We start from the raw sequence: 288,358 nt of genomic DNA on the forward strand, positions 1-288,358 counted from the left end.
TGTATACTATTAATAAGTCAGTGTTTGCACTTTATCTATAGTATATTTAAAATATCAATCTTTAGGTTGGAAGGCATCAATAAATGCTGCCTGTCACTGGACAAGCTAACTAGCCTGTATAGGTTAGCTCTGTGCTTTGTGACCTTGGGAGAAATTCGGCAGAGAGGGGGTACTCAATGACTCCACAGTTTGTTGTGGATTTGTTCTATTTGGGGTGCTTCATTTTGTCCTTTAACCAAAGCCACCTGAAGCCACTTTTCTTTGTCTGTCAATGTTGCAGTCATTGCCTGGCTGTCTCAATGTGTTCAGTCTCATGGTTCTGGTAGTTTCTCCTGTCTTTTTGTAACTCTATTACAGTTGTGTGCTCTCCTAGTTGCCCCTCTTGCCTTGATTGTTATATATATATTGCATACAACACTTTGGTCCAAACTTTTGTTTTGGCTAAGACTTATCTGAAAGTTCTCTTGGATTTTTAAGTAGGAAACAATTGAGTTATGTGTCATTTGTGCCTTTTTTCTTATTGTTACTGAATTTATTGTTCCATCCTGTACATTCAATACCCTTCTTATTGATTGTGGTAGGATGGTGTACTAGAACCGACCATTGTACTGCCTTTGAAACAGAGTCCAGGGACACTTCCCTGCTTGAACCTGTTGTCCTATTCCTATTTGGCCTGGACGAGAATCCATCACTGAATGTGGCAGTCCTGTCTAGTTTCATGGAATTCTATGTCAACTTGCTTGTCTCTTGTTGAAGGTTGACTTGATTTTGTTGGGTTGGAGGTATTATTACACTCGACTGTGAACGTGGCTCAAGTAAAATTTCTGCAAATATATAAATTTCTATGCTTTTCAGGTTGAACTGTGCTTGACTTGATAGTCAAGTTGCTCAGTTTTTGCTCAGTTACTAATATAGTAAGGGAGGGGGACCGTGCATGGGGGAGACACAAAGAGATCTTGAATGTAAGACAAGACCAAGGACTGATCAAGGTCTGAGTATTTATAACATGAAATATAGGCTGAATGGTTCTTATAGTATCTGCCATCAGAGATCAGAGTAAATGTGAAATTTGTGAAATGACCCCATAGAGGCCTACTTCATCTCATGCAGTGATCTGAAAAATGTCTTTGACACTATTAAATGTTGCTTAAGTGTGATGCTTCTCCCTGTGGGCCAGAGGAATCAAATTATGTCAGACATGCTTTCAGAAGCAATTCAACACAATATTTTTAACAAACCATTACAGCCAACAGTCACAGCAGAAATGTTCATTCTCCACAAACTATTATCTGAGCTTGTTTTGGCACCTGGTATCACCGATCTCCAGGGGTTCCTGCTTAAAGGGGTCTCATTCTGTCTCATTATGTTTTGTTGAGTACCCAAGGGTTGACCACAATTTCTCCTTTTTCTACCTGGATTTTGCTAGAGGAGATAAATGTTGGAGTGTTCAGAACTTGCCATTGATATATCCAAGTATAGTAGACTGCATTTGTTGTCACTCACCGTCACTCATGCTCTCTCTCATACTCACTCTGTCTCTTAATCATTCTCTCTTGTCCAATTTATCCCTACCACTTCTCTTGCCTTTTCTTGCTTCCTTTTACTTCGGTCATTTTTTGTCCGCTTCTCCCTGGTATAAGATTCATTAACTAGGCCTTCCACACTCTCTGCCCGATTGGATAAACAAGGGAGAGGCTGTATCTGTGGTGCGCGCAATGGCTCCAAACTTTTGTGGAAATGCTCCAAGAGGCCAGAATAACGCAGACGGATCAGCGTTTCTACGCCTCTCCTTCTCTGGGAATCAGTCTGTAATATTCTGGCTTCTCAAACAAGAAGCGGAGCTGAGGAAGAGGAGAAGGGGACAGAAGCGGTTGGCGGAGAAGGTTGGGAGATTTTGAGAGAGAGCGTGAGTAAGAGTGAAAGAGCAACGACATGCAAATGACAATTCTGAGCTCTCTACTTTTCATTTGTTTCGTTGTGGATCCCTCTTGGGGTTCGGACATTTGGACAAATTTATGAAATTGGCAAATTTAATTAAGATTGAAATTTCTTATGAATCCAAATGTCTAATAGGTCCAAATTTGATCCTATCTCCAAATAGTCTTTTGTTGACTGTACATTACCGTTGGAATACTGACACCTTCTGGGCATTGTGAACGTAAACTATAACACTGTTCTCTGACCTTAGCGTTACACACGCATTTTGTCTGAGAGATATTTTATGGATGCTTGTGTCTTCTAGTCTACAGCGGTGAAATGAGTTACAATTTTTTCTTGGACCTTTTAAGTCATGCCGTTGAAATGAAGTTAAAATGTCCATGAAATCTGATTTAGATTTTATTGTTTGTTTGGATGTTTGTTATTTTTATTGCTTATCTGATCTTTACTCTAGCTGCTGAAAACTGGTTTGATGGAGTTTATTGCCCGCTGCTTTGTACAAGCACAAAATAATCAATTTTCTTTTCTCGTGTGTGTCATATTATTGCTTTCTTGATGCGTCAAAACTTCCAAAGCCTATAAGAAAGCGCATCATCTTCTTTGACAAGTCCTGTACATTTGTAATCAAACAGAGAGATTTATTCTGTGAGTTTGGAGATCCCAGGTAAACATTTCAACTTACCTACTTCACCTATTATTGTTATTTATTGTTTATAGCGCAGTCGGATTCTGCGGAGCTGCACAGTGGGTAAACAGGACATAACAAGTAGTAGCAAACATAACAAATTGAAACAAGAGGTAAGGAAGGCCCTGCTCAAACAAGCTTACAACCTAGACATATTGAGAACAAACTCTATGCAAGATACCTTCAATATATCCCGAGATGACGCATCACAACAAATTGTTTTAATAAGACAATCAAAGAATCTGACTGTTACACAAGGCAAACCTCTGCATGCGTAAACTCACCACTGATGACATAAGATAATAATGCATAATGGATAGTGAAGCTGATGGGTTAAAACCTTATTTTCTTTGCAACTACAAACTAATGACGAGTGCATATGATGACTGCAGTGTCTCATTAATAAAGCCCTATGTTACTATTAATTCATTGTTTCAATGACTGAACTTATATACTCCCTCATTCGATATAAATAAAATGTTTGTTTTCGCATTCTACTGCAAGCTCGGAATACATTTCAAACCGTTTGTGAGCGTAAGTAAAAACATGTTTTGTGGCTCTGCTGCACAGCAAATCAAAACCGTTTTAAGCAAAACGAACCATAATCTTATTATCATTTTGCATTGTTGTTTTGATGGCAAACAATCTTATCCTGCCAACTAAAACTGTTTATTTTAAAAGGTATATTCGTTAAATATGTGGATAATAAAATACACAGACAGTTGTAGCATAAAGTGATATACTTAAACATATAAACATTAAAGCAATATAACTAAAAGGGTAATTACAAAGACATACATTTAGTTACATTACATATAAAATCTACTAAAGACTTTAACTTTTATAATTACCAAAAAAACACCTTCTGGCCCCAGGACACATCTTGGCCAAGAGCACGACTGAGATTTCTGGATCTTTTTTATCACACAGTTTCATTCCTGTTGAGTGATCAACCCATGAATGGAGTCTGGCTACCCCAGACGAGAGAGAAGGGGAGATAATGAGAAAGGAGAAGAGATGGGGGGAAAAAAGAGAAAAAGATAAGATAAAGGAGAGAGATACTGACTAAGAAATGGGGAGAAAGGGTAGAGATAATGAGAAATAGGAGAGATAAAGACAAAAAAGAGAAATGAGATTTAAAAATGTTTTATTTCATTTATTTGCAGGCTGACATATTTACTTTTATTTAAAAATATAATGTGGGGGCCAGCATTTCATCTTTGGACCCAGGCAGCACAATGTCTTGGACCGGCCCTGGCCCCAAAGCAGCTGCCACGTGAACCCCCAACAATACCTGAGAAGACCCACACCAAACATTTACTAGGCGATCGGCATAGTATTGTGATGTTAGGGTCAGAAAAAAGGCAGAATACACTCAGTCTGGCAGTCTTCTCCTAATCTGCAGGGTCAGTGTGGTGTGTACATGTGACCCCTGCATTGAGCACCCCCCAGCCACAAACATAGCTCCCCCAGTAACATCATTTTTTATATTACATAAATAAATACTAGCCTCAAGAAGTAGTTGGGCAAGTGGCACACACTTGGCTGACCAGTCACAATATTAGCAAATATGGTATTTAAGCAATTTTAACGCTGGGGTACAGGTGCATCCATGTCAACATTTGCACTTCTGACTTTTATGTGATATATCATCATCTCCTAGATTGTAAGCTATTTTGAGTAGGGCCAGCCTCATCTTTTGCTTCTGTAAGTCCAACTGGTTCTGCAAGGCTGTGATTGTTATGTCCCGTTTACCCATTGTACAGCACTACAGATTATGGTGAATATAAAATATTAAGAAAACTATGTAAATGGTATGTCATTGTAATGCCACTAGTGCCCACAAGGTGTCTCCCATCATGATGATGCCATGTTTACTAAAGGGTCAGGAAAGCCCATTGCCAAAAGTTTTCAAATGGAAATTTGCTGCTTAAAATGAACTCTTCAGTTATCATCACAATTGAGTGTGAGCATGTGTAAATGTATGGTGTTACACCATACTCATAATTACACTTTTTCCCACCCCTCTTCTCCCAGGCGCCACTAACCCCCCACCTCAGCAGCCCAAATATAATTTTTTTACTTACTGTTCAATGAGTTGCTTAGCCATGTGGATGCTATCAGGAAAGGGGCGGGGCCAATTGTCAGTGTGACTGCAGGGATGGACTGGGAAGTAGTAACTGCAATCTACAACCACAAGTTTTTAGATCCCAAATGTTTCGAAAAAATGCGTCTTATACATGGGGAAATACGGTACTTGTTTTTTCCTGCTGCCAGTCATTCTCTTCTATCTCCTTGGAAGAAGTTCAGCATTTATAAGAGGAAAGGGACAAGCATACACCCTCTAAGGTTCCATACACCAAGGAGGGAAAAACGTGTAGACGCCATTTTAACTTGTCAGTTGCAGCCACAGATTTATGGGCGTTAGAAGCCAATTCTTTAAGTTGTTTCCCATTTTCCTATTAAGTTGTACCCTAGAAATACATTTATACAACCAGCAGAACCTTTTAAAAAGTTAATATTGGTGACAAAATTAGACATTGAGTTGTGCATTTGCACAGTATGTTTTAGATCTTGCAATACTCTTCCTGAATTGGGTTTTAAGATGCACGTTTGCACTACTAGAAAAACCTCTTATCTTTCGGTAATGCAAATAAATTGGGCAGGGGAAGGGTCTTTGCATGCGCACAGTGTGTTTTAGTTCTTGAAATACTGTTCCTAAGTAGTTTTTAAGACAGTTGCATGTTTACACTACCAGCACAATACAATAAAATAGTAATACTGGTGACAAATTAGGCAGGGCAGGCCAGGGCATTATACAATGTTTAATTCTTGAAACAATATTCCTGAGTTGGAAAGTTGAATATTTACACTACCAGCAAAAACTCTCAATTTTGGACAAGTCTTAGTCTCTACTAATGATTCACAGATTGTTCATGTTCTGGTACCTTGGTGGGACCAGGTGAAGATTGCTTGTAAGCTATGTTATGGTGAAGCACGGACTAAAAACATCTAGCAGTTCCACAGAAACTTCCACTGGTGCCACCACTACTGAAAGCACCGCCATCTAACTCCCCAGATTAATAATGGGCAGGCACTGTCAGATGATAGCAACAGATCTATGTTTGGGACAGAAGAAATTGAGGAAGAGGAGGGACTTCTTCCCGTTACAGCAGAAATGAGTCCTACTCTACCTTGTGCACTCGTGTCGAAGACAATTTAAATTATATATTAATATTACTTTCTCCTTTAGATGCTTTGCTCCATCCACTCTACAGAAGCTGCAGCTGCGTAACTTTGCCACTGGTTCCCCTGCATGCAGTGGCACCATTACCACCCACCTCATCGCTAATACTCTCATGTAATATGCATCTTTCTTTAGTAGGACTGTCCCCTTAACATATTCAACTGAAAATTTAGCTTAGATCACCCAGTTAACTCCAAGGTCCCATACACTAAGGAGGGAAAAGCTGGCAATCAGAGAATAGAAAATAAGAGCGAAGGACATGGACTGATATTTCTCATGCATTTGTCTCTCTAGAACGCACAGTACGTGTGAGTCACAGGCAGCTTTTTATGTTCCAAAACGTACTGCAGTAATTCATGAGTCGTAACATTCCCCAGCTGTAACCTGATAAAATCCGTTACCTGAAAGCAGGGGCTTTTGTCAAAATAAATGAAAAGAAAAATTGTTGAATAGTGATTCACATATGAGCAAATGTACCTGTAACCCTCTACATTCCAGACAACGGATCAGCACACTGTTTTGTAATGTAAATCCCTAAAAGTTAAATAGGGAGAAGGGTAGATAGGGAGAAGTGGGGAGAGGGGGTAGATAGGGAGAAGGAAGGGAGAGGGGGTAGAAGGGATAGGGGGTACATAGTGAGAGAGGTGGTATATAATGAGAAGTGGAGAGAGGGGGTAGGTAGTGAGAAGCGGGGTAGACAGAAGTGGGAGAGGGGATATTGAAGGACACATACAGTACTGTCTCATCTAAAGGTCACTTTCTATTGAATCAAAACAACCCATCCATCTACATTACTATTCTGGTTTTGATCAGCCATTTTTTCCATATCGACTTCATTTGTAAGGGTGATTTTGTTTAATAATATACACTGGTAGATCATTAACTGGTTTAGGGAGTTTTTATTTATATGGTAATATTTGCTTTTACAATTTAATTTCACATATCGTGGGCAAAAGTACTACGTACACATTTTTTCTGGTGTTTCACTCCATATTGTATTACAATATGTACCACATATAGAAAAAAATGTTTCTTCAATTTTTTAACATACGTGTGCCACTATTAATATTGAACACATTCTACTCACCTGTGTTGCTTAGTCTACTTATTTCTTCTTTTTTGCTGTCTTTACTTTCAAGAGCATTATCGATTTACAACTCAATTACATACCCAAGATTTATAACAACCTCTGAAGAAGCCCTCGGGGAAACACATCAAGTTATCTGTTATATGGTCCCAATACTGGACTTATGTTACAAGCATATGATATCAAAGCATTTGTGTAAATTTTGATATTATTGTATTTGAATACACTTATTAAAGTGGTTTTCATGAGATATTCTTATAACCCTGTTTTTGTTTTAACCAGCTACCCACTGAGATTATGTTTTGTACTTTTGGCACTCTTTTGTACGAACAATTGGGAACATGCTTGCCAGTAGCGGCTAGCTTTTTCGCACTCCCTCCGATTTCTCATCACTATGCCTTATGACACTACAGAGGAGAGGCAATTTATACGCACAACACTCTTGAGCATTCAGCGCCCCCACTCTGTGAGTGTGCGTGGTCTACTGCTTCGTGGCTGAGCTGTTGCTATGCCTAGGTGCTTCTGCTTCACAATAATAGCAATTACAGTGGACCGGGGAAGATCTAGCAGGGCAGAAATGTTATGAACTGACTTGTGGCAAAGGTAGCATTCTATGACAGTACCATGATTGTCAATGGAGATGAGTTGCATATGTGCTTCCTTTCTTATATCTAAGCAATGAGTGTAGCTGAAACCCCTAAACTTAATAATCAGGAAGGGTGTACACATACCTTTGGTCATATAGAGTAGCTTAACTTGTTCTGAGATTATATTAGGTTCCCTTGATGAAATGTAAACTGTTTAAATTATATTACCGTACATAAATCTAACTATAGCAAAACTTTAAATAAACATTTTTTAAAAAAATGGCCCAGCCCATGACACTTAAAGGGTTAAAGGTGCAGTAATGCTCTTACTACTGTCACATAAAGCACAGCAGTGGTGCATAGATTGAAATATTTCTAAATATACATTTTCTTCCATATTTTTGTTTAGGCAAAATTAAAGATTACTTGATCTGCATAAAGCTCCAAAGTGCAGTTACTATACAACTGTATTGGACTTGGGGGTGTCATGTTGGGGTTGTTACCCACACTGGGTTTTAGCCCCCAAAAACGGCCTGACGCAGCCAGGGACACCGCCGTGTGGATGGCAGATGATGTAGATGAGTGAAGTCAAATTGATGGTTTTTTTTAAATGTAATTGCTCTACATGGATCACTGTGGCATGTAATGCATCAAACTATAATAAAATGTTAACGAAAAGGACAGTAGGAAGGGGAATTAAGGATTATGAAAAGACTGGACAAAGCAAGAAGTGGGGTGTGCTAAAGGTGCAATTATACCCAATTTAGGACCAAGTAAACTGCATGGTATTCACTGCTGCTGAGTTCCAGGTTGTTCCCCCTCTCAGTATTGTGCGCACAATTCTCTTTTGGCAGAAGAGGGTTTTATGAAGAGGGACAACTGGAGATGGGAGGAATACGGAATAGCTCTTACAACCACATCCTAACTGATCGGGCCGCAGAAGCAATGTTTGGTTTAAAAGTAGTGGCTGCAGCCTCAAAGGTCTTCTTGGCAGCTCCTTCTGTCTTATGGTCCATAGAATCCGAAGTGAGAAGCAACTTCCAGATGAATGGCAGATCTTCTAGTTGCTCTTGTTCCCAGGGTGTATCATAAATACAACAGGTCCCCTGCCAAAGCTTCCACTAACTTATTGACCTCCTCCACAGGGGGAAAAAAAAAACTCTCTCAGAAATCTCTCCCTCCTCCTCAGATACTGGAAATTCAGAGGGAAATTCTGATTCAAATGCACAGGAATAGGGTTCATCATGGGATCTAGCTGCACAAAAACCCTGTTTGAGTAAGCTCCCAGGACCCAGTCAGGGTCGCTTACAAGCTTTTCATAGCAGAGGATAGAGCCAGGACACCAGAGCTCACAAAGTAAAACTAAGGAGAAAAATAAAAAAAGGAAAAGGGGGGTGTTCCAAGGATTTATTCCCTGCCCTACCTGGATAGGTGAATGGATGGGTCTCTGTTTAGATCACTAAAACAGAGACCCATGTGTCAATGTCCCCTAATGTTAAAATGAAAGTTCACCGATACAAAGATGGGTTGTTTATTTTTGCTTTGCACATAGGCTTACAACAAACGCATACTTTAAGGCCTGCTTCAAAGCATATAAAACAAAAAGTGCCACCAGCTAGACAGGCTAGGGTGCCAGAGGTAGGTAAATAGGAGTGGTAGCCCTGTGGAATGTTTTCAATTTAGGTCATTTAAAAAAAAAAAATAAAAAAATTTGATAACCCTTCACCTATATTTTACTATAAATTACCCCTCCATGTCACACAAGCTGAATGTACGAGAGTACAGTAAAGCATGCCAAGTAAAATATTTTATATTATACGCCTCATATTAATATAATCCTTGTTCAATTTGTTGTTGACTATGTAGATTTATGATGAGGAAAAAAAAATGTAAAAAATTGCAGCTTGCCACCAAAATTCCTCTTCGACATCAATGTACCTACATGACCCAAGAACACCACACACAATGTAAAGGTATAGTATAATGATATGTTGATTGCATACAGCAGGGAGACTGCTTGCTTTTATTGGACCACTGGCTTTTTACAAGTAGCCTTTAAAAAAAAAAAAGCCTTGGCAGAACTTTAGATATTTGTGCCTGCAATTATGTTTTACCATGACAAACTGCATATATGTGCACATAAATATATATAACTCAACATCATTGTGATAAAAGTGAAAGGAAAAAAAATACAGTTGACTTTATTAACAGGCAAAGAAATTCCACCAGGTGTTTAATAGAAAAATATGCTTAACATTTGGAAACTTTTGGTTGCAAAACCAGACGGCAAATAATTGATAGAAATTCTATGTGTAGGCTGTCCCGTGTTTAAATGGCAAGAGCTCAAACCTTTAAGCAGCCAGTGTTAAAGTTCAATGCAAGTTGAAATGCCATAGATGTTGCTTGATACAAAACACACTAAAATACATTTGTCCCTGAAGCTTTTAGAACAAAAAGTTCAAATTTACTTATCCCGGTCATATATATAGATATGCAAAAAAAGAAAAAAAAAAAAAAAAGAGAATGCACATTATACATACATTAATAGGGCAGAAGAGGATTTGCTAAGTTGGTATCTTTACTGACCTTGTGAAAGGTCACAGTTAAATATCCCAGGCGCTCACTGTTAAATGTCATCCCTGCATTTGCTTTCCTGGATGAAAAAAAGGTAGCTTTGTCACATGTTCCATTTTGTTCAGCATTATTTTAGAAAAGCGCCTGCATAGAATTACCCCAAAATAAAACATCTCTCCAGTGAGCATCAGGAAAAAAGCATCAGCATGAGAAGGACCGCTTCAAGTTTAATCTTTTGTAGCAACTAAAATACCAAGTTTGGATGGTCCTCTTTTTCCTTAAGTTACTGTTATTCTGAGCAAAGAACATTAAGGCCACGGTACATCATTCAAGTGCTTAAATATTGTCTTCATCCAACATTTTGTTGACACCATCACAGAGTCTTTGGAGGTGGTTTTTGTAAGGTCCATATGGATTATACAAAGCAGCCAAAAAATCACAATCTGAAAAGTGGTCAAACACATTATTGACACGTCCATGAGACTTTGCTGTAAGGTGACGCTGAATAACTTGATGGAGGAGCTCACGGCACTCATTCAACAATTTGGACAGCACATTGCGGTCAAAAGTAAACTCCACTTGATGGAAGCTCACCACAGTCATGGCCAGCTGGTGGACTTTCCTCTTGAATTTTTCCATTGTTGCAATTTCCTCCTGGTTAAATTGGTTATTTCTGTATAAAACTGCTAATTTTATCACTATTTTGATGAGGTTTTTAATAATTTTCTCAGCATCTTTCTTGCTGTGGGTATATTCCTTTGTCATTCGATAAAGATCATCTAATACTTCTCCACTTGTGTCATCGATGAAGGTTGTTGCAATGTATTTAGATGAAGCCATCTTGCCAAGTATCTTCTTTTGGGCCTGGACAGCCAGGTATTTGGAGTTGAAGACATCAGTCGCCACTGAAAGAAAATTGTACCAATTAGTAGAGAGTACAGAAAGAGAAAACGCATGTCTCTGATTTTCCCATTTCATACGATTTGAGTAGGAAACAAATGGCATTTGATTAAAAGAATCAGCAGACGTCGTGTGAACGTGGTCTGAGAAAAATAGTTTATTTATGACAAATTATTTATGTACCAATCCACTACAGCTTGAGGACACATTTTGACACTGAGTTTTGACGCTCTGGAGCTGGTGATCAATTCATATACATATCCTCTACAAAAGACATGCAACCAAAGTGGCAAAGAGGTCCAGGTGTGCAAGAAGAACAGTGTAAAAGTAGCCTCCCATTTCTCTGACAAGTCACTCAGACATCTTTCATAGGCTCTAAAGTATTGCCACGCAGATTCTGAAGATTATCTGCAATTATCTAAATTTACAGTAAAATCTGTAATTATAAAACTTCAACGCATATTAATGTGGTATTTAAGTACACAACCTGACAAGACTTCCATCAAACTAATACTTGGCTGGCTGTTAGTAGGGTGCGGCAGATACGTTATCTAACAGGCCAAGAACCTCTAGCTCTAACAACACGTTCAACAAAAGTTTCTACATGTTCAACACTGTTATACAAGGATTAAAAATAATAATATCGTTACAGATCAAAGACTACCGAAGAATTGGATACCCAAATGTTAATGGTGTCCTTTTCACATTAGACTAGATGGCCTGAAGTTCTATCATCTGCCCTCAAATTCTAAGTTTCAATGTAATATTTTTGTCCTTTTACACATCACAGCCCAACTGCTTTATTTTTCTCCTTCAAATAGCTCTCGAGATGATCTGCAAGACAAACTCAAATGCAAAGTAGGAAATAATGAGTGCTTTTTCTTGTTCCTCAAATTCTTTAACCTTTTGGTGAATACTCAGTCCCATGTTAGAATAGCTGTAGCTGACCAACACAGTTGTAACATGTAGCTGGCAAATCTGACATTACCCACTGACGTCGGGGGACATGACACAGACCTGTCACCAGCAACGTATTCTACCCTAGGCCAACTAGACCTAGACCCACACCTCTAAGTCACTGAGCACCGGAATATGACATCATATACAGCAGCTGGTGGCATATATATATATATATATATATATGTGTATATATATATGTGTATATATATATATATATATATATATATATATATATATATATATATATATATATGTGTATATATATATATATATATATATATATATATATATATACATATATATAAAGCTATTGGTGTAGTGGCAGTATAGTAACAATGTATACAGGATTTGGATTGAAAAATACAAAAGTACTTTAATATGCATTCTTTATTGACAGGGGTCTATAGGGGCATTGAATTGTCTCTTTCATTGAAATAAAGACATTCTTTCTACAAAGACAACTTATTACAGTGAAACTTCATACTCATCCATTTCCTTAATATCAAATGCCGGGAAACTATTCTACACACTAACTACATGGTGTAATCACAAGAAGGGAACCAAAGTTATAAATAGGATAAAATACTACAGTTTCACTTCTTTTATCAAGACCATGTCAGGATATTGCATCGATGAGTTACTTCACAGCTGTACAAGGTTTCTAAAGCTGAATAATGCAGGACACAGTTAATCAAGTGTAAAAATAACACAATACAGGTGCAAATTACCACAATAAGCCTGGGACAATGATTTGTCTCTGTTCAAGGTCAGCAACACAATATAAAAAGGAAGAGATTTAAACAGTGCTGGTGAAGAGCTGCAGGATCAGCATGGAAATAAATAGGATGGATTATCAGGGATGGGCAGAGGGAGAAAAGTGGTCCTGGCACTTTAAAGCCTGCTGCCGCCTAATCACGTGGACACGCCGCACGCTATCGCACATACTTGTCTTAACATTGTATAACCAAACCATTGATCATTTGCTCAATTTCATTATTAAAGTAAGTGTGCTCTCTCTATTTACATTAAATAAACACATGTGGTGGTATTGACAGATTAAAAAAAAGCAAAAAATAAAAACACAACATATATCTGTATCATGGGATCGCTATCTTAACTCGAGTCAGTATCTGCCTAACTATTCCTCCCCATCTCTCTCCTTTTGTTAATTTGACTGTTGTTGATACAGGCAGAATTTGCAAGGGTGGGGAAGAAAATGACACAAAAGTTCTTGATCGGCATATATGACATTTGCCTTGAAACTTAACTTATTGGCAAAAAAAGTTAATAGGTAGCTTGAAAAAAGTCATGTTTAACGATTTTAAAAGTCTTTCAAATGTCAAAGATATGAAACAGATGTTATTTCATGAATACTTAAAAGTTTAATACTTTTGAGGTATATTTGTACACTACAACAGAAAACAAAAAAGCCAAATCTAATTTTCTGGTTGATAATTTCACATGCAAAGTAAGAAAGAAAGGTGTTTGTTTTCTTTAAAACCCATTTCTTGGAACTTAAAGGTGTAACAGCCAAGTTTTATGATCACAGAAGGACACCGTAGGTAAAGAAGACAGTAACTTTGCTTTGCACTACTGAAGCTAACCATTAATATGAGCCCATTTGATTTTCAGACTTACTAAGTCACTAAAATGCACTTTACTGCGAATAGTTGAAATAGTTTAGGCTGAAGACAATGGACAGCCCTCTATGGAAATAAAAACAGAATTTTCATAGTTCACATAAATAGCAGTACAAAGACAATTTCACTATATATATATATATATATAGTGCATCTGATGACTGGAGTGTCTTTTTCAATTAATCTGCAGTATTTGGGAAAGCAGGTGAGTACTAAGGCAGGTGCCTAGTAACCGAGGTGCCCAGATGGGGCCATGCAATGCAGATGTGTGTGTATGTGTTATAGTTAGGGTAGGTGTGTGTCAGCATAAAGTAATAGAGAGTGTGTGTGTGTTATGATTAGGGCTGCAACTAACGATTATTTTAATAATCGATTAATCGGCCGATTATTTTTTCGATTAATCGATTAATCGGATAAAAAAAACAATATGCAAATTTTTCGTTTATTTAAAAGAATTTAATGAACTGGATGTTAAAAAACAACTTAAAATTTACATTAACATTCTTATTTTGTTATGATGTAATAAAAAACAATATTTTCAAAGTACAAGAACCCAAACACAATATTTATGAAACAAAATAACCCCAAACATTCTGAAAAGAGGTGGACTATTACTGTTTAAGAAACTTTGCCCCAGCACTTTGCACTTTGCACCCAGCACTTTGCACCCAGCACTTTGCACCCAGCACTTTGCACCCAGCCCTGGCACTTTGCACCCAGCACTTTGCACCCAGCACTTTGCCCCAGCCCTGGCACTTTGCATCCAGCACTTTGCACCCAGCATTCAGCACTTTGCACCAGCACTTTGCACCCAGCCCTGGCACTTTGCACCCAGCACTTTGCACCCAGCCCTGGCACTTTGCACCCAGCACTGGCACTTTGCACCCAGCACTTTGCACTGTGCCCCTGCACCCAGTCTCTAACTCTGCCCTGCACCCAGCCCTGCCCCCACATTCTGCCCTGCCCCCACACTCACACTCTGCCCTGCACCCACTCTGCCCTGCACCCACACTCACACCCTGCCCTGCATCCCCACCCCCACTCTGCCCTGCACCCAGTCTCCCACTCTGCTCTGCACCCACACTCACACCCTGCATCCCCACCCCCACTCTGCCCTGCACCCAGTCTCCTGCCCTGCACCCCCCACCCCCACTCTGCCCTGCACCCCCACCCCCACTCTGCCCTGCACCCACACTCACGAACCGCTCTGTGCGAATGGAGCCACTCGCACAGAGCGAACCGCTCTGTGCGAATGGAGCCACTCGCACAGAGCGAACCGCTCTGTGCGAATGGAGCCACTCGCACAGAGCGAACCGCTCTGTGCGAATGGAGCCACTCGCACAGAGCGAACCGCTCTGTGCGAGTGGAGCCACTCGCACAGAGCGAACCGCTCTGTGCGAGTGGAGCCACTCGCACAGAGCGAACCGCTCTGTGCGAGTGGCTCTGTGCGATCCGTGCACATAGACATGAAGAATACTTACCTCCGGAACGCGTCACATCCGTCACGTAGCTAAAAGAAGGCGGAGACTGCAGAGCGTGTAGCAGAAGCGGGGAACGCTCGCGGAGGTAAGTAAAAGGAGCCGAGTGCTCCAACAACGAATTGATCACTCGATTAATCGATAACGGAAATCGTTATCGATGATTTCCGTTATCGATTATTATCGATTTTATCGATTCGTTGTTTCAGCTCTAGTTATGATGGTGCATGGTGTCAGCATATGCTGTTATAATGTGAGTAAAAGTGTATGATGTTAGCAGTAGTGTGTATGTTGGTATTTGGTGTTTCAGCATATGGGGTTGGAGTGGTAGGGGTGAACCTTAGGTTAGTGGTGCCTGAGAGAGGAGACGTGGGCATTTGTGTGTGTATGTGTAATAGTATGGTGTTCAAGTAAGTCAGTGGGTGGGTGTTAGTTATGAGGGAGCACAAAAGAAGTACTGCAACCAAGCGCTGCTAACCTTAGGTTACAAACTAGGCGTTTGATGGCTCCCATGATATTCCCAGGTATAACTTAAAACTTTCCCCTTTAAAAAAATCAGTCATTTTGCAGGATTTCTTAAGAAAACAACTTATGTTTCACTGGATCTGGCTGTGCTAATACACCTCTGTTATCTAAAGCAGCAACCCAAAGCCACAATCGTATAAAGCAGTGTGAGATTGCTTAGTCAGTCTTCAGCATGAAGCCCTTCTGGCAAGGAGGGATGTCAGATGTAATCAAATGTAATAAAATGACTGCACTTTAATACAATTTAATTTAAAATTATTCTATGAGCAATATAGAGTTTCACTAGGCTTAATCCAGCTAATGTACAGACCTCGTCAGGTTTGAGTCAGCTTGACAGTAGATACCCTCCTTATATTTTTAGGTCAGGTCTGCTAAAAAGTATGAGTAGATGGAAGGTACCCTTTACCTTCATACATACACAGTGCAGGTAAAACTAGGGTTTAAAGCAGACAGACTTTATAGTTTAGTGGCAAGAGAGTATGTTCAGTGGGAATTCGCACATCCCAAGATATGCGGATATGTCTCCTCTGACAACTGGACATTACAGGGTGCATTCCTCGACGTATATTGCCTGACGTCTGTTTTTTTTTTTCCCCAAGCATGAACTGCTTTTGAAGGGTCTCCAAAACTTTCAGCAGATGTCAGGTTGGCAATGAGACAGAGGCTGCATGGATTTCCAAATGCCTGCCCCTGCTCTTTTTCTCCAGAGGGCTTACTGGGTATATTTAAGTGCATGCTTTTACTTTGTAGAGTGTGTCAAGCATTGAAACTATTAGGATCATCTTAAGTGAAACTATATTTTATTTATCATTGCAAAGTGGTAAGAATATAGGGGTTGCTTTAACTTAAAAGGGCAAATATCTCCATTACAGCTGTTGGAATATCTAAATTATTTTATTTATTTTTTATTAAACTATCCATAGTTTGTGGTTTTTGCTTGCAAATTAGTTAAATGAGAGACGCAGCACCCAATGGCATCACCAGCATTAGTTGGCTTTTCTTTCTTGATATCCTCCCATCTCCACCTCTACAAAGGCTACCCAAACTAATCCAACATACTTATATTGAATCTCAGAACAAGAAGTAAAGATGGCTGTTCTCATGGTATACACTTAAACAGACTGTCTAATAAATATGAATATACTGCTAATTTTATTTTGCATAGGATTAGTGCGATGGACTGTGAGGAATGTAGGATTTGAAAAAATGGCAGATCCATTGCAAAGGAAAAATCTATATAATCTTGCATGGGCTTATGATACATTTCAATTACAGACCTCAGGCAATTATTTTCCTTGCAGGAAAAGATAAAAGCAGCTGCCCCAACATAATGCGTAATATCAAGTCGACAAGCTGAAATCACAGTACTCTTCACTGCTTCAGTGAATAAACCATGAAACCTGTAACATCTAGAGAGAGAGAGGCAGAGACGCATAGTAGAGTAAGAGACGGACAGGCAGTTTTACATTAGCACATGCCCAGACATCTCACAGCCTGACAGTCCGTTTACAGTCTTCTGCAGTAGGAATCTACTGGTGATGTCAAACATTCCAACGTCTGACAAGTTTCATTGACTTGTCACCTCACAACCACTTCATTTTCATTCATCAAAATAACAGATTATACATTTTAACCCCTTAATGACAAAGCCTGTACACGTACGGGCTCAAAATGCATTGTTTTAGGGACCGCTCATTGTCTTTAAGGGGTTAATGTGGCCTAGACGTACATTTTTTTTGTGAAACAAAGAGTTTGACACCATATAAGAATGAATTTACAGTCACATAATTTAACTAGCATATTGGAGAAGTGGTGAGAAGGTGTGCCCTGAGGCTCCATAAGTTCACCTTGAGGTTACTGCAACAAAATGGGCGGAGCCTCCAGACACACCCTTTCCCTGCTACTCCAATCCAGGAGAGGATTTGCCAGGAACCTCTGCCATTTTGCGGAAGTCCACCTGAGGTCCACCTGTCCACAGAGAAGCAGATGAAGAACGAAGACTTTTTGGAGCACAGTACAAAGAAAGACAGAAGAATAAGAAAATACAAGATAAGAAACGGTGCTGCATGACACGGAAGCTCATGGCGATGAAGGAAAGTAGGCATTCAGAGAGTGTGAGTGAGAGAGTGAATGAGTGTGAAAGAGTGAAAGATCAAATGAAATTTAAAGAAGAACTCTGAGCTCTTTGCTTTGTTTTTTTTTTATTTGAGGGTCCCTCTTCATTTTCAGAGATCAATTGAGGTAATTGGAATTTAAACGAAACTGAAAGCACCAATTTAAAAGCCATACACTTTTTTATTATTATCTTTACACACCAACTGGTGAAATGCCACCTTGCTTATAATCGTAGTGCGGTTAAGTATAAAATCTTTTATACAAAAGTGACAGGCTAGTAAGACAGAGTGACATAGCTATATTCAAGGTAAAATTCCACCATAAGGATTCCATAGTCAGTCTAAATCAGTTCATTTGAAGCCATCTGCTGTCAGCAGCTGTTCTTCGCCTAGTTTAACCTTCCATTTGTCACCAAATCCAAGACCTTTTACATGTCTGTCACCGGTCACATGACTAGAATATTAACATGAAACAAAGGCATTCTTCTCTTCTCACACACACATTGCTCTTCTGCGTATTTAAACGCATGTGCAGATGGCTGAATGTAATGTAAAGCCGCTGATGGAATGCCTAGGCTATTCTGGACAAGGGCAAGCGTCTCTACACAATTTAACCCAGCCAGTGTCCTGATTCTGCATTCAGCTACTGCACTAAATAGTGTATTTTTACACACGAAACACGAATGCTTTTCTGTTTCTGAACATAAAAAAAAGGTCGTCGGGGTTCATAGTTAAAAATTCACACAAACTCACACTTCCGTACACTCAGCTGTTTTCATGGAAAACAAGGACATTTCTAGCTGTAACATAATTGCAAAAGGGTTTTGTAATGATCAATTATCCTTTTAAAAAACAAGGACAAGTGACCCCAAACTTTTGAACAGTAGTGTGTATTTGATATTATGTATAAAGCCGACAGTGTAAATGCTTTTCTTTACATTGGTATGCGTTTTAATATTTTGGTTGGAGTTAATACCGGATTCTATGTTGTTGTTTGTTGGATTGTTTTACAGGAGTATTTTTTTTTCATCTTTAGCTCTATAAATAAAATGCGTCTTTCCTTCCAGATTCTCTTGATGAAAGTCTCCAAGTGGGACTGAAACCTTGAGCTTCTGTAATCCCCCAGATTTTATAAAAATATTCTTGTTATTATGGAAACAGGAGCTACGGAAAAGCTACCGGTTCCTGACTCCTGCTTATAGGCAGGGATCTAGTGCTGGAGAAAAGCCTTTGTTTCAGATGCAATGTTTCAGAGACACTTTTTCAGTGTCATAGTTCACCATTTTTACTACTGGAAATAAGGATATATGAGCATGTGATGAATGTGCTCATAACCTGAAGGCGTTTGTGAATATTAATAGTAGGGACCAGTAGAATCTAAATAATGTATATGTGAAATTATATAGTCCATCTTGAAAATGATTTAGCATCAGTTTGATTAAAATAAAGAATTTTGCACATTTTTTTTTAAAAAAGCTTCATATTTTCCAGATTTGTAAAGTCAATTTCTGCTCAGTATATTTCTGAATTTCCAAACACCATTGTGCTTCAGATTTTCTCGATTGTTGTTAGATTCAATGTCTGAATAATCTCAAGGAATTCTATTTCTGCCGGTACACGCAATGAAAACACACAAGATCTTCGAAGGGTTGTCGTCGACATCTTGAGAAAAAAAAATCTATCCTGTGTCTCCATAGCCTTGTTGTCAAATATACATTCTTGATAAGGTACGTAGTTGGCGATTTTGGAAAATAAACAAAGTGTAACCATCACTCAACGCAAACCAAAAACACCAGTAAATACACAATCTGACCCACATGTAGAAAATTCCTTCCAGATGTAAGACAAACGGCAATAGTGTTTCTGCCGTAGCCGCTGCTCGTTTGTTTAATGATTTGCCAAAACTATGCACACAGAAAGCCCTTGTTAAGGAGCACTGCAAATCTTTCTTGAAATGCTTGCTAGAATACACAGTATACACTGTAAAAAAGAATGCATTTGGCAACAACAGTGTTTAATACGGACTTCTTTTTCCGCAGTAAACTGAGGAGGCCGCTTGGTCTCACTGTTCAGTTCCTACAACGTCAGAAACTATCCTCTACTCAGAATGCGTAGAGAAAATCACTTAACTAAACAAACAAATCTCTAATTCTTTAACTAGATAATTGGCGTATGGAGAAGAAGACCTATCGTTATATTTTACTATTTTATTTGTCATGAGATTCACAGAATTAGGTGTATTTGTACTCTTTACAGATGATGCTTTGGCAGACTATACCCCCACTCATACCGATAGGTATGAATTATGCCTGTATATATACACATTCCATATGTTTTCCTTTTATATTTAAAAAAAAATACATTTTATACTATTCACAATTATCAGCGTTCAAGCTCCTTTACCAGTCCCTCAGCTAATGTGCACAAAAATAGGTCCTTATAACAGATCTGTATAATTATATATATATATATATATATATATAGATATATACATATAGAAAAAACTATTCACTGTCCCGCCATATGCAATTTAAAGCATATGATAGCTATGTTCTTTTAAACTGACCCACTGCAAATACATTTACCAGAATCACCCAGCCCCCTTGCCCTTGGCTCGCAGATTAGTTGCATTGAGTCTAAAGAGTGTCCCCTACACACATGTGCAGAAAGCATTCCCATTGATTTCAAACCTGGTACAACAATTGTACCATAGAAGGGATGGTGCGCTGCAGCTTCTCCTAAAGGTAAGTGTATTATACTCTTTTTCTTCCGACTGTTAAAGAACATATAATAAAGCACTTATAAAGTACACTCGTTCTTTGTTGCTACATGGGACAGTAAACTGTTCATTTAAGGTCTACATGAAACTACTTAAATACATTTGTACAATGAAGGTAATGTTTCTCAGTTCCATAAATTTAAAGAGGAAGTATCACTTATGCAGGGAAATGTAATAATGATTAATCTCCAAACTAAGGCAAAGTCAAAGGACTTACTGGGGAGGTGATCCACAAATAACATTTCTATTACACTTTTATTTTCTTCAATCTGAGACATAAATTATATATGATTGGTATAAGATCCTCTATTTCTTCTTTGACTGGCAGTTAAGAAGACCTTAAAGTCGCCATATGAAATAACCATACTTTTGGGAGACATTCTGCATAGACTGACAGCTTACCCTTCTTGATACTTTTGTTTGAAGACCTAAAGAGATCCATATTTTAAAACTATATATATACACACACACACACACACTAAACAGTATCAAAGGCATTTGCAGTCCACTGTAAATATTCACATTTACTGGGCTGAAATGAAAATTATCTTGCATACTGTACTATTTGCTTGCATTAGGACCTAAATCTAAGAGTTGGAGCCTTTTTACATGTATACTGGGTTTGCGTCACAGGTTGCCATGGGACAGCAAAAACAAGCAGTACTTCAGTGAGAGACTCTGCACTATTACTTACTTGTAAATTGGTATAATGTGCCCTAAAAAGAGAACTAGGTAGTCTTGAAAGCTTGCTGGCTGAGAGCACTCCGTACTCATCTAATTTGCTGCTCAAGTGTAGAACGTAAAATGGCCAGCCAGTGGCCCTAAAGTGCCAGGGGTGCCCAGCCCTACCTCCATGCCATGTGCACTGTAACCGGCTAAACAGATTAACCGGCCATCATGCTAAAAGGCTGCCCTTAGATGTCCTACAGGGCGTATATGTACAGATATTCTGCAGGGCAAGGGGCAGGTAGGGAATTTAAATTATTTAGTCTTATAAAACCGTCGCTGTCATTCCGATACAGCTCATGGGATAGTATAGCATGTAAACACCTCTGTTTTCAGTTTGATGCTGCTCCTCAGCAACTTTGTGTCAAGCTATCCTTCTACAATGTACCTCTAATACAATTAACTCATATAGTGCAGGTACACACCTAATAAAATGACACAAAGTATTAGAACATTACCCGGAAGAACATTCTTCTCTGGATACAATGCTTATATAGCTTCCAGAATTGATCTCATTTTATTTATAAAAAAAAGTTCTAAAAACCTAATTGCATCACGTTTCTTTACAGTACACAGAAAGTACACATCCATCACTACACATGTCCACAAGGTCAGTCTATGCAAGAAATGTCTTCTTTTCTAGATTTGACAGTCTTCATTCTCCCAGTTACCATGCTAACCCTCACAAAAGAGCTATTCGGATAGTTTATATGCCGTGTAAACCTGTCTTTACCACCCACAACCAGCTTAGTTGTACGAGCTGCAGCCAGCAGGAATGACGAAGCAGCCGGTATCTGCGTGTCTAGATCTTGTCTGCCGTAGCTACATGTTTCTTTACTCTCCAGATAAGATTATATTAATGTATTGCGCAATAAACGCCACTGGAATTTGGTTAGGAATTAAATCAGGAAATACTCAGTAGATCAGGTATGTTTTTACACCTTCCTATTCCAGGAGCATCTCTTTCTATAGTTTGATTTGCACAGACACATGGCCTTTAACAACCAATTTTTTTTTTTTTTTTTTTGAAAAAGGATATATTTCACAAGCTTCCCCGGAATGCGCATTCTTGAGCCTTTCCCATAAGTTAACTTAACTTCTTGGACTTTACAAAATTTGATGTATTTGGAGACATGTCCCCCGACGTTGAGGTGACAAGCGTGGTGTCTGATTTAGTAGGTCTGTACTTAGTAGGGGGTAGGCAGACGTCATTTTATATACATTACCTCATTATAAAAGGAAACCGTTGCATGGGGAATGCAGGACATATGGGCTATATTTTGGTAGCTGATTATGTGTGCTTTATTTAAATTATGCTCCTTTTTTCATATTCCCTTCCTCCATAGCTCATTACACAATCCAGAGTACATTAAACACATTTTCTGCATTAAATGGACAATTTATGTTCCCGAAAGTCTCACAAAAGAAGAATGCATACTCTTTCAGTAAAGTGCTCCCATTGAAATCCAAGGGAGTTCTTTCCGTGCATGCGCATGGGGGTCTGAAATGCATGAAAGTGCATACGACGGCGGGAGTCTCCCTTTAACAACAATGAACACAGAGGACGTGCATATAATCTGTCCTGCAGAAACGACACATTTATGTGATTTGACATTATCATTAGGACAAGCAAAAGCCTGTATGAATAATCTGTATAAAATGGTTTATATCTACAGTATCTGCAATAAACTTGTTTGAAGCAAATAATCATATCTGAATAGGCCTTGATTGGTGACTTCCAATTATATATTAATAAATCTTGCTAATAAAAACGAAAATACTGCATGCCTCCATTATAAAGCCAAATAACCATCAAATTATAACATCCTTGTAAAAAAAAATAAAAAAAAACCCTTAAATGTTTTATTTTATTCCTTCTTCCGACATTTTAATCACATAAAATATATATATATATATATATATATATATATATATATATATATATATATATATATAATTTGAGTTTTATTCAGTTTCTATGTATCTTTGATTGATAATTAAATATTTACAGCAACAACGAAGGAATAAGCAAAATGTAACACGACTAAAATCATTATATCTGTAACCATCCGGGCATTCAACAGTACTAGGAATAGGAATAAGGTTTCTAATGTGGCATTTAGTTACAAAAGTGTTACATTAAGTAGGTGGAACTGCAGCAGTGTTACAAACAGCAGGTACATTAGCTGATGGAGAATCCTAAACACCAACCCACCACTTCTGGGATATGGAATGATGGGTCTCAACGTTGTATCAGCGGTCTTAGGGTAATAAGAGGAAGCGGGAATGAGAATGTGCTTCTTTAGCAAAAACAAGACAGAAAACAGAAGCAGGAGGGTACTTTTTTGATAACCCATTTGGAATTTATAGTAAATTGAAACTACTAAGCCATTTCTTTAAAACTGGAAATAGCGGTCGAGAAGGAGGGCTTTGTTGGGCAGTACCCTTCCAAAAAGGCTCCCAGACGCAAAGCATTGACAACCTACTGCTACACGCTTCCTGCATGCAATCAAATAGTTATTTCAGATATGGCAAGCGTGCCAGTAAGTCTAAGCTGGAATCTACGTGTTGGTAAAGGAATGTGCTTCTAGTGTAATTCAACCCCGTGCTAATATTCTCCCCAAATATTATCCAAAGGCAACTTCACCCTTGCATTAAGCAGGGATCCAATGAGCCCCGTAACAAACTGTGCATGTGTCCAATACTTGCGCTAAACTTTTGATTTTAATCTGAATTCAGATTGTTCTTTTATTCTAGCTTGTTCACTTCAAAAGGGGGGTATAATTTATTAAGCATGCATTAAATCAATATTAGTTTTAGCTGCATGCAACCATGTCATTAGATAAATAAAATATATATACACATTTTTTAATTTGATATTTTATATTTTCTGTAGAACAGAGAACTTACAATTTTATTTTGCATACAAAGTTGCTGGATAGAGCCTACCGAAAATATCCTAATTCTGTCAAAAAACTATGCTATATTTTTTCTGCACTAGTAGTAAAAGAAAACTTTTTTTATTTTTTCATTTTTTTTTTATTTTTTTGTTTGGCCTAGCGATTCTCGGAAACATACCCATCAATCACTACAGATTTCACACACATTGCATAAAACGCAACTAGAAAATGTAAAATGGGAAGTCCCCAGCAGCATAGAGAACGATCAAAATAGTGACAGTAGCTGCTTAGTTGCAGATCTTCCTCTTTCAGCAGCAAAAATATAAAGTCTCTAAAACAACAAAAAAGAAAGTTTATAGGGACTATCTAGCACAACTTTTGAGCACAAGTGAGTGTGGCAGGTCTTCAAATATTTTAAGGTTCCAGGAAATCTAGAAAACAGTTTTTAGAGTTATCTGCCAAACTTTTTTTTCCATAATGCCTGAAACGAGAAACTCAGTACGACTTTTAGATAACAGCTCGCTCTTCGGTAGAAGATATAGGAGATCTTGTTATAAAATAAAGGCATTCATAACAAAATTAGATGCCCACAAAAATCCCAACAAAACATACCGTCTCTGGATTCATCTCCGTCTGAACTCATGGTGTCAGTGTAAGCCACTGGAGACCAGTTTTCAGCTGACGTACGCTTTAAAAAAGCAGCAGCGAGTCAAGTTCTCAACCAAAAAAAAAAAAAGATTTTCAGGATGAAAGGGGGAAAGTTCTTCAAGCTCAGCCAATCAGGCAGCGTTATTAAGGGCAGAAGCCCATCCCATCCTGGGCCACTGTCTGGAATGAGCAGTATTTTCAGACACAAGCACTTATTCAGTAGTGGAGAGTTTTCCTCTTTTTTTTTTTTTCTTCTAGATTTTTTTTTCTGGAGGGGTGGAGGATTGCATGCAGTTACATGACAGGATTACAGGAAGCGAGCAACGCTGCAGAGCGAAAAGGGCTCTTAATAGTGATTGTTGTAGCTACATGGCCTTGGGCTAACAAGTCCAACTGCCAGGACCGATGTTAGCGGAGATCAATTATAACAACTCAAAAGAGTCAGAGGTGTGTCATAAAATAATTAGGGCTGGGTCCAGGAAAACTGGATATGAAACAGGAAATGTCAGATCAGCAAACATAATCAGCTTGTGAAACTTTGCAAAATATATACAAATGATCACCTATAATAATACTAGAAGAAATGGAAAACAATAAATAAAAAGTCAAAGGAGGTTTCATACAGAAACCATGGCAATTACAGTATTTTTACTGTTTTATTAACAAATATCTCTCTAAAACTGTTCACCATTATTATTATTATTTACTTTCTTTCATTTCATTTACACTTTTGCCTGTTTTAAGATCATTAACATTCTCTTGATTTCAACCCTTGGGCAGTAGTAGACGTATTAGTTTATTTTATACATCAGGGACGCAATTGACTGAATGAATGGTAAGATAGTATTTGTTTCCCAAATAAACTGCTGAATCTAAACACTTTCATAAATCTATGTTTCTAATGCTAAATTATCCCCCTTTGCCTTACTCTGAATTTTTGCTGGGAATGCTCGTCATGTGACACAAAATTAGGCACTGATAGGTTTAATGAGCAAAGGATAAAACAATGGATCTGTGAAGGATTATTTTACATGATAGAGTACGCAAATCTTTTATCCAAGTGGAACAACACCCTTAACATTAACCACTGTGTGCTATATAGGAGCAGATAGGGAACTCTGGTAGGGAAGTGCCTTTTTAAAGTTGTATCTGAGGTATAATTAGTCAGAAAAGAATGATGCTTTAATCTAAAAACTGCATAATGGTACCCCCTGGAGTAACTCCTGGAGACATGGTGAGTGGATCTATCTAGGGCTAAGAATTGCATTATCCCATGAAGATTAGTCAGGTACCCAATCACCCGATACTAGAAAACAAGGGCGGCTGGAAAACTCACTGCATAGAATTCCCTCTAATGTTTGTCACTCCTAGATGTGAAAGACCCACTGGCGTAACTACAGGGATTACAGCGGTCGCAGCTGCGATGGGGGCCCCTGCCACTAGGGGGCCCAGTGCGACCGCTCCTTCCCGTCTCCTCGTACCAGTTCAAAATTGCTTATAAAGGGCCCTTCCGACCTGGACCACACTGATCCAGGTCGGAAGGGCCCTTTTCTGAACTATTTTGAACCGACACGTGGAGACAGGAGCATATCGGAGGCCACGTGGTGTCACTTGAACCCCCTCAAAACACTTCTCTCCCCCTCCCCATTGGTTGATGCCCGAATGCCTAGCAGTGGTGTATCCCCCATCACCCTCACTAGCTTATAATTAAGGCTGGACCTACAGCAGAAATCAATACAGCAACTAAGAGTAACAACACTCACGTTACATATAGGGCTGCAACTAACGATTATTTTAATAATCGATTAGTTGGCCGATTATTTTGTCGATTAATCGGATAAAAAAATACATTATTTTAAATTGAAGAAAAATTGCAATAAAAAACGTACAATTTACACTTTCATCTCTTTATTGCAATGGCCTCTCTCTATTCACCTTCTTATTTTACTGACATAATAATAAAAGCTACAAGAACCCAAACACGGTGTTTCTCAAACTAGGTTTTAATACAAAGTTATTAGTAAATATTAATTCATATCTTAACTATTTTTCATATTTAATAAAAACTGAGAAAAAAGCCTTGTTTACATTTTTTTATTTACCAAACTGCCCCCAGTTATGCACATCAGACCCCCAGCTTGCCACTCTGCCCCCATATATGCCTTATACCTCTTATATGCCAGATTCCACTGTGCCCCCTGATATGCCACTGTGCCCCCTGATATGCCTTATACTCCTTATATGCCAGTGATATGCAACTGAGCCCCCCGATATACCTTTTACCCCCAGATTTGTTTTATGCCCCCCTGATATGCCTAATATCGATGTCTTATACCCCCTATATGCCACTGAGCCCCCTGATATACCTTTTACCCCCAGATATGTTTATGCCCCCCTGATATGCCTAATATCCATATGCCTTATACCCCCTATATGCCCTAAAAATTCATAATACCCCCCATACACCACTATAACTCACCCATACACCACTCTGGCTCCTCCCCCTCCCATACATCACTCTGGCTCCTCCCCTCCTATACACCACTATGGCTCCTCCCCCTCCCAAACACCACTCTGGCTCCTCCCCCACCCATACATCACTTTGGCTCCTCCCCTCCCATACATCACATTGCCTCCTCCCCCTCCCATATACCACTCTGCCTCCTCCCCTCCCATACATCACTTTGGCTCCTCCCCCTCCCATACTCCACTCTGCCTCCTCCCATACACCACTCTGGCTCCTCCCCCTCCCATACTCCACTCTGGCTCCTCCCATACTCCACTCTGCCTCCTCCCATACATCACATTGGCTCCTCCCCCTCCCATACATCACTTTGCCTCCTCCCCCCTCCCATACTCCACTCTGCCTCCTGTGAACCTCCGTTTCTGACAAGACACCAGGGAGCCGGGTAGAGTGGCGTATGAGAGGGGGAGGAGCCAGAGTGGTGTATTGGAGGGTGGCTCCCATACACCCCTCTGACTCCTCCCCCCTCCCATACACCGCTCTGTCTCTCTACCCGGCTCCGTTACTGAAGGCACTTTCACTGCAGCTTCATAGAAGCCACAGTGTAAGTGAAGGGCAGTAACGGAGTCTGTCTGTGCGATGCAGACCCTCACTGGCTATCAGAGAGGATGATTCTCTGTCAGCCGGTGGGGGTCTGCATCGCACAGACAGACTCCGTTACTGCCCTTCACTTACACTGTGGCTTCTATGAAGCTGCAGGGAAAGTGCCTGCCAGTAACGGTGCCGGGTAGAGAGGCAGAGTGATGTATGGGAGGGGGAGGAGGCAGATGGGAGGGGGGAGAGAGACGGAAGTGAGAGACCGGCCGGCAGTGAGGGGAATCCAGGTCTCCTGCAGCGTTGCGGGGGATCTGGATTCCGGTGTTATAATCCGATCTCTGTTTGAGGTCGGATTATATAAGGAGAGGAGTTTTTCAGAGCATTTGCTCTGAAAAAAACCTCTTTTTATAATCGATAAAAATCGATCCGATTAATCGATGATGAAATTCGTTGACAACGATTTTCATTATCGATTATTATCGATTTTATCGATTAGTTGTTTCAGCCCTAGTTACATATATACGGAGGGAACAGTGTATCCTGTTACACAGTACCTGCTCAAAACACAAATTCCTACAATATAACCGACATTATCAACTACACCCACGGACACATGATTAAAGATCAAGATTTACTCATCTACCTCTACTATTCCTTTCAAATATCATGGCAATTGGCATTACCCATCACTCCTTCATATACAACTAATATAACTCCGTACTTGAGCATCCTTGATTGATGAGCTTCATCTAAAAACCCATTAAATTACCCCGTCACGGAGCTGGAATATTCTACGCGGAGAGTTTTCCAGCAGCACTTTTATTTTAGTATCAGGTGATTGGTTACCTGACTAATGTTAATATGTATTTTTAAATCTTAGCAATAAAGGTTATGTATCAGTATATCAGAATAGGATCTTTAGTCCTCGTTTATACAGAAGAATCCCTATTTTCATGTACACAAGGATCAGTAAAGGATTGGGTTACAGGAACAGAGAATCAACTAGGCCAAAAACAAACCTCAAAAGTAAACTAATGGGCCTACATCCCTCTATGCTCTCAAATTTTGTTTTATAATATGATCAAATATTTTAGCTGCATCCTCTACCGTAAGCTTCAGGATAGCCAAATATGCGTTTTTTACATCATCTGCAATCACATCCATTCCAGAGCTGTAGCGCAGAGCTCAAACCGATGTCCAAATGTCATTGCTGCTTAAAGCAACCAGTCACTGGCAAAATAAAACAAATCAATGGTAGCGACTTCTGTGCATGCATGCAGGGTCTTGATAGACCCCCTGGAATTCCCGCACAAGCAAGCTCTGTAGTGGCGACTATATCGCGCATGCATAGAGGATGCGTTCAGCTGAACACATCCCCTGCAACGTCTAGGAGCTGGGGTGGGATAGCAAGAAACGCTGTGGAGGACTTTTCTGCTGAGTCTGTCCATGCATTTTCAAGACAGAGAAAATGATATTTTAAAGTGCATTAAAGTAGCATATCCCTTCTATTTTTATTTTCTTATTGTGGGCAGTATTGGTACTTTCAAGAAATTGAAATCCCTTAATAGAAAAACAGTATGCTTTTCAATTTTAGTTCCTTGGGAAATGGGATTTTTGACATATTTATTGTCAGCCTGATGGGGAATAAAAGTCATGCCAAACAATACAGCATCCATAGTTACTGCATGAATGCTATTTTATTTATTATATAAAACAGTAGCTTTTAAGCAGGGATAAAGTTCCTGAACTGGGTGCATACTGATTGAATCTGTTTATTCTGCACCAGTCACCAGGTACATACAAATCCCGCTTTATTCAGCCAGATCACATCAGGTCCATTTGGCTCTTTGCTATAAAACATATTTTGAGGATAAACAAATCCTCCATTAATAAAGCCAACCATTATGATTGTTGTATTTAAAAGGGATACTTTTCATAAAATACGTAACTAACAGCTTTAATGCCTATTACGTTAAACCTAAATGTCAAAACATTAAAGGGTAACGGCCGCTCTTACATTCCAGTTTAGCAAACAGCATTAATTGACATTAAAGGTACGTTTTGGGGCTGTCACAATATTGCTGCGGAAATGTCTATAAAACAACCAAGTTTGGTGCCACAACAGATTACAAAAACATGGCCAGCATGTCTACTAAGTACCTGAACACTGCATACTGGTACACTCAGGAATACGCCATGGGAGCGACTGTGATGATTGCCATCTCTATGCATTTGAAAGGGGACACTGAGCTATTATATCTATAGTATTCGAGACAGCTTAGGGCCCCATACAGATCCACCAACGACAAAAGGGGGAACTAGTCCTTCCATGGTTCCTTTTTAGTGTAACTTGCAGCTAATCGGAAGAGCAATCATTGGCTGAAAAGCACAAAATGACTAGCAATGAGTATACTGCGCATGTGCTTTAGCTAGCAGGAGATGTGCCCTCCATGCATTTGGAAGGGGGAACCAAAAGAAAAATGAAAGGGAACATTCTTTGATGTACGGGACATTGAGATGTGTTCGGCTGAACAGATCTCCACCACAGCAAATAATTCAGGGGGGGGGTAAGCGCTAAATTATTATTATTTATTTAATATAGCGCCAACAAATTCCATGGCGTTGTACAAACGAGTTTACAATCTAGAGGCATAAAGGGGATTCTGCACAATCTCCCCCATATATTCACAAAAGGGGGGACCTCAGTAATAATTTGCATTAAAGTGCATTTGATGGCTGGAGCACCCTTTTAACAGCATTTGCGCTGGCGATACACATTTCGTTAAACGGTAGAATGAAAATAACAATAATACTTTATAAAGTAACAAAAAAGAAAAGGCAACATAAAAGACTAAAACAATCTCTCTCATTTTTCTCGTTTAGCACAAAGGCAAATCAGAGTCTAGTTAGTATATATCAGGGTTTGTGGGTCTTTATCGGGATACAGCTTTTAAATATATAATCAAACTTTAAAGGGGAACTACCAAGGATTTTGCTAAGCTGCATTATCAACATTACTTTTTGTTTTAAAATCATGCAAGCATGTTCAAAACTAAGAGGCTATTTTATCTCAGTAAAGCTGAAATATTTGTCTCAATGTTGCCCAGCTGGCATTATGTGATCAGTTTACCGTTCTGAATTTCTAGAACTTCTTCTCACTCTACCCTATAAAGGCTGCCTGAACCAATCAGTGACAATCAGCAAGTTAAAGAGGAGAGAGAACTTTATAAGGAGGAATAGTCATACTTCTTGTTCTCAAGATTGTTGCTTCCGTGGTAGAAATACAAGATATGTTTCTAGTACATACATTTGGTTATTTTAATCCATAAACCCCATTATGAAGACTTGAAAGAAAATTTAACAATTACCTGCAATGAGATGATTTTAAAAATACAATATTTACAAGTATATTACCTTCATTTATTTTTACTCTATTACACATAAGACCATAGTATGTAACAAAAGAAATAGTAAGATAAAAGAAAAGTTTTAATAATGGTAAAAGCAATGTATTGTAGTATACCACTGCTATATACAAATAATGGATATCTATTCTGTATGCTTATGGTGGGTACAAATATGACAAAAGCCCTCCAAGCACAGAAAGCTAAATAATACCAATAAATAAATATAAAATACCAATGCCGATACAGGTGCCATACTGTGTGACTTTAGGTGCATGCTTAGAGATATATATATATATATATATATATACACATATATACACACACACATATATATACACACATACATACACACTACCGTAAGTGTACTTTCATCAATCTATATACTCACATATACTTTGGCATTTCAGAAAATTCTACTAATTAGAAATACTGTAAAATGATAGTGATTTGGGTTTAAATATAGTATATATCTATATTTTTCCATCACTTCCAACAAGTGTTAATTAGGCAAAAACAAGTCTACCCACCTGATTTCCGCATATTCAATAATGCTAACGTCGTACGGCTAATGAAGAAAACAAATATTTTGAGATCCCCTGGCCAAGTCACTATTATCTAAGTCCTCTCCTTTGAATCACCCAATTCTTTTTAGTACCCAAGCCACAAGCAGCTAAAATGTCATCCAACATATACCTCCCACAGCAAACACTCACTGCTGTTTACTAAACAAAAACCGAAGCAGAACTGCTTGTTATTCTGGGTGTTTTATTTCATGATCTAGAGAAAGCAATGTAACACATTATTCCAGAATTAGATGTTTTGTAACATTTTGTTGGAATAATGTGGTAAATAGACAATACTGTAAGTATATATATTAGACCCATATGAATGATCCTACAGACAGTCCAGTAATATAGTTTTGACAATACTAGTCCAGAATTATCAGTTTAATAGAATCATACGATAAGGCAAATAGGTAAATCTCGTTGAGAAACTACATCTGGGTTTAGTTATGTTCCTCATTTGAGTTTATAAACTAACCTTATCGTTTAAGGCTTTGGAAGCTCCAATTTTATAGAGCTGTCGGTTTTTAGTCTGTTTTGCTTTTACACTTTGCGAATAAAAGTTTCTTTGTGCTCTGCTCCTGGGTAGCCTATCTGAAATGGTCTTTATTTTGGATTTGTTTCTCTTTGATCTCCTAGTGCAAGCTAGTTCTATCTTCCTTATACTACTGTCAGGATATGAATGATGAACCCGAGAGGACAGTCACAAATGCCTGCTTACATAACGAACATAATCCTGGTCCCTTTAACCCGTTGAGTGCCCGTTGAGTGCCACGGGTTATGGCAACCACCCCACTCACCCATTATTTCCATGGAAAACTGAAACTGAAGCTCCCACATCCCTTGGTACGTTTATCGAATAGATGTGATTATACATACATGTATATCGCCCATTGCGGTATGCGATATCACACAGCTTATGCACAGATAGAAGGAGTTACATTCAATCCACTTCCTGTTAACCCAAACAAATGTTCCTCTTTGAAGGGGAAAGAAAGAACATCACATAATCAACCAATGGGTTGAGATTCTGAAAAATACAGGGATGCACACCCTAATAACCATGTACATGCACATCTTGGGGCACTGACGAAATACATTTTCTGAAAACATTTTTTTTACGTTAAATTTGAACTGTTTTAAAATAAAAAAATAGCACAATTTTGCAAACTTATTTTAACCTATTAGTAGTAAAAACAGAAAATATAAGTGTGTGTGTGCATGTTCCCCTTTAAACTGAACTATGCAGTCAGTGGGGATAAATGGGGTTTATTCACTATAAGGTTCTAACTGACCCACTTCTGTAGGTTTTATGAAGAGCCAATGCTGGCAAGCTTCTGTACCTAGCTGGCTCTGAATAATGCATTGTTTAAACAGCGTAAAGACATTATGTCTAATAATAAAATGCAATCTACCTTCTTGAATACGACAGGTTTTAGAAATTATGAAGAAAACAGGAGAAACAAGCTAGATTCAAGGAGTGTCAAAAAAGTCTAAATCTTTTCATCCAAAATATGGACAGTTTCCAGAGCTATAATCAGGGATCTTGCTGCCTGGGGAAAGGTCAGAGGTCGCACCCCAGACTGATGGCACATTCACAACACCGAGAACCCAAGTAGGCTCTGGGGAATTGCTGCCAGACTGCTCAAGTATGCCCCCTCACCTTCGGTTGCCTGGGGCAACTGCCCCCAGGGGTGTAGTCTCACCTATGCCGAGGGCAGCAGTACCAGGGGCATCAGCCCCTCTGTCACATAACCAAAGGGCAGAATGCCCTATTGGACAATCGGGATCCCAAACTTGCCATTTCCCCCTGTGCCTGTTGGGGAGATCACCCACGTAACCGGCCCATATAAAATATGGAGCTCTGTACCTGCCCGGCACAGCCTGCATAGTGACCTTACCATGTGCCGCACATGCAGCTCGCTAGAATATGACATCATTAATGGTCTTGGTCGAAAGCATAAATGTGCTGCATTGTAGCTCACAAAATATGACTTTATGGAACAATATATATGGTTACATTGTTAATTTTAAACTATATTTTGTTGTGAAGTAACATTTGAATATATTACGGTTGTAGTAAAAAATGTCTGCAACCAAGAAACATGCATGCAACAGAACAGGTTCTGTGTTTTCTTAATTATTATGAGATGACATGTGTACATTTAGATCTTATGGAGTAGCTTGGATCAAAAGTTAAAAGGTGTTTGGAAATATTAAGATTGTTATAAAATTAAATTGATTATGATTTGATTGGTTTAAAAATAAAATATCAATGATTTAAAAACACAAGTACACCTTTTTAATAGCCAAACAAAGCTCTAATACCACTCGCTCTCATGATTTCCATACCAGGTTGCGGTAAACAATAGCTCACTTTCTAATCCCTACTAACATACTTATATCTGAAATGCGGATCCAGGCAGGATTAGTTTTTACTGTACGTGACCCACAATGCTTTATGACTTGGTTTCCGTAATGTTGATGGGTAAACACCACTGCTTTATGTTTGTAATACAAACAGATAACCATCTTTATTTGAGCTAGATATATTATTTAGGCAAGACTGTCGATGGTTTATTTATAGTATACTAAAAAAAAAAGTATTATACCCTCTCAATGTGACCCCATTTCACCACATCGATCATTATTGTGTCTTAATGTCTTTCTATACTACCATTCTACTGGAACTCTTTAATATATCTACTATTTAGTAAGTGCATGGGATTATGCAATGTACTTTTTAAACATTTGAAACACTTTTATGGGACCACGTAACATGATCCTAATGGAAGCCCACCAATGTATGACTACTGGTAGACCACCCTAAGCTTGCCTTACTAATTTATTAATTGAACCCATAGTCTGTTGGCAGTAAGTGTAAGAAATAGAAGCCGTTTTCCACACCTACACATTACTTTTGATAGCAGGGAAACATGAGACAGAGGTCAATACATAAAATACATGACATGATATTTTTTTGAAATTCTGGAAACAGTTTTCACAAATAAAAAGAAGGATTAAAAAAATACTGCAAGACTTGCATTATAAAACATTATCAAGAAGGTCTCAAAGCCTAGTAGTAGCCGTAGTAGTTACAACTTGGGCTACAGACTGAAACCCGTAAGTTGGTTCGCTTAAGAAACGTATTAGAGGCAGAGTGGAAAGCACAATACATTTCTTTTATATACGCCAATATAAGAGACATGTTTGTGTCACGCTTTCACTTCTCCATCCACTGATGGTGGGATCCTTGTGTCAGTTTTTGAGACGCATACTATAAATTATTCTGGCATTTCTGCAACATTAGAAGCATGGACTCCAGTGTATTTTACTGCGTGTGATTTGGAGCAAGGATACTTTAGTTAGTGGAGATAAAAAAACGAGACATCCATCACATTTAACTCTTTCTCCAGCTCCCTCTACTTAAACAAGGAAGCATTAATATGTTCATTTCTTGCACTGAAGCACTTCCATTCAAGTCACTGAATAACCAATCACATTTAGGCTAGGTTTCCACTTGGGTTTTTGTCCTGCGTTTTTTTCTTGATGAAAAACGCCAGGAAAAACGCCAAGAAAACTGCCACTGCATTCTCCTGCGTTTTGGCGTTTTTTCTGGAGTTTTTTCTGGCGTTTTAGCCTTTCTGTGGAAATTGCTTTTTTTGACTTTAGGCAGTTTTTCCAGCCTTTACAAGTTAGAAGTTTCACCTAGCTAAAAGGGATTAGGATAAATGGCAAGTATCTGCCCTCTCCTGATGTCATTTACTTGGTAGAGTTCTACTTAAACACGCCCCGGCTTAAAAAACGCCGTAAAAAACGCCAAGGCAAAAAACCCACATGGCTTTTTCATGGCGTTTTTTCTCTCCCATAGACTTCTATTGGAGAAAAACGCCAAGATTTCCTTGCAAAAAACGCCAAGTGTCAACATGCTGCGATTTTGAAAAACTGCCACAGAGCCCAAAAAAGCAGAAAATTGCCAAAGAGGACTGAAAAAACGCCAAACAAAAAACCGCCAAGTGGATATGGCATTGTGCGATTTCCTATTGAAGAACAGCTAACATCTGGCTGCAGCGTTTTTTCACAAAAAAAACGCTGTGTGGCTGAATTGGCGTTTTTAGCAAAAAAAACCAAGTGGAAACCTAGCCTTATGCTAGCAAAATATCAGTTCAGATAACAAACATGTGATTGGCTGCTCCTACTCAGACTTAAATGGAAGTTGTGAGCATGGTTAGGAAGTATACTGTGGTATGCTCCCAGCTTTCAGGGGAGACCACTAGGGGAGGAGTTAAATGAGAGATTAACTCCGCACCAGTTTGCATGCAGCAAAATACACTATTCAAGAAAAATGGACTCCAATATGCATTTAACATGAAAATAGGTTTTAAAACCCCCAAACAGTAACATCCAATATCCAGCTGTTTGGACACTACAGAGATTAGTCATTTATAACTTTGCTTTCCTCGCTGAATTTTCCACAAATGTCAACTTTTTTTTTCTTAATTATTTATAATCATTTTCTTTGGACCCAATGGATGTCGTCTACGACTGTCAACAAAGCTCTCCCGTAAAGCATCTGCTTGCTGAGCAAAAAGGACATTTTGCTTAATGAAACCTCTTAATGTTTCTGATAATGTTTCCTTTGTCTCCCCTGCAACGGCTTATATATTCCAAGCCATAAGCGGTGTTACCTACCTATAACGTCTTATTACACAAGTCTTGCAGCATATTTTGCAACACTTCTTTCAATTCTCTTAACCGTGTTTTTGTAACAATTAGGTTTCCAGAATTTCAAACGCTATTCAACAGTATGCCAATACAGGGCAGCATGCAATTGTTCTGACGTCTTGACCTCTTTGTCAGTATCTGCCTGAGACATTACAGGAACAAGGAATAAATCAACTTCGAAAGGCATGATTGGCATTTACACATACACTGTATTCCGAAACTCTCAGCACTCTGCAATGTTCAAGGAGGACAGGTTAAGCAGTTCTGCATAGTTTATGCATTTATAAATACATGTATTTTCCCACTTTGTTAGTTAACTTTTATTTTATTTATTTATTTTTTTTACCAGAATCTCTCTTGCCTTTTATTTTCTGTTTCTTAGAACAGCTTGCTCAATCTTCATTGGCCTTTAATTATAATATGTCAAAATAGTAATTTTGATTAATGAGAAAATAACCTGGATTAATTACATTGATCTGTCCCACTGGGCACTGGCTGTGGCCATCTGCTGCCACCTACTGCACTACGTTCGTATTTCCTCGTTCTTGAAACGAAGAAAAATCTTCTAAAGAGGAACTTTTTTGTCACCACATTGTTTTCATTGTTTAAATCTCCTTAGTGTTTACAATACACCGAATGTGTTGTCACAATAAAAATAAGGACATAACAAAAAATATCCATGTAATTCAGAGTTTGGAGCCAATCCTAGCAGCCAGGTACCCTTTTTTGTGTCAGTTTATATAAATATCTATGGATGTATCTTTCTAGATCCTAAACATTATCATGCCGACTCCCGTGGTTTGTATGTCTGGCTTCCACACACACTTGTGAAGCCCCGATGTAAATTAACAAAGTCAATGGAGATTTAAAAACATTCCACTGAGCAAACATTTAGAAGACCTGTAAAGTTTTGTTTATCTTTCCCTCTAGTATTACAGTATCATCTTCCAATGTGTGGGTGAGAAAGGATCAACAGTATTTGAATGGTGTTCCAGCAAAGCCTGGGTATTTCCTCCAAAGTACTAATGCTTTTATTTTTTTAATTTTTTTTAATATTAATATTAATATTTTTTTATATTTTTTTTTAACCCCCCGTACTTAAAAGTATATTGCATTCTCCTTAAACAATATTTATATAGCCCAATTGCTTACAAATCCACAGATCACACACAAACCTTATTTTCTTTCATTCTGTAACTAAACAAGAACCCATTGATTGGGATGCAAATATTTTCCTGCGCTACATACAGAACATGATCTAATTTTACGGTGATTTCAGATGGTTTGATCCAGAACACGACTTCATAAATGTTCAGGTAGGGAGCACTCTGTCACGGTCAGGACTACTTGCCAAGCCGTGACTGTGTGGAGGGCGTGGGCATGAAGGGGTTAATAGCACCAGGCCTCTGGATTTACTAACTAGACCCCTTAACAGGGCGTAAATTACACCAAATTAACCCCCAAATCCTGCCTGTATCCCCCCAGGTAGTCTGCCACCACTCACGATTTTGATACCGGATTCGTGAGAAATCCGAATTAGAGCCTTTATCTCTATATATATATCAACCCACCCCGGGCAAACAACATATATATATATATATCCTGTAGAACTCAATAACAATACGGTAACGTGTTATCCTCTCTTAGGGTTTGTGGATATCGATACTAGAGCCCAAAGACAGACTTGGATTATGAATATTTTAATAACAAAAATACAAAGATTACACAGTGCCACAATTACAAAAAACAAGACATACAAAATAAAAGTAAAACAGCAAACAGTTCTTAAAAGCAATAGGACTTAAACACAGGACCCTCACTCACGAGTTTCTCCAATAAGCAGGCCTGTGGGAACTCCTTAAGTCCAGATGGTTTCCTACGATGTTGTTCCGATCAGAGTATATCATGGAGTTCTGCTTTTCGGACGCTGCATTGTCCCTAAATCACACTCTGTTTCAAGAAAACCCCCCTCTGACCACATGACCGATTATATGACACCATCCCCAAGAATCGGGTCCCATCTTTGATGTGCCAATAAGTTATGGTGGGGTAAAGGTGATGGAAACCCCTCCACTTAAGATAGGAATGGAATTCCTATAACTAAGAATCCTTATCAGTTAGGCCATGAATCACCACAGGGGTCCTTTGGGAAGATGACACCTCTAGCCAGAACAGATACAGAGGGCATTCACAAAGAAACACATTAAATCAACCTCAGATTAACTCATTGAGTGCTGAAACAAAGAAACTAACCACCTCTGCTGGGTTACCCTTCCATGCATCCACTACATTATATGAGTTAATCATGACACCTCCCCCTTTAAGATGGTGGACAGAGGAGGTCAGCACACGCTGATCTACTATGTCTGCCTAAATTCTAGTCTCCCCCTGACAAGACAAACAGTCAGCGTTCCCATAGAAGCTGACTTGTCACACCAACCAGTAGAACAATACTGTTGTAGCACCGGACTCCATCTGAGCAACTTGCTAAGCTTCCCATCTACTCTATCCGCCTGAAGAGAAGGGTTGTGATAGATTATAATAGTGAAGTCACAACCATACAAGCATGGCTGTAACTCCTGCAAAGCACGCTCCATAGCTAAGCACTCTCTGCCAACCCTTGAATAAACCTCTTCCTTTGGCGATAAGTTACTCAGATGTTTTAAGGCCTCATCCATTTGTTTCTCTGCCCTGCTTAGGATAGCTAAACGCTGCCCATTCCCAAGCAAGACAGCAAACGTCTGTCCATTGTCCTGGGCATCCGGTGTGGATCCCAGGCTCTTGGCTTCACCTACACTCACAGGGCGAGGGGTTTCTTGCTGACTGGTCAACGTAGCTGTCTTTTCATCAACCCGTACTATATTATCCTCTATAGCTGTTGCCCCAGCATCTTGCTGGTATGCCACTACAGCTACAGGGGAAATATTCTGCCCCTCACACTGCCCACTCAGTGAACACACAAAAGGTATAACAAGGTGTGAATTTTCCTCCCCCTCCTCCTTATCTCCAGACTTTACAGCTTTAGGGGTCTTAAGCACAGTTGAGAAACTATCCCCTTCCTGCTTCTTAACCTCCAGCACTTTAGGAGTTACATTAAGCATTTCATCTGGAGCATGACACACAGAAACATCACAGTCCATATATCCCTTGTTTACCCTTTTAGAAAAGTCATTAATATTAATATCCTCAGACACCCCAACATCACGCATTCTTTCTCCTGCACCGAGATCTAAGTACTCAGGTGCTGTAGACACGGTTGGGCACACATCCCCAGTCCCCTTTAGTTTTCCAGGGATAATACCTTCAGGGCATACAACTTCTGAAGACACGTTGACAGAAGTATCCCCAGCATGCCCGAATCCCTTGGCTACCTGATCATCCATAGTAACACTATGCTTTTCTGTATCAGGGGGCATTGAACCAGAAGAGCCACCACAGACTCCCTGTTCCTGAACCTTTGCCCCTCCAAAGGTCAAACCACACGTTTCCCCTAGAGCTTGCTTGCTAGGTCTGGTCCCTTGGTGCACATCCCCCTCCATCTCTTCAGGAGACAGGATCCTGGGTGCTGGTTCAGACAGGCATACCTCTACCTTCCGGGCTCCCTCCCAGCTACCCACTACTCCCAAAGTTTCAGACAGTACCTTAGGTTGGACAGGGCTCTCTACCAGCCCTCCAGGTTTGCAGGTTTCCTCAACTGGTGCATACTGGCAAACAAGTCGACCCAGATCCTTGCCCAGCAAAACATTAACAGGAATATCCTCGGATATCCCCACCTCCCGCAAACCCTTGCCCACACCCCAATCAAGGTACACACGTGCCACTGGCACTGCAGGGCGCACCCCGCCAATTCCATGGATGGACATGGTCTTCCCAGGGATATGATCCTCCAATTTTACCATCTCAGGCCGCACCAGAGTGCAAGCAGCCCCCGTATCCCTGAGTCCCATAGTCACACAGTCACCTACAGTCACTCTTTGTAGGTTCTCATCTTCATTCCCCTGAACCCTGGAAACAAACAAGACAGCTGGGTGTTCCTCAACTGCTACACACTGCAAATTGTCTCCTGGTGCCTCCTTTGGTCTAGCCACAAACAAAACAGGTGCAGCTCCCCCAGCTGTACCTCCATTTCCATTTGTCTGTGGAGATGGTCTCTTAGAAGGGCAGGTGGCACTCAAGTGCCCAATCTGGTTACACCGATAACACCGGCGGGTATCCCCCTGGCCCGATGTGGCCCCTGCTCTGTTGGCTAGAAAAAGTGTTGGTGATAATCTCCCGGCTGGCTTAGGAGTTGGTGGCTGGTAGGCTGCTCTTTTCCAAGTAGATGGTCCTTGTGATGCTTGTACCCGCTTGGTTGTTGGAGTACGGTTGTTGGCATAATCGTTAGCAAGATCTGCCGCCTCTGCCGTGGTCTTAGGTTTTCTGTCCAGAATCCACTCTCGGGCCTCCGGACTTCGTGTGCTCAGGAACTGCTCCAAAATCATCAGATCCTCCAGGGCCTCATATGTAGTAACTTGTAGGCCTCCAGTCCATTGCCGGAAAACAGTCCGAAGCTGTCCCGCATATTCGGTACAACTGTCCGATGTAGCTTGCTGCATCTCTCGAAACTTTTTCCTGTAGAATTCAGGGGTGAGGTTAAAACTTTTTAACAAGGCAGATTTTATGGCCTCATAGTCCTGATCCACTTCCATTGGTAGGGAAGCAAACACATCCAGGGCTTTCCCCTTCAGACGTGGGGTTAAATACTTTCCCCACTCTTCCTTGGGCAGCTGGTACTGCCGGCACACTTTCTCAAACCCCCTCAAAAACACATCCAAGTCAGTGTCCTTTTCCAGCATTGGAAAGTGTTCCAGACGAGGTCGGTTAGCATATCCATCCCCGTTAACAATGCTTTGGGAAGACGGACTATATTGCTTTAACCGTAGAAGTTCCAGCTGATACCTCCGCTCAGCTTCTCGTTCAGCAGCTGCCCGCTCCGCAGCTCTCTCAGCAGCCTCCATCTCTCTCTCTCTCTCTCTCTCTCTTTCCGCAGCCTCCCTCTCTTTCTCTCTTTCCGCAGCCTCCCTCTCTCTCTCCTTGTACTGCAGAATCAGGTTGAACTTTAGCTGAGGATCCACGCTCCCCAGATCCTTTAGTAACACTTGTAACTCAGAGTCCATTACACTCAAGGCGTTAACTTTATCAGGAAAACATCCTTGATCCACAGGCTCTTCCAAAATCACATCTGCTCCAATGGCCTGCTCTGCACAGAGTTTATCATGTTCCAGGAGATCCAAAATCAGCTGCTCTTTACTTTTGCCAAAAATTTGTATATTCCTTTCTTGACAAACCAGCTCCAGAGATTCTTTTGGCTGTCGTCGATATGCCTCCATAATGCAGTATGGTAGAGAAAACAAAAAAGGAGAGGAACGAACTGTTTTGCACTGTATGTCTGTAATTAGGCACTGAGTAATGTCTTTGGGAAATTACACAAAACCCATGTAATTTCTTCTAGTACTAAAATCACCAAACCGGGCAATACATATAGCACTAAAAAACTCTAGATATCCCACCTAGCTGCCACCAAGTTTGTCACGGTCAGGACTACTTGCCAAGCCGTGACTGTGTGGAGGGCGTGGGCATGAAGGGGTTAATAGCACCAGGCCTCTGGATTTACTAACTAGACCCCTTAACAGGGCGTAAATTACACCAAATTAACCCCCAAATCCTGCCTGTATCCCCCCAGGTAGTCTGCCACCACTCACGATTTTGATACCGGATTCGTGAGAAATCCGAATTAGAGCCTTTATCTCTATATATATATCAACCCACCCCGGGCAAACAACATATATATATATATATCCTGTAGAACTCAATAACAATACGGTAACGTGTTATCCTCTCTTAGGGTTTGTGGATATCGATACTAGAGCCCAAAGACAGACTTGGATTATGAATATTTTAATAACAAAAATACAAAGATTACACAGTGCCACAATTACAAAAAACAAGACATACAAAATAAAAGTAAAACAGCAAACAGTTCTTAAAAGCAATAGGACTTAAACACAGGACCCTCACTCACGAGTTTCTCCAATAAGCAGGCCTGTGGGAACTCCTTAAGTCCAGATGGTTTCCTACGATGTTGTTCCGATCAGAGTATATCATGGAGTTCTGCTTTTCGGACGCTGCATTGTCCCTAAATCACACTCTGTTTCAAGAAAACCCCCCTCTGACCACATGACCGATTATATGACACCATCCCCAAGAATCGGGTCCCATCTTTGATGTGCCAATAAGTTATGGTGGGGTAAAGGTGATGGAAACCCCTCCACTTAAGATAGGAATGGAATTCCTATAACTAAGAATCCTTATCAGTTAGGCCATGAATCACCACAGGGGTCCTTTGGGAAGATGACACCTCTAGCCAGAACAGATACAGAGGGCATTCACAAAGAAACACATTAAATCAACCTCAGATTAACTCATTGAGTGCTGAAACAAAGAAACTAACCACCTCTGCTGGGTTACCCTTCCATGCATCCACTACATTATATGAGTTAATCATGACACACTCATTCATACACACTATATTTTTTTTAGGATTATAATCTGGCATTTTATCATTCAAAATAACCATTCCCTTCTACGTTGTGATATAATAGCTGTAGTCTGCGAGGAACATAATGTCCCAATGATCCTTTTTTGTTATATAAGAAGAGACCCTTGGCAGGGGGTTTCACACCCATAACCATAGAAAAACGAATTTGACAACACATTAATATCAGTTTCTGGTGTAGGGGAATGCTGTGCCAACGCAACTGAATGTGTAAACGTTTATGAAGATTTAGGGGGACATATTAACATTGCTATTACTGGGGCCTTGTTTAGGCATTTGTTCTGCCTTAGTATACACAATCCTGGTTAGCTGGGTCAGCATGTACATTAAGGCAAATTTGGAAAAAAAACATTAAATATGCAACATACATCATAGCCTCAAGATGGAGCCCTACTTTGTTTCAGATTCATTCTACATGCACTTTTATGTCACTTTAAAATCTTTTATTAAAAATAATTAATGGAAAGCTATTAACATATTAACGCACAATAAATACTGCACAATGAAATGGAGATACATTAACATGCAGTGTTTATGCCAATTCGTAAGCCTTAAAATCATAAAATACCCAAACAGGCAAATTTAGCAATAATAAAATAACGGCAATACTAATAGAAACTACCCAGCATCACTAGTACTAGCGCTAGTATGTCTGTGATTCGATTCTTAGCACCTTATAAATCATTTCTAATAACTGATGATAAAATAATGATTTGTATTCATAATATCACTTAGCATAGAAATACCCACGTTGTTTTAGTGGTTGGCTAACTGGAGAGCTTAAAGCCATTTCTGGAGGATATTGGTTCACTTGGTGAGTTTTAAACATGGCCGCACACACACATTATCTGGGTATACATATTCTTACAGATACACAATATATACGAGTAGGGCTGCAACAACTAATCGATAAAATCGATAATCGATAATGAAATTCGTTGGCAACGAATTTCATTATCGATTAGTTGAATCGATTATTATCGATTATAAAATGAGGGTTTTTTCAGAGCAAACGCTCTGAAAAATCCCCCTCATTATATAATCCGTTTAGTCTGACTCACCGTCTCACAGCAGCAGCTCCTACTTACTCCCCCTCCCTGTAATCACTGTGACAACTGGCCCCGCCCCTTCCTTCTCCAGGCCAGAACCACATGGCTGTGACACTCATCTAACTGTAAGTATATGTGTATATATATATATATATATATATATATATATATATATATATATATATATATATATATATATATATATATATATATATATGTGTGTGTGTATATATAAATATATATATATATGTGTGTGTATATATGTATGTAATATATATATATATATATATATATATATATATATATATTTGGGCTACTGAAAGTTAGGGGAGGTGGGGGTTAATTTAGGGGCAGTTATGGTTAGTGGGGTGTTTAGGGTTAATTTAGGGGCAGTTATGGTTAATTGGGTGTTTAGGGTTAATTTAGGGGCAGTTATGTTAATAGGGTGTTTAGGGTTAATTTAGGAGCAGCTGTGGTTAATGGGGTGTTTGGGGTTAATTTGAGGCAGTTGTGGTTAATGGTGTGTTTAGGGTTAATTTAGGGGATGCTGTGGTTGATGGAATCTTTAGGGTTAATTTAGGGGATGCTGTGGTTAAGGGTTAATTTAGGGGCAGTTATGGTTAATGGGGAGTTTAGGGTTAATTTAGGGGAATCTTAATTCTGGGGGCAGTGAAGTGACATATCTGGGGGTATAAGGCATATACAGTATATAAGGCATATGTGGGGAGGGCAGTGTGGCATGTCTGGGGAGGACGGAGTGGTGTATCAGGGTGTATAAGGCATATCTGGGGGTAGAGTGGCATATCTGGGGGTAGAGAAGTGGCATGTCTGGGAGGCAGGGTGGCATGTCTGGGGAGGATGGAGTGGGGTATCAGGGGATATAAGGCGTATCAGGCACAGTGGCAGATGTGGGAGGCAGCGTGGAGTGGCAGATGTGGAAGGCAGCGTGGCATATGTGGGAGGCATTGTGGAGTGGCAGATGTGGGAGGCAGCATGGTGTGGCATATGTGGGGAGGACAGGGTGGCATGTCTGGGGAGGATGGAGTGGTGTTTCAGGGGGTATAAGGCGTATCAGGCACAGTGGCATGTGGGGGGTAGAGTGGAGTGGTATATGTGGGAGGCAGCGTGGAGTGGCAGATGTGGGAGGCAGCGTGGAGTGGCATATGTGGGAGGCAGCGTGGCGTGGCAGATGTGGGAGGCAGCGTGGAGTGGTATATGTGGGAGGCAGCGTGGAGTGCTGTGGTAGGCAGCGTGGCATATGTGGGGAGGCAGCGTGGCATGTCTGGGAGGCAGCGTAGCAAGCCTGGGCTCAAATGTGCATATATTGGGGGGCTGGTTGGGAAATAAAGACAAGAAATGTATTATCAAAGTTTTTTTATTCTGCTGTTTGTATTTAACATCATTTGTTTAGTAAATTATTTTAAATAAATGAAAAATTTACATTCACTTTTTTTATCCGATTAATCGATTAATATTAAAATAATCGTTAGTTGCAGCCCTATATACGAGCTTATCAGGTCACTGTGGTAAAACCAGCTAACTGCGGCGCCTAACCCAAAATGAAGCTAGAATATACTTTGTGGTGACAGCACATCCGGCGGCTCCTAAAAAGAAGGCTATGAAACAAACACTTAATTGGTAGATCTACATACTTTTTTTTCTTCATTTCCTCACTTGTGCTTTATACAGAACAATGACATGGAGATACATTAACATGCAGTATTAATGCAAATCTGTACGGATTAAAATAATAAAATATCCAAACAGCCAAATGTAGCAAGAATAATAAATATAATAAGATTGTTAGCACCTACCCAGTATTAGAATTTATTTATAAGAACTGATGATAAAATGTATTTTTAATATCCCTTAGTACATAAATACCAATATTGTTTTAGTGGTTGGCTCAATACCCCAGGTTTCAGTTTTTTTGTTTTGTTTTTTTAAACTTTAACAATAAAAAAATATATATATATTTTGGCAATAGGAGGGGAAAAATAATTTAAAAAAATGATCTAGTTTAATTGACGTATGTGCAAAAACGTGTGGCTTAGCAAAGCAACACTTGCGGTTACATGCAATATTTATTCAAAGTCATCCTATCACAAGTCGGCAACATGTCAGAAAAAAAAACCATTCAAATAAAAAGGTGCAAGCTGAAAAACCAGATGGGGCCAGTTTACTGCACTGGATGTTCACAATAAAATCAACGTTGGCAAGTTCAGATTTTTGAAACTGTATAGCAAGTTATACATCGCCCATGTGCCAACCAATAATCCTGAGATTTAATTAAGAGTGTGCATTGCAGGTGCCCGCTCAGACACACAAAACTCCACGGTTTGCTCTCGTTTATACCAATTAAGAAAATAGGAAATTAGGATTTATTTGAAGCTAGGAAATTTAGTGTGGAGACAGATCGACGGGACCGAAAAACTGCTAGGAAGCATCTGGAAGTACTTTATGACTTTCATGAAATACCCCAAGGCATACAACGCTCGGCAGAAATATTCCCACCGTCGTGCAGTTCTCTTAAGGAACACAACCTCATTCTTTGCATAATGTAACATGACATTACAGCAGTCTTTGGTCAACGGGAACTCTGGAAATGCACTGGGAATCCGCTAACTACTTTAAAAAAAATTATAAAAACCATGTGTTTGAAAAGATCTCATCAGTTATTAACAATCAAGCCAAACTTTGGACACATCGAGTTTCTAGCAACGATAAACTTGCCAAAATCCAAAACAGAATTCATATTACAGACAATGAAAATTAAATTGGGTTTCTTTTTATCTTCAAGTTCCAGTAGTAAGATTTCCATACAAACCCATATGATACTGGCACCAGGGCAACTGTATACGTTACACAAAAGCATGCATTATATTTGTTTGAGCGGTCATCTTTAGAACGAGATGAGTGTCAAGCCATGTATATTTTATACTGGGACACCTAGAAACATAATTTGATGGTAAATGAGAGCCATACGGCCCAGCACCCTGCTTTTATTGGATCACCGGAGTAAAATCCTCAAAAAACAGAAATTGGGGGAAGCCAAGGGATTTGAACATCATGCCAATAGAAAGGGGAAAGCGGGTCAAAAGGTAGGCATTTGTTTAAAGAACCAATGACTTTTACAATACAGACACTTTGCTTCACCCCGAACAGGAAGCAGCCATTTTGAAAATGTCTGGCAGCGAGATACAACACAAGGTTACTGAAAGCAAACTGCCACACAAGTAAAATATTGCAAATTCATTAACAATAGGGTAGAGTCAAAAGTGAGATTCCTAAAGTAGCTCAGGCTTGTATTCGCTGAGGGTTTTATCCTCTGAGAAGCTCTGAGTTTTCAGGAGAGCAGTGGTTTACCACATGGGCCAAAAAACAATTGCTTTTGATCCATTCATTTTTGGACAATGAATTTAGGTTCCACCTCACACATTAAATTAATTGTTATACAGGGCCACCCCAGCTCATTAAACTAGAGAAGCTTGCCAGGGAAGGCCCTTAACAATGAGTAGAGATTAGACAAAGTTGAAAACACATCTCTCTCATATACTGCCATTTTAGTGATCTTCGTGGTCTTGCGGCCTTGTTCTTCACCAAATATCTTGTGCAGGTATACGATATCATTAAATGACACATAATATATGGCCATTTATACCATGGATTTCAGTAAATCAAAAAAATAAATATCAATAACAAAAGCACAAAAACATATATAAAGTTACTTACTTCTTAGTCAACTCCCGGCTCTAGTAAGGGTCCCGTCTCTGCAGTGAACTGTAAGAAATATTATATAGTAAGAAAACATTGAATGCGATCTCCTTAAGTTATAATTATGCATTAATATGTCAAGTTACTTAGCTATTTATAGTGTTCCTGATAATGTAAGAAGATAATTTGACTTTTTTCCCCACTTATTTATGTGTTACCCAATAAAAAGGTAAAAATACAAAAAAAGTCAATAGAGTTTATAATTAAGTGCATAGCTCACAGAGAATCATTGATCCAGGATAAGTGACACCAACCATGACCCTGAGTAAAGCCCAAAAATATGCAAGGAATCATGAATAGCAATGTTGTTCAGTACAGTATAACAGAACAAATAATCACCGGTCTTTCAGATGAACTGCATGTTTTAAATGTAAAAGAAATTCTAGATTGCAGATTAAACTAACAGAACAAAAATATTTAAGATGTAGTTTGGAGTATTTCTGAACAAATTGCTGGCACTTTAACTAGGAGAGGCTAGAGCATGCCTGGGGACTCTCCGTGTTTGACCCCAAGTCTCAGGGATTTTGATCTATCTCAGGGTGAAGCGGCAGATCATTAGGGTCACACGGTCTAGAGCTGACTTCTCCTTATTCTACCCTCTTGTGATCATATAGAAGACTCCCAACTGGTGATTTTGCTACCAGTATGTTATGGTTAATATCCCTGCTTGAATGCAGGTGACTCCACTAAGTATCTTTAAATAAAGGCAAGTCAAGGTTTCCACAAGAATCTGTAGTGCGGCCATTTGGGAAACATATTAGGCAAGTCCCTACAAACAATCTCCATGATGGGCTATTAAAGGATTGATAATTCAGGAGTCTCTGGGTCAGCTCATCTAGAAAGTTCACAGGTATGGGCTGGAGCTGATAAGTCTGCAATACTGCAGGATGCTGAAAACAGCTTGTCATATTGAGGAAGGAAGCTGTGGTCCAGGGCGGTTATTAAGACATTAACGTGTTCCCAACACTAAACAAACACTGCAATGAAGAGAACTATTTTTGAGATAGTATCATTCATTAGGGTTTCTACATACAGTGTATCTGTGCTTGACATCAGCGATGCATGCTCAGATGTACCAAAAGCTCACATCCATATCCCTTTTTTAGTTTCTACAGCAAGAATTCCGTTTCAGACTATTAAAAAAACAACAAAAATAAAACAAACGAACAACAGAAGCACTCAGAGGACTTCGAAAAGTGATGTTTTCAAGTTTTAATGCAAATGATGTGTGAAGTTTATTTTATGCAGTGTGTGGTATGTCTTGAAAAAGCAGGAAGAGCTTTTTCAAGACATACCACACACTGCATAAAATAAACTAAACTATATAGAAAGTATAAACTATATAGAAAGTATACAATCACCCAACCACTAGCTACTCCAATGATGTTTGGTGCCAACACCGACTCTTCTAGAAGCCCTAAAAGGTTATGTCACGGTGACTCAGGGTTATGAACATTGGCTATTTCACTAGATGCACTGAACCATGGAACAGTATCGTAACTCAACAATAAGCATTGTGTGCAGTCACTCCGCAAACAGGGTGAAAGCTCAGGACAGAAACAGTTCGCAGGTCGGTACAAATATGTCTGGCGGATGAAGGCATCTAATTGGTTTAAATGCGGTTCTTGGTCTCCATGCCAGAAAAATACCTAAAACAAACAGAATGCTTTAAAACATTATGCCAGTGTAAACACTTCATTTCCTTTGGAAATACAAAGCAACTTAATAAAAATAAAGATATTGTATTTATGGTTAAAACAAATATTGGATACATATCTTGTTACAGGGCACATTTATCTAACCACCTGTCTGGATGGAGATATAAAGATTAGTAGATAGATTACTATAAATGGAGGAAGCTGTTGAAATGCTCCTTGGTTCAGGAACGCATGGAAGGGACACTCTCTACAACATGACATGACAAAAGAGCCGAATGGAATGGAGATCCTATTGAATTCTGATGAATCCTATCAAGTATTTCTAGTAATTTTATCATCATGCTGCAGCTTCACCATTGTGGTATATGTGTGTATATATATATATATATATATATACACACATAAAAATATATAATACCCTGATTACAATGTATATTTGGATGTTTGTACAGATAAATTAACAAATTCTTTATTATCCTGAGCTGATAGGATAACATGTATTCTCCATTATATTTTACTCTGCAATATCCTGACAAAGACACAATCCAGAGGTTAAACGGAAACAAAGTAAACAAGGGCAAAGGAAGAAAAGTATAACCGGAACGAACATCTGACCATAATATAACACAATTATAGATTACATGGTGTCACTATAATTTTAATGTGTTTTAGGCTACAACAATTGATTTTAAACCAGCAACTTCTGTTCTTTTAAAAACTTTAAAGGAACCTTAATGCACGCAAAGTATATTTACAACAATAGCCCACCCTACTATATTTAATTCATTTTTCAAACACAGGAAGCAAAGCAAATGTGTAAAAAAAAAAAAAAAAAAAAAAAAAGTGTTAATAAACATTAACGAAACAACTGTGCATCTACCTCCCCCGTCTCCTAACACACAGGTTTATTCAAATGGCATGAAGTATCAGAATATAGGGCATTCTGGTGCACCTTATCCCGAAGGTAGATATTCACTGCTTTGCAGGTCACATGAATGCATGCTTACAAAGTACTTGCAAAAATAATTTGTCTTCAGGAGAAGCTGCAGCATAACAGCTACATCACATCATCACCTCCATGGTCGTGGCATTAAAGCGCTCTTACTGAAACCAGTGGGAACACTTTCTCTGCAGACTTGCAGGGGGTATCATTAGACCCCCATGGCAAAAGCCAGCACTGGAGCTAGTGGAGGGACAGTACAGCACACATGCACAAGCAGACAATCTAAGGACACTAAGCTATCACCAATAGTGTATTTACCTTTGTGCCATCCTGGGCCCGATCCAGGGCAGTGACCCCCACTCCCCTCCACCTCCATGGTCGGCATCTTTGGTACAAACTAAGCACTGGGATAGGACGCTGTATCTTAACAGTGCAAAGCGCCTTTTAATGATGTCCATGGAAGCATAAATAGGCCAGTTGGGAGATCAAAAATCATATTTTTAACAGGCTCATTGTGCGGCTAGACACAAGAGGGAGTTATCACCCAAGAACATGACCCCTGCACCCTCCTGTTTTGTATGAGGGGTACCGTTGGCCTAGACCGCGATACATCACTGGCTGTTGATTTGAATATCATGGCTGAGGCAATCCCTTTTAATGCTCATAGAAAAAAGAAAAAAAAAAGCAGGTTTTTTCCTATAACTTATTTGAAAATATTAGACGAAGCTCCTCACAACTTTGGATAACTAATTTTAACACTAAAATCATCCCAATGAAAGTCATTCTGGAGCAAAAGTGGTTCTTGACCATGGACCATTCAATTGGTTGCTGTGGCAATCTTTTCTTAAACTTTGTACAGGTCCATTTTTAACCTCTCTTATATCTGTTCTTTTCCCCTTAATATTAGGAGAAAACTGTCAGGTGAGAAATGTTCACATAATCAAACAGTCTGTAAAAGTAAACATATAAAGTGTGAACGAAACCATAATGAACAATTCGGAGTACACCTTCCAAGAGCAAGAATATTTATTCGTATAAAACACAAATATTAAAATAATATGAGCACTCAAAGTAAACTTGACGTTCATGTTTAAAATTATTTAGCAGCCATTTCCACACAAGATCAAATGACTACAGCTGCAGACGGTCCAAAACACTGGAGCAATTCAGGAGTAACTAAACTTCAGTAGATCCCACTCGACAAGCAAAGCCACAGCCATGTCCCTCACACTGCCTTCTTTAATAAAGCTGCAGCGAGGGTCTCGAGCAGCGAGTAGTTCCATTAAACACATTCCAGCACCTCATATAAAACGCCACACACTTTTGTTTAACCCCTACAGCCTTTCCTGATCAAAATGTAATTTAGAGCGCAAGCAATGAAACTAACAGATGGTAGATGTTATGCGAACCTAGAATATTTAACATACAACCCCATCAAATACGACACCTTAAGAAACTTAGACAATAATTAGACAACCTGAGTAATAAAATCCCACAAAAAAAAAAATCTACAAAATTTGATTACATGTAATAACGTAAATATATGACATATTATGTACCCCAATCACCAACAGATTGACCAAGTATATAGATACATAACATGCACAATCTAGACAAGAAGTTCTCAGTGAAGGATAGAAAAATAATTTAGAATATACAACTGAATTTGAGAATACATCTTGTCAATGATTTAGGATGTCGATAGTCAAAAGTGAGAAAAGCAGTCCATTTGTCTATGTAGACAGACTGACAAGGTCAGGTGTATGCTGGTATGTATAATTTGTCAGTACAAGAGACAGAATACATGACAGGTACCCTAAAATGATAATGCTCCTTGAACTGCTCTCCACCTCTTAACATGACATGCTATAGATTCCTTAATAGCTATAAAAAGAAAAGAGGGTGAAGATATTACTGTTTCTTATTTTAGACAAAGGATTTTTTTGCAACATGTCACAGCCGATGTATAGTAAGGGGTTGACCTCCTTTAAATAGAAAAGGTCAGCATTAGGTTTTATGTATCATTTCCAGCTTGACTTTTCACATTTAGAAGTGTTCTAGGTCTATAATGTTTCCAATGGACTGGGATCTTTCACAGGTGATATGACTTTCCAAGAAAGGTGGAAGCTACCATGGATATGGTAACTGGTTCTTCAAGACAGAGAAAGTTTGTGAATGTTAAGACGTAAAATTATTTCCGTGGCATGCCATTCGCCAGATATAGTTATCAGGATAATCCGGGCAACAAGCCAAAGGTCAAAAGCAGGAAGGTCAAGCATGTTCAAGTAAGGTAACAGACAGCACAGCTTGGCAACAATAAAGCAAGGAATGAAGGATAAACTGGGTTTTAAAGGAAAGTACATGTAATATTCCCCCCCATCAGCAGCAAGACACCACAACCCGTAACTCCAGATACCAGGAACACAGCTGAGGACGTTCCATCGGTCAGTAGGACACGACTCCCGTCAGCTGCAAGGCAATCATGTTGGACATGGCGTGCCGTCACTTGGCCTGGGATGCGCCCTATTTTTTAACCATGCTGCCGGATGTGGAGTGCAAGGCATGCCTGTGATGCAGCCCAGCGGGTCTAGAAGAAGCGGTAGAGGGGGTAGTTGGACGGATCTTGGATCCTGACAAAATTCTACCAATTCTAATTTATGTTCGCGCTAGTGATTCACTTTTAACAGGACACCTAACAGTCTCTAACCAAAATAATCCAATATGAGGTACACTCTAAATGATAGGCAGTAACCCCCCAAAAAATATGTACAGAAACAAAGTCTTCCAATAATCTGTTATAACTCTACTTACTGGACTGTGCATTTAAGCTTCCACAATTCTACACTTAACATTCATTCTCCACTGCAATGTTTATTTTACAGTGATGTATTATGGTTTACAATACATTGCATAAGTCTAGGTTCTGCTAAATAAGCCACTTGAAAAACAGTCACTCACATGTCCATGACCATGTTAACTTTTATACTAGAGTGGGTTGTGTTTGGATTGTTAATGAATGCACTGTTTGGATTTTGAATGCCGCCACTAAAACAGTCTATAAGAACATAAACGAAACTAGATACTTTTATTTTCCTTTTTCTCCCGGTTATACTTTCTATGTTATTAAGCACAAACAGTACTATGATGTCATGGGTGTGCTGAGGAAGTTGTGTTAAGTCATGTAAGTTTTGCACTCCCATTCCACCTTATAGAAAGGGGTTCTTCATACTTGGGGGTCATGACCCAGTATCAGATCAGAAGATTTCAGTCACTGGGCACTACATTGCTCTCACAGCACTTAGAACAAGGATGTGATATCACTTTGTGGTGTCCATCGTGAGGATAGCTGTGTCAGTGAGACCTCTAAGATCGTTTTCTAGTAGTTTAATGGCAGTTGTGAAACCGAACCAGAGACAATCCTATTTAATGTCCTGGCTGTTAGGCCAATGGGACTATTAGCGAGACAAGTGCCTGGGCATTTAACATTGCAGTTACAAAGAATTTCTGTGGTAATACAGAAAGAATCACGTTCCTCTTACAAAAGTGTTTTAGGCACCACATTATCCAGTGTGATTCCAGATTCCAAGGCTGGTGTCTTTAGTAGTTTCTGGGGGCCCAATATATCTACAGAATAAAAACTTTCAAAATCTCCAAGAGCTTTTTCTTTAGATGTAAGAAACAATGCCCTAGGTTTTGAAAGCTAGCATCCGTACGTTTTTCTCTATATGAATATGTTGGCCCGCTGAACAATATAACGCAAACGTTAAAGACTCCATTTCACATGACTGTGACTAGCAAAGTCATGTACACACAACTTAATGTAGACGGCATACATGTCTGAACTCCACTTATAGCTTTCAAACAATGCATGTTATAGGGAATTCCTTGCATTTTTATTTTCTCACTGCATGGTTCAGTAACTCCCCAGCAAACTGACAGTCACATATCTGATGCCTGAATGAGTAATTGTGCAGAGGAAGCTAAAAAAAGTTAAAACATAATTGCTGAAAGCCCCAACATAATAACGACCATCATACTCAGTATGGAGACCATCCATGCAACAGTAGCACTGATTAAGAATACAATGTGTACTGAGGTACAAACGTCAGCATTTTCTCTTCTGCCGCAACCCACAAGGTCCACATTGGTAATGTTCTGTAAAGTATAATTAAAGTTCAGTCACAGTTTTATATTCCCCATCAAATATTTTGCTTAATCTTGATAATTATTGAACTCACAAACAATTACATGTTTCTGTTAATTTGGTAAAAGGTAAAAGGTAAATTGTACGTTAGTGGTTTAAAATACGGTATTATCGAAAATAATTCATGGTAAATAAAGACGGTAACAGATTTTTTTAGCACTTCATCTTGGTGCTAAACATTCCTCCATTTCATTCTCTCGGTCAGAAACAGGACCCTTTTTCACCCTTTAAGGTCAGAGCTAACTGTCCTAAATACCAGCTCATTCACCTACTTCGGTTAGCTATTCTGACCAAAGGCTTAAACTCTTGGAATGATTTGGGATACAATTTGCTCTTTCCAGCCCCTGAGCTACTCTTTCTACACGAGTTATTTCCAATAACTGGAAACTCTTTACTTTCGCTTATTTAGTTAAGCGGAGAAAGATACCATTCTCAAACATTTCTAGGACATTGTTGCTTAATGTGACATAAGAAGCTGTTATCAGTGGCTTCCAACAACAACAGACACTGCACATACAGGAAACCTCATTACTTAAAGCGAAAGGACAGTACCTTGCTAGTCAAAAACAGAAAGGAGTCAAAGTACTTTTTTTTAAATGAAGAAATCACAAAAATTGAGTATATAATCAAGTTTATCCTTTAGACAGTGTTAAACAAACGACAATCAAGACTTTGAAATTAAAGATTAGATCCCCTGGGTCTCAACAAATAGTATTTCTCATGATGTGTGCACAATGTCCCACAGAAGGATACTCCAGGAGAAACCGGGCAATCACTGAAGGAGAAGAAGATTCTCCGTTTCACAATTAACAATAAGAGGGTTGGACACACCAGGAGGCCAACATGTTAACAGTGAAAATACAGAACATATGAAAATTATTACTTAAAAGAAAACTAGAGTACAGCAAGAAAAAGAAAGATCTAAAAAATAAAGAACTCCCAGACTCGTCACAGATCTACTTGTCCTTCTTTTCTATCACACATGAAAGCCTGTAGCTCCACTCTACTTTCCCTTACGGGATACTGTTTAGATTTTTTTTCTTTTTCATATTCTGTCATGTCGTTCCAGCTTCATTTAAGCCTGGCTGAAGAAGGTTTCTTAGTGTCCCGAAAGCTTGCGTTAAATACTATCCTTGTAGCTATTAAATTGTATCGTTTTACTCTCTGTTACAAAAGTACCTTGACCTCTGTCTACGAAATAGCAAAATTTATTAATCACTTTGGGGCTGTGTTGGCCGGCTTCTTTGCACCCCACCCTGTGGGAGGGTATGTTTAGCAAAGGCTAGAGCGGTGACCTCTGATACAGTTATATGAGATCATATTAATAACTGGTAAAATACAAGCAGAGTATTAACACGCGCAAACACACACACCTCTCATACAGTTTTCCTTAAGGTAGAAAGCCGTTTTCTTTCCGATTCTTGTTGATTGGTCTTACAAAGGCTGTCTGGACCAATCGAGTAGAAGAGAGAGAACATTAAGACAGGATATCGATTAGAGAATTCTGGCTTTGCCACACGCTGCCGCCTACCCCAGAATTCACGAGGTTAAACTACCTTAACTCCAAAAGACTTACTCGGATCAACAGACAAATCACAGGGCAACATATCACAAATAATATTATATAAAACAGTAAAATGTAATAACTACAGGGTCAGACTGACAAAGACGAGGCAGCCCTGGCACTTTAAGGCCAGCGGCTGCCTGATGAAGCAAGTGCGGCTAGATGTCCAGTCCAGGTCTGAATAACTATTGGTAGTTTTGGTATTTTATTATACTTGTGCTAAACACTGTGAGAGCAGCAGCTTCTATTAGCCTATCTTGGCTGGGATCTGCCCATCCTGATTCATGGTTAAGTACGTGAGCTGAAACATTTTGCCTTATCTGCAAATCTACTGTCCACTGAAAATACCCTTTTCATGGATTAATCCCATCCCGTAGTATCAGTTCTGATCCTTCAGCATCCAGAGCTGCATCGTTACACCCACGGTCTGCCAGACGCACAGACATCGACCATTAGAATGATAAAGTGTTTAAGCAAATTAAATTACTTTAGAAACTGATGCTTGCTGGGAAAAATATATTTCAAACTGCCTACGTTTAGAGGTTTTTTTGGTGGTATATTATATGAAAGTTACAAGTCCTTTGCGTAATGTTAGCAGAGGGAACTTGAAATTTGAGTAATGGTTTTACTGGCAGAGAGAAGATTGCAGCGAATCAACTAACCATGTTTGTGTTACATAACCTCCTAGCATACAAGAACAAGGCTTAGAAGTTAGTAGAAAAGCAACAAAGCAAATGTGCACAAATTACACATTACAGGTTAAAGTCAACGCTCTTGAGGTGTAGATAGAAGCCATCATCATCCAGACCGGCCTACTGGCTACATATCAGGAGTCAAATGATTGTAGCAGAACACTTAAACTGTTCTGTAGGATCTGAAACCTTTGTATGAAGCAAGTGGCGTATTGACCTTGGATGCCACCCTAGGCCTGACCCAAGGCAGCAACCCCAGCAAACCTCACTGCGGTGCACCAGGATATGACATCATATCCTCGTAATCTATGGCTTTAGGATGCAAATTACTTTTTAAAAGCAGCATACCATGGTAAAAATGGGCTGGTTGGAGATATCAGAGAGCTTCCTTGTAAATCACACGCTAAAATGTCGGGGTACCACCCCCTGGACCTCCTGCCAGCAGTGGCTTCTCTAGGCCCACTTACAATAAGAAAAATAGCATATTGATACATAAAGTGAGGATTTGTTCCTTTGGGGAAAGAGTACAGCTCTGCCACAAAGCAATTTAATTCATAGATGATCCGGAAGCAAGCATGTTTCTGGTTCGGGCAAAAAAAAAACCTTGCATGTTGCATGTAAAAAATATTCTAAGAAGGAACGGCAGGGTATATAATATAAGCCGTTCTGAGTATACTATATTTTTGGTTACATAAAAGTTATTTAATATTTCTGTTCAGTGTCTTAAACCAACTAGCCGACAATACAACCTTTAGTAGCTAAACTCAGCATTCCTTTTCAACGGGCAGATACCACAGGGTCGGCTCATCTATCTCTGAAACATTAGCCGGTAGCTGGAGGTCTTTTATGTTCAATCTGAACATAATCCCTCTGCAGTCAGAACAAACAATCAGAAGCCTAAACTCTGTGCCGCTCGCTTGGGCTTTGATCTGGACAGTTAGGTTAAATATAAACCGACTTTAAAAATCAAACTTAATCCAGACAGCAAGGAAAAATAAATACCGTATGTGTGGTTTCAGAATGATGCTAATATGTGAAGCACAGCAGAAAAAAAGGAGAAAAACAAAACAAAAAACAGATACAAACTACATGACATTAATAGCCAGTTTCTATATGTTAGGGGAAAAAATACTAGATTACCCATCAGAATGTGACTTTCTATATTGCTGTATATGTACACAATGTTTCACTACAGTAACAAGCAACATCAGATCAGGCATGGGAAATTTAAGGAATCCCCAGGAGAATTTATTTAATTTATTATTAACCAGCTCGCCATCACAAAAATCCTGTTTGACCCTGAAACGTATTTATTTTTGTTGAGGGCAAGCATCGCTCTCTTTCGGACAATAGCCATATAATTGAATTATGATTTAATATGAATACTCATTTTATCTATCATAAATTGCATTGCTAATACAACTAAAAATATGATCAGGATATCATAACAGTATATTGTGCATGCTCCAGATAAATATCATTAAGTAATGCAAAGTGTATGAGTTCATTTTTTTAACTCATTGACCTCACTATGTACCATGGCTGGCACCTTCTGGTCCATACACACTGGCCATATCTACACATGCGCTACACACATACTTATACTAACACCCTGTGCTAACACTTACATTATTATACTAACACACGTTAACATACAGGTACACACTGATGCCAACACATCCTCACTCACTCACTACCTCCCTCCCTTCCTTACCCTCTCTCACTCCTTTCAAACCCTTACCCTCTCTCACACTTTTTCCCTCACCCTGTTAAGTTCCCAGAGCCTTCTTTTCACCTGCTCGCATGCACTGTGTGGCAATGTAGTCCAGCTTGATTTATCAGACTTTTCTTGGGAGAGTGAGACAAATCTAAGCAGCAGTATATCTAGGCAGACATTATACTTATTTAGATCCACCAACACATACAACTTTATCCCATCACCTCCCCCAATAATAGGAATTCTTAGCTTTCTTGATCTAAAATTAGACTGTGCTACACAAGTAAATGAAACTACACATACACAACAATAAGGACTACTGATTTACAATAGCCAAATGATCACAGCATGTCTCTCTGAAGTAGTATCCAAAAATAACAGAACATAACCCATCAGAAGAAGACATCACTCCCTGTTTGCATTATTCAAGAGCTGTTATTATTTTGTAAGCCGTAAATACGTGTTTAATACTGAGTAGCCCTGAGTAATGGTAATCTATGCTTTACTGGAAACCACAATAGCTTTATTCGGCCTTGGGGCACACTTTACTAGACTTGTGCATTTGGATTCGTGCAAATTTAAATTTAAACAAGTTTTGCCAATTTTGTTAATTTGTACAAATGCCCAAAAACAATGAGGACCCCAACAAAACAAATAAAGCACAGAGCTCAGAATTGTTGTTTGATAGAGAGCAAAAAACACAAAAACAAAATGTAATGTTTCCCAACCAATTCTTGGTATGCTTCTCCCCGCTATCCGTTCCATTAACCTTGGCTCCTGGAGCACTTCCGAAAAAGGGCGGAGACTTCATGCACACCCTCCTCTCCATTGGAGGAAAGGGAGAGAGGCGGTCCATGGAAGTACTGAAAGAGTCCGTGTTATCGCAGACATAACCGCGTTTCAGCACCGCTCTTTCTGCGTGCACGTGTCTGCTTTATTTAGTCTCCTGGAGCACTTCTGCTAAAGGCTGGAGCCACGGCGAAGACAGAAACAGAGCTGTGGAAAGGGTGACAGGAGAGGGTGGCGGAAAAGGTATGGGGGTCAGTGAGAACGACAACAATTTTTGTTTCCGAATTGAAAAAGGCGGGAAACTTAGTTATCTGAAAACAAATGGACCAAAAATTGAACAATAAATTTGTCCAAATCAATTTAGGTTCATGTGCCCGATCTACATTTTACATCCACAGGTTCTATTGCGTTATCCCACCAATCCGGCAGTGTTTGTCATGTAGAATGACACTTAAATGTATACGGAGGGTTCAAATGCATAAACCTATTGCTATAAAGCAATCATTTGGTGAATTTGGCTGGTCATAACCGTTATGATCCCGAGACAAACCACTCAAATTCTTCTTTCAAATAACTTATTACTATTTTAACCCTGGCCTTGAAGGTGGTAAAAGGTTAAACGGCTGAAGGGTAACAGAATTTGATGAAAGATAAGAACCATTCAGACCATTTTCTTCTATCCTTACTTGGTCCTTGGTCTTGTCTTATTTCAGGGTAATCCTTACACCAATTTAATTCGTAGTTTTCATAATTTACTGCCCTAACAGCCCTACTACAGAACAGTGTATATTAAAGTACTCAGTGACTACTACAATATGCATTCTTTCAAAACAGCACTCAACTGAGGTAGAAGCTGCAGCACCCTAGCTGCCCTCCTCCACTGCAGTCCAACTATTCTTGACGGTGATTGACGATTTCTGTGCATGGGGGCATGCGTCTCAACATACCCCGCTTTGCAATATTCATTAAGTGTTGGAGCTGACTGCCGATAAAGATATTAAATGCATGGATATATGTTGGGCAACTAGCTGGGGTTGGGCAAAGGGGCAAATGCATATGGGGGACCCCCCATGCAAGGGCAAGGGGGGCAATACACAGCTATCATAAACATTAAAACACAGATGACGGCTAGAACGTCACTTAAATCTGCAGGAACCCTGTTCTACTTATCTACCGCCATCTCAGCAAAGTAAATCTTCTTTACATCGCGTTGACAGCTCCAGCTCTATATTTTTAGACTATGATTCCTCCTTCTTTCAAGTCTAGAAAAATACGAGGCGTAATTCAAGAGCTCGAGCCATCGTTGGTTACGTGCACATTAGGGTGGTGGAAGCGTACTCAGCAATACATATGCATTCAGTCCAAGCGTAAACAGGAAGATAACCTGAACCGTGCTTACCTAACAGTTCGTTACTAATCAAAGAGATGACCTCGTTTCCCTATCACACAAAAACCATAAGACTATAAACACCGGAAACTCTAGATCTCCACACTCCAGATTACCTCTAGTTCAGTATTCATCCATATAAGAATCAGTATTATCATCTGAAACAGGTCAACGTGAGACCAACGCACCATTTGCTTCATTACACCCAGAGAAATTGTAAACTTAGAGCCACTAAAGAAACAGAATCCAGAATAAAGTAGAATCTCACTTCGTTTTTCAGTTTTTGTGCCCCATACATCTGGCACTCATCCAAAAAGAGAAAAAAAAAAGCCAGAACAAGGGTTTTCTCAGTCTTCCAGGGCCTGGTGTACTTATATAAAGGTCAAATGTAATTCCTCCCCTAATCATCACACACACTGGAAGGTTTCAGTTACCAAGCAGAGTCAAGGTTTTAACGCACATTTTACTAATTACCTTTCCATTGTTGCTTAATTTACCAGAAAAAGTGAAAAGGCTACAGTGTTTTCTAGAAAATAAGAAGTGGGGGGTAGATAGGCAATCACCACCCACCTAGTAGGAGAATAACCGCATGTGAAATCAATTGCCACGTTCAATGCCTTCATACATGAACGTGTTACAAAGGATTAACCCTTTCAGTGTGTTTGCTTTACATAGCACCATCATTCTCCACAGCGACGTACAATGGGGAAACAGAACATAAAAAGTGGCGTATAACATAACAATTTGACTTACAAAAGCAAGACTGCTCAAAGGAGCTCACAATCTAGAATGATTAAGATGTGACCTCTCTGAAACCCCAAAGGGCAAAACACAAAAACTGAATGAGGCGTGGGTTACAATGGTCTTCAGAGCTGCTAAAGCTTTACATCAGCGGCTGCTAAATGGTTAAAATATTGCCTAGTGAAGGAAGAACTCCCATCACTCATTGACCTGCCATGGCAATCTAAAAGATAACTAGGGGGTATTTGGTAAGAGCACATTACGTTATAGCTGGAGGGTATATACAATGAAACAACCAACACCCATAGTCAGCAAAGCTGTGTCTCCACATTGTGCATCCAGATAATTAACACAACACCCCTCTTTATGGATTGGACTGCATATGGTTAACAATAGGGTTTCATGGAAACGTGTTTAAAAAGCTGGGACCATCACTAAGTTTAACACTTAAATGCCCATCTGAAGGTGCAGCCTGTGATCATCCAGAGGCATCACAGCTATACAGCCCGAAATAAATGTACCCATAACCTATTAACACACTACACAGTGACAGGTACACCCTGAAGTGGGCTCTGGTGAGCTGTGACCCGATATCCCACATAGAACACGGAACTATAAAGCATCAATAGCACTCAATGCATTAGTATTATTAGTATTATTAGTATCTCATACACAGCGATGCCCATTAGCGAGCTGATCACACGGCATCTGCGATCAGCGCCATACTAGACATAGGAAAAGTTCCCAAACATCACCCCGGGACACCGCTGAATCCGGGCGGCTGATCCAAGCATCGGACACACCACGAAGCACGAAAGCAACAACTTTCCCCGCATCAAAAAACTGTATGGTGATTTGCACCCCGGCCGCAGAAAGGGTTTACTTGTTGGCACAATTAACCCTTCCCTAGCCCCAGTGATCAGAATGTAATTGTCACAAACGTCAAAAGCTGTACGAAAACTCCCAATAACGGCAGCCACATGCAGTAAAGCAGGATCTACTTACTGGGATAAAGGGGGGCAGGTCGGAGATGCCCCCTAACTCCAAGTGCAGGTAATGTGTGCAACCCACGGTCAGGACACGGCACCGGTCCCACGGACAGCACACAGACACGGCACCGGTCCCACGGTCAGCGGTGAACTGTGGACTCACAGCAGCCTGAGAGTGGAGTGGGGGAGGAGCGGTCGGCGAGGGCGGATACTACAGCCTCTGCACATGGAGGCGACGGGGCGCATAGCTTAGCATGCAGCAGCATGTCTGCACACACATGACACACAATGTGTCACACATCACACACACCTACACTGTGTGCACAAGTATGTGCCCCCGCCAGGCAGCTGCCACGCGTGACATCAGCTGCAAACCCCGTGGGCAACTATTTTCTTTATGGGGTAGTTACATAGCGTGCACAGACTTTACTGGAGTAGTTTAGTAAAGTGCCGAGCTCTGGGAGTTGTAGGGGCAATGCCTGAGGATGATGTGGGTTAGTGTGCACAGACGTTACTGGAGTAGTTTAGTATAGTGCCGAGCTCTGGGGGTGGCAGGGGACTATGCCTGAGGATGGTGGGGGTTAGAGGACAGCAGTTTGACATGGTAGGTAATAGGTATAAGTGGATCCCGGTGTTCTATATCCCTAAAGGTCACAATAATGTGTGTGGAAACAGCGGGAATCCAGTGATCAAATACATCATCCAGTTACTTTCATTCTCGGTAGCCAAAAACTAAACCAAAGGGCCTGTATTTGACATCTAAAGTATGGGGAGGTATGAGCTCCATATTCTCGTTATCACATTTCTTCTAGAAATCAATAGAAGTAAATAAGGAATGCTAGATATTCTCTTGTTCCTCCCCATGCTTTAGGTTCATCATCACCAAATACCCATAACTCAGTTCACTCCCCCATGGACTTATACATGCGGCAGAACATGTGGTCACCAACCTAAAAATGATCTGTTCTCTGGAAAAATAAATAATAATCTGTAGGGTATTTCTTTAAGATGCCTTTTTTATTTTATTATTATTACCGCAGGGCTGGATTTCCCAAATTGTAGGTATGAGCGAGGCCAGTGTGCACTGTATGACTATCGCATCCATATTATTATCAGTAGTAGCTTTTTTGGTTGACACGAATAAAAAATATACATTAACGCATACAGACACAACAGGAGTGGAGATGAGCTTGTTGGACATCCCATTCCAAAGCTATAGACATTAATATGGAGCTGGTCCCTTCTTCTGCAGTTATTACAGCTTCCGCTCTTCCAGGAAGGCTTCCGGATTTTGGATTGTTTCTGTGGGAATTTGTACCCTTTCATCCAGTAGAGCACTGGTGAGGTCAGATGTTGGACAAGAAGGTCTGGCTCGCAAATTTTTGCATTCCAGTTCATCCCAAAGGTGTTGGATGGGGTTGAGGTCAGGACTCTGTGGGGGCCGGTCAAGTTCTTCCACACCAAACACATCATCCAACCATGTCTGTATGGACCTTGCTTTGTGCACTGGGGTACAGTCATGCTGGAATAGAAAATGGCCTCCCCCCCAAACTGTTCCCACAAAGTTGGAAGCATAGCATTGTCCAAAATGTCGTTATATGATGTATAAACATTACCCATTACTAGAACTAAGGGACCCAAACCCTGAAAAACAGCCCCAGACCATTACCCCCCCACCACCAAACTTTACAGCAGGCACTATCCAGATTCATCCATCAGACTTCACTGCTTCATAGTCCAGTGGACAGCGTGCTTTATACTCCAGCCAACCCTTGGCATTATGCTTAATGATGAGCTTCTCAGCCGTGGAGACCTTCCTGATACACAGTGCTTGCGCTCATGTTGCTTCAACATGCAGTTTAGAACTCTGTAGTGGGAAATGCCACAGAGGACAAGCGGTTTTTACTCTGTGAGTGTGCGTGGTCTATCACTTCATGGCTGAGCTGTTGGTACCACTAGACATTTTCGCTCCACAATCATCACACTTACAGTGGACCAGGGGAGAGATTTTACAAACTGACTTGAGGCAGAGGTGGCATCCTATGACAGCGCCAGGATTAAACTCACTGAGCTCTTCAGTACGAGCCATTTTACTGCCATTATTTGTATATGTAGGGCCGGCCTTTGGGGTGTGCGACCTGTGCGACCGCACAGGGCGCCACACTCCAGGGGGCGGCGCCGCCGCCGCGGGGTACGCTGCCGCCAGTAGCGTACCTAGGGGGGGGGGCGGTCCGCACCGGGTGCCGCTCATCAGGGGGGCACCCGGCACCCCTCCAGAGACGGACAGTAATGTCTGCCGCTGGAGGAGCAGGCTCGCAAGGGAGCGGTATCGGAGGTCTTTAACAGACCTCCGGCTCCCTTGAGTGATTTTAAGCCGGTTCAAGGATCTCCCTTGAACCCGGCTTAAAATCACTCAAGGGAGCCGGAGGTCTGTTAAAGACCTCCGATACCGCTCCCTTGTGATCCGCGCGGCAACAGCTGCTGTGCGCCGGGATCTGACAACAAACCCCGGCGCACAGCAGGGAGCGGTATCGGAGGTCTTTAACAGACCTCCGGCTCCCTTGAGTGATTTTAAACACTGAAGCCGCGCCCACCGCTGTCCGTGCACTCTGACCCGGAAGAAGACAGAAGAACTGAAGAAGAGGAGCGAAGAGAAGGAAGAGGAGCTGTAAGGAGAAAAGAGGAAAGGTAGGAAAACATTCAGTGAGAGTGGATTGGTATATATGTGTGCATTAGTATATATGTGTGGATTGGTATATATGTGTGGATTGGTATATATGTGTGGATTGGTATATATGTGGATTAGTGTATATGTGTGGATTAGTGTACATGTGTGGATTAGTATATATATGTGTGAATTAGTATATATATGTGTGGATTGGTATATATATGTGTGGATTAGTATATATATTTGTGGATTGGTATGTGTGTGGATTGGTGTATACGTGTGGATTGGTGTATACGTGTGGATTGGTGTATACGTGTGGATTGGTGTATACGTGTGGATTGGTAAGTGTGTGAGAGTGATGGGTGTTATGCTGTACCATTTCCAATGTCTTTTTCATGCTCTAAAAGTACATCATAACTCCCATCACTCTATACTGTTCCATACAGTGGCAGAGCTGGGAGGCAGAGGCCTTGCACCCCCACCGCAGGACTCCTGAAAGGTAAGTGAACTTCAAAGAGGGAAAGGGTAGATAGTTAGGAGGGGGTAGATAGGGAGAAGGGAGTGAGACAGGGGAAAGGGGGTAGATAGGGAGAAGGGAGTGAGAAGGGGTAGATAGGGCAATCATACTCCTATCATGCCAAGTCTGTGAGTACATCCTGGAATCTGGGTATGCCTGGGCATGATAGGAATGTGATTGCTGTTAACTATTGTATATATATATATATACTATATATATATTGTTATTTAATTGTTTTGTCCTATTTTGGTGCGTTACTTACTTTAAATAAAAGTGTTCGTTTCGGTGCATCCCTACTACTAAGCCAGACAATGAAGTGGTAGGCCTACACCACATCAATGTTTGGCGTAGTATATAGTGATTGGGGTTTTGTTACAAGTTTTGTTACAAGTTTTTATTCCTTTCTTTTTTTGGGATGGGGGGGCGCCAGAGGAGTAGTCCGCACAGGGCGCCAGAACACCTAAGGCCGGCTCTGTGTATATGGAGACGGCGGAGTGTCTGTTTCATTTTATATACCTATTGGCAATGGAAGTGGGTGAAACACAAACTCAATGATTAGTTGTTTTAGAAAGTAAAAGTAAAATATCAGTATCCCCTCCTTAACCCTACAGATGACTTTTTGTGGTTGATTCAGTAACCCTGGAGTTTGTGTGATATTTCAGGACAGAAGACATTTCAACCCCCTGTCTGTTAAGACCTTGCAGCTACTAGTTACTATGCTGTGGCACTGTACCGTGTCCTGTGTGTATTACCAGTCCTGCTTTCTCCAACCTGCCTACTGTACACTAACAGCGTGCTGTGTCATTATTTCTACAGTGTAAATATGGTGTCAGAAGCATCCAAACCTTTTTCGCACATTAAATGAGAAGAGCCTGCAGAGTGTGACGGAAATGTACACAGCAAGTCAAATGTGCAGTGCGTGTTGAAGCTGTGTATAAGAAACAAGAACAACATTTCAACATCATGGCAGCTCCTCATAGCATTCCACTGCCTTGGGCAATGGAGATGAGTGAAGACCGGAAAAGCAACAGAGTCAAATTCAAAGCTGAGTTCGAGGACTATTTTCTAGCTACTGGGCTAAATGAGAAGCCTGTTAAAGTACAAGCAGCCACGCTGAAAAGGGAGATAGGCAGCCATATGCATAAGCCCAATCGGAACAGCACAGAGGCACAGAAAAAATATACAGCAGCGATCCTTGATGCATTAAAAGCTATATTCAGGAGCATTAATAAAATCGGTGGGAATTGTCACGGCTGATCAGAAACCACTATTGTCGGGTTCAACATGTGAGTGCATTGGGCTGATCACTTGATTTAACATAATTAACAGGACCTCTCACTCAATCACAAAAACTACAACAGATCAGTGTGTGAAGATGTATTCAATGGTTCATTAAATACATCCAGTGATATCTATTCCAGATTTTCACCTTGAACTAGACCCCAGCATTCCGTCACACTACAGGGCCATATATTTCTTAGCCCGACACAAGGTCAAAGGTTCCCCAATTTTGGTGAGTCCTATCTGTCACGGTGCTGGTCAGTCCCGGTGTCCGTGGGTCCCTGTCTGTAGAGTAATACCGTAGGCTCGCCAGTGACGCACGACTGGAGGAGGAGAAAGCTGGGCGCTGGATTTAAAATTCCATAACTAATCAGCACAGATACCCCAGTGTGGTCTTGCTAATGTGTTTGCTGAGTTTGGAGATGTTATTGACCTTCGTCTGTTCCTGTATTGCCCTACTTGCGTAACGTACCTGGCTTGTCTGACTGCCTTCTGTGTGTAACCGACCTCTGGATTGTATGACTACCCATTTAGTGTACCAAACCCAGCTGACCAGTGTCTGACCATCCTTTCCGCATTAACCCCTGGGACTTAAGCCTGCAGTTCACCTATACAGATATCTAGATCAGTCCGTGCTTTGCCAAACTTTCCCTGTCTAGAACTGAGCCTCCGCGCTGTTGAGATTGTCTAAGTCCCTGTCCTCTTAGCTTGGGGCTCAACTTCTCGGTAGGTGATTTAGGGCTAAAGAACTTCTCCGGTGTGTGCTCATTCGGTGGTGGTAGATGTAACTCTAATCCTAACAACAGCTAAATCAGTGGGACTGCACTACCATTTAAACCACTGAGACTCTCATGCAATTTTAAGCCCTCTCTGGACACCATTAATGAGGCGCCTGAGTGGTAGGTGAGTTACTTAACTCTAAAGTTTGGTCAGAACCTGCAAATACGCACAAAAAATACAGAAAGTGTAGAACACCCTACATTCTGATTTTGGGGTGCTGCTGAAAGGACCAACATGTATTACAACAAAGCAAGAAATCGGAGCGCACCCAGAAGCAGCTATCTGAGACGTAAATATAAATAAATATAACTAAATCAACTCTATAAAAACTGGCATTGCATCCCAGGCTAAAATTTGTCCAGACCACTGACAGTCAGTCATTCCCAATGCATGCTAATGGCAGTGATCTCTAGGAAGTAGCACTGCCTCACAGGAGCTCCAGTTTAGTACCTTTAATCTCTGAGCAAGGTAGCAGCTCTTCCACACAGGTTCTGTATTAGCTTCACCCACTCCTCCATACTCTCTAAAAAGGTGCCTTTTTTGTTCGACTGTGGCTAGCCCCATCCCTTCAATACAGCTGTACCCCCAAGAGAAGGAGAGCTCGGAAAAGTTCCTAGGTACATTACATATTTCTTGTGGACTTACAGCTTTTGAATTGGACCATGCCATTTTTTAAGACAGAGGACAAAGACAAAGAGTGATTGTCACGTTTTCTCTGCCTAGACATTCCATGCTTTAACCTGAACAGTATCTTTCAAATCTAGAGGGTGACTTGAGTACCGCCCTACATACATCCACCTTGGGAACTGGAACAAAGGTTTATTAGCCCTTACAAAATTTACAAGTGTCATAGTCCTTTAATTTGAAGTTCAATTGTTTAATAACAAGTTCACATACTTTCACATTTTAAGTGACTGAGGCCCGTGGCCATGTTATGAGTCTAATTATAATTCCCAACATTCTCAAAGTACTCCCAAATAATTTTAACCCTCATATAATTTTAATACACTTTACTTTCAATTTCTGCGTTAATCTATGCCCGAAAATACTACTGACTAACAATTAGATGACGGCTTGAAAAATACACTGGAATAACTGGAAAGAGAATTTATGATACAGCGAGATTCACATTTATGAGAACATTTGTTTTGCATCTCCCCATTGGTTAATGTGTACAAAAAGGGGTTTATTCACTAAAGGTAGGGTTGGCATGCGGGTTTGCAGAATAGTTGGGAGTTTCAAGTTTGCCACTTAAGTAACTTATTATGAAGGTCTACCATGGACAAGTTTCTCCAACGAAAAGGGCTGAACTGGCCCTGTATGATGATTAATTTTTATTCATTTGCAGAAATCTTGCTAATATAATTATTCATTATACGGTAGAACTCAAGCTCTTCTTGCAGCAGAAGCTCCCGGGGATTGGCTCTGCATAATGTATAGTGACTTGAAACACAACTCTCCCATTAGTGAATTGACCTCAAAAACTGAAAGTACCTGGTTATGATCCCATAGATTGATGCCCTGAGACTCTTCGTACAGGCAGGGGTCAGGAAACGAGAGATCTATTGCGACAGAGGAACAGACCTCCATGGTTGCCCACAGGATAACCACAGGGGGTCACAGTAAGTAATTTGAGAACATCCTTGTTCCACCATGTTTCAGTTATTACTTGCAAACAGTAATTGGAATCTAAAAATGTTCAAACAAAACAGAAAGATGCAGGAGACCTAGCACTGCCTTGAGATATAGAGTTTCCATCTGTACTCATTGTTGTACATATAAACACACCCTCTAATAAGTCTTCTGTGATCCATTGTACATTTTGTGGGGAGTAAACTAATTCTTAAAGTTTCCAAGGCAATGCCAATCAAAATGTTCACTCGTTAGAGCGCGTGTCATGGAAACTGAGATTTCAAACAAAAGTAACTGCTGTTGCAGATTGTGAGCAACTTTAATGTAGGGAAGCTGAAAGGTAATGGACATTAATCTTTCTTAATGGGAAATGTTTTGGGAACGGGAGGGCATGGGCTTTTTATCACAATTGACCAATCTTCATTCTTAAGTCTACACTTTTTTGGAATACTCATTTTTCTCATCCTTCCCTTAACATGTGATCCATGTTAACAATGAAGTCTTCATTTAGTGTAAACTTAGGAGGTGAGCCGTACTTTACGTTCTCATTTAGTCACTTCTGTGTAGCATCACGATATATCATGGGTTATGTCTAAAAAGTCATTCTAATGCAAAAAAAAAAAAAAAAAAAAAAAATCACCTGATCAACATATAACAGCCAGGGGAACGGTTCAATTGCCTTTCATACATAACCTTCGATTACAGTGTGTTATATTTAAGTTTTACTGTGCTTTTCAAAGTGATAGCTAGAACTCCGGTCTATTGACCAAAGGGTTTATGCAGTGCAATATACTCTGCTTATGGGACATATTATACTATTTCTGCAGCTCATAAAGCGAATGTGTCATCTGCTATAACATTTTGATTGCGTTGCTGCTGCACAAAGACATTTGCCACTTTCAGTTGGTTTTACGATGTTTTGTGCGGTGAGACAACCTTTTCATAGCAGTGCTCTCACCATGGTTAATCTTTGTCCCCTAGTTACTCTTTACTTGTATTTGTAATTCTTGTTTAAATACCCCACTTGGCACCCTTTCCCATCACAGTTTCTACTCTTTTCACTGTCTTTTGCTATTTAAATTACTTAAAATGGACTTATTTTAGATCTTGTATAGTAAAAAAAATCACTTTGCAAATCTATTATAGATTTGTGATTGACAGCTACTGTAAATTCATCCTGGCCAAAGCACCCTTCGCTTAGGGACCATGAACCAGACGGACAAAAAACGTATAGCGTAAAACAACTTTATTGTACAAACCAAGACAATCAGGAGCGAACATGAAAAGACAAGCCGGGCAGGAAGCAAAGCGGGTAGTCAGACGAGCCAGAATCAGGAATACGGAAAACATTGAAGTCCGGGTATGAATGCCAGAGGCCAAGAGGGTCGTCAGACGATGCCAGGTCATACTAGAAACTCAGGAACCAAAACACAAGGGCAAGAGAATCGTGCAGGCTGCAGGCTTATATAGGCCAGAGCAAGGTGGAGCTTCTAAGAACCGCCCACAGCATGCAGTGAAAAGGTAGAGAGCTCACAACACTAGAGAAATCTCAAGTGACTGTGAAACCATGACACCTTTACCTTCTGTGTCACCCCCTCGGCCTCCTAACCTGCAGTAAGCTCTCTTCTCCCTCGGTTCTAGTTTGCCTTAACATGTGTTCATATCAGTGTTAATTTTGTATGTTGTAAATTTTAATGTTATTGGTAATTGTGTATTGTTGCTACACATCTCCTGCAAGTCAAGAAGCTGGGGGTGCTGTGAGAACAGTGCAAATGTGTAGTGAGACCTATGATGCACAGCCTCCATAGCATAAGTAGGCTGGTTACCCGCCCAATGAGAAGCAGGACAAATTTGATTTTTTTTTTATGCGAGCGACTTGCTGAGGGGTTGAGTGGAGTGTAAGGTCATGGTAGCGTACATGGTCTGTTGGGTAAATTGAGAAACTCTTAACAGTTTTGTAGATATGTTGGAGTGTTGGAGATTCTGGGAATTAAACATGCAATTTAACAAAAACACAGACAATTTAGAAGTGAGGGTGAAGGTCAGAAAAGGAAAAGTAAATGAGTTTGTTGTCAGGATAGAGGTGACATTGGAAGAGATGAGTTGTCCTAGGGAGGAGGTGTAGATAGAGAAGAGCAGAGACATCAGATCTGAAACCTGAAGCACACCAACAGAGAGTGGTGAGGGAGAAGAGCCAGAGAAGGCGACACTAAAGAGAAGGTCTGATGAGGTAGGATTGGAACCAGGATAGAGTCATCACTTTTATCAATCAACACTGGGGATTGAAGAGAATGCGAGGGCAAATTTACGGGGTAGTCTGTGATGTGGGGCATAAGGAGTAGCTGCCCTGGATTCAGGTTTACCTTACGGACCCACAGCAACTGTCCCTTGTGCCTGCCTTGTGTGCATCCTGAATTAACTAGATGTCACTGTGGGTTCCTAGTGGCAGGTAACATTTTGCTGAGGCCCCTTTATAATTAAAGACTACCCTGCTGATTTAACTATCACAGGATAGCCTATAAACAAACTACACTTCAGAGTTTTGTTTCACCAAAATGCCTCACAGTCATGTTTTACAAAATGTAAAAGCACAATCAGAGTAAATGCAGAATAGAAAGTTTGAGTAGGTAACCTTTTGCTACGACTGGCATGCATTTACAATAAAACTAAACGCACCTTACAAATCAAGGAGGATTCTGCTGATGTTGATTACACAAAACTATTCATCATTACAAATACCAGTCTACTTAGGGAATTCAGATTAAAACATGGCAAAGAAAACCTGGATTTGGCTCTCCCCTGATTTCTGATAACAGCGAGTGTAGAAATCCCATGTATACTATTTTTTTGTAACTCACTAAATATAGGTGGTAATCTCTTAGTTAGATATTTATCACTTTATAACAGTGTGGGTTTTTTTTATTCATTTTGCTGGCATTAATTTATGATGTTATATACTGTGTACTGCTAATCTTTTATTAAAAATGTCATAATAGGTAGTCCAATAATTTTTTTCATTTTTAAGGCAGAAAATATTTAATTCCTGGCCCGTTATGACACTTTACATTGGTTTTGTTTAATTTTTTCATTTAGCAATTTCTAATCAACTTTTGAGACCTCTCCTCTGAAACCAAAATCCCACACTAGTTAACGTTCTGAAAAGCTTTTTTAGTCTACAACTGTTTTATGACTGATTTTAGAGCTTTTTACTACGCAAGGTCCTCTAAAATACATTTCAAATGCGTATGAGCTAAACCGTGTATCTGCAGCATGATTTGTAACTATCCCAAGCATTATGAAACACTAACCCCAGCAGGTTTCTGAAGAAAGTTAGAAGAGGTTAGCACTACATTCAAAAACTCTCCATGAGTTTTATTAGGGCTGTCAGGGTCTGTAGATTCCTCAGTAGGTCATTTCTGTGTCCAAGAGCCAAAGAGTTTAACACTCCTATGGGGAACCCTATATGTCAAAGATTGGTGTTGGTGCTTGCAGAACCTATGAAGTTTGGAGGGGGGGGGCACAAGTCAAGGCTTCGCTAGTACCTTATGAATAGCAAAAATGGCTCTTAAAGACATTCATTCACCTTTGTTTCTTCACGTGTATTAGTTACACGGGCAGTTTAGTGCACCATGCAGCCTCACCAGAGGATTAATAGTCAAGTTTTTTTAATATGCTTTCTCTAAATAAATATATATATATCTTAAACAAATGTACTTACCTTAAGGAGGAGCTGCAGCTCCAGAACTTTAGCGCACTGCCCCCACTTTCCATGGTCCTGATTTGAAAATAAGGGGAACACTATTGCAGGTATTGCGTGTGTGAATAACACAACGTAGGCAGCAGATGTGTTTGGCTGAACACATCTGGAAAGTGTTTCCTCTCAACTTTTGAATGCACAATATGGGCTGTGATTAAAGATGCATCCAACAAAAGAAAATATTTAACCACAGAATATCAACATTGAAAAGGTCGAATGACATTTACTGCCTATCCGTGGGATTGGTTCTAAAAGTATTGTTACTAATGAGAGGTAGGATGTAGACATCTAGTGGTAAAACTGCATCTTGCAGCAGTCAACCAGTTTGTAGATTTTAATTTCCACAATTTTACTAATGCATATATTTGTACTACTAATGAAGACAAGCAAAAATACACTTAACATGTTGTGTGCCCAAATACAAACGATCACAAAGAAAGCAACACAAGTCATTGTATGCCAAAGAATCTGGCCACGGCACTATATAAATAAGTAATAAACAGTGGGGTTGTATCGAGCACGGGGAATATTATCATAGCCTGGTGCTCCAGAAGACAGACGGGAAGAGAAGCAGCCATAGTAACAAAGGCAAAGGCTGGAGGTGCTACTCATCAGTGATTACAGGTAGATACCATGGGCCCTGTCTGCCCCTGAAGAAAATCCATGTGCCCAAAGGTTTACTGGGCACTGTATGACTATGCAGACACTGGTTGGAAGATCCATAGCTAGCAGGAAAACAGGATAAGTAACCAGAATAAGTGTTTTTAACTACTCATATTTATATTGTAACGTCTGAAGTTTTCTAATTTAACTGTAGCTTGATAGAGGAACTGTCAATAAGTTGACTTGAAGAGGTATCACCCTGACAATGTAAGAAACGCAGACTATTGACTTAACCAAACTTAACCAAAGGTGCGTAAACCTAATACAAAATAAGATTTCCAAGCATGGAGAGTTAAGAGTCAACAATAGCTGGATTTAAAGATGAGATTTTCAATGCCAGTTAAACAACCGTTGCTCTTAAGGCCGACACATCCATCAAATAAAATACAGTTTTACAGACGTATTTATAGTGAGAGAAGACAATATGTGGGAAGCAGGTAAAACACAAGAAATTGAATTGAGAAGCAAAAAGTGGTCAGACTAATCCTAAAAAGTGGCTGGACCTCAATATGTATTGTGAAAGTTGCAATATGCATTAGGTGACCTCCTCGAGTCTTCTTTAACAGAACGTACACTTAAATGATGAAATAGGTGTGCTGCTCTTATATAGAAAGTATTTTGTGATAGCTTGTGATGTTTATCTTAGAAACAGTCCAAACTGTCACTTGGGATATCTGTATGTGAGCTGACAAGATGGAACAATCAGAACCAGTTCTCCTGTGCAAAGTGAATGACCCAACAAGATGCTATCTGAAAGACCTACAAGCACTTGTCTAGACCCTGACCGAAGTGAGCAAATGTCACCAATATCCCAGCGTACCGCTTATTCGTTGGGTGGGAAGAAGCCACTACTCAACAAAACGCACCTTGAATTGCTCTAATATTTTGTATTTGGTTATGGATATATACCTCATGGAAGTTGACTGCAACATTTGTAAGGAAGGGGAGGACTTATCCGGTACAACATAAAGGGAAAAACATACCACCAGCAAATAATGGCAATCCATACAAAAGGTGCCAGATTATAATAAAACAAAACGTTTGGCAACTCTATATCCTTGTAATGCCCATGAATAAAACCTGGAGTTTTAGTATCTGTCCTACACATAATCATCTACTGTCTAATAACAATACAAAATACCATTGGCATTCAACATTAAATTACCTATTTATTTAAAAGATTGTTACTCAATGTAAATACATGACAAATCACAATTTCTTGACTTTTGAAATCCAAATTAAAAAACATACAATTGTTCCCAGCTTTAGGTAATCAGCTATTTGATTATCGTTTTTCTGCAGAAGAGTTCATCAGATTTTCATTTGTTACACTGTTACAGGTAATTTCATCGCATTAAACTGCTAAGTTATTGCATGGGATCATGAGCATTCTACTGAAAATGTGTAGTTTTGTATTAAACGGCAAAGATCGATTAATGAAACGATGAAATATATTTTACAAAGTCATCGTCTTCTTCTTACCTACCTACAAAAAAGGAAAATAAGTAATCCTGAGAAAGTTATAAAAGTCAGCCTCTATAGCCTTCCTTTCTATAGCACGCTATGTACCTTCAGATGTACTCATGTATATAAGAATGTATATCTTTAGAGAGAATGTGTTTTGCTAAACATCCCATTTAGTTAGAGTAACAACTGTTAACCTAATTCTAGTTGATAACGAAAATATATATTTAATATCTTAAAAAAATGTAGGTTCTTTGTGCTCTTTTAGTATTTTGGTCAAAAAAAAAAAATGCTCATACAGAATTTGGCAAAAAATATATATTTAGCTGGGCATATATTTTTTTTTCTTTACTATAAAGCTGGCATACATATGAAAAACACCTTGTGCTGAGCTGCTTAAACCCTAGTAGCCAAGTGCATTGAAAAGATCATGTATGTGCTAAAAAGTGATCTGACCATCATAAAGGTTCTAATTTTAGAAAAAGAAAATTTAAATAGGTAAAGTTCTACCTAACAGCCTGCTCAAGCTTTCTTTAATATCCCATAAATATAATTTATCTTAATTTATATATATATATATAGATATATATTTATATGCACAATAACGAAATCCCATTTCCAAGGCTATACACATACTTTTAAACATATTTTCTAAGTGTGCAGATTTTTATAAACAAAATTTGCTAGAAAAAAAAGGAACTTCAGCAGCAAAAGGTATGTGTACATATCATATTTTACATTTTTCCTACTTTATCATATTTAGTTACTGAACGATCATGTTAATTATTGTAAGGCATCAGTGCGTCAGGGCAGAGGTACAGAAAAAAAAAGCATTGTCATCTTCATGGCACATCTGTAAAGGAACATTGCACATTTCACCTGCCGGCCACTCTCCTTCCTTGAAACCACTTCGGTGTGTGTTGGCTTAAACAATAAAAGCAGAAACAAACAAAACGGCAAACAGGAAAGACCGAGAAAAGAAAATTAAAGCACAAATTTTACTTCATTTTTTAGTAGGTCATTAAGGGTACTGAAGCGATCTGGTAATATTCTCATTTTAACCGTGCCGTCAGCTCCACACGAGAAGATGTGATTGGCTGGGCCAGTCTCTATCTGCATGACCCCGGTTCCAATGTTTCGGAATAGGGACTGGCGAGCATGCTCATTGATAAAGGTGTGCAGCAAACCGAAGGTTGACAGACTCCAGACCTATGAGAAAAGCAGAGATATGTATACGTTAAAGCAGAGATATGTATACGATATGTATACTGTGCAAGTGCTGCATAGCAAATAACATAGGATACTAGGACTTGTGTAGCTGTTCGGGACACAAATGAGGCAGTCATGTTCTTTTTCAGGAATCCCTTTCTTTTAATCTAAGCAGAGTTTTCCCCACAGCTCAGTTAAGCATCTGGTTGCAGAAAGTGTGTGGATCAGGAGAGATGGGTATTAGAGTGAATGTCTTTAATCTTTCCTAATTTAATAAGTAAATCATCATTAATCTCTAAAATGTGGTTTCTTCTGAAAAATGTTTATTTCTGTGAATTACCATACTATGGTGTGCGCTGGTCTTCTCTGCTGTGGTAGGCTAAAAACTTCCTGGCACAGTGAGCCACCTATAGCTTGCAAAAACTACCCACTGGAAACCTTTGCATTAAAAACCCTAACCTTAAACCGAGTAGCCACAGCAGTCATTGTTTTATTTTATCATTGGAGAACTTCAAGTTGGCTATGCTGTCCTACAGGAACAATCCTTTTTAAAGGAAAGTCTGGGCCAAGGCCTTCCTCTTTTCTTACGAACTCACACAAACTCACATTTCTGGCGCTCAGACGAAGTATCTGAAGGGTCTAAATTAGTTTCAAAATCATGCATAACCACCAACACAAATTAAATTGGCATTAAGTACCTTGATATTGCCCTCTGCAGAGCCAGTGACAAAATACTCCTCTGTTGTGTCTACAGCAATGGCTTTCACCGCAGAATCATGGCTCTGAAAAACATGTCTTTGCTGCCGCTGGCGTAGGTCAAATAGGCACGTGAAACCCTTTCTTCCTCCGGATATTAAGAGCTGATTTTTTGGTGCATAAGAAATTACAGTTGCTCCACTATCATGGCATGTGAAGGCTGCAAAAGACACAAAAAAGAGAATACATTCATGATAAACCTTCGCAGTCTCTTAAGGTATGACTGTCCCAATGCTGCAATGCTGTACCTGCGTTTATAAGGACAGCAAATACCAATCAGACAAGTAGTTATATTTATTTAACGGTATAAATGTACAGGTGCCTATGAATAGGCTACTTTTTTTTTTTGTAAATGACTAGCCCACAAAAAAAGGATCACCGACTATTAACAATTAGGAACCTATATCTACCGATAAGAAAACAAAACTAGTATATTTTTGGGAAGGAGGCCGTTACTGATTGCCAAAACCTTTCCATCTCCTACCAGCAATGACTTGTTTGCTTTAGCTAAAGGTGTACTTACCATGGACTAAACTATTTCCTGGCGATACCAATGTATCCCATAGGCAAACATTTCTAGAAAAAGAGCAGAATAGATATCAGATAGGCTATATGAGCATATGTTGCATATACATATCTTTAGAAAGCACTTCTTGCATCTTACCGATTATCATTCGACAGTCCAGCTGTTGCTATTAAGGAAGAAGAACTGACGAAGACAAAGTCATTGGCAGTCTTGTTATGGCATTGCCACGTCTGACGGGAACATAAAACATACAGAGGTTATTCAAACATTTACCAAACGCATTGTATGTCCGTGCTGTTATGAGGGAGACCTACCAAGTAAGGTTTGGGTGGGCTTCCTGCGGCAGAGCTGTATTTCCAGTTTGTCTGATACAGACTGATAGTCCCATCAGCATCAACAATTCCAAACTATAAAATGAAGCAGAAGTATAGTGAGTGTCAGAGTTCTGTGTACAAACCATAAGTCATTATTGAAAATACTTAATTATTTCATTCACTTTAGAGGTTTACACCACAGACCACTGGGACAGATGTTGGAGGAGGCTGTGTCAATCGTAAACACCACATACAATACACAAATATTTAACTAGTATTAATAAACTTTGCAAAAACTTTGCACTAGTTCTTGTAAAAGAGCATCATTGTTGAGTATAGCAGCAACGGTCTCTCTAGGCTCCAACACCACCACGAACTGACACGACTTATTAAAATGCTACCATAATCTGCAGCACTGTACAATTTAAACATGAGGCGGCTGACAAGTACCGTATTGGCTCGGATATAGGCCGCCCCCGTATATAGGCCGCACCCTAAAAGTTTGGTGCTTTTTTAAAGAAAACGTTTTTTTCTTTAAAAAAGCACCAAAAAAAACATGCTGCCACTCTGTCCCCCCCCGAGATATGCTGCCACTGTCCCCCCCCCGAGATATGCTGCCACTGTCCTCCCCCCCGAGATATGCTGCCACTGTCCTCCCTCCCCGAGATATGCTACCACTGTCCTCCCTCCCCGAGATATGCTACCACTGTCCTCCCTCCCCGAGATATGATACCACTGTCCTCCTCTGCCCCCCCCCCGACTTACCGGAGCAGACTCCCGGGTGTCTTGCAGGGCTGGCGGGGGACATCTACGCAAAACAACTTGCATTGTATACGCGTATTGCGTAGACGTCCCCCGCCGGCAAGACACCCGGGAGTCTGCTCAGGTAAGTCGGGGGGGGGGGGGTTGCGGAACAGTCCGCACGATGCGCTTAGACAACCTCCCGTGCCCCCCCCCGTGGGAAGTGCTGGCAGGGGGGGCTGTCTGAGCGTATCGGGGAGTAGGATGCAGGTCCCCTGCACCTCTGCGGCCTATATTCGAGCCAATACAGTATATAAAAGACACACAAACAGAAGTTGCCTGTATGTCTACAATCAAGCCTTACAATACGTCAAACATCTAGCCCATACATGTCTAGTATTTTCACATAAGATACTAGTTCTACAGGTTTCTCTATTATACGAGGCTCGTTAACTCTTTTTAGATAGTGAAGCTTCTCATAACCTGCTCTTAGTGCTTCTCTAACTATTTATGCCTTGTAAAATTCTTTACCATATCTAGTGCGGCTCAACTTTTTTTTTTATATAGTTTATAAATATCCTGTTGCATGAGAAATATTTCTGTTCAGAATATATTCATATATATTATATTCTTATTATCAATAAATGTCAATGCAGCTATGACACTGAGAATAAATACCTTGTTTCCCTGGTGGTTAAACCTTATCCGAGTTACTCTCGAATTTCCAGCTGTCCGGAAACATGTTATCTGCTGGGAATGACCCCACTCGAACATTCTCACACTGCCATCCTGGGCACCCGTCAAGTCTGTAGAAAAACATAAATAACAGCAAGATATTCAATAATACTGACAGCGGTAATAATGAACGCTATTTACAAACTGTTCATGCCCTTCTATTGTCATGAATTCAGTAGAAAGTGGTGAGGTTTGTGTGCACAGTTACATACACAGATGCCCTGAAATGCTCTCCCATGGGGGCCGCGTTCAGGAATTAAGCCCGGCTGCCACTCTGTAAGCCAAGCAGCATGATGGAACTGAAACAGACTTGGGTACCCAAAACAGGGAAAAGGTATTCTTATGGCCTTTATAACTTGCCTCGCTCAAAAACGGTACCTAGAGTCCCATGAGATTTAGATTTTTCTGCTTTTCTGATTAGCGGAAAGGATAGTCAAAGTGTTTTGGAACGTGAGATATGTTATTAAAGTTACTTTAAATCCAGTTAAGTTTCATCTTAGTAGCTGTTACTACCATACCCAACTCTAGTATGAATTAATGACTACATACATGCCGTCTTCCCAAATGGAAAATACATCTAAACAGATCAGAACCACAAACTCACAGTAAGGAAGTGTTGGATGAGAGGCCATTCTTCGGACATTATTCGTAGGCTTCTTTATCAACTGTTAGAGCCAGGGTAGAGAGAGATCTTATAACCATGTAATATAAAATACATAACGTCTAACACACAAGTGGTTATTAAAAAAGGATAAGTCAGTGTATTTATTAAGAAAAAAAGAGCAAAATCAAGAAATACAAAGTATACACTTTGCCACATTGCATGAGATCATGTGTAACGGTAGCAGCATTTCACACAGCATGGTAAAGGGAAAAAAAGGGATGAACTTACAACAGAGGCACCTCTTCCAGTCTGTATCCCTCCCAACCAGGGCATGTTAATCGGAGTCCCCGGATTGCTGTGTGTATAAGGGGTTGAACCCTGCACTGCGTCATCGCGTGTATGCACCACCAAGAAATCATCAGGACTACGGAAAAAAAGAAATACGACAACATAAAGAAACATTCAGATAGCCAACCCTACCTTTGTTTCTCAGGACAGAATTATGAGTTTCAAGTGCAGTGTTGAACTTCCCTAACTTCCCCAGAGTGGATATTCTATACATAGCAACCCTCCCTGTGAACAATGTAACTGCTAGCCCTCTTTATAATGGTCAGGGAATGTCTTCTTATTCCAGCCACCTTTGAAATGCCCGGAGGTTTTGATCACATATAACCGTGTGCTTATCCTCGCTTTTGAGCTTGTTGGCGGAAGCAATCCTCACTATAGCTAACAAACAGAAGACTGAAAACTCCAAATGTATAGCGCTGTGACAGCTTCATTACTGGGTGTAAGAGGAGACTACAGACGACTGCAAAACGGGACTTGCCATAAAGATTGTGTAAATGCATCTGATCAGATTTATTGGAAAACAAAGCAAACATAATACAAGCTTGAACACATGCATATATAAATGTTCACAGTAATATATAAGAGATCTTATTTGTGAAATAGCGTTACGGTGATGTCTTGCCACAACGAAGGAGCTGTTTCTTGGTTTTACGGGACTGCGTCTAGGCCAAATGAAACTATCGGGCTGCTGATTTTCTTTGAATAGGGAATTTACAACAGGAAAAATGGGCCATGGAATTATATGTTCCTATGAAAGAACCTTTAAGTACAGTAATGTTCTTAGTCTGAGAAATTGTGAGAGATTGACCTATTAAGGCATACTGTAAAGCAAGCCATAAAACCAGGAGGAAATAGGACAAAACCAAAGTACATTTATATCCCCATAGGCAGCCGAGATGGATGTGCTGCACCCAGGCGCCCGGTAACCGAGACACTCGCCGCTCTGTGTCTTAAAGGCTGCCTTCTAATGCAGGTACACTATGAAGGCACAGCCATAAATCATGTAAATTGGCCAGTTGTGAAGATCTCCCCTGTAACTAGCCCATTCAGTAGCAGCACAAGGGCGATCTGTCCCCCGGTTTTGCAGCCAGGAGACTACTGCCCCCTGAATCTGCTGCCCTATGGGTAGTCAGCCTAGGCCAGGATATGTCCCTGTGGGCAACAGTTCCACTGCTTTTATGACCATTTTTTCCCAAATACCCCATATAGCGCTAAACTATGTTACAAATTTGCCGAACACTTGATGCCGTTATAGAATGTCAATACAAGAGGGGAAAAGAATAAATACCCTTTATTGTCCGTTTCAAATTCATCATCAATCCAGGAGAAAATCTGAGTAGCAAGGATCGCAGACACATCTAGCTCCTGAATATCATGGCTGGAAGCAATTGCTATGCAGTTTCTGTTTGCCTAAATAAGGAAACAGATTAGTAAGGTTAGGGTTAGAAAGGACACATTTGGGTGATGTGTTTCACAGGTGAAGACGGCAACATTTGGCGAGCTGCACTTTATGAGAATAAAGTAGAGAGTGGAGTCAAGTGTAATTCCAAGGATGGGAACTTGGTCTGCGGGGTAGACCAATGAATTCAACAGTGGGAGAGATCATAAATTCGCGGAATAAAGATATAATTTTGCCTCTGTATAAATCAATGGTAAGGCCGCACCTTGAGTATGCTGTGCAATTTTGGGCACCTTTTCTAAAGAAGGATATCAGAGCACTAGAAAGGGTGCAGAGGCGGCCTACAAAATTAATAAAAGGAATGGAGCACTATAGTTATGAAGAAAGGTTAACTAATTTAAATCTGTTTAGTTTAGAAAAACGTCGCCTCAGAGGGGATATGATAACGTTATATAAATATATTCGGGGCCAATACAAACCATTGTGTGGAAATCTGTTCATAAACAGGACTATGCATAGGACACGTGGTCATGCATTTAGACTGGAAGAAAGGAGAGTTAGACTAAAGCAGAGGAAAGGGTTTTTTACAGTAAGGACAATAAGGATGTGGAATTCTCTGCCTGCAGAGGTAGTTTTATCAGAGTCTGTACAGACGTTTAAACTGCAACTGGATGGATACCTGGAAAAACATAATATTCGGGGATATAATCTTTAATTATGGGGAAACAGCTTATTGATCCAAGGAGAAATCTGACTGCCATTTTGGGGTCAAGAAGGAATTTTTTTCCCTGGTTAGTGCAAAATTGGAAAGAGCGAAGCCGGGGTTTTTTGCCTTCTTTTGGATCAAACAGCAACAAATTAACAGATATAGAAAAGGCTGAACTTGATGGACGCATGTCTTTTTTCAGCCTATGTAACTATGTAACTATAAATTGTGTATAGTGGAGACACGCCATGCACAAGAAGTTTATTGCGATGCCTATGCAAAACCTTGCATTTATTTTCTGCATGATGTAATGGTGATTTTACACAAATGCAATGATGTGAGATTGTGGAACATTCAAGACCATCTCTGAAGCATGATACAGTTTGTGGTTTATTCACTAGAGAGTTGCAGTGCCTTCTAATTGACTTTACTATATATTACGAAAACCCATCCCCAAAAAGCGTACATCGCAGGATGAGCTTAGTTGGCCTATCCAAACCTCTTGATGTCTCCATGTCCATAGAATTAGCCATTATACAGGACCAGCTCAGTCGTTTCATTTGAGACACTTGCCTGTGTTGGTCCTTCAAAATGAATCGTGAAATAACTGAGCAGAAAACACAACTGCAAACTCCCCTGACAACCCTCGTTTAGTAAACAAATCCTTTTGAGAAAGAGGGCCACAGCATTCTGTGCTGCACAACTGGGGGCATTCCAGATATTCTGTAAGAAAGTCCTAACTGTAGGAAAAATGTACTGGAAAAAAACATGTAAAAAAACATAAAAGAAAATGCCAACATTCACAAAGCTGGGCCACTTACAGTCATACTTACTTTATTTACTGCAAAAGCTGTAATTATGTCAGAGTCTTTGTGGATTATTCTAGCTCTTCCTCCAGAAGGTCCCTGGTCTGCTTCAGTCTAGAGAAAATGGAAATAAAATATAAAAATGAACATCACACATATAATTTTTATAAAAGCTTGTAATAATTTCTAATGTCTCCCCAGAAATGACATTCTACAAGATCAACAAAATATAAACAAAAGCAATAATTTATGTGTTAAGATCATATTAACGCAACACATTTCTTTCAAGTCCCAACCAAGGAAACCAAGTTTGCTTTACTGTCCTGTGACTGCCTCCTGACGTTAGTCGGGAATTCTGGGTCTAAGGTCTAAGCCAATATGCAGACCACCACATGGAGGGCTTGTGCACATGTAACCAATGTTTTCCTGCCTGTGACAGAGTTCAGCAATGAAAGGCTTTGCCAGACTCTCATCGGCAGCCACTAATTAGGAAAAGGGGCCTTTCTGAGGCTGGTTGTAAATAGTTGTCAGAACAAACCGGGGCTGTGAAGTTGCAGCACAGTGTGAAATTGTGTGCTATTAGAGAGAAGAGATAACTAGGAAAACTCATTTAGTTAGTGCTTCAAGTTTGAGCTAGGATTTAGTTTTTTTGGTTTATGTTTTGTTTTTATGTATGAAACATGCCCTATTAAATAAACATGCTTTTTATGTATAGCTTCCTGTCTTTCTTGGGGAAAAAAAGATCCTGCAAAGTGGTTTAAGGTATCACAATTTTATATATATATATATATATACACACAAACGTATACACAAATTTAGAATTTAAGGTCATATTATATATCTCTACACACATATGTTAAAAGCAAAACAGGTGCCGTAGAATCTCGTGTTTATATTTTGCTGGTTTACAGGTATTCATTTAGGTCATTAACTCCTTAAGCACCAGCCTGTTATATTTTATTATTTTTTGTGCCGTTTGTGACAAGGTTGTTTTTACACTTTGATGGTGCTCGTGTTTAGCTGTAATTTTCTTCTCTCATATTTACTGAACCCACACAAGGTATATATTGTTTTTTCCAGAACAAAATGGGCTTTCTTCAGATACCATGTTTGGTATGATATCATATCTAATTTACAAAAAATATATAAATGAAATATGTTGAAATTTTTTTTAAAAAATGCACCTTTTCTCACTTTTATTTGAAAAATGTTTTACTCGTCTACAAAAGCTAATAAAAAACTTGGTAAATAGATTCTACTATTTGTCCTGAGGTAGAAATACCTGATGTTCCTATGTTTTTTTGCAAAAATAAACAAAACATTTTTTCTAAGCATATTTCATGCCATGACATGCCTGTCATTGGTCGTTAAGGAGTTAAAAACGAAAGAGAAAAGAGTGAATATTTTCCAACACACAAATATACTACCTTATCTGGGCTTAACCATTTATAAAGGATAATACATTTTAGCCACGAGGCCTGGTAATACAACACTCCGACGCATACCTCATTGAGGGATCTTTTCTTCGCGAAAATGTTTCTAATAAATGTTTCTTGGATGGCTTCTTGTTTCACCAGATATTGCCAAAGCCTCTTCACTGGTAAAGTGCTCGAATGCTTTGATCTAATGAGAATGAATTGAAACAGTATTGAATGTTTAACTGAACAGATGTTAATATCTCGCCGTTCTATTGAAAAAATATTTAATCAAGGACATGGTCCTTTTTGCTATAAAATGAAGATGCACACATGGAAAGGAGGAATGCAAAAAGATTACTAATGTCATAGGAAACTGTGTAGTGTTGGAAAAGACATGATATGATTCAATTCTCTTGGTTCTAAAACACTAAGTACAACGAATCATTTAGAAATCATGTTAGGTACTGGTGAATTTATTACAGCAATTAATATCAATGCAATATATTTTCAAATTCTAAAGTAAATCAAGCAAGAAGATGTGATATTTAATATTACATACAAATAGAACACAGATTTGCATGTTTGATAATTGCAGTAAACAGAATGATAGTAAATGACATTATGTTTCTGCACAAATACTTGTTGAAAGTGTCTTTAAATAGATACTAACTTGAAAGGGGTGTTTGTCGGCTCCAGCAATGCTTTGTGTCGTAAGATAGCAGGGCCAGCAGACAAAGCCTCTTCTGAGGTAGGTATGGTGATGAAGTCAGGGGGTGGACCACCATAAATTTCAAGTCTTCTTAGCAGCACTTGCTCCCATCTCTGCAATGTCTTGAGAATAGCATGGCACAGAGGAGATGCTACTGGGAGCTCTGGAGCAATTATGAAGTAGAATATAAGTTAACATATTGAGGCTTCAGATCAACCTCCTTCTCTAAGGTAGGAGAAGCCAATCATACCTGACAGCTCATGTCCAGCCAGTGGATAGAAGTTCTTGAGGTTCTGAAGCACAAACTGGACCATAGCAAGACGCATCAAAGCCCAACTACAAGTTGAAGATTGAGCATGCTTGTGAACTCAGAGTTAAACAGACATTGCAGTACATAATAACAAATAGCAAACATAAAATTCTGAAACACTAGCTGTCACGACTTATCTTGTAAATATATTGTCTTTTTAACCCCTTAAAGACAACGGGCGGTCCCTAACCCCAATGCATTGAAAACAATGCATTTTGAGCCCGTACGGGCTTTGTCATTAAGGGGTTAAGAAGTTGGCTCAACAAAAAAAAAATGAAACCACTATAAACTTTAAAAATATCCAGGTGCATCTGAACAAATATAGCTTTGGTAGTCTATTCATCCAAACACTTGGATTCTAAGACGCTAAATTATTAATATCAAAGCTACGCATTCCCTGAAACTATGTTTAAAGAGGTTGAAGAGGGTAATAGGAAACCATAAACTACGACAGGACACTTAGAAAGCCATCTCTGTGACTCTATCTTATCAATGAAGATGGTAAATATAGTATAATAAGGATTCCACCTCACATCTTAACTGGGCTGATGTAGCAACCTAGCAACATCATCATGTCATCTGTAACCAAATGTTGTCCACACAGGCATACAAGCTTTTATACCTATACGAGTTAGGATTGGAGTGTTCTTGTATCTGAACATCAGACAACGAGACATCGTCTTCCTCCTCATCATCACTCCCTTGACTTTCTTCCGAATCATACTCCAGTATGTTTTGCGAAAGTGGAACAAAAGGCTGCAAAATAAACCATTTATGAGCAAATGTGTAAAATATACAGGGTGTATTCTATGAGTTCATAGAAACAGATATCCATGGAGACGCTCTCATATGGTATGAGCTAGACAGTTTTATTTACAAGACCCGTGACCCCTGACATATTAGACATTATGTGACCAAGGGGTTTGTAAACATAAAAAAAAGAAATTAATTTGACTACAAAGTGCATACAAGTTATTGGGGTAGTAACAATCCGCTCTATTTAATTTTAAGATATTATGTCATAATAGTCCTAGGTCACCTTGGTTACGAAATAATCCCAGATGCTGAGCTCCGGAGGGATAAATCTCTCTCGAAAGATTGATGAGCCCTGATCTGCCACAGGAGAGGCAAGCACAGGCGGATGTTCTCTGGCCTGAACCTTCGTAGAAAGTCTGAAGCGTTTAGAGGACTTCTCACTTTCGTCAACTGGGGGAGATACTATTAAAACAAACAAAAAAACAATGTTTTTATAATTGAAGTTGGGGTATAAGGAAAAGCACCCTAGACGCTACATCATATCTGTACAATAATGTGTATACACATGCTGAATGCCTAAAAAGAAACCTTTACATCTGACTTAAAGATGCTTCAATGCATTGTGAAATGGATTTAGTGTGTAGTGTTAAGGGCCACTGAGGCTTTAAATGATGGCCTTTCTTGCAAAGAACATTCCCCATTGCCTCTGACCCTTTGGAATTCCCTCCTCTCAAGAGCAGATTAACACAAAATGACTGAAATCTTTGAGCTTCCCCAGGAGGAGAAGGGTATTATTAGTCCACGTGTGGAAAGGACTCTCCTCTCTTCAGTGGTGACGGGTCCAGTTACAAGGCGGAGCGGACAAGTAGGCATCTTCTCTGCAAGATACTTCAGCCATTCTAGAAATTCTGAATCTCAGTCTTTCTACCCCATTGACAGTTATCCATATATTCATAAGGAGAAATGAGGGGAAATTGCAAAATGTTCTCTCCACCAAAGCAATATTTTTGCTGGGGAAACTACAGACACCACTATGGGGCAGGTTTGTGCACATTTCACGTCTTACCCTAAGGTGGTGATTTTTTTTTTTTTACGCAAGTACTTTATTTTAGAAGTTTAAGGGATTTTTGGCTTTTTACCTTCAGAGTTTTTTTTCACATTAGTAATTATCATATTGTATCTTTTAGTCTCAACTTAAACAGGGGGTAATTTAACCAGATTCTCACATTTTTATTACACCTTTACATATGGACAGCTTGAGTTTTGTTTCTACAAAACAAAAAAAAAATCTGATGCTTGGCCTGAAACGGTCAGGCATCCTCAAATTGCCTCCACATCTTGTAAACACACATTAAACATTCGATGTGTGCATAAGACTGAAATCACAAGGGAATTGCAAACACCCCTTGGCCAAAATCAACAAATAGAACCAACTTACCTTGTTTTAGATGGAATTACTTAAGCTGCAATGTAATGCATTCTATCAATTACATAGCTTACGGAATATCGAGCAAGACCACATGCGCATGCACAAATAAAAGTTCAAAGGCAAGTAAGTGGAAATAAATAATACCAACTAACATGAAAAGAAAAAAGTAGTACCCACATAAAAAGGTTTGAGAAAGGGGTCTCTTATGGTTCATGGTACACTATCTGCGTAATTATCTCAGGTCATTCTCCACAAAGTTGCTTATTTACAGTTTAAACCATAAGCACATGTCTTCAGACTACTTAACGTTGTACTCCTCACTTCAGGGTTTAGGACACCACACAGGACAGGAGTTACAAACAAAACAGGTTACGATAGATGACTTCTGTGGGAAACTCAAACTAGATGACCCACAGGCCACACCAACCCCTACAGAAACCCAATGCGACTTCACCTTGCAGGTTCTTCCTGTGAGTTTCCCATTACTCATCCTCCTGTACAAAGCAGTCAACTATATTTGCAGAATTGTGAATCCACAGTAAAAAAACTGTAAATTTGAGAATTGTTGGCATGTTAATGCTTCATTTTAGTATGGTCTTTCCTTTGTGTCGTGTGAATTTTTCTCTTCTCGTTTGTTTTTCATCAGATGTGGCAAATTTACTATATACTTTGTGCTGGGCATTTGCTCTGACTTTGGGTCAGACAATTAGCTTAAGGGATAACCCTTAATAATATTTAATATATAAAATATATTCATTTTCCATTAGCAATTATGAGCTGGAGTAGAAAACACTAAGCTAGAAAAACTTCACTAAAAAAAGAAGGAACGCTTGAAATCTAGTCATCTGACAATTTATCCAGAATAATGCGATGTTAGGCTCTTGTTTTTTAGTTAGTTTTTTTTGTGTGGCTTATACTCATCATATCTAATCTTCAATCAGCTATATAACTTGGTCATGCGGACCCGCTTTTGTTGAAATCTTTCCAGTCTTGATAAAGCACATTTAGATACAGTGTGAGCTTTAGCATCAAATACTGTAAAGCTCGCTTTCGTGGGAATCTGTCGCTACATTTATTTGCCGTCAGTAGGCATTAAAGATGGGGACACAGACAGCAAACGCCTCCCCAAGGGTAAGGAAGTACTTTTCGACAATGCCAGTATTACTATCACAAAACGGACAAGTGTTTTTGCAGGCAGAAGAATGAAAATGTAATCTAAGAATTTCTATTTTGAGTTCCTGGTCTACTTTATGATTATTTTCCCGGTTTCAACTGAATCATTCTCTTTATCCTTTCTGGCAGCTTCTAACCCACATATTTTGAATAATAAAAGAAACATAATAGTAGTGGTAAGAGAACAAAATCATACGTGCACTGCTTAAGAAGTCAAAAAAACAAAAAACTTAGTAAAAGGAAAGCTTAGTCAGACGGCTCTTCGAAAGCAAGCACACAAAAATCAATTATAGAAAAAAATATTAAAAATCAAAACACACAAAGTCCAAAAGCATACAGCCTTCATAACACATTAGTGAGGTAGAACGTAGAAAAATACGAAAAATGGATTTCTAATAGTTTGTATTTTAAAAAAAGAAGTTTTGTATTGCTAAGCATGAATAAAATGTGAAAAATGGTGTCACTGCTTGCCAATATATTCTGATTTTGACTAACATTTAGAAATCCATAAGTAAACAAAAGTAACCGAGAGGGGGGGGGGAATCAGTAAGAAAACTGGCCTGTCTTTTTAATAACGCAAAATCACAAGGGTGCATACGTTCAGGTTAAAGGCCAAAAACTAAAGAGCAGTGTCTTGCCTGCAGGGCTGGGAGGACTATGGGGACTGATGGTAGTAAGGGCTTTGGAAAACCCAACACATTCCATGGAGAACACAACTACCTGATGTGGGCTAGGAATAGAAAAGTATTTTCCTGCCAAAACAAAAGGAGAGAGAACATTCAGTGCACACAGGGAGCAGTATACAACTTGACACAGTAGTCGAATTTCAGCATCCTTTTTTTTTTTTGACACATCAGGAGCCTAATTGGCCCCAATTATTTTTTTTATTTTTTTTTTATTTGGGGAGGGCAGGTTCCCGTAGACATAAAATAACCAGTAAATAGGAGACGCAGATGACTGGACATTTAGACATCAATGCCCTTGGTTTCATTTTGAATCCCAATTTTCAAGAATAACTGTGGACTTTGAAATCTACGTTCTGAAATACAATACATTTATGGAGTTTTACATTTCAGAATAAAGATAGTTGGTTAGGTCAGTTAGTTTTACGGCGCGAATGTTGAGCAGCGTGGCGGGAAATGCAAAAATGTTTCCCCCTCTTGACCAATGTTTGAAATATGCTCACAAATTTAAACGGTAAAAACTAGTCTATCATGAAAATACTTGCAAACTTAAATGCCAATATGGGCTAAATAAACCTGTTCTGAAAGAATTCCAATCGTTGCTAATTCTAGAAATCTTCCTTTCATTCAGCACAGTTTAGATATGTCCATTTATGACACATGGATTTTATTTTGCTGGAGGATCACGGTCCATGATTTAGTTTCAATGCACTCACCCAGTCTTATTGCTTGGAAGAAAGCGACTATTATAGTGATTTTTGTTGTAAAAACCAAAACAGAAATAATGAACACATAGCTAGAAATAATTATTATTATTACGTTCTCCATCTATAGCACTTTATCCATAATTCTCTTCCAGCAAGCTCCACAGCACATTACCCGCATTTTATGTAACTTTCCAAAGTGAACTAACCTGTTACCGGTTTAACGGGTCCCTTTCCAGGAATCCTTGCCCCTCCTCCAAAAACGGCAGACCACATTTTATCGCTCAACGGATGGGCAACAGTGCAGAATAACTCTTGGCTGGAGTGGGTAGCCAGGCCGTGGATGAAAAGGCTCAAGTACACAGCGGTGAGAATTTCACACAACAGCACAGTGAGTCCGGGCTGGGCTTCTTCGCCAGCAGAACTCAACAAGCGAAGTAAAGCACTTATACCTACAGGATGGGTCGAGAAGTGATCAATAAATGATAATTGCTGCTCTTTGGCATCAAAACAAGAATGACATCAAGATAAACAAAGGTCATGGGACAATAGATGGACAGCTTATTGTAACTGTGCACTGTGTATCTATTTACAATGAGCTATGTATAGAAAGTGATTCTGGTTTGAGAAGAGGTATTACCACCACAGCAAACCAATAGAATGGACTGGAATCACCTTTTATATAAAAAACACCTGCAATTTCACAGCAAAAAAACACCAAACAAAACATACACACAACACATTAGGAGTCCATTACATTACACAGGCACATTTCTAGATATTATCGGTTACCTGGCCAGTGAGTGGGTGAGGTATTCGGAGTCACCGCTTCATCTAAGCTGGTAGTTCTGAGAGGGTGTCTTTGGATAAGCAACACGCTCTGGTACACCATGCCTGTGAACAGGTTTGTTTGCAAGGAAGAACTGTGAAGAAAACACACTTCATCTGAAAAGACCACATCTTCTTAAAAACACACAGTTTTAGCATGCTGGCAAAGGTCCAATTCCACTCTAATGTTTTAACCAATCTACAGCAAAATAATTACAGGGGAGCTAAAATAAGCTGGGTGAGTTTGCTTCACTAACCGAGCAAAATACTTCAGTTTTTATGCCACAAGTTCCTAAGGTTCTAGTCAGTGTTTTGAGGGGTCTATTATCCCTCCAGAAACAGAGTGGAAAGCGGTAAGTGCTCCCCAATCAAAGGTTTTGCACGCTTTGTCACCATGTCACCAATATACATATTCACAAAACTCTGGAGTACAAAATAATGCATGGAACAGCATGTGGCACATGGAAACAACAAGTAAACACTTTTAGATGGCATCAGTATCACGGTTCTCAGCATCAGTTCTGTACCTGTTAGCTTGCCCTCCACAAAGGCACTGGTATATACAAGCAGATAGTGACGCAGCCAGAGTGTGCATGACATAGATCTGTAAAATATAAGTGATCATATTTGCTTAACAATAATAAAAAATATATATATAAAAGTAGAAAACATTAATAGCTTTCACACCCACCTAAAGATACAACAGACATCTTGGATAGCAAACACAACATACCCTGTTATTATGATTGTCAGGATGAGGCGGTGAATCCAGATCTATAATTGCATGCAGGATATCATGGGTTAAGTTGCTAAGGTGCAGTAAAGGGGAAGCCACAACTGTTTTTGAACTAGCCGTGCAAGCAAAAAGAAGTGGGACTGAGGTCTGCTCCGTCTGTGGATTTGAAAGGATTGTGCTATCCTAAAAGAAAAAGGAGATATTCATTAACAAAAAAAGAAAATGCGTAACTGTGAATACGGCATTTCTAAGCAAGTTTGTGAAATGACCAGTTATTATATACATTTAATGAAAGCACAGCTTGGTGTATGGCACAGTTTCCGTTCTTGACGCATACATCTATAAACCAACATATTCAACATTGTCCCTATAAGTGGCCAAAGGATGTTCTTTTGCTTGACCGAGCAGGACCCCTGTGGGTCCAAATTGTTATGTGACTTGTTATCTCCTGTAAAGTGCTGTGAAATGATGCCATATACACATTGACAATAATGAACTACACTGCAACAATATGAAGCTGTGGATTTTAATTCTTACTAAATCATTTAAGAAAGAAGAAGAGTTTTTAGTTGAATTTAATACCTTTTATTTGATCAACAAAGGTGTAAAGTCATGTATGCTTTTTGGATTTCAGACACAAGCCTTCCCCTTTCCATCTGAGAATACCTCAGAGGTTCGAAAAGATCACGTGGCATATTTTTCTACTGTTTCCCAATAAAAAGATCTATAAACTTTGCTTAAGAAACCAGCGCAAATGTCATGTGCATCGTTGCTGTTCACTGCATCCAAGGCTCATGTTCTGTCATGTGTGTAGCATTCACTCGAAGAATCGTAGTTTACATCTTTACATGACAATGACCCACAGACTACCCCCACAAACTGCACTGAATTCAACTATTTACAGTATTATTGTGTCTATATATATATATATATATATATATATATAATATATATATATATTTATATTTATATATTTCCGAACAAGACTGCCATGGATGCTGGGAAGAATATTAACCTTCTATACCATAAGCTTGCATACGTGATCAAGGGACAGCCTTCCTGATAATAAAGGATTACTGTCTGACAGCTATATACATAATTCAATCCATTCAAAAACTGTTTAGGCAATTAAATTCATGCATGCATTTCAACCATATTGTAAGGGGGGGGGAAAAGTGTGTGTATTATCAAAGTAATGCTCCTAACATTAACCATTCATGAACATAATCTAAATAAAATTGTACCAAAACCAGTTAATATATTACCTGTTGGGATTCCTGCAGAAGCAATATTAATTCCATCCTTACAGAAGCCAAACCCCCACCATGAGAGCCATGAAGAACACAAAAACTTAAAAACATTCGAAGCAGGGACTGAAACTTAAGAAGCCACTGTCGCCTCTGGAAAAGCTCTTTTTGCTGCATTGGAGTGATTTGGTCAATGGAATCATAAGAACTTTCGTCATAAGAATATTCAACCGCGCCTCCTGAGCTTGGCTCGTCAAAATTGACACTGTAATCGCAGATCTTTTGAAGAGCAATTACTGATCTTTCAAGCCAGCTGTAGAGCTGATATCGCAGTTTGCCACCATCAACTTCATATCCCGTGGACAATGTTCGGAGTTCCCCTGTAAGGATTTTCAGACAAGCTCGGAATTTCAACTGTGCAGCTATAACATCCTCTGAAGGACTAAGAATATCATCTTCATCAATGCTCAAAGCATCAGAGTAACTGGTACTAGTTTCTTCAGGCTTCAAACTCTCTTTTCCATGAGAAGGTTTAAGTTCTTTCATTGAAAGACCAGATTCCTCCGACTCCTCTTCACCATCGCTGTCCCATTTTAATACAAGGTCCTCATCTTCAATTGTCATGGATGGCTGACTCCAGTCAAACGAAAGAGCAGAATGCGATTCTTTATCTGATAACATAACAGAGGACCCTAAGCCGTTAACCATTGAACTTGAGTCTTTTTCCTCTGGCAAGGTATACAGAGGGGTTGATACTTTACTTGTGTCTGTGAAACTTGATGAACGAAGGAAAGGCTTTGATCGTTTTACAACCTTGGGCATTTTTGTTAACACTTCCAAGGCCAACACCGGGCACCCAGCTTTCAAATGAGCATGGGCAGTTGTGAAAAACAGTCTTCTTTCTTCTAAATTAATTTTGTCAGCCAATCCATTTTCTCCTGTAAGACATATCTTGGTAGGGGATGACTCTGAGGATCCAAAATGGCGTCTCAACAACATGGGGTGAGTCCGTAGAAAGTTGTAGAAATTAAAAACAGATGGATCGCAGTTTGAGGACAAACTCCACGATTCACCTATAGAGAAGAACAAAAGGGAGAAATTCAATCTGTTGCTGTACTATAACACTTCGCTATACTTTGCCTGCTGCCCCTTGGACACATGAATCTTCCCCCTGCCAACGTTCGCCGCTGCTAACATTTTCCTAAATAGTAGGACATCACGTAGTAGGACCATTTTGTAAAGTTTGCTTAAAGATACTGCACTACTCCGAATTACCTGCACACTGTCAAGGCAGTTTAGCGGTGGTGTTGAGACACTGACTTTCTGCATATTGTCCTGTCTCACTTTGTGAGCATTTTGCACATGATTTCTCTGTGATCATAACATACTGACTGTATTATTACCAAGTATTACCGTATGTTAGCATATTTTTTTTCTTTGCTAAGCACTCAGTTAAGGACATGCTTATTATTTTAGGTAGCTGTCAGCATTGTTAAGTTTGTGCAAACAGGGAAAAGAAAGAAGTGTTGGTGCGCTAAGCTAGTCTCAGGCTCAAATAATACAAATGAGTAATACGAGGCCTACCAAACAGGTGTAAGCATGCTGCAAGAAACAGTGTATTGGCTGTACAATGTATACAAGAAACAAAAACTGTCTGCGCTTCTTACCCTAATAAAGTTGGCAACAAATATATAAGCATAATATAAATGAGAGGTTTTGGTTATATGAATTGGCCAAAGCATAATTAAGCTCACCTGCCACGTCAAGGCACACTCTCAATAGGGTGAGAACCTACTCTCACCTCCTACATAGTGGGCACACAAAGCAGTTTATACTGCTACCAAAACCTTATTAATGTGTTGGGGGAGGTTTGGTAGGCCTCGTATTACTCATTTGTATCATTTGAGCCTGAGACTAGCACCGACACTTCTTTTCCCTGTTTGCACATATTTGAGGTTGTTGGCTCCTCATCAGTCTGGTTGCAGCTTGCTGTCCAGGGGTTAATGGGGAGGAGGTTTAATTGCACCTCCCCCAACACATTAATAAGGTTTTGGTAGCCGTATAAACTGCTTTGTGTGCCCACTATGTAGGAGGTGAGAGTAGCTTCTCACCCTATTGAGAGTGTGCCTTGACGTGGCAGGTGAGCTTAATTATGCTTTGGCCAATTCATATAACCAAAACCTCTCATTTATATTATGTTTATATATTTGTTGCCAACTTTATTAGGGTAAGAAGCGCAGACAGTTTTTGTTTCTTGTATACATTGTTAAGTTTGTGTTCACAAGGTATATACAACTGTTAGTATAACAGTATAAGACTATTCACAAGTGCACATTATAACTTAAATGGTAGAGAAACTCCGGTTGAGTTCGTCTTTTTTTAATACTATATGATGAGTGCATTCCTATGACATCTTTTATATAAGGGTGTACAGAGTAAAGTTATGCTGTGCTACCCATGAGCGCCGGGTTACTTATGTACTTTAAAGTCTAACCCGCTGCTCAGTTAAGTTCCGACTACCTTCCTCTTGCTCCATCTGGTCCGACAATGCCTTGCCTTCACAATGTTTGGATTTTCTAAGACTTGGAGGCATGTGGAGTAGTTTGAGCCCATTATAAGCCTAGTTAAACTAAATAGAAAAATATGCATTTTTTTCCCCCCGCATCCAAAACATAGAATTTGACTACAGAAAGATCCATTCAGCCCATGTAGTCTGATGGTTTTCCTGATGTAAAGACTCAGACCTTTATCAGGTCTTAGATTCAGAATGGCAATATGCCCATCCCATGCATGTTTCAATTCCATCAGCTATAGTTTTAGATTTCTCACCTTGTACAATCTAGTTCCCTCTTGTACTCTGTTCAATCCCTTTTATTGTATTCATGCATATTGAGTCTTTTCTGACATTTTATCCTGCAAACCATTCGCTGCTCCTCAGAAATAATCACTCCAGGTCTCTCTCCTGTCGTCTCTAATGGGACTGTGCCTCCAATGCTATTTTTCTGTCCTTAGAGTTTTCTGTCCATGATGCACTATTTTACATTTATAAACGCTAAACTACAGCTGCCAGGAGTGTCTACCCTGTTGCAGACATTACTATCGTCTGCAATAAGACATGTTACATCTGATTCTTTGCTGGCCAATCTATAAAGGGAAACCTCAAATGAGCTAATGAAGAAGATTAACGGTAGAGATAAACCCTTTTGTAATGATTGAAAACTAGCCAGCCCGATATGCTCTCAATATGAAGTGAGAAAAGCTCTCACTTCATACAGAAAAGGCAGATGTGAACAAATCCAGAGGAGGGGAGTGGAAGAAGAAAAATTAAAAATATTTCCCTTTGAAGCGTATCGTACGTATATGTTTATACAAACTTTAGAGCGGTTACTGTAAAGTGCGGATTTACCTTCCTCATCCTTCACAGGCTGTTTTAGTAAAGTGTCCAGCGCCCGGCTATAATCCCCCAAAATCCAATAAGCCATGCTTCGTACAAAAGGATCGGGATGTACACTTGAGAAGATGGGGTCTTTGCCAGGGGATTCGATTCCCAACACCCTCTTCTGCAGGATGGATTTATAGGTTGTGGATTTTTCAAATTCAGACTCAAACAGTCTTGATATCACAAGGGCTAGCTGGATATCATGTAATTTTTCTAGGCAAACCTGTAAATCAATGGTAAAAAAAATAAGATTACAATTATAATAATGATAATGTTACATTAGAAATGATTTGCTGCATGTCCCTTAAACCCATAGAGAGAAATCATGTTGCTTTCTTGCGGCACAGTAACACGTGGAGGGCCAGGCTTTATTCCTCAATAAGCTGAGGTGACACAAAACACTTCATCTCACTGATTTATTTCGGAAATATAAAAAAAGCACAGACTGTCATTAAAATCACAGAGTTCTTCACACCTCCACGGCATCCTTTAAAGAGCCAGCCAAAAGGAAGAACGCTGCCGAATGTTCAAAGCGCTGCTTGCCCAGCAGGGAGAACGCATTCTTCAGAGCCGCCTTTCTCCACCGCTCTTCATTAAAGTTGTTCCCAAAAAACTTTGTCATTTTTGCCTCTTTCTGAGACCTAAAGACGCATGAAAAGAAAACGAAAAGTGAAAAACGGTAAAGGCCGGGCTATGTCCGACATCTTCACAGAACAACACGGAACTATAAAGCAGTGATGGCTCGTTACACACGGCTGTAGGTACACAATGTGGTCACATTTGATTAAGACGCAGCAAATGTCACAAGCTCCTGTTCACAGCCCCCAGCAAATCTATCTACCCAGCCTCGATGTTTACATCTAATTGTTTAATCATTACAAAGCTTTCATTATACAGACACCCCAGGGACTCTTGGTATTTGAATTAGATATGTTCAATAGTAATTAGGCTTGCATTATGACAAATGAAAACTGCACTAAGCAGATGGGGCATTTTGAAGCCAGGCTTTATGTATTATCTGAAATGGTAAAAATCACATACATGTTCGAAATATCCCATTATCCACAATCCCATAACAAATCTAGGAAATTTTTGTTTCGAGTTAGAAATGCATCTTGACAGGCATTTTTTTTTTCAATCTGTAATACGGAGACACGCATCACCCCATGTGTTTTAAACAGTAGCTTGGCTAGTGTGAGAAAATGTTTTGCCACGAATTAAAAAAAAAAAAAGAAAAAAGTGAAGGTATAGCCTGTAATTAACAATAAACTTAATTAAAACAGACCCCATAGAATGAGGAATTAAGAAGCTGTCTGTATGCTAATGAGCTGAAAGAAAGCACAAAATAACGAAAGCAGGCATTATCCCGGCATGGCGTGAAGCAGAACAGGTGGTGATTATGTAACCGTGCCAGGGCTGGCATTTCATCATGTAGAATATGTATTCTGTGAACCATAATACTGATCTCTGATGCAGTTTACAGTTTTGGTCTCCAAAAAATACCTAAAGGCTAGATTTTATATGAACAGAGGGAATTCCTAACAATGAGAACAACACTTTCTGATTAAACAGCAGATGAGCGGTTTCATCATTACCGAAACATCCCCCTTTAGTAGAGCTGAAAAATATAGCTGAACAATGGCAAAAGACGTCATACCTGTATAAACCCCATATTACAGCTTTCTTCTTCATTGCGAGATAATATATAGCTGCATCTAACGGATCATTATTTCTCTGGAAGGCTGCCTTCGCCACCTGTAAAAACATAATAAAGCACCCTAAATACACTAGAAACCCTTACACTTTCCATCCAAATCACCCATGCTCATTGTAATCATCTATTTATGTAAGTCCACTGAGAACACCATATTTGACAGTTAATCATACTTGTCCTTGACAACCTCATCATCGAAGAATGCACTTCATATATTTTAACATGCATTAATTTACAACTTCTTACCCCAGAGCTAACTGATGGTATGTCTATCAGTGTCAGGAGAAGTGCTGAGGGATTCTGCAGAACCTGTCTATGCATTAGTAATGGGGACACAACGTGCATTTAAAAGTACCCTTCGGCTACCCCAAATGTTGTTTACGAAGAGATTTTTGGTATGCAAGAATGATCCCAATCTTATTACCTAGTATTATATTTTAAATTATAGTGTAGCGTTCCCATATACCTTTTCAATACATCTGCGGAGGCTGTGCGTGTTTCTCACCCACCAGCCCATCCCCATAGCTCTGAGCTCGGACCACGTGGGATCTCCTTTCTGCATTGCGGGAAGCATTTCCAGCAGCTCTTCCTCTGCCACAGAGTGAAAGGCCCAAGCAAAATGGCTAGTAGACAAGCCTAAAACGGCAACCAATAGAACAGAATCAACCACAAACATTATACTCGGTGCAACTTTGAGAAAGACAAAAAGGAGTTGGTGGGTGTAAGAAAACCCATGACATTATGACCAGCAAACGGAGGGCCCTGGTACCTTGGTGAGAGAGCTGTGCTCTATACGCTGGAGGAAGAGAAGTGGTAAGAAACGTGTGAAGACGAACAGCCAGGAAATATTTCAGTCCACATTCATCAAGGGTCTCCCCACCTATAAACCGAGACAAAACATGGTCTCAACTTTGTTTGTTTTGGTCCTGAAGCAGTGGTTCAAAAACAGAAATAATGTATGTCAGTAAATAATGCTATATATGTAATCAGACCCTTTCCTTTGTTACATAAAAGTTATGGGCTTATTTGATAAAAGCATTACATTTTTAGTTTTTTTTTTATTTAAAAAATCAAGATCATAATTAGTAGTTTCAACTAAGTAACGCACTTATTTAACAATCTACAATGCTTTTAGGAGAGAAAAAAAAAACACAAACCAAAAAGTCAGCTGTAAAGCTCACTAAGATTACCACCATGCAAAGTGATAATGTAAAAGTTACCTTGGCTCCGATCTCTGCTTTCTCCAATTTCTGTACTTGTCGTGGCAATTGTATCTGCTAGGGCCATCAGAGACATCTGCTCTATACGAGTCAAGCCGGGCAGGCTAGAATGGAGCAAATGTTTGGACAGAACCTGCGAATGTTCTGGACCAAAGTAAGTGGGGCCATATTGTGACAGGTCAATCACTTGGGGCTTTGTGCCTTCTTCTTCGTCAGAGTCCAAAGTAGTAAGCTCATCAGTGCTCAGAGGAGGAACTTGGAAAAGGTCATCATAGTTTTCACCATTTGCTTTGCTCTCGTTGGATTTGTTGGAGTTATTAGCATTAGTGGATTTCTCCACTGTGGAGGTGAAAGTAGAATCTTCATCGGCAGCAAGAAGGGCATACAATGGTAAGGGAGGGACAGAATCAATTTCTGTATAATCCGCATTCTCTGATTTGGTAAAGGTTTTAGGGTCTCGAGCGGTGCTTCCACTAGCACTGATTGAAAGCGACCGTAGCCTACGCTCCGGACCGTGCTCATTATCATTAATAGCAACCACTTCCCCTGCAATACATTTTACCAGATGAGAAAGAATTGCTTTTGCTCTACGGACTTTACCCAAATCCATCAACTCCAAGAGCTGCAAAGGGTGATACTGAGGTAAAGTTGGGAACAGAGAATGAGCTGCCTCAAAGAGGCCCAAATCTTCCATTTCCACTGGAAGATCAAACGCAGTCCTCTTGCCCATCAGTTTTTGTGCTAAACTTGTCATCGACCTGGTCATTGGCTTCTTTGGGGGATATATGCCAGATCCAACTGACTGACTTTGTTTTAGAAGGTTTGTAATGGATGGAGTGCTTCCATTATAAGAGTCTGTGTTTGCAGAGTCTTGTTTATTAAAAGGCTGCCACTGGGAGTAGACGTGCATTTCACAATCCATGCCAACAACTAATATCCCATCGCGCACCCAAGACAAAGAGACAGGTAAAGGAAGAGATCCTTCCACAGAAGATACAAGATCCACACATCGTAAAAGGACAAATCGAGGCCGAGATGTGCTTTTGGCAGTTTCCCAAAGGTGTAGAGCAAAATCATCTTTGCAGGACTGTTCTTGTCCCTTTCTTGCCACCTGACCATACATCAACAGTTTTGAACCAATGCCGATAGTTAATATATGTGAACCGTCTTCCCTTGACATCCAGTCTAAGCGGACTAAAGGTTTCATATCTGGCTGAAGGTACTTGCTGGAAGATAAAAACACATCCTGCTTGCTGTATGCTACAAGATTGTTGTCAATACTAAGGCCAGGCTCCAGCATTGCACTCAGTTCATCAAAATGAATGGTTTGTTCCAAAATCCAACATGATCCACCAGTTGACTCACATTCAAAAATACTCACATGCATCGAAAACTCTTGAGAAGAATTTCCAGGCTTATTTGGTGTTTGCTTAAATGCAACAGCCAGACAGTTGGTGTGAGCACAGCTGACTTCTATGGGTCTGCCTGGAACACTCACAGAACCATTTTGAAGACCTTCTTCAATCAACAGAGGCCACTCTTCCCATACATATTGCATACGGGTTTCTAGATCAGTTGGAGAAGACGACTGCTCGGACTCCACCCGGCAGCGCCAGAATCGTACCTTTCCATCAGAACAAGAAGTTGCAAGCAGGTAGGGAGCATGGCATACTGGATACATTGATGAAGAACTCAAATGTCCTTTAGAAAAATAAGAACAAATATTTAAGTGATGTGTATGTTCTTGCAGGCCTTTTTCAAACTAAAAAAACAGATGTAAAGATTCAGGGAGCCTAATAACAGAATAGCTGAACATCTTTTACCTGCAGATGGTTTAACACTGATCACCTCCACACCATCAGGCAATTTCAGATCTTGGCTGTAAACTATTTCAGATGAAAGAGTCATCTTGCTCGTACTCTGAAGGTTTGCTTTGCACGTCTGGTATTTTTGTGTAAGTGGAGATTGGACCTTTTCTCCAGAAGCAGAACTAAAAGAGTCATCTTTAGACTGAACATTCTCTGAAGTGTCTGACCCAGATTTTTCCTCTGTAAAAGTAAACAGCTTTGTTTTTGTTTGTTTTTTTTTGTAATAAAAGTAATTCATTTTTATTGTCATAAAATAACTAATTTAACCCACTCAACCTCGTTCAATATTTAATCTATGGAGAGCCGCGTAAATCTGCTGAATTCCACAAAAAATAAGTATTTTGCAGAATTGCTTCTTTGATTAGGATGCCCAACTCTTGTCTTAAAGCAGAAGTCTGAGCAATTAAGTTATTCAACTTTAATAAGTAAGCAAATATCAAGAATTAAACATAGTTGAAATATGTTTTTACATAATTGGGCAACAATTGCAGAACTGAAAGTATGCGTAACGTGGTATTAGAGCAGGCACTATATAAAAAAAGGCATTTAGAATATCTTTAAACATGGGGAAAACCTACCCACAGACACAGGAACAGATTTCAAGTGCAAATTCCACATATGCAGCATGTAACGCTTTTCTCTGGTGCACTCAATTACAACCAAGTAGAATTTTTCGGAGAATCCATTCTGCGGGTTTTCTAATGTAGAAAACAAAAAGTAAAATGCTATGAATGGAGTGTAGTTGTGGTGACATGAAGCTCATAATGGCACATCACATGCAGTATAATGCATATCAAAAATGTTGTGCCGTCTCCTTCGCAAATGCATGGGGGGTATTGCAGACTCCCCCAAATGTATTTGCCCCTTCTCTATGTCCAAAAGGCATATCATGGGGCACAGTGGCAAATAGGGGGTATAAGGCATTTCTGGGGCAGATGTGCATAACTGGGGGGGCAGGTTGGAAAATAGAAGGAAATAAAACCAAAATATTTTTCTCAATCATAGCTTTTATTAAAAAAAAAATAGTTTACATGAATTAACATTTACTGGTAAAACTTTTTTCCTATAAGGTTGTCTTATATTCAGGCTTTTTCTTTTTTTCCTAAATTAATATTCAGATTTGGGGAGTCGTTTTATAATCAGGGTCGAGCAAATACGGTAGATTAGAAAAATAGGAAATTATAGGAACGCATGGAAAAAGGTTGATATTATGAAGGACCAGAGAAGATAACACTATCAGAGGATGACTATTGCAGATATCCAGGCGAGGCACAAATTTTACCAGAACACGCGAGAATGTGGCCGCTTCCTGGGTCTTCATCTTTCTTAGGGTTGCCCAAGATGAAGTGTTCTTGGAAAACATGCAGCAGTTGTATTTTTCGGCCATGCTAAAAACAACAACATGATTACCAAAAGTTTACGGACTTATAGGTCTCCATGTGATACAAATACAAGAGGAAATAAAGCTTACCAGGCTGGTGATGGCATCCAGTTCAATGATGCATCCTGGTCTAGCAGTCGATTGTTGACTAATTATGTTAAAAACTTCCCCAACATATTTCTGTAATATTCAAAGAACACATCAAATATTCAAATGTCCCTTTCTGATTACATTTAGAAACAGCATAAAGCTATAATTATTTTGAAGGTTTAAAGGAATAACATAGAAACAAACAGAATGCAAAGGAAGATTAGAGTAATTCGGATCATCTACCCTTTACATTCTTCCGTGCTGTAAAACTCACACCTTTAGGTTTATCCCTTACATGTGTAAAATTAAATCACACTATTAATCTCTATCATTTTTGCTGGAAAGGCTGTTGTGCTTCTGCAAGCCCCTGGTCATCTGTGGAAGGGTATTTGCCCCTTTCCACTGTATTCCATTCCTTCAGGATTTTCAGATAAAGAGCAGAATTCATGGTTCCATTGATTATGCCAAGTCTCCAAGGTCCTGAAGCAGCAAAGCAGCTCCAGACCTGACTGTTGGTATGATGTTCTTATTGTGGAATGCTGTGTTAGCTTTATGTCAGATAGGTCTTCCAAAAAAATTACACTTTTGACACATCAGTCCACTGAATGTTAACCCTAATGTCTTAGAGGTCATCAAGACGTTTTTTGGGGCAAATGCGAGACAAGCCTGTGTGTTCTTTTTGGTCAGCAGTCTCTTTCTTATTGTGGAATCGTAAACACTGACCTTAACTGAGGACTGCAGTTGTTTATACTTTAGCCTGGGTTCTTTTTTGGCTTCCTTGATGAGTCATTGATGCGCTCTTGGGGGGAATGTGGTAGGCCGGCCACTCCTGGGAAGGTTCACTGCCATTTCAAGTTTTCAAGTGGTAGATAATGGTTCTCACCGTGGTTCTCTGGAGTCCTAGAGCCTTAGAAATGGCTTTCCAGGATGATAGATGTAATTCACTTCAATCTGATCTGCTCTTGAATTTCTGTATAGACCCTTTAACGTACTTTGCTTATTGATGCTTAGATTCAACAGAGCTGGCAGTAATCATGGCTGGATGTGTCTAGTCAAACTGAATTCAATCCATTATATTTGGCTAATTGGTTGATTTACTAATTAAGGGGGCAAATACTTTTGGGACAGCATCTCCAAGACTTCAAAGGATATTATCCCCAGCCTATTGAGTACCAGACACTCCCCCCTCTTTAGGCCTACTTAATGAGACTTCCCTGACTCAAATGTGACTTGTATGAAGCTAATTTACCAGTGTACCTTGAGCAAGATTTCCTATGTATACCCTGGCAGTTCCCGTGCCCTTCCGCTCCCTGACCCACATCTGTGCCTGCACTCCATCCATCCCCATTTACTGTGCAACTTGAGGGTGAGGAGCATCGTCTGCCACTTGTACATGCAGCTCCTTAACAGACCGTTACTGGTGCTGCCTGAGTGGTTCTCCGTCTCCTGTATACCGTAGGAGGAGGAGCGGGGATCTTTCATTTAGAAGCTGGCCACAAGCAGATCCTATCTGCCACCTGTGCTGGAGGAGTCCTGTACAGAATTCTGCATGTTTCAGCATTCACCCTCTGAACTGTATAATTTGCCCAAAAGCATCCTCTCCAAGCTCCCCTTTTTTTAGTATGGAGATTACGAAGCTGCTCAAAAATTGACTTCATCCAGGAAACACGATGCCCCTTGGGCCTGAAGCCGTCCCATTTATGAAAGGTACTTTGAATCCACAACCAAGCACAGGGTTGTATCAACAGCCATCCTAAACCCCCAAACCCTCCTTTATCCTCCCTAGAATAAGGTGTAGAAGAAAGGAATTACAGTCTTCCGAAGGAGCCAAAGAAAATAGCCAACAGATACTATTTCCTGAGTGAAGAGAGATCTGCTTAGTGACCAGGTGGGGCAGGAAAATAAAGGGGTAGAATCCGGAAAAGGAGTAGGCTATGGAATCCTGTCCTATTTGGATAAGTGGACCTCTCTCTTTTTTACATGCCAAGCACAATATGGGGAAACACGACATGATGAAAAAAGTATACTATAAACATATTACATTTAAGAACAAAAAACAAGACAAACCTATCTGGCGCCTAAGTAATGGTTATCTCCAATAGATGCTAATGAGAGAAGAGATGAAACTCATGTGGAATAACAAAATAGCTTGACAGAATTTCAGGGAACATTGCAGTTCACCTGAATACCCATGTATGTAACTATACAGAATCACAGATTAAATAGTGTGATTATGTGATGAAATCTTCGTAGCCCTTACCATAAAAATAATTTTGTGGGAAACGTGACCAGTGTATTCGGATAACACTCAAAATAACTTGTAAAACTGCTTTTGTTTTCAGCTCGAGCTGCACCCACCTTGCAGGCTTTGGCAAACCCTAACAATTATGTGGCTTGTATTACTTAGAAAATAGCCAACACCTATCAACAACACATCATGCCTGAATTTGCATAGCCATGTTGCTATTAAAGCAAGGAGAACATACTCTGGCTTCAAAGTAAAGCGTTTATGAAATACATAGCAAAAACGAAGTTGGAATGAATGCCAACGCATTTTCAGATGTAACAACACGGGCCAAGATGGTAATTACTCACCTTTTTTGTATTAAAAGTATGGTGTAGACACCAACAGAAAATCCTACATAAAGATCCCCAAGGTGTTTGCCCCACCCCCCCACAATGTTGTGCAAGAGACGAGGGAAATCTTCACCATTGTATAACACGTCAAGGAAAAGGGAAGAGATTTGTTATGGCAACAACCTATGAACTGTCATAGGAGGAGGTTATGCAACAAATACAAGAGAAGGCAAAAGGGAAGCTAAACATATAATACAACGAAGCAAGCCGAGTAGAAACATTACACCACACGCAACAAAGCCAACCAGTCAAAAAGTATTTGGATTCAGGCACCAGCAAGGCGTAACACTGCATATGAATCCAGAAATGAGCTTGCCAACATACCATCTGACTTCGATACTCTAGGCTGCTAGATCACTTAAAGGCGATAGCTTGGTAGACTTGCACATATAACTGTTTGACTTATTTGTTTAAATCAAAAACACATTTAGAGTGTATTATTTTGAAGCTGAGAAAAGAGTACTTACAGAAATATCTGGATTGGACAGCTCACACAACAGTTTTTTAGCATCAATCACAGCCTGATACAGCCTTAGGTTCTGTCCGTCACTTGCAACAAAACAAGCACTGGGCGAATTGCAGTATGTACCTGAAATGTACATTTAGAACCTTTAAGTATATCTTCAGCTTATGGAAGGAAAAGTAAAACTTGCAGCAAACATACGCACCTAAGCAATGACTGGGAATGAGGGTAGGTAACCACGCCACATTGGAAAATGCAGAAACATGAAGAGAGTTGATGCGAGCCAATTCAGATACTCCACCAGAGAATGACAGAGGTCCCACCGGGTCCACCCTCCAAAGAATCAGTTCACTGTACACTGCGTTGGGGTCTTGAGATATTTCAGATAAAGTTTGTTTGTTTTCGTAATTCGGGGCACATCCTTCCACTTCTAAAGAATCATGTGCCTTGTTTTCACCCATTTCCTCTGTAGCTCGAAGTGAGTTGTGATGAGACGTTGTCAGCAGAAGTGGCAATACTGAATGGCAAGCTAGATTGTTAAGATGAAACCGATGCCCACAGTAACGGGATTTATGTGAAATGCTGAGAACTGTTGAAAAGGCAGATTCTTCTGCAAAACTGACCTGCCACTGGTTCAGGGACCCATCCGCATGCTTCGAGATCATCAAAACATTAGGAGTGAAAATGCTTAGCTTTAAGCTGTGGGGTGATTTACCTTGCCCGGCAGAAATGAGCATAGATGTGGAATGTGCCATGCTAGAAGGTTTCTGCTTGCCTTGCTGGATAGCCAAGTCCACATTTTTATTACTGGCATACATTACAATACTTCTGCAGAGAGAGTTTGCATCCCCAGTGGGAAATGCTACAGGGATTCTGCAAGAAAAGGACACCTAGAGGAAAATAAACAAAAACATTTATTCTACAGTCAGTGACTTCGGGAAAATGCTGAACAAATAGAGGATATATTGAAATAACCTACTTGCACTTGGCGAAACATGCCTGGCTGATATTCATCCAGCCAGTCCACATGCCACACAAGCAGAGAACCATCAACAGGATGGATACTGAAGAGCATGTCTGGATTCTTGTTCCATTCTGACAACAGTATTTCGATCTCATGATCTATGACAGATGAGGGCAAAGCTACAAAGGGTGAATTCAAGGCCAGCTTGTCCCCATTCATTTCTTTTTTTCCATTGGGCATTTTTTGATCATCTGTTCCCAAATCATCTGCTTCTAAAAAATGAAAAGGAAAAAAAATAAATAAAAAAATTATGCAAAATAAGAGCATACAAAAATATAGTAAAGACTAGACCAATGTTTTTTTCTCTTCAGTATATAAGGATATTTAAACATGATTAAGGAGGAGATGTGTTCAACATACAGCATGTCTTCTATTAAGCTATTTGTACCATGCGTATGCCCACGTTTCTCCCACTAATAGCCTTCTGCTGGTTGTTGAAGCCACTATTCCTATATTATTGTTTTTCAAACATTTCCTAATGTACTTTTTCTTTGCATACATATGAAATGATTATTGAAAAGGACCACTAGTTTTGTTTTTTCCCTCTCAATCTTGTTATATGATGTAAATGTATACAGAAGGATACAGGAGGAGATACCTTCATCTGAATTCCCTTCAGCAAGGTTCGAGTCCTCAGTGCTAGGTTCTGATGACTGCTGCTCACAGCTTTTTCTAAGTTGCTGCAAAAAAACTTCCATCGACAGCGAAAAATGCAACTCCTTATTGTTTAGCCAGTGGACTACAAATGGCCCACTTTTTTCTTCAGTCTCACTGAGGCTCATTGACGTGATAGAAGGAAGAAGAGGGATGTCTGTGGGGGGAAAAAATGTTGATACAAAAACCATAAAATAGTATAAAATATATAAAAAAAAATTAAGCAACAGCAGCAAATGAAGAAATGGATCAGCTAACTTTTGCCATCTATAATACCCTGTTCCATTAAGAAAGAACTTTGATATCTCCAACATTTTAAGCAAATAAACTTAAATAGGCCTGTTTTATTTTCTCCAGATAAATGGAATGAGTTAATAAAAAAAAATAATAATACTTTACCACTACCTCCGTAACCATTCCCTAAAACAATTATATAGAAACACAGAACTTGACGGCAATTAAGAACTATTTGGTCCATGATCAAGATCTTGAGTCTTTGGTCTTATCTCAGATTCTGTATAGCTTCTACCACTTCTGATGAAGTTCCATTTGTCAATTATACATATTATTGGGAAGAGTATAGACATTCAGTAGCACTATGTTTGAGGCTTATAACCGTGTACTTAATCATACATGTGTTATATTCAGTACAGTTGGTAGAAATGCACCTCCCGTTTCCCACTGGAATAGACCGATTTCCAAGAAGGAATTGTGTGACAGTATGGGGTACGCGAAGAAAATGAGTCAGAGAGGAAAACACGTACACAAAGTATCTGTAGAAACATTTCTAATGTGGGTATTATACTGCTCTATGAATAAAATGGAAGCATTATCTTTCTTACTTTACGCAATCAATTTTAATTGCTTATTATAGAAAAGAAATCTGAAAATCTATGCTGCCATCAATATTCAGCTTTTAAAAAGTTATATAAAAATCATGTATAGTATGGTTTAACCATTGTAGAGAAAGAGCTAATGTGAACGAAATGGATATTATAATATATATTTTATTAGATTATGAAGGTAGTCCTAGATCAATTTTTAAGAGGCAACCCAGATTTGATTTTATGTCAATTATATATAATGTTTCTGCATCTCAAATACAGCTCTCCACTTTTCCCTTAAAAAAGAAAAAACACCTCAGACAAGACAATAATGAGCTGAAATTACTACTGTACTTGGCTCTTTTAGTGATGCCTTGGCCCTCCGTTTCCTCACCTGTGGCTGGGTTGATGCTGGCAGCAATATGAAAATGGCAGAGTGCATTGCCATGGAATGGAGTATTTCGATGGACGTCATGTGCATCTTGTTGATGAGGCGGGTATCCAGTATGTGCCACTAGTGCCAACGATCTCCTCCTGCCTCTCCGAAAGTGACGCAAATTTAACTAAACCAAGAAAATTAAAAGGTTAGACACACACACACACACGGCTTCTGAGTGTATGAAAACAATGTCTGCTGTGGTTTGAGTTAATGTTAAACATGCTACATTCAGCAATTATAATAAAATAAATGAGAAGGTCGAGCCTACCTCCAATGCACTTTGCACACGCTCTTTACTGGAGGGATTTCTTCTGAAGTTACTATTGGTGCTCTCTGGCTCAGTCTTCTGGCTGAATCCATCGCCAAACAAAAGACTGTCATTGGGGAGCACGGTTTCTGCCCAGATGCGGCAGACGTTGTCTTTGCAGCAAGTCAAGAGAACATTACATACAAAGCCTCTGTTGGGGAAGACGCAACAAATAAGAGAATAAGAATATATTTGAGTTATTCAACCTTGCTTAAAGTAGATGGTGGTTTATGTTAGCAAGTTATTGCTCTGTAATAACCAAGACACAGGGAATTGTCAAACACATAAAGACAATATAAAATAACATTTATGCTGCCTATAGTATTTTAATACTCTTCCTCTTGGGGAACAGCCTGCAGAACTAACAGCAGTTATGGCACATGCGACTATGTATTCGACAAAGGACATTGAGAAAGGTCAACTAAAGCCCAGAGGTTCATCTGAACATAGGCAATACATTTTAAAGCTATATTATATATTATATTTTTTAATCCAGCATGTGGTCCTCCAACATAAAAGGCTGGTTGCTATTAAAAAAAAACTGCTATATTCAACTGAAGAGAAGCCACCAAGAATACATACATACATACATATATATATCAATCTCGCACATATTGCAGATTCGCTCAATGCAATATTTAATAAGTAGCACTGACCGTGGCATGTATTTACTTGTCTTCCGCCAAGAAAATCCATTGACTGCTCGAGGGTGGGCAAGGTAGACAAAAGAGAAGTCAACTTCTCCGTGCCCATGTTTTTCTGGGCTTGTAACTGGGGAAGAAACTGCAGACTGCCAGCTTTCAGTGTTATACCACACTTTAACCAGACAGTCGTCCTGCAGGAACAAAGGAAAACTGAATTTCTAGGTGCAATTTCTTCACTCAGATTGTTTTAAGCTAACAAACGTTGAAAACAAAACACTGTGCACAATTGTTGTGCATAATACTTGAGCCAAGTTCATTAAGGCAAAATTGAAGCCATTCTATGGCAAACTACTTAAAATAAGATTTCTGGATAGAGGGACAGGTGTTCATGGGAGTTGAAGGCTAACACTTACTTACCAAAGGTAACATTGCACCAGGGACGGATTAGCAATGGGGCAAATAATGTAACGTACGTTTCCGCCTTGTCAGTGGGATACGGTTGGTACCCTCTCGGCACAAGAGAGCAAGGAGGTCCACATCTGGACTCAGCTTGACACTTGGGGTGAACCCGAAGTGTAAAACATAATACAAAAAGGATATGAGATGCTCACCAAGAACAGATAGCTACTTGATTGCCTGCCCTACGGTGCATTCCCACTTGGGAGCAAATTTTAGCTCTCTTGTGCCATTACAGAGGAAAACGCTACATCTACATATCAGTCCAAACCCGCCAAAAGAGCAGCCCAGAACCAAAATGAGGGGCAAATTTCCTCTGCACGAGGGAGCCAACAACCCCACTGGCCCTGCTTGCTGTAATGTATACATGTGTCTGCGCTGCACAGCATGCATGCAGAACTTCCTGTGCTGGGGGAAGCATGAGCTCAGATAGAGACCCACTTAGTGCATAGGGCCCTCTCCTTTGCACCAGGTTTCTATTTACGTAGAATCGTAGGGAATCGTATTGTACTTTTGGTTTCTGTAAGTGAAGCTGTTATGCTATGCACTATGTGTTATCTACCTGAGGAATATGATGGTGCTATATTAAACAATAAAAATGTCACGTGTTTATGCAGGTACTTGCACTATGTCTGTGGCCTTTTATTCTTCATAAATATGATTTCTGGACATGATACTGTCTGATGCTTTCTAATTCCAGGCTGAATTGTGATGTGACTGTGTATGGGTGAACTGTAGTAATTGAGTTACACTGAGCAGTCAATGGCTTGCTAATGCACAGTGTGGGGCCCCTCGTAGCAGTTTTGCCCCAGGGCCCCACCTGACCTTGATACGGCCCTGCATTATCTGCAACCAGATACTTTTCTGTATAGTCTCTCCAGCTCTTTTGATTTTGAGCTCTCTTTTGCAGACCACACAGCAGATGTTAGCACGCCACAGTCAGAGGATAGAGAGTATCCGGACCACCCAGAGATGGGTTCCTTGTTTCCTTTGGTAAGGTTGTGGAAACGACTGCTCTTCTATTCCCCAAATTGTAGGTCTGCGGATTCCCTGTATTTAATGCTTACATAAGAACCTACACTTTACAAAAACCTTGCAAAAAGATTAGAGATGGGAAGGGGGGGGACACATTTTGTTCCCCAAAGCCATTTTTTGGGGTCTTTTTCAGGAAAAATTGAAAATGGAGTGTTGAATATATTCTTTTACAATGATAAATAATATATGTATGACATGGCATTCAAACTATATTACATGAAGACTATTCACGTTCATATATTGTTCAGACACCATAATTAATGTTATTTTTATACAGTTGTTTAAAACCTTTACACTTCCGTAGCAAAAAGGGTTACACAGATTAAACAGAATTAAACAATGCCTTATTCTTCTCCATTACTGTAGCTCAAACAGATTTTCGTTTTGAAAACCAGGAAGAAGAAAAGGCCAAAGTATTGTAAACAGGACTTTTAATTTCCACAAACCGTAAAAGCTTTGAGTAAAATAATCCAACATATTTAGCATCCATAACACGGGTAGGAATTGTACATATTCTGCTTTTAGATACTTTTGTACATTTTTAAAAAAAGATTCCAAGCTTTTTAACACCTGAAGAAGAAACATACTAGAGATTTTACAGCAAACATGTAATCCTAAAAGAAAAGAAAAAAAACAAAAACTCACCTTCCCAGCAGTTGCAAAGAATTCCCCATCTGGGGAAAATTTCATTAAATGTACAGAAAAGGCAGTTCTACAAAAAAAAAAATACAAAAACAAAAGACACAAAGAGTAAAAGTCAATTATATTCTCAATTCTCAATAACCTATAAAACTAAATTATTAATACATATTAAAGTACTTGATAAGCAGTTAAATATTTTCTTCTTCTCACACAATTCCTGACAGTTTTGGCTGGCAAGGAAGTGCGCCTATTGAAATCAAACAGTGCTGTAAATAGCTGCAAGAAAGCACCTGCGTGCAAGGAGGAAGGCAGGTATCCTAAATATATAGAGAGGATTCTGAGAAATCCCACTGTGCATTTGCATGAAGAAAAGAAACCAAAGAGAAAATAAATATAACGTGACACTCCGCTATCATATGCATGAAAGTACATAAAACAGCTGCAGTGTACCTTTAAGACGTCACATCCCTAGTTAGATGAGCATCTTTGAACCTTTAAATGATTTGTACACAGGCCAACATGACTGATCTGCCAGTTGATTTTGTATATCTTACAGGAGTACTATAATTTTAATGTGTGTATATTTAACCTGCACAGCCACGTTCATAAGTAACAGAATAAGGGAATCGGTTGTAAGACATTAGTTAGTAATTACTTGCACTGCCAGATGCACTTCCAGTTTGTCAGGTCAACGTCGGCTTTCTCTTGGCTGTCATCATTGGCTATTTTTTCTAAAGTAGCGTTCGACCAAAGCTGAAGAGTGTTAGAGCCGGTCAGGAGGCGAGTACCTACAATTATTGTTATAAGGAATTACTAAATAGGAAAAAGAGGCAGGGTTTCCAATTATCTGCAAAATACATGCGTTTTGTCTCTCAAGATTCTTCTTTTTAACCAAACTCATGGTTCGCTGTTTTGTGTTTACCACTTGTGATTCCCAACAGGTTAAGTATAAAAGTAAGTGATATCAGCTTACCAGTAGGGTCCCATGTTAAATTATGAGCAATAGAGTCAAGTAAAATTTGACCACTCTTCTTCCACTGGACTCGAACTCCCTATAAAGAAAAAAGATATATTTTCACAGTATGTAGGTGCTAAAGGTTTACTAATATACCGAAGACTTCAAAAAGGAATTTGCAGGGAATAAGGCGCTGACGAGAATTTGAATATGCCACCGAGTGCTCAGGAGTTTCTAATCCAGGCAGAAGACCTCCGATACAAATCAAATGTGGCAACATTGTTCGGAGGTCTCCATAATTGTTCTAGAATACTGGCTTGGCACACATGATGGCATTCACATAAGAATCATTAATTGTAAGTCGGCAAAAAGCTTACACTGTTCCCAATATGTCTTGGTATGCCGAAGGGGACATGTCAAGGCATTTTAGACAATGCTATACTTCTAACTTTGTGGGAACAGTTTGCTTTTTATACATGAATTTTACAACTATTAATACCAGTGCTCATACTGGAAAGTTGTTTTGGTTTTTTTTTTTAAGTCAATTTCCATACTTACAGCTGTTTGAGAATTCTTTTGTTTCAACAAGTTTACTGGTTCAAAGATACATATCACATTGTCATACGAAGCCGCAATCTATTCAAAATAAAAAGCAAGAATGAAACTAGATTTCTAGTAACTAAAATCCAACAAGTATTTAATAGAATGCTATAAAACTCAAGCCTTACGTCTTTATGTCCTTTCCAATGGTACAATTTTTATCATTTAAGAAAATTCAAATTGAGTGAAAAGAAAAAAAATCCAAACCACCCCTTACACAATAACGCAAGGTTTTAGAAAGCGGCATACTACTTAAACTGTACATAAATCTAGTTTAAATTAAATGTGCCCATCCCCAACAATATAAAGAGATACACAATGCACATTAAACCTCACTAAAAAATGGATGTTGGTTATCGGACATGCCAGGAATAAATATAATTGTTCTGTGTAAAAAGGCACGATATATGAAATGAGACAGCTGTATGGATTTAATAATATTTCTCATCAGATGTCCAGCGTAGTTTTATTATAGAATTCTTGTAAGGAATTTTCAGTGGATGAAAAAGAGCAATACAATAAAATTATCCAGATGTCTTCTTTTCTTGATATGTGACAGATCCGTAAGAACAGAAACATTGATTCAGATAAAACAAAGGAACGGAAAAGACTAAAAAATTACTAATTTCAACAAACAGCCAGCAGGATAACATAAGGAAAAGCATATGCGGTCTCCATCTTCTACACTTTGTATTTAAAATTATTTCACAAGCATTTTTATGCCATTCTGGAAACAAACTGACCTACCAAAGTGTTACTTTAACAGAAATATTACACTATTCTGCAGCCCCTGTTATGAGAAAAAGAAAACAAATGCACCCAAAAATATTTGGATCGTATGTTTTCTGTGTCTCTATTTTAAGTGAGCGATTCCCTCTGGGAGCGCGTGATTCAAAGGTGAGGAGCCTCAGAGCATTTTTATTTTTATTGTTACCGTTATCGATTAACAGAAAATTGTGATAACCGAGAGTGAGTTTTCTCATGTCTGAAGTGATTACACAACATTAGAATTTTGTATTATACATCATATGAAGTTAAAAGCGATGACAGCATCTGCTGGAAGCAGTCACTTTATATCGTTTTTATCGTAGCTCCAAAAGGACCGGGAGTACGGCAAGCGCTCTCCCTATTAGAGAGACAGTCAGCGAGAAACAAATGAAGGTATAATAAGTAACAGGGTTGATTCGATAAACAGTAAGATGCTTCTGTGTAATGAGGGAGATGGATAAACACACACTCTCAAAGGGAAATGAATGGGACAGACAAACAGACCTCAGCAAACCAACACCTTCACCCCCCTGGCACGAATCTGCACATTGCCACCCCAAAGCTACTTTGCCTTTAATGACTACCTTGCTATATTTCAAATGATCTGAGGTTACAGAGCTGTTTAATAAAACCTTTCGCTCAGAAAATCTATTGAGAGTTGGAGATTTACTTGGGGAAATGATGTCATGAAGAACTAGAAGCTCAGTAATTAAGGAGGCCTTCGTTTCCCCAATAAAAATAAACCTGGATGGATGAAAGCATTCATTAATGTCTGATCACCTCCCGCAAAAAGAGACTTCATTTTACATCAAGTCAGCGGACAGCAATACACACCTACTTCGCTGCTTTAAACATAATCATGTAGACTCACTTACATCACACTACTGTCTCTTCATTATGGTCTTTAATGCTGCCTCACTGTCTGCACTATGGACCAGCTCATTAAAAAAACAGATTTTTTTCTGTCAACTGTCTAATGTTACTCAATACCGCACTGGGACTTGTACAATATAAAATATTTAAAAACAAAAAAAAAGAATTATATACACACACACACACGAAATTTTTCCCCCAATTAGGTCGATGTAGCTGTGGAGCCCCCTCCTTGGGTGTCTGAACAGAGTGTATCACGTGCATGGAGACATGTTTGACTTGGAACGCCCCTACACAGCTTATAGCTGGCAGAATGCAGAATCCCCCCCCCAATGCATGCAAAGGGGGAGACCACTTCACATTTAAAGAGACCATGCAGCTATACTTCAAGCTCATGGCTATTCTATTTTATATATATATATATATATATATATATATATATATATAAAAATACATATGCATATTATATATACACACACACGCATTGAACCACCACTAAACATAAAACTAGAAGCTCACATATAAAACTAAATAAAACTGGAACAAAGCTTTAATGTCTAATAATACAGTGTTTACATATATCTTATATATGCTATAACTTCCACATGTGGATGGACCGTTAGAGACCATGAAAGAAAAAAAAAAAAAGAAAAAAGCTACAAGCAAAAAAAAAAAAAATCTATCATATTGAATAACAAAGACAGCATGACCTAAAAGTGCCAGCCAAGCTCTCATCGAACATTGAAAAAGCCCCAAGTCATTATTATTTAATTGTGTGAACACATACATGCTTTCACTTAAAGCAGATGAAATTGATCACGGGTATGCGAATTATGAACATGTACAGCAACACATACATGTTTAATGTTAATTGGCCTTAGCACACATTAGGCACGGAGCTTTCTATCCGCACTGCTGCATTACAGAACCAACACAGCCGCAAAATGGGTACAAGGGCAATAGGCGTAAACGCTGTGCATTCACGGATGGAATTCCATTGGATGCAAATAATTGATCATAACCATCTATCTCGTCAAAGTTCCACGCTTCCTATACACACAGGCATCGGCACTTAGGGTTACTCTCTCTTTTTTAATATTGGATATGTAGAATCCTCACTATAAGGAAGGCCATGGGACAGCAGGTGTGGATACTGCTGCTGCCTGTACTAAAAGCACCAAAGTGAATGGATGTAGTTTGTTCTACTACTAATAGTATTTCGTTATTTTATTAATTGATTTTTATTAATAGAACAGACTACGTACAATACATCACACTGGGCTGCTTTTAGAAGCCTAAGGTACTTTGATATCTTTTGTTCAAAAGGCTTTAACACACCTCCATGATCCCAGATTACAATATACACGTCAGAAACATATTCACAAGCAGTTTGGCTTGTACACCGCAGATCAAGTCTTATCTAGAGCACATCAGCCAATGAAAAAACCTCTCCCTCCTGGAGGTGTCTTAAAGAATGAACTACAGATTCTACACTATGATTAAAAACAAATGTTTTCAAAGAGATTTACATTTTAATACATTACATTCCAAATTGTACTTATTTTTTGAATGTATTAATTTGACCGGTTAAAAACACTAAAGTGCATTACTCTGGAACTAAAATAAATAAATAAAAGGGAGGACTCGTTTCCACTTACTCTGCCTTGCTGCATGGAACAGTCAACACATCCCACCAAGATGTTTCCATGTTGAACTCCGGGAATTACTTGTAATCTTTCAAAATCACTTCCTAAAATCACAACATCACACCCTGATGCATAGGCCTGGGGTGGGAGGAAAGAAAACAAAAAAAAAAATTAAAAATTTTTAGATTAAAGTTTATTAAAACAAAACAAAAAACACACAACGTTCACATCTCTTCACCAGCTTCATGCCTAGTTATTCTGGGGTATGTATAACAAAGAAAATGATCTGATAAATAGTATGGATTAGTGTTGCAGACATTATTTCCAATACAAATGACATGAATTCTAAAAGAAAGAAGGCAAAACAAAATCTTGTTTTCTATGACCACTCAACCTTGAACGCAGCTAAGGTATATTCAAAAATCACAAGGAAAAGGAACACATAAGAAGCTAAACAAAGCTCTCCATTTATTTGTGAGCGTAAAACATAAAAAATAGAAACATTAAGCATATATAAATAGGATATACAGTGGTTTTTGTCACAGCAAATATCAACAGTCAGGCAAAAAAAAAACATAAAATTTTTGCTGTAGTAGGATTTACTCATCCTGGAGTATATTCTATAAGCAGCTGGGTACTGGCCTCATTTTACTCCTTATGGCAACAGGATAGGATAAAAACCCCACAAACTCACACCATGAGCGCTGATAAACGTCTTACAACGCAGGCGGTTATAGTAGGCGTGCTAGAGAACCGAGATCCGGCTACGATACTGAAAATCTGGGCCTAGACACACCATAGTGTTTTCCCCCCGATTTGGTACCATTTACTAGAGACCCGGTTGTATTCAGATTTGATTTATGAATGCTTGTATTTTGCCTCACACCAAGCATGTGCACACAACGTAACAGCACTCTCACCACACGCTGTTGAACAAAACACTGCTAATAATAACCGTTTACCTATTTATTGCCCTGATTGGTTACTACATGTATGGGTGAAACTGGGAAGAGCGCCATACAGGCAACTAAATATATATGCACGCGCACACACGCCAGCACTTTCGCTACCGGGTGTGAAGAAAGAATGTGTAATACTGACCTATAGGGCAGCCTGTTAGGTATACTTTAAAAAAAAACACACCAAGTCTTACATCATGCATGGGATAGCCAGTATAAGACAAGGCCAAATTAGTTATTATATAGCATAAACATACATCGTAACACGGGGCTCATAGTGGAAAACAGCTAAAACCATAAAAGAAGAGAGTGTTTATGTTACAATGACGTTTGTATTGGGACAGTACAGAAAAAGCCCAATCTAAAAGACAAAGATCCTGACGCCTTATCGTACTACCTTGTGGTGGACAGAGTGACTCAGTCTTATTCACACATTTTAAAAGTCTATGAATGAACAGGCTTCATTAACATCGCCATAAAGAATCAGCTCAGTGTAGTGATTGAGCAAGTAAAATCACCCAAAATTCCCCCAATTGACAACAACAATGGCGGCCTCCAGGTCTGCAAATAAAGAAAGGCTTTTGGAACTAAATGAGATAAACCAGAGGTTTTGACAATACTAACCTGCATTATTGTACACTGCACCGCATTTAATGCTCTGAAAGAAAAAAGTGTTTTTCTGTGGGACTTTCTCTTTAAGCCTAAAAGATCTATGCGCTTATTATTGTCTTTCAGAATTAAAATCCGCATCAATGCCGGAGTGACGGGATAAGGTACGTACATGATGCTTTTATTTCTTTTACAGGCTTTCAGCACATCACCATGCACAGAAAGAACAATTATCTTTCTAAACAAGCCAGTTTTACTTGTTCACGTGGATTTGGGGCTTTATTTTTGGCGCTTAAAAGACAGATACAGATTTGTTATTTCGTTTTTTTTTAGTCTTGCTATTACTACACAGAATAATGGAAGCAAACAAGGATAATAATGGCCCACTGTGCACACAATAAAGTAAGGACTCAGCGCACCTATCTGAAGCATAAATGTTAAGGATTTGGTCAGAGTTTATGGGCATATGTTGCTTAGCCCGCCACTACGTCAAAGCACCCCTATGTTGGCGAGTCCTATGGCTATTTGGCTTCCCGTGGAGCTGAAACTGCTTTATAACATCAATGAACCACCAGTGAAAGATTTATTGTTAAAAATAAGTGTGACTCATGGTGAATCATGCAACATGTCGAGCAGGCCACATACAATGATCAGCACACTGTTTAAATCCCAGCATAGCCTTGACCGTAACTCAAATGAGCTCTCCTAGCCAGCATGACTCGATCACGGCTCACACCATTCTGTGAAGCTGCCTACAGCTCTGGTCTTATTCACAGAGAATAACATCTTGAGTTTCAGATAGCGTGGAATATACGAGTATCTCAGACCTTATACACTTCATTAATAGGAGGGCCACGAGATTCCATAGGGTCACTACAAAAGGGGGCAGTTAAGACATATCGGTGCAGAAGGAGTAGAGAGGCTTGTTCCACTTCCTCGAAATGTTACGCGTTTCTTAAACCAGTTTGAGAAGGTTCAATACCTTGTCAGAATGAGAAAAGGACAAAGGCTTTTTTAAGTATTGTTCCTACCTCCAGAGACTGATATCTGAGGGCAATGCCACAAATAAACAGAGCATTTTGCTACCACTCCTGTGCTGGCCTGTTGACTAAACAAAGCTTGTGTTTATGTGCCTTGAGCAGAGAAGAAAGAACCAGTTGAGGGCACTCCAACAAGGATTAATCCAGAGCTTCTGCTTCTCAATGGAGGAACCAAACAAATGAACTATGAACAAACAGAGGGAAAATACATGCAAGCTTTTGTTTTTCAAAAAGGACCTGTTTCTCTGCGTTGCTAATTACCTCTTAAAACTAGTTTGACGTAAAGCAGACAAGTGTTTCACTGTATCAGAAGAAAACCACGGAGGGACACCTTGTAACTAGTTTCAATTGAAAACCTAATTTACTCAGTTTTTAATCAAAAAGAATTAATGAGGCAGAATTTATTACTACCAGAACATATGGCTATGGCTAAATTACAGGGGATTGTGCAAATAGCAGCTCGCTATAAGTAAGCGTGTGTGAGAGATATATATATATATATATATATATATATATATATATATATATATACACATATACACATATATACATACATACACACATACATATACACACACATATATACATATATTATACACAAAATGAAGTATCCTGTAACACAAGCAGGAACCAAGACGTAAATGTATCTACAGAAGCATTAAATTCACTGTAATTTTGCATAATCCTGTTCCCATGAAAAGAGCTTTAATTTAGCTAAAAACACAGAAATGATCTATGCAAACACACACACTGTGTAACAGTCACTGCTCATTATCAGGTACAACACATTTAACTGCCAGGGGCAGTGACTCTAAGAAAACCCCTTAGACTATTTGCTCTAAGTAGAAAGGCTTTAATCTCATGGCCTTTTAACCCTTGAAGGGCAGGGGATCAGGGCAAATATATTCCACTGCCAAGAGCCTTGACCATTTTTTTAAACCTAACATGTCCCCTGTTTTTTTCCAATACATTCCAAACCAAACGTACAATTAACTTACACTTAGAAGCCCTGCCTTCTTGGACAACGCATTCAGTAATTGTGCTTGTTTGACCTCCGCTAACAGAAAGCTTTTTCTCTGCGAAGGGGAACACGGCACATACTTGGCACATTAACCCTTTTGGGCCAGGTGAATGCCACATATGTAGCTGGCACTCAAAGTGTTAAAATGTAATTAATTACGGTAATTAGAGGAAAAATGGAATAGGAATCATTGGTTGTTTTAGGGTCACGGAACGCTGTGATCCGCGCATACCCAGCAAACACTGTGAGCCCCGAGAAGTGAGAGAGATATCAGAGAAGAAAGAGGGACAGATGTGTTTAGGTCCCCAAAAAACTGCCCCTTTAGAAGAGGGACAGTTGGAAGGTGTGATAGAGTTCACATAAGACCTAGATAATGTCTAAAAGCGAGCTGTGTGTTGGTTGGATGAAGGTTACATATCATCACGCAGAAGTAATGCTTCCACAGGAATTCCATGCTTCCTATCACATGCAAGGGTGGAAAGATACAGACTTAAAATGTGTTTCCTGTATACAAAATAAAAGATAGCTTTTACCCACTGTTGGAAATAGTAGAATCTGATCCCCAAAAGAAATTAATCAAGATGGGGGGTTAGAAACTACATTCAGTGTTAAACTGCCTGATGATGCTGTTCTTTTGAACCCAGGAAAGAATGCCCACCAACAGTCTTGCATAAAACTATAACAAACAGCTCCGTTTCCATAGCTTGGTTTAATGAAAAATATCAATCTGGGGCAATAATGTTTAAAACCGATCAGTGTAAAGGCTAACCTGGTTGTGACCACCAAGGATGGTCCTTCAGAAAGCTTGATGAAATTGGTGCAAACAACCTCTTAAGCCTTAAGCAAATTAAGCTTAAGCAAGCCCAATGCTTGACGGTAACCACAAGTAGTTGTATAATATTCTCTGATCCGGAAACATCCCACGGCACAACACGACGACAATGTCCAACAGGACAACTTCTTTAGAGCAGGAATAGCGGGGACACTAACTAGAAAAATGCTAATCAATATAAAGCACCACAGGTATTGCTTATGGAGGAGCAGACTATGAAAATGGGGTATAAAAACGGATATAAACAAAATAACGTATGTGGAGTCACAAAGTAGAAATATGCCCAACAGTGTCAGATGAAGGCAGGACAGATGGTTCCGCATCCATCTAATGTACTAGGAAATAAACCGGTATGTACCACCAAGTCTGTAATGCAGTATAACTGGGAACATTAAAACTTGTCAGTGAGTAAATGTCTGAATGAGAAATCCATAAAACAGTGAAATTGGGAGAATGGACGGTGGAATGTTTTTTCAAAGTTCAGAAGAATGAGCTTTTAGTCCCGCATCCGGTGATCGCAACGATTTACAAAAAAAAATAGAGACACGGTATACAAACATACATATGCACATACATAGAGGACGCCACTCAGCTGATGAAGCTATTTAGGAGGTAGTAGCACCACCGTCTGATGCAAGACAACAGCCTACAGCATTAAATATATTGACATCTGATGTGCGCATTAATAAGTTGGGGTTTATTCAATAGTTTTTTCATTAACAACTTTATCAAGCAAGAAGGGCTGGGACAGCCCTGTGTAAAGCATAATTCAATGTGTAAGGAAGATCCAACTACAGTCAAGCTCCCTCTCCAGCTATCCCTTAAGGTGATTAAAGCCCTTTGTATAGATAAACCTAATAGACAATTCTAGTACACGACAGAACAACATGCATTTTAAATAGAAAGAATATTGAACTATTCACAGATGGAATTATTTGACTAATTTCCATTTTGCGGTTAAACCTCTACATTTCAAAACATTTGGAAAGTGATATTTTCCTTATTGTTTTATTTAAAATGAACAGATCCACGAAAAGAGCCCCAAAAAATGTAAATACAGGCAAATGAGTTTGCATATTTTTCAGCGCGCAGCCATATCACACCTACAATTACACAGCTCTTAAGTCTTCAGCATACAAAAACTCTGCCGGCATCTGAGCCGTAACGCGCACTAATCAAAATATTAGATTGTGCTTAAAAGCAGCAGTTTTAAATCAATGCGAATACCATTTGTTCTCGCCTCACACCTCAGGTTATAGGGACTTAACATTATTATTGTAACTGCAGAAAGTAAATGTCAAACATTAATCTGGGAAGTAGCTAGAAGCTGGAGAAACGTTTCAATGGAGAGAATTTAAAAAAAAAATAGAATATCTTCTATAATTTTTAATACGAAATGAGGGATGGGTAACGGAAGAAGGAAGATACATTGTGTGGTTTCTTCCAAGGTCATTAAGATTTGGTCTTTACATACGCACATTAAAAACATTCCTCTAATCTTTTAATGAAATCATTTGTTGATGGAATAATAATGAAAAATATGATTACTTAAAGTGGAAGGCATATGGGGGGAAAAATACATACGTAACTTCTCTTTGAGCATAAAAAAGGTTAGTATTGACAAAAAAATAAACTTTATGTTTATGGTAATACTAAAGGTCCTGCTTGTCAAATGACATTCTTTCCAACATTGACTTGTTTAGTCAGTGTCAGTCTGGGTGAATAAGACTGTGCTCAGCACAAAGGAGTATGATAAAAGTCAAGACGTTTGTCTAGTAAGCCTAGTAAAAAAAAAAAAAAAAAGCAAACAAAACCAATAAAAAAACAACAAATAGCTGAAAACATTATATCATGCAAAAGACAGAACTGTTTCAAAAAGGAAGTAGCAAGACACTTAATTTGATTCTAAAATACAAAATGGTAGGAATTCCCCTTAATAAAAAATAAACAAATAAAGGTGCTGAGGGGCAGTTACAGGGAAGGGTAAGGTTTATTGACGATCTCTTAGCAGACCTTCCAGAAACAGCCCTACAAGACAAACACACTCATGCACACGCACCTTCTATACACACACTTATTTTATAATAACCCTGATGCAATGTTATACTTTCCATATGACATGTTTACAGGCTAAGCTACTGTCATGCCACGCAGAATAGGAAATTATCCACAGAAACAGAGGTATTAACTGTAAGAAGGAAGTAAAGTGATTGACAATTTATACAAATACATTTCATACCATTTAAAAAATAAAATAAAAAAAAGTGCAGTATAAATATTAGAGCCGGCGTCTCTGTTGGTTTATCCAAACCTTATCTTCAAAGTTAATGTTTTATCCAATGTTCACCTACAATAGGAACCTATGCCACTCCAGAAATATTGCAGACTTATTTTGTTGCTTTTTTTAGGTTACCAGATTCAGAGTCTACTGTCAAGATGTTTATGTTCGGTGCATCTTTAAATCAGTGGCAGGAAAGAACTCCCACTGAAACCAATGATACGTTAGGGGGTCTTCTGAGACCCCCTGCCCGGAGCGTTTGCTGAGCCAGTGCTGGAGCTAACTGGTATTTAATGGGACAGGAGATGTGCTCGGTTGAACACATCTATCTTCTGCATAGAAAATGGCTAGAGGGCTGGCAAAGCAACAAATGCACATTACATGCAGATTGTGCAGAAACCCCTCATGCATTTTCTAGGGGGACGCCACGTAAATATAAAGGGGCCTCTATGCTATTATATGCATTAAAGTGCATATGATGGCTGGGGTGTCTCTAACACGCCTATGTCAGAGGACCCATATCAATCTAGAATACATACTGCGTCCTATTGTTCAATATTATTTTCATAAGCAAACATGACACTGCTACTCCCAGGAAATAAAGAATATTAAAAGTGTATGCAGTTTGGGACGGTTAAAAAGCAAAGATCAAATTATAAATATATCATAAAAAAATGTTTTTTTCTTCATTTAAGCTGGAGTTGGCAGAAGATGTGTGGTTGCTCACTAACATAAGTAGATGTAGATATATATTTTACCCACACACACACTGTTCTCAGTGCAATATGGCTAGAGACACTATGGTGATCTCTATTATATCTTATGAATGCTTATGAATGGCAGTGATATAATGGTGACATTGCTGAGCCCCCTATATAAATGCCCCCCGCATTCTTGGAATGGGAAAAAAAAAAATTGTTTCTCACTCTTTTCCCTCTGATCTTCCCTGCACTAATCACACTGACCAGCAAGCATGGATCCATAGCCTGGCAATATCAACCAGCAGGGGATCAATCAGATCCCAGCAGGGTCCGGAGTAGTAGCATAACACAACCAAGTATTACTTTCATTCATGCCAAAGCGACTGGCATCATTGCTCAACCAAAAAGAATAGGTATCGTATAATTATAAACATTCATCATGCGTTCAAATGCTAGCAACCAAAAATACCATCATCACCAGTATACTACCAAGGAGAACTTAAAAACTGGTACAGCCCTAAAGAATCTTAGATTAAGCATAGCCCCGCCCCTCTTACAAAGTGACACCGACACAACAATGTCTATTGTAAGTACTAGGCATGTTAATGAATATCAGACTCCAGAAAAAAAAAAACATACTAAAAGAACTAGTTGAATTTTAAGATGGATAACGGCCAATTACCAAAGAAAACATTTTTTGTTTTACTCTCCCCATGTCCCATTACCCGCTTGGGGATGAGTTCCGCAGGGAAGCCTATCGCATCCTGCTTGACAGACATGGTTTGCAGCATCGGCAAGTGGGAAATGCTCACAGATCATAGTGCCCACTACAGAAACTATATTACAAATTACATCTGGAAAATAATTAGATGTGAAACATTTAATAGCATATTTCATCGGGAAAAGAACAATTAACTCAAGTAAAGTTTGGCAAGCATTAAGTTGCTATGGGAACCAGCAACGTCAAAATAGTTTAAACTGAATATTCTTAATCTTAAAACAATTATACTACAACACGAAATGGCTACATTGTACATGATTCCAGCACAGGGATCTGCAAAAGCAATTGCTTTTCATGCTTAAGAGCCAAGATGTACTAAAGGAAGGAATCCAGTTATAGAGCAGTCACCATAAAGTAAACCCCCAGGAACCGAAAGCCCTGCATTTCCCAGCGATGGATGGTCACCCAACCGTACGTATCGGTAAACATGTACCAAAAATGTATTATGTTGCTCAGCTGTATGATAAGCAAACACGGTTATAAACCCATAACATGATGACCATCAATGTTTTTTTCTCTGCTAAAACATTTTCTAGATTGTGTTCCCTCAGACAATTGTACTCTTTGAGTAACTTCTGGATAAATTTAGTTTAGGAAAAGTATACCAAGCGCTGGTGATAATCAGGTAGATTATAGATAAAGACACACATAAACAGGGCTACGACATTCAATGTAGATGGTTTACAGATTAACGAGCCAAGATGTCTTATAAGTACAAGTAGATGTTATGCACCACAGGACTTGCGATTTGTCCATCACTGCGCATCTGAGCCTTAGCCAAAAAGATGGACACCAGTGCTTACGACGTTGCTTGTGGAAGACACTGGTGTTCATCAATGTCTACCATAATGCCCAGGCTTGTCTAACCATGGCTGGACCCATACATCTCCCTGAAGATTTGTCAGATGTCCTCCATGGCAAAATCCCTGAACTCAAAGATGGCTAAACCATATAAAACAACTTAAAAAGCAGCACGGTCAATAAAACATCACAGAATTTGAAAATGTAAAGTCATTTAAAAAGTAAAGCAGGTAACTGATGCTGATCACACAAAGACAACACTTTAAATACAGCCAACAAAGTCTCACAATCTCATGTGACAAGTGACACTGTGACCTTCTTCATGGGGGAACCGCAGAAACGAACCAAGGATGGTGAATAGAGACATTTATGCAATGCTGGTCGTCATACAAATAGTTAACACACATGTGACACACGGTACTACACAGACTGTCTGTCAGCAGACTGGAATACCCAGCTAGGGAGCAGCAGCCCCTCTACGGCTGGGTACCGCACATGCCAGAGCCCGGCTCTCACCGTGATAGGCTGATCCTGTAGGCTGCCCACCGAGAAGCAGTTATCCCCAGGGTTCACGGCTCCTGTCAGCACCTGGTGCAGATTCATGGTCCTGCGGCCGCATAGAGCCCAGCAGCCGCCGGGTTACAGAATATCAGGCTGTGGCAGTATTCATCTATATGCGACGCCTGCCGTGTGTGTGACAGCAAACAATCCCCCACAGACTGACACAGAAGCAACGCAGTGGGACAGTCACTGCCAACCGCCAGGTCCTGCAGGAAGAGAAGCTCTGCGGTCTCCCCGCGCTGACACCAAGCGCTCGGGACCCCCGGCAGCGCGCACTGAAGGGTCAAGTGTCAACAGGGACCGGCAGCGAGCGCAGGACAGAGAAGCGGAGCGCTGACACTGACTTAATCTCAGCACTACTGGGCATGCGCGAGCCTCACTGCACCTCTGCTGCCGTCATCAGAGCGCGAGCCACACAGTCCGCAACGTCGCGCGCCCGAACTTCCACCTGAGGCGGGATGAAAGACAAATGGGGAAGCGACTAGAGGAGGGCGTGTTCTCGTAGAGAGATATCGATTGGCTAATATAGGAAACGAGGGCTGGAACCGATGACTTCAGTGAATTTCGCTAATATGAAGCGCGCTCGCAGCCCTCCGGGGCTTATTCAGTAAAAGAGCTCAGAGCTGTTGAGGGAGTTGCTCCAATTCATTCCCTTCTCTGTACATCATGAAGCGTCAACCCTAGTGAGCTACTGCTGCAGGAAAAGCTTGACTGGCCTGTATTTGCGAAATGTCTTTAACGTCTCCTCACACATTGAATCGTGCGTTATACCGGACTGGCTCAGCCCTTCTTTCTAAAGAACCCTGACTGGGTCGGTTAAAACCAGGTTTCTACTATCAGTCTCGTTTTAGTGAATAAACCCCATAGAGGGCTTCTATTTTATTAATTACATTATTATGGCATTCATACTAGCTGTTTCCTCCCCAACCCTTTTTGTTCTAGGAGACCATAATGCTTGCAGGGTATGAGGGTAGCGCAGTGTACTAAATTCTATAAACAGCCGTCAATTGGTCACAAGGGCATTGAAAGCCTCATCCTCTAACCCTCTTGCCACACGCCTCAAATCAATGATGTCCCACTTTGGATATTTGAAATGTTGGGGCAAATACACCGATCAGCCATAACATGACTACTGAGAGGTGAAGTGAATAACACTGATAATGTTGTTACCGTGGTACCTGTCGGTGGGATATATTAGGCGGCAATTGAACATTTTGTCCCTAAAGTTGATGTGTTAGAAGTAAGAAAAATGGGCAAGCGTAAGGATCTGAGCGACTTTGACAATCCAAATTGTGGTGGCTAGACGACAGGGTCAGAGCATCTTCAAAACTGCAGCTCTTGTGGGGTGTTCCCGGTTTGCAGTGGTCCAAAGAAAGAAAAGCGACAGGGTCATGGGCAGCCAAGGCTCATTGATGCATGAGGGGATGCAAAGGCTGGCCTACATGGTCAAATCTAACAGACGAGCTACTGTAACTTAAATTGCTGGAAAAGTTCATGCTGGTTCTGATAGAAAGGTGTCAGAACACACAGTGCATCACAGTTTGTTGCATATGGGGCTATGTATGGGAAGAAGGCAAGCCGGCAGAGGCAATGTTATGCTTTGGGCAATGTTCTGCGGGGAACCCTTGGGTCCTGCTATTTATCTGGATGCTACTTTGACACGTACCACCTACCATAGCATTGTCTTAGCCCATGTACTCAGTATTCCCTGATGGCATTGGCCTCTTTCAGCAGGATAATGCACCATGCCACAAAGCAAAAATGGTTTAGGTATGGTTTGCGGATCATAACAACAATTTAATCGAGCATCTGTGGGATGTGCTACACATACAAGTCTGATCCATAGAGGTGCCAGTTTACAGAACTTAAAGGACCTGCTGCTAACGTCTTGGTGCCAAATACCACAGCACACCTTCAGAGGTCTTGTGGAGACCATGCCTCGAAGGGTCAAGGCTGTTTTGGCAGAAAAAGGGGAACCTACACAATAATAGGTGGTCATAATGTTGTAGTTGATCAGTGTTCATTGTTATTTACTCTCTACAATAATAGAATAATTGACTGCAGTTTCCCACTTGGCTAAGTTAAATAATGTTCTAAGTAGACTTGGGCACCAGGGGGGTCTTCGTGCTCGTCTTCAGCAAAAATAAAAATCTTCGTATTCCACGAATATTCGCCAGTTCCTGTCTTCTTTTTGGGCAAATATTCGTGGACATTCTTCGTGTTAGTTTTTCTTCTTTTTTCCGTTTTTTATAAGGGGTTAATATGGGGTTAACGCATACCGCAGCAGCTCTGGTGCCAGGAGCAGGGCCGGCCCTATAATGGGGCAGACTGGGGCAATTGCCCCAGGCGGCACTTTGCCGCCCCAAGCGCTTTTTTTTGGTTTTTTTTTGAAGCGGAGGAGAGAGAGAGGGGCACCGAGTGGTTTTCGCTTACCCGCTCGGCGCCCCTCTCTCTCTCTCCTCTGCGGCGAGTCTCCCTGTTCGGTCCCGGTGCCGGCTTGTAATGCAGAGCGCCGGAAGTGACGTCAATTTCCGGCGCTCAGCATTACAAGCCGGCACCGTGGCAGAGCAGGGAGACTCGCCGAAGGACTGTTTAAAGGTAAGTACCGGGGGGGATCGTAGATTATGGCGTCGGCGAAGTTTAAAATGCCGCCCCCCCCGGCATCAGCGGGGGGGGGGGCGGCATTTTAAACTTCGCCCCAGGCAGCGTTAAGTCTTCGGCCGGCCCTGGCCAGGAGTTTAAATGTCCGAATGAGCAACTCTATTGGCCGCCAGCAGGGGACTCGTCTGCCATCAACCAATGGTTGATTGCAATTGGTTGATGCCAGAGGAGGTCCCTTTAGGCGACCAATAGGCTCACTCGCACTGCCCTGTAACCCCTGACGGTGGACCTACGGATTTCCGCTTCCATCAACTCCCGCGATGCCGCGAAGATAAGGTAGGCTAGATGGGGAAGGGACCAGGGAGATTAGTAGACAAAGACGATCACATTCTTCGTGTTGTCTGTCTTCGTCTACGTTTTACCGCTGCTGTGTTCTCTTCTTCGTGTCTTTGAAACTAACTTCGTGTTCGTTTTCATGTTCGCCTGAAGACGAATGCACAAGTAATGTTTTCATAAGCTTGGTTTCTCTTTTTGTGTGATTTGATTTTATCATGAGTCAGGAGGGTTCATATTTTGCATTTACTTCTTAACTACTACCAAATAGAAGTAACGGAAAACATTAGTACAACAGAATAATGGCAAACATATATCCTATTATAAACGAAATACAATATGTACCTTCATTACAAGGAGGGGCTTGTAGGTGGCTTGAATGTATGCCCAGCCTAGAGTTATATCGAGACGATATTCATGACGCCCCTTATACGACAAGTAATACAATACCTACTGCTCTTTACACGGAAAAGAGCATTTAATGCTTTTTTCTCCCCTGTGTCTCTTCTAAATAGGATGAACAGACTATGCCCCCCCAAGCCGATATATACCACTGCTTTTGACAATGTCCCGGGCTCACTGTTTTTTGGAAAGCCATGTTTGCCTATTGTAAACAGCTAAAACTCCCTTTTGAGACATATTACCCCAGAGCTGGCTATCTTGGGAGTGATCACGGAAGAGTATAAGTGAAATAGAACACAACTTAGGCAGCTGCTAGGAAGTCAATTCCATGATTTTATGATTTCTTTGTCCTAGGACTTTGTTGTTTGATGTTTTAAACATATAAGGTTAAAAGAGTAATCATACTGTATATGTTTTGCATAAGTACCCCTGGTCTCCCTTCACTGTGCAGATTATTTCAGTCTTGACCCTGATTTAGCTTGTGATGCGCACCTGGTGCCTCATCAACCCTTGGAAGAGTGCCATGTGTGTGCAGCATATGGAGTAGTTCTGCCTGCCAGCAAGCAGCCGTACAGTAAAATTGCATTGTTTGAATGACACACTCCAAAACAGGGATCACATGGCAATCGCTGGGCCACTGCTGCTTCTGTCAGCCCGGAGGTCCAGGCAGACCAGCCAAAGCAAGAAGAGCCCCACCCGGAGCCTACCCATGCATGTGGGGTATTGCTGGACTCAGGGAGGGGTGTTGCTGAATACAAATCATAAGTTGTTCCAGTAATTGCATGTACCCTGGGAAAGAAATGTACTGAAGTACTGTGTTTGTATGTAATGTGTTTGTTCAAAATTGAAAAACATCATTTTACTGCAATAGTTAGGACAGATTGCCGCCAAAATGGTTAAATAAAAAGTGTTATAAAAACGAAACACTGGAGTCCAGGCGCCGCTTCTATCTGATCTGTATGTATTTGCTTATTCTGTCGCACGCTGTGCCTGGTTGTCAATAAAAATCTTTTAAATCGAAAAATAAAAAGTGTTAAAAATCCTCTAGTTAAATACTTTGGGATGTCACCTTTCAAAAAAAATATACTTTTGTTCAACAGTTTTGCTTTTTCTAGCCACTTTTGTGAGGGTGGGAAATCAGAGTTGAATAAAGACAGCAAAAACACGAAAATTGGTTGTTTTTGGTCCTGAAGGGATTAATCAATAAAATAATGCATATTAAAGTACCCAAGAATTATTTTAATATGCGTTCTCCTTTGGTAAGGCTGTCAGGAACATTAAACTGTCTCTTTGATGCACTAATCCAGAATCTAACATCAGTGTAGATGACGCTATTCAGTAGTGAAAGAAATATGCTTAATACTTACTGGCAATTTTTGTGTAATGTTCTGCTCATCTATTCACTCATCTCCCCCTTTCAAAAAAAACAAAAAACAAGTGAGTTGCACCACGATCCATACTGATAGAAAAACAGATTGATCTATTTTTTACACCCTAAACAGATGCTATACTGATGCTACAGTTTCAGAAACACAGAAGCTAAAACAGGAGAGGACATTATTCACTACAATACAAATCATACAGAGGCCAGGCATAGAACCCACAAAATCTGAGAACAGCTTATTAGACTGTAGTACCAGTCTTCACAGAAGTGTACAAAATGCCTCAGTGTTGAGCGCTCAATAGGTACATTGCTTTTCACTAACGTAAAGAATCTACAGTGTCATAAAATTGCAGTAAAACGGGCAATCCAAGATGCTTAATTGCTTCTAAAACTTCCCTTGTAGACAGTTGTATCAGGAGAATCTGGATCTACAAGTTATTCAACTCATTCAAAAAATTATCAATCGCTGCCTAATATTAACTTGTTGCTTTGTTGCAATCACAAGATAAAATAGCCCTTGCTTGACTACTTGCAACATTTGGAACTTTACTGTGTACATCTAGGATGAGAATTGGCTTTGGAATTGGAGTTATTTACTGAAGTGTGTCTATCTATATTACCGGTATATGTCAAATAAACATGCAAGGTAACTTCAAAAACCTTCTGGTCATAAAGATCTGCCTGTGTCAGGTCATGTCCTAACATTCATTTGACATGTCCCTGTAGAACGGGAAAGGCTTTATTAGAGCAAATGATTATGAAACAAATGTATGCAGTTTTGACATTGAGTGGCTTTGTAAGTAAATGAAAACACAATGACATTGTTCCTTTGGAAATGTTGGATGTTCTACCAGCAGGAGAAACTATTGTGGCTCCAGCAATTACAGATTCAGCTGTGCATGTAGTACAGTGAGTGCTTACCTCTTCTGTTTATATGTAAATATGTAGTGGGTTCCTCAGTATGTAATTATTAGCTCTAAAATTGGTCTTTTTGATTATTACTGTGCATTAAAGATCCATTTTTTAGGACAAGATAAGATATCCAATTCCTAATTCAAGAGAAATTATGTATCATAACAAATAATGGTAAGAATGCACAAAAAAGAAATGCACAGAAAAAAATAATGTATTAAAACCATATCCCAATATATGCCAAACCAAATAATTAACTTACTGGAAACTAAATATTTGAAACCCCACAACTCATCTTAACAAATTCAGCCAAAGTATGTAGTTGTACATACATCCAACATATCACAGGACGACCCCCCAAAGTTTTAATATTAATTTAGAAAAAAAGAAAAGGCCTGAATATAAGACTACCTTATAAGAAAAAGCTGTATTAGTAAATATTAATTAACATGTAAACTTTTTCCATATTTAATAAAAACAATGATTGAGAAAAATGTATTTATTGTTTTTATTTCCTTTTATTTGCCACTCTGCCCCCATATATGCCTTATTCCCCCCCATTTGCCACCTGATAAGCTTTATACCCCCTATATCCCCCCCCCCGACTTACCGATGTATTCCTAGACTTATCCCCCCTGCCTAGACTCCTTGGTGTCAAGTGGGGGCAGCCGGAGGACGTCTGCGCACAACCTCCACTGCCACCCGACACTGGCACCGGGGCTTCTATGACTGAGCACCAAAAGGTCACATCACGCCGGTGCTCCTTCATAGAAACCCCGAGTAGCAGCGGAGGTTGCCTGCGTGCATCACGCAGACGTTCACCGGCTTCTCTCTGACTTCCGACAAGGGCTTCTATGATGGAGCACCAGAAGGTCATGTCACGCCGCCGCTCCGGCAGAAGTGCCGGCAGCCGTGGACAGACATCCACCGGCTGCCAGAGAGTAGGATGCAGGTCGCCTGTAGCGCTGCGGGGGATCTGGATCTTAGTCTTATAGTCAGACTTGAAGGATGCTAATAATTTTTAAACAATACTAAATAATGGCCCTAAGTTACAAATGATTCACACATGCATACTTATACACGCTTGCCCCTATACACACACACAGGTATTCACACTTTCCTTTACAGATCCTAGCATACACTTGCCCTTACACATGCTTACTTGCCCTTACACAGACACACTAGAATACAAACTTTACTTCACACACTTTCAAACACACATGCTCTTTTTCTATTTATTTCTCTCTTTCTTTTTCTCTTTTTTTCTTTCCCACCTTTCTCCATATATCTCTTCCTATTCTCAATCTCTCTTCTTTCTAATTTTTCCATTCCGTTCTCACTCTACCCTTTCTCATTATCTCTTCCCCCGTTCCCTTTCTCTGCCTTTTCTCCCTATCTCTTCCTCTTCTTTCTTTTGAGTCCTACTCTGATGGTCCTCCGGTAGGAGCTCGAGTTCTGTTCCTACAGACTTCTGTTTCAGCACTCCCTCGGAACACTGAAATAGAGGTCTGTAGAAACAGACCTTGCACTCCCTTTATTTTGGGCTAGTTATAAAGAGATTAACCTTGTTATGCACACAATGAGATCATATACTCCCCAAATGACCCTGCTCTTCCTGTGGCAAAAAATGTGGTCCGTCTCTGGAGGGAACTGTAAAGGTGATTGAAACCTTGTTGGCACCCCCATGGCAGCAGGCGCTCAGGGAGGACCGCCCCTAATCCCACAACCTAGGTATACCACTATATATTATCATGGTAGTATGTAGTTGTGCGAATCTGCCAGCTTGATGCAATAATATATTTTTTTTAAAATTTGCTAATTAGTCGCTGACAAACAGCATTTCCCTGTCCTTACATTGCATACATGTTTCAATTTATAATGGATGTCTTGTGCATACTGTTGGCATACAATGTCACGTGTGAGGTAAAAACAAAGTTTTTTGGTCTAATTAATGTAGTGTTTGTACCTCATACATGGGCTTTTTAAGGTAGTGGCTTACAATGTCTCTGTCCAATTTCACATAAGCTGTGTGTGTATGCAGTGTTTCTTGCTGTTAATCGTACTATCAGTATCTGAAGTGGAGACGTGAGAGTCAATTGATGATAGTAATGGGACTATGGCACAACATTTGTTTATTTCCCTTTAAAGCTGACCTATCACATCTGAGATGATTATTAAACCCTGAATGTGAAAAATGAATTGAAAACCATATCACTTGTGTTTCCCTGAAAAACTATTGCAATACATATAATACTTTTAGGTAATGGGAGCAGTTTTGAATGTTATCTGGCAGCAAGGTGGTAGCGCTCACATCATGAATTAGCTAATTTTATATTATATTGTATATAGGTGTAAGAAATAGAACTGAGAGTAATGCGGAATGTGACATCTCTGTTTTAATGAGAAAAATGTTGTGGAAAAAAACAAACATCTGTTATGGTTTATGTTCACTGTATGCCAAAAAGTTCTTGTTTGACGCTATGTAAACAAACAGAATTCAACAGTTCTTTCACAAACTAGTCTTTGTGTGTCTTGGTTATTTCCATATCTAAAGGTTATCTAGCACCTCTAAATAATAGCTCGCTTTTGTGCTGTATCGTTATGCCCATACTTCCACCAGGTCACTAGTCCCCTTTTGTTTACAAAGCTGAGGAGTGTACACCTTGCATGTTCTTAGACACTGTTTAATGTAATAACACATTGGTAATAAGTCTGACAAATGTAGATAAAAGTTTCTTTGAAAATAGTACTCTGTCTCATTGCACGGAGAAAGACCTCAACTGCTGCTGGACACCAATTAACTTATTTCAGTTCTGGCTATTGTGAGTTAGGCTAGTGTTAGCCGGCTAAAGATTGCCTAGCCTTGAATATTTTGGAATTGAGAAAAACATGGATATAAAGTGTAAACAGAGTAAGTTAGTGTGGAATTTTTCACTCTTACATATTCATTGGTTCACAGAACCAGATGAAGTCAACAGCCTCCTAAGACAGAAAAGTGAGTTTGGCCACTTACTTAAAATAGGGATAGTGGTAATCCTTCTCCTTAGAATGGAAATGGGCAGGCTATGTTATGATAGTCATGCTTTGCAGAACAATCAGATTTCTCTGCTGGCCAGCAACCACAAATAGAAAAAATGCATGAGCTTTATTGAGAATTCCTCTGGTATGCAGGGGAATACAGTGACTCGAGAAGCATTACAAAACAATGAAACAAAGTTTCACCCCAGCCGCTGTCTTGGTTTTCCCTGGCCCTTATGTCAGTTTGTGGTGGAAAGTCATTCTTCACAATATGCAGTGGGTACTTTTCTTCTTCTAGCACCTATACACATGGGCACAATGGGCTATACACATTGCTGCATCCGGTGGCCTTCTTTTGTAATAAGTTAACCAGTTGAACAGAATTTTGATTTGGAGAAAATAGGATTGTTGGCCATCTGTCTTGCCCTTTAGGAGTGGGGTCACTTTCAGGAGGAATAACCTACAGGCCTTGAAAAGAACAAATATTAAAGTGGGTTCCTTTTCTCATTTATTTAAACCTATACCGGTGTCATGGGAGGAACCACATATTATCCTCACTCCTGGACAGAACAACCTGTCAAGAATAAAAGCCAATGTGCAGACAGAGGTACTTCCTGATTCTTAGCTGGTTTGCAAAAACGGACTCTATTATTACTATGATAGACTACATATTCTCGCAACATTCTGCAGTGGAAGTTATGCACGATGTGTGATAACACCACTCCATGTAACCCAGGTATAAATAAGTCCATAGAGACCCGTGGTCTTATTTGTGTCACACTGTTGCAGTCTATGCACAGTAATACCCAGGCTATGATTATTAGCCTTAAAGTTTGCTCCACCCTTAGTGTCTGAATTACCCTGTCCATTTTCATACATTTCATTTTAGACTTAACACATCACAGAGTCATATGGCCATATTGGTCATTAAAGACCAATTGTTGGCTTGTGCAATAGAGGCAGTCTCCATCTTTCTATAAAAAGTAGTCTGGCTGTGCAAATTATCCAGAGCTAATCTCAGATTGGGGCACTCAATTAAACTCAAAATTTTTGAACACTATTGAAATTTATCATGGTATCCCTCTCATCTGCTTTCCACTGGGTGAACCAGATATGGGAACAATATTTGAAGTTGTACTCCTCGTTCTACGGGGAAGTAGTTACCCAACTACCCATGGCTGAATTTTCCTATAGTTTCACCCAATTTCTTACTGACAACTCAGTTTCTGAAGCGAATTGATCAGTTTCATGAAACATCATCTTGGGAAAACCTGTGCATGGTGGTCCCAAGCTAAGAAATTGAGTCTGTGAGTTTGAATTTTGTACCCCTGATCCAGTTATAGTTTATGGTGAGGAAGAATTTCAGATGCAAACCACCCTTGACGCAGAACATACCTGGAAACCTTTCTTTGTTTCTCAGTACTTCTTTCTGACCTGCAAACAACCTGGGACCCTCACAAATTATTGTATTACGGCCTGGTCCCTGCCTAATCAATCCATGTAGAGTTTTAAGGTGTAATTTAGTAAAAGCATAGTTTTTCCCTAAAAGCGACTGACCAAAGAACCATTTACTTTTATCATCAGAACATTAAAAAATGTCTACATGCTGATATATGTTAACATACAGATAAAGAGTTTTAAATGTATAAAATAAAATATGAACCAACTGTAATGAACAAGTTATGTAACTGGTGCAGGATACAGGAAATGATGTAAAATGCCCAACTGTGTTTCCAATAGAGGAAATACTGCAATTAAAATAATGCCAGATGATGTAATAAAGCATGAAGCACTTTACTTTCAGCAGTATTTGAAAAGTTCCCTTCTTAAGTGTAAAGGCAAATTATATTTTAAAAGTAATATGGTATTTTTCTGTTAATAATCCATATGCCATAAGTAAATATGTACCATAATAATACATATTGGCGAAATTATGAGGCATAGCCAGCCTTTACTAGCATTTGCTAATATACTTCTTGTGATTGAGCTCTTAGAAAATATATGAAAAAAATATAAAACATGCTCTTTCTGGTCTGAAACAAATAGATGAGTTTGCAATGTAGAAGGATGCAATTCTGATAAGCACACAGTACATTAGGGGAAAAAACATTTCCTAGCAGGACAGGAACAAAATGCAACAGGCATCTGGGGGCTTCAGTGTTTTATCTCTGCTGTTTTACAGCAAAGCCTTTTTTCCATGTAAGCAGAACCCTTGTTACTATCCCGAGATGTCAAAAGGGAACACCAAATAAGTGCTTGCACACTGAATGTTGACATTGTTTACCCTCTGAGGGTTAAAAGTTGAAATAAAACACAGAGGCATAAAATCACAGAACTTGTTTTATAAACAATTCTAGAATTGTGTGGCTTTGATGTATGCACTCCTCAGAACAATCTGCTTTAATGTCCACTATGAATATATCTGATGTGTTTCATCACGAGTGGCAGTGTAATACACCAGAGTCTTTCTGAAGTTCAATATATATATCAGTAGCAAATTCTGACATTAGGTCTGAAATACTGGGAAATACATGCTTTAATCTTTATACCTACCAAATCATATTTATTAGCTACAGTGCACACCTAGACCATTACATTTTATAGGAAAATATTTTAGGTAAACACTATAACACTATTGTAGTGATCATTGCTTAGTAGTATATTGGGTGATTAGGTCAGTTAAAGGGACATTCATGTGTCATGGACAGCAAGGTTGGAGACACTGGTAGAACCCAAGGGTAGCAGTAACGTGGTCAAACAAGCTGAGGTCAGGATACCAGGAGACAGGATCAACGTATAACAAGCCAAGGTCAGGATACCGGAGAATCAACGTAAACGAGGAAACTAACCAAGGTCAAACACGAAAGGATAGCAGAGGATAACGCACACTGAGGACAGCACACGCGCAGAATTAGCCCCAGGGAGGGAGGTCTCCCTCTTCTGCGCGGCTGTCCCGGTGGAGGCGGCTGCGAGGTGGAAGGGAGGTCTCCCCTTTTCTCTGTGGAGGTTGCTGCTGTGGCGGTCGCGAAGTAGAGGAGGGTCTCCCTCTTCTCCTTACTGGCACTGGCTGCTCCTGGAGTGGTTGTGAGGTGGAGGAAGGTCTCCCTCTTCACTGCGTGGTTGCTATAGTGGTGGCTGAGTGGAGGAGGGAGGTCTCTCCCTTCCTCGAGAAGAAGGCAGGGAAGAGGAGCACCACGTATGCAGATATGTAACATCATGCCTGTATTTTGAATAATCTAAACTAGACTTGTTCAAATGGACTAAAAACCATAAGGGAAAATATTTTGTTTAGTTTTTGGTTCGACAATGAATTTTGTATCACGCTCTTTAGGTTCGGTCAAAACTTGGAAGGCTTTTTACATTTAAAATAAAAATGAATTGTCACGCTTTTTCACACTCTCTCACACATTCACTCTCTCACATTCCCATTCATGTTCTATCTCACTATCACATGCTCTCTTAATGTCTCCCTACTTTCTCAGATAACTGCTTCCGTGTCCTTGTATCCTTGGCCTGCAGCTCCGCTTCTTCTCTTGCATCTTCTTTTTCTACTAGCTGTCTTCTTTTTTTGTCCACTACTTTGTTCACATGGGTGAAAGTTTAACTGCAGTCTACATGGGCATCTTGGCTAAGGCACTCTCAAGAAATTAAGTCAGCATATATTATTGTACCCATCAAATACACTTATGTGTGTGCTCAGAAAATTAGCAGGTTTTCCGGCCTGAAGTATTCCTTGTTAAAGTATTTTGTAGTAAACCCAGTCCTTTGTGGTCTACCTCTGGATTTCCTTTCACAGATATTAGTCTGCGTAATCAATATCAAGCCATAATCAGTGGCAGAGATTAACAAAACATGATTCAAACACAAAGCACAAAACACAATAGGTATATGGTGCTTACAGGAAAAACTGAGTAAACTGGAGTTCAATCAGCAGTTCAAACTACAAAATAAAACAATTATTCCTGTTAAAAAGACACCACAATGCCGTATTTGGGATATTCAAACCTTGGGGAAATGTACTAACCATCAGGAGGAGCCACAGCTCTAGAACTGAACAAAAAACCCTCCTCCTTGAAGCAGACAATCATTGAGATCTATGGGACTGCTTTGGCACACCTTTGAACTCCTTGATATGGCTATAAATTATCAATGGATAACACCAATGATGTTCTCCTGCAAACTTGCTTACCTGATGCGGCATAGGGAGATATGTTAAAGCTCCTGAATTAGCTATGCATTATACAGGGCCTGATCAAGTCTGAATTCCTGTGAATTTCAGGATGCTTCCTGGTAAGGGTACTTATCAGTTCTAGACGGAATGTCATTTATCTAAAGTTCCGTTTAGCATAATTGTAAATTTCTCAATTCCAAGAATCCACAACAGCTTAGCTGGTATATTTTCCGAGGATGTGGTTGGATTTACACAAAATCCATACTATTACCATACACACAGACTTTCTAATTACCACAAACGCAATGAATACACCAATATACACTGCATACACACCCCATACATTACATACATACATTGTTACCAAGTCCGTAAAGCTTTTTGCAGTCTGAAACAGAGAGATTGATGACGTTTGTTAAATCGTTTGTTAAATCATCATTTAACGTTAGTACATTAGATGGAAAAACATTAATCAGTCTTAAAGATGACTGAACGGTGTGAGTCAGTTGCTTGGCATGATGTACTCTGTAACCAGAAATCAAGAACATAAAAAGACATAAAACAAATGTTTGATAGTTTGTAAACGTGAAGGTCAAATCATCTTCACATCTGTCACATTCTTCATATATAGTGGTTGTCTGGTGAGAATATAAAGCAACTATCAGGACTATGAAAAGAGACATTGGACAAGGAACAAAAAAAAATCTATATGAAAATCACTGTTCGGTACTTTACTATTACGTAAGTTATGGTGGGTAAATGTGATGGAAAACCCTTCCACTAAAATTTAGGGGTATGTAGAAGCATTATTAAACACTCATCTACAGACACCAGACAAGCCAGAAGGCACCATGAGATTTCTGAGGGAACAACAAGCCTTCTGGCTTGTCTGGTGTCTGTAGATGAGTGTTTAACAGTACTTTACTACTAAGTCAAAACACTGTGATTCTCATAGCCACACATGTAGAGAATGGGAAAGTGAATCTAAGCATTTTATTAATTCATATTGCGTCGCAAGAAAGGAGATGCTGGTTCAACCGGTTCATGCTAATGAGTGGCTAGCATTCTTGTCCACACTATTTCTCAACACATCTATCCATAACAAAGGTGAGCTTAATTCTCTGTCCCTTCATGTTTTGCCAATACTGAGTTGGCTTAGTCAGAGGAACGAGGAGTTTGATGGTGCCAAAAAAAGTACAGAAGAAAGCCCATTTGTTTGAAAAGATGTCATATAGAAATTATAGATGTTTAGTTGATGATACCTGATGTTCATGTAATAGCTAAAACGTTATTGTGATTATGCAAGCAGCTTAGGTGTAATCAAATACTATACTTTATTTTAAGGTTAGGTTAGTCCACTATAGATTTGAAAGAAAAAAAAACATTTGGGAAGTTAATAATAAGGCTGATGGCTGCGAGCTCAATATGCATCAGAACTGAGGTGAGTGATTGGTCAGAATGGACAGGGCTACAGAAGGGATACATCCAGCGACGTATTTACTTTTCTTGCAGCCCTAGACTAAACTTGGGCAGCACCCCAATCTACCCCCTACTCTGTCAGCGTGTGCACTGCATTAAGAAGCACTGCATGTCTTTAAGACATGGAGCACCAGGATATGATGTCATGGCGTCCAGTGCCTTCTAATGTAGTCTATGGTGGCTGTGTAGAGTTGGCACAGCTTCCATAATGTAAATGGGCTGGTTGGGGAGCTCAAAGATCTCCCCTGTAATTGGTCTATTGAGTAGCGGAACACCAGGGAGGCTGATCTCCCAAGAGAGCAATCTATCCAGTAGGGGTCACAGGGAAACCAATGGAAGAATCAACAGAGTCCAAAAAATAATGTTATGCATAGTCTCTATACCAAGAGCACCTGAAAGATGGTGTACTTCAGGTTTTTTTTATTAGAGAATCTTGGCTCTAAGCATATGAAGCATTATGTATCCAATGTGCTTCTACCCTGCTGTGTTGCAGCCTTGCATGGCTCAACTGGGCCCACTCAGCATGGGCATTGTGCTTGAACACAAGTCTAGCATGAGGGGTGAATGAGTTGGGTGTCCCCAAAGTAGATTGTAAAGGTAGATGACCCAGAGTTACGACCCCCAAATCAAAATGAAAAATCGATTTCCGTGCAAAGGCAAAATATTCAGCCACATTTGCGAAAGGAGGTAAATAATTTTTTCACTTTATGGGTGAGCACAATACACTTTTCTAGCTCCCCTCCCATGTGATGGGAATGGTTTTTTAAGTTGAGAACGTTAAAATTCACTAACACAAGCCTGCTTCTGCCTTAATACCATCTGAATTACTGAGTCATGGATAGCAGCAGCGATTGGGGGTTATTCTGTTATCACTAATTTGGTTTGTATTTCAAACTCTCTAATGGGTATTAGGAATGAATTTACATCTAAAATATTTGGCCAACATTCTTAGGGGATCTAGAAGTTACATTTTAACTGTTTAGTTTATTTATTTTTCTTTTTTGTAGTTTAAAAAGTTGCAAGTAACCCCTCCGTAACTGTCAAAAATGCATTACAAGTCACCTAAGGTTTTGCTTGCATGGAGTAAAAAATCCTGAGTAGTATATCTACAAAATAACATATTGTGTAATTAATAGTGTGCTCTTACATGCAATATCCTATATTATTTGCATCACCCCTTAAGCAGAATCTAAATCAGATCGTATCATCATGTAAGATAAGGAAGTGAAACGAGACAGTAACGTCAACCGTTCAGTCAACAAAAACACCAACCATGGGGATCACATTAATCGGTTAGTAAGAGGGCAGCAACTTCTATTCAGGAAATAGAATAGACTCAATATCTGAATCACTTAGAAAACCTCAACTACCATCGGAAATTCTAGTACCTATTTTAAAATGTTTTTAATGAACAATTACATTTCTACACATCTTACCATCCCAGGAATCTATCTATGAAGACTTAAATGATTTTCATCGGCGTGAACAGCAAAGACTTTTTCTCTAAACTCATTTTCTAGAGTTTGTAAATTAGTAAGAACCTGGGAGATTTAGTTATGTCTGATCACAAGACCAAAGCTTTGTTGCTTAGCCGCAGGAAGGTGGTTAAAAGTTCTTTCATTAAGTTCTCATCAATGCCTTTATACCATCACCGCAGGCCTGTTAAAGCATCAAGTAGCTCCCTCTCCTGGTTCAATGTTTCTTTCTCACGTCATTCTCAGTTTTTATGTGCATTCCTTAAGTTTTATGTGATATCACAAGATGTGGTGACTTGGCAATGCATGATATAAAATTATCTCTTTAGCAAAGGCGGTTATTCATCAAAATGTAAGTTTGTAGGTGAACGGTGGTGGCTTCATACATTACAACTTACTGACTTCACTAGGCTTCAGGATGGGCCAACGTCCACAGGATTTTGTTGCACAAAGGGCTGATCTAATCTCACAGAAGTCATCTCACTGATTTAACTATACATTATGCGAGGCCAACATGGCCCTTCTTGCCAAAGAAACGTATTGGCTGACCAGCCCAAATAAAGTGCTGCCGTGTATAGATGTATATAGACTTATATAAAGGAACCAATTAGTCAGTTATACATCACCCATACTGCAGGGCAGCATTTTATGTGGGCTGGTCAGTTATATGTAAAAATTATATGTCCTGGAACACATGGCGATGCGGGCACCCTAGCGGTAAAAAAACCGACCTCTCGGCTATCATAACCATTCAGGTGCTTATAATGGCTGGAGTGTCCTTTTGATTGTATCCCTCTACTCAGTGCCTTGCCTATTTTGCTCATATTTCTCCTAATTTCACCTATAACCATGTCTGTTTCTTCGTGGGCCTCGTCTTTGTTTTGGACTAAAATAGAAAAAAGATTTAGCGTCACATCAGAGATCTCTTTTCACTTCCATCTGAACAAGAGACCTCTGAGGTATGGTGTAAAGAAAAATATATTAGTGTAGGATTTATGAGAATTTATAGAAATGTTTCTTCCACTTTGAGAAATTTAAAGTGTGCCTTTTATGCTATATTTTAAGTATGTATGGTTAACCTTGTGCGCCTTTGGATTAACCTGCAGTTAACTGCAAACACTACCTTAATACTAACAATAGCAAAACTGTGAGTGCTATAATATTTCATGATTCATAAAAAAGTCAGAATTGTTTCTCTTCTGGGAACTTCTGTGGATCGGCTAGTCATGTGACAATTAAAAATAGCAATACTTATGTATATTTTGTAAATATTCTGCACGTTGTTTTATTTATATGATCCAATACATAATAAATGGATATAGACACAGCACTCCCACTATTATGTTAACGCATGCACACGTTTGTTACTGGCTTAATCAAGATGTGCTTCAGTGTAAAAACGTTTGCAGTTTGAGGAAGTGTGATCCTGGGCGCACCCTGTAGGCACGTGACCTCACCAGGTCACATGACAGAGCACGTTAGACTCACTGGCAGCGTGTGAATCTAGCCTGTGAATAGGGAATCAGGGAGACAGAGATCTGCAGAAGGCGCTGCTTTCACATGTTATAGTCAGTGTGAGTTTATTAATAAAATATTGTACAATTAATTGGAGGAATTGCTGGTCTGTGTTATTTACGAAATCACACAGTATGTTATTCAGTCTGTGTGCATACAGTGAAAAGATGTGACCTGTGCTCACGTGACATGCTACATCATCCACTCTTAGCTTACATATTCACTAAAAATTCGTTTTATTTCGTTAGTTCAAGTTGTTAAACTTACTCAGAAGTTATTTATCGCACCGATAATACCAAAATTCCAAAGGAACTTACCTGCATTAGTAGTTGTATTAATATAAGTCATAGAGGGGTGTTGGAGAAACATAATATATTAAACTATATATATATATATATATATATATATATGTTGTATAGGTATATGTAGCATGCCCTTCACATCGGCAGGATAATTTTACAAGATCATATATAACAAATCAGTGTACATGTCATTTTTTCCCAAATACTGTAAACATTGTGCATTAGTCAATTGAAAAACAAAATTTTATTAACTCTTTACAACTTCTGAGGTATATATGACTTGCCAATATTGGTAGTCAGTTTTGCATATGAAGAGTTAAAGTTTTATGCTAAGATCTGTGTCGTTGCAAGCTGTGTGTTTGTTTTTGGTGAAAACAGTTGAATTTTAATGCTATTTTATTCTTCTATTGTAAGGAGAAAATATAAAGCAATTGAAGGCAGAATCGCAATGTCCTTTGAAACAATGAAGGACGGCGGAGACAGAACTTTCCACGATCCAGCTTCTCTTTCTGATCAGTGCCTCAGTGTTTATAACAACTCTAAAGCACTGGCATCATCTCTGGATTTTGAGACGCAGGTACTAAAAACAGCAGATCAACTAAGTGAAGTGCAGGTTACCACGAAAGCAGCAGAGCCACCAAACACCAGCGGTAAAGACGAGGGGGCCTTGGGAACTGAAATGTTACTGTCGGATGAAGAAGATGCCATCCAAGGTCTGTCTTTACTACCCGTGGAGGATGCGGTGGAACGGAGAGCCCTGTGTTCACGGTGTAGGTGAGTAGGACATGATTAGGAATGAAGTGGTCTTATAGACCACCATTGGTATGATCCAATTATCAGTGCCACTTCTTTAGCTGCTAGCACGACTTTGCATCGGACTCACTTTTTATACGTCTGGTTATTAGAAGGATGGAGGAGTTGGAAGGGTTAATGTGTTAAAGCTGTGGACGGCATAACTACTAAATGCTGCGTATACCTTCAGTTGTCTATAATTAATTTTTAACATTAATCTGCAGTTGTTCTGAGTGAAACTCACTCATTTGATTTTAGGCTTACTTGGAGGCTATAGGGGCGTAATGTGTCAAGGTTCAGCCCCAAGTTGTTTATCATAAGTGTATTCTAGTTATCTCTTCTCTATGCTGTGATCCAGATCAGAATAAATATTACAGTTAGAATAAAAGACACAGTAATTAATGGTACCCTTTCTGTTTTTTATAGTGCATAAATTGCGATGTAAAGTGTATGATATTTGTATGTTTAATATGTCATTGCCTGATTTTTTTACCTCCCAAATATCCTGGTTTTTGCTGGGCAGCCCCAATTTCTCTGCTGAGAGCAGAGAGGTGGCTCTTCTGGTATGGTGGGCAGGGGGTCCTGCCACCCAACAATGCCCCCTCCTGGGTAATGCCCTCAGGAGCCTGACCTCCACTTCTGGAGACACCCCCAACACTGGTGTCGTAATTTGGACCCTTGAAATTTTGGGGGGTATGTAAATGTTTTAGCTCTTGTACTAATTCATGGTTTAGTGAATTGACCGTATTCCTTTAGTGCAGTTTTTGTTTGATATGCTGGTGACAGCATTTCACTTTTAAATCGATTCATATAAACTTATTATATGAGTGTAATTATATACACGTATAGTGTAATATTTCTATTTTATTATGCTCTTTTTATGGTTATGATTTTGTAACGGCTATATTTCAGTGCCTGGCTTATTGTCGATTGATGTTTATTTTGATGTGATAAATAAATCTAAGCTTGCACAGCTAAATGCATCCAAATAATTGTAGCAAGCATATAGATAACATTTAGTTAACATTATAAAGTTTTATCAGTCATACATAAAATATAAAATAATTTCTGTATATAATAATGTGCTAGTAATTTATTATTCATTGCACATTGTTAAACAGTGCTATTCCGCTGAATTTAATACTCTTGCAGCTAAAAGCAGTATTCGAATCGTTATTCCTAGAACGGTTGAATGGCCAAACTCTTTCTGGTGCCCCATGGAGGCCAACAACGAATATATATCAAAACACTTTGTAAAACCTGTTAAAATAAATTAATAACTTACCTTTAGGAGAAGCTGCAGCTCAATGTTCATGCTTTCATGCTGCTGATCGGCTACTTAAAGGTCTCCAGTTGACCACTTTTTTCACTTGAGCTGAAGCTGAAGCTGATGGGTATGTTCAACCAAACACATGTCCTACAAGCCAGGTACCGAGAAAGAGGCAAATGCGTATGGTGGGATACTGCAGTAAGGAGGACCACCGAAAATGTAAAGGGATCACTCGGCTATCATCTTCATTAAAGGGCATATGATGGCTGCTGTCCCTTTATTCCCATAAAACATAGCCTCTTTCTTATTTCAGGGAATGCTTAGTTGTCATTTGACAGTAAAGCAGGTGATTAAAGGTTGTTTTATGAAGAAGGATATGTTGCACCACCAAACCCCAAGGTCCACAGATGTTTTTGTGTCATTTTTGTCAGGTGGTAATTATAAATAAGAGGATATAAAAAATCATAACCCTGCTTAAGTAGAAAATTACCCCACATTAGTTTCATTAACCCACCTAATTTGCATAGGATCTTTTTTGACGATTACATGGCAAACCCCACATAGTGCATTGCAAGCGGCAAATAAGTATGTTTGTTACCTTACACAAAACTCGCTAAACTACCCCTGTTACCCACTACAATAATAGCCCCTCAAAAATTCTGCCTTACAAAAAATTAAGAATCTGTACTTTTTAAACAGAGCAAAGACTAAGCGCATCTGCTAAAGATTATTTGCCTAACATGTTAGATGTCTCGATATTTTGTTTTAGTGGAACATCACCTTTAAATAGTCTGTGTGTAGTAATGTTTTGGCATATGGTTTTACTTCTGTAGTAGTTTATCATTTTATATTAACAACGGATTGTTTCTGTAAGGAGGATTGACCAATTTGCCCCAAAGACCCTGCATTGCCTTGCTCTTGCCAAGGCTTTTCAGTTTGTGATAGGGATTTATTATAAGCTTCTACTGGGTGGGGCAGGGGGGTCCTATGGAAAACAAGACACTTTTTTCTGGACTGTGTGCCCTCCAAATTATACTCCACTGAGTGGCCATCCTTTTTGTGCAATTGCAGTTTGGCTGTTCCTAGACTCCTTGTCATCCCTAAGATGTTCCTAATTTACTACTTGATTTTAAAAGGGCTGGGAGTGGGGAAAATGTGAACCATACATGGCATACTGTCCCTATCCTACAATATACCCCCTGGTTTGCCAACTAACCAACCACGCGTATTTGTCTGAGCTTACGGTGGCCTCCCAGATGTATTTAATTTGTTATTATCTGCAATAAGAGACACGTTAGGAGCAGACACCGATATTCCTTTAAAATAACGGGGTGTGAGTGTTCTTGTGCATGGTTCGAAACTTTGGTTGGCCAAGCAGCTCCTTCATTTATGGGGAAAAGTCTTAGCACCCTAATCTATTGACTGGTGTCATTTACTTGCATGTGTACTTTTTCTGTGCTCTGGTACATATTTTACGTGTCCCTTCACCACTCACCCAATAAAATGCTCAGTAAGTTATATTCCATAGAGAATCAAACTTCAGGTGAACTCGATATTGGCCGATGGTGGAAATAAAACAGGTTAATAGAGTGTTTAACAAGAGACTGCCTTCTTTTTCCCATCCAGAAAAGAGACAGATGTTTGCTTATTTCTTTTTATGAAAAGAACACAACTGGAGGATGCATGCATATTGACATGTATTTAAAACAAATAGAAAGGGAGACAAACCTCTCAACCGCTATTTAGCCCCCCCTAATTTGCTTCTAATTTAATGTGCATGGGGAACATACTTATTTTGTTCTATTTTCTAAATGTATAATGCTTCAAAATATAATGTTATTTTATACCTGAAAAATAGATTCTTAAATTACCTGTTTTTTTTCCTTCTAACAAACCTGGTCCATTAAACTTTTTTACATTTTGAGTGTATCTCTTGTGTGACATGCACAATTTAGTATTATGTAGATGTTTGCTTCTTTTGTCTTAGCTATATATTCACTAAAGCAAGGTTTGACAGAAGAGTTAGCAGGGGAGTTGTAGTTTCCACTTGTTGACTTCACCATACATTATAAAGGGCCAACCCCTATTGAGCTTCTGAGGAGGGAAGAGCTTAGCTGGCCCTGTACAATGCATAGTTTAAAAAGTGACATTTATTTAAAGCCTTCTATACCATTAGGCTATACTTTATGTAGGACTGGCACAGACCATTGTTTGCCCTTTATAACCATTAGTCAAAACCAGAGCTCTTCTGCAAACTCCCTTTTTAGTGAATAGACCTGTTTGAATACATTGGAAATTACTATATACATTTTTTGAGCAGTCATTAATAATAGAGGAGTAAACCAGGGCTCGACAAATCCCAGGCGCCAGGTCGCCATGGCGACAGAGAATTTTGTCCTGGCGCCTAGGTTTTGTCAGCCTCTTACATCCAGAAAAAATTGTGGATGTAAGAGGCTGAGTCACCACACGGGGGCGCTGCTGCTGTCTGCCCAGACTCCACACAGAGCCACACAGAGCCCGCCCCCGAGCCTGAGATCACTCCCACGGAGTGATCCTGTAGGCTGAAAACACGCTTGCTGGAAAACCAGCAATCGTGTTTTCAGCTGCCACAGGCAGCTTCAGGGAAGGGGGTTGTGTGTTGATTGGGCCCCCACACAAGTGTGAGGACCTGACCCAACACCCCCCTGCTGCCTGATCGCTCCATGAGAGCGTCAGTGCAGCGTTAACCCCTCCAGGGTGCTTCCAGGTCAAACGCTGTGATTTTAGTAAGTGGGCTATGATGATCAGATCACTCCTGACCAACTGTTAGTTTAAAAAAATCCTGGCTCCTAACTTTTTTACCTGGCGCCTAGATTCACAACAAATTTGTCAAGCCCTGGAGTAAACATAATGTTATGGTATTCTGTATCATTATTGTGTAATATACGACAATATACTGTTTTAATCAATAGGTAATCGGAGATCATGATTTAGTGAGAAAAGCTATTTAGTTGGTTGTTTTGAACCCTGTTATGATTCTGCTGAATGTCTTTGCACTTCATAAAAACCAAATGCTTTAATATCATCTTGAAAAGACTTACCTTGTCATTGGGTTGGGTTCAGAAGCAAAACAATTTTTTCCTCCTTGAGCATACAATACAGAGCCGTATACTGAAATGTAGATTAGCATTGACAGAAACCTTGTTTTATCTAGAGGCAGCCATTGTTGTCAATCGGGATATTTTAGGTGACCACGCTGAGCTGATTATTGCAGTGTTGATGATGTCCATTCCACCATAGAATGACACTAGTAAGTGGCCAGTGCTTGGTGATCTCATACCCGATGAAGAATGTGCTTTCTGTGGTCAAACCTTTTTTTTAGTACATTGATTTTTGGTTTCTGACTAGGCATGCCATGGACTGTCTGTTATTTTCCTTTCTGTATCAATCTTAGTTTTATAAACTAAGATTGTACTCCATTTATGGCCGCAAAAAAAAAATCACGAATCCACTTAGAATACCCTAGAAAAAGTTCATCTGAAAGCTCATCTTGGTCCAACTTTTTTGATTAAAAATAGTAAGCACGGTAATTCAGCACAGTATTTGTACAACTTAAATGTACACCTTCTAGATCGGAATACATTTGAATCCCACTGATTGATGTATCTTGAAATTCTGCAGATGCGGTTATGTGCCTTGGTTTGGTTCCTCTCCATGTATATGCCTTGAGGATAAGCTGGGCTCATGATGATAATTCATTTTATTCATAAAGTGCCAGTATATATTTTACTCTGCTACCTATGCTTTTACTCTCGGATTCTAAAGTGAGATTCGTAACAGTTGTTTGTTAAACCGTCCTTTACCAATTATATTGGAAATGTGATTTTGAAAAGTATCTGCAATAACAGCTGGTGCCTTTTAAATGTAATCAGTGGGTGGTCTGCTCCAGGCTGAGATGACACACACAGACCTGCAGTCCAACATGTATTATGTATGCATATGATTTGCATATAATGAAGCAACACATCATCCAGCTGAAAAGAATTTACATAGCAGATGCATATTTTAAGATGCCCTCGCCCCCTCCATGTCCAGGTTTGATATTGTCCCCTGAGGGCTATCCTGTAGCATGTTCTATGTGTCTGTCAATATATCTGCAGCTGATAAGGACAGATGGAATTGGATTTTAAGGATGGCTCATGTTACAGATAAATTGGTTTTACTTATATTTTAATCATCTGCCTTACAAGTCCCCATCACTGTGGATTCTGTTCTTTTTGCGGCCGGCATGGCTTTGCAGCCTTTAATTTTAATGCAGTTAATTAGGGTCTCGTTGCTACCAGGGAGGGTGTTTTTTCTCCACTGAAGTATTGTGTGTACTTTCACATAAGTGGATGTTAAAGAACAATGACAACCATTGCCCCTGCTAGGAGAGCTTTTCAGATCTTCTCTGATTTTCCGTTTCATGCAGAAAAATGAATGTCAATATGAAGGAAATGCCGCTGAGGTCCACCCATCTAGCGATGGAGATTGGTAGATATCTAGGTGGGGGCTTACTACGTCCACGATTCTGTTTTAGTTCTTTCATGTAGCTATCTAATCCACTTCAGAAAACATAACTTATTTAAATGAAAGGTAATATTTGCACAAAATAAGTGTCTTCAGCGTTTTGGGTAAAAAACAAATCCAATAAAACCCCCATATTACTTACTTACTTACCACCGACCACTTTTGGTTCCTCACTTCCTTGTTGTGGACAGCGGCAGTGCCATAATGTTGGAGAGAGAAAACAGTCATAAATAGTAAGTACTTGTGTGTGTCTGATGAGCCAAGCCTGGAGTTGGGCTTGGTCCAGCTCTAATTTTTATGCACTTATTGTGCAAAGGTCAGGGTTTTTAGTTCAAAGGTTATCTGCTGTAGACCTTGGATAAATCTCACTAATTTAACTATGCATCATATAGACCAGCTAAGCTTTTCTTGCAGCAGAAGCTCACTGAGGCTGGACCTTCATAATGTGCTGTGAAGCCAAGGAGCTGAAGCACAAATCAGGAAATGTGTATGCCATTTATGCTTTTTAGGTTGTGTATTTTTTATATATATTTTGTACTGTGCATATTTGCAGGTTCTGACCAAACCTTAGGGTTGAGCAGCCACACAGGTACTTCATTAATGGTGCCCAGAGAAGGCTTGAAATTGCTTGAGAGTCTCATTAGTTAAAATGCAGTGCAGTCACAACCTAGTCAGCTCCTTGGTAAGCAATATAGACTTGAAAAATTAGATAGGACTTGCCAAACTTAGGGTACTTTGACATAGTGGTGGGGTAAGCAATGTGTGGCCATATTGTGCGATGGAATCCCCAATATTTATGACTTTTTAATTGTATTCCTTGCGAATGTGCTCAATTTTTGATTTGTTTTGCTGAAAAACAGCTCTCCTGGAGACTCTCCCGTAAGTGAATAAACACTATAATGTTGCTAAAACTATGGATCATGGGCTCTATCAAAGTGTTTTTTGTCAAAGTACCCACACAGGATTATGTCATTTCTTAAAAAAGCCAGAGATATGTGTAACACAAAAGAAGAGGAGACTCCTAAACAATTCAGATGAAGCATAGAGAGCTGTGTAGCTATAAATACGCGATTTTTATTAGCGAGTATTTTTTTTAGCTTTTAAATTATAATCACTATATTTCCTCCCGACATGAAAGGCAAATAAAAAAAAGAAAATGAGAAGTGTAATTTTGGAGGTGATTTTTCAATGAACCATAAACATGAAACAAAACTGTTCATTAAATGAAAATTTATTAAGTCACACTAGATGGCAGTATTGTACAGGGAAGTTGCGGCTCTACGCTTCTTTCAAATAAAAACTAAGAAATCTACACCCTTTTATAACACTGTCATTAATACCTATGTCCTCACGGTGGAAAACTAAAAGTATGGGTTTTTTTTCTCCTTTACATCATCGGTTTATTATTATTACTTCACATTTTCTGTACAAGACTGCTACATTTCACTAATTATTATAGGCATAAGGAGCATTGAAACTTTACTTAACTATTATTGCTCCCTTTGCTGCCAATAGACATTTTCCAGTTGAAATTCTGTATTTAAGTTTTGTAGTAAGTGTAACTTTTTAAAGGAAATGTTGCTAGATTTGTTACTTTTCATAGCTAATGTCCCTAACACCCCTACTATAGAATAATGCATATTAAATTACTCTGTGAGTAACACTAATCCTATTTGATATGCATTCTTCCAAAATAAAAAAAATAAAAAATACTTTTCTGACACAGAATTTGAAGCCATGAAGCAAGATCTCTAGATTATGAGCTCCTTTGAGCAGGGCCCTCTTCACTTGTTTCTGTATGTCATCTTGTTATGTTATATACTAATTCTTATGTCTTGTCTACCCTTTGTACAGCACTGCAGAATCTGATGACACTATATAAAACAATAAATCATTACTGTTATTGTTTTATACAGTATAGTGCCATCATATTCCATAGCGCTGTACAATGGGTAGAAGCGGCATATCAAGTAGTATATAAAACATAACAATTTGACTTACAGAGACAACAGGTGAGGAGGGCTCTGCTTAGACAAGCTTACAATCTACAGCAGGGACGGCCATCATTCAAAGCAGCTGCACGACGGCTGCTTTGAACTTTGCGTCCGGACGGCCGCTTTCACAGCAGCCGTCGTGCGTCTGTAAGACCGCCTCTGCCGGCAGCCTCAGCTCTTCGTCCTGCCCTTTTTAAGACGTGACATTAAAGCAGGGCTTGACAAATTTGTTGTGAATCTAGGCGCCAGGTAAAAAAGTTAGGAGCCAGGATTTTTTTTAAACTAACAGTTGGTCAGGAGTGATCTGATCATCATCAGCCCACTTACTAAACTCACAGCGTTTGACCTGGAAGCACCCTGGACTTTCAGGTCAGTGCTGTTTATTTATTTATTTTTTTTTTTTTTAACTCTTTCGATGCTGATGTTCCATTGGAGCACAGCATTGACTGATATTTACAAATTTTAACCCCTGCAATGCCACGAATGTGTCATACACAATTGTGGCATTGAAGGGGTTAACGCTGCACTGTCGCTCTCAGGGAGCGATCAGGCAGCAGGGGAGGTGGTGTGCATCAATACCCAAGGGAGGGGATTGGCTGGGGCATCACATAAATCAATATACAAGGGTGTGGGGGCATAAACGAGCAAAGGGGGGCAATACACAAGGTTGGGGGGGGCATATTAATATTCAAGGGCACCGGGCAGTGGCATTAATACAAAAGGTTGCAAAAATACAAAAGGGGCAATTAATGACAAAGCAGTGTAGAAAACATTTTTTTTATGCTTCAGCACAGCAGAGCCTGTCCTGGTTTGTGTGTGTGTTTGGGTGTCAGTGTGGCAGAGTCTGTCCTGGTGTGTGTGGGTGCCGGTGTCACAGAGCCTGTCCTGGGGTTGTGTGTGTTTGGGTGTCGGTGTGGCAGAGCCTGTCCTGGTGTGTGTTTGGGTGTCGGTGTGGCAGAGCCTGTCCTGGTGTGTGTTTGGGTGTCGGTGTGGCAGAGCCTGTCCTGATGTGTGTGTTTGGGGGTCAGTGTGGCAGAGCCTGTCCTGCTGTGTGTGTTTGGCTGTCAGTGTGGCAGAGCCTGTCTTGGTGTGTGTGTTTGGGTGTCAGTGTGGCAGAGCCTGTCCTGGTGTGTGTGTGTGTTTGGGAGTCGGTGTGGCAGAGCCTGTCCTGGTGTGTGTGTGTGTTTGGTGAGTCAGTGTGGTAGAGCCTGTCCTGATGTGTGTGTTTGGGTGTTGGTGGGGCAGAGCCTGTCCTGATGTGTGTGTTTGGGTGTCGACATGGCAGAGCCTGTCCTGATGTGTGTGTGTTTGGGTGTCAGTGTGGCAGAGCCTGTCCTGATGTGTGTGTGTGTGTTTGGGTGTCGGTGTGGCAGAGCCAGTCCTGGTGTGTGTGTGTGTGTGTGTGTGTGTGTTTGGGTGTCGGTGTGACAGAGCCTGTCCTGGTGTGTGTGTTTGGATGTCGGTCTGGCAGAGCCTGTCCTGGTGTGTGTGTGTGATAAAAGACCATGTGAAAGTTTAAATGGACCGCTCACCTATCATATTAATTAAAGTGCGTATGATGGAGCAACCCTTTAAATGAAGAATATTTAGAATTGCTTTTGGCTGGATTGTTGTACACAAAGAGTAGTAAATGCATTTATTCTTTAGGTACATGTAATCATAATTCTTCCAAAGATAAAAAATGAGCGTATATTTAATAGCATCGGTAAAGCTTTTTTGTTCTTTACACTTTATATTTAAGTGCCTGTTTTTCTCACACTTGACGGTACATTTGCTTTTGAAGTAACTTGTCAAGTTGCTACTGTCCTGAGATGTGTTTTACTTGCACCTGATTTCTCATATTCAGACTTGCAAATGCATCCTGGCGACAAGGATGTGTTGGAGGTAAGGTAAATCACTCCTGAATACTGAGTATCAGCTTAGGTGGATTTTTCACAGACCATAACATTTATGCTAAATAACACAATGGGACTTTGTGCGATGTGCGTCTGAGTGAGACTTAGCCAGAGTTGATATACGAAAGCCTGTAGAAATTACCACGCTAAGTGTTCTCATTTGAATTTTATGTTCCTCCTGGTTTAGGTATTTTATTTTCCTGCACACACTGAAGAGTTAGCTTAAATTCAGCTTTACGAGTAGAGGAATCTGTAAAACAATGTTATGTTTTGGCATAGAAATCGAGCACAACTTGTAACTTGTGTTGTAAGTCTGCTCCAGGAACGTGGCTACAGGGCTTGTGGAGGTGCCAGTGGGACCAAACTCTGAACCCCAAGGCACAGTAGAGCAATTTAAACATGCATCGGAAAGGAATACGACTGTCTTAAGCCCAGTGACCGAGTAAACGGTGATGGTTTATAGCAGGAAAAAATGGGCAGACTGGAGTATCTGAAGGGTTCTCATCTGCCAAGGAATTCTGTGCTTTGTTGTATTCTCTTGTTGGCCATTCGCATCTGATATGATACCCATGTGCATACCTGGGAACATCCGGGCTCCAGTTACCCTGAGCCCTCCCTTTTCAACATGCAGGAGGGCGGTCCAGCAGAGGTTAATGGGCGTATCTGCTGACAGTGGGCGGGGCCGCTGATATTGCGTCCGCGGCCAGCCTCACAGAAAGGAAAATGTCGTGGTTGAAAGGTAAGTGGGCGGGGAGTGGGGCTGTGTCAATCCGCGGTGACTCCCGGAGTCGCCGGGTATCGCCCATGTGTTGTCCGTTACCATGCAGCCAGAAAGCAGGATGTGGCGCGAAGACTTGAAGTGAGAGAACAGTCCCATCCATGCAATAACTTTGGTTGGCCATTTTTCTTTATGATTTATGTTGCATCATCAAAGACTGTCTGATTCAACAGAAAGACAGTTTCTCCTGATGAGGAGTGATAGAGAAATAAGAACATTCAGTATGGAAATAGCTGTATTCTAAACTTAACAAGAAGTTTAGAAACACATTTTCAAATCCTTAATGAAACTAGTTTCTCCCTTCGACTGTGTTTTTTTTTATCTACAGAACATAAATTGAGTAGTTTACTTTGTTTAACATAACTTAGAATAAACTGATTCAAGTAATCCATTTTTGTAATCTTTGTACTGGTTAAAATAGATGTTTTGTATTTTTTGAAAATGTCTCTAGATTCTTCCACCTCACCTTCAGTAAAGCATGTCTTCTCTTTCTCCATTACTAAAACGCTGCATTGTCTGTGCCTTATGAAATTTTTTTTGCATCGCTTATAGATAAACGCCTCTCCTGTTAGATAAAAGGTTCAGTTTTATTCTGAAAAGTGAGTTTTATTGTTTTTTTTTTTTCTTTTTTCGCACCTGACAAAACAGAATTAGTCGGAGAGGTCCCTGAATGCTTCGATGTAGCTTAGCTCCGTCAGTTCTAGGAACATAAATGGTTAGTGTCTGAAGTGCTGTTGTGGTTACAGAGAAAATGCAAAATGTATGTAACTTGCACTAACCCAAGTAGACATATCAAAAATCACTTTATGGAGCAGATGTTAAACAGTTCAATGATTCTCTGCATTTGCGTTTGGTGTGTTAAAGCAGGCCCCAGTCGGGGACTATTTCATTACCAGTTAAGGTCATCCAAAGTTGACTGCAGTAGGAGCAAGAATGCACTATTGATTGAAATCGCTGTAGCTGGAAGTCCATATGGTTTTTGGTTTGAAAAATCTTCAGGATCGTATTGCCTTTTTATATTATTTTTTGTATTAATGTGCTGCGGTAATAATATACTGAGTCATTCAGAATAAAATGTATTCTATAACGACTTTAAATGCTGTTTGACTTCGGTACTTTTGGGCTCCATGTTGATATTCTTTCTCTTATTTATTTACCATATAATAATAATGAGTTTCTATATGTTGGAGTGTTCAATCCAGTAATAAAACTTTTTTGCAGGCTTTTATAGTCTCCCAGAAAGGTGTCGTGTGGCATACAATGCTTCAGAATTTTAGTTGTCAGTGACGTTTTTATTTATTTTTTGTTGCATTGTCACATCAAAACAATTCTTATTTCCTTCTGTGCAATTACACAGATAGCGGATGACCTATTATTCCTGTTTATAACCTGCATCATTCATATTTCTGTTTTTGAATACATTTTTGGTGCAATTGGCTATATCGATAAAAATGAATGTTGAGGAATGCAAGACTTATTTTACCTGATCATTCAATGCATGAAAGAAGAGGACACGTGTACATGTCTGAACAGCAGGCTAACATGCCAATGGCAGGTAATGGCAGATACAGAATAGAACCGCTAGGGGCGAATTCACTGTCAGAGCTGTCTCGGTGAGCTTCGTTGATTGGCAATGTAGCTTTATTATAAAAAATAAAATTTTATCTCTTATAAAACATTAATGTTTTGTTTCTACATAGCTCATGTATCCTCCATCTCCATTCTCCCCCTGTTCTGCACGCGACCAATCACTCTGCCATTTTGGTTTTCCGGTTATAATTATTGGGTCTGTGATTGTAACAGTCAATGTCTTACGTGCCTCCTATCCTTCTTTCATCATATTGTCTCTTTGGACCTGTATTTAACATGGCCATCGTAGGAAAAGACAAGCAATTTGTTTCTCTGAGAGTAGAAGAGAGGAATATACAGGTTGAAAGAGGTAGGTTGTCTAATGGTCACATTTAATAGACAATCCACTAATGACTTGAATTTTGTATGTAGCTTAATAATAATTCCCATTTCCTTTTTATTGAGAATTCAGAATATGGTGCAAACAAACATTTAGGAAGAACGTGTCTTACAGCCTTGCAAAATCGATCTGAATGCTTTATATCTAATATTGGGAAATGTAACAATTTCCCACATTGCTGATTATGGATGTTTTAAACTGTTCTTCGACTCATTTTTTTCAGGGATATGGATTCAGTTAATTGCTGAGATAACGACCGCTACTTAATTGTTCCACTCAATAATAGGTTTTACGTGGGTGGTTATATTTCTAATGATTACAACCTTTATTATGGAGGGGTGGATGGATTTTTTTGTGCATTCAACTCCAAATTATCTTTATTCAGTTTCTCTGAATAGTTGTCATTAATACATGGAAGGAACAACTAGGGAAATATATTGCTCACATTGTCTTAAATAACTGGACCTATAAAGCCAATCTATCACTTTCCCAAATACTACATTTTAACAAGATTTTCTGTACACATAAGAAAGTTATCTCATGGTGTTTAAAGATCCCGAAATGCCTACCCGCATCCTAAAAAAGGAGGGCTCCGTTGCTGGAGCCTGGATGATCCCAGGTATGCTTATTGTATGCCCCCTTATTATACAGCAAATAGCAAAGCTCTAATTACATCTGTGAGCGCTATATCTTCAAAATATACATGCATATACTATAACAGAAGTGAATGGAAAAGTAAACTGTCGTTCTGGAACTTAATGCTATTCAGATTGCTAGTTCCCTGTCGCAATTGCTGCCAGAGGCAAGTCCAATATGAAATTCAATGCATGCGTCCCATAGAAAGATGTTATCTCAGGCTGATATGGCTGACTGATTTCCCCACTGGAGTGTCAGTAAAAATTTACATTTTCATAGAAATGTACATGACATGCAAAGATAGTAGAAAAATGCTTGCCCCCCCCGCCCCCTTCCATTTCTTTTCTCTATACATATAATATGGACCTTTTTTCGCATGTACCTTTTTTAGTATCAAAGAGATTATCCTTTCTGCACTAAATAGATTTTTCTGAAATTGTCATATCCTTTGTTTTGCACAACGTAAAGATATGTGTGTACGGCATACCCATATCCAAGAAGTCTCTGGGTGAAGCCCTGGTACCTTGGATCTCCGGGTCAGTTTTTTCTTTCTCTGGGCAGAGCAGTGATGCTTGACCACGCCAACAACCTGCCAATTATCTGATTAGGTTTGTCTAGGACTAGCCGACCCAAGGAGGTCCCCAGTACATACCCACCTGTTCTTGTGGTTGTTTTTGATATATATGTGTATGCGTGTGTGTATATATATATATATATATATATATATATATATAATTTATTGTTTTATATATTGCGCCATCAAATTCCCTAGCTCTGTACAATGGGTAGACAGGACATAGCAAGTAGTATATAACATAACAATTTGACACATATATATATATATGTATGTCTGGATTCTCATTAAAGGGGTATACATTCAGTTTTGATGTGTTGAAATAAAATATGCTAAATTGCTGTTTGCTTCTGTGTCAAAGCAAAGGCTTAGGAGAAAAAGTCAGAAGGCTGACACAACTCAAATTTTAGATTTGTTTGTAAATTGTAAGCTGTGCCCCGTCAAACACTGTCAGGGATGCTTTGGTACTTTGCAATTCATCAGAACGCACAATTAATAGAGAAGGGAAAATGCAATGTACGTGCCACAGCTGCAAAGAGAAAATAAGAGGGAAACAAGTGACTTCACTTTACAAATGTAAATAAGGTGTCTGAGGAGCAGAGTGAAGATGATGTGCACTGACAGGAAAGCATACATTAGAGGAGATACAGTAGCTGCTCTGTGGATTTGCTCCATGCTCCAAGTCTGAGATGAAAGCATTTCAGCTTTCTCTTCGTTGCATAATTTATCACCATTGTGCTGTTCCAGTTCACGTCCTCTTAAAAGTCAGTTTGGGTTTTTCCTTGTCATTCTCATCATATCATCTTCATTCAAGGAGGCGCTTGTATAACTAGAATGTAAGTCACAGCGGCAGCGCGAAGGCACTCGAAGTACAGGGCGAAACACCCACATAGAAAGACAAGTGCTTTCTCCTCATATTCCTGAAGCTTCACTGAAGCAAAACCTAATCCACCCTTCTTCTGTTTGTGCGGTGCATACTGTTAGAACTGTCCTGGTCACAATAAATGTGGCTCTGATACCAAGTCCATGAGTGTTTTTTGGGGCCACAACTATGTTCTTTAACCAGGCAAGGGTCAGTTGATGCTGTTAGCAGTTGTAGCGCACCATTAAGTTTGGAGTCGTAGATTAGCCCTTAAACGGACACTCCAGCCATTGTAGGCACTTGAATGTTTATGATAGTTGAGTGGTCTCTATCCCCCCTCTTACAAAAGCATGGTTGATTCTGCAGAATGCCTCCTTATGCATTGGGCATTATGTGTGTGAACATGTCTTTGCGTATGTTGGTATGTGTGCATGTCTGGTTGTGTTAATTTGAGTGGGTACGTTTGTGTGCATGTGTGTTAGTGTCGAGTGTCTGGATGTATGTATGTTATGGTGAGTGTCTCTCGCCAGGTCAGGCTCTGGATCCATCCCTGGCTCAGAAGGGAAGCTGCGCACCGCAATGGAGCAGTGAGCGTGAGGCGTTGCGCTCCCACCACAGGACCTCAGCTAGGTAAGTGATGCAGAGAAAGGGGAGAGATAGGCAGTGACAAAGATAATATGCAATCCGGGCGCTGGATAGGTCCTATATGTGCAATATGGGTGCACGGGCTGGCCTTTGGTGTGTCCGACTTGTGATCTATGCCTACAAAGGGGGGCGGGTCATGTGTATGATGGGCTCACATGACTCCTCCGCCAACTGTGGTATTCAAGGGGTGGAGCCAAAGGGATATAGAAATCGAAGAAAAGAAAGACGTTTATACATCATTTTTAGTGTTTAGTGTAAGCAATGTCACACATATACTGGAACCAGTATGCTAACATAAACTGCGTTAAACATATCATTTTCATTTTTACAACAAATTTAGTTTGATAATTTGTAAAATACGGAGATGCCAATAATACAAAAAAATAAAAACCTGTTTCAAAAGAGATGTGTAGGAGTAAATAAATATAGCAAATAAAGCCAAATCCCCTTTATGCTACATAGTGGCAAGTGAGGACCTAGTATTTGGTATAAAAAAAATGTTGAAGTTTTAAGTGGTAAAATAAGCTTGAAGCTGGAGGAGGTAGGATTGTGATGGGGTAGTGGGAAGTAGTATTCAGCTTGGACCCCAGAAGGTCCAGAACATGCCTCACACTCTGAAATTGGATTAAATGATCATTAAATTTTACTATAAGAGCCTTTTTTATTATGTACATATGCCTCTTGTGCCCAAATGCAGAACATGGACATTCATAAGGAGGGCAAACTAATCTTTAAGATGTGGATGGTAGATGATTAGAGTTGAGGACTCAGCAAGATTCAGAGATCATTACTTACATAATACATTTTTCTTATTAGTTTATTTGTTAAACAAAAAAAAAGACTTTTCTAAGAAATACATAAATTGTGCTTTAATTGCACCTGTGTGATACTTTCGTTTAGATTCTTGTTTATGAAACGTAATGATTGCTTTTCACAGCAGGTCATTTTTCTCCCTCTGCGTGGTACTTTTAAACCACTCACTGAGTAATATTTCTTTAATTTCTGGCATAAGCCAAAGAACATGCCTTTTGAACTTTATTTTATTTTTAATGCAGGAATTAATTGTTGTAACAGCTCTGTTATATACAGGCATTGTGTAATTGATGTTGTAAACACCAAGCTTTATTTAACCCTTTAAGGACCAGGCTGTGTTTTACCTTTTGTACCATTGGGACCGAGGCTGTTTTAACACTTTTGCGGTGTTCGTGTTTAGATGTAATTTTCTCCTCACTCATTTAGTGAACCCACACAAATTATATGTTGTTTTTTTTCAGGAAAAGAAGGGCTTTCTTCAGATACCATTGTTTTAATCATATCTAATTTCCCATAAAAAAAATAATAAAATATGATGAAAAATGTAAAAAAAATGCACATTTTCTGACTTTTACCCCAAAAATCTTTTACTCATCCAAAAAAGCTAATGAAAAAACCTACTAAATATATTCTACTATTTGTCCTGAGTTTAGAAATACCCAATGTTTTTATGTTTTTTTGCTTTTTTCTACACGTTATGGAGCATTAAGTACAAGTAGCGTTTTGCTATTTCAAAACCATTTTTTCCAAATCTGGTAATTCTTCCCCCCATGTGCCATTTCGGGTATCTTTGAAGCCGGCCAATGCAATTTACCCCATCAAATCATATATTTTTGAAAACTAGACACCCCAAGGTATTTCAAATGCTAGAATTTTAACAATTTTAACAATTTTATACATCACTTTCAAACAACACCCCAATATGTGTTCAGCAACATCTCCCGAGTACAGTCATACCCCCCATGCATGGGTTTGTCAGGTTGGTTGGGAGGTAAAACGCCACATTTAGGAAGTGCACATTTTTTAACTTGGAACTTTTACATCTGGTCATTCTGCCCCCATGTCCTAATAGGACCATCTTTGAAGCCGGCAAATTCAATTTACCCCATCAAACCATATATTTTTGAAAACTAGACACCCCAAGGTATTTCAAATGCTAGTATTTTAACCCTTGATGGTGAAGACTGCGTGCAGCTGCGGCTGTGGCCGCTCTCCGGAGCGGTCACAGCCCGCCCTGGGGTAAGTATTTGGTGTTGCTGGATGCCTCCTGATCGAGGCATTCCAGCGAAACCATTGAAGTTTAGGAGGTGATCGTTGATCGCCTCCTAAACGCTTTTAAAACGGGCAGATGTTGACGCCCCGGGGAGGGGCCAGACATGGCCCATGATGCCGATCTCGGTGTTGCTGAATGCCTCGACATCAAGGCATTATAGAAACACCGTTTAAGCTTAGAAAGTGATCGTTGATCACTTTCTAAGCTTGTTTAATTCTCATGACTTGTCAGGCACGTCATAGGTCGTTAAGTGACCGTTTTGCATGACGTGCCTGACCCGGCAATGGACGTTAAGGGGTTAACATGCATCTCATGGTGTTTTTATTTCATTTTATTTTAGAATTCTATTCATGTATTTTTTTTAAATACCTTACATCCTTCCATGGGACTGTTTACGACAACTGACCCCTTTTTAAAATCAAGAATTGCACAAATATTCACAAAGCTCCTATAAACAATGTGAAATTACATACAAATTAATGCAGGTTGCAAACCTCCATAGTCTCTTGGAATCAGAGCCATTCGCCGTTCTTTAGCGGACTGCCGGGACATGATGTCATATCGCATAGTTCAGTGGAGAAGGCATCAGTGGGTTAAGCAAGGTGCCAGGGGATGCTGCCATTGGTCTGTCCTGGTGCAATCCCCAATTTAATTACATTGCTTGTTCCAATATCTGTATATAGACCTTGCTTTGTGCACTGGGGCACAGTCAAGCTGGATTAAAAAAGGTCCTTTCCCAAGATGTTTCCACAAAGTTGGAACCATAGCATTGTCCCAAATGTCTTGGTATGCGGAAGCATTAAAATTTTCCTTCACTAGGCCTATCCCAAACACTGATTTCAATATGGTATGATGGTATTGCCATTACATATTACCGTATTTGCTCGATTATAAGACGACCCCGATTATAAGACGACCCCCCAAAATCAAAATATTAATTTAGGAAAAAAACAAAAAGCCTGAATATAAGACGACCCTATAGGAAAAAAAGTTTTACCAGTAAATATTAATTCATGTAAATATATTTTTTAAATTTCCTTTTATTTGCCAACCTGCCCCCCCCAGTTATGCCACTCTGCCCCCAGAAATGCTTTATACCCCCCCTATTTGCCACTCTGCCCCATGATATGCCTTATACCCCTATATGCCACTCTGGCATATAGGGGGTTAAAAGGCATATCATGGGGCTGAGTGGCATATAGGGGGTTAAAATGCATTTCTGGAGGTATATATGCATATCATGGGGCTGAGTGGCATATAGGGGGTTAAAATGCATTTCTGGAGGTCCAGAAATGCATTTTAACCCCCTATATGCCACTCAGCCCCATGATATGCCTTTTAACCCAGCATGTACTGGCTGCCTTGGCTTGATAGGAGTGTGATTGCTGCTAACAGCAATCACACTCCTATCAAGCCAAGGCAGCCAGTACATGCTGGAACCTGGGGATGATAGTAGTGGGATTACAGCCTCCCTATGCCATGCTACAACCCCCACCCCCCTTACACATCCATGCTATCACACACAAACACACATTCACAAACATTTAAATACTCATTCATTCCATTAATCACACATACTTCACACATTAATCACACATACTTACAAAAAAACCCTCCCCCACCCCCTTACCTGAACTGCAGATCTCTCACTCGAAGACTTCTGCAGGGGACCGGCTGTACCAGCAACTTCTCTGGCCCCGCCCCCAGAGGAGGGAGGGGGAGATAGAGTTCTGTGAGGAAGCTACAAGCTTCCTGTCCTCCTGCTTCTAACGGAAGAGACGCTGCTCGCGACCGGTAAGCAGCATGGCCCCAGCCATTTTTTTGGGGTCTGATTAGAAGACGACCCCGATTATAAGACGAGGGGTATTTTTCAGAGCATTTGCTCTGGAAAAAACCTCGTCTTATAATCGAGCAAATACGGTATTCATGTGTTTTTCGTGTTAAATGTCAATTGGATATAATGCTTATTGAGAAAAAGAGAGTTATTATGAATGGCTGGTTGTCCAGGAAGAAGGCCAGAACTGACCAGTGTGAAGCATAATTCAATGTGTAAATAGACTGGCCAGGCAAGTTCTTCCTTTAGCAGAAGTTTAATTGGATTGGTCCTTCATAATATGTATTGAGCTCACGCATAGGTAATATTCAGCTAAAGCGGCATTGCAATGATCCACATATTCATACAGATACTTCACTCAGCGTGCATACAATATAGGTGAAATTAGGGGACAAAAAAGTGCCTAACTTATTTTGCACTACAAATGCTTAATCAAAAACACAACCAAGCTACTGATAATATCACCTACAACTGACACTTTATTCAGTTCAGTCTCCTTGAAGAATTTCAAATAGTATTTCATAAAGGTTTATGTTAAAATCAAGGACATCACATTGGATCTGAGAACCAATGAAAATAATAAGTAAGTAAGCATGAGTTGAATATTTCTTAAAGATTTTAATAAATTCTCAATAACCTTTTTTTTTTGAGCGGAACCACAGACACAATTTATATTCACCAAAATGTCAATCATCCCACTTTATTAGAGCCTCATATAGTGAAAGGCAAAGAAATGACAGCATATGTTTCCCGTGACATGAATACCGTCTCTCTTTTTTTACTTTCCTACTCAGAGATTTGCGTTGCAGGCATCCATGATTTAAACTATGGTGGTTAGTGGGGAACTCCTTTCTAATATTTCTATAACTAGCATAAGATACAAGTACATTTTTAAAAATGATTTTACTGATTTTTGTGTTCTTTTAATTTGATCTAGTTTTTTGGCTGATATAATGTTTTCAGGCTGCTCCATATTAGTCATCTGTATCTAGTGGCGCTATATCAACCCAATCTGCTAGACCAATCTCCCAGACTTAATCGGCCAGCCTGACGCTCTGACTATTGAAGTTCCGTGGAAGAATGAATTTCAATGTAGAAGCAGGTCTTCATGAGCATTGCCATCAAGGATCAGCTCACTGTGGTGTTTGAGCACGGAAAGCCATCAAAAATATTACATGACTGACAACAGTGCTGACTACAGGCCTTCTGATAAGGGAGGTGTTGAATAAAACCAGGTTTTTTATGCTCAAGGAAAAGAAAATACATATTTTGCCTCCATAAGACTTCCCATTTAACCAACTAGAAAGGAAGGTTAACTCACGCAAACCTGAAAAAGGGGGCTTTTTTATTGGAATTTTAGGTCTCTCTATAATTCTAAATTATGATTTTGGCCTTTGTTTCTGAAAGTGTTCTGTTTTTCTTTTCTTTGTTAGGCCAAATCTCATCTAGAAAAGGTCTCTGATATTCTTTGACCTTCTCTTCATGGGGTAAATGAGTGGTTGGCCTCTTGCTTCCTAAGCCTGTTCCAGGTCAAATTTCTGCTGATTTCCGACCAAAAACCTGAAAGTATAGTTTGTGTTTGATTTGATTTCTCGAAGCTAGAATTGTAGCAATGTGTTTTAAGGCAACTGTATGTGATACATTTCCCTCACACCTAATTATTGCAACATGCAAAACCAAAATACTAACTGTTTTTATGTCATTGGTTTATAATCGCAATAATCACGTCTTGGACATGGCATTAACACGCCTGTTAAACCTTGGCAGAGGTGAAGCTGCGTTTCTCCGTTTCGCTTTCTGTGTGTGGATTTATTGTGTTTTCCTTAAAATGCTCATTAGCACGGTCAGAAATATCAGAGAGGTCTGTCTGCTCGTAAGGGACTGAGTTACTAGTCCGCCTGGTGTTTTAGCACTGGAAACTTCAACATTTTATTGCCTGGTAAGTTTTTGTTTTACTTGTCACATTTCAATAGACATTTCCTGCTTATTAGCTGCCCCAAGGTCTACAAAAACACGCCCGTGCGTATCGGTTTTTGTGCACTTTGTGGTAATATAGGACCCAGAGGGATTTCCGAACCTGCTTAATCCCTACTGTTAATGGTATCTGATAGGACGTAGTTATAAGAGGCGGCATGTACTAAACTAAACTTGTGCATTGGGGATACCTGGTTAAAGAAATCACGCATTTTGTTGGTTGAAAAGGAAAAAAAAAAAAAAAAGAAATGCTGAGAAACGCTAAGATAAATAAAGTGTATAAGAGAAGACCTGTCAATTCTAAATGAGTTCCCAAAAAAACCCATAAATGCCTTTCACCCTTGACATAGCCAGTTCTTGGCAAAATGTACGTCAGGCTTATTTGTGTTTGCCCCACCATTAGCAGGTTTTTTTTCTTTTTAAAAAAAAGGATGTAACAGAACTAGAAAGAAATTTCTATAACCATGACCTATTGCAGCTCTAAATACAAACCAATTATTTGTCAGTTAAAGGGTTTTATTTCTTCCCAAGAGAAAGAATATGAGGATTGGTAATGGCGGTCACATGTATGTAAAATCACTTACACGCCTACACTACCGTTAAAAAGTTTGGGGTCACTTAGCTGTTTTCATGGGAAACAAGGAAAATTCTAGCTGTGCTAACATATTTGCAAAAGTGTTGGATTATAGACCACAACGTGTCATTGGAACACAGGAGTGATGGTTGCTTAAGGGATTCTTACGCCTATAAAGATATTTCATTCAAATCAGATTCCAGCTACAATAATAATTTGCAACATTAATGTCTACACTGTATTTCTGATCCATTTAATTTTATTTAATGAATGAAATTAGCAAATAAGCAAGGACATTTCTAAATGAACCCAAACCTTTGAACTGTAGTGTATATTCAAGTTGCTCTGAAGTTTCTGGGGTCTCCCTTTCTGTACCCCTACCAAGGGGGTCAATGAAACCAGCTCTGAGGTCATTTAGTGTGGTTGGTTCTGAAAATAAAATGTATAAGTTGGGTGTAGAGTTGCGTTGACAATGATTCAGTATTAATGTATTATTTAAAAATTTAGTGAATAGATCCTATGAGATGAAATGATTTAACAGAAAGTCATGCTTCACTAATCCCTGTTCTACCATTAATCTAGCTGCCTGTTTATTTTCACATACATGGAGAGACATGCGTAAGCGTGGTTCTCCGATAACTCCAGTGTTCAAGACTAAATGGGCCAACATGCTTTGTAGCTTCTAAGGGAGGCTACGCAGAATGGTTTACTCAGGAACACTGCAGGGAATGGGAATGTTTGGATGGACCTATACAGATAACGGGGAGGATGTCTTTATACGTCATAGCTCCGAGTAGTTCGAAGTAGTGGAAATCCCATCTATTTCAGTAACTTTTTTTTATTGTTTGATAGAATTTGTACAATTTTCTTCAGCCTGAAATAAAACATCGTCCATTATCAAAACACAGATGTATCGTCTTACCTTTTTATTGCTTTTATTCTTCAATATTTAGTTATCTGTTCTTAGATGTTCTTATACAAAAAATGGTAACCAACCAAAATTATCATTACAGATTATTTGAATTATACATTATTTAATCTCCACAGCCTTACTCATATATATATATATATATATATATATATATATATATATATATATATATATACATATATATATATATATTCCCCCCTTTTAGCTATTCCCTAATGCTTGAATAGCCTGTCTTATTTTCTTTAAATTCACACAAGCATCAAAAAAGTTCACAACTGCAGCTCTCAGGCATGTCTATAATTGTTGATTCTATCTTTTTTCCGTCTGTTGTCTCTGCCTTGTCACACCAGACATACTTGGAAATGAGATTCAAATCGTGATATGCCGTGCTGGCACCCTCATTTATTTTTTTATATAATATGGCTTTCGTTGGCTGACTGCATGTCAGGACACTTTATTCATTTTACTTGTGTCATAAGAAATCCATCATTGTGTATTTGTCTGGACAATAGAGGGGCATTTAATTCTTGAGGTCAGCTTTAATTGTTTTTATATGTGTCTCTGATATCTTGTAGCATTTATTTCTTTGAGTATACAAGTTAAAGAATTCAAACATTTATCTACTGACGTTTGAGATGAGCACAGGTAAGTGATGTTATGGTGAAATGCTTGCTAAATGCTGCTTTCATTTTATAAATCCCACATTGCAGAATCAGGAAGGAAAGTTTACAGTTGTAATCTGGAACCAAGTGGAAATATTCTGACAATCTCTGGATTTTTGTTATATTATGAAGTCACTGGTATAAGCAATGCCCTTTCTGGAAGGACTCAATGGCATCTTTTTTTTGTGTGTATTTTGTAAAGGTTCCTTCTAAACCATGGCCATCAGGTTTCAAAATGCTGCAAAAGCTCATGGCTGTAACCCTTCAGTGTGTCATCCCCATTCATGTAGTATGTGGGTCTCTGTTTCTTTGAAGATGTCGCATTGTGTTATTCCCAGACCAATAACTAATTTTAGAATGCCTGGAGCTCTGCAATTTCTGAAAGCTGCATCTCTCATAGGTGATGGAACTAACCACAAAGGGACATGTTATGAATCAATTAGTCTTTCTAGAAAACACACATGATCTATCTTATTGGCAAGTACACAGCGTGGCACTGGTTCCATTAGCAGTCCACACCAAGGTAGTAGTCAAAATGACAAGGACAGCAAATATACAATATTGTAATGATGGATGCTACTGAATAAATGTACCTAGCAATGATATTATAGAATAAAATGGTAATTTGCTAAACCATGAGACGAGATGAAATATTGAATTTCTTTGAGTTTTGGTAAGCATTATGAAGGACCATTTTCAGCAAGCTTTCCCTTGTATAAATTAGTCTCTCATAATGTATCTATTTATTCACTTGTCGATACACCGTTCATAATACATAGTGAACCTAGGGAAATGAAATGCTAATCTCAGGTGCAAACTCACAGTTTAGTCAGTTAATAGTTTATAGTGAGATGGAATACATAATTTCACCACATATCACCTATAACTTGATGTTTAGTGAATAAACCCCAGTGTGATAAAATCACTCTGTTAATTAAAAATGCCAACCATGTGTAAGATATGTGGTCGGCCAATTTGGCTCAGAATGGTAACCACTTGTCTCACTTATGGTGGCACTCCAGTTCCCCTGCTTAAAGACACCTGTCTGTAATGTTGTGGGCTTGCAGGTCTGTTGCAGCCCTTTTCCCCTCCTGCAGGTCTTGCTTGTTTAAATGTACACGTAAGACTTTTAATATTGATAGAAAAGATCTGTGTATGGATACTACCATCAGCTTCATGGTAACAAAAGTGATAGATCCCTGCATGCTGGTCACTGATCTATTATTGGATTAGCTTCTAAGCTTGTGACAATTGCTTCATCACAGTTTACAAGGTGATATTGTGTTGTGGTAGGTGTCCTACCATCTGTTACCCTTCTGAATGGATTAAACAAACATCTTTTAGTATGAACATAACTATTTTTATAAAAAAAAATACGATCTCTTAATTAAAACTCCCATGACCTGCAGCCAACTTTGAGGGTCATCAAAGTGATAAGTTTCAAAAGCAGGTGCACCAAAATTACCAAAAGAGTGGTATAATTGGGAAACATTTATTTTATGCCTAGCTTTTCTTTCTTTGAGAATAATATGGAAGGAAATCCCAGTTTTACGTTTATCTGTATATTGCATACTCTAAACTACACCAAAGAAAAGTTACACTAGTACCAAGTTCCAGTGTATGGCAGGGGGTGCCGCTGGTCCACTGATACGTATTCAGTGCATCCCTACTGCATCACTTTAATCTTGTAGAGCGTGCGTTGGCTTCTCTCTTAACTACATGGACTTGTACGTACTGTAAGTATGTACAACCAGCTATACTGGATATGTTTGCTGAGGGATATCACGGCTTTTCATAAAAAAATATTAATTGGTTAAGAGTATACAGTTTGAAAAATTTTTTTTTTATATGTCTCTGGTTAAAATGTAAGCTGTTTATAAGTCTGTAGCCATAGACTATGAAAATTGACCAGGTCTCCCGGGGGGGGGAATGTGTCCTGATCCCCGGCACTCAAATGCTCCCGGATTTTCTTCGTTCTACCAGCACTTCTGTCATACATCTTTTTTCCGACATCTGTTAACGTGGGCTTTTTCTCCCTTTTTGGTAGCCGTCCTCAGAAGGTGTGCCTGTGTCCTTTCCTGCCAGCGCATCCCCTGCACGTCTCCACCTGCTTGTACATTGTTCAGCACCCAGCAGAGGTGAGTAAGGCTATGGGAAGTGTTGAGGTCCAGCCACCTGCTTGGCTCCAGAACTGTGGGAAGAACAGAAGGAAGACGCCTGACCTCGACATCTGCGGCACTTTACTATTAATCCGATGAGGTGTGCACTAAAATGTGCTTAGCGCTGCATTTGTACTTTGGTTTTGTTTACCCTTGAATTTTTAAAATAATCATTTTCTATCTATATATCTCATGTGCCTACAGGCAAAAAAGTTGGCACAGATGCTTTAAATGCAGTTTGATAGCTCATTAAAAGTAACATGCAAAGAGTTATTTAATTATGGCCAGTGTTGACATAATAGGGCTGTTTTGGAAGATTAAAAAAATAAACATTATAATAATAATACACTCTTGTTAAAGCATTCTTAGGTTACTTTAATGTATTAATATAATTACTGCTACAACTGCTATTCCATTTTTCTTTCTTCTTTTTTTTGATAAGGATATTCAATAATGTTATGGAAAAAATAAAAAGATTTTATATGTTTTAGAAAGATAATTAGCAAATCAATCTAACCTTTATTGTATAAGTATTTGTCTATTTCTTCCTTTCCATAGTCATGACCCCGTCTCTACCTTTGTAGGGAGTTCTAGTGAATTTTGTGACTTTCTCTGTACGGTATTGAGGGGCAGCCTGCTTTCGCCAAAATACAAAGTAAATTTTTATATATCATCGAAGAAAGCTCAGTTTATATGAGGTCATACATTACAGTTGTGTTTTTTTTTGGTAAACTTGCTGAATTGTCACTTCAGGGCAGTTATCCCAGCTACTAAGATATTTTTACAAGAATATCCTCTTCACTTAAGAGCTTGCAGTAACTGTTTTTAGTGGGAATGTAGAAAGGCTATTATAGACATTTTAATTAGCTCCTAAATGCAGAACTGTCATTCCCATCCTTGTCGTAGAATATTTCAACCTCATGAGTGTTTTCCTTGTCACGCACTCATTTAACGGAGACCTCTGTCCTGAAACAACCTTTATTCTGTCCTTTTTTCAACCTGCATATACATTCTATCTGTCATCTAATTGGCATACACTTGCTTTTGTCACTGCGTTTTTTTTGCTCTGCAAAGCCTTACCTTTGATATTTCACATTTCTGGAGGTACAATACTGTGATCTTTGAAATGAAAATATATGAAAGAATAAAAATGGAATGGTTTGAAGGGATCAAGAAATGCCTTAAAACTATAGCGTACTATTAAAATGATGTAGTGTTCATAGACCAGATATTTGGAGCAAATACACAGAAGCCCACTGCGGTTAAGTCTTTATGATGTGTAGTGAAGTTGAAGAGTTAAAACAAAGCTCTCCTGCCAGCGCTCCCTTTACCGCCCCCTCCCCAATGTTTTATTAATTAATGAATGAATAAAAGAAAAGCAACTTTGGAAATAAATTACTATAGCAAAACTGCTGAATGCCACAAGGTGACTTTGAATTGAGAATAATGAATATGGTGTGAAGCTGGAAAATGGAGTTAGGTCATTAGAGAACGTGAAAGCTATAATTGTCAGATATATGTCCAGCTGGTAGAAATGCTAAAAGCAGTGCGCATCGAGTGTGCTTAAAAAAGCGTGTTTGATGTATAACACTGCAAATGACTTGTAAGAGTGTAAAATATATAACGTGTGCTGCAAGGAGCAGATATGGACCATTTGGCCTCCTCAACCTGCCCATTATATTTTATTATCGAATTAGGGGCTGTAAAGCGTATCCTAGCAGAAACACAGCAGATCACTTCGAAAAGGCATCACTTCATCATGTTATTGAGTGACTCAGGCCATAAACATACAGCTAATGTATATGTTTTGCGTTTCTTATGTTGGAAATTAACGTAGAAGAGAAAGGGCCGCTTCTGTGCTTTGCATTTCCTACGCATGGAAATGGTTAAAAGGTCTCAATAAGCTAACCAACCAGTTCTAAGAGCATGAATCTTAACTGGTAACCTCCTTTGCAAATCCTTTGCTTTCGATCGTTTAAGAAGCTGAATCTGAAAAGCCAACTAGATGCTGGTTTTAGAGGTGATGCTTACCTCGGACATCCTATTATATAAAAATCTACTGACAGTTAATTATATTCTGTTGGCGAAGAGCTGAAGATGAAGTTAATTGAAACATATCAAAAGTTAATTATCATGTCATTTGAGCCATGCTTTTAATTCCATCAAACAGACCCAAGATCATCACCGTTCCCCTTGCAGAACTTTTTATCAAACCGTTGTTTCCCTCTGTCTGTCATCGAGTGTGAATTGCTCCATTGTGTCCTTATTAGGTGTGATCTGCTTCAGCCTCACATTTTGTTGGCACTAAAGCTCCACTAAGATAGATTATATTTATTTTGCATGAATGGCACACAGTTAACCATTTGAGGTTCATGCAAAAAAAGTGATAACTCTGGTATAGCAAGGCCACCACCAAGGAGGTTCAACAAGATGGCTACCTAGGAGGACGTCAAGAAGAGGGTCAATATCTCCTGGGATGCTCTGATTTTAAAAGTGTCTATTTATGCCTTTTTGCTTGTGGTTTTACTTATAGCCACCAAAACTCTAGACAGCGTTTGATTCCTGACTGGATCCTTTCTTTGACATTTTTTATGGGTTACTGTGCTAGACTTTCTCACAAGATGAATGTTCTCATCCTTCCCCACCCCGAAATCACCTACAACTCCACGCTTAGTGAATTGACTCCTCTTGGTGTCCTAGGAGTGGGATCAAATGGTTAACTGGTCATACTGTGTTTTGCAACATTCTATGTAAAATTTTGTAAAACATGTGATTTGTGACTTTTATTTGATTACTTCTTTTTACTCAGACAGTACAGTGCAGTTGGTTTCCATATGTTTAAAAGGCATTTCATTTAAAACGCATTAGCACGTTTTTTGATTATATCTCTCGTTTTTCAATGCATCACCAGCCCTCTTGGGATAACCTCCTGCTTGTTTTCACTTTGCAAGTCTGTGCTTTTACTTGGCTGTTCTGCTTGACATTTAAATGTTTCTAATTTTTAATTAACTGAGCCCGAATCTCCAATCTCCCAAGTTGTATGGGGGAAAATTTCTGAGAAGCCGCGTACTCATGAATAGAAAGATGCAGAAAATAAATACTTGAAAGTACAGTGATTTGCTCAAAAGTCCTTATTAAAATATTTTACATTAAAAGCAACTAAGAACCCTGCTGATAGCTGGTGAGCCCTTGGCTTCCACTCAAATCAGAAAGAAAGTTTGTACCAGTCTAGAGGAGATTTCAAGTAGTCCTTTTAAATTGAAGCAGAAATCGAGCATCCTTATTAAGCCTGCAAAAATGCATATGTACGAACAAGTACATTTTATCATATCATTATTCCTTAACAGGGTGGTGGATAAGTTGTTGACAATTTTGGAAGATAGAAGGGGATTTAAGGCAATCTGAAATGCCTGTACACAAAATAAATCTTAACTCTAAAAAATAAAATACAGTGGGAAAAGTGGATAACACTGTCTATATTTTATTTTGATGATTTTTAATATTTTAGTTTAAAGGGACAGTTTAGTCCCCACATTTTTAACGCATGTTGAAGCCCATTTGGCGTGGACTTTAAGTGCATTTTACTGCATGCAATTTGGAGCATGCATTGGTAAGTTATTTGAGATTGAAAATCAGACTTCTGTGTCCAATATAACCAAGCGATATGCATCTCTGCTCAAGGCAGGGCAAAAGGGGCACATGCCCCGGGCCCTGAACTACCATAGAGTCCTTTCATGGAAGGTAGAGGTCTGTGCAGCTGCCGGCTCGGCATAGATCTCTCTACTGATGCATGGCCTGCGTGTAATCCTGGCGCGCAGCCGCACATTTTAGGGAATGCATCCCAGGATGAAAGATTTAAGTGAAGTTAAATGCTTAATCTTAGACAGCTTTTCTACCGTTTCTTGCTAAATGAGCAAACCCCTGGTGATTAGGATATTTCATAATTAACATATAGTAATTAATAGCTCTGCCTGTTTAATGAGGGTTTCTCTTCCCTCGATTATGACTGTTTTGGGAACTGGCAAAATGCCAGCTGCATACTCCTTTCTAATAGTTGTTAAAATTCAGACAAATAGGAAAAAAAATATCTTTTGTGTTAAATGAATCTCACTAAAGGTTAAAAAATCCTCATAAAATATATATGGGAAAAGAAGGCTGCTTGTGTTATTAGGTATAAACGTGCATCTAATCACCCAATATATTTTAGACAGCAGCCATTTAGCACAGAGAATTATAGCTTTGAAATAAATGTGTCAGGTGATGAGTAAACGCTAACAAATGTGAAACTATTTGGCATAAAATTTGTAGCAACTAAATCGCAGAGTTGAAAATGAGTCTGTTAATAAAATGTAAATAGAATGTGTCCTCTAAAACAAATCTCTAGAGTACATCGGATAATCAGTGATAACTAATGTAAAACAACTTGATTGTTTATAACCATAGTGTTCACTAAAGTTCGAAGAATTTGGCTATTTTTTTTTCCTTTTCAAAACAAAATGAATTGTTTTCACTGAACAAAAAGGGCGAGCACCTGGCACAACATGGCCTCAGCTTATCAACATGTCTGCAAACTCTACAGGCTGCTTTCCCTGGTCTTCGGGTCACTTTCAGGCAGGCAGGAGGAGAAACATTGAGCCTTGCCTACTTTCCTTCCTACTCAAAACTACCTGGGATTAACCCTGGCCATATGTGAGATTAGACATGCCTACATATCAAACTAGATCTCTGGGTGTCCTGCCCTGGGAAGATGCCAAGTATCAAGCCAGTTTCTTCCATGGCAAAAGAAAAGACCAAGGAAAGCAAAAATACTTCATTAGAGACAGAATTTGTTCTACCTCAGCCCTTAATCATGTTTTCAGGTTTCACAAACCAAGCTATACCAAACATTGTCCTCAAGCCAGAATTGTCTCTCCACAAATTAAAGTTATGTATACTTGAAATATATAATGTAAAAAACCTCCTCTTGTTTCCATAGAGGGAGACATCATTCCTAGCCTAGAATGTTAACATACTGCATCTTGTATATCTTTTCAGATGTGTACGTTCTAGAGTTCTTGTAATACGTACAGTACTGTGCAAAAGTTTTAGTCAGGTGTGAAAAAATGCTGTAATGTAAGAATGCTTTCAAGAATAAACATGTTAATTGTTGCTGTTAATACATCTTGGAGAACTAACTACAATTCCTGTGTCGATTTAGGCAGCCTCAGTTGTTTCCCTCTCTTTTTGTAATACCAGATAGACTCGATGATGTGTAGATCAGGGCTTTCTGGGGGCCATACCATTATTTTCAGGACTCCTTGTTCTTCCTTACACTTAAGATAGTTCTTAATGACTTTGGCTGTATGTTTGGGTCTTTGTCATGGTGCAGAAATAATTTGAGGCCAATCGGATGTCACCCTGATGGTATTGCATGATGGATAAGTGTGTGCCTGTACTTCTGAGGAGACCATACATTCTGACCAAATCCCCAACTCTGTTTGCAAAAATGCAGCCTCAGACTTGCAAGGACCCCCCACCATGCTTCAATGTTGCCTGCAAACACTTATTCTTGTGTCACTCTCCAGCCCTTCAGCGAACAAACTGCCTTCAGTTACAATCGAATATTTCAAGCCAGAGCACCTACTGCCATTTTTCTGCATTGCAGTTCCTGTGTTTTTGAGAATAGTTGAGTTGATTGGCCTTGTTTCCACATTGGAAGTGTGTTTTTTGGAAGTGTTTTATGAAGACCACTTCTGACCAGGCTTCTCTGGACAGTAGATGAGTGTACTACGGTTGCACTGTTTTCTGCCATTGCTGATCTAATGGCACTGCTGGACTGATTGCGAAGGGAAGTAAGCGTGAAGTTTACTTAGCTGACCACTACAGTGCTTAACATTGCCAGTTTCTTTGTGCTTCTTCACAGAACATCTGGAAATCCATGTCTGCCTTGAAATTTCTGCCTAGGGGAGATCTTGCTGATGAAGTCTAGCTACCTTTTGTCTTGTTGCTGTGCTCACTCCTGCCATTGTGTATGACTTTTGACATTTAACTCTCTTCAGCAACCTCACCTTGTTAGTGAGTTTGGCTGCTCCTCACTCAGTTTGACTCCTCTTACACATCTGTTTCTATTTGATTATGTAGGTTGAATATGGTGATTCAACCTACATATTAAATTGATGATCATTAGCACCTTTTTTTTTTTTTTTTTTTTTTTTTTTATCAAACATGTATTTGCCTGGCATTTTCCTGCTTCAGTGTTGTAAGCGTTTTTACATTAAAGACTCTGTCTTGTTGGCGTTATAAAGGCAAATAACATTTGCAGCATCTCATCTTTCATTTAGAAAGAAGCAGTTCTTATCATGTTCTGAATTGGGTGCTGCTACCCAGACTCCAGGGTCCTTAAAGGATTTACTGCGGCAACCAGCTGCCTGCTAGTTTAAGAAGGGTACACCATGTTGTTTCTTGCATGCTGGATTTTCTCAGTTTAGAATGCCATACATTGAAATGTATTAACAGCTTATAAAATGAGATGATCGCCCAAAATAATTTGTATATTTGGGGAAATTACGACTTTATTAACAGCAATCTGTGTGTATTTTTATTTAACGCTTATTATTTTTATCTTCCACTTTTAGGAGAGTAGAGTTCTTCGGACAGTACCCCTTTTAGCTGCCTGCCTTCCGCAAGACAAGTGTAAAGTTTTGATTGGCCGACGATTTGGCGAGGAGAGGTAAACAGTTTTATAACCTATGCACTTGGAAATGCTTTTTCTGTTCTAATACTCTGTACTCTGTGTTAAGTAAATGCCCCCTTAGTGGACAAGTTAGAACTATATGTTCTCTTTAAGTGACGCAAGTAATTTGAAAACTCCTTTTATAGTGTTCCAGAGTACCAATCTCTTGGTGATTTTTGTCCTCAGTTTAGAAAACCAACAAAAATTTTTGATTGTGACCCGTTTAAACTTTGCCGAAAACACTTGACTGCAGGATTTAGATTTTGTATAGGAAGTTGCACGTTAGTTAATTCTTATTTACTCTAGTAAGTATTAGAATATTGATAATTACAAATGTTACATTAGAGGACAAGTTAAAGACACGGGGCCTGCAAATGGCACATACAATTAAACAAGAACATGCAGGTTGGTTTAATAAATAATGAAAATGCTTATGAACAACAGGCCCAAGAGCAATAGTTAGTTATCAGTTGTTTAATTGCTAATTAACAATATGAGGGTCAGTACTCGTGGGCTATTGCTCAGCTTGATTGCTGGGTAGCTAATTTGAAGGAAGCCCAGCACCTTAGGAAAATAATAGCCCAGTCCATTTGTATTTTACAAATGGATTGCTGCAAAATATATCAGCTATGAAAATAGTCCAGATCATTATCAGAATGTAAGATTAAGAGTGTTATAAGGTAAAGGAAACCCTGTCATTAGCAGGGGCCAATTTCTGACTAGGCTAGACAAAGCCTGTGCCTGTAACACTAGGAAACATAAGAGGACGCTGTCACCGAACTCCACACACTCCCACCTGTACCCTGAACAAAGAGTTATCCTTACATCCTGTGTGTGGCGAGCCTGAATTTTTTGGCTGTTCGTTTTTTAATTTTTTTTAATGGACATTTGCTGTTGATCTTGTGTTTTTGTTAATCATCAACCATGGTCTTCCTTTGCAAGATCAGACATCCTCCATAGATAATTATTAACGTAGGTTCAGGTTTGTGTAAGCAGAAAGATACGATTCTGCATGAGCTACTTAGACCAGTACAATCCATCATCTCGTCATACGTGTATCGGAGACAAAGATAGTGTTTACAGCTAGAAAGCTGACTATTAGCTTCAATTTCTTACAAGCATAGCACATTTAAATGCAGCACATCTCAGGCAGTGAGTTTGTGACAGAGTTACAATATATCTAAATAATTAAGAGTGCAATGCACTTGGATTGATCCCTGTCCCACCGCACCCCCTCTATCACTGTGTCATCGTCCCAGCCCCTTCCTGCCCCCTCTGCTCATACCCATTACCTCCAGGATCCCTCTGCCCTGACCTGCTCCCTTCCCGCTCCCCTCTGCTCTCACACACCCCTTCCCTCTCCAGTCTGATCCTCCCAGCCCCTACATGCCCCCTTTGCCTTGACCTGACTCCTCTGCTTTACCAGTTTTGATTTGCTTGTGAATAAGCTTGGGGTGGAGGTGCTGAAACTGAATTGAATTAAGATTAAAGATTCAACTCTGTCTATGCTTTATGAACAGCGAACCTTTGGGAATGTTTCCTGCCAGATGGACGGAGCTGTAAACAATGCATACTTGTGAGATTTCCGCAAAGATTTAGTCGTATTTTATGTAGCGTCAATTGTGCCCCTCTTTCAAAAGAAAATACATAAAACTTCTTATGCTGTAGCTAACCTTATGCACCAAACCACTGTTCGATTTCTACTGATTTGATCAATGATTACCGGCGTAAGCAGGCCCGGACTGGCCATTGGGCACGCCCAGGGCCAGATTGGCGTAGGGGCTGATGGAGCTGCAGCTCCAGGCCCCTACCTTAAAATAGGCCCAGCCAGGACCGGACTGACTGGGCCTATGCGGCCTCATTAAAGCAGGGCATAAGCGGCCGCACAGGGCTTAAATTAAAACATCAGGGTGTTTTTATTTTTTTTTACTTTATTTAACATCCTCCATGTTAAAGTTTTTTTTGTTAACTTTATTTAACAGGGAGGATGTTAAATAAAGTAAAAAAACAAAACCCTGTGCGGCCGCACACCCCTAAGGCCGGCCCTGGTGGGGGCTGCCCGGCCTCCTAGAGTGGCGGGCCCGGTCGCGGTTGCTGCTTACTCCGGCAACAAGGTAAGTAGGGTGAGGGAAGGGGGTGCAGTGAGAAGGGGCAGAGGGTGAGAGGGGTTGGATAGAAAGGGGGAGAGGGGATAGATAGTGAGAGGGGGTACATATTGAGAAGTGGGGAAGGAGGTACATAGTGATAAGGTGGAACATAGTGAGAAGGGGTAGATGGGTAGAGGGGGTAGTTTGAATGCGTATGAGAATGAATGAATAAATGTGTGAATGCGTATGAGAATTAATGAATTCATGTGTGGATGAATTGCTTGAATGATTTGTGAGACTGCATTAATGAGTATGTGTTAATGATTTGTGTAAATGATTGAGTAAGTGTTTGTGTCTATCATGATTATCATGTTTAAGTGATTTGGGAAAATGCAAAGATGGTACATGAAGGGTGGGCCTTAACAATAAATAAATAAATAAAAATGGGCTGCTCGGTCTTAAATGCCTGGGCCTATTTTGTCCCAGTCCGGGCCTGGGCGTAAGTGTTCTGTACCCACTTTAATTATATACTGACACCATCTTTTTAGTAATTGTGCCTGTTCTACTAGAGATTTGTCTCTAGTTTACAAGATTATTGGACCATAGTGAAGTTCAGCAGTCTTGAGATTTACTTACATTGTGCCTGTAACACACTTTCAAAGGGAAATAACTGTTGTTATAGCGAATGTAATAACGTTTGATATGTTTGGTTTTGAAACGATTGCAGCAGTTACTGAACCGCAAGGGCACTTTTTCTACAACTGGGCCATATCTATGCAATTCCTCCGACTCGATTTCTCTAGTTTAATGTTGCTTTGCTATAAATGTCACTTTGAGTCTTAATAAGATATTACAAGGTGATAGCTGCTGAGACACCATACATTTTTATGGTTTTTTTTGTGCTTCTAAATTCATGTTTTCTTTTAGCATTTTATACATTACAAAGCAGTCAAAACGTACGATCGACACAGTAATAAAACGGAGTTAGTGTTTCCATCTCCCTATACATACGGAAGGAGATGCATTGTGGCAATTGTAGAATGACTGGACCTTGTCTCGCCCTGTGTTCCAATTTGCATGTTGTGATCTCATTCTATGACTTTTAGGGAGAGGCAGAGAAAAAAAGAGCGAAGGAAAGGAAAAATGGCATATGATTTTAGTGACAGACATTTGTGCTGGTACTCTAATATTACTGATTTATATAACATTAATTTATACTGTATTGTTTACAGTTAAGACAACAAGGGCATGTTTTTCCTGTTCCGAAAAAACAGAGCCGTATTTAATTGCAAAATAAGTTACATTGCTTTTGAACTTTCACCCAGAAATAAAAAAAATCTGTGTATGTTACAAGAAATAATGAAATGATATAGAGAATTATTTAGTCCATCAATTTGGATAACAAAGTCCATCATTCTGTTGGCAAAAACTCCTGAATTCTCTGTGGTGGTGTCAGTGAATAATGTGCTTTATACCGTGTAAAATTCTTGGGCCAAGTTTTTATTTTTATCACCAGTTTGAAACAAATACTTGAAATTATGGTAGAAGAAGAACGTGAAAACATGTTATTTTTCTGTCTAAATTAGAATTCAGTCTTGTGCCAAGTAAGTAAAATTCGGATGAAACAGACCTGGTTGCACAGTTCTAGCATCATTGTACTTTGTCACTCAAGAACAAGATAAGCTTCCTTGTAATGATGTATTGACTAAGGATATCATTGTCTCCAAAAGAACAAATGGTACTTAATTTAGTACGTTTCCTACTCAGACAGTCTTCTTACTTACAGATTGGTTACAGATATTATGCAAGTTGGAAAAAAAGTATTTGCTTAAAAACGAATTATATAAATTGCCTTATTAACTGGGCTGGTGCATACATCAACTATATAAGCTGTATCGAATGTATAAAGTACACTCAAAAATACAGTATAATGTTCTCTAAAATCTGCAGCATTACATAAAAACAGTTAAACATCCATGAGATGTTTCAGTCTGTTAATGTGGTTTAAATCTACGGTAACATGAGGTTATTTTTTGTTGGCAAATACCATAGTAATGAGAAGGCAATATCACTTAAGCTTAACATGAAGTAACTTAACATCATGTCTAAAATGAAGGCATGATGTAAGAGTAAATCACTGTAAGATGAGTCTATATTGAATAAGCATACATAGGAAATTCTCAGGGTTGGATGCCGGGCACTCGCCTCTCCTTCAGATATGGCTTTGGTCATGGGTAGGGGCTAGCTCGACTTAAACCTTAGAGAGGTGGGAAATACGCACAGAGTATGTGTGGCATAAAGGTGTGACCTAATGCTGTTCCCATGCTCATAGATTGAAAATACTAACAAGGAGCCTAGGGGAATCGGCATATTACCCAGAGTGAGGTTGTCGCATTATTATCCTAATAATAAACTACTCCATGCAATAGTATATTTTAACCAACAAAGTATGAGGAACTAGCCCACCAGTAGCTTGGCATGAGCTGACCTGTGGCAGAGGCTGTGTGGGTTGTTCAGCTGTGTGCGAGAGCAGAGTTGGACTCCTCACGCCATAAGAAACGTCCACATTGCTGTACACAATAGCCAATTTATTTCCAAAGTGGAATGACCGGATATCCAATGAACGCACCAAGCCACACTGTAACTTTAAAGTCCAAAGTCCTAAGCAAGGGCTAGAGGTGTAAGCTCCAGCAAGCACTCTTCTGCTCTTTTTGAGCTATGCAGATTGGTGGTCTTGTGTCAACTAGCCATAAAACATTTTAGATTTTAGCCCATATAGCAATCAGTATATTTTTGGTTACAAATTAAGCTTAATGTGTGCTTGTCCTTTTTAAGAAAATACGTGTATCCAATGTTTTTTATTTCCTCAAATACACATTTACATTATTTACGCCAACTGTGTAGTAATACACAGGAAATGGTATATGATCTTGAGCAATCCTTTGTTTTATGGCGTTTAGTAGCCATTATCGTTTTAAAGTGCTTTTTATTAAAATCTCAAGATTTTTCTTTTAAAACATAGGTCTCTTCATTTACTCACTTTACCACCGATTTAATTATTATTAAAGAAATATCTTTACAAATATGTATATTATTTAAAAATAATAAACAATATATGGCTCTTTTTCTAGCCAATGGGAATTTTTTAAAACTATGTATTATGTAGCCCCAACTCCTGGTGGCTTACTCACTAACGTGGGAGTTTGCTAGGTAGCTGCCGCGTTACTTTCCTGACCTCATTGTACATTATGAAGAGCCAACACTTACAAGTTTCTCTTGCAACAAAGAAATTACAATTTGATATAAAATTGGAAACTATTTTACAAAAATATACATTACAAAATATATTCATCCAGCCTAGGACAAACCAACCTCCCCTTGCAGGAGAAACACACTGATGTATAATCGTAGCCTTTTCTCGTGTAAGTACTCTAGTCTAGATATTCAAAATGACAGGAACATTTTAGGTTGCAGTCAGGAGAAGTACATGTTGTTACCCTGTTTGCATTGCATGTAATTCATAGAAATGCCACCCAGAAATCCATAAATATCATAAACATTAACCACTGCCACGCAAAATTTCAAACAGTCGTCAGGAAAATGTAATGAAATAAAAGAATTGATTAAAAAAAAATCTGTCAACAGGAAAATATATATACATACATACATACATATACACACACACACACACTAATGTTCAAAAGTTTGGGGTCACTTGGAAAACAAGGACATCTCTAGCTGTAACATAACTACAAAAGCCTTTTCTAATTATCATTTAGCCTTGTACCATTGAAACACAGGAGTGATGGGAGTGATAAAGGTCCTTTTTACACCTAAGAAGCTATTTCCTTGAAAATCAGCCATTTCCAGCTACAATAGTCATTTACAACAATTACGTCTGCACTGATTTGATTTCTGTCAAAAACACGGAGAGTTCCTTGGAATGTAAGCCCAAACTGAAGGGTTGTGTGTGTGTGTGTGTGTGTGTGTGTGTGTGTGTGTATCATCTCATCTATGGAGGACCCATTTTTTAAGATGATATCTAGAGAAATGTAGTTTTTGCTTGCTGTGCAATTATCTTCTGGCTGTCATTGTAGGTATCCAGAACTGGCATCTGTTTGCAAGGACTCTAGCACTTTAATTCTGTATCCTGGCGCGGAAGCTTGTAATTTGGAAGAAATGTCCCTGGCAGATGTTCAGCACCCATGCTCCCTTATTATCATAGATGGAACCTGGAGTCAAGCCAAGGACATATTTTACAAAAATTCTCTTTTTCGACTTCCAAAACAGGTACATTTAAGCCACACTAAAATTACATCAAAGCTATTATTTAATTTGAAATGTCTTTATAATGCATTTTTAAAGTGAAAGAATCCACAAACCAAGGTGAGTAATAAAGTGATGATTCATGACATTTCTGCATGTCTATAGCTTTAGAAACATCCTTTATAAACTTGTTATCTGGTAATTGCAGAGGGGATCACTGACTCACACCGCAAACAGTTATATCTTTGATATCTCTCATACAACACACAGTAAAAATAGAAGAACGTTGACATTCATGTGTTGTTGTTATTATCTATTCCAAGCCTTGCTTATAGAGATTTGCCACATAATGATAAACCTTAAGGGATACATCTTTGTAGAAATTAAGAATAAAAAAACTATTGACTCTCAAAAACCGTATCCATATATATAATGTACTGGCACCAGTTATCCTTAGAATCCCACAGTACATATCATTCAGTCTTGTAGTTTGGGGACTTTCTTTTTTTAATTTGAAAGCAAGATTTTGTTGACCCTACTGTGACACTAAACTGATTTTGTTCGAGCATAGCTAAATTTGTTATGATACTGGAATTCCAGAATGCAGTATTTCTCTCATTGATTCTACATTATATCATGCTGTTCTTCTTATGTATGTGATCTCTTGTTATTTTAGGATAATTGCATCTATTTATCCTAAAACACAGTAATTTAGCATTTACTTTATATAGTAAAGTGAAAGAGTCACATCATAACCCAACAGCTTTTATCTGAGTTATGTTGTCACATCAATGTACTCAAAAGAACACAGTGGCATATGTAGTTTTTTCCAAACTTTTGTGCAGTCTATTGATTTTGCTATCAGTGATATTCTGAGTTTAAAGTGACTAGGCAAGGCAATTTTATTGTTGATGACATTGCTATTGGGTATACTATAGAGGAGAAAATCATTCAATGACAAGCCCGGTTTATAGTCGCTCACGTATTAAACAGAAAAAAACCATTAACACCTTTAGTGTGAAATTTGCAAGAATTACACTGCGTTATCGCTAGTTGCTATAGACTATATCAGGAGATGATCAGTGACTTTCATGTGAATCAACCCCCTTTCAGTTGGGTTTGTATACTACGTAAACCTGTGAAATGTTTAGATTAAAAATGATAAATATATACATACGTACAGTACTGTTCAAAAGTTTGGCAAGTGTTAAAAATGTTGACAAGACTGAGCACAGCAACAAAACGCAAGGTACTGCATCAGCAAGGTCTCTTCCCAGGCAGAAATTTCAAGGCAGACAGGGGTTTCCAGATGTTCTTCCCAAGATCTTTTGAACAAGCGCAAAGAAATGGACAATGTTGAGGACCTTAGACACAGTGGTCGGCCAAGGAAACTTAGTGCAGCAGATGAAAGACGCACCATGCTTACTTCCCTTCGCAATCAGAAGATGTCCAGCAGTGCCATGAGCTCTGTATTGGATGAAAACAGTGGAACCCTGGTACACCCACCTACTATCCAAAGACGTTAGAAGTGATTTTCATGGAAAACTTGCAGCCAAAAAGCCATACCTCCAATGTGGAAGCAAGGCCAAGTGACTCAACTATTCACAAAAACACAAGAATGGCAGGAAACAGTGAATCATGGTAGAAGTTCCATTTCTGCAAATGAAGTTGAGTATTTGGTTAGAATTAGGTGTCTCGGTGCTGAGAAGTACAGGCAGATACTTAAGCATCATGCAGTACCACCAGAGAGGCATCTAATTGGCCCCAGGATGACAATGACACCATACATACTGTACTGGAAGTGATGGAATGCCCCACACAGAGCCCTGATCTCAACATCATCGAGTCTGTCTGGGATTACATGAAGAGAGAGGCAACTGTCATTCTTTAGTGGAAGGTCATCGATTCTGGTTGCCTCTGTAAGGTTGGCGGTAAGAGATGGGAAATAACATCAGGACAGGAAATCTATACATATGCTTGTTTTGCCACCTTTTACCATAAATCATTGTTTCTTTGAGGTAAAGCAGACCTTTAACCCTTTTAAGGACCAGGCTGTTTTTTATTTTTTATACCCTTCGTGACCAAGGCTGTTTTAACACTTTTGCACTGCTCTTGTTTAGTTTCAATTTTCTCCTCTCCTATTTAGTGTACCCAGGAAAAGAAGGGCTTTCTTCCGATGCCATTTAACCCATTTAGCCTGTACATGTACTAAATAGATTCTACTATTTGTCCTGAGTTTAGAAATATGTTTTTTTTCTTTTTTTGCAAGTTATAGGCAAAAAGTACAAGTAGCGTTTTGCTATTTCAAAACCATAACCCATGGGCTATTTGAGACATCTTTGAAGCCCGCTAATGCAATTTACCCCATCAAACCATATAGTTTTGAAAACTAGACACCCCAAGGTATTTCACATGCTTGTATTTTAACCCATTCCATGCACTTATTCTGTTTTGTGTTTTTTTTTTCACACAAATTGTACTTCAGGTGTGAATTTACAGCTCCTGGTGTACGTCACTGTCAAACAACACCCCAATATGTGTTCAGCAACATCTCTTGGGTACAGTGATACTACCCATGCATGGGTTTGTCTGGTTGTTGAGGCTAAAAGGACACATTTGAGAAGTGCACTTTTTTCATTTTGGTCAGTCTGTGCCTGTGCCCTATTTGGGACATCTTTTAACCCAGCTACTCCAATTTACCCCATGAAACCATTTTTTTAAAGTAGACACCCATTGGGTATTTGAAATGCTAGTATTTTAACTCTTTCCATGTCAGGTACGTCATTTCCGTGCCAGGTACGTCATTGGTCGTTAAGTGACTGCTTTTACATGATGGCACATTATTGGTCATTAAGGGAGTTAAATCAAACAAAGTAAACATTGATTGAAGAACAAAAAGCACAAGCTATGTGTAGCTTTAATAAATCTATTTTAAATGTATTTTTTTCCATGTTATCAAATATACTGCCTTTGAGTAAAATAGGATTTTCTGTTAAGTTTTATGTAGAAATGAAGAGAACAAAGGCCTATGGTAAGAACACGACAGAGAAAACCTTGAAGTATTGTGTTTAGACTTAGATGTGGCCAAGCCAGCAGTAGGTTGGAATGAGTTTACCTAGTCATTCCTCACAGCCTCCAACCAGACACAAGCAGGAGCCTCTTCCATAAAGGTCTGTATGCCAGCTTGTGAACCCAGCGTACAGACCAAACTGACTTCTCTGCGAAAGAGGTTCCTGACGGTGTCTGAGTGGAATGAATGAATGGCCAGGGGGTGGTCAGTTCATGTCTGTAAACCAATCTGGTTCTAAAATGGCTCTGGCTTATATTCCTCATGCCAAATTAATTCAGCCACCTTTTGCTAGCTTGTCTAATCATATTTATGGATACTTAATTAGATTTCTTTGTTTGGAAACACACACTATGGCTAAATGAACACTAATCGAAATGAACTAATCAAAATCTAGAACTTTCCCTTTGAAGAAATGGGTTAATAATTAGTATGATATAACCAGAAAATACTGCATTTACCGTATTTGCATGACTATAATCGGGATTTAGCAAAGGGGTGCGCAATTCATATCACTTGAAGCCTGGGATATGCGGTTCCGGCAGCTGGGCAGATGTTTCTTTTTTTCTTTTTCATTTAGCCCTGCTGCGGGCAAACAGCGAGGTTAGGATCAAGGTCCCCGCTCCTCTCCGGCAGCTGGTGGACGTCTGCACGATGCGTTACCTGACCTTCCGGTGCTCCACCATAGAAGCCCCGTCGGAAGTACCGGCCAGCAGCAGAGGTTGTCTGAGCGCATCGGGACCTATATCCTCCTGTCTGGCAGCCTGTGAACATCTGTGCGATGGGTGCGCCCTATAATAAAACCAATACGGTATATTAATTGTGCCTTGTGAGACAACAGTGACCTTAAACAACATTTTGCTACTCAAGCGAAAGAAGGCTGCCAGGTTGTAGCATTAATTGAAGTTATTTACAACTTTATCCAGTCCAGTGTTTTAAAGAACACCAGACGAGTGTAAATATTGATGTGCGTGTGAGGACATTTTGGTTCATTTTATTCTGTTTCTAAATCTATGCAACAGAGGTGGCCAGGTTCTCTGTCAAACCATTCTATTAACTGTCTCTTTTTCTGCTTCACTCAAATTATAAATGCAGTGCTTCCTGGTTATATCACTCTCGCAGGTGAAAGAGAATTATAGAAGCAAATTGGTAAATGGATGCATCATATTGTGATTGTAACATTTTAGGCGTGAAATTGTCTAAGAAATATAAATAAGAGATATTGCAGATCTGTAATGTTTCCTAAATCCTACATTTTACAGTCCTATATTGATCTATGCAATATATATATATATATATCTCCATAGATAAACATTGACAGTAGAATGTGTTGCACTGAAGAGCTCAGTGACTCAGTTAAAACTTGGCATATGATGCTACATTTGCCACAAGTTATTTTTGAGATGTCTGCCCTGCTAGACCCACCCTGGTCCAGTAAGTGCTATTATTGTGAATTGGAAGTATATAGGATGTAAGCTGGCCAGCAGGGCCCTGTTTGTCTTAGTCTGTCAACTCGAATTATGTCATACCCATTAACTATATGTATTACATGAAGTGCTTCGTAAATTGTTGTATCTTTATAATTGAAAACAGCTCACGTTAACGGAGTGTTAAAAATCACCTGTCCTCTGTAGCGTCATTAACTAAAGAGTTCCAAACTGACTCTGGAAGCAACATCACCACTAGCATGGTGCTTCATGAAATGGGTTTTCGTGGCTGAAGAGCTGCACACTAGCTGAAGATCACTATGTGCAATACCAAGCGTTGTCTGGACACCTTTGGAATGAACTGGAAAGCGGAATGCGAGCCAAGCCTTCACCTCCAACATCAGTGCCTGACCTCATAAATGGAGTAAAGATTCTCACAGAAACACTCGAAAATCTTCTACCCAGGATAGTGGAAGATGTTATAGCTGCAAACAGGGTCAACTCAATATTAATGCTCATGGTTTTGGAATGTCCAACATGCCCATATAGGTGATGTACACATAGTTTTGATCATATAGTGAGTGTGCGATATACGTGTGTGTGTATGTGTGTATATATATATTGTTTTCGTATTTACTGAATCACATCTGTGTTTTTCCCCGATATTTGTGTGCAACTAAAATCTCAAAGCAGTTTTTCTATTTTTGATTTCCCATGTGACTTAGTATATTTTTAACTACTTTGCAGAGATAACTTTTTATGGTTGGCGTTTGAGGACTAAAGTTATTAATGTGTGATTACACAATTTGAAAAACTGTGAAAATGAAGGTCACTCAGTGATGAGAGATGCTTGCAGACAAGGTTCTGATAATTTAATAGTGCGTGTATAGTACATGTACTGATAAACAATTGCATGTGGGGAATTCACAGGGGATAAGAAGTGCTAAGAACAAAATCTGTTGCCCGCAGACACCTAAAATGTTTGTATTTCAGAGCTACCACTTACTGTAACCAGATCATAAATGATACAGATATCATATGTATAAATTCAGACACAATAATAATATTTAAAAAAATATTGTTGCATATATTTTAGAAGATGGACCTTTTTAAATGAAGGTGTTTTTTTGGGGGGGGGGGATCTCTAAGTATTGTAAGTACATTCGTTTTTTGTGTCATGGACATTTGCGGAATTTCTGTGCATAAAAGCGATGCCCCCAGAAGGGCTGTTTGACATTGTGGGCAAGAAGCTTCCCCTTTGGAATAAAAATCACATGGCCTGCAAGATCCTGTTGTAACTAGAGCTAGAGTATAGAAGCCATCAGGGGCATAACTAGAAATCACAGCTGGTCCGTGCCTTCTTTCCCCCTTGCCCCCCCCAACATACACTCTGGGATACATATGTAAACACACACAAAATACATACACTTACTCATACTCACTAACACAAACATTCCCTCTCACACCACTCAAACACAACAAACACAAACAAACACTCCATCTCATTGTCTTTACACATCCATACACACTTACGCATCCATGCTCACACACACACACACTTACACATCCAGGCTCACATACACAATTATACATCTATGCTCACACACTCACACATCCGTGTTAACACACTTACACATCCATGCTCACACTCACACACACAAATTTACACATCCATTCCCACACACACAAACTTACACATCTATGCTCTCACACACACACACTTACACATCCATGTCTGCTCACATACACATACACATCTACGCACACACATGCACATCTACGCTCACACATACACATCCATGCTCACACACACTTATCCATAAATATCCATGCTTACATACATTTATGCATGCACATTCATGCTCACATATATATATATATATATATATATATATATACTGCATACATACATACATAAATGCCATCCCCGCTTACCTCTCACCTCTCTTGCAGCTTGCTGCCCGGCTGCAGCCTCTGTTTCACTGGTCCCGATACGTTCCTGTCTCCCCGCGCCGTTTCAAAATAGTTTAGAAAGGGAACATCCAGGTTGGAAGGGCCCTTTCTAAGCAATCCTGAATTGGTACGAGGACACAGGAACAAATGGTTGCAGGGGTTGCCCCCAGGCCCCCTGAAGAAACGGACCCTGTCACAGTTGCGACTGTTGCGATCCCAGAAGTTGCGCCACTGGCAGTAATTTTCTTGGGTGCTGGTTTGTGTAGCTTAACCTTTCAAGAAAGCTTTGTAAACTCTGATACTTATTCACACGATATCCAACACCTATTAAAGAGAATTCTATCTTGAACTATAATTGTCTACTGCTGCAGGCACATTCTTAACATGTTGAGAATGTTGGGATTTTCAAATAATTCCTTGAACAGGAATCCATGATGTCTGAATGCTAACCTGTGATTATTTTTTGTCTTTGTGAGACAAGCTGCTGGGATAGTGAATCAAATAATCCTAAACATCAGATAACCATTTAGTAGCTGAATTATTCATAAATTGATACTATGAAGCACCATTAACCTCTTAAGGGCCAAGATTGCTTTCTTGTTTTTACTGTGTCTCAGTTCAACCATAATGCCCCTGTTTTTATAAATCATATTCAAAAATGTAAATCATTTATTTTGGATGATTATAATAAAAAAGTTTTTCTGTGAGAAATTTTTCACAGTTTTACATATGCAGAAATTGAACACAGCTAGAACCAGTGGGGAAAAATACCCCAAATATATTAATTAACTTGCCATGATTTGGCAACCACCCTATAATGCCCACTATTTCATCTATTTTGGTTGTTATAAGACAACTATTACAAGGTGCGCATCCTTTTTTTTTTCCAAACTCCAGTTTGTTCAAACATAGCATGGTGGGACTCCCCATTGAAACCATATCTTAATGAAAGAAGACAACCCAGGTATTTTACTAGGGCCCTTTTGACACTTTTTAATTATTTTTTTTTTCATGTGCTCTGTACAGCAAAGAGTTCCCAAGTTGGGTTCTCTACAGCAGTCAGCAGAATCGTACATAGTGCCTTCCGCTGTGTGTAGTCCTGCGACAACGTTGTCATAGGGTTGCAGCAAACACACTGACTGATCACACATGTGTTACACTGAGTAACTAGAACTTCATGTCGTAGATGTGTTTTTTTGTTATATATCCCTGATGTCCTTAGTTGCAAAGTAGTTAATATTTTTGCAGTGCTGTACAATCTGCAAATAGGATGTATGAAGCTGTGCAGCACATAACAAATTGGACTTACAGAAACAAAAGGTAAGGAGGGCCCTGTACATTGTACTTTATTGTTATTTTATTTTTTCATTCCACAGTACATACTGGTAATTATACTCAGGTTAAACATGTATATGTATTGTATCATATTCTACTCCTGTAGCCCTTTGTTAGTATTTGGGCACTTAACTATTAGAGTGCCCAGGATTTAAGCAGCAATGATAAAAATGACTTGAATTGAGAATGCCGGTGACTGAGTATTTTCTATAATGCCTTATCATGATGGATTAATATTGTTTTTTTAATCCTACTGTTGGTCTTTTTTAAAAAGCTGCTTTGCATTACACATTATCCAAGAAAAGAAATCATTTGCATCCCATCCATAACTTTAACTTTTTCAGAAACTGCTTCGGATACTTAGGTGCCATTGTCGCCACTCGAGGATGTCCTTCTGTAAATGAAATGTAAGATCAGAAAAGCTGCCGAGAGGGTTTATTAATTCGGCTTTCATAAGAAGGAGTTCTGGTTTTACGTGCGAGCCCACAAATGAAATGGCACATAATTTCAAGATGGCCTTGAGATGTGATTACTTTCTATCGGTGTTATGTTTCGGGGCATGTTATCTCTTGTGATATATATTGTATAGTTATTATTTAAGCTCAGGAAGAGGGATAGGATCGTGATATACTGATGTTAGTGTAAGCCATGCTACTTTTTCACTTGATTGCTGTTAACACATTTTCTTGCTAAGGGGACAGTAGAATCTGAAAGGCAAGGTGGCAGAGTTTATGAGTTTGTCATCTGCTTATTTTCCGACTTGTTATAATTGTATGTATTCATTACTCAGATGGTATTTAAGCCTCATTTATAATCCAGCTGGATTGGGGGCCTCAAGACTACGGGATGGTGCAAGCAGAAAACATTATGTTTACCCTGGCAAAACCACAATTATGTGGAAAGATCATTTACCCCTTGTACAGGTCACCCACAAAATGGCAAGTTAAGTGGGTGAGCTGATGTCATAGAGTGGGCACGGAAACATGTTCCAGCTGAAGTGAAATACTGATTCTGGCACAGGAAGACAACGTTACAAATAACAAGACAAAAAAATAGTGTAAATCAACAATACATGCTATCAAATGTCAGATTACGTTTACTATTTCAGATCACTGCACAAAGCAATAAACGTGAGGAAAATGAAAGTACGATGCCAGTCTAAATATATTTATACTTACCGACTTTTCAGATTCAAGCGCTGGGACATAGGTGGGTGCGCAAATAGGGGCGAAAGCGTATTATTATGTCACTTGGCAGAATCACATCACAGGTTGTTCCACTTAGTTTGGGCACTTCATGCAGAGTGAATAATGAATGGTACATAGGTTCCATTAACGTAAAAACGTGGAGCCAGGGAATAACGTTTTATACACTAATGCTGCCTGCACATAGCCTACGTTAAATATATGCTATTTGGTAATTACGTAACATGACATACAAGACATGTTTGGGCTATATGTATTGAGATGTTCATTGTAATTTGTGACCAAACATATGTCTGGTTACAGGACTGGTTAAGCCACATAAAGCTGTTGAGGAGACAGTGTGTGTCAGCATGTTATAGACTGGATTGGCCGGTTTACATTGAGCTATTGTGAGTGCCATGTTTCTGCATATATTAAACGGGACTGGCCAGTGGACATTGAACTGTTTTGGGTAGAGTATACGCCTGCATATTACAGGTCTGGCTCGTTAAGGAGTTATTTTCTGTAATCTAAAAATTGAGTTTGGGTATGTAGGGTTTGCATATATTCACATAGTGCACCTATTTTATTGTCAGTCATTTATTCCCTGTGCTTTTTATATGCGTGTTTACATTCATATTCAAGGAGCAGCGTTTGGAACTGAATTACGGTCTCGTTCTTATAGAGGAATAATATCTCCGAATCTGACACTCATCTTTTAATGAAAAGACTTAAGTTGTCCTAGGTTCACAGGATATAAATAAACAGCGAACGTTTACTTTCTTGCTTTAGACTCAATATGGAGTTATACAAAAACGTAGAGCACAGCAATGTTTTGATAGGATTACCCATATATTAATAGATGCAATTTCCAAAATGCTCAACCGTTTGCAAAAATTACTGCATGCGATACAAGGTGTTTATGCATTTGAGGACAATTTAGGGCTACTTTCTCTAATATTTTCATGGCTTTCAAGGACGGATCATATCATTGGAAAAATATTACTGCAGATGAATAGTCAGAGGGATTTTTATGGCCCTCTAAAATATGGAAACTTATGTTAACGACCAAAAAACCTATATATTTTTCCAAATATGATCTTGATTTGTACAGAGTATCTTTAAATGTTTATGTATATTTTATTCAGGTGGTTTTTCATTTCAGTACTGTAAAGTCTGTCATTAAGGAGTTGGGTGATGCACACCAGCTAAACTATAGCTGCCAAGAGTCCAGTAAACTGGCTTATGCAAAGACTGTAGCTTGTTCTGACTTACCTAGTCTGGTATGTCCTTACCTTCAGGGAGGCTGGCAGCTGTGAATGTGGTATGATCATATGTAGTGCTCTGCATGTAAAATGGAAAAACTGGACATTACAGGGAGAGAACTATTTGTGTTGTCTTGCTACCACCCATGTAACATTGGTGGGACTTTGCATGGTATGCATTAGACTTGTGCATTCGTATTTGGCGAACATGAAAACGAACACGAAGGGTGCATTTTCATTGTTCAACCCGAATAACGAAGAAACGAACATGGCGGCGGCAAAATGTATACGGAGACAAAGGCACACAACACGAAGAATCTTCGCGTTCTTCTTTGTTTATTAATCTCCTTGGTCCCTTCCACATCTAGCCTACCTTACCTACGCAGCATTGCAGGGGTTAACGGGAGCGGAAATCCGTAGGTTCGCCATCAGATGTTAAAGGTCCATGCGAGCAACTCTATTGGTCACCAGTGGTCTCCCCCAGTTGAGTTTCCGCGCCAGGATTTTAAAAGTTGGCACGAGCATTCGTGAGGTCAGGCACTGAAGTTGGATGAGAAGGTCTGTCTCGCAATCTCCGTTCCATTTCATCCCAAAGGTGTTCGATGGGGTTGAGATCAGGGCTCTGTGTGGGCCAGTCAAGTTCTACCACACCAAACCTATCCAACTATCTCCTTATGGACCTTGCTGTTGGTGTAACGTCAGGTGTCTCAATACCTTTGTCCATATATTGTACCTGTATGTGCTGGGAAAGGGCCCAATAGGAAAATTTATGGTGCAAAGCATGTTTTGCTGTAGTTGTAGCAAGAGTCTTATAGCAAGAGATGTATAGCATTGCAAGCATGTATGCTTACAATGCCACAGGAGCTTCCAACACATTCTCTGAAACTATGACATAATCACCAAGCAGTGTTTTAATGTGAAATGCTGGTTTAATTACAGAATTGTGGTTAAAAAAATAGCCTTGCATTTACCTGTATCCAAAATGAATGCTTCATTGATGCGTAGTTATCATTGACACGTAGGGTTGGAGGTGGATGATTAGCTTTTCAGAATCAGATAGAAGCTTAAGCCATGTGTAGTGTGCAAGGTGTATTGATTTACTCTTTATTAAGAGATCTCTCACATAAGTCAAGGTGAAGACAATGAGCCAGGAATTTTGTACAGCAGCTACCTGTTCAACTAAAAGCTTTAGCTTGCTCCAGAATCATAAGGGGTTCATTCATGCAGGAACCATTTGGTGGATGTTGAGGGGAGAACTGGAGTGCATAGTTCAGTTATATTCCATATGAAGTCACCTTCTTAGCTTGTTTTTGGTGTATATTTTTAAACAATCTCAGTCTTTCACTGCAAGGTTAAGATTATTTTTTTGTGGTACTGTATATTTTTAGTTTGTTAATATGACCAACAAATTAGCCTCTTTTAATCTGAATTGCTAAATCACTATGGTACAAGGGGAGAACATCTTTTCTCGTTCTGGAAAAAGCAATAAAATAAATAGTTCCTGTTTGATCTCTCGTTCATCTTTCTGTTGGAAGTGTAAACTGTATTCATGTTAATTCTGTGTTTGAGGGGCGAAAGCAATTCCAATGTGCCATTTTAGCAAATAGCATTGCTTACAGCTAATCTCACAGAAGATTATAGGTTCTCAAGATGCACATTGCACTGATCACTGACTTCATCCCATATTCAGCTTTGTAGGTAATGTGTTCCTTGCTGAATTTAAGCCTTTAGAACTATGCTGCTATTTTTATTTTCCTTCTATCTTCTGGATGCGCTCATTAAGAATAAACTGACTGCATTTAAATAACAAAATGCCAGTCTTTTTATATGCTTGGCATATGTGGCCAGAGAGAGAATCACAGTGCGATGAAGCAACCTAGAATATCTTTATATAATGGTATTCAAATAACTTAAAGGTGAAATCCCATGTGTTGGAAATGGGATATATTTTGGTGAAATAAGGTTTTTTTTAAGGGTGCCGACATACCTTCATCTAGGGGTAAATTGTTTAAATCTACGTTGCACAAATAATGGGAAAATGATTTGATAAAAAAATGGAGGGTTTGAGAAAATGAAGCCTATGAAAGGCTTACACACACAGGGCTACATTGGGAATGAAAAGAAATGTGACTGAAATGACGCGAGAATGTAACAAATTACAGGGGGAGTGTTACATTACCTGCAATCCAGGCGCTCCTCTTCGACATCTTCTTTAGGAAGGGGGAGACCCCCTTCCCCCTAGCTCCTGCTGCAACCGCCACAGAGAAGGGGGAGACCCCCTCCACGGCACAACCGCTCCAGCAGTGCCGATGTGGAGAAGAGGGAGACCCCCCTCCAGGACCGCCTCAGCCACAGCCTCCAAGGAGAAGAGGGAGACCCCCCTCAACTCCACAAACGCTCCAGTCACAGCCTTCGCAGAGGAGAGAGAGAACCTCCTCCTTGCAGTAGGTTGTTCCTGTGAGGGAGGATTTAGTACTTGCACCGAACTACAGGACTTTATACTGGAAGGTTACGCCACACTCAAGATGTCCGCAGATACTGACATGCATGCGGAAGTGATGTTTTGACGCCAAATGGAAATCCACACCCCTTTCTTCTGGCTCATATTTAATCTTTTCAGTTTTCAAGGCTCATTGCCCTCTGATGGTCACCTATGTTCATAGTGCTAGTCCTCAGTGTGCGTTATCTCCTGTTGTCTTTTGTGTTTGACCTCGGCTTGCTCCTCGACTATGTTGACTCTCTGGTTTCCTGACCTTGGCGTGTTCTCATTGATTCTGATTCCTGGTATCTTGACCTTGGCTTGCTGACTACATTTTCGCTACCCTTGTGTTCTGCCTGACTCCGGTTTCTCCAACCTTGGAGAGGGAGTCACACAATTCTGATAGTGATAATGATACAGTAACAAAAAAGACTACTATTTGTTATGCAACATTTTTTTCTCTCTCTCAACTGACATCTTTTTTTCTTACAAATGTTTTCACTTGTTTACAACTGTTCGACGGACTATTTGTTCTGTAAACGTCAAACTACTTTTACAGATATATTGGACGTCTATTTCCCAATCTCCATAAGGTTGTAAATATAGTGTTTCTTAGCTGCACTAAATGCAATGCTTTATATAGCAATGTAGCATAGCAATGAAGATAAGTTGTTTTTTATCTCATTTCGCTTCAATAAACTTCCTTTATTTGCGGCCCTAGAGGCTGCCATTGTTCTCAGTCAGGTGATGTTTTGGATGGCTAAACAAGTCTTGCTTGTCCAATTAGATAATTTCCTCTATAGACTTTTATTAGTCAATCTGTTAGTGTTTTGGTGATTAGGACTGAGACTTTCTGTTTTGTTTTACTACACAGCAGTATTTACCTATTAATTTGGACTATGACAACAGAACTGAAGCACATAAAATGACCAGCATTCAACTAGCTGACAACATATTAGAGCTGTTTAAAAAAATTGCACAATACATGTAATGAGGTTATTTACCATATTTGCTCAATTATTAGATGACCCTTATTATAAACTGACCCCCCACAGTTTGAATATTAATTTAGAAAAAAGAAAAAACCTGAATATAAGACTACACTATATTAAAAACGTTTTTACTAGTAAATATTAAATCACATGTAAACTATTTTTTCAGATTTAATAATAAACTATGATTGAGAAAAAATCATTTTTTGTTTTTATTTCCTTTTAGTTGCCAACCTGTCCCCCAGTTATTTACATCTGCCCTACGACTTGCTACTCTGCCCCCCAGATATGCCTTATGCCCCCTATATACCACTCTGCCTCACTGATATGCCACTCTGTCCCACAGATATGCCTTTTCCCCCTAAATGCCACTCTGCCCCCTCATATGCCTTATACCCCCTATAAGCCCACTCTGCCCCCTCATATGCCCTATACTCCCTATATGCCACTCTGACCCCCTCACATGCCTTATACCCCCTATTTAAAACCCTGACCCCCTCATATGCCTTATCCACCCCACCCCACACACAAATTACTGATGCATCCCTTGGCTTGTCCCCGTGCTCCAGACTCCCTCGTGTCAAGTGGATGCAGCCGATGGACGTCTGCGTGATGCGTGCAGACAACCTCCGCTGCTACCCGGGACCGCTGGGGCTTCTAAAACAGCATCGGAAGATCACGTCACTCTGGTGCTCGGTCACAAAAGCCCCGTTAGAAGTGTGGGCAGCAGCGGAGGTTGAGGAGCCAGGTCCCCTGCAGCACTGCGGGGGATCTGGATCTAAGTCTTATAGTCAGACCTCTATTTTTCAGAACATTTGCTCTGAAAAAAAACCTTGTCTTATAATTGAGCAAATATAATAATTGTTACATCATAGAATACGCATCAGAAATTTCAGATTTAACATAAAATATCTGACTGATAATCAGTTAATTTCACCGTTATACCAAAATTATATCATTTACTTTGAAAATCTTTGAAAAAGTATAAAATAATTTTCTTGCAATTTTTTTTTATGTCAGAATTGTTTTTTGGGGGATGTATCAATTTACATGCATCTCTAGAAATACTAAAACAAGATTTTAATGTATTACTATTGCTGTGTGTTTATAAAGAGATTAAACAAGTGTGCATATTAAGTCGATCAGCATTTTATGAAATATTTATATTTTAACATACCATTAAGTAGTGTAGAATTGTGTTTTTACATGTGCTACCTCGCATACTGCTCTGTAAATAACGCTTGTAATATTCAAATAAACATACACATGTGGATTGAAATTATGAGCTCAGATCTGTTCCGCAAACCTACTTTGCTATGAAGCAAAGCAGTGTTTAGTATCACATAGTAACGCTCTGGTGCCTTCAACTAAAAAGCAGATGTTTCTATCTTGGTCCGTAAGGGCTTTAATGCTTAAAGAGAGACTTCTCACGTTAACATTTGTTTAAACAATTAAGGTTGTGCATGAAATGTGTTTTTGGGTATACATCAATACATTGTGGGACAAAATGAAACTCGAGTAACTATATAGTGCCCGTGGCACAATGCCATGAAGAACAGTATAAGGACATGCATCATTTGGCCAGCCCTGTGGTATAAAACATGTGCTAGCCTCTCCATATCTTAGCGTGGTGTGCTGGTGGTAGCCTCACCAGACAAAAATGCATATCAAGGTACATTGTAAATACAATTTTTTTGTATGTTAACATAGGGGGTGTAACAAGATTAAACAGCCCTGGGTATCTAGCTTAACATGCATATGTAACCTCCCTTACTGTATTTACCTATGCCATCTTCTCAGTAAAACTTCTTTACATTACATCTAATTCAGATTAGGCAAGTGTTTTATGATGTGACTGCTTGAAGAACGGTTACTTTAGATGCAAGATTTGAGATGGACACACCTTAAATCACATGAATTATGTTATAAATGAATATTAACTATACATATTGTAATAAATATATGAAGGTAACTGGGTGTTTCATTTCAGCCAGTACCATCTAAATGAGCAAATGTAACATCACATGCAAGCAGCCTCTATTTGTTACCCCATGCAAAGAAAGAGGCGAACCTTCCTCATTACAGTCCGTCAGAGAACACAGCTTGAGTTTGCCAGAATTAAATGTCACATACACAACATCAGCATGCCTTCTAGTAAGTGTTGGTGGGTGTAACATCCAAGAATGGGTAACTGATGGTTATGTTAATGTTTTCTTAAATGGTATCAAAAAGACCAAGCTGACTAGATTTGTAAAATAAAACACAGAGACCAGCTCTGCTCCCTAATCACCTGCCTATCTTACCTATGTTGTGTTTCCACCATTTGTATTAGTGTATTTGTAGACCATTTTTATATATTAAAAATGTAAATCCTTTAGAAAAATCAGTCAGAACCTTTTAGATTTTTGGGGTTCAACATTGTGCTCCACCACCTCTGTTCCCACTCAGTCACTTCAAAATGCCATGGTCTCCTACTCTCCTCTTTCGCATCATTTGTTCATTACATGTGTTGCATCTTAAATACTTAAAGCGTTTCGGGTTATTCCCCTGAGCAGTGTGTCCTTCAAAGATACCCAATATATCATGAGCCCCAGCTTTTAAGGTGTCCAAATTGGTACACCAGTGTTATGGTGGTGGGACGTTGCCAGACACATATCTACTCACCCATCTTTGTGGCAGTGCTCTTTTGCAAAGTTTCACATCATCACATACCACAATTGATTTTACCGCATCCTGGGTCCGTTGGGGAGATTAGAGGATCTTTTTTTTTCCCCGTAACTTATGTTATGTGCAGTTTTTATTTTACCCCAATATAACACATGTAGTTTTGCTGTAACACAAAACCTTTTTTATTCTTTTTTTTGTTTTCCAAAGCTCTGTTTATCAATTCCCTAAACTATAGTTATAACATACGCGGTGTAAAACTAGAGGATTGTTCCCTTGTCGTTTTTCTCAGCAAATTAATATACAGCGGTTTGACAAGCAAGAAGTACTTAAACTTAGATTCTGAACCTTTGAAGTGAAATTAAAGTTCACAGGAGCAGAAAATGCTGAAGTCTAGAAGTTAAAAGTTTTGGCAACAGCAAACTTGGGCATAAAAGAACATGAAAAATCCTTTCGGCGGGGAAAGAAAAAGCTATTATATTATTGTAGCTTTACGGCTTTGAAATATGGGACATCTTTCCCTTGGTCAAAAAGAGGCAGTGTTGACGATAGCTGGGAAATTAACCACCTCTGGCAGAAGAGAGTAAGATTCATCTGAGCCACTAAGCAATTTGAAAACATCTAAGGAACGTTTTAGATTGAAGTAAAAATATCAACAAATGCAGTTACAAGGTTGACAGTGTGAAATTGCAAACAGTAAAAAGAACTTTTATCTTCAGAGAACCAAATGGTTTCCTGATTGGACTGACCGAAAGAGATATGTATATATACATTTCTGCCTCACACACACACACACACATACGTATATATAGAAGAATAAGTGCAGACAAAGTGGAAGTGCTCTGACATATCTTTGTTTTTTATTCTATATATCTATGTATGTTATTGATGTGTGTGCAAATATGGAAAATAAGGAAATAAAGGGACACTGCGGCCATCAAATCCCCCATATGCATTTGCCCCTTTCCTCCAGCTATTTGTCTGAATGAATTACCTTCTAGGCGATACATTTACATTAGTCAGCTCCAGCAATGACTCCTTGAGTATTCTGTGGAGTCCAACGAGACCCTGCCAGTGCGTGTGAAGAAAATGCTTCCATTGATTTATTTATTTTATGAGAAAATATATTCAAACGTACAGATTTCAAGATACCCACATAAATACATAACTATATAGATATTGCATAACATATCAGATAAGCTATCAATAAGCTCAGTGTATGATTATCAATATTCCAGAATTACATAGTAGGACAACCTGACACCTATCATACAGCCAGACTAATAAACCATTTATCCCACATGGCATAGGGAAGCAAACATAAAATTACAGTTATATGTGACAAGGAGCTTTAGCAAAAAGAAAAAACACCCGATCAATGATGGAGAAGCAAGTTCCCATGAGGGATTTAATAGCCAGATCCATCCTCCGGGCAAGGCCAATCGTGTTAAACAGTGAGGATTATAACTAAATTAAAGAATCTGAAATTCATATGTCAAAATAGCATTGCCAGATTGAATTCCCCAAATTCTAACCAGGGTAGCCATATAGAATTGTATTTGTCCATTTTAGAGTAGATCACATACATGTTAAATCAGAAAATTTACAGATACACGAAAGGACCATATAACAACATTGGATACGCTTATAGAAGGATTCTTGGGAGATTTATATATTGAATTGGCTTCCTAAATATTGTCTGTGTCTTGTACCATATATCAGGTGAGAAAGATCTGCACATTTCTTGATTTACACACGTATGGCTCTGTTGTAAGGACTTTAGTCTAGAAATAAGTTTTAAATCATCCATATTATCCATAAATTCGACTAAAATTTTAGATATGCTAATAGGATTAAATCTTCATTATTATTATTATTATTTTTTTTAAACTTAATATTTATTGAGATGAAACATAGAATGACATCCGTGTAATACAGAAAAAAAGAAGATAATGTCACAGGAGGTAGAATACAATCGGACATCACATTAAATATCATGTAAAGATCGGCTCATCAGTACAGTATAACAACAAGTTGTCAGAAGAATCTCTGGATTTTTTCACCATAACCGGGGGGGGGGTGTGTGGCAGTGGTAGGAGGAGGAAGTAGAAGAGAGAGGAAAAGGTCTCACTAATCGCCTTCAGATACCAAGGGGTTCGCAAATCTCTCAGAACGAAACCACTAGGCGCAGGACAGAATGTAGCAGCATAGTACTCATCCCAGGCAGACCAGGTATCCTGGAAAAGATGTAAAGTATCGGAGGCCGAATGGGCCATTGTTTGTAAGTAGGGGTTGTACGGTTGTAGGGTTTGTAGTGCGTATAGGACTTCTCGAATTGTGGGGAGAAATGAGTCCTTCCACTTGCGTGATCTTCATTTTTTTTAATCATTAGGTGTGTAAATGCCACTTTATCAAAGAGTAATTTTTTTGTATCTCCTGAAAGGAGAGAATAGTCTGTGTCTGTACGATATCGGCAGATATATTGATCCCCTTAGATTTCTAATATGTCAAGTTTATGCCCCGTAGATAGACCTGAAAAATATCCAATGGCATAGAAAGCGTTATATAAACCTTAGCTCCCAGGGGGCGTGGCTGGCCTGGCGACGAGGATGGCCGCTTAATTGTGGAGCTCCGTGCCACCTGCCTCTAATTGACCGCTCGCACACCCGCATACTGCACCATGGGCAGGAATAAAAGGGTGCCTACCGACCCTGCCACACCGGGGACCAGTTCCCGACCTCCATCGTCCTCCCTGCGGGAGTACTTCCACACGCCGGCGCTGCTGCAACCTGAGCGCGCCGACTCCAATATGGCGCCGACCCATGCTGACTCCCAGGCCTCGGAGGAAGACGCTTCGGCACAGCAGCACTCGGGGGGCTCCCCGGAACCTACCTCTAGGGACTGGAGACGCATCTTCTCCTCGCTCCCCACCAAGGATGACTTTAGTTTGTTGGTGGCCGAAGTGAAGCAGACGGTCAGGACGGAAGTCACGGCCTTGCGTGCCGACATGGGGCGCATGGACGCGAGGCTCGCCACCACGGAGACCAGGCTGCGGGACGTTGAACACCGAGTTGCTGCTCTTGACCGGTCCCTCTCCGCCAAGGTAGCTGACTTGTTTTATCATTTAGAGGATGTTGATAACCGCGGCCGCCGGTCCAACATACGGGTGCGGGGCCTGCCGGAGGGGGAACGCCCTGAGGACCTCCGTACGGTGTTGGATCGACTTTTCTCCATGATCCTGGGGAAACCTGTTGCTTCGGGTGGCCAACCCATGAAATTCGACCGGGCGCATAGGGCGCTTCGCCCCGGAGGAGGCCCGGGTGATCCCCCCCGGGACGTCATTTGCTGCCTGCACAGCTTCTCCCTGAAGGACGCCATCATGCAGAAGGCACGTGCCCGCAGGCTCTGGGACTTTGAGGGTCACCAAGTGTCCCTCTTCCAGGACCTCTCTCGCTACACCCTACAGGCCAGAAGGGCTCTACGACCCGTCACTGCTGTTCTACAGGAGCACAAAATCGCTTACAGGTGGGGCCACCCGTTTGCCCTGATAGCGCGCAGAGATGACACCACGGCCACGGTTCGTATGCCCGCAGATGTGGGGCCCTTCCTGCGGTCCCTGCAACTACCGGAGGTGGCCTGCGACGATTGGCTCGACTGGATCCCGGTACCGCGACCATACAGACCTAGGCCTCCGCGGAACAGAGATGGCCGCCCTCGCTCTCCACGTGGTGCTGCGCGGGAGGACGCCCGGGTTTGATTTCCCCGGCGCACGGCTCCCTTCGTGAACTGACGTTTTCACGGCGTTGTCTTTCCGTGGACCTTGGACATTCCTGCGCCAGTGCACTCCTGGCTCACGTGAGACACCTGTTTTTGTTTTTGTTTTCTTCCTTTTTTAATGTGACCTGGTGGCCCTAAGTCACATAACATATTGCGTTTGTTCGTTCAACCAGGGTTTTTTTTTTTTTTTTTTTTTCCCACTCGCTTCTCCGCCGACCTAGGTCATATTGTATGTCTAGTTTACACCTACATGTTCACCACTTGGTCGTGTTGATGTTCACTGTGGGGCACAGGAAATATATATTTTACTTAACATTCAATGTAAGCCTAGCAGCGATTGTGTAACATGTCGGCCTCGCAGACGTCTCTTCCTTTAATAACGTTTGACGCATAATTTGGAGGTGCCTTTATGCTATTGGCCTATTTGTCCGCTAGGTGGCGCACGATGTGCCTATCCCGCTGTTGGGGAGTTTGGGGTTTTTTTTTTTTTTTTTTATTTTCTCCCCACTCGCTTCTCCGCCGACCTAGGTCATATTATGTGTCTAGTTTGCACCTGCATGTTCACCATCTGGTCGTGTTGATGTTCATTGTGGGGCACAGGACATATATATTTTACTTACACTTCAATGTCAGCCTAACTGTGATTGTATACCATGTCAGCCTCGCAGACGTCTCTCCCCTTATTGCCGTTTGAAGCATAATTTAGAGATGCCTTTATACTGTCAGGACATGTATATTTTATTTACAAATTCAATGACAGCCTAGCAGTGATTACACAACATGTCGGTCTCGCAGACGTCTCTTCCTTTAATAACGTTTGAAACATAATTGGAGATGCCTTTATACTATTGGCCTATTTGCCCTCTAGGTGGCGCACGATGTGCCTCTCCCGCTGCGGGGGAGCTTGGGGGTTTTATATTTTTTTTTTTTTTTTTTTTTTTCTCCCTCACGAAGCGTCTGGGTGCTCTCTGCACCATTCACGGGGGTTAATTTACTCTGTTGCTACATTGTTTTCTTTCAGTGTTATATGCCATGGTGTGGTTTGTTTACGCCTATCTACATGCGACTTTATTTTGGTGCTGTCATTCTGCCTTGTTTTGCCTGGGCGGGTGGCGGGGCTTTGTTCCATTGTTACACTAAGTTACTTGTTGCCGCGTGGTTGCGGTAGTTGTTCCCTCTTCCTCGCCTGCCGGCTCTCCTGCCCCTCAGGGACCTGGTGTCATACCCCTCCTACTGGGGTCTCCGCTCCCTCTACTTGGGGCGCGGTATACTTACCGGTACTTGACACGTTTCCCACTCTCCCCCACTCTCCCTCCGTCTTACCCACCCTCAGGTTCCTTTCCTACCTTGCCACCCCGCTCCCTTCCTCCCCGTTGCCCTTCCTCCACTAAAACTCACACGATGGCCTTCCGGCCCTCGCCCCTAACGTTCTACTCGGCTAACGCTAAGGGCCTTAACATCCCTGAGAAGCGCTCAAGGGCCCTTCGGGAGTTTCGGTCTCACATGGCCTCTGTCGTGCTGTTGCAAGAAACCCATTTTAAAGCGGGGCAGGCCCCCAGCCTTAGGGACGCGTATTTCCCTACAGGGTTCTTCAGCAATAATGTAGAGGCCAAATCCAAGGGTACGGCCATTCTGATAGCTCGTACGGTCCCCTTTGTTGTTAAGGACACCCTCTTGGATCCCTCGGGCCGCTACACATTTGTTAAGGGCACGATCGCGGAGGTCGTTTATACCTTTGCGAGTATTTACCTCCCCAATAAGGGGCAGGACGTTGCTCTGCGATCCATCGCAGCCTCTCTGTCGGCCTTTCGGGAGGGTGTCCTGGTTGCTGGAGGGGACTTGAACGCCCCCCTTTTCCCACAGTCGGACACATCGTCCGGTTCCAGCTGCCTTCCTGATAGTCGCCTGCGCTCACTCCGCGGCACCTTGACACGACTCCTTCTGGTTGACTGCTGGCGTACTCTGTTCCCCACGACTCGTGACTACACCTTCTTCTCGCCTCCCCACAATCGTTACTCAAGACTGGACTATATCTTCCTCTCCCACACCCATCTTGACCTTTTACAGTCCGCTACTATTTTGCCGCTGACGTGGTCGGACCACTCTCCCGTGCTCATGACCATGTTGTCACCACTTTGTAGGGCCAGGGAGTGGTCGTGGAGACTGAATGACTCTTTTTTGACGGACGAGACTATGGTGTCCCAGATTGAGACTGAATTACAAAATTACTTCCAGAGCAATGATACGCAGGGGATGTCCCCGCTGGTCTTGTGGGAGGCCCATAAGAGTGTGATCAGAGGTTTTCTTATACAGCAAGGGGCGCGACGAAAGAAGGCACGAAATCTTGAAATTGTTGAGCTCACTAGGCAGATCTCCCTTCTGGAAACTGCGCACAAACGCTCTCTCTCTACTGAGTCCTACCGCGAGTTAACGGCGTTGAGGAGTAAGCTCGCTGATCTGCTCCACTCCCGTTTCCGCAGGGCTTCCCTATATAGCCAACGTTTTTTCCACGAGCACGGCAACAAATGTGGTACCCTGCTTGCTAAAATGCTGCGTCCACTCGACCGTCGCTCCTATATCCACAAGATTCGGTCGGTGGGAGGCCAGGTCTCCCCATTCCCGGCACAGATCACCGAGGCATTCCATGCCTACTATACCTCACTCTATAATATACGGGCGGGGGACCCCCGAGACGGTCGGCCGGAGGTGCTGGCGCGGGTGTCTGAGTACCTTAGCCGTAATGTTCGCCGCCGACTTACCCCTGAGCAGGCTTCCTCTCTGGAAGACCCCTTTACGGTCGAGGAACTTTCCCTGGCAATGAAATCTAGCCAACGGGGTAAATGCCCGGGTCCGGATGGTTTGCCCTTGGGGTACTACAAGACCTTTTCGGCCCGGCTACTCCCTTACCTGGTGCGGGCTCTTAACTCCGTTCAGGAGGGTCTCTGTTTTCCATCCCAGGCTCTGTCTGCCACGATTGCCGTTATTCCCAAGGAGGGGAAGGACCCTAGCCTGTGCCAGAGTTACAGGCCCATATCGTTGCTTAACGCTGACCTAAAATTGTTCGCCAAGATGATGGCCCTGAGGTTGGCCCGGTTTCTCCCCCTACTGGTTCACCCTGACCAGGCGGGTTTTGTTCCCCGCCGGGAAGCGCGCGATAATACGGTCAGGGTGCTTAACGTCATACATAGGGTGAAGAAGGAGGGACGCGGGGTCCTGCTCCTGTCTACCGACGCTGAAAAAGCGTTTGACAGGGTGGACTGGACATTCCTGCGGGCGACTTTGGAGCATCAGGGCCTGGGCCCAGCTATGTTGGCCTGGATTGGGGCTCTATACACCACTCCTACCGCCCGTATTCGCATTAATGGCGCCTTGTCGCCCCCGGTGGTGATTAGGAACGGCACCAGACAGGGTTGCCCCTTGTCACCAATGCTTTTCCTGCTGTCCCTCGAACCGTTTTTGGAGGCAATAAGAGCTAACGCCGACATACAGGGTTTTTGCGCAGGGGACGCTCACCACAAGGTGGTGGCGTATGCAGATGACCTCCTTTTTGTTGTGTCCAACCCCAGCGTTACCTTGCCGAATATATTGCGTGAGTTTCACCTTTATGGGTCCCTATCGAATCTCAAGATTAACTACACCAAGTCTGAGATTCTCAACATCTCTGTTTCCCCTGTTTTAGTCCCGTCGCTTGTGTCTAGCTTCCCCTTTCGGTGGTGTTCGGACCGTATGAGATATTTGGGGATTTGGTTGACTGCCGACCTTGCGCACCTTTACCGGGCTAATTTTGCACCGTTGCTCTCTGCGCTAGCCGACGACCTGCGCAGGTGGACGCCTCTTTTTCTCTCCTGGATTGGTAGGGTCAATGTGGTCAAAATGAACCTGCTCCCGAGAGTGCTGTATTTATTTCAAACCCTTCCGATCCGGCTGCCCCGCGTTTTCTTTTCGTCACTCCGTTCGTCTGTCACTAGGTTTGTCTGGGGAAATAAGAGCCCCCGACAGAAATTTTCGCTTCTCACCCGCCCTAAGTCCCAGGGGGGCTTGGCTCTTCCCGACTTTCAATCATATTATCGGGCTGTCCACTTGCTGCGCATCCTAGATTGGAACCTCGATGGTCCGGTTGCTAAGCCCTGGGTTGAACTGGAGCTGGGTGCGCTCAGGGGTCGTGTCCATCATGCTCTCTGGGGTCCTAGAGTCGGCTGTGGTGTGGAGCAGCATCCTTTGATTTCCGCCACCCTGGCGGTCTGGAAGAGCGTGGGTCTCCGGGCCCGGCTCTCTTCGTCGCCTTCTCCCATGTTGCCCCTCGGGGTAAACCCGGACTTCGCGCCGGGTCGTGCCCGAGGGAGATTGACTTTCTTGGGGGTTCCTCCGCCTGTACGCTTGCACTCGCTTTTGGGTGATCGGGGAGTGCTGCCCTTTACAGATTTCCACGCGCGCGGACTACCGTCCATGCTGGATCGCTTCACTTACCTTCAAATAACGCATTATGTCTCCTCCCTTCCTAATCAGCAGAATCTGTACAGGGACCTCACGGTATTCGAGGCCTTATGCTCTCAGAAGCGCCCGCCAGCGGGGGCTATCTCCTTGCTCTATTCATTGCTGCTGTCTGGGTTGTCGGACTCGCCCCCTTCATTTTGCCTGACGTGGGAATCTGTGTGTGACGTACGACTCTCCGACGCTGACTGGACCAAGATATTCTCCCTCACCCATCAGAGTTCTAGAGCCACCAAGGTACAAGAGACTAATTATAAAATCCTGTCCCTCTGGTACCGCACACCTGAGAGGTTACACGCCATGTTCCCGACTGCCTCCGTCTGCTGTTGGCGGTGCGGCCGTGATGTTGGTACCATGCTTCACATCTGGTGGGCCTGCCCCGTGTTACAGGTGTTTTGGAAGGAGGTATACCGGGTTATTACAGAGCTTACTGACTCACCCCCGCCTTACCAGGCGCTGTCCATGCTTTTGCATCACACGTCGCTCCCTGTCTCGCGTTATAAGAAATCGGTCGTTCGTCATTTGCTTGATGCGGCGAGATGCCTTATCCCTCTAAATTGGAAGTCGGTCCATCCTCCGACGCTCCATGCCTGGATGTCCAAGGTAGAGGACATCAGGGTGATTGAGGACCTTTCTGCCACTTCTCTCAAACAGAGGGAGGCTTACACCGCTACCTGGTTCCACTGGCTCTCCTTCTTGGGTAGGCGCACTCCATGATTGCCTCCTTCGTGTGGGGTGTATGTTTCTTTTCGCCTCTTTGTATCGTTGATGCTTGGATGGGCGCCTGGTCATGTTTGTTTCACCTGTATCCTTTGTGTTTTATTCGATCAGGTTTGCTCATTTTATACACTGTGTCTTGCTGGCATGTTATATTGCAATTGCTGTATTACTTCCTTTGCCTTTGTCCCTTTCCCCTTTCCCCCTTCCCCCCTTTTTTGCCTTCTGTACCCTTCCTTCCCCCATCCTGTATAAAATTTTGAAAAACCCAATAAACTTTGGATTTTGAAAAAAAAAAAAAAAAAACCTTAGCTCCCAATACCTGTCTATTAATAGATTTAATATTAGTCAGAACCAGGGATTGAACTTTCATATCCATAAGAAAGGAAGGGGTTAGCCAATAAAGTACAGAGGGATTTAAATTATTAATCTATGCAGACTCTATTACACAGCAGCCCGTGCGTTTATCTTTTTTGTTTGGTAGATTAAATAACGAGAGCACATAACTGTGCCATGCAAAGAATGCAGGTCAGGGGAGCTCTTCTCAATACATTTTAATATACTATTTGAGACCCTTAGAACAATGGCCCTAAATAAATATAAGATCTTTGGAAGCAAGTAAGCATTTATTCTATTAATCCTGCCAATCCAGGAAGCCCCTGGGCCCTTTCATTTGACAATCTGCATAATAAGATCAGAAGTTAAAATAATTAAGGTTCTGAGCTTGAACAAGGTCTGAAGTTAATTTAATAACGAAGTTATCAATTACTTTATTTTTCCTATTAAGGTAGTATTCACTTTGAATAAAATAATCATCTGAAGTTATTAAAAAGAAACTAAATTGATGTTTATTTAAACTTAATTTATAATTAGAATATTGACTATAAAGTCTTATTGCGACAATTACGGCTCAATTTGAATTTGCGGGAGTAGTCAGCGTAAGCAGGATATCATCTGCGTACAAAGTGATCTTGTGGCTTAATTTCTTTACCTTTGATCTCTTTAGGTTTTGGAGTCAAGAAGGAATTTTTTCCCCGATGGCAGAATTCGAAGTAACTTAATTAGGTTCTTTTTTTTTTTTGCCTTCTTGTGGATCAAGAGTAGGAAGGTTAGGTTACCTTATGTAACTTTGTAACTAACTATATGTAAAGAAGCTAACGGTTCTATTGTTAAGGTATACAACATAGAGGCCAAGGGACAACCTTGTGTAGTTCTGTTATGAGTGAGAAAGAATTAACATTTTTGAAGAGACCGGTGACTTTGGCTCTAGGAGCTTTTATAGTGCCATCATAGAATTTTTAAATGGACCATATGTACCGAATGCTTTGAGAACTTCATCCAGGAAACTCCAATTTACCATGTAAAAAACTTTCTTGGCAACTGATGCCAAGAAGACTGCTGGAACCTTCATATTATGAATTACTGAAACAAGTTTAAAAACCGTATGTTACGTGTATTATCTTGAGCATATCTCCCAGAATAAAACCAAATTGATCCTGGTGAATCAAATCAGAAATAACCAGTTTAAGACAGTTGGCAAGAATCAAAGAGATTGCTCTTTAGTTAGTAATAAAATTAGGATCTTGCCCTAGCTTTACAATTGGGCAAGTCAGAGAGTCTAATATCTAACATGGACAAAAAGTTCTTATTAATCTCATTAAACATTAAACTTGAGTAGGGTAGGGGGAATTTAAATGGGTGTGCCTTCGTACCACTGATTAGCTGCTTCAGGTAACCAATCGTTGTTGTAGACCATGGAGGAGACAGATTGCTGTAGCTTCTACTAAAAGAAAGTTACTTTTATTTTTTTTCTTTCAGGTTTGAAAAATGCATATTAATGTACTTAGGAAGTGTTTTATTATATATTGTTTGTTTATAGGGCTCTGCTTGAGACACTGGAGTATACCCAATAAATGCAAAATGTAACTCATTTTGTCATGCCACCTAACAAAAGTATTGGTCTTGAAAGAAAAATGCATATTGCCTGGGGAAGTTGTAGAAAGTTAAAAAGTGTTAATTCATTTTTAATGGTAAAGTGCACTCCGTGTGTTTGAGTCTGGCCATTAAGTGCATTGGAGGCATATATGGACATGGCATAGAACTGTTTACTTCCCATGCTTTGTTGAAACAGCTGTCATTATTGGCAAAGGCAGTACTATGGAGGCAATGCTCTGTGCTGACCCAGTGGTCACTGGCTGTGCCAAGAAAGGTTTAGCACGTATTCTCTGAAGGGTTACATAGCTCAGCAAAATATCTGATGCTTTGTCTAGATTCATAGTGAAGCAGTCTGCATTTGGGATGTGATATTCATGGAGTTGAAGGAACAGATGGCTAACACTTGACCTTCTATTAAATTACTAAAATTAATGATTTTATTTCATAATACTCCTTAAACATGGGGTAAAAAATGCATTGTAAATGTAGATTTACCATGCAAACGAATTTGATAAAGGAAGTTGAGTTAAAGTAAGTTAAAGAAACTTTAGATGCACTGTAGGACATGCTATGAGGTGGCTGTCTGTTTTTGGTCGAGTGTCTCAATATTTTTTTTTGTATGATATTTGTTTTGATTCTTAAAATTCTGAAATGGACATTAGCATTAATTCTTTACCAAAATTGAAGCCAGTAACCCATTAGAAATTAGCTAGAAACTCTTTTAATCTAACATTAAATCAGTTAAACAATACAAATACACTTTCATTCAAAATTCAAAGCTGTAATAAGTAAATAATAAAAAAAAATATATATTTTTTTTTAATATATTTTATATATATATATATATATATATATATATATATATATATATATATATATATATATGTATAACAATGGAACGCTAGCATTAAAATCAGGACCTGGATGAAAGTGAATAGTAAGTCATAGCCAATGCAAGAAGTAGCAATAAATCACTAACCTAGCTGTGACTTTTATATACACACACACCTCAAGGAAACTGGTTTTTACACTTGATATTTTAAATGTATCTTTATAAAATCCTGTAACTCATTTCTTCATATTGTGTTAATTTAAAAACCCAAACAGGTTGCAATGAAAAGTTATTGATATGCTCCCAGTGTTCCATAGCACCACTATTTACAGTATTGAAAATTAACATAATTGTTATGAGTCATAAAATTCTGCAAGGGAACAATTAATGTGTTCTTCTCACACCAGGTGCAGCAATAATAATTTGGCATTATGAGCGCACATTTCTGTGTATTCACGGACAATCTCTGAATCATTGCTTAACAGGATTTATTTCCAGCAAAATCCCCATATTAAAAATAACAACACCGCACCTGTCATTTTGTATTGCTATTTACTGTCCTCGTTGTTTACAATATTTGGGCACTCTCCCTCCCCCCTGCCTTTTGATGAAACGGTACATTATTTTCCCAGTGAATTGGCTATCTTCCTATAATTTTCCTGATTGCTTTTCAGTGTAATGAGTGAAGATGGAGGTTAAATAATTATTCTGCGTGGGTGTAAGATTACTAATGTTAAAAAGACTTTGGAAGAAATATTCTACTATAACAGTTAATACAGTGTGTTTGTGTGTGTATATGTGTATATATATATATATATATATATATATTTATATATATGTAGCTTTACACTCAAATACACATACTATTTTTCTTCTATCTACATTAAATTAAATTTTTTTATGTAGCGCCAGCAGATTTGGTAACGTAGGCAATGACAGTAGAAGAGAGACACGGGCAGGCCCGGACTGGCCATCGGGCACACCGGGCATTTGCCCGGTGGGCCGGGCCACGGCAGGGCCGCATTGACTTAGGGGCTGATGGAGCTGCAGCTCCAGGCCCCTACCCTACCTACGGCCGCATTAACGCAGGGCATAAGGGGCACCTGCCCCTTAAGCCCGCCGCAACTGCGACCCTGGAGTGTGGCGCCCTGCTCTAAGAGGCCGGGAAGCCCCCACCAGGGCCGGCCTTACGGGTCTATGGCCGCACAGGGTTTAAATTAAAACATCAGGGTTTTTTTTTAACTTTATTTAACATCCTCCATGTTAAATAAAGTTTTTTTTTAACTTTATTTAACATGGAGGATGTTAAATAAAGTAAAAAAAAAACCCTGATGTTTTAATTTAAACCCTGTGCGGCCGCAGACCCGTAAGGCCGGCCCTGGTGGGGGCTTCCCGGCCTCTTAGAGCAGGGCGCCACACTCCAGGGGGCGCGAGGGGGGCGGTTCCGCTCATCAGGGGGTGCCAACTTGCGGCACCCGGCACCCCTCCAGAGACGGACAGTAATGTCCGCCGCTGGAGGAGCAGGCTCGCAAGGGAGCGGTATCGGAGGTCTTTAACAGACCTCCGGTTCCCTTGAGTGATTTTAAGCTGGGTTCAACCCGGCTTAAAATCACTCAAGGGGTCCGCGCGGCAACAGCTGCTGTGCGCCGGGGTTTGTTGTCAGATCCCGGCGCACAACACTGAAGCCGCGCCCACCGCTGTCCGTGCCCTCTGACCCGGAAGAAGACAGAGAAGAACTGAAGAAGAGGAGCGAAGAGGAGGAAAAGGAGCTGTAAGGAGAAAAGAGGAAAGGTAGGAAAACATTCAGTGAGAGTGGATTGGTATATATGTGTGGATTGGTATATATGTGAGGATTGGTATATATGTGTGGATTGGTGTATATATGTGTGGATTGGTGTATATATGTGTGGATTGGTGTATATATGTGTGGATTAGTATATTTGTGTGGTTTGGTATATATGTGTGGATTGGTATATGTGTGTGGATTGGTGTATGTGTGTGGATTGGTGTATGTGTGTGGATTGGTGTATGTGTGTTGATTGGTATATGTGTGTGGATTGGTATATATACGTGTGGATTGGTATATATGTGTGGATTGGTATATATGTGTGAGGATTGATGTATGTGTGTGGATTGGTATATGTGTGTGGCTTGGTATATATGTGTGGATTGGTAAGTGTGTGGATTGGTAAGTGTGTGAGAGTGATGGGTGTTATGCTGTACCATTTCCAATGTCTTTTTCATGATCTAATTATGCTCTAAAAGTACATCATAACTCCCATCACTCTATACTGTTCCATACAGTGGCAGAGCTGGGAGGCAGAGGCCTTGCACCCCCACCACAGGACTCCTGAAAGGTAAGTGAACTTCAAAGAGGGAGAGGGTAGATAGTTAGGAGGGGGTAGTTGCGGCGGGCTCTGCGTTAATGCGGCCATATAGGACCAGTCAGTCCAGTCCTGACTGGACCTATTTTAAGGTGGGGGCCTGGAGCTGCAGCTCCATCAGCCCCTAAGTCAATCCTGCCCTGGCACAGGCGCGGTCGCAGTTGCTGCTTGCTCCGGCAACAAGGTAAGTAGGGTGAGGGAGGGGGGTGCAGTGAGAAGGGGCAGAGGGGGGTTAGATAGTGAGAAAGGGGGAGAGGGGATAGATAGAGGCGGTACATATTGAGAAGTGGGGAAGGGGGTTACATAGTGAAAAGGGGAACATAGTGAGAAGGGACAGATAAGATGAAGAGAGGGGGTAGTGTGAATGCGTATGAGAATGAATAAATAAATGTGTGGATGAATTGTGTGAATGCGTATGCCAATTAATGAATTCATGTGAGGATGAATTGCTTGAATGATTTGTGAGACTGCATTAATGAATGTGTCAATGATTTGTGTGAATGATTAAATGCAAAGATGGTACGGGTGGGCTTTAACAATAAATAAATAAATAAATATGGGCTGCTCAGGCTTAAATGCCCGGGCCTATTTTTTGTCCCAGTCCGGGCCTGGACACGGGTCATATGAGGAACAAAGAGGGTGGTTAGACGTGTATTTGGATCGAAGGGTACAAATATGAATGGGGTGCTGCGTTATTAAGGTCTCTGTAGGTCAGGTTTGGGTGTTTTTTTTTCTAAAGAAGAAAACTGCCTCACAGTGTAAGTCTGTGCCATTTGCACATGACCCCGTGTTACATGACCACACTCTGTTCCTGGCTCTCTGGGCCAGGGGGCAGGAACAGATCGTGATCATGCGATGAGTGGAACCCATGGCGAACCTCCCATATACACTCTGCATTCCCATAGCCCCGAATGGAGACTCTGGGGCTAAAGTATGCTTTAGCCCAAGAGGTTTCATTCGGGGATATGAAGTTGAGACTCGTGGCTTCAGTCCCAGTAGCCCCACCATCAACGCCCCTTTGCATTTAACAAAATGTAAAATGACAATGTAACAGCATCAATTCTCCTGGGTACATTTGCACAAGGTCAAGGATTTTGTAGGCATAGACTTAGGTGTATGATTAAACAATTACACCAAACTAATGATCGTTTCATATATAGGTTGAAACACAATCATTAACAAACCCACTAACAAGGTGAGGTTGCTGAAGATAGTTGAATGTCAAAAGTCATACACCATGGTAATACTGAGCAACAAGACACAAGGTTGTTATACTGCATTAGTAAGGTCCCTCCCAGACAGATATTTCCATGCAGACGAGGGTTTCCAGATGTTCTGTTCACGATCTTTTGAAGAAGCGCAAATAATTGGGCAATGTTGAACGCTGTATACACAGTGGTCAGCCAAGAAAATTTAGTGCAGCATATGAAAGACACATTCCTTCGCAATAGGGAGATGTCCAGCAGTGCCATCAGCTCAGCATTGGCAGAAAACAGTGGGACCCTGGAACACACATTTACTGTCCGCAAATGTCTGGTCAGAAGTAGTGTTTATGGAGGACTTGTGGCCAACAAGGCCAACCAGCTCTATTATTATTCAACTACACAGGAACTGTAATGCAGAAAAATCTGTGCTGAACTGACGAGTCAAGTTTTGGGCTGTACCAGAAGGCACTTTGTTTGCCGAAGGGCTGGAGAGTGGTACAAGTATGAGTATTTGCAGGGGTCAGTGAAGCTCGCTGGAGGTTCCTTGTATGTTTAGAGCTGCATTTCTGCAAATGGATTTAGCGATTTGTTCAGAATTAATGGTTTCTTCAATGCTGAGAAATACAGACAGATTTTTTCTAGCATTAAATGAAAGGGAGAATCAACAGAGGCTTCCAAAATCTACAGAGGAACTGCGCTTAGTTATCCAAGATGTTTGAAACAATCTACCTGCCAAGTGCCTTAAAAAAACTGAATGCAAATGTACCTAGAAAAATTGATGCTGTTTTGATAGCAGAGGGTTGTCACACCAAATATTGATTTGATTTAGATTTTATTTCTGTTCACTCACGTTGTATTTTGTTAGATGATAAAAACAAACATGTCTATTTTTGAAAGCATTCTTACTTTACAGCTTTTATTTACACCTGCCTAAAATTTTTGAGCAGCACTGTATATCTTCATAAAAGTCTCCAGGCTCAGACTGAAAAGTTAAGGTTTTTTTTTATGTAACCCAGTATATAATTAAACAAGTATTCTGTGAAAAAACAATCCCGGTGTGCCCTCATTCATTTTATATATATATATTCCTATATAAAATTGCACGTTTTAGCAATATTGTGCTACCTGTAGTTCTATTATTCCGCTGTGGTTTTCAACATAAGATATTAAATTATAAGGGTCCTGTGTATGCCCTTCTGTCAGCGTTCCCATTTAATATATATTACTTTATCTATAGCAGCTTTACGAATTGTTATTAACTACATCCCCCAGAACATGATTGATCTTTGAGAGGGTGATAGAGTAGATTGGCCTTCCATCAGAAGAGCTAAAGCTTAATAGTTGTACAGAGGTTTGAGCTTTTACAGTAGCTTAAAAATGTACAGACAAGATCGGGTGAACCGTTTCTGTCTACCAGCCAGCAAAATCCTTGTTTATATGTTATTTTCGTTCAGAGTAAAGATGAGAAGTAACTCTCTAGATTCCAGTAGATCATGGCCACTGAACTGACGCAGGGTATTCAGATATTTTGCACCCTATTTGTTTAAGGATCATTATTTCATGTCTAGTTGGCTCGTTTGTCCTTTTTTTCTGTGTACTTTGCAATATAAAGTTTGTAGCGCAACTATAAAATTAAATGATAGAATTAAACGTAATTTGTAAATTGCATTTTAATTAGGTAAATATAATATAAACCAAGCACTTTACTAACATTACTCAGCTAGTAACATCTCTAACTATGAAGCCTGACTATAATTATTATAATATATTATATTTTTAAATTGTTTGCTTTATGTTTATTATGCTGAGCATTCAGTTATTATACATAATTTAACAAACAGCAGTACATAAAAATCTATTGTCTGCATTTATCTAAAAATGTAAGCAAAGGAAGGCATATTATGAATGAAATAATTGAGAGGTAAGTTAACATCAGTTTAAAATAATTTAAAATTAAAGGACCGGGCTGTTTTCATAGACCTTGATCACATTCTTTTTTTATTTTCTATTTTGGCATTAATAATGTGCGTTCCTTTATTCTGCGGTGAACATTTCCTTTTTGCAAAAATGTATCTGTAAAACGTGTCTAATCAATGAACATATTCCAGCTAGTAATACGATAAGTGTGTCAATGACATTTGTGATAGATTATTTTTCATTGTAAATGTTACACTGACCTTCACTATTGTGTAGTTAAATAATGTGATTATTGTGTGTAACCACTGTTGAGGATAATAACTGTTGAGGATAATAACTGTAGTAATGATTTTAATGTCCTATATAAGTTGTTTATAGTACTTCCCAAGTACCCTGGTTATTGGGCACTATCCTGCTGTCACAGGCCGGTTGGGAGCGTTAAAATCAATGGAGGTCTGCACTGTAGTGATGTATCATGACCCAAGCCAACTAGTCCTAGGACTTTTTCTACTTTCATTTATTTACATTTATTTGAGCTCCCTAATTCTCCCCTATAAGTGCTCCCAGAATTCTTCCCCTTACAAAATTATTAATGAAAAAAAAAGATTCATTTATTTTTTGGAAAAGTTTCATTGACAAAGATGTCTTGAAGTAATGGGATGCACATTTTACAATTTATTTAAATTTTAAAAGTCAAATTTGGAAGTTCTTTAAATTTATATACTTGCATGCTCCTCTTTATTTCCAAAAAAGTGCATATAATTTTACACATCATTACACATTTTAAGAGAAGTCCTTCACAATCACTTAAGTTTATTCAAGAATAAAATCATAATAAACCATCAAAGCTTTTGTTTAACTTAATGTTTGAAACAATGTAATAATAATGGAATAAAAATACAACACTAAACCTATATATCCTAGTCAATATTTTCTGTCTTTGAATCCATTTGCACTCCGAGTCAGTGCCAAAAGAACTTTTGACCCACCTATTCTGCCTATACATCATAGTCCTGTGTTGTATGCTGTTTGAACACCAGATAACCCATTGAGGCATACAGCAGCATTCTGGTACGTGTCTGCTCTGGAATGAAGTCATTTCACTAGGGACCTTCAAGATATATAGCCAGGATGCCTATATGCCTGTGATAGTGTATAGTGTCTCTTTGGTTCCTAACTTTGCTGAGCTGATCCATGACTTCTGCAGAGATCTTGCGCTATCTATCTGGCCTTGTTATGCCTAATGCGTAATTTGCAGTAACGTAATTATGCCTAAAAAAACCTTGGTATTTTATGCATTGTTTGAAGAGCTCACCTTCAATAAATACATTTTTTTATAGGACACTGGGCCTCAGCAACAATCACAGAAGATACTTTGTCCACTAATGGTTACCATTCCAATGACACATTTTCAAAATATCCTCTGTCCAAGTAATCCAGTGTGCTAACTGACAAACCTTTAACAATATAGACCTTATGAAATAACATATTGATTTATTTTCCCATTGTGAATTATGATTCGTTAGAAAAGTGACATTGCTAGACATCAACAAATAAAAGACCTTGATCACAAATTTCATGTAAACCTCAGTGGAGTAATTATACATTTTCTGAGCAGCAATAAAAAGTACCCTTTGTTTATAGTTAAACTAAAATGCAAACCATAAATTATATATGTAAAATGTATTATTTAAATGTACACCTCACAAGCAGAATATCCGTGACATTAAATCTCATGGTGTAAAAGCATGCTAATAAAATTTACATCTCAGGTATAAATAAATCATAAAGTTCCCCCATTCTGTTGTTAATGTATAGTGACAGCTTAAGAGCTTGCGTGTTTCATATTGTAAGGGGAGAACTGTCAAGACTCACTGTGAAATACAGAATGCTAGAGCATCCATATATATATATTTTTAACAAAGTAGTATCTCATTATGTTACAAATATATGTATGCTGATGTCTACAGTTATTGTGTGTGTGTGTGTGTGTGTGTGTGTGTGTGTGTGTGTGTGTGTGTGTTATACATACATGTGCATACTCACAAGACTTCATGCCTTTTGGTAGGACACTTAGACTCAATAACAATCCCAGAAGATGCTCTGTCTTTATAAACACACATATTTTCCTGATAATGCACTATTTTTGGTGGATAGTAGTTTGTAAGTCTGCAAACTTCCAGTATGTTAATGAATTGGGAATTCATACACCACCTCTGTGTTTATATATCAACTGCTTTCTGAGTTTCTGCCACATTGTTTTTGGCAGCAGCAGGGAAAGCAGGTATAAGTGAACGAAAGCTTTTTCGTGTAACACTGAATATAAATAGAAATATAATCTATGGTTGTATACATCCTACTGAGTGTATAAAAACTTTGTACTTTAAATCTCCACAGGGGTAACATTTCAAATGTGTATTGGAGAAATAGTTTATATGTATATTTATATACACACACACACACACACACACACACACACACACACACACACACACACACACACACGAACTAAGTGAACCCTTTGGAATTACCTGGTTTTCTACACTAATTGTTAATAAAATGTCATGCGATCTACATCTAAGCCACAACTAAAGACAAACACATTGTGCTTAAGCTAATAACATACACTTTAAACATTTAGAATGCTGATGGGATAAGTAAGTAAACCCTTGGATTTAATAACTGGTAAAAAGCAAGCGCTTTCAGTAGCTGCAGATCAGACCTGCACAATACAATATCAGGCCATTCTTCCTTACAGAACTGCTTAATCTCAGCCATATTCTTAGGATGTCCGCTGTGAATGGCTCTCTTGAGGTAATGCAACAGCATCTCTAAAGGGTTAATCCAAAAGATGGATTTTCTTTTTTTTAAACCATTCTGTAGTAGATTTACTTTGATGTTCAGGGTTATTGTCCTGCTGCATTACACAACTTCTACTGAGCTTCAGTAAACTTGGGAATTCATTGTCCCCCTCGATGACAGAAAGCTGTCCATGCCCTGAGACAGCAAAGCGGCCTTAAGTCATAATGATCTCTCCACCGTACTTCACCATTGGGATGATGATTTTATGTGGGAATGCGGTGCTCTTTTTACACTATCCGTAGTTCTTTGTGTTCTTCCCAAACAATTCAACCTTAGTTTCATCAATCCACAAAACATTTTCACAGTTATGTTGTGGAGTGCTAATTTGCTCTGTGGTAAGCATCAGACGAACAGCGATGTTAAACTGGAGAGAACCGGCTTCTTCCCTTGTGTCAATGTTCTACATATGGTAGACTCATAAACATAGGTGTTAACCAGCTTCAATGATTCCTTCAAGCCTTTTGTTTCTACTCTAGGGTTTTTTTTACCACATTGGGAGTTCTGCATTGTGCCTTTGGCATCATCTTGACTGGGCGAACACTTCTGATGCTTGTTTCGGATTTTTGCTAGCAGATGGCTTATGATGGTTCAAAATAGCTGAAGGAGAATTCATTGTCATTGTATTTTTGTTTAATTTTTACCTCAGCTGGCACTGTTGGTATGTGTATTTATACATGCTAATCTTAAAAGACTTTGTTCCATGGAGTAGGTTGAACCATAAGACCAGAACTCCTTTATTTGTTTCCCCAAACAAGCCTAGAATGCTCTGTATCTTTTAATTGGGTATATTCAAAAGTGTTACTTTTTGCCTGGACGCTCCTCCTGTTTATACTATATTGGTTTAGTTTCTTCCTTCAGGTAGTTCTTCCCCTTGTTTTGACCATTTTATAGTTATTATTTTGAACAAAGGTTAGCCATAAACAAAACAGAAAAGTGCAACTTCAAATATGAAATCCATGTCCTATCCAGAACAGGAATACCAGGTACACTTGACATATACTACTTGAAAGTAGTGGGGTAGAGGTTTTTTTTTGTTTGTTTGTTTGTTTTCATTTTTAAATATGTATTTTCCTAGGCATCAATTGAATGCTATTTCAAACTATGTTTCACAAAATATGATATGCTAATAAAATGAAAACTTGAAATAAAAACATAGTGTTCAGAGCATTGTACATTTACATTTGAATTTGTATGTATTTTTGTTTTTATAGGTTTCTTTGTATACAATTGGAAAACACTGACAGGAATTATTTTTCTTTAAATATAGGTACAGTTAAAGACCACCATATCAAGTCAATACGTAATCCGAACGCAACCTACTAACACATGCCTCTCTACCCTGGAATGTGCTGCTATAGCACTTTCTATCATGGAAAAGAACCACGATATCCAGGAGGTAGGTGTACATCTTGGTAATGTAATAAATACATTTATTAATTTAAGCAACACAGAATAACAGATAAATGCTAATTCATTGAACCACAAGGATGTTTAACCCGTTAAGGACCGAAGCTCTTTTATGTTATGGGACCAAAGCTATTTTTGTGTTTTTGTCACCTGTCTCCAATAGCTGTTTCCCTCTTTCTGATTTAGTCTACCCACACTAATTATATGTTGGTTTTTCTGGGACAAGTTTGGCTTTTTTAAAACCATATTTATTAGGGCTGCAACAACTAATCGATAAAATCGATAATAATCGATAATGAAATTCGTTGGCAACGAATTTCATTATCGATTAGTTGAATCGATTATTATCGATTATAAAATGAGGGTTTTTTCAGAGCAAACGCTCTGAAAAATCCCCCTCATTATATAATCCGTTTAGTCTGACTCACCGTCTCACAGCAGCAGCTCCTACTTACTCCCCCTCCCTGTAATCACTGTGACAACTGGCCCCGCCCCCTTCCTTCTCCAGGCCAGAACCACATGGCTGTGACACTCATCTAACTGTAAGTATATGTATATATATGTGTGTGTATATATATATATATATATATATATATATATATATATAATGTGTATGTGTGTATAGATATATATATATAATGTGTATGTGTGTGTATATATATATATATATATATATATATATATATATATATATATAATGTGTATATATGTATGTAATATATATATATATATTTGGGCTACTGAAAGTTAGGGGAGGTGGGGGTTAATTTAGGGGCAGTTATGGTTAGTGGGGTGTTTAGGGTTAATTTAGGGGCAATTATGGTTAATTGGGTGTTTAGGGTTAATTTAGGGGCAGTTATGTTAATAGGGTGTTTAGGGTTAATTTAGGAGCAGCTATGGTTAATGGGGTGTGGGGTTAATTTGAGGCAGTTGTGGTTAATGGTGTGTTTAGGGTTAATTTAGGGGATGCTGTGGTTGATGGGGTCTTTAGGGTTAATTTAGGGGATGCTGTGGTTAAGGGGGTGTTAAGGGTTAATTTAGGGGCAGTTATGGTTAATGGGAAGTTTAGGGTTAATTTAGGGGAATCTAAATGCTGGGGGCAGTGAAGTGACATATCTGGGGGTATAAGGCATATGTGGGGAGGGCAGTGTGGCATGTCTGGGGAGGACGGAGTGGTGTATCAGGGTGTATAAGGCGTATCTGGGGGTAGAGTGGCATATCTGGGGGTAGAGAAGTGGCATGTCTGGGAGGCAGGGTGGCATGTCTGGGGAGGATGGAGTGGGGTATCAGGGGATATAAGGCGTATCAGGCACAGTGGCAGATGTGGGAGGCAGCGTGGAGTGGCAGATGTGGGAGGCAGCGTGGCATATGTGGGAGGCATTGTGGAGTGGCAGATGTGGGAGGCAGCATGGCGTGGCATATGTGGGGAGGGCAGGGTGGCATGTCTGGGGAGGATGGAGTGGTGTTTCAGGGGGTATAAGGCGTACCAGGCACAGTGGCATGTGGGGGGTAGAGTGGAGTGGCAGATGTGGGAGGCAGCGTGGTGTGGCAGATGTGGGGGGGCAGCATGGCATGTCTGGGAGGCAGCGTAGCAAGCCTGGGCTCAAATGTGCATATATTGGGGGGCTGGTTGGGAAATAAAGACAAGAAATGTATTATCAAAGTTTTTTTTATTCTGCTGTTTGTATTTAACATCATTTGTTTAGTAAATTATTTTAAATAAATGAAAAATTTACATTCATTTTTTTTATCCGATTAATCGATTAATCGAAAAAATAATCGGCCAACTAATCGATTATTAAAATAATCGTTAGTTGCAGCCCTAATATTTATATATGTAAGACATTAGTTTAAGGTGTTTTAAAAAAAAATACGATAAAAAAAAGAAGGAAATGTTCATAGATTGACATGTACATTATATGACCAAAGGAATGTGGCCATCAAACCTATGTGAGCTTGTTGGACATCCCGTTCCAAAACGATGGGCATTAATATGGAGTTGGCTCCTCCTTTGGGCATCCTTTGTGCCCATTCAGCCAAAACAACATTTGTGAGGTAAGGCACTGATTTTGGGCAAGAACATCCAAACTAGTCAAACATGTCTTTATGGACCCTGCTTTGTACACAGGTGAAAAGTCATACGGGAACAGGAAAGGGCCTTCCCTAAACTGGTGCCACAAAGTTGAAAGCATACAATTTTCTAAAATGTCTTTGTATGCTGTAGCATTAATATTACCCTTCACTGGAACTAAAGAGCCTAGCCCAAACCCTGGACAGAACCCCAGACCATTATCCTCCAGAAAATCTTGCAGTAGGTACTATGCATTCCAATAGATATCATTCTATCTCTGTACATGGCACAGTCTGTATATAAACATATTTCTATATCTTTTAGCTCTGTTATCTTATAGACAAACACACTGACTCTTTGTCATACTGCCGGTGGTAAACAATAGAATGAAACGGTCTTAATCATCCATCTGAATATTTTCACTAATGAAAGACTGTGGAGGAAGACACTTTGTCAGCATTTGTTAGCCATAAAAAATCAGCTTAGGGTTGAGTTTGAGCAGGGACCCAAACTATGATGACAATAGCAGCCTCCAGGTCTGCAGTTAAAGGAAGTTTATTGAAATACAATCAAATAAAACCAGGTTTTTGATATAGTTAAACTACATTACTATATACATAAGTGCATTTCACGCTGAAAGAGAAAAATATTTTTTTCTCATGGGACTTACCCTTTAATATAAAGATGTGATGTACCAGTATTGCTATTATTTTTATTATAAATTATATATCATAAAAAATGGCAAAATAGCATCCTTATTTTGCCATTTCTCCTTATAGAAACTGTATCTTCTTTATTTAACGTTTAGGAACAGTTTACAATTTACAACTTCACTTTCACCAAATCAAGATTGCTTGTTTAGATTTTTAAAACAGAGCTAGAAATTACATGTACTTAACACGAGATATACTTAATCTGTCAATTACCGTTCGATGTTTGACCACAATACATTTATATAAAATATTAGGTCACATTAAAGTTCTGCAGAATTGCTCATCAGATTGACACATTTTTTCTAAAGGCGAAACATCAAAAGGGGTGCTTGGACAGTGACTGTATAATGTAAATGATTTGACACTTACATAAAAAGAAGACACATTCACCAGGGGAGAGTTGGACAGTAAAAGGGCCAGGCAGGGTAACGGTAGTTGATGGATGGAGGTAGGGCCCACACATACCGATAACAACTGGAGAGCAATAGGTAGTGATGTATTTATGGGAGTAGCAACCCAAGGCTTGACCCAGGACAGACCTATTGTGGTTCTCACCCTGCTCTAAGTCTTCTTCCTGAGGAGTGCAGTGATATGATGCCATATCAAGGTGCTGGTTATTAGTTAATGTTGAGAAGTTGCTATAGAGGTCTACATTGACATCTGCTGTATAAACGGGCCAGTTTCAATGGAGATCTTTTATATTCCCAACTAGCCCTTAGGGAGGCAAGTTGCCTTAAAAGGTCCTTATTTAATAACCTCCTGGACTTGGGCCTAGACTGCACACATTATTGGTAGTTGGATAGTGATAGGGCCAGGTAATGACAGGTAAACAATGATAGAGCAACAAACATATTAATGACTAATCCATAGTCACATCACTCACGTGTCTCTAAAATTAACAAACAATATGCTTGTGCTAAATGAAATGCACAAAATAAAGTCCTTGTCTGGTTTTATCGCTTTAGTCTCGGCCATCTCAATGTTTTAGTCTGCATAGTAATGTGCACGAGCCAGTATTTGTGCAGATATTAATATAAGTATGTCCTTATCCACCCAAGATAAGCACTTAGCATCTCCTGTATGTCTAAGGTATTACATTCTATTTAATCAGTGTCAACAGCACGCATCTGAAAAGTAGAATGTAGCGTTGTGTAAGGAATAGATAAAAGTGAGACAGTTGAAGCTGGGACATAATTTGAATTCAGGATGATTTTTTTGTGACCCATCTGAATTGCCTTATATATACATATATATTCTTTTTTCTACCATATTGTTTTGGCAGACTATCCTCCGTCCTCTCCATGCACTGTGCACATTCCAATTACAGCATGGAGCTCAGATTCATCACAGCAAGCAGCACCTTCTTCAAAGTGGTCAGTACGCCAAACCAATGCCAAAGAACAAACGCAAACTGAAGAAGATGGAGCTCCTGGTTAACAATGTTAAAATTTAGACTTAAAGAAAATCTGCACATTGTGCTAAGAAACAAAAAACTTTTTTAAGCGCCGTACAGTTATTTATATGTCTGATATCAAAAAGTTTATAACTGTGAAATAAATCTCCAACAATAAAGCCAACAGAGGGCATATATCCCACATAACTAAAACTATACTTTCTTCAAAATTAACCTGTCATTTTAATGTAGAAGGATTTTTATCATAAACTACAGTTCTTGATCGGTACATCGATGACAGATGTGTAGAGCACATTGTATTTTACAGATCCCAGAGAAGTATGTGTCAGCAAACATAATGAACACATAAGACCATAAAGCGTCTTGCCTACTCCCAAAATTCAGTGTATTGTGAGTCTGAAAATAGTGTTATTTCGATAAGAAAATGTGTCCTTGGTAAACTATTCAACCACACAGGGTCAGTTACTTATCTATACGAAAAGAAAAGAATATTCTGTATAAAAGCAAGATTTGATTTTTACATTTTTCGTGTACGTTTGCCAGCAGTTTAGCCGGTATAATATGTACCTCACAACCTATGGTATTTGAAGTGCGTCAGAATCACCGTTGACCGTAGAAATGCATCTGATGCATATTTTATTCTTTTAGCCTTACATTTCTGATTAATAAATTGAATTTTCCAATAGCAACATTTATAGCTACTTTTAGGATACATTGTAGACAAACCTTATATTTGTTGAATTATTTTGTTGTCAAATATTAGAGATAAAATTTGTTCACTGTTAGGGACATTTAGCCAGTTCCATAGCTGTTATTTCCAATATTGATGAAATTCTAAGTGGTTATTCACAGTACTTAAATTCCTGCATTAGAAATGTCTTTTTTTAAAAAAGCTAACAAAGTCAATACAGTTCAATATAATTCTTGTTGACATAAAGAAAATATTGTTTCTAAAAATAAAAACTTTTTTTTACAGAACTTGTTTTCTTTAGTGTTGCTTTTTGGAATAGATTTGTTTTGGAACAGATTAGCAATCTCAGAACATTGTACTGCTCAGTGTGCTGGTCATACATATTATGTATTATATTATTATTATTTATAATATTATAACACTATTATGCACCAAATAAACAATGTTCTTCAGCGGTAGGAATGGACTTTACTATCACATTATAGCTTTTAGCTTTCAGTCTCTGGTATTAGAAGTCACCGTCATGCATTGTGCAGTAATACATTACTTGGCCCTCTCGCAGCGTAAGTGAAAACTAATGGGGTAAATTATGCCTAACCCAGCTCATGACCACAAGAGAAAGGTGACCCAGATGATGCACATTTCCAATAATTTTCATTATAAGACATGCAGACGTTACTGCTTCTTCATGGCCTTAATATGTTTTTTTCTAACTTTACATCAGAATCCCTTTTTATACCCAACCTGAATTGATTTGCCTTATTGAGTTATTTATTCATCCCTTTATTCATATGTATTGTTTTTTCTCATTTCACCTTTAATATTGTTGTGTTCCTTTTACGTGCTTTATGCCTCACCCCTCCATAAATTGTGCCTTTCTTGTCTGATTACTAGTGGAATCTGTGTTTTTCTGGAATCAAGTTTAAACTTTCCTGATTGCTGGGATAGTTGTGAGGACCCAATCAGTGTCTTCTCAGATGCATCCAATGTCAAGTGACATCTCTGGAAATCAAGAATGTGACAGTTGGGGCATTAAAAACCTCGATTAGGATTTTGCAATCTGGTCTTAATGGTGCGGTTCCACCTACTCTGGAACAGTTTTCGCCATCATAAGTGGATAGTTAAGAGTTACACTGGAGTTAAACCAGAGGGAATCAACATACCAAATGCAGAAAGCGGCTACAACACATCATCGGAACCTGATCAACTCATCCCCATCTAAGCAGTCCTCTCTTATTGTATCACTTCCCCCTCAACCACCGACTAGATTGTAATCTCGCAAGATCAGGGCCCTCTTCTCCTTAGCACCAGTTTGTTATTGTATGTGTTTTTGTATGTGAACTTGTTGTACTGACTGTAACAGTGCTGTGGAATCTGCCGGCGCTTTATAAATAAATGTAATGTAACAATGTAGCATTAGAAATGTAATTACTACTGTTAAAACCTGTAGACATGGACTACTTGTGTTTATCTTGTTGAAACACCACTATATTGTAGTACTGTATATAAAACAAATTGTGTTACATAATATTTATGGACCGTGTGTTACTAAACTGTATCCTCATATTGGAAGAAAATGTACGTATAAATACACACGTTGTATTTTTATGTGAGACCGAACCCTATGAAAAATTTAAATATCCCAAATTTGTTTCAGCTTTTTCTAATGAAAGATGGTTTGGAACCTGTTCAGCTATCTTCCTTGAGGCTGTTGTAAAGTGTTCTTCAACCAGCAATTCAAACATTATATATTTATGATCCCCTCTGGTCTGTGTGTTGGATTTCAACCAAAACTAAAGCAGTAGCAGAAGCCTTTCTGGGCATATGTTACACCATATTTAGGTCAACAAGCATTTCATATTAATTGATGTTTAAATGTTGTAAGAGTGCTCAGTTGGATCTTACAGAAAGGCTAGAACAGAGACATATCAACACATCTGCTTATTGAGTGATAGTTTGTTAGATTTAACTCTGTTGTTCCACTGTTTCCCTTTTATTTATTTTGTCTCGGAGGCAATAGCACATCCTTTGATTTAAAAATAGGGGACAGAAACATGGGGGTATTATTGATAGTGTGTCTGACCATTCATAATAGGCACTAGTGTAGCTGAGAGAGTATTTGTATTAAACAATGGATATTTGTAAGGAAATTGGGATTTTGTTAGTAACAAAATACATGAAGAAGAGAATGGTAATCAGAGAGCTGACCTTAGGAGCTCAGGATCATTGGTGGCAGAAAACAAGGAACTATAGGGGGTACATAAAAACATGATCTATGACATTTTGTCCACAAATCCTGCCTGTTAGCACAGTGATTGTGCTGTGTTTATATGAATAGGAATAAGTGGTATTTTTCTGATGAAGTTTTGTTTTTTCCTTTCCTTTTTCATAACTAAGTTGCACTGTGGTTACAGACACAGAAATCTGGCAGTTTTACCAGACTGGCACACTTATTGCTAACCTACTAATCGTGTAGGGTTTTATTGTTATAACTTATTGGTGAAGCAACCATAATGCCCCCCCCCCCGGCTATAAGCATCTGTTGTATGGTCAGTGTAAATGTTCTAGACAAATTCAAAAACGGTAAAAGTTACAAATCTCTTCAATTCTGATTACCACACCTCCAATCGCCACCTACTGTATGCAGTTTCATACATTTCTAAAAATGCGTGAATATTTTTTATGACAGGATGTTTATGATTTAAACCTTAGGAATGTAATAGGTTACTTTTCAAATTAAATGCGTTTTAACAAGGAATTCACCAACATTGAAAGGATCCTCTTGGTTTTTCCTGCCCCTGGGGCAGAAGGTGCCATCCACTGCCTACCATGTTTGTAAAAGCTAGGAGCTGTGAAATAAATAATTGTAAAAGTTACAATGAAGCTATTGATTATCAAAAGTACAGTAATGTTTGAATGTCATGATTGTTTTCTCAGTTATGTTTGAGTGTATTTTTTATATTATTTGCTAAATACATGAAGGATATTTCCTTAATTATTTTCCATTCTTTAAACTGCTATTATTGACGGTAAAATACCCAATCTGTATTATCTGTTGCATTTATTACCTCCATACAGATGGTGCTAAGATATTTTTTCAAATGAGAGTAATTTTGCATCTTTCATTTTTTTTTTCTTCAAAAACTCCATGAATATTTTGAAGGTTTTTTTCTTTCTTCTTTAGTCATAACATTCACGTTTTAGCTTCTTTAATATTTATTTCAAACAGTGATATGAACTTGCGTGGTTCATCCTGATGCTATGCATTTTTGATGTGACTCCTCTCTTCAGATCCATTACTGTTTATCATGCATTCTGTATCAATAAACTTTCAAGGATAAATACGTAAAGCATTTCAAACACGTAGAAATATTCAGCTTCACCGTATCCCTTGTGTCCTACCATGAATTGATAACGTTAACTTTAGTTTATAAAATAGTTTACGATTTCAACTGAATATTACTTTTGTTATTTTATATAATGTATAATTATATTCACTTACACTTGTAAAATTGTAACTTTTTCATTTTGCTTTGTTATGTGAAATATGACCTTGGAAAGGAAATAGATACAGTATATTCTTATAAAATTGCAGAATACCATAAAAACATAATGTATGTCCGTGTCAGTTTAATAAGATAATTGGAGCATGAAAGAACACAAAACATATAATAAAGTGGCTGGCCTTGGGGCAGATGGACAATATTCCACTGGGATTCTCTAATTCAAGGACACTGGTTTATCACGAGTAGTGCCCATATAGTTATTTCCGCTGGTATGTTGTATGTTGATTAATGTGGCATACCTTTTATACTGCATCTCAATTGAGATACTCCAATTCACTATAGCCCCTTACCACCTCCACCTGCATGTTTAAAGAATACATCTGTTCTTCCCACCTTCAAGATCTCCATGCTACTAATGTTTTCATATCATCCTGGCTACAATAAAGTCGTCCTCACCTGAGCAGTCCTTTTACTTCTCTCTCATTACCCTCAACGTTGTAATAGATCTTAAGCTTGCAAAAGCAGGGCTCTTCCATACCTGCATGTCATAATGAGTGGTATTGTCATTGTCAATTTTGTATAATGTCATTGTTGCTCATTTTCACTGTCCCTCGATTGTGATAAAACTATGGAATCTGCTGGCACTAAGTGTAATGTAATGAAATCCTTGCTAACAGTGACACCTGATTTATGTTTCTACGTGTTAAGATATTTGAAACTGTAGGAACTATCGGTGGATCAAGTGACAAGGCGTATGGAATTAATTTGTGCCTATGGAGCATTTAGTGAAATGTCCACCACAAGGTTACTTCTTGTATTATTCTGGGAGAAGCTATTTTAAGTACATCTCATTTTAAATTATTTTAGAAGAGACACACTAACCTCTTTCCAGTCTAGATCTTGATGCATACCACAGAAAATAAATGAGCTAATTACCTGACTGTCCTTTTTCATTACTAAATCCATGACATGTGAAGTGACCTGTATTTTACCGAAACACACAGTGCCTTACTTTTTTTATTAAATCAGTAATTATTTCTGTGAATTTGGGAAACAAATATGTGGATGTATATATATATATATATATATATATATATATATATACATGTTTATAAATATAAATAAAAAATGTTTTCAGTGTTTAATTGTGTTAAGAAAAGCTACACAGCTCTTCTAGGTTTTATCAGACAATCAAATGTCATTGTATAGGAATTGCACTCTTTTCTAAGATAACATTGGTTAAAAATAATATGGAAGAAATATTACAGTAAGAATGAGGAAGTTTATATATTTGCATCAATAAAGATAATCACTCTTATAGAGTTTGAAGTCTTTGTAAACACCCAATAATGTCATTTAAGAAACTGTTAGCTGTTTGAGATTACCTGGAAAAAAATCTAATGGGAAAAAATAAACCTTTAGATAAACCTATCATAAAATACTGATAAAATCAACAGAGAAAGAGAGATTTTAATCTTCAAAATCTTTTCTAAAATATTTTTATAAAAAATTAAATAAGGACAGAACTGTAAGATTAGTTTCTCTTTTTTTTTAATAACTTCTCTGAAGAATCTTAAGGTCAGATCTATATGACTGACTGAAATACCAAAGTAAAGGAAGGATTTTTACACTTTGCTCTAACTTTAAACGGCAAATAAAGAAATGCAAAATTGGCGATCAAAATGTTAAATATTATTCTCACAATTCAATATATATCAAGTAGCTAATGTCAGTTAATGTAATCCTTTGGACAACATCAGGATACATTTGATTCAAAAATCATAAGAAATATAGCTTTATTTGACTTTACCTTGGAAATGATTTTGATAAAATCTACTATTCCTTTATATATGGTTTTATTACCTATCCTAAATTTGTATTCACTAAAACAGTTAATTTTTAACATCCTTTATCTCCAGACCTGGAAGCTGTCATTGTTGTCAGTCACATGAGTCACATGAGTTCAGGTTACTTTCCCTCCTAAAATATTACACTAAGCTGATTCTTGGTAGTGCTAATTATGTACTTTTTATATAATAAAACGCTTTCCTCTAAACACTTTCATTAGTGACCGTGTCAATGGCTGAGTGATCAAGACTCAGCAAATCTATTTTTACCACACGGTAGTATGAGTCAAAATGTCAATTCAAAATGATTTTTCACAGCCTTCTTTGCTCATATTTTTTGTAAATGATAAACATATTTGCAACAGAGTAGGCATTGCTTATGGAATAAGCCAAATGACTAATGATTTGATGTAAGGAAGTTTTAGTTTAGTGAGAGGGTGGCGGATGACTGGAAGAGCTTTCCAGTTGTAGAGGCTAATACCCTGAGGTAATTTAACTGTGCCTGGGATATCTATTTGGTCGTCCTGAATCTATGATGGGGCCAAGGACTGATTAAGGCTTGAGTCTTTACAGCAGGAAAAAAATACACAGACTAGTTTGACAAACGGTTCTTATATTTCATCAAATTCTTTCTGAAGATACTTGTTTTCTTTGGATTTGAAAGAGTCCCTGAGGTTTACCAGCTTCATATATTCAAGGTAGTATTGATTCCTTGTTTTTTTTATTGGTGGTTTCTAAATGCAATATATAGTTTATCTGGATACCAGTAAATAGTCATACAGTACATTATTCCCTTGCTTGGCATGAAACACCAAAAACAATTAACAAAAGAGGCAAGAAATGAAACTACTCCCTATAACCTCATTATGTTAGACAGACAAGTACGTATTAGAAGACTGAAATATATCCATTCAGTGCATTAAACTAATGACAAAAAGTTCTGTACATTATGTGAACGTTAATTAGGTACCCTTTTTCCGGTTAAGAAAGGTGTTATGGTTTTAATTTAAACGTCTTTCACTAACTATATAAACATATGAATCATATCACAACTAGCAGGTCTTTTTATTATCACTGGTAAACTATTGAAAATATAATTCAATATTTACAGAAAATGGTGTTTATTATGTGGAACAGACCTTCTTTATCAACATGTTAAGCCTAGATTCAGATTCTTAAACATTTGAGTGATCACTTCGCTTGCATGAGAACAAAAAATACATTAATTAGGTTAAAACAATCTTATGTTAATCCACTGTATTATTTATCTTCAAATGCTTTGATCTCCCAAAAAGAAACTGTCTGCTTTACAGAATACCAATGCACCAAGCCATCTCTTAAAGTAATTGAACAGCTTACAGAATTCATCCAATAAGTAAAATTGACTCAAACCCTTTGCGCCTTTTTCAAGGCACCTTTTTGAGGTTTATGTAATAGTTCCCCCTGGGAATTGTCTATTAAAGTAGCTAATATAGAGAGAGCTCTACAATTCTTTATTCATGCAAAGAAATTGAGCTTTACTAAGATCTGAAAAAAGGACATTGGAGGCCTAATAGAATTACCTCACAGTAAGAAAGCCCAACTCAACCATTATACCAAATAGAACAGACAGTGGGGGTAACTGCAGTATTTTTAGGTGATTAGTACTGCTTTTGATTTAATAAGGAAAGGCTACTTTTTTATTCTTGAAATTCTCAGATTTAATGTTCTAGGATATGCTTAGTTATTTTGAGTCTAACCTCCTATCATTCAGGAATGTCCATGTTTTATCTGTACGAAAAAATTATACCAGTTACCAATTTTATTTTAAAGTACTTCGCCAACTAATACAGTACACTGTAAAAAAAATCTGCGCTTCTCACCCTAATAAAGTTGGGAACAAATATATAAACATAATATAAATGAGAGGTTTTGGTTATATGAATTGGCCAAAGCATAATTAAGCTCACCCGCCACATCAAGGCACACTCTCAATAGGGTGAGAACCTACTCTCACCTCCTACATAGTGGGCACACAAAGCAGTTTATACTGCTACCAAAACCTTATTGATGTGTTGGGGGAGGTGAAATTAAACTCATATTATACATTTGTATTATTTGAGCCTGAGACTAGCTTAGTGCACCAACATTTTTTCTTTTCCCTGTAATACAGTACACTGTATACATAATAACACCACCTGTACGTGGAGTAGTTAAATATTCTGTCCTCTAGAAACCTGTCAATTGTCCCTGGATCAGTTTGCAGATAGTATCAGAAGGTCTCTGGAAATCCCTTTCTAAAATAACATTCAATCTTCAAAAATATATAACAGATCTCCACAAAAATGGTGAACTTTTAAAGAATTATTGTATCTATTTAAAAGTTCATGGAAAACATCTGATAAACCTGACCATAGCACTCTTATTATCCAAACTCATTTCAGCGTTTCCTATGACATTATAAAGATAATGGAAGCATTCAATACTAAAAAACCTGTACTATTTAATGTTTTATTAGTAATAATAAAATGCATTTTTTATAACTAACTTACCCAATTTTATGTGGACTATATTCTCCCAATAACAACAAATTTGTTCCAGCACTCGGGCTACATCTATTCCTACGGAAAGGTTAGGTACCCTTGACCACCCCTTGCTATTATATCAGTATAGGCCCTTTGAAATAACTGATCAAGATACATCTCAAGACTGGATAGAATTTCTTTTAAAGAAAATTTGTTCATAAAGTGGAGAAAGGTTGAAGCGCATCTCTTGGAGGTCAGTAGACTTTTTACATTAACAGAAACCTGATCTTGGACACTAAATAAGAAAAAGAAAATGGTCACTCACTTTATTATTGGATATTATAGAATTAATTATATAGATTCTGGGAATAACATTGTACCTTAACATTGATTTTAAAAATTACTTAGGTTCATGATCATGTATTCAATTGTCAGATTGATATTATTATTATTATAATTATATATTATTATTTGTATTTTTATTTTATTTGAAATGTTCAATATAGAGCACTGCTTATGTGATTTAATTATATACCAGCATTAGGATTCATTATGAAAAATAAGCAACAAAAAGCTTTCTGTTACGTTATTAACTTTGACTATTCAGGCCTTATAAAGTAGCTTTTGTTATAAAGCTAAATGAGGATCTGTATTCAATAATCTCTTAAAATACTACATTTCATCATCCAACATTAAAAAGCACATATCTGAAACACAGCGCTTGCAGTGATATAAAAAATTGAGAAAAATGGTTTGTAAACTTTCTTGGAGATTTAGGTACATATTTGCATATTGATGGAGGCTTCCTCATTAAAATATGTGTTTGATGTCTGGGTGATGGTACCATGATGTGATGAATTTATCTTAGATGCATTGTATGGCCCTGGCAGTGATGTGTTCACTTAATGGCCCACCCAAGTCTTCATGTCCTTTTTGTATTTTTCTAAGAAACGTTGTCTTCTACCAATTGAAATGCACGCAGGGTATGCTCCTTTTCTCTTTCAATCCGCCAGATTGTAAAAAAGAAAAAAAAAAAACGTACCTCTTCTAGCCAGAATGATAAGTTTTGTTTTTCCTCAACTAGCGTCTTTTCAGCTTGGATTCAAGGCTAGTGCTCTCTGTCTGAATGGACAGGCAATCTATGTCTAAGTGACTACCATTTGCATAGCAACCGCAATCTATCCCGAATAAGATTGCATCAATGCGTTTTATGACTTGGCAATAATATTCTTCGTCAACAAGGATTTCATTGATGTGTGTGGAGTTTTCTGACATAAATTCAATATATTTTCAGGTTATTCATGAACACCATAATTTCTAGTAAAAAGAAATGTAAACTATAAGCATTTCCAATTCATTTGCATTTATTAATAAAATAGTAGCTTGTAAAAAGTGGATGCAGGCCGGTGACAGACTTGCTGAGTCTTTTCTTCAAATCATTAGGAAAACATAATCTCTAAGGCCTGTTTTTAATGTGACTCATTAGATGCTCTGTAAAAATAATTAACCTTGGTACTGTAATTCAAGCAGAAATAAGTCATTATTTAGCTGTTCAAAAACAAAAAAGAAGGCATGGTACCCCATACAAATGAAGATGCTTGTATAGAACTTAATGGAGAACCTACTTTTCATTTTCCTGAACCTGATAGTTTGTGAAAAGGGTTGTGCGAAACACAATTTTTTTTTTAAAAAAATTGTGCTTTTCTGTGGTAATTCCTACAGAAGTAATGGTGACTGTGAAAGGGGGTGAAAACGGCCAGTTACAGTAAATGCTACTTTTTTGTCTGTTTTAGACAGAAATAATATTAAGAAAAATGTACACATAACAGGGCTCCATCATTACGTAAAAGCACATACTCTTAGATTAGATGAGATCTATTTTTAGGATATTTGTGAGATTTGTTAAATAGGCATGATTATTTCTTAAACCATCTGCTCTTTTGTTTTGTTTTAGCCAACGCAAATCTATTTATAATTTGTTTTTATGTATACATATAACTTTTGTTGCGTCTAATTGGACTTTAAGTACACTTAATTTTGCCTAGCCATCTATCTCTCACTTAGGGCATGTAATATTCATCTCCATTAACATTTTCCACCCTGTTGGTAGAGCTGGAAAGATTATGAGAGGTGCTTAGTACACATAAGTGAAAACTTCAGCCTGAAAAGCCACAAAGTGCGGGAAACATCCCTGTCAAGAGATATACTGCCTAGCTAATAACACCCTATGGTTGGGATGTCCAAAGACCCAGGTAAGGTTTTTAACTACAACAGCCCCCTTTCCACTTTAATTGAGTCTCTGGGTTATTACTGCCATGATTTCCTACCAAATGGATACTGGACCTCTAGATGAGAAAAGGTTCTAGGGAAAAGACAAACGCCTGAAATGACAAGAAGTCTTCTAATTGATGGTTGGGTCAATTAGCTGGAGCTTCAAACAACGTAGGAAGCAAGATAGATGTGTAAACATAAACACCAGGAACAACCAAGGTTGTCTGGATTGGTTTAACAAACTTTGTGTCCCCAGCTGGTTAATGCCAACTACAGGGATCCCTGACAACTACTATGTACTGTACATGCATTTCAGTGAACCAAATGACAGGCTGAGACAAGCTACACAAGTATGCAATACTTTGTCTACAAAATATTCACATAATTAAAAAGAACAGAAGAAGTCTCACAGGTGTAATTTAGTCGTGCCTACCCATGTTATATATTCTGATACTGTATCAATTTTAACCAAGAACTTGAAAAGTTTACTTTGATTCTCTCTGGTTGACTTTTGGCAACATTAGATATGTAAGCGTTATCCTTAACCATGTTTTATAATGTTGTTTTTTTTGTCATAAAGGAGTATTTTTATGTTTAAAACAATCTTATGTCTCATATTTGAAAATTGTGGAGCATGCAAAGTATTTATCTTATTGATTGAGAAAATTGGCTTGTAAATTAAATTTCCAGGTTTGGACTTTGTCTTTAAGGATATGCACTGTTAAGAAATCTTCACTCACAATTAGTTACTTGCATAAATCAGTCATATTCATTTGGTTTTTAATGAAAGACTTTGTGCAGTTTCAGTGCTGAAAATGCCATTTCCTATGGTATGAGATTACTGTGATTCTAATTACTGTTGCAGAATTTGTGAACAAAGTACAGGTCAGATGCCAATTAATCCACTTCATTAATGTGTGGCTGATGCATCCACCAACACAGATTTTAGCATGACATTAAGAAGATTAGCACTACAAAGTATCTTTTTGTCTGCTTTGTAAAATGCTTGAATGCTTTCAAAAGTACTGTATGCATAGCATTATTATACTAATTATATAAAACATATATGTAATCCTTTCGATGACAACACGTCACCTGTCCTTTTGTTGAGATATAAAAAGTCCCACGTAGAGTTTTTCTGTGTGAAACCCTCTGCAGATCTGTATGGCTCCCTCCTTTCATGATAATGGGAAGTTATGCTTGGTCAGCAGGCTCATGCGCTATTGGCACGAATGGGTACTGGCAGGGTCCACAGTTAATCTCTTCTTCTAGGAGAGAATGCATTAGAAGAGCGCTAATGATCACACATTGATGTTTCTGGAAGCAGAAAGTTGCTGCCTCCAAATAAAAAAAATAGTCTGAGATTAACTTTGCTCATTTCACAGAAAGACGTGCATCAGTGAGACAAATATCTCATGTATTTCTTCCCTTATTGATAAACCGCTTAAAAGGCTACGTGAGGGGATTAAAGTGCAATAGCAAGGTAAAGCATATACATACGTTGTAAAAGTCAAACATATTCACCTATTTTTTCTTTTCCTAAAAAGAAAATATTTTATTTTTGTTTAGTGGAGCCTGAAATCTTGTGTTTTAGAAGCTTTGTGAGAAAATTGGGATGCAGATGGGTCTTATATTCTGTTTGATTTGCTGTTGTAGCTTGGTTGCTGTTATATTAAGTAAACTGCATCTCAACAAGTTTAACAAAAATTATAATCTTATGCGCCCTTCAATTTTCCCCGAAAAGGAGCTTCTCTTTGGGATGTCATATTGGCCATGTGCTCCAGGACACACGTCATTTTTACATGTTGCTCACCAATAGCTATACGGTGCTTCCCTTAATAAACTTTCCTATAAAGTGTATTCTTGTTGTTTTTTTAAGAGCAAGTACACTAAGTAGTAGCTTTTGTGGTGGAGTAAAAGAAACATGTTTTGTGTAAATTCTGGACAACCTAGTACTACTTTTAACAATATATGTAGGTGCAACAGATTCACTACAAATACTTGGAAGCTGCTTTAATTTCCAAGACACATTATGTGCTTTTTACAAGCCTTGCTATAAATCAAATAATGTCATACAAATATGGTGTACACATGAATATTTATTATATATTTAATTTACAATTTAGGCTTTTAGCTTTTTGGAAATCAAGAACTAGGCAGCCATTTTTTCTGTTTCATCAATCACTGTCAGGCAGTTGATGTCACTCATTAACATGGGAAATATTATGAACAATCTTCTATTTCTATTGCTCCTTGATTGATAAGGTTTTTCAACATGACCGGCAAATGTACGGTACTTTTCATTAACATTAATAAGATTTCTGACAACTCTTTTAGATGTCATGCAATTCCATTTGATATATAGGTTCATAGATTCCAAAGGGCATCCTTTACTTTCTCCTTGACATTTCACAGAGATAATTATTACAGAGTTAGCAGAGTCTGATCAAGAGCAACCTTATATTCAGTTAATCTTAGATGGCTTTATATCTTACACAAATCTTATACTAACCATTTTCATAGGGCATGCTTGAAATTAAAGTGGTCCCGTCTCCAGGGGAATGTTGGGAAGGGCAGTTGTATGTTTTAAACATTTTTGTGTTCTAACGTCAGTGTCCACCAGGAAATCTAGAGTAACAAAGGACCAAAGGCAGTATTCACATGCTAAGTGGATCCTCTGACATACCATGTTGTCTGACAGGTATGTCATTGGCTCTTTAATTAGTAGGCCACTTGGCTGGACTTGTCCCATGAATGTTACCAGTCCTCCCCTTCCTGTTGCCTTGAGAAGAGAGACATTAATAAATACAGTTTATTCAAAATGCTTATTTGTTAACAAAATACCCACTACGTGGCTGTCTGTAACATTTTTTTTGTTACAATTTATTATAATTGGGATGTATGCCAATATCCACCTGACATTTCTTTTCTGGTCCCTAAACACCTTATTAAATATTTGAAACACAATTTATAACTGTGCGCAAAAATAGTATTAGGAGAACTCGACTACATAATTCCCAAAACTCACAACGTGGTATTGGTATATTTGTAATCTTATTATTGATTTTGTTAAAATCAATACAAATAAGATTTTTTTTTGCTCAACTGATCAATCCAAATGTTTTTAAACTGTCACTGCCATAATTTATACCTAGATTTGTGCCTTCTGTTTGTCAGTGTAATTGTTTTGAAGATATTTGGTTTAAAATTCTATTCTGGTTAAACTGAAATCTTTATTTCAATGTCACTTGGCAGTGCGCACCATATTTTGCCTGTGATTGTATAATAATAATAATGATTTAAAAAATCCTTTGGTTAACAAGTCATTTTTTAAGGTTTAGCTCCAACCTCAGAGTATGCCCCCATATCATATGCAAAGTTCTATGAACTAAAACGCCGATCAGTTGGGGGTACCTCCTCTGTGGCAGAATTAACTGGGAACCGCTGGAGTAGCAGTGCCAGTTAGCACTTAGCATTAAATGCTGGCAGCATTAAGAGGTAATCAAACCCAAGGCCTCCCAGATCTCACGTATCACTGCTCCCTTGCAATGCTGCTGGCAATTAATGCTGAGTGACTGGATAGGACATCACTCAGCAGTGAGACGGATGAACTCCCACTACAGGACTTCAGAATTGTGAGTGATAGGGAGAAAGAATATTTTACTAAAGAAAAGATTTAGGGGAGAGATAATGAGTTGGGGAGAAAAAGAGAATGAGACGATAATGAAAAGAGATGGGGAAAAGGGAGACAATATTGAAAAAGAGGAGAAATAATGAGAGAGGGATGATGAGCAGAGATAGAGAGAAAGAAAAAATGTAGAGGAGGAGAGATAAAGAACTAAGGGAGATGGAGAGAAAGGGATATCATGACAAAGGAGAGAGGTGATGAAAAATAGGAGAGATGAGATAAAGAAAAAGAGGAGATAATAATAAAGGGAATCAAAGAAAAGACATTGAGATAAAAGAGGAAAGTTAGGTAGAAAAAGGAGGAAAGATAAACAGAAAGGGGAGAGTTAAGGAAAAAGGAGATACATAGAAGGAGAGATAAAGAGGAGGCGAGATAGGGAAATAGTTGGAAGATAAAGAGAACAAAAAGAGATAAAAAGAAATGGGGGATGAAAAAGGAAGAGGAGAGGCAGGAAGAAAAGGTTGAGAAAAAGAAGAAAGAGAGATGAGGAGTAAGGACATAAACAGGAGAGATGGATGGAATGAGAAGGAGAGATAAAGTGAAGATATCATGAGAAAGGTGTTGATTAAAGACTAAAGGAGAGAGATAAAGAGAAAGGTACATAGGGTAATGGGAAGGGGGAGAGATGAGCAAAAAGAGGAGAAATAAAGATGTGAGAAGTAGGAAAAAAAGGAGGAAATAAGGAGAAAAAGAGATAAGTAGAAAGGGAAAAGATAGGGAGAAACAGGAGAGAAAATAAAAAGACAAGGAAACATAAAGAGAGAGGGAAGAGATAATGAGATAGGGGAGAAATTATGAGAAAGGGAAGATATATTATGTTTTTGTTTTGAAACTATTTGTATGTTAGGACAAGTATGTCTAAGGGCAAGAAAGTGTGTGGATGCAAGGGTAAGACAGGATGTTTATGTGTAAGTGCAAGCCTTAATGCACATGTGTATGTATGGGCAGGCTTGTGTGTTTATATAGGCAAGCATTTGTAAAGGTAGGATATATGTATTCCAACAGTCTATCTATTACTGCTACTGTTTTGGGCCTAAAGGGTATAGAGTGTGTCATCTGGGTGCTGGGTAAATCCCGTGGATGCAATCTGGGCAATTCCTGTGTCTGTGTGTAAACCTGAATTGCTTGATATTTTTCAATTGATATATATCTGGATTTGTGTGTTATTCAGTGGATCTATACCTGTTATGCTGTGTTTCCATGGGAGGGTTTATTTGAGCTATACCTGAACTACATGGGGGAGGAAAAGAGAGGTCTAGCACAATAAAGGAGGGGACAAACTGCCCTGGTGGCATTATAGGGAGGCAGGGGTCTCATAGTGAATGAGCGTCACACAGCTCAACTAGTGTGCCGGGCAGCTGCTTTTTATTATGCAAGTCTTCCTTGTTTCATCTCTTCCATTTTGTAATGGAGGAAGACTTGAGACTTAGGTTATGTCAACCTAGTGGGGGGGTCATGCCCAAGGGCAGGGCACAAACTGGGCGGGATATAAGTGGTGGCAAAATTTGCTTTTGTCTAAGGTAGCAAAAATGCTTGCCTCAGCCCTGTTGTAAGGTCTGTAGAACACAAATATGACTTCTGTCTTAGGGGCGCTTGCAAACACACGATCCAGAATAACTCATATAAAAAATAAACAGGAAAAAGAAAAAATAGTGTGATACAGTAAAAAGTAAGTGATTCCGGCACGCAGCTTCAATGAATACACTCACAATGTGAATGGATCTTTGGCACGTATATCAAAATCCCTCCTTGGTATGTATGTTGCTTCCTTGGCTCCACGTGTATGTAAGACAAGAGATATCTAATCGGGTGATACCTTTACACTCTATATGTATGCTATAAGGTAATGCACTCACATTTAGTTAAAAGATATCAAGCCCATCTGGTTTGTTGTCCTGGAGTGGAGCCGGTCTCTTGATGAAGTTCCTGGGGAGGCTTTGCTTGGATTCCACGAGAAGATGTCTTCAAAGATCCAGTGTGGGTGTTAATAAAGTGCAAGTGCTATATATAAATAATGTATGTTCAGTAGTTTATGAACTAATAGTGTGTGCCTTAAATAGATAAAAAATACCAGGTAGAATAAATAAATGAATAATTTAATCTGGGACCAAGCCCTTACTAGACCCTGGTGGGCAACTACACCATATAGGTGTTTACAAAGTCGTCCGAACAGGATAAAATATAATATGAATAATATAAAACATGTAGGTAAAATGAAATAATTGAAAGTCCAAAAATAAAATAAAATAAAACAATCCTCAACGCGTTTCGCCAGGTAAAAAGGCTTCCTCAGGAGGTATAATAGTGACCAAATGGATGGTGTTCATTCTTTTATGCTCCCCCGGATACGTCGTCTACGTTTCTTTCGTTCCGTCTGCTGGTGTGTCTGTTCCCGTTACGTCATCGCGTATTCATTCTGCCGCGTATATGCGTGCGTGCGTGCGTGCGTGCATCTCGTTTTCGTGTTGTCCCTCGTACTTCGTTCCTTCCAACCCGTACAGTGTATCGGGTATGTGGTTTCTCTTGTGTCTATGTGAGATGAGGGATCACGTATCCCGGGAACAAAATAAAGGTTAAAACCATGCATGTTACGGCGTTTGTTTTGTTTGAGTCTCGGGGGGGCGGTTTGCAAAGGGATTATTCGTGTATAGGTTAATATAGGTTGGTGAAGATGATGTATATATAAATCATAAACATATCAATAGGAATTAATTAGTGGGTTTAAAAAAGGGATCAGTGGGAACCCTTATATGGAAATCGCTTGTAGAGGGATAAAACAAACATCCATGAGCATTGGTTAATGGGTTTAAGAAAGGTTCAGAAGGAACCCTTGTGTGCCCAACATATATAAAGAGATAGAATATAGAATTAGGATTATTTGTGGTTCCATTTCAAGTGTCTATATGTATATATAGAGTGATACAGATGGAAACCCATAGGGAGGACGAAGTTAGATTGGAAAAAAGAAAGAAGGGTCATCCAGTGTATAAATGATGAAGTGCCATAAAGATGGAATAGAGGAAAGTATAATCCAGTGTGGAAATTATTAATGTGCATATATGATATTTTGAGTGGATCTTCTATATCCACAACCAAAAAGGAAAATTGGTATTATAATAAAAAACCATATGTGAAAGGTAAGTGCATTGTTTGAATGTCATTCTTAATTTTTCTATCTGATACAAGGTAAGTAAAATCTTTTTTAATTTTTATATGTATTACTGTGTATTTATGAATAAAGTGGAATATTTTTAAACGAACAGAACATATTGATTAGAAGTGGAAAACTGAGATGGGGGGGCAAAAATTGATAAATGCATATTCCTACAGGAAGGACAAAATGTCTATTTCTAGATTAAGACCACCTTTTTTATAGGTCTTTAATTTGAAAATCCATTCGGTTTCCCTCTTGGATAAGTATTCTACATTGTTGCCCCCTCTCCAGTTAGGAGGCACCCAATCTATACCTATGATTTTTAATGTTTCTAAAGAGAAACGAGGACAAGAGTTACAGTGTTTCGGTACACTGTGTTTAATGTTTTGGTTCCTGATGTTGCCTATATGTTCCAAGATACGTTCCTTCAATGGTCGGATGGTTCTTCCTATGTATTGTAGCCCGCAGGGGCATTCTAAAAGGTATACTACACTTTTGGAGTTGCAATTGATGAAATGTTTGATGTTATATGTATTGCCTGTATTATTGCCAGTGAAGCTCTCTGTCTTTTTGGGTAAGTGTGTGCACATTTTACAATGACCACATGTAAAAAAACCTTTGGGTTTTGTACTCAAAAAATTGCCAATAATTTGTGGTTTAGTACTCTTAGGAAGTACGCTCGGAGCTAGCATGGTTTTTAAGGTGTCTGCTCTTTTATAGATTATCTGGGGTTTATCCGGGAGTATCTTTCCTAGGACACAATCATTTTTTAGTATGTGCCAATGGCTTCCCATTATCTTTTTTATCTTGTGTGCTTGTGAGTTGTATTTTGTGAAGAAAGAAAAACTGAAGTCTTTCTTGTCTTTTTCGTTTGTGTCTTGTTTTTTTCCTTCTAACAACTGGTTTCTATCTATCTGTTGTACCTGCCGAAGGCTGCTTTGTAACCTCTCGGAGGGATAGTTTTTTTCCCGAAATTTCTGTGTTATCTCATTAGCTTTATGGTTGAAATCCTCTTGTTTTGAGCAGTTTCGTTTGACTCTCATAAACTGTCCCTTAGGGATGTTATTGAGCCACAGCGGGTGATGGCAACTTGTATACTCTATGTACCCATTCTTATCTGTGGGTTTTGTGTAGTTTCTGGAACAAATGATATTGTTCTCAGTAAATAGTTCCACATCCAGAAATTCTATGTGTGTTTCTTGTATATTGGAGGTGAATTTTAGATTGTAATCATTGTTGTTAACATACTGCACAAATGTGTTAAGTTCACCCCTTGTTCCTCTCCAAATAATGAGGACATCGTCAATGTATCTTTTCCATAGCACCAGGTTTGCACCGTGGGGGTTGTTGTTCCAGATGGCATCCCTTTCCCACTCGGCTACGAATAGGTTAGCGTAGCTTGGTGCAAACCTGGTGCCCATGGCCGTTCCGCACATTTGTAGATAAAATTCATTTTCAAACCAAAAATAATTGAATTTGAGTATGAAGTTGATGCAATCTAAAATAAAGTCTTTTTGTGTGGGGTTCATGTTGTCATCCCGTGTGAGCACGTTATCGATGGCTTGTATGCCTTGCTGGTGTTCTATCACCGTGTATAGGGATGATACATCTAGTGTGGCCCATATCCATCCCTGTGACCATTGTACTTCTTTTAGGATATTAAGTAAATGTGGAGTATCTTTCAGATAGGCGGGCATTAGAGTTACATATTTTTGCAAAAAGTGATCAACATATTCCGAGGTGTTACAGGTGAGTGAGTCCAGTCCACTTATTATAGGTCTTCCCGGGGGTTCTTTCAAGTTTTTGTGTACTTTAGGAAGGAAGTAAAAAACCGCGATTTTGGGGTGTTCCTTCTTTAAATAATGAAATTCTTGTTTGGTTAGGATCTGGTCTTCCAAGCCCTTACTGAGTATTTTATAAAGTTGAACGCTGAAGTCTTTAGTAGGGTCCCCTTTGAGTTTTTTATAGGTGTTGGTATCTCCTAAGATTCTATTCGCTTCATCTATATAGTAGGTCCGGTCCATAATGACCGTTGCACCCCCTTTATCAGCTTGTTTAACTACTAATTCGTTTTTGTGTTTGAGAGTTTTAAGTGCTTGTCTTTCTTTTTGATTCAAATTAGAGTATTTGTTATTACTCTTCAGATTCTCCAGATCTTTAAGTACTAGATCTGTGAATACTTCTAAATGTTCACTTTTTTCGCTTAAAGGGTAAAATTTTGATTTTGGTTTGAGTGGAGTGTGTACAAAGTTTATTGTGGGTGTAGGGTTGTTTTCACCAATCACCTCTTGTTTGTGGTTATCAGTTTTATTAAAGAATCTTTTTACCATTAGTTTCCTAAGGTATCTTTGTGTGTCCATAAATAGCTCAAAATGATTTGGACCTTGTGTAGGTGCGAATTTGAGACCCTTTTTAAGTAATCTAATTTCATCCTGGGTGAGCTCTACTTTAGAGATATTTATGATGCCCCCGTCTTCTGGTGTTAAGGGTGTAATCTGGTTTATCTTCTTCCCTCCTCCTCTTTGTCCCCTGGTTGTCTTTGGAACCTTCCCCTCTTCCATGGATTCTGTTCTAATGGGATGAGGCGACTTCTTAGTTCCCGTGTCTCTTGTCTGGGTGGTGTTTCTTTTCTTTTCGTGCCCCCTTTTCGGGATAGCTCCCTGTCTAAAAAATCCTCATTGTTATGGTCTATATTCCTAGGTTTAGGGGATGTTCTAGTTTCGTTTTCTGCTATGTATTCTTGTTGGCGCCACGCAGGGGAGCGTGTTCTATATTCATTATTTCTATATCTTTGTGTGTGTGTATATTTATTAGGGTATGTGCTTTGTCTAAAATTGGTGTCTCTTATGTATCTCCTTGTGTTGGATCTAGACCTGAAATTGGAGTGTTTATGCATACCAGAATTCCAATAGTTCCCATAATTGGATTCTGTGTGACTCTGTGTTGGTTTATGTATTCCTTTTTCCATTTCCATTTTATCTCTAAAAAATTTTCTTTTTTTATTTTCGATGATTTCTCCCTCTATTTTGTTGATTTTAATCCTTATATCCTTATGTTTAGTGGTAATTGTTTGTGGGTCTATTTGAGTTTTTATTTCTTCCTCTATAACCTGAATTTCTTGCTCTATTTTATTTAATTGCTCTTTTTGTTGTGCTACTATGAGTTTCATAAGATTAAATGAACACTCATCTAAAATGTTATCCCATTCTTGCATAAAGATCTGGTCATCCTGGCCAAATGCTGGAGTTTTATTTATCCTTAGGCCTCTGGGTATAGTTTTAGTCTTTATATATTGATCTATGAAGGTAATCTCCCACCATCTTTTAATTTCTTTTTCCATAAGTCTTTCAAGTTTAATAAACAGAAAGTTATTAGGTTCCTGATATACCGGTGTTTGTGAAAAAATATTTTCTAATTTTTTAGTTCTCTCTTCTCTCCATGTGGAGAAAGAGTTAGATGAGTATGCCATTGGCTTTTACTTTTATGACTAAGGTTTCGTGTGGAGTGAATTAAAGTGTAGAACGTGAAAAATGTGAAACCAAGTGTCAAAAAGTGAGAATGAAGAAAGAAAAAGAATTACTTTCCTTTCTTGAGATCGGGTTTTTAGCTGCAACCCTATGTACACTCTCCACGGAATGTAGAAAAAGGGAACACAAATATGACTTCTGTCTTAGGGGCGCTTGCAAACACACGATCCAGAATAACTCATATAAAAAATAAACAGGAAAAAGAAAAAATAGTGTGATACAGTAAAAAGTAAGTGATTCCGGCACGCAGCTTCAATGAATACACTCACAATGTGAATGGATCTTTGGCACGTATATCAAAATCCCTCCTTGGTATGTATGTTGCTTCCTTGGCTCCACGTGTATGTAAGACAAGAGATATCTAATCGGGTGATACCTTTACACTCTATATGTATGCTATAAGGTAATGCACTCACATTTAGTTAAAAGATATCAAGCCCATCTGGTTTGTTGTCCTGGAGTGGAGCCGGTCTCTTGATGAAGTTCCTGGGGAGGCTTTGCTTGGATTCCACGAGAAGATGTCTTCAAAGATCCAGTGTGGGTGTTAATAAAGTGCAAGTGCTATATATAAATAATGTATGTTCAGTAGTTTATGAACTAATAGTGTGTGCCTTAAATAGATAAAAAATACCAGGTAGAATAAATAAATGAATAATTTAATCTGGGACCAAGCCCTTACTAGACCCTGGTGGGCAACTACACCATATAGGTGTTTACCGAATGGATTTTCAAATTAAAGACCTATAAAAAAGGTGATCTTAATCTAGAAATAGACATTTTGTCCTTCCTGTAGGAATATGCATTTATCAATTTTTGCCCCCCCATCTCAGTTTTCCACTTCTAATCAATATGTTCTGTTCGTTTAAAAATATTCCACTTTATTCATAAATACACAGTAATACATATAAAAATTAAAAAAGATTTTACTTACCTTGTATCAGAAAGAAAAATTAAGAATGACATTCAAACAATGCACTTACCTTTCACATATGGTTTTTTATTATAATACCAATTTTCCTTTTTGGTTGTGGATATAGAAGATCCACTCAAAATATCATATATGCACATTAATAATTTCCACACTGGATTATACTTTCCTCTATTCCATCTTTATGGCACTTCATCATTTATACACTGGATGACCCTTCTTTCTTTTTTCCAATCTAACTTCGTCCTCCCTATGGGTTTCCATCTGTATCACTCTATATATACATATAGACACTTGAAATGGAACCACAAATAATCCTAATTCTATATTCTATCTCTTTATATATGTTGGGCACACAAGGGTTCCTTCTGAACCTTTCTTAAACCCATTAACCAATGCTCATGGATGTTTGTTTTATCCCTCTACAAGCGATTTCCATATAAGGGTTCCCTCTGATCCCTTTTTTAAACCCACTAATTAATTCCTATTGATATGTTTATGATTTATATATACATCATCTTCACCAACCTATATTAACCTATACACGAATAATCCCTTTGCAAACCGCCCCCCGAGACTCAAACAAAACAAACGCCGTAACATGCATGGTTTTAACCTTTATTTTGTTCCCGGGATACGTGATCCCTCATCTCACATAGACACAAGAGAAACCACATACCCGATACACTGTACGGGTTGGAAGGAACGAAGTACGAGGGACAACACGAAAACGAGATGCACGCACGCACGCACGCACGCATATACGCGGCAGAATGAATACGCGATGACGTAACGGGAACAGACACACCAGCAGACGGAACGAAAGAAATGTAGACGACGTATCCGGGGGAGCATAAAAGAATGAACACCATCCATTTGGTCACTATTATACCTCCTGAGGAAGCCTTTTTACCTGGCGAAACGCGTTGAGGATTGTTTTATTTTATTTTATTTTTGGACTTTCAATTATTTCATTTTACCTACATGTTTTATATTATTCATATTATATTTTATCCTGTTCGGACGACTTTGTAAACACCTATATGGTGTAGTTGCCCACCAGGGTCTAGTAAGGGCTTGGTCCCAGATTAAATTATTCATTTATTTATTCTACCTGGTGTTTTTTATCTATTTAAGGCACACACTATTAGTTCATAAACTACTGAACATACATTATTTATATATAGCACTTGCACTTTATTAACACCCACACTGGATCTTTGAAGACATCTTCTCGTGGAATCCAAGCAAAGCCTCCCCAGGAACTTCATCAAGAGACCGGCTCCACTCCAGGACAACAAACCAGATGGGCTTGATATCTTTTAACTAAATGTGAGTGCATTACCTTATAGCATACATATAGAGTGTAAAGGTATCACCCGATTAGATATCTCTTGTCTTACATACACGTGGAGCCAAGGAAGCAACATACATACCAAGGAGGGATTTTGATATACGTGCCAAAGATCCATTCACATTGTGAGTGTATTCATTGAAGCTGCGTGCCGGAATCACTTACTTTTTACTGTATCACACTATTTTTTCTTTTTCCTGTTTATTTTTTATATGAGTTATTCTGGATCGTGTGTTTGCAAGCGCCCCTAAGACAGAAGTCATATTTGTGTTCCCTTTTTCTACATTCCGTGGAGAGTGTACATAGGGTTGCAGCTAAAAACCCGATCTCAAGAAAGGAAAGTAATTCTTTTTCTTTCTTCATTCTCACTTTTTGACACTTGGTTTCACATTTTTCACGTAAGGTCTGTAGCTCAGATTTTTCATCCCTTTAATCAGTTTTGTTACCTGCCTTTGAAACCTTTGAAACCCATTGCATTTTCTTACATCACAGTATACTTGTAGAGTGCCAGCAGATTGCATAGTAAGATGGACATCTTACCCTGCTCAAGAAATTAAAGGAAACATTGTGGCATTAGTAAAAATCATATTCGTAAAAAAAGTTTTAATATTGGCTTTAAAATGGCACTTAAATTGTCCCAATGCAATAATCTGGGTACGCTTGTGGGGAAGTTTTGAATTTTGTGATCACTAAAAGTATACCTATGTTGCCATATTGAGTAACAAACAAAGGCATAAAAACAACCCGTTCTGATCCTGTAGTGAAAATGAATGCTTACTCCTAAAGGGTTAAGTGTTTAAACAGTAAAATGTAGCATTTGGTAAAATGCCAGGTTCATTTTAACACCAATTATCAAATTCTCATAAAATCCTCATGGTTAATTAGTCTGTGGAGGCTTTGTGAATATATGACTCTAATTTTAATTAAAAAAGTGGCAATGTTAAGAAGAAATAGAATGGTCGAGAAGCTCTGAAGACAGCATTTAAAAAGCAAATAAATAAAAGTAAAATTGGTACAAAAATACAATAATTAAGTGCTATCTAAAACTGAGATATACAGTATGTTAACAGTTACACAGGGTTGCACTAGGGACGATGAAGCAACCATGACATTTTAAGGCTGAAAGCTGCCAATGACCTAAGTGCGGCCAAGGGCTGAGTATGAGAGACCGTACTCTACATTTTTATGCTTGTGCAACGTGTGGCTTGGCATACCCAGGGGCTGGAGCAACAGATCGGGTGTGTTTGGAGCAATGCTGGCTGGCCAGGTGTGCTAGATGTCCAGTCCTACACTTAGGTATAGCTTGGCTAAAATCCCAAAACCTTGGGGGTTACTTACAACAATGTCTTGGGTATTGTGAAAGGGGGAGTTCAAAACTGAATGCTAGAATTAGTGCCATACATTAAAAAAAATGGTTTCGCAACAACATTTTCCAGATTGTGACAGTCACTCTACAAAGTAGATCAGTGAACAAACGAGGTACACAATCATGCCATAGATAGTACATTTTATGTACATAATAATATCTATTATTATGGAGAAAATGCAATTGTATGTATTACACCTATTATGTTCATGAAGTACTTTGATAACCTTTAATTACCTCCATTGTATGCAAAAAAAAAAAATGTACAGAAATCCGGGAAGCCCAATGGTACTACAAAGAACAAATACGCTTTAGCTATATGTCAAAATGTGTGACTCTGATGAATGTTTTGTATTATACAACTTGGATCTTCTTTTAAAGCTTTATAGTTTTACAGTGTTTTACATGGTGGAAAGGTTTTATATGTCTGCTGAGTAGTGAATCTTGTCCCTTAAAAAATGACATATGGTTTAGGCCAGTCTCACCCTGAGATGATACAAATTTTACTGTATTTTATCTGAAAATAACTTCGTAGCAGTTCTGGGAAAAACATGAAACACATTGTCCTCCAGGCTGTAAATGTACATATTTCTTTTAAAATACAAGCTACTGATGATTAACAAAGTGTGAATTGAAAAATGAGACTTGGAGAATGGTTATCTTGTTCAAGGTTATAGCGGTTTTGAGAAACCATATTGTACAACATAGGCTACAAATGATCATTTAATGATATAGGTATGCAATTGACTAGTCTATATGTATATAGGGCGCATGTCTGAGTCACTAAGTCTCTACTTATTTTTTCAAGACAGGTTTTTTCACCTCGAGCCAGTTAGGGTTTTCCAAGCAGTATGTGATGAGCTTGGAGGAAAGCAATGTGGGCAGGGGGGGATAATTGCCCCTTGGGTTGATCTGACTAATTTGGACGCTACTCAAGCTTTTTTTGTGTATCGCAGGAGTTGACAGAAGCGTAAATCAATAGGTTCGCCATCAGGGGTTAAAGGGCAGTGCAAGTGAGCCTATTGGTCGCCTGAAGGGACCTCCTCTGGCATCAACCAATTGGTTGATGGCAGACAAGCCCCCTGCTGGCGATCAATATAGTTGCTCATATGGACATTTAAACTCCTGGCGCCAAACCCCGTATTAACCCATTATACACAACTGGAAAAAAACAAAGAAAAAACGAACATGAAGAATGTCCACGAATATTCGCCCGAAGAGAAGACAGGAACGGGCGAATATTCGCAGAATACAAAGATTTTTTCCCCGAAGACGAGCATGAAGACAAACACGAAGAGCCCCCTGGTATCCAAGTCTAGTGTCCACAAGAGATTGTTTCATTGTGGGTACCCTGTGTGTGATATGCAGTGAAGATCTGTCAGCAACTGAAGCAGAAAGGGGAGGTTATCAGTGGTGTATTTACATTATACCCTACCCTACGCTCAACCCAGGGCAGCACCCTCTACACAGTTGCCATCCATTCTTATGGACATGTAAAGACATTAAAGGACAATATGTTTAGCTAAAGTGCAAAACTTGGGTTAGTTGTTTAAGATGACAGTGATCATTACTTGGGTAAACATATGTTAGATTGGAACACATATTTTAAGTCTGCAGAGAGGAAAAAAGTTTATGATAATGGGATCTTATCCCAGAAACACAGAACAATCAAACAAACAAAAAAATCATAACAATGCCCCCCAATGTATGAATTTTTAAGTCTTGGAAGAATGACTTCATTTGGATTTAATGCTCAATACAAAGGGGAAATTTAGCATTTTAATTAAATCTAGGATGTCTTTTAAACTGGCATTTGTGAATTCTCTTGAAGGCTAGATTGTCCCTTATCTACTATTGTTGCATTAACAATAAAGCATTATGCTGACAGAATTAAAGGCAACCTATCAAACAGATTGAGATTAAAAAAAATCAGTGCAATGTTTACTAATGATTTTATTTTAATTGATTCCATTATCTTCCTCTTGTTTCTGCTTACAATGTTTGTATGGATTAATGAAATCAGTATGTTCCCTTATGTTCTCATAAGTTAAATTATAAATTATAGACTTCATAAATTATAGACTGTGCACATTAAAAAATCTGCCCAAAACACATGCTAACTGTTATCATGATAACATGGATCAACCAGGTAATTTCACATTAGATTATCTGCCAAATCAACCATAGAATTTGTTACCATGGTAGCAAGCAGCCATATTCTGCTGTCTGCTCCGTGGACTGATCACTGTCTAAGGCCAGCAATCGCAACTTAATTTTATTTTTGTAAATAATCAGAGGCGCCAACAATCTGTATACGTCCAATTACCAGCATTCTTATCTCCACTTGAGGAAGCCAGTAACCAGTAAATCCAGTTTTCTTTGGGTAAGATAGTTGCAAGTCGGCTCGGTAGCCAATCAGCTGTCTCTATTACGCTACTGTGGTACTACTGAAATGTTTTCTTCACAGTCGTTACTAGGAGACACCATATATGTGATACGTGGTTGGATCCTGTGGCTCGCTTTGCTAGGCAAGTATCACATATAGGGTTAGAACTGAAAAAGTTAAATAAGTTGAAGTACCAAAGCTATTATGAATCATACATTTCTCATATATGTGCTTTACAATAATATGCTTTTAAGAAGCCTTTAGAAACTGTGATCTCTGCCCAGATTTGCGATATACAGTTATGGCACTGCTACAGTAAACAGACTTGAGGTACCTGGACATAATTTAATATGACAACACGACTTTAATACTGAGTGATTGCTTCAGTTAATTCAATGTGAAAGATTTTATAAATAATTCACCCACTACAGATGCGTGTACTCAACAGCGCAGCGATTCCATAGAGTAAATAAAATTAGTACCAAAGCAAAACATATGATAACCTTAATGCTTGGAAGTTTATTAAGCAGTCTGTACCAGGAAATAGGTTGGAAGTGTTTTATTTTATTGAGTGTTTGCAACATAATCAACCCTTTTAGTTTAACATATAATGTCAGTTTTTTCCATCTAAAGTACAGAAAATGTTGTTGCTGAAACATAAAGTGACTCAACATTTTTTTCTATGTTGGACTAATCAGAAGTATCACCTTTGACTTAAGACTTATGTGACCTTTATTAACAGTTGACCTACAACCAGTAAAATGGTTCCATGAGTGGGGCTGGTTTTCCCAGTAGAACAAATTGGCTCTACATTTCTGTCTTTCACTTCAGAAAATGACTTCCAGTGTAGTATTTTTATAAGTAGTAATCGTACCCTAGACTACTCCGGGGAGGCAGCAGGAGTTTAGGCAGCTAAATGATTGGTTCAAAGCTTTGTCTGGGTAGCAGGGATCAGAGTTCCTGATTTTTTCCTAAGGCACAAACTGTATTCTAGTGATGGATTGCAGCTTAATTATAAGGGAATTTATGTGTGAATAAGATGGTTAGAATGTTAGAGTGGTCAACAAAATGGCCATAACCAAACAATTAAATTACATTACATCACATTTATTTATTTATCACCAGCAGATTTACAATTAGAGTCGTGGAATAAATTTAAAAAAACAAACAATAACAAACTGGCATGAAAGGAGAAGACAACCCTGCTCTTGTGAGCTTGATGGGGAAGTAAAACTGTAGGAGATGACTGTTTGGATATACAAATATACAAAATATGGTCACTTATGACTGCTGAACTGTATGGCTTAGTAACATTGTCTCTCCTACATTGTATGCCAGTACTGTTATATTGAGAGGGGGACCAGGCTGTCGGAAACAGGCCCGGCCTTAGGTGTTCAGGTGCCCTGTGCGGACTACTTCTCTGGCGCCCCCTTGACAAAAAAGAAAGGGAAAAAATCTTGTAAAAAACAACTAGTTTTAATTAGAGATTATTTATGTGCAAGTGCAAACAAGTACAATAAAATAAAGCTAGAAACACTGGTAACAATAATGTACCTTAAATACATTAAATATGGGGGGGGCAGCCAATCCTAGGCAATTATTTCCTTTGCACCCCTCCGCGCTCCCTAGCATGCAATCACTCCCTCCGCTCCCACACCAAAAAAAAAAATATTTGCCACACTGACTGCAGATTAGGGGAAGACTGTGAGACTATGAGAAGTGCAGCCTTCTCTCCTTCTGACCGTGACTTGAGAGGCCATCTCCCCCATAATCATCCCCAGAGTCCCTTTGTCCCCTCATTCACTAAGCCACACCTCTCTTTTCCTTCCTCCCTGTAGTTCAGGTATAGATCAAATAAACAACACATGTAAACATCACTTGCGTGTATAGCATTGTGGGTACAGTCCAACAGAATAACACACAAACCCAGATTTTCAGTTATAGATCAACTGGGGATCACACGTAAACTCAGCACTGAAGGTAAAGATCAAATAAACAGCACATGGAAACAGCACTGCAGGTATAGATCAACTAAATACCAGCACTGAGCTTGGCGATATAACGCCATATTCTGGCGCTCGTCATGAAGCGTCGCACCATGAACAAGGCCTCGCGCTCCCACCACCTAAGTCAGGGCAGTGGTAGTGAGCAGAGGAGAGAAAAGGGGCCGAGCGATTGCTGAAAACTTTTTCATGTGCGACCACTCGTGGCCCCTCTCTCTCCTCCTCTCCCTGCCACCCGTGCACCCGCCTCAGCGCAGCCCTGGCCTTGGCCCCACAGCTCGCACATCTCAAAAGCCGGCCCAGGTCAGAAAATAGCCTTTAGGGTATACAACGGGCAGCCAGCTTGACCTTTAAAACAAAACAGTCAAGCCAGTCAAATACTGGACACTAGTCCATCTTACTGGTTGTCATTGTTTGGTTTATTTTCACCTATAGAATCTGTATTAAGAAAACCAAAAAAGGTTAGATGGAATATAATCAACATTGATTATAAATTCCTGGGAACTCTCCCTAACCATCTAGCTTTATATATTAGATGTATGATACCTTCTGTGTACCAGATACAGACAAAAGGTATATTACTCTTAGATATACTGGCACATCTCTTGCCTCAAACAAGAGCCTCAAAACTCTTGCAGGGATAAATCTAAATATGCAATTTTATAGTCAAATGCATTGAATTAACTAACTCTTCATATCAAAACATAAAAAAATCAAGCCATAACCATTTTTTAGAATACGTACACTGTATGGTATATTGTGTATTTTTTTCTAAAGCATGATGCATCATTGTTTACTTAATATATAATGCCTGTATTTTATGGTGAAAAGAGGAAATATGGTATAGCAGAATGACACTGTAATACATTTAATGAAATCAAGGGAAAGCATAAATAGAACTTTTTTTCTTGCTGACATTTAGGGGGGCTTTAGGCTGTGACATCCAAGGTCTATGCAATACCTATTCATCAGTCAACTAAAGACATAAATAACAATTCAATTTCATTAGACTATATGAGTCAGATAGTTGATTACCCTAAGAAAACACAGAGCTGGCAACTTCAACTTGCCACGTAATTGATTAACCACTGGCTGCTGCTCCCTTGACCTTGAGTAATTTGTAGCATTGCCTGTCATCCATTCTTTTCAGATATATGGAACATTGGTTTATTTCTATATTTATAAAGCAAGCCCCCGCCCCCCCACGATATTGTGTTTTGCTAGCCTAGATGGAGGTCCTACTTGGAATTAATTGAGGTAAAGTATAGTACATTTTAGGGAAGTGGCCAGGGAGATCTGCACCCATTTTGTCCAATACTGCTCAACATACAGTCATTTACTCAAATTTTAATACAGTTCCATTCTGGTTCTTTCAGATATTCTGTCACTAATCTGTTATAATAATGCATACATCTAACATAGTTTGAGGTAATGGACAGCAGATGCAGTGTCCCAGCTTTATAGGAACATAACACCTGTACAAAAGAAGATATAGTAGTACTAGTGATTGTCCTCACAGAAATATGTAATGACTACAACGTATCTATCCTAGGTAGGGGAATTAGTTCCACAAGAAATTTGTCTGAAAGGAGCGTGCCACCCTATACCACTCTGAATAATTGGTAGTAATTGATATTCTCTAGCCATTTGATCTTATCAGTTACATTGGGCACTAATCACATTTAACAATCACAATAGGACCTGTAATTTGGTCTGTGTGGGTGTCCCTTATCTAGGGTCTCCTCACATTCAATTACTACCGATATAACACCTGTAACCTACATTTTGATGAAGTTTTAACACAAAGGGAGCCAAACATGAGCATAATACAAGGGGCATGTTAGCGTGCAAAATGCTAAATCCCAACATTGTAATATATTTTACTATCCAAAATAACATGCACAAATTTGTGGCAGTTACTGAAAATGAGCAGTTACTAAAATGAGTAATTAAATATACATTCTTATTGTAAGTATATGCGGTACTTATAATGAGTTATACATGTTACATTGTCACTAAAATCCTATTAGAATATATTGGGTAGAAAATTAGGTGATGTGCAAGAACTGGCCTTGTACACAGTAGTCTTTCTAGCTGTACGAGAAATTAAGATTCTGGCTGAGATAATTGTAAATTGAAAATAATAATAAAAAAACACCCATTTCGTTGGCTTGGAGCTACACTGATAGCATGCCAATTAAAAGCATAGCCAGGAAAAAGTCATTAAGACCTAGTAAATGTAGTTATGAGAGAAATTCCCACATCGGAGGGAGGTTAATAATACATAATAGCTAATCAGAAATGGCCTATATCCACAATTTTATAGTTAGCATTACCTAGATGGGCCTTGGATAAAAAGTTAGACAATGGGCTAAGAGATTTCTTAACATTTTTATTACAGAGGAGAGATACAATAAACATGTATTACTGAAACACATGTTAAGAAAATATAGTGTTACACTATCCATTAGTCAGATTGATTGAGCTTGGTTTAATTTAAGGTATGGGTGTATTTAATCTATTTAACTAGATGTTAAGCTATATTCTGCATTGCAGACTATTTTCTCGCTGCTTTATTAGACATATAGATATATAGATATATATATATACACACACACATATATATATATATATATATATATATATATATATATATATACATACATATATATATATTAGAAGTTACCTCATTTCATGGTATTTATTAAAATGCATTGTTCAACAAAAAAAATCTTTATGAAGACCACCCCATGCCAGAGGACCTGAATTATAAGTCTGTCCTAAAAAGTCACTCATTTGGTGCACAAAATTTTTTAATTTGAGGTGTCAGAGGACATATAAATCAAATAATTATAGAAATCCGTCTTCAAATGTGTATCTGGGATGATGTTGATCTGTTTAACGTATTCAATGCAGGTTATGCCCAAGATCATAAATATGAAAATGCTTCTTCTTCTATATGCCATAAGTCCAGATTGCTCTTCCTGTACATTTTTCCAGTCTGTTTTTGTACATATTGTTTCAATCTGTTTTTCACATTCTATTTATCTCTGTTTCTCTACCAACCTGTTTAAAAGCCCTCTGTCATTCATTCTTCCAGTGTCAAAGTTTCACATTACCCACTTTACAGTGGGATCATAAACATTCTCAAGTTCTTGCACATTACAGAAAGCATCATGTTTTGCTATGTAAAACCTGTTAAATCCCTGCACAATGGTTTATTGGGTAATCACCAGAATCCATGCAGACGTGGCCCATGAGCTGGATAAGAATTAGTTTTGCTTGTCTAGAGTGTAAGGGCTGGTATTCAATAGGCAGGAAACGGTTTGTGCAACTGAGCTAGTGTAATCCATAAAACATACACATACGTACTGTGTCATGTGCATCAATACTGAGCCATTCTAGTCTAGTCTAGCCATTCTTATTGAATTCAAAGCACCATCTATTTTGTCCTCAAGTATCCTTTACAATAAAGATTTTTTTACCATCTGTTTTGAATAATTTATTAATGTATCTGCTGTTTCTCACCACAATTAATGTAAAACAATGAGATTTAAAATTCTAAATTCACCAACATCCGAGAGAATGAGTTTATATTTTAAACTCCATAGAATTTGTTTGCTTATGGTATAAAGATGTGGCCATTTTTGTTTCAAATGTGACCAGCGACATACCTATGAGCTTAGTTCAAAGTAGACTTCGTGTTCGTCTTCGTGCTCGTCTTTGGGAAAAAAAAATCTTCGTATTCCGCGAATATTCGCCTGTTCCTGTCTTCTCGAAGAATATTTGTGGACATTCTTCGTGTTCGGTTTTTCTTCGTTTTTTTCCGGTTAAGGGGTTAATACGGGGTTAACGCGTACCGCAGCAACTCTGGCGCCAGGAGTTTAAATGTCCGTATGAGCAACCCTATTGGTCGTCAGCAGGGGGCTCGTCTGCCAATCAGTTAAATGATAGAACAGGGAGACCAATGGTATCTGCTGGACAAGTTACGGCACCAGGAGTTTAAAAGTCTGTACGAGCGACCCTATTGGTCGCCAGCAGGGGGCTCGTCTGCCAGTGGGACCCAGTGGAGACCAGTGGGATCTGCCGGACAAGTTGCTTCATTAGGGTTTAACTTTTTAAAGTCTGTACGAGCGACTCTGTTGGTCGGTCGTACAGACTTTTAGGCTCCTGATGCCGTAACTTGTTGCACCTTAAGGGGTTAAGGGGCCGTGCGAGTGAGCCTGTTGGTCGCTTGCACGGCCCTTTAACCTACGGATTTCTGTCAGGGGTTACAAAGGCCGTGCGAGTGAGCCTATTGGTCACCTGCAGGGTCTTCCTCTGGCATCAACCAATTGGACCCTGTAGGCGACCAATAGGCTCATTCGCAGTGCCCTGTAACCCCTAACGGCGAACCTACGGATTTCTGCTTCCGTGAACTGCCGCGATGCCGTGAAGATAAGGTGAGTTAGACGGGGAAGGGACCGGGGAGATTAGTAGGCGAAGACGAAGACGATCATGAAGATCTTCGTGGTGTGTGTCTTCGTCTTCGCCTACGTTTTACCGCCGCTGTCTTCCCTTCGGCGTGTCTTCGGAACGAACACGAAAGTGCACTCTTCGTGTTCATTTTCATGTTCGCCCGAAGACGAATGCACAAGTCTAGTTCAAAGGCAGATTCTCAAAGGTCACAGATTACTCAGCTGACATTTTGTGGTCGCTTGCACCCTCAGTCTGAACTGGCGATGAACTGACGGCCCAGGCATCTGAAGTCTGGCCAATGGATGGATATTTGCCACCCCACTTTACGTTTTTTTTTTTGCTCTTGTAGTGGGCATATCAAGCCAGCGGCTGCAAACTCCTGTAACTGATCTGCCGCTGCATAGTATGGGGCACTATCTGCCGGACACCAGACAGGGTTTTTTTTCAATCAGCAAGAGACTTCAGTGAAGGAAGTAAAATGCTATCCAAGAAATAAGCTGAGAAACACACAACAATATATATTTTTGTTAAAATGTTTAATCAGTTGTAAAACTAATATGTCAAGAGACCCTATTAATTTCTAAAATGCTAAATGGTTTCTCCTGTTTAGCTGACCTATTCAAGTAGTACTGGGAGCACCCATGTGAAACATAGCTTTAACCTCTTTCACCATATTATATACAGGACTCCTTTGCAAATTGTGATTGATGTCTCTGTTCATAACTATAGCTAATCTTAAAAAGCTCAAATGCTCTTCACGCCAAAATTGGTAGCTCATAGAACAGTCATGCAAGTGAGAATACTTTGTTTATGAAAAAAAAGTTTTATTCATCTTCAGTTGTTACATTTCCTTGAGACAAAATTGCTACCTCCTTGAAATTAATCATACAGATAGTAATGAAATCAGTAAGTGTCTATCATAATGACTGCATTTTCCTTAATTTGCGAATTGACAGTGATATATGTGAGGCTAATGTAAAGAGCTTTAGTGATTAAATGAACAATATCATGCTTTCATTTTAATAAAACAAGTATTTCCATTATTTACTGCTTGAGAAACATGAATGATTATCACTAGTGGGGTGGATATTTTAGACAAGTAGTAATGATGATCACCACCTTTTGGATCTTACCAGTCAGGGTCATTCTAACGAAATATGCTCCAGGTCCAAATATTGATATACGGTGGACTACAAGGCTCATTTAGTACCTCAAATTATCAATCAGTTGATGATACAATCTGGAAATTTGATTTGAGATAACTATTCAAAGTTTTTATTAGCAGTAATGCCCATATTTTGTTTTCCCAAAACCCAATTAGGAATGGCTCTTCAAAACTTGGAGCTTGTGGCCATGTTGATTTTATGTGGCTAGACATAGCCAAATGTGCTTACCATAGCAGTATTGTCAGTAACGGTGTAAGGAATTGGGTTTCTGGAATACTGGGGCAGTCACAGGGGCAGTCACCAGAAGACAAAGCAGAGCAAAGGTTAGCTGATATGTAACAAGGGCTTCAGACAACTGAGCACTGACTAAAGGGTGTGATGGGATTATACAGGGCTGCCGGTAATTACCATTCACCAGTAGGTTCACATGTCCATTCACCTGTACAACCTCCTATGCAGCTAATCGGGACGCCAATACACAATACAGCTATGTTATATACAGCTATGTTATATACAGTATACTGCACATCAGATATAACCATCTTTCATAACTACGTTATCCTACTTAATCCTAACCTTTAGCTAAGCATTTAAATAAAAAATGTGAGATCTGACATTATTATTCTTTACAATGAGGTGTGTAATGCACTCTGAAATGGATGGCATTATGGAGTATGTTTTGTTTCAAACTGTTGTAACAACACAAAAAATGCTCCACATTTTGGTAGCTACCATGTCTGCAGTATGACCAACAGAAAAAAAAATGATATGAAATAAAGCTGTTCTAAGGCTGTTGGGACAATGAGGCTCTTGGATTTATGTATCATTACATTTTGGAACCTTTCAGTATAATGCTTAATAACACCAGATTGGTAAATGTTTGAGCTGCGATGCAATGAAAATCCAGTAGGTGGCACTTGAACTATTACAGTGTGAAAAGGCAACAAGAAGAAAGAAATATAAGTTAAAGTAGTGTTAAATGTAGAAAATAAATGCTTCAACATTTTTAATGGTTACAGGTATTCCGGAATTTTAAAAGTAATTAGTTATAAAATATCTGACATTTTTTGTAAACCCCATGTTAAATTTGTTTTAAAGTTAGAATATAAAAGATATTGCTAAATTTAGGGAAGGAAGAAAAAACTAATCCACTATTTTAACACCAGCCAAGTCATAAAGGTTTGAATATTAAAATTGGGATAAGTTGAAGGACAATGATTAGTCAGTTAAAAACCTTAGATGCTTAATTGGAGTCTGGGAATAATATTGCATTGATGCTGTCAGGAAGAACGTGCACTTATAATAAGTAATATAAGATTTCCTCATCTAATGAGAAGGAAGAATAATCCCTTTTAACCAAGGAAGGAAGAAAATATGACCTTGGTCAGTTGATTAGCATTAGAGGAAAGACGTCTGATGTATCAGCATGGAAGGATACATATTTAACATTTTTATTTTTTGAATGAAAACAATTTTATATTTTTATTTTGGTTCTCACAATCTTAATGTGTACTTTAAATGTTTTGCATTAAAGACTAGAAATTATATGGATACACAGGAATTGCTTATTTTAAAAAATAATTACAACTTATTTTGGTGCCAGATGTAGAATTCAAATTAAAAATATAATATGCATTTTTAGCTTTTAATGCATAATCTGTCCATGTGTGTCTCCATCAATTGATAGATTCTATCATATGGCATTTATATAATATTTTTCATTAAAAATTAATCTGGCTTTTCATTAGATTAGTGGAGCTAGTTGTTTTAGAGCATTAATGTAAATGATATTGGCACGATTTGTGCTCAACATTTTCTATTTCATACTACAAAAACATTTAATTGGGGGTAATGTTAAATTTAATAACAAAGGGGTTTTTTAACACAGTTCTATATCTTCCTCTCTAGACGATGTGACCCTGAGAATCTGCCCCTTCACCTTGAGACTGAAATCCGGAGAGTTCCCACGAATGAACACGAACAGCAGTAAGTTCAGTCAAAAGCCATATTGGCAACCATTTAGGCTATTGGAAAAGTTGCTATCAATAACTTTTTGCTTATTTTTTCATTTTTTTATTTAAATCTGTGAGACCTTGATGATATACCACCTATGTGTAGTATAGTTGCTTGAGAGTAGGACAACGTTTATTAAAGTTTGCCAGATGTATATATACATTATACTTCCAAAATAAAAATCACAAGTTGTCCAATTATGTCCATAGCACCATCAAGCCCACCATGTTCCAGGAACCACAGGATAAGGAACAGAGTAAATGGAGACCAAGAATAGGAAAACGGAGAATTGCAAGAGGTGTAAGGTTTGAAAAATAGACCCTCGGGCTGAAACAAGCATTAAATTTAGCCAAGAAGGTAAATTCCAGACAATTATACCAAGGGGCTATGTAAGTCTGTAGGTTGCTCAGAAGAAGATTTACCCGGTTGCTCCTTCCCACTAATTTATATTATCAATCTCTTCTTCATATTAGGGGGCATGTTGCCTATTTTTTTAAAAAAAATACTAATAATAAACCCAAAGTTTTTTTTCTGTAGTTTCTAACGTTTTACTCTAAATTTATCTGTTAATATTTGGTGTTTACTGTATCCATTGAATAATTTACATGGTTTTTTTTTTGCATATATTTTTTGGCATATGCTAAATCTACTTCCAATGTCCAAAGTCACATGAGACAATGTCTACTTGACCTTGCGGCCACCCCATCAACATCCATAAATTATATCGGCACTAAAATCTAATGACAAATTGGACCCATTTCTTAACTAGTGCGGGAAGTGTATCCCTAACCCCATATATGTTTTGTAGCCTATCTGTAATGTGAACTGGAATGCTTTTATCTGTACTTAGAACCCTGTGGAGGGTTTTCTCACTATTTGATAAATGTGTGCTTTTACTCTAAATACAACTTAGAGGTCAGTCACGGTCAATAAATACCATTAGCAATATGTATTCTTCAAATGTGCGCATGTCGTCCCCACATAGAGTGTCACTGACATTGCCCTTATCTTGGCGCTCATTATGCGTCAACAGTATTAGGTCATGTTTAACCCTTGCTATATATCACAAATTCAGAGCAGTATTCACATGGGAATCATCACATCCCTGTTTTTTTCCTTAACTTAACCCACCTCTAGATGGCAGCTATGGATCTTTTGTATTATAGATGTCGTCATTTAAAGGCGTATGGACACCCAACTTGCTTATATGATAAGTTTAGCCAAATTATTTTTTTTTTGCCCCAAACATATTCAATAAAGTAATTATTATTATTTGAAATTACCATATTGTCCATTAAATGGACTTTTTAAACTGTGTATAAGAACCTGTGATTATCACTTACCAGGTCTCAGAATGCTGCATTTTTCACTACAGGTTAAGAGCCCGGGTTATGCTAATGACATCGCATTACATCTGCATAAAGCTAAAGAGGCTGTTTGCATGAACTCTCTCATAAAGACTTATAACCATTTTTCATAAGTGACATGTCCATAACTTATGGAAGCACAGGCTATGTACATAGATCACAGAACAGTGACAGTTTCATTGAAAGAAGTAGTTAACATTCATGAGATGCAGAAACAGTAAGATTTACATTTAAGGAAAAAGCTAGCTTGATATGAGGACATAATTCATTGATTTGTAGATGTTGTGGTGGAAAACTTTGCTGATATGCTAGTGTAGCCAGCTTTTTAAAAAATTAGATTAAGATGGGTTATTGCATTATAGTGTCGGTTAATATGTTCGTTTTGCAAAGGTGATTTTTGTTTGTAATAATAAAGAACAACAACATCATTAACATCACATAATGCCCATATATAATGTTCATCCTTGTGGTAGCAAATATATAGGTGGAATCGGAGCTAGACTGCGGATGCCGAGGCGACCTTGGAACTTTATGGCCAACAGCCGCCAAATGAAGTAAGTGCAGCCAAAGGCTGGATATGAGAGGCCACTTGATATGAGACCTTCTTTCTCCTTGCTCACCCGCTTCTCACACATAGAACATAAAGTGTAATTACTAGACTGTGTATCAGCTGAAATACTTACGTATTACTAATTCCTTATGTATTTGTTTTGCTGCCCTACTCAAGGTTTGGATGCCCATGTGTTTGGTGACAACAGTAGCCCTTGGTGGAAATACAGAATACGATTGTGATGCACTGGAGGTGATGATTTAGCTATGCATCATACAGGGCAAGTTCAGCTCTTCTTCCAGATGCAGCTTATTGACGTTTACCTGTTATATTAAAAAAAAGCGATATCAGGTCACCTGCGATTTCCCTTTTTTAGTGAATAACCACATTTTGTACCATTTCATATTGGTATAAGCAACAACCAAAAAAAAACTGTCTGCCTCAAAGGTCACAACATATCATCATAATACATCTCAGCCTCAGAAATGTGACATTTTATTTTTTAAGTCTGTTGTGAATAAAAAAAATCTATAAAGAATCAAAGGATATATATATATACAGTATATATATATATACTGTATATATATATATATATATATATATATATATATATATATATATAGTTAGCTTGTGAGTAGGGCCCTCAATACCTAATGTATCAGTTTGTCTTAGTCTGTCGAATGTAGTTTTGTTATGCCCTTGAATATATGTATTGTATGAAGTGCTGCGTAAATTGTTCATGCTATATAAATAAATGACAATTATATTATATATATATTATATTATATATATATATATAATTTAATTGTGTTTGGTCTCTTATCTTATCTTTAAGACCTTTTTATATTTAAAAAGTGTTTAATTATTGTAATAGGAACTAATAACATTACTAATTATAACAAAGCAAAACTTGTAGACCTCAGTGAAATCCGCATCATAGATTTTAGCGCCTTCTGTAACCTGAACAGATTTTGCTCCTTAACATAGTTTGCATATTTTAACTTAATGCACCTCCCTTGCCATTTTATTGACTTGTGTGTAGACTCGTTTGTCTCACTAGAGGAAAGAAATCCAATCGGAACAATTACAAGTGCCCTGAATGCCTCCTCAGCCATATGCTTCAAATACATGTAAAGGCAAAGTAATGGCAACTAGTTAGATGGTGCAGCTAAATAAGCTCTTTTTTAATGAGTTGACACTGCAGAAATTTAAATTAGTAAAAAAAAAGAAGGGTCTAATTGAATGAATGATTTACTTTAACTTTTAAGGAGCCTCCCTGCGGGTTCATCATTGCTTTGTATCTTTCGATATCTGCTTCTCCAGCACAGATTACTTCTTCCCTCCATTGATGCTGTTTTTTTGTTTAATTAAATCTTTTTTTATTTTCTTTTTTTCCTCTCTATTCAGTTGATATGAATGTTTTTATGATGCTATTGTGTAGTCTGTAATGGTTACTCAAGATCATAATACCAGTTTATGATGTTAAAGGTGCTGTTCTACCTACTGTAAGTACAATCATTGAATGCAACATTACAAACAATATGCTGATGAAAGCCAATGCTATTCCCATAATAAATCCTGGTCACAAATTTTAAATGCTTAATTACCATGTGACATAAAAAATAAATAAACTCTATGTTGTTTTTAAGATACAAAGCCTTCATATGAAAGAATAAAAAGTTTACTTAACATACTAGATTGTTCAAGCATTGGTTTAAGTATAGTGTTTCTTTATAAATGATTAGTTTGTATAATACATCCTATTAATATTCACTCAAATTCAGCTGTTTAAAATGCTTGTGAATTAATCACTTCCACTATTGAAAAGCCTCTTCAGTTTTAAAATAATTTTATTAATGGATTTCCACCTAGTTTTTGAGTAGTTCATAATGCTAACTGCATTAATATAGTAGTAACACCTGAACTCTCACCTATTCCCAACATCATTAATCTTTCCTTTTCCTAAATTATTTCTGGTTCTACACTGCTGTAAATGTAAGTTCATAAAATCATGTTATTATTTCCCCTTAAAAAGTTAAACTTCATTTTTTGTAACACTACAGGAACATATGGATTTATATTAAAAATAAATTTGCTTTACTCTCTAAATCACTGATATTTAACAGAAGTACCTTATTTTAATTCACAAGTACACCTTACAGACTGGAGGCCTCCCATGTCTTCTGAAACAAGCAAAGTGTTGGCTTTCTGACCAGAATGATAACCTGCAATATGGGGGAATTTGAGAGCTGGTTGGCTATAAAATAAATATGCATGTCATGCCATTATTATTCCTAAGGCTTGTTGATTGCTGTCCAAATGAAGCAACTGACTGTTGGTTATGGAACCCGTTGTCGTAGCAGTGTCCAAAAGACACATGAAAGAAATGTTTTAAACCAATGTCCACTTTGTGAAATTATAAACAGCTGTCAGCCTCTCCTTAATAAGTTGTAGATTTTTGGGATTCCCTGGTGGGTTATGGCGTGGAGGTGTTGCCGGGAAAAAAATGTGAATAAACAAAATTGCAAAAGGAGCAGTGTGTGAATGACTTTGCTGTGAACACTTTCTAGAACTATATACACACTATATGGACAAAAGTATTAGGACACCTGACCATTACACCAACAGGGACTTTGCATTAACATGAAGGTATACCAGCTTCCACTCTTCTGGGAAGGCTTTCCACAATGTTTTGGAGCATTTCTGTGGGAGTTGTTGCCAGTAGAGCATGTGTGAGGTCAGGCACTGATCTTGGACAAGAAGGCCTGGCTTGCAATCTTTATGGACCTTGCTTTGTGCACTGGGGCGCAGTCATGCTGGAATAGAAAAGAGTCTTCCCCAAACTGTTCCCACAAAGTTGGATGCATATCATTGTCCAAAATGCCTTGGTATGCTGAATGATTAAGATTTCCCTTCACTGGGCCTATCTCAAACACTGATAATTAATAATTAAGAGGTGTGTCCCAATAGTTTTCTCCATATAGTGGTGCACAAAGCAAGGTCTATAGAGACATGGTAGGATGAGTTTGGTGTGGAAGAACTTGACTGCCCCACATAGAGCCCTGACCTGAACCACATCGTACACCTTTGGGCAAAATACCCACAGAAACAGCCCAATATATTGTGGAAAGCCTTCCCAGAAGAGTGGAAGCTGTTATAAGTGCAAACGAGTGGACTGACTTCATCACCACTGTGTGTTTAATATGCTTCCACAAACTTTTATGGTAATTGGTTGTCATCTGTGATTGACATATAAGTCAAGTAACTCCACTGGAGTCTGAGTTCATCCTTGACATGTGCCTTTAACCCTGTTGGTTTGTATGGACGTTTGGTTGGCAAGTTAGGGTTCTGAAAGTTGCTTGCTATGTGATTATTACCTACGGTAAACAGTACAAAAATAATTTTAAATAACTGTGTAATAAAATAGGTCTAGGTCTTCTGCAGTGAATTTTATTTGAAAGGGGATATTTTTCTAGTTATTTGGTTATAACGTTATTATTTGTATTTACTTCTCAAATGTAAAATCTTAAATATAAACCTCATATTTGTTACTGGGGAGATTAAAACATTTGAATTTAATTAGAGCAAGGCAGAAGATACATGTATGAGTTTCACAGACAGCACGTAAAAGAGAATACTCAAATAACAGACGTATGCTGTCTGGAAAGCATTCCATCAATTGCAGGAGTCATGGTGTCTCACCTTGCCCTAATTTTTGGGAGCTGTTGCCCACCCACTATTAAGCCTCAGGTCATGAATCCAATAGAGATTATACATAACAAACCAGATTCTCTCAATTTCACTGATAAAGCCTAGACAGCTTCTGGACTTCTCCAATTGCTCTTGGATATTAGTTTCAAAGTGATTTTTGCATAAAATTCATCAAAGGGAAAAAAAATCAGCAATTTGCAAACTAGCATGAAATAGTTTGATATTGCAGCGATATTATATATACCTTCAAAGAAACAGAAGCAAACAACCTGCCTTGTTCTGCACACATTCAAAGGCACTGAGGACTACTGAAGCGGTTTAGCTGAAAGGGAATGCTGTTTTCTCTCTAACCCATTTCATGCAAAGCACATGTTTCATGATTGTATTAATTTTTGTGCTGGTTACTGAGTCTTAATAATTACATATTAGTATATGCTTCTACATTTATTCAACATGTAAGTTATTGGTTTAGTAGTTTCACTAAAGTCTGTAGCTGTCCTTATTTAAAAAGAAATAAAAATATCTTTCATAAAAAAAGCTTATAAGAAACCGAAAAAAAAGTGGTTTTCTGATGCCATTTTCAGATGCTCTCGCCTGTTTACTGATATGTTGCAGTAGGGTAAATAACACATACTGTATGAAACCTACAAGTGCCCCTCTTGCAGCATCTTTAAAATGGACCTCTAATCCTGATAGAGTTCAATGCATTCCCAGGAGAAAATCTTTACAGTTGATATGAAAGGTTTAAAATAAATTAAAAGAAACCCACTATTGAACCCTCCAACTATGAAGCTAGTATTTGTGCTAAACCCACTTAGGCTGTTATCAGTAACTAGAATTAGAATCAGAGACAGACGTAAAATAATCTGCCGTATTTATAGTTTTGTTATGTCTCACCAGAGATGTCCGAAAAGAGTTAGACAAATTCATTGTTAATAGGGATTTTTGAGTCTATGTATGTATATATACATATATATATATATATATATATATATATATATATATGTATATATATATATATATATATATTATATATTTATTTTATATAAACCAGCAGATAACATGGCCTTTAGCTCTTTTCACTTGTTGTTTGTCTCCCTGCTCTTTCCCAATTCCCTAAACTACTGTATGCAACATTCACAAGCCAAGTCTATTTTAATTGGAAACATCTGCTACCTTCCATTTTAACACCTGGAAAACCATTGATCCACGAAGCATCGGTCTTATCTGGATATATTAATATTATTCCTGAATAAGGATAACAACATGCTTTGCGGTGGGTGTGCAACATTCACCCCGCATTTTTATTCAGCTTCACCAATGTTCTGTGATAAGTGAATATTGAATCTAAAAAAGATAGCATGTCCTTTAGCTAATGTATGTTAATATTGTAGGCTTAGGGCAGAGCCATTTTTCTAATTTGTGAAATATTTTCCTGCAATTTTCTTTCCGTATGTCTGAATGGCCTTAATTAGTTTCTGTTATTGTCAGAGGTCATGAGATTGTTGACCAGTACAAATCAGTTATAGATTATTCACATGCTCCCGTGTTAGGTGCCAAATTAATTTTATTTTGAAATGGATGGCAGATTTAATGGATGAATAAGGTTTAGGCTATGCCTTGAAAAGAAAGGGAAATCAATAATTATCTCATGAAAAGTTCCATTATGTTTTATGAAGAATAAAAAGTAATTGCATAGAAGCCATTTTTTCTCATTCTGCTTTGCCAGTGTTCATGATTAGGGGGCCATAGGGGCCAGATAACAGACACTATATGTTGCAGATCTGTATCCAGGCCCGGACTGGGACAAAAAATAGGCCCGGGCATTTAAGCCTGAGCAGCCCATATTTATTTATTTATTTATTTATTGTTAAAGCCCACCCTTCATGTACCATCTTTGCATTTAATCATTCAGACAAATCATTAACACATTCATTAATGCAGTCTCACAAATCAAGCAATTCATCCTCACATGAATTCATTAATTGTCATACACATTCACACAACTCCTCCACACATTTATTCATTCATTCTCATACGCATTCACACTACCCCCTCTCTTCATCTTATCTGCCCCTTCTCACTATGTTCCCCCTTTTCACTATGTAACCCCCTTCCCCACTTCTCAATATGTACCGCCTCTATCTTTCCCCTCTCCCCCTTTCTCACTATCTAACCCCCCTCTGCCCCTTCTCACTGCACCCCCCTCCCTCACCCTACTTACCTTGTTGCCGGAGCAAGCAGCAACTGCGACCGGGCCCGCGGCAGGGCAGGATTGACTTAGGGGCTGATGGAGCTGCAGCTCCAGGCCCCCACCTTAAAATAGGCCCAGTCAGGACCGGACTGACTGGTCTTATATGGCCGCATTAACGCAGAGCCCCTTAAGCCCGCCGCAACTACCCCCTCCTAACTATCTACCCTCTCCCTCTTTGAAGTTCACTTACCTTTCAGGAGTCCTGCGGTGGGGGTGCAAGGCCTCTGCCTCCCAGCTCTGCCACTGTATGGAACAGTATAGAGTGATGGGAGTTATGATGTACTTTTAGAGCATAATTAGATCATGAAAAAGACATTGGAAATGGTACAGCATAACACCCATCACTCTCACGCACTTACCAATGCACACATATATACCAATCCACACATATATACCAATCCACACACATATACCAATCCACACATATACACCAATCCACACATATATACCAATCCACACATATACCAATCCACACGTATACCAATCCACACGTATATACCAATCCACACGTATATACACCAATCCACACACATATACCAATCCACACACACATACCAATCCACACACACATACCAATCCACACACATACACCAATCCACACATATATACCAATCCACACACATATACCAATCCACACACACACACCAATCCACACACATACACCAATCCACACACATACACCAATCCACACATATATACCAAACCACACATATACCAATCCACACGTATATACCAATCCACACGTATATACACCAATCCACACACATATACCAATCCACACACACATACCAATCCACACACACATACCAATCCACACACATACACCAATCCACACATATATACCAATCCACACACATATACCAATCCACACACACACACCAATCCACACACATACACCAATCCACACACATACACCAATCCACACATATATACCGATCCACACATATATACCGATCCACACATATATACTGATCCACACATATATACTGATCCACACACACATACCAATCCACTCTCACTTAATGCTTTCCTACCTTTCCTTTCTTCTTTCAGCTTCTTTTCCTCTTCTTCAGTTCTTCTGTCTTCTTCCGGGTCAGAGGGCACGGACAGCGGTGGGCGCGGCTTCAGTGCTGTGCGCCGGGATCTGAAAACAAACCCCGGCGCACAACAGCTGTTGCCGCGCGGATCACAAGGGAGCGGTATCGGAGGTCTTTAACAGACCTCCGGCTCCCTTGAGTGATTTTAAGCCGGGTTGAACCCGGCTTAAAATCACTCAAGGGAACCGGAGGTCTGTTAAAGACCTCCGATACTGCTCCCTTGCGAGCCTGCTCCTCCAGCGGCGGACATTACTGTCCGTCTCTGGAGGGGTGCCGGGTGCCGCAAGTTGGCAGCCCCTGATGAGCGGCCGCCCCCTGGAGTGTGGCGGCCGCCCCCTGGAGTGTGGCGCCCTGTGCGGTCGCACACCCCAAAGGTCGGCCCTGCCCTAAGGGGCCAGGAAGCCCCCACCAGGGCTGTCCTTAGGGGTCTGCGGCCGCACAGGGTTTAAATTAAAACATCGGGGTTTTTTTTTTTCCAACTTTATTTAACATCCTCCATGTTAAATAAAGTAAAAAAAAAACCCGATGTTTTAATTTAAGCCCTGTGCGGCCGCAGACCCGTAAGGCCGGCCTTGGTGGGGACTTCCCGGCCCCTTAGAGTGGCGGACCCGGTCGCAGTTGGTAGGGTAGGGGCCTGGAGCTGCAGCTCCATCAGCCCCTAAGTCAATGCGGCCCTGCCGTGGCCCGGCCCACCGGGCAAATGCCCGGTGTGCCCGATGGCCAGTCCGGGCCTGTCTGTATCTCCCCTGCTTATGCCCCACTGACGACTGTGCTTAGGTATTGAGCTTACTGGGCTTTGTTCATACAACTTTTTCTCAGTCCTGAAGTTATCCTTTTCTTTGCCAGTTATCCTACATAGACTTAACATCTTTAGAGTGAATTGTTAAATAATCATACATGCAAGGTTTGATGTGTAAAGCAGATGTTCAATATACGTGCAATAATCGGATATATAGTTCGGTGAAGTTCACAAGGTGTGTGTACATGGTAAGATACTTGTTTGAATTCAAAGGAGGAACCAACTTCATATTAATGTCTATGTATTTTAACCCCTTAAGGACAATGGGCGGTCCCTAAACCCATTGAAAACAATGTACGGGCTTTGTCATTAAGGGGTTAAAATGCAATGTCATAAAAGTCCACTGTATAATGGATGAAGAAAACATAACAAGTTGTGCATCACATAATCATTTGGACAAGCAAACGCCCAGGATGCCACTATGGAATTGCAATACTTATATTAGAAGTACCAAAATTATTGAATGAAAGTATCTGTGGTGTTAGCAGTAAAAATATCCTAGAAAAAATTATTGTTCAATGATGCCTTTCCAACCTTAATATTACACATCAATGTAAATATTCCATAATTTACACATTTTCAATGTTGATATAATTTAACATTTTAATGTCACACATCCGTCTGTGTCTTAATCTGCCAAGTCACAGGTCATCCTTTTAAATGAAAGGCCAAATTATGATGAAGGCACTAATTACTATTTCTGAAACGAAGTTTTAATACCAAGAAATTCAATTTAATCAGAGTGATGAGACAAGATATTTTTTTAATGAGCAGCAATAGTGAATATTATCTATGTGCAAAACAGATGTAATGATGCATTATAAATGCTGAGGATGATTTAATCAGTACAGGAAAAATAAAATAATGAAATGTCTGTTTAAACACTCGAAATTGAAAAGTATAGTAATTATAATCCATTGAGTGAAACATGAAACATATTAACCATCCTCTCTATGATTAATATGTGTTGCTCACATCTGGCTGGCAACTTGAAAGTATTAAGTTTGTTAAATAGTTAATCAACTTTTTCTAGTGTTATCTAAAAGCAATTTTTATTTTGGTATTACATACACAAGATATTGTAATAATATTGTATTGTATGTAATATAATATGTTAATATCGGTATACAAACTGAAACATGTAAACTTTCACTCTTGAAATAATTAAGAAATACGCCTGCTTATGAGAAGAAAATAATAGTTACATATGAAAAAAATCTCCTGCAAAGCTCGACATAAAATATGGCACTCATCATATTCTACCATTTCGCTTTGATGCTGTTTTAAAAGAAAAGGTGTATACCAGATCATAATTATTATTAAATATTAATTATTAATTATTTAAATACCTCTGTAAGGAACTTATTTGAGCAACAATGAAAAAATAAGTTATTTCTCAGTTTATATATTTGTGTTTTGAGCTAATTACTCAATTTAATATTTGCATTCTTAGATATTGTATGAATTAAGAAATGTTATAATATAAAATAAATCTTATTACACCAATGAAGTAGACAAATAGACAAGAGTGTGTCAGCAGCAATTCCTTGTTGATAAACCTAAAGTACTTGGGTTGTAAAAAAGATAAAGACAGAATGTTATATGGAGGCATTTAAGGACCTTCAGTTTAAGGACACTTGTGAGTAAGAACACATAACAGCAAGACACCCACACACCTGTTTGTCTTTTACACGTCTTTTGAGGGTTTTGTGGTGGAAATGTTGAGGATTGGAGTGCAGTACATTCATTGTACATTCAGTGCTTCACTTTAAGTACATTTCCATTTTACATACAAGCTCTGGACCCATTGTGTACGTGAATGTGGGGTATGTGGAGTATTGTGTACAGTTCTGGAGAGAGTCCATAGAAGTGCTACTTAAAAGGTAAATGGTTTGTAGTATAAAGTGTATCAGGGATACATCATTCAAAACTGATAAAGGGTTACATCCTTTAAAATGTATTAAAAAACTCAATTTCTATGGTTTTACATACAGGACATAATAATAATCATCTGTTTCTTAGCAGGTCTAAAAATTAGGTAAATACAACCTCAGATGAACAACAACACATGACATATTATAATAATAAATAAATAATAATAAATAATGATTTATTCAAAACTTATATATGTATATATACAGAAAGGGGAGTACACAACCTAAAAAGCGTAGAAGGCTTTGAGTTTTATTTTTTTAAATATTACGAGCGTTTCATTTTGAGCTATGTATTTTACTGGGTTCTATGGTTTGCTGCGTGTACTTTTTCAGATCGTCTTGGGGACAAGCTTAGCAAATCGTGTCCTTGCTATCTATTTCTGAGAACATTAATGATTTATTTGGCCGATTTGACCTTTAGTATGTCCCATGTGTTATACATGCAGAGAATGATTCACATTTTTTTTGCAAGCGAACTGAATACAGAAGGAAAGTGAAGACAATATTTGAATGCCTTGAATTGTGCTTGTAGTTAACAGCTGATACTGGCCCTTAATTGATAAATTTACGCCATGCAGTTGGTGAATTTTCTAAATACAGAAAATGGAATCTAGGGCTACTTGAGAATACGCACATGTGATGAAGAATAAGCAGCGAGGCAGAGTCTTCCAAAAGAAGGAATGGCAGCTGGTGTGAAGGCCTCCTTCATGCCGCAGAAGCTTTTACACAGACTTACATTATCTGTACATATTATTTTGATACCAGTTGCTAAACACTTTTTTAAGAGAAAAATTCAGCATGATTTTTCAAAATGTGAAATAAACTATTTTTCCTTGTTTTATTTTGTTTACTATTCGATTTTTTTTTTCTGCACACATTACAGTGAAATCTTGTCTAGAAATGAAATCTTATTTGACCACATGTACATAAGTGATCATCTAGTGCTATACAATAAAAAATATTTTTTTATGAGCATAGTGAATGTCTGTTTAAAAAGTCTAATTAATGTCAGTCACAGCACTAAGTTGGAACAGTCAAAAAAGTTGTTTTTTTTAAATGAAAAAATATATATATAAAAAAAAAAAACACAACCTTGGAAAATATATACCGTATTTGTAATCTGCAATACTTTGATAAACAATTTCATCATTACATTGTTTACAGGTATACATCTAAACATGTGATTATCTAATTAGTTTAATATAAATAAAACATTATATTACTAAACATATCATCAGGAATGAATACTGGCCTCTCCCCACGTTGTACTTTACTCACTTAAATGTCTATTAACCCAAAGTATTGGTTATATGGGGCTGTAACTTGTAAATGGCAAGGGACTGCAAGGTGTGGGTCATCCTTAAGCCATGCCCTGCTCATCTTTTTGATTCTAGAAGTAGATGAGATGTCAATGCAGTGACTTCTGGCCAGAGATGTAACATTTCTGGAAATTTTGAAGCCATGGAAAAAAAGAGGAAAAAATTGAAATTTTCTGAAAAAAATGCAAAGTGGAGTAGTTTTACAAATTTACACTAGTAACATGAAATGCAGTATATATAAAAGTTTCATGCTTGAAATAAAAGTACAGCTTATTTAGTAAATAATAAACTAAATTTTAAAACAATTTTTAGTTGCACATGGAACAAGAAGGTATGTATATGTTAAGAACATTTTAACTATATATGGGAACAGGTAACCCTCCTTTGCCTCAAATGCAAAAAAAAAATGAAGAAACCATCAACTCAAAAGATCTCCTCTAATCCTCCTACATAATTTGGACGAGGAGAGCGATCAAAATCGCCCGATCAGATTGGCACCTTAGCACCAATTGCAAATGAAAAAGTTAATTAACTTATTAAAACATTATTTGTACGTCTTTCATAAAGGTCATTATGTAATATAGATTGAATGCTATGTTTCTTCTGTAATTTACTCCTGTATCCATCTAAAACAGCGCAAATATGATAAAATGTGATAAAAGAATGACGGCAATGATATATCTAATAGCTAAGTCATGTCACACAAATTGTACAGTTTTTAAATACTACGCTTCTAAAACGATGCTTTGTATTGATTGATTCATGCCAACGGCCTTCTGTTGGCATACTGCGTAAATGTTATGTTATACTAATAACACATTTTTCTATGTTCCTGTCACAGAAAAAGTGTTTTTTTTCTAAATATTTCTGAATGTAGAACGTTGTGTTCCTTACTTGTTAATGGAAGAAGCAAGATTTGGGTATTCTACGGCAGATTACAACAAAACACAATTTTATACTCTGTGGGTCACTAGTTTCCAAGAGAATGAATTCATTCTATTTGAATTCTCCTGGGACAGCTATTCTGTGTGGAGACGGATTAGTGAAAGATGGATGCACACGTATAAAACACAGTCCTTGCAAGCATAAACTTTATGAATCCACAGCTACTAGAAACATTTCCCTTGTCAATAGTATGTGGCGGAAATAGCCTCAGGCTTCCACTAGACATATCTAAGTATTTATGTATTGAGAATTTTGGAATATGTGCTCACAAGCTCTGGCTTTCTTAAACTTTCTGATATCAATCATTCATTTACTTCAAAACCAGATTATGTACCATTTAATCTCACGTTATTCTGCAAAGCAACCATTTTTGTATAGCCTGCAAATAAATACATTATTATATCTCCAGCAGTGACTTCTATATTCCAGGCAGGTGCTGACTTTTGCTGGAGAGGTATCACTTTTTGACAAGAGTGTCATACTTGGCTACTCTGCTCAAGCGTATGATATATCTCCAGAAAGGGACAGGTATCTTACTGAAGATGTCAATATTTTGATGCCAGGTTCTTGTGGTTTTTCCCAGTTATGCAAAACTTTCATAACAAGCCAAAAATAAGGAAAATCCTCAGGGAATTCAGTAGTTCCAAGGTGATATAGAGTACTATAGGATTTGTAAATGTACAATTATTATTATTATTATTTTTAAATGTTGTATTACTGTGGTCTTTTAAACATGCTTATTTCTTGGTTCTTTTCATTCATTGTTTCATTCATGTTTTAAAAATTTGACCAGGAAGAATACATTGAGACTTATCTCATTTTGAGAGAATACAGATACAAGTTTACATACATTAAAATAAATGCAGACATAAAATTGAACATGAACAAAGGAAGCAGACTTCGTCAGGGATTCCAAGTATGGGAAGACTTAAGGCCTTCTAGAAGGTTATTCCACGTTTGGGAGTTCTGTAGGAGAAGGCGAGTCTGCCTGCTTCCCTCTTCCTATGGATCATGAGTAAGTTACTTAAAGTGCACTAGAGGTTGTAAGAAATGTGGAGAGATGAGGTTGAGTATACCGCTCAGGAAGGGAGGCAGCTTTGTGCACTAGGCGAGGTAGGTGAAGGGTATATCAAGAATCAAGTGCCAGTTAGTTTAGCTCTTTTAGAATATTGCAATGATACAGGGGCACTCACCTATCCCACTAATTAAAGTGATGACTGGAGTGTACATTTTAACCCTGTGTTATATGGTAACTAGTTTTTTTCCAGGTTACTTTTTAATAATGAATATACAGTACATTGAGATTTTACAGCATACCTAATAAGAATCAGAAAAAACAACTCCAGAATGCAGATGCAATATTTGTAAGCTGTCTAACTTTAAGGTCCAAGAAAAACAGGATACATGGTCATTTCAAACATACCAAAGTTAGTATATTGGTCAAAAATTCAAACCTGGATATATTAAGGAATAGGGTACTCAAGTTTCCTTTTAAAAACAGATGGTTGCAGTTACATAATAAGAACCAAAAATATAGATTTTAATTTATGTTGGCCTTATTTAGCTACTGACGTTGTGTGACATTGTTATGAATGTTGATTTACATTAATAATGGACATGTTAAATATTTTATTTCTCAATTCCAGACTACAACTCTTATAAAACCAATTATCTGTAAGTTCACTGGAAATTATTTATTATCAGACCAAATAAATAGTAATATAGGATTGTTGTACTTCATCCAACATTCAGTATTACTGAAAAGGCAGCTACTTTACATTATTATATACCATTCATGTAAATGTAAGCAATGCTAAACCTTGGCTTGGACACCAGTGCTGGCTCATAGCTTAAGGCTCTAGAAATGCCTGACGCTTCCTTGTTCAGCCAGCTTTCAGCCGGATTAACAATCGTCCCATCTGTTTTTCTGATTTACCGTTTCTTGAACTCCAGTGCTGGCTCATCACCCATAGCTCTCCTCTCCGTATCACTTTGTCCAGCCGGTACTACAGGCGATTCACATGATTTTGTGTTATAGGGCCCTGCATGGTCATGTAATTGAAGGTAAACTGACCCTGTACTAAAAGCCACACTGCACCCGAGCCTGGAGTCATTGTATAAATGTTATATCTTGAATATACTGTTTTTTTCCCTTTAGGATTCTGAGAAAGGGTCTGATGTTACATATGGAAATGGCTACATTGAATAGGTTGATATGACGTGACATCATGCTGTGCAAGTTACATGGATGGCTGTACTTAACCTGTACACGCAAACATGTAATCTCGGTCTCTTTGCATGCCCAGCATCTGGTTGTAGCTTTCATAAAATCTAAGTTTTATTGTGCCGCTCCATGACTACTTTGCGTTATTCATTTCTCACTTTTTCTGACACCTGAAATCTCATCAATGATTAAAGTATTTCCTTACCAATTTATGTTTTTTATAAAATAATGCTTTTCTCAATGTATTAAAAGTTGATGCCTTTTTATGGATAAACATTATATACATTTACCATTCAATGTCTTGACTTTTACAGTTTTCTAAAATTGTTTATTGTGTTTAAAATATTAATTCCGTGATTTAGTATAGATATCTTTTCCTAGGTTTTCCCGATTCAAAGTAAATCACCTTTATTGTTTCTTTCCAAATACTTGAAAAGCAGCTTCACAAAAACTCTTTTCCTGTTTGATGAATGATTCATTAAACATAATAAATAGAAAGAAAGGCATGAAAAACAAGAGAATTGCGTAAATGAGGATAAATATGCAAATGAATTTCAGAAGGATCTGATGAAATTTTAATCAGTTCTGTACCTTGCTTCCACATTCCTAAAGGAGTATCATTGATCAATAGAGATACAGAAGAACACTACATAATATAGGTCATATTCAAATTAAGTTCTGAAAAAAGGTCTATTTTGCAAATTTACTGCAAAAAAGTAGTTCAGTCTGCAAGGTGCCCTTTACCGAGCCAGTAAATGGAAAATAGTTATCTTAGCGGCATTGTATCAGAAGCTGGTAATTTAGCCATTAATGAGTTACTTAGAATACTTACTACTTCAAATGTGTCCAAGATGGGGTGCCTCCTACAAACAGAATGCTTAAGGTAATAACTGCTAAACAGCTGCCTATGTCATTAAGCATGTTTTGGGCACAAAAATACCAAAAAATATAGCCTTCCTACTAGTTCCTGTTTTCTACACTAGTTCTGAAAATACGCCAAGACTTACATTACTAAACCAACCAGGAACATATTTATCTACACAAATTACACTATTACTTGCCGTTTTTAATACAGACAAGCAGGTTATGGACACTCATATCACATAAATTATTCTGTGAGTTAAAGTCACAATTCTGGAAACTCTTGCTGTTTGCAAGATGGTGAAAAAAAACTCTTTGGAAAAGAATAAAAAAAAATAAGAATAAAAACATTCATTTCATTCCTAATATAAAATAAAATTGAAATGGGAACACCCACCTAACATAGGTGGAAGAATAATAAAGTGATAGAATGTGTCTATCACAATGTCGAAGAATAATATTTTTAAAGCACTTTGGAATCGTATCATATCTCTGAATTCAGAGCAGGATTGGTATTAGACGTATTTATGTCTATGCTGAATGTACTTTAATATAAATGCACTTAGCTGTATATCTAGACAGTTATCTATCAATTTAGATACACAATACACAATCTGTATATGCATTGTATGTGAACATACCCATGTAAATACAATGGGAATATATCACCGGGTTATGCACATTTATTAACCCTAATTTCATTTTAGGGGATTGTAACACCTTATGAATAAAAAAAGGGAATTTGGTGGAATGTGATACAAATTTATAATATTCGTATATATAGGAGTAATTTTTTTTATTTTGAATACTTGAGTGACACCGATCCTTAAGTGTTTTAAATAAAGAAATGCATTATATGTAAGAACATACTGTATGAGCAAACATATCAGGGATTCCCTCTAACAGTTATGTAATTGTTTTAGAGGATCTCTGACAAAAAGATCTTGGCTGCTCCCGGAATGAGGAATGTCATGTCTCTTAAGCATCATTATAAGATTTCTTTACATCCGATTAATGTAAGAAATGTGAGCAGGGTGGAGCGCACAATAACATATGTTCAATTCCACAGAGACTCTATTGAGTCATTGGGTATGTCCAGTTGACCGAGTACGCCAGTTGCAGACGTGTTACAGATAGATCACAACAGATTGTCCTTCTTTCTCTGATTACATATGAAGGCCCTGCATATGGCTGCACTTACTAAGATGCCTGCCAAATCTGTAGCTCTATAAACACTGAAATAAATATATATATATAAATATATATTTTTAAAAGTACAAGAATGTCCACAAGGTTTACCTTACAAAAGGTGAACAATAGCAGTAGATAAAAGAAGAGCTAGCCTGTGAAATCCACTTGTTTCAGTGATGGAAACCCTTCCATGTAAAATTAAGGGAGTAGTAGGAGCATTATTAAACACTCATCTACAGACACCAGACAAGCCAGAAGGCTTCTTTATCCCTCAGAAATCATGGTGCTGCCACAACCACAAGGGATTCTGGGTAGGTGAATGCAAATAAGGTCAACAATTATCACATTTGCCTCTATATCCACTATATATGTCGTACAGAAACAATAACAGAGGCTACCACAATAACATGGACACCGGACATCATGACCTTCCCCTGTGCAGAGTATGGCTGGCACCTTCTGGCCCAAAGGCCATGTAAAGCCAACTGCTCCCCACCTTAAGGAACACACAAACAATAGAGACTTGCACATGGATTTACACACAGTCACTCACCTTGTACCGTCAGCCTGTGGTCATGACAGTTGCATATGGGTCAAACCTACTACCACATGGTAACTTAACATTGAGTTTGTAATTTTAAGAAGAGTTGGTTTGGATATAAAGGGCAATATGGTAAGAATATAATTTTCTTTTTGCTAACAATGACAAAGAATAATAAATTAGATGAGCTATATTATACCGAAGAGACTTAATACATCCCTATTTCTGATAAAAAGCATTGTTTCCTACAAAAATCACTTAAATACGGTGTGTGAATAATTTTCTTGCTTAGCAGTAGAAACTGCATAAGGAAATAACGTAGCATTTTTGTGTTTCTTAGGAAATGGTCAGGTTGATGAGATGGTAATGTTTCAATTTAAATTCAGCTTTTCCAAAAAATACTGTTAAGTAAGTTCAAATATATATGGAAATATTAAGGAATTGAGCATTTCCACCCATTTTGTGGCAGGCACAGGGCTGCTATTAGCTTATTATTAAGCTTTTGATGAAGTCTCAAGTTATATAAACCCATACCTGTAGCCAAACGTCTTCAGTAAAGAAAGACAAAGGACACTGATCTGGAGATAAATGTAATCAATAATTTGCCAGCAGATATGTAACCAACTTATTAGCCAACCCTCCAACAGCTCGTAGGAACTATCTGGCCTCTACAATGCCTTATTGCCTTGGTACTAGTATATGACCTAGGCTGGCTAGAAAAAAAGGTAAAGAAACAAGCAAAATCACATGCAAAAAAACAAATCAGAAGATAATGGCCAAAACCAGGTTATAAGCAGGGGTTGGGGTGCTTGGGTTGAGTGCTGTTTGTTGGACTGCACTTCCATTAGAAGTCCTGCAAACCTGGGATGGCTATACACCTATTAGAAAGGAAGTAATGGTACAAAATATGAGCTTTAGCCCTCTTCCCAACTTATAAATTCAATTCCACTATATTTTCCTATAATTGCAAGGACTGCCTCTGTCCACAACTGGAGGGACTCATCTGACTAGGGCATATTAATAATATGTCTAGGGCACTCCAGGCTCCTTTATTGTCAGTGACTTAAGATTTGAATTTTAGCTCGGCTAAAGCCAGAAAAAATTCCATTTTTATGACTCAATCAACATTGAACATCTCTTCCACTCTCATTCATGCTTTTTCTACAATGCAAGACCTATCACTTTAATAAAAGGCTGAATAATAATAATAATAATAATAATAATAATAATAGATCAGACTACAGTTTGATCTCAGTTTGAACCTCTTTCATACTCTTGTGTGCTGTTACAACATAAAATTCAAGTATTTTCAGGCAGTAGATATCACATTTGATACAGCTCTCATTGCAGGACATTCTTTCAAGCTAGGTTAATTATTCGTTGGTAATTAAAAGCAGAAGTGGTTAATTAGTCTTGCAATATGTATTTGATATGAACAGTTGCTAATGAATTATTTGTGTGCACCAAATGTATTATATTTGATTCATGTCATAAATATTAATATTGTTACCAGCAAAACTTTTATTTCATTTTTTTTTACCTTACATTTAAAAATATTCTTGGGAAAGGTATTACCTGGTTGTTTTTTTATCACTTGTTATCTTAATTAGGGGCTCATCATTTGTTTAATTAAAAAAATATTTTATTATTTTATTATTATCACATAAGTTGACTTGTTCAGGTATCAGGGCCGGCCCTACAATGGAGCCGACTGGGGCAATTGCCCCAGGCGGCACTTTAGAAGGGGCGGCTCTTTGCCGCCCCAAGCGCTTTTTTTTTGTTTTGTTTTTTTGAAGCGGAGGAGAGAGAGAGAGGGGCACCGAGTGGTTTTCGCTTACCCGCTCGGCGCCCCTCTCTCTCTCTCTCTCCTCTGCGGCGAGTCTCCCTGTTCGGTTCCGGTGCCGGCTTGTAATGCAGAGCGCCGGAAGTGACGTCAATTTCCGGCGCTCAGCATTACAAGCCGGCACCATGGCAGAACAGGGAGACTCGCCGCAGGACTGTTTAAAGGTAAGTACCGGGGGGGGGTGTAGATTATGGCGTCGGCGAAGTTTAAAATGCCCCCCCCGGCGTCGGCGGGGGGGGGCGGCATTTTAAACTTTGCCCAAGGCGGCGTTAAGTCTTCGGCCGGCCCTGTCAGGTATGAACTTTCCTGAACTAAGCAAATTATTTCTTGCTGGATCATTCAACACTTAACAAGTTCAATGTTTTATTTATGTGCAACTGTTTGCCATTTTTAGCTGAAAACCAGAAAGGAATGTTACTTGGCAGAACTCCTCAGCTCACTTATGCGTCTGATAAAAAGTGTATTTTGTTTGCTGAGATTATATGTGCAGAGATCTGCCATTTTGCAACAAAGTGTCTAATGTTCCACAGACCTATCTTAATTAAGATATGTGGATATGATCTTAATACCTATTTTTCTTTGGGACTAACCATATTTATATTCTCAGTTGTGTCCATATGCACCTCACTGGGAGTGGGGGTCCAGGTGCAATGGATACAATATATGAATGTAATGATATAGAACCACTGTAGTCCAAGATACCAAATGAAAGCTGCTAAAATATAAATACGGGCAATGGTTATGGCCACAACAAGTAGCCACTGTCTGTGATCACAAAGAATAACAAGAGCTGAGGGATAAGCCGAGGTCAGTATTAGAAGTTTAATCGTTAATGAATACCATGTAGTCAGACTAAACCAAAGCAACCAAACACCACTTTCTGAACAGACATCAGGAGATATTTGTAGGTATGATGAGCCACAAATATAAACCCTTAAGAATGTAGCCTACAGTAATATTAGACGTGGGTTAGAAGTAAAAACACATGTTTCGTAGAGTCAGACAGAAGGGAGAAAGTGAAGGTATGGAACCTCTTCTCACTGTGCCTAGAAAGAGGTTAGCTTCACCTCAGAGAATATGGACTGTGGACTAGACAAATTTGTTCTTTAATTCTCCAAATCAGCTTAACCCCTTCAATCCCAGGGGTTTTTGGTACCTCAAAGCCCAGAGCAATTTTGCCATTTTTGGGGTATGTCGGTTTAGCGATGATTCTCTTTTCCTGTGAATAGTGTACCCATGTAAACTATATATTGTTTTTTCAAGGAGAGATAGAGCTTTCGTTTGATACCATAGTTGGATGATTAGCTGAAAATTTAGAATGAGAAATTTAGTAAAAACTAGCGGAGATTAGAAAAATAAACTATTTTTTTTTTACATTTTCCCTCTGAATCCTCACAAAATTAGGTAAAGTGATGGAAAATCCCCTCCAAGTTTATCAATTCAGGTGTCCTGATTTCAGAAATACCTAATTTATATAGATTTTCCAGACTTTCCCAGCACCAGGGAGCATACTATTAGGTGTACAATTTTGTATAATTTTTATGCCTATGGCTTAACGGGTTTGGGGTTTGTGAACGGGGGCAGGAGGGTTATACTGGCTAGATGTTATGCTAGGGCAATGGGATGTAAGGTTTTTTTAAGAATTTTTTTTTATATATTTTTTTTAAATATTTTTTTTATTTTATTTTTTTTTACATTTTTTGTATTTTTTATATTTTTTTTTTTACACAGTAATGGTAGGAGGTCCTCCTAGGGACCTCCTGAACATACCAGTGATGTCACAGTGACATCACAGCTCACATTATAATTTTTTTTTAGTATTATTTATATTATTATTTTAATGATTTATTTAATATTATTTTTTAAATGCCTAACGTTTTTTTTTTTTCAGCTTTTCTCTTACAGGGCGGGAGGGGGAGTGAGAGAGATGGTTCCTCACTCCCCTCCCCGCGATCCCCCTGCACCGATCACACTGTGATCTCTATGCAGGTCCTCACAGACCTGCATTGAGATCGCAGCGTCTCTGTGCCTCATCGGAGGGCAGGATATCCCCGCAGGGGATATCCTGTCCTCCGATGACCTTCCGGGTTACGTCAGCAGTGACGTAACCCGGAAGGGAATGCCCGATCGCGCGTTTGCAACTGCGCGATCGCGCGATCGGGCAGTTTACCGGTAACAGCTTACCGGCTTTCATGCCGGAAGCTGTTACGGGCGATCGGACAGCAGAAAGCCGGCAAAGCCGGCTTCTGCTGTCAGTGGGGAGTTCAGGCTGTCAAACGACAGCCTGGTCTCCCGTGCAGCGGCAGGGATGTGTCCCTGACGCTGCACGAAGGGCTGGACGTACCGGGACGTCCATAGGGGTTTCTTTGTGGGCGTTTTTTGGACGTCCCGGTACGTCTATAGGGGATTGAAGGGGTTAAATGTGTTTGAACTTTATTATGGGGCATACCGCACCCTATTTATTGAAAAAAAAACTTTGTTCACTACATGCATTACATCCTATTTCGCTCATTACAGTTTTTCTCCTCGTATGCCCTGAAAAAAAATATTTCTATTTTTCAGAACTTGAACAATAACTTGCTTAAATAAGGGCACATGTTTTGTTTTATAGAGTGCGCTTAAACACAGGATATGCTACACTATAAAAAGAGAATTATATCTCCATAGCTGCAGAAATTCTGCCGAAAGGCCTCATGAATCTACATTTCAAAAAATAAGAACCGATATTTCATGAACGTGTCATCCAACTCCATAACATATATTAAGCTGTTACCATAAAGATATTGGATTTCGTGCATTAAACAGTCCATAACATTTTGATGAACACACTTAGAAACTAAACATTACCAATATATTTGGCTTAAAATGTGATACTCCTGGAACAGGTACTCTATTAATAGAGCTTCCAAATCCAACTTAGTTACAAATATTTCCCTGAACAAACATCCAAAGGGCTTATTAAACATCGTCCTTTTCCTCATCCTGAATAGTATTTCCCACTGCTTTCCCTGCATACATTAAATGACTATAAAATATTGGGTGTTATGATAACCTTTGTAACATTTGAAGTTTTAGGGAAGAAGAAAGCAGTCTCTAGGTTTTTAAAGGCCTCATATGAACACATTTAACCTTTCTTTGATTGTATATATGTATTTTTTTTATATTTACTGTAAATATTTATGGAGCCCGGTACTGGGCCTTTAAGGCCCTTAGGGCTAGCCTTAGAACATCAGCCCAGACTATGAATTCTAAAGGACCCATTCAAAAATAGTTACTATCATGTTCGCAGTCACCCAGAAAGCACACACTGTGGAAGTTCTTCAGCCCTGAAACACCTAACAATGGGGTTAAACCCAAGCTAAGAGGACAGTGACTTAGACAATCCCAACGATGAGGAGGCTCAGATATAGGCATGTAAAGTTCAGCACAGAGTATGATAGACAAAGTTCTAAAGAACCTGGATATCTGTATAGGTAAGCTGCAGGTAGAAATCCTGAGCAGATGATACAGGTTGCCAGCGGTTAATACCGGGCAGATAGTCAGACTCAGTCAGGTTTCAGATTATGAAATGGGTAGTCGTACAAGCTAAGGGTCAGTTCACAGAGCAGGTAGTCAGCCAAGCCAGGTATGGTACACAGTAAGATCAAGAAAGTCGCAGAATTACTAGGCAGGAGAGTAGTGAGGCAAGCCAAAGCTAACAGCAGTACAGAAATCCAAACTCAGTAAACCCAATAGCATGACTGCACTAGGGTACCTGAACAGAGCAGTTCCGGATTCTTAAATGCGGTGCCCTGCCTGCCCACCTCCAGCAGTATGTCATGGACTTTACTAGCCGTCGGGATCTTACAGCCAGCTGGGATCAGGTGTGTGCATGCTGCCAGTAATGGGTCCTGTCGATGTGACAGTTACACACACACAGAAATCATCTACCATTCTACAAAACATGGACGAATACATTGCGATCATCATACACAGTACCTGCACCTTCGACACACTCCACCATACACACAGTGACATATTCTTATAAATATATACATATACTCACACACATTCAAATATATTGACAAATGCATCTTGGACATATTATTGTTACTCTGCACTGTGCTTTCCTTAAGGCTCTGTGTGCTACTGTATAGGTTGAACAGCCCTAAGGCCATCCCTGTGTACTCTAAAACAGCTGCAATATCTGCTTGTATGCTAGCACGACTTATGGGAAGAGAAAACTTGGGAAGAAGGCATGCTATATACTAATAGATCAGACTACAGATACTAAATAATTACACAGTAAAAACAATACCCTTCACACACTTGCTGCCTTTAATTTTTTACATTGGATACTACCTTCAATAGTGTTTTACATAATGATGACACTTTAAAAGGACTTCTTTCACCACCCACAATGTACTACTTATCTTCTCGTCATGTGAAGTCATGATCTCTCCAATAATACAGCTGCTCTCCACATGGAATTTGTTATATGTAGGTGAAACATCTGGCAATAATCATTACCTAGGGATAGAGAAATCGGTGTAGCTGGTTGCAGTTTACCTCATCATTCCATGATAGCCGTAATACTGCACCTGAGGGATTTATGGCCACTGGTTGATCAAAAAGTTTATGAAGGCTAACGTAAATAAGGCTAAATGTAAATAAATGCTGGCACTTGCAAAACCAAAAAAAATTTACAGTAAGAAATGTTGTTAATAATCACAGGGCTTTGAGATTTTATTTTAGGAAGTGTTTAAAAATATCAAAATAACAATAATTAGTCAATACATTTACTGAAGCTGAATGTCAATAAATGTAATTTTTCACAAGGCTATAATTTTATTTTTACTTTATTTTGTCCAGATTACAGATCTGGAATGTGTATGTGAATATTTGAAGGGTTGGCTTAAGCCCATAAATATTGTTAAAAAAACTCTATAAAAGTTGATTCTTGCTCTGTTAAAATGTAGATCATTTCCAGAATGATAAGGAACACCTGCAACTTGACTATGTCTTATTATTTATCACAGGTAATAGAGAGGGAAAAAACACTTATGTTTTTCAAGATGCAAACAGTTGCCAAGTAAGAAAGTAAGTTAAGTAAAATTGGGCTCCTCAATAAAAAAAATAGACC

The 288,358-nt window shown here is 38.9% G+C and overlaps 3 protein-coding genes across 6 annotated transcripts; 1 reads left to right on the forward strand and 2 right to left on the reverse strand.

Moving 5' to 3' along the window:
* Positions 1 to 10,321: 10,321 nt before the first annotated feature.
* On the reverse strand, positions 10,322 to 62,809 carry TNFAIP8 (TNF alpha induced protein 8). Of its 3 annotated transcripts, XM_053474152.1 has the most exons (3): positions 62,663 to 62,809; positions 47,921 to 47,968; positions 10,322 to 11,023 (listed from the first exon to the last, which is right to left on the reverse strand). In XM_053474152.1, coding segments are annotated over exons 2-3 (570 nt in total). In that variant the 5' UTR covers positions 47,922 to 47,968; positions 62,663 to 62,809; the 3' UTR covers positions 10,322 to 10,454. The 3 variants fall into 3 exon arrangements, with proteins under 3 accessions (XP_053330127.1, XP_053330119.1, XP_053330111.1); XM_053474144.1 differs by lacking the exons at positions 47,921 to 47,968; positions 62,663 to 62,809 and adding an exon at positions 31,784 to 31,905; XM_053474136.1 differs by lacking the exons at positions 47,921 to 47,968; positions 62,663 to 62,809 and adding an exon at positions 24,753 to 24,876.
* A 12,284-nt stretch (positions 62,810 to 75,093) lies between these two features.
* Positions 75,094 to 127,195, reverse strand: DMXL1 (Dmx like 1). 2 transcript variants are annotated; one of them, XM_053474098.1, is made up of 43 exons: positions 126,763 to 127,190; positions 117,237 to 117,362; positions 113,896 to 113,973; positions 113,356 to 113,434; positions 113,038 to 113,170; positions 112,386 to 112,452; positions 110,262 to 110,440; positions 109,567 to 109,756; positions 109,254 to 109,422; positions 107,980 to 108,192; positions 107,337 to 107,593; positions 106,563 to 107,247; positions 106,362 to 106,483; positions 103,258 to 103,347; positions 103,069 to 103,174; positions 102,365 to 102,484; positions 101,742 to 101,966; positions 99,919 to 101,619; positions 99,468 to 99,578; positions 99,165 to 99,334; positions 98,642 to 98,739; positions 97,460 to 97,625; positions 96,952 to 97,207; positions 93,564 to 94,618; positions 92,296 to 92,481; positions 92,090 to 92,166; positions 91,527 to 91,657; positions 90,944 to 91,186; positions 87,029 to 87,207; positions 86,612 to 86,745; positions 85,930 to 86,015; positions 85,641 to 85,842; positions 85,058 to 85,175; positions 83,580 to 83,666; positions 81,930 to 82,051; positions 80,582 to 80,717; positions 80,294 to 80,354; positions 79,633 to 79,760; positions 78,214 to 78,306; positions 78,038 to 78,129; positions 77,897 to 77,949; positions 77,316 to 77,533; positions 75,094 to 76,617 (listed from the first exon to the last, which is right to left on the reverse strand). In XM_053474098.1, the coding sequence occupies exons 1-43, from the start codon at positions 126,847 to 126,849 to the stop codon at positions 76,393 to 76,395; spliced, it is 9,054 nt and encodes a 3,017-aa protein (XP_053330073.1). In that variant the 5' UTR covers positions 126,850 to 127,190; the 3' UTR covers positions 75,094 to 76,392. The 2 variants fall into 2 exon arrangements, with proteins under 2 accessions (XP_053330073.1, XP_053330080.1); XM_053474105.1 differs by lacking the exons at positions 75,094 to 76,617; positions 77,316 to 77,533; positions 77,897 to 77,949; ... (10 more) ...; positions 86,612 to 86,745; positions 87,029 to 87,207 and adding an exon at positions 89,465 to 90,099 and having other exon boundaries at positions 126,763 to 127,195.
* Positions 127,196 to 144,057: 16,862 nt separating this feature from the next.
* Positions 144,058 to 225,901, forward strand: DTWD2 (DTW domain containing 2). The gene is made up of 7 exons (XM_053474126.1): positions 144,058 to 144,156; positions 144,814 to 145,173; positions 170,471 to 170,561; positions 177,197 to 177,291; positions 183,479 to 183,671; positions 221,401 to 221,529; positions 225,607 to 225,901. Exons 2-7 carry the CDS (start codon positions 144,848 to 144,850, stop codon positions 225,775 to 225,777), a joined length of 1,005 nt encoding a protein of 334 aa, XP_053330101.1. The 5' UTR covers positions 144,058 to 144,156; positions 144,814 to 144,847; the 3' UTR covers positions 225,778 to 225,901.
* The last annotated feature ends 62,457 nt before the right edge of the window (positions 225,902 to 288,358 follow it).

Source organism: Spea bombifrons, chromosome 1 (assembly GCF_027358695.1).
Source record: "Spea bombifrons isolate aSpeBom1 chromosome 1, aSpeBom1.2.pri, whole genome shotgun sequence".
NCBI classification, from domain to species: domain Eukaryota; kingdom Metazoa; phylum Chordata; class Amphibia; order Anura; family Pelobatidae; genus Spea; species Spea bombifrons.

Excerpts from the sequence above, each read along its gene's own strand:
- TNFAIP8 (XM_053474136.1), bottom strand. The coding sequence starts at position 24,783 with ATGAGTTCAGACGGAGATGAATCCAGAGACG. Across the intron at positions 11,024-24,752 it reads CGGAGATGAATCCAGAGACG|TGGCGACTGATGTCTTCAAC; the intron begins GTATGTTTTGTT and ends ATTTTCTTTCAG.
- DMXL1 (XM_053474098.1), bottom strand. The coding sequence starts at position 126,849 with ATGAATCTGCACCAGGTGCTGACAGGAGCCGTGAACCCTGGGGATAAC. Across the intron at positions 102,485-103,068 it reads CCACATTCTCGCGTGTTCTG|AAAACCCGCAGAATGGATTC; the intron begins GTAAAATTTGTG and ends TTTCTACATTAG. Across the intron at positions 78,307-79,632 it reads TTAACCACCAGGGAAACAAG|TTTGGAATTGTTGATGCTGA; the intron begins GTATTTATTCTC and ends TTCATTTTATAG.
- DTWD2 (XM_053474126.1), top strand. The coding sequence starts at position 144,848 with ATGTCCTTTGAAACAATGAAGGACGGCGGAGACAGAACTTTCCACGAT. Across the intron at positions 177,292-183,478 it reads CGACGATTTGGCGAGGAGAG|GTATCCAGAACTGGCATCTG; the intron begins GTAAACAGTTTT and ends CTGTCATTGTAG. Across the intron at positions 221,530-225,606 it reads AGAACCACGATATCCAGGAG|ACTATCCTCCGTCCTCTCCA; the intron begins GTAGGTGTACAT and ends TTGTTTTGGCAG.